We start from the raw sequence: 281,547 nt of genomic DNA on the forward strand, positions 1-281,547 counted from the left end.
TTTTGAGAGAAGGGATGTGTGGTGTGGACGCACCAGGAGGAAGCCTGGGCCAGGGCGGCGAAAGGCTTCCCAGGCGGCGAGCCTCCACGCCTCTGCTCTGCGCGCTTACCTACTCTGGCTGTCTTTCCTCTCCTGGACTTCTGTCTTGCTTCCCTTAACAAGGGTCCGCTGCTGGGACCCTTCTGCCCTCTGCAGCCCCTTGGGGCCTCGTGCCCTCTCAGCCGCACCTCCCAGCTGCCTGCCTCTTCCCAGAACGTGAACCTACTTGTTACTGTTCCAAATCACATCACAGGCCCAACGGTTGCACTGGGTCTCCTAGCCGTCATGCTGCCCGCAGCCTGGGCCCACCCCAAAGCAGAGCGCACCCCGCTGCACGCTCCTGGTTTCAGGCTGGCATTCTGAGCGAGGAGGAGAAGCCCTGGCCCAGTAGTGAACCCCTTTGAAATTCCTCCACATGTATTCCTTTAAAATATATCCTCTGGGCACTGTGGCACATACCTGTCATCCCTGTGTTTGGGAGGCTGAGACAGGATTGCAGACGTGAGGCCAGCCTCAGCAACTTAGTGAGACCCTATTTCAAAATAAAAATGAAAGGGTCTGGAAGTGTAGTTTGTAAATAACTATACTTCTTGGTCACAGGAGGCAAGGCTGAAGGTCGGGCCTGGCACTGCCAGTGCCACCTCCAGTCTCAGGCTCGAGGTTGCCCCGACCTAGGGAAGGGACCCCTCCATGAGGCCTCGCCCAGCATGTGGGCCGCTGTGCCAGGCACCGCTCCCAGGCCCGACGGGAGCCTGCCCATCTTGCAGCTCTGTCCAAAGTCCCTGGAAGCTAGCTAGGGTGTGTGCTGTTACCTGGCCACAGTTGATCTTCTGATTCCCAAAACAGAGCCAGCGCCAGTCTGAATGAAGGTCAGTCTGAAGCTCGTCATAACTCCGTAACCACGCCTGGGCCCTTTCCCAGAGCAGGGCAGTAGTGCGTCTCTCCATGCTCCTCTTGAGCCGCCATTGGCGTGAGGAGTCTTGCCGTCTCCTGTGCCTCCTTGGCAGGTAGCGGTCAGCTGTCCCTGGACCTGGAGCGGAGGTCGTGGCTGAGCCCCCGCCCCCAGAGGCCGGCCCAGCCTGGTTGCCTCTGTCCTGTAACACAGTTAACCGCAGCTGTTTGCAACTGGAAATGAATTACCAGTGTCAACAGCTAGCTGGTGTCAGACCAAGAGTTTGGACTCGGGCCTCTTGCCTGAGGGTCTAGTGTCCTACCCCCAAGTTGTTAGGCCCTGACTGCACTTGAGGGGACACATTCACTAGGAAGATGAGGCTTGTGTGTGGCCCCCTGGGCCGGCCCTGAGGGAGATGCTTGCCAGTGCCCAGACATTTCTGTGTGCAGTGTTGAAGGCACACACTGGGAGGGTCTCAGTGGAGCGGGGCTTGTCAAGAGCACCTGTGCAGAGGGGTGCACAGCGGCGGTGGAGGCGGGTCACAGGCGGCCTGGGACGCAGGCTCGCTCGCGGCGTTCAGAAGAACGCGCCACGCACTAGTACGGGAATAAACAAATATTTACTCGTCCTCAGCTGTGCTCTGGCACTCCGATAGGTGCTTTCCCATGCATTGCCTTCTTTCATTAGCCCAGGAAAGGGCTGCAGACATTGTTCCCCTGCGTGAGCAGCCCAGCCTGGACTGAGCAGCAGCCTGCCCTGGCCAGGAGGGGCTGCGCAGGCCCAGCACATGCCCCTCGCCCTCCCTGGGAGGAAGCTTGGCGGCTGCCCTCTCTGAACTCGTTGCTCTGGACTGAGCTTGATGGCCCCCGTGCTGATTTCGAGCAGAGAAAACCACACACAGATGTTTTCGTCCTTTGTCAGGAGCCCTTGGGCCAAGCCCACGAAGGGCAGTGCCCTAGAAGCGACTGGAAGCACCTCCTTCCTGCAGCTCTCGACACCGGCCCTGTGAGCTGGGCCTGGGACTTGGCAGAGGGCGGGGTGCAGAGCGGCTCCCTCAGTGCTCCCAGGTCACCCAGAGGTGCCCCGAATGCCCCTCACAAAGGAGCCAGACTCCAGGAGGGGAAGAGGAGCCCTGCCGACCTCCGAGGGCTAGTTGGAGGCAGCGCTGGCCAGGCTCCAGTCCTGACTGGGGTGGGTGCCCCGTACGAGGGGCAGGGTGGTGTGTGAAGAGCCTGCTCCGTGCGGGGCGGAAGGCCAGGCGTGGAGGCCTGCACTGTCCTCGGGCTGCCCACCCCAACATAGCAGGCTTTGGGTTTTTGTGGCGCTGGGGATTGAACCTAGAGGCATTCTCCCTCGGAGCTACACCCCCAGCCCTATTTTAATTTTTTTCTTTGGAAACAGGGTCTCGCTAGGTTGATGAGAGTCTCACTACCTGCTGAGGCTGTCCTTGAACCTACGGACCTTCTGCCTCAGCCTCCCACCACAGCACCCAGAGACATTGGGGCTTTGGCCACTAGATGGAGACGGAGTTAGAGGTGTACACGGGCACTGCATGGGTGCTCACCTCCCACCCCACCTGCCTCTCCAGGAGGACGGAGGAGGCCTGGGCAGCGCGCCAGAGAAGTGGCCGGCGCCCTCAGCTGGAGGGATGAGGCGTGAGAGCGGGAGAGAGGCCTGAGCAGCTCTGGGCCGTGCTGGCTCTGGGCGGGCGTGAGAGTCCCGCGGGGCTGCTTCCGGGCTGCAGCCCTTCTCTTCTAGAACCAATGGCGACACAGAGACAAGAAGGTGACGTGGCCTGCACGGTGCTGGCCGCTGAGTGATGGGTAGTGCAGTCGCCGCGCTGAGGCTCCTGCCCCGTGAGTGGGACTTTGTTGAAGGTGTGGCCAGCGGAGGCAGAAGCTGCCCTGTTGTGACCCTGTGCACTAAGGCACGAGGGAGCGTGGCCCTGGACAGAATGAGCGCCCGTGTTGCTGCTCCTGGGCCGCACACCGCCTGTCCATTCACATTCGTGTGCTGGGCTTGCAGACGGGCGGCCGAGGGACCCGGGTCTGCCTCTGCCCAGGCCTCCAGCCTAAGAAGCCTGATGGATTTCTGGGTTCCTGGTGGTTTCTTGGTGGTGCTGGGGATGGAGCCTAGGGCATTGTGCCTTCGAGCTACACCCCAGCCCTAGTTTTTAGTCTTCTTGAATTTTGAAGCAGGGTCTCACTGAATCGCACAGGGCACAAGTAGCCGAGGCTGTTTGCGAACGGCAGTTCTCCATCTCCCGAATGGTGGGGTTCCAGGCATGCACCACCATGCCCGGCGGGTTTTCTGTCCTTGAGGAGTGCATCCAGCCGCCTGGGAGGACACGCCTGGGTGGGGCGTCCGTTGTGCTACAGTTATGGGCCAAGCAGGCGGCTCCTGCGCTATGTCAGGGTCCCAGGGGAACGGGTCAGTGAGTTGCGCTTACATCAGCCTCTTCCCGAAGCCTTTGAGAGCAGCCTGTAGTCCTCACATGCAAAGCTTCAGGACCATTATGGAGGATTGGGGGGACACATTTTACACTAAGAACAGCAGCTAGCTGAGCATGGTGGCACATGACACATCCTGTCCTCTCAGAAGTCTGAGACGGAAGGATTGCTAGTTTGAGGCCAGCCCGGACAACTTCACAAAACCTTGTCTCAAAATAGCCTAACAGAGGGATGGGGTGTGGCTCGGCAGGAGCTATGGCGTAGCACGCAAGGGGCCTGGCCTCGGTTACTGGCCACAGCGAGGGCCCACCTTGCGCTCTTGGCACACGCTCAGATGGGCCTCGGGTGGTGAGGGCCGCTGGGGCTAAGACCGGGGACGGCTTGGCCCGCCGTGGACAGCGCACGCCTGCAGCCGGCCTGGCCGTCTTCCTTGTCACAACGGGTGGGTCAGGATGTGCGCAGCGCTGAGTTAGAGAGCCGTCTTGTGCCGTTCTGGGTTCTCGTGCCTCCAGATCCCCTATGCAGCTGTGCCCTCGGGACGAACCCAGGCTCGAGCCATCTACCTCTGCTGTCCTCATCCCTGCACTGGGACAAGTCCGTCCACTCCTCGAGTTGGATTTCACAGGTGACCACAGGTCACATTGGACATGTGCAGTCACCGTTTCAAACAATGATAAGAGAAGCCGTTACTGGGCCTTTAGTGTCCAAAGCTGGCTCCTTTGCATTTTGACTCTTAGACCATAATAAGACTCTGTGCCTTATAAAACTTTTTTTCTTTGTGACGTTATCTCCGTGTATAAGATAGATGCTACAGTGATACCCTTGCCTGAAATGCCAAGGCTAAGTGGGGTACGTCTCAAAGTCCCCTCTTCCTCTTCGGGTCTTTGGGCCATCCCTGGTCCTGGGAGAGCTGGCTTCTCATCCCCACACCAGCCCTACTTCCACTTAGCAGGAGCTGGCTTAACATGTGCATGGGGACAATGCTGGAGCTCCTGGCGGTGGCCCCTCAAGGAGTGTCACTGGACCCTCCTCCCTGCCGAATCCAGAAGGCCCAGGCTGTGCCGCACGTCATCCAGACGGGCCCATGCGCTGGCCTCGGTGCCACCTGCTGGACGGTCCTGCGGTGCGCTGCCCTCCTGACAACTGCCTTGTGCGGGCCGGGAGCATGGGATGTGCCGGGTTAGCCACCTCCCAACCGCCAGCCTCCTGCTTCAACCAGCCTCCAGTTGCGACCGAGGGATTCTTGGATCAAAAAGTCCATGAGAAAGGGAGAAAGGCTAAAGGGCAGAAGCAGACGTTCACTGTGTGATTGTCGCTCCCCTCCCCCAGCACAGCACTGAGACACCTCCCAGGCCAGGGCCACCCAGCGCAGCCTGCAGCTGGGGGCCTGCAGCCTCGCCCCTTCGCTGGGAGGTGCGAGCAGACTGGCGCCTTCTGCCGTGCGCTCCAGGTACAAGCTGGCCCCGTGGCCGAGGCCCGCCTGGCAGGCCCACCACACTGGATCTCTGCTTTCCCCATCCCCGGCAGCCGCTGGATCCCGCTCCCCGAGGAGGAGCTGTGGCCTGGGCAGCCCTCCATCACCCTGCTCCTGGCGCCCCTTCTAGTGCCACAGCCCAGAGCACTTAGGATCTTGGACCTATTTTCTGGGACATAAGACTTTTTTTTTTAACTTCTGGGCCTTAGTGCCAATTATTGGCTAGCCCCTCGCGTTTGCTCTTTGATAGTGCAGCGTCGAGGTGAGCTGCACAGGGTGTGGAGGCTCCCCTGGCCGGCAGGCCTTGGCACGCCCCGAACTCGCCTGGCCGAGTGCACGCAGGGGTCACCGGTGCTGAGGCCGCCTTCCTCTCCCCTGGACAGCCCTTTTGTGGGGTCTTGAGACCCCGGGGGTCCTTGGGCACTGGCAGCCTCCCCCTGCACGGCCGGGCTGGGCACTGCGCAGTCGGCTGTTTCCTGTACTGCCTAGCACCCTGGGTCTCTGCTGCCTGCTGCACAGACACCCAGGTCTGTGCACTTGCTGGGTTACCCTTTGGTGCTCGGTCGCACTGCTCTGCCCGGGGTCCCTTGTGAGTTGAGCCGCCCTCTGCCTCTTGGTGGGCTCCGAGGCGTGGCTCTGGTGTGCTCGCTGCCAGTACTGCGCTGCACGTGCCGTGTGACCTGGCCGGCAGCAGCCGCAGGGAGGCTGTGTGCTCCAGTGCCGTGAGGAACGCCCTGGTCCCGCGACCTTTCCCGGTTTTACTGGTGTCACTTTGGGACATTTCTAGAAGTATGATTTCTAGGACAAAAGATAGATGCATACTTAATTTTTCTAGAGATATGGCTGCAGTTTTGCAGAAATCCTAGAGTTTTTAGTTGAATTCTAGCACGGGCACTGTGCGGCAGACACTGTCTAGGCGCAGGCGCCATGCATGCTGCTTGCTGTCCGGGGCGTCATTTTATTCTTTTAAGTGACTTATTTTTATATTTTTATGAAACATGTTGGTATTTTTACCTCCGAGCTATACCCCCAACCCTATTTTTTGTTCTTTTTTTATTTTTTGCATTACTGGGGATGGAACCCAGGGGCATTCTACCTCCATGTTATACCTCCAGCCCTATTTTTTATTCTTTATTTGGAAACAGGGTCTCACTGAGCTGCAGAGGGCCTCACTAAGTAGTAGCTAAGGCTAGCCTTTAACCTTGAACCGTGATTCTCCTGTCTCAGCCTCCTGAATGCTGGGATTATAAGCGTGTGCCACCATGCCCAGATCAGGCTGTCATTTTAAAAGGATCTGTTGCCAGGCGTGGTGGCGCATGCTTCCCAAATCCCAGCATTTGGGAGGCTGAGATGGGAGGATCGTGGTTCACAGACAACCTCAGCTACTTAGGCCCTTTGCAACTCAGTGAAACCCTGTTTGAAAATAGAGTAAAATATAGGCTTGGCAGTATAGCCCCTGGGTTCCATCCCAAGTACCACACGCACACACACCTGTTGATTTCATTTAGTCAGTTGATCTAAGTGCCACTGTATAAAGCATAAATCCAAGCGATGGGAAGATCGTGGCCGTGGTCCTGACCCCCAAGGATTTAAGATAGGGTATTTGGGGACTGATTTTCTTCCTTTGTCTCCTCCTTGTTCTACTTGTCGTGGAGTTTGTACCCTGCCAGGTGCTGGGAAACAGACCTTATCTGCTCTCCCAGGATGAAGCCCTCTCCCAAAGGCTCCAGGGATAAGCTGAGCAGTGTTAGTTGCCGTGGCTGGAGCGTAGCAGTGGGCAACACCCAATTCTTCCCTCCTGGCAGTTACATCCCAGGCAGGAGATGGGTCAAAAGCCAGAGAGAAAGAAGATAATTACTAGCTGTGTGCTTTGAAGGAGTCGAGTAAGAGTAAGAGTGGCGCCTTCTCTGGGCAGGGGAGGGGCAGCCGCACCGCAGAGGAGTGCTCCCAGCGCTCGGGCATCTGTGCAAAGGTTTTGGGGCAGGGGATTGTGGGATGTGGGAGCTGCAGAGGAAATCTGGGCCACGCAGGGCTGTAAGTGCATCGGGAGGCCATCGAGCAGCTGAGTGGGGTGCCACTTGACGCCCCGCTTGCACACGTCCTCTCTTTCTGTAGACTAGAAGGCAGCGCTCCAAGGCACTCCCTCTGCGCGTGGCCTTGCCTCGTTCCTGCAGGCGGCCCTGCTCGCGCTCACCTGGGCTCTTTGGAGGCTTTCTGTCCCCTCCCGGTGTGTTCCCTTGCAGCCCTTCAGCTGGTTACAGTGAGCAGCTGTACTTGGACGGTGCGCGGTGTGCAGCGGGAGCGTGACGTCTACCCCTTCTCTCCTCAGACCTGCGGACCCAAGACGCCTCTGGAGGACGGGGAGCCGCTTCCTCGGGAGAGAGGTTTGTGTCTCCGCTGTCAGCGTAGAGGCCACAAGTCGTGGCCACGCCAGCAGTCCTCTGGGCAGAAAACGAGTGTCTCCTTCACTGTTTGTATTGCAGAAGGCTGGCGCGCTGCCCCTGCATGGAGTTCCCGGAGCAAGCTGCCTCGCCTGGCGCCTGGAGCCTGCGCTGGAAGGGCCTCCCGTCTGATGTGCAGGAGGCGGGCTGGCACTGACTCTCCGAGGGGAGGCCCCGCGGGCCCGGGGCAGCCCCGGGAACGTTGGCACCACAGGTCCAGAGAAGGCTCCGTGTTAGCCAGCATGGAAGTTCTGAGGGAGTAGCGGCCACTTCCTCAGCACTGGCCGCGCTGAGCGAGGAGCGCCATGCAGGAGGAAGCCTTCCGGAGGGGGCCAGGCAGGGAGGAGCCCGGCCAACCGCGAGCTTGCCCGGCAGCACCGCCTGAGGGAGGCTGCAGCGCGGCCGAGTAAAGCGCGTGGCCAGAGCAGTGTAAGGAAAGTGTCTCCCGAATCGCGATACCAAATAGGAACAATGATCTACAAGTGCCCCCTGTGCAGGGAGTTTTTCTCTGAGCGAGCAGATCTCTTCATGCATCAGAAGAGCCACTCGGCCGAGAAGCCCCACAAGTGTGACAAGTGTGACCAGGGCTTCTTCCACTTATCGGAGCTCCACGTCCACTGGCGGGACCACACGGGCGAGAAGGTGCACAAGTGCGACGCCTGCGGGAAGGACTTCAGCACGACCACCAAGCTGAACAGGCACAAGAAGATCCACACCGTGGAGAAGCCCTACAAGTGCTACGAGTGCGGCAAGGCCTTCAACTGGAGCTCCCACCTGCAGATCCACATGCGGGTGCACACCGGCGAGAAGCCCTACGTGTGCAGCGAGTGTGGGCGCGGCTTCAGCAACAGCTCCAACCTCTGCATGCACCAGAGGGTGCACACCGGGGAGAAGCCCTTCAAGTGTGAAGAGTGTGGGAAGGCCTTCAGGCACACCTCCAGCCTCTGCATGCACCAGAGGGTGCACACCGGGGAGAAGCCGTACAAGTGCTACGAGTGCGGGAAGGCCTTCAGCCAGAGCTCCAGCCTGTGCATCCACCAGAGGGTGCACACGGGGGAGAAGCCCTATCGGTGCTGTGGGTGCGGGAAGGCCTTCAGCCAGAGCTCCAGCCTCTGCATCCACCAGAGGGTGCACACGGGGGAGAAGCCGTTCAAGTGTGATGAGTGCGGGAAGGCCTTCAGCCAGAGCACCAGCCTCTGCATCCACCAGAGAGTCCACACCAAGGAGAGGAACCATCTCAAAATATCAGTTATATAGTGCGTTTGCCGAGCGTTATAATTCTTAAACCCATAAGTGCCACTAGGAAGGAAACCCGTTTATACTACATGACCCAAGGAGTGTCTCGGCGGCCCCAGCGGGGCGCGCCTCTGGGAGGCACGGGCCAGGTGGGGTCGTGTGTTGGTTGTCCCTCAGCGTGGCAGAGCGCGCCCACCTGCCTGAGGCCGGCGGCTGGCTGGGGTCCCAGGCGTGGGCATGCCCCTCTGGGGTTCTGCCCGTGAGCGAGGCCCGCACAGCAGCCTCGCTGGCCGTGCGTAGTAACCCTCAGGACCCCTCCTTCCTTGGCTCCAGCCTGCCTGCGGCCACGTATCTACCAAACAACCCTGCTCAGGAGCCGTGCCGCAGGCAGGGGCCACAGGCTCAGCCCCACGGGAGTCTCCGCGTGTCCTGATTCCACTCAGCCACTTGACCTGTGCCCTCCAAGCCCGTAGAGACCCACCCTTCCTAGGTGGCATTACATCTCATTGTAGACTAGGCGACTCGTACACCCACTCACCCGGCCTCAGACCATCGCTAGACACGTGCCCTGGAGCATTTCTTTAGTTCTGTGGATTCTGCTCATCACTGTGTCTCTGTGTTAGACTTATTTTCTAGTGGCTGCATCACAGATTTTGAACTTGAATTCTTTTTTTTTTTTTTTAATTGCTGAATGTAAATAGGGAGGAAGACGCAAAGCAGTGTGGGGGCTTGCTCCCTGCAGAGGCGCCCTGGGCTCGGGAGCAGTGCGGGGTCGCTCGGGACCCGAGGGGCGTGCTGGGTGGGAGTCCTGGTGTGGGCTACCGGCTCCTCCTCAGGTGTGAGTGTCGCTGTTAAGTCGTCCTCTTCGTCCTCACTCACAAGTGTGTGTTGAACATCTCCTGGGTGCGGGCGCGTGCCGGGCACGGGAGTGCCACTGGGTCTCAGGCGAGGTCCCTGCTCTGCGGACTCGCTTCTGGTGGAGACGATGGTAGCAAGTAAAGGAGTAATAGTGTAGTTTGAGGTAGTGATTAAGTGCTATGAAGAAAATAAGTAGGGTGGTGGTGTGGGGGGGGCAGTTAGCTGGGCGGGGAGGCCCGAGGCCGGCCCGGCCCACATAGGCCTGTTTTGTTTTTGCTAGATATTAAAACTCATGTGGAGGAACTCAAGGAATGTGAGAAGACCAAAAGTCCCCAATGACAAAAGCAAAAAGCAGCCGCCGTGTACCTTTGTTCTCTTCCCATTCCTCTGTTAGTGGTTCCCACATGCAGTCCGTTTTGCTCAGGAAGTCTGGGGGTCTGAGGTCTCCGGAGCTCTGAAGTGCGTGGTGAGGTGGGTGTCCGCCAGCCGTCCAAGAGGCTGGGGAAGTGAATTCAAGATAGTCAGGAACACTGAGGCTACGCTTGGTTTTCTTCCATGTTTCATTAGTTGCTTCTGTTGGGCTCTAAGGGGTTTTCATATAACTGGAGTCTCAGCTCTAAAGGAGGCGGAAAGGGGCGTGCCCCGGAGGGGGCTGTGGAGGCGCCGCCTGCGCCCCAGCCCCAGCCGCGCCGTCACCCCGCGTGCATGGAGCAGTAGAGAAGAGCCTAGACTTAGTTGATAGAGCCAGTTGAATATCACTGATAGGATTTTAGTTTTAGGAGAAATTGGTTTGATTTCTAGCTTTATTATATTAGGTATGTGAGCTTGGGCAAATCGCTTAATCTTGAGTCGTTTTCTTACAAGATGAGATTAGGCTGTATGATTTCCGAGTTTCCAGCTAGTCCTAGAGTTCTATATTTCTACATAGTTGAATTATTTTATCATGCTGTTGCTGGGGAATATGACTAACACTTTTGAAGCTACTAATTTTATGTCAAGCTTTAAAGTCCATAATTGTTATCTTCAGAAAATATTATTTGACCTACAGTATGTCCAAATCAATTTAATAAAATCACTTTATAACAGGGTTCCGTGTTTGACGTGTGGTTATGAGTTCAGTAGGCGGGTGGGGCGTGGGGTGTACACTATACTCTGGATTTTACACAGAGCTTAAGGACTTCAAAATGTGGCTCCATTGCAGCCCTTAGCCACCTGCCCGGCGCGGGTGGCAGTCCTCCCCTGGAGCCCTGCTCTGCCGGCCAGCCCCCACGAAGCCTTGGAACCGGGTGCCGCACAGCGATGGGCAGCCGCTGGCGTTGAGGGTCAGGTCTGTCCAGGGCCCAGCACAACATGGGCAGCAGCCTCCCCCGGCCCTTCTGGGGGAGCAGAGACCCTCCTCACACCTGCTGGGAAGCTTGCAGCTTGTGTTTTTATCAAGTTGAAAGTTCCTTCAAGTCAGAGCCCCATGTTCAGCTTCCCAGGACGCGCAGGCGCAGGAGTCGGGGCTTCCTGGTGCCTGTGAGCTTGGACTCGGTGCTGTTCTAAAACAGGCAAGGCCCTTCTGTGCATCTGCTGTTACTCTCAGGAACTTGAAAAGCAGGTGAATGGGAAGCAGGCTTGGAGGCGGCAGAGAAAGCCCAGCAAGGCGGGCGGGCCCGGGAGCTGAGGGCACTCTGACCCTGCGTGGCATCCCCTGGACCTCTCATCTCGCCCATAAAATGGCTCTGGAAATACTCAGCTCCCAGAATGGGCCAGAACCAAAGGCGTGGAGCTGCCAGCTGTCTGCTTAAGGGGACGAGTCTCATTGGGTGGGCTCGAGCTCTAAGCCCTGCTGTGGAGATGTGGGGAGGACTTGGGGACCGCAGAAGCGCTCCACCTAACAGCTGAGAGAACTTCCAGGGCGGCCGTGACAAGAGGCAAAGTAGACCATTGCAAAGGACATGGGCTTTGGGGACGCACACCTGTGATCCCAGGGTTTAGGAGGCATAGACAGGAGAATCGCAGGTTTAAGGCCAGCTTCAGCAACTTGTGAGACCCTGTTTGCAAATAAAAAATAAACTTGGGCTGAGGGAGATAGAATGCCACAGGCTCCGTCCCCAGCACATCTCACACACACACACACACACACACACACACACACACACACACAGCAGTAGGGAGGCTGCCGGCCCCACTGGTGACCCAAGGAAGTCATCCCATCTGCCAAGTCCACGCAGCGCACAGGGCAGTGTGTTCTCAGGTTCTGGGGCCGGGGACGCTGGCATCTTTGGGGGCCTCTGCCTGTCGTGGGGGGCCCGGGAGAGACCCAGGCGACTTCCATGCTGGTGGCACCTTAGAAAGGGAGAGGCAGGACCAGGTTGGGATGGCTTAGCGCCAAGTCGCCTTTGAAACACCCAAGAGGTTCAATCTGCAGCTCTGGGCCTCGAAGGAGCACCCAGGGAGCCCCGGGCCAGGGGTTCCCATCCTTCCAGGTCCCAGAGCCCCTCAGCCACTGCACACGGAGGCCTTGAAGCCAATCCCACAGCGCAGTGCGCCTGCGCCACCTGAAAGTGTGACAGGTTTCCAGTCACAGACCCACAGTGTCTTTTTTTTTTTTTTTTCTTTTTTGTAATGGGGATTGAACCCAGAGACTTTCTACCTCCAAGCTACAGCCCCAGCACCGCAGAGGCCGCCCTGGAGAGCTGGTACCTGGGGTCAGCTGCTGATGGCGCTTGTGGCTGGCATTGGGAGCGCGGCATCTTCATGCAGGTACACCTGCCGACTGCGCGCGCTTTACTGGAAACTTGCCTGGGGGTCTGGTGAGCTGCTTGGACCCACAACACTCAGTGTGCCGGTCTCTGCCTGCTCCTAAAGTCTACAACAATTTCTTTGGAAAAGGTTCCCGGGAGAGAGATTACTTCTAATTTCTCTTTTATTTTTTGTATGTCTTGTTATTCTTGGCACTGGGGATTGAACCCAGGGGCTTTCTGTCTCCAAGCCACACACCTGCCCTTTTCATTTTTTATTTTGAAGCAAAGTCTCACTACGTTGTCAGAGGCTGGCCTTGTATCTGCAGTCCTCCTGTCTTGGCCTTGTAAGTTACTGGGATTACAGGCATGTACCACCATGCCCAGCTTGAAAACCGTGTGTGTGTGTGTGTGTGTGTGTGTGTTTACTGGAGACTTAACCCACCAACCTTGCACCTGCAAGCTACACCCCCAGCCCTATATTATTATTTTTATTTTTGAAACAGAGTCTCACTAAGTTGCAAGTAGCTGAGGTTGGTCTCGAACCTGTGATTCTCCTGTCTCAGCCTTCCAAGTACTGGGATTACAAATATGTGCCACCACCACACCTGGCTTCAAGACAAGTAATTTTGAAGACAGAAACTAAAACCAAAACCTGGGGAGCCTATCTTGGATCACAAAAGTCCCTGGCAGCCACTGGCCACCTCTCCCCAGTTCACAGGAGCTGGGGGCTTGTTCCAGTTCCCAACGCTCGGGCTCCACACAGCGGCCAGTGGGCTTGGCCCTCCTGGAGTTGAGCGGCTGGGAGGCCTGAGGGTCGTCTCTCTCCAGCGTGTCTGTCTCCACACAGCGCAAATTAAGATGCTCTCCAGAGGTCTCGGCTGCAAGACGCAGAGGGAGAAAAGAGATTGTCACCAGGCTCTTTGCAGAGCACAGGCCATTTGTGTGGGGCGGCCACTGGGGCTTGAACCCCGGGGCGCTCCGCCTCTGAACCACACCCCCCAGCCCTTTTTTTTTTTTTTTTTTTTTAATTTTGAAACTGGGTCCTGCTAAGTTACTGAGGGTTTCCCTAAATTGCTGAGACTGGCCTTGAACATAGAGGCCCAGGGGCCGCTGTGGAGAGGAGGCTGGGTAAACAGCTTGGACATGGCAGAATCCGTGAGCGCCTCTTCTCACACCCTCAGAGAAGATGCGTAGTACTTTCACGAGCCCCTCAAGGCCTCCGGGCCTCTGATAATTACCTCTGAATATTGACACCAGTTTAATAGTACAATTTTGATATGCAGGCCGATTATCCAATGACTCGAATAATCCCTCTAAGTAGAGAATAATGAGATAGATGTGTTGCTTCGGAATTTATGTTTTATTTGCCATCATGATTCAGTTTTGAGTAATATAATTAAATGAGCTTCCATTCTGTGCGCAGAGTCAAGTCGGGGAGGAACCAGTCACTTAAAGGAAAAAGGCACCCGGCGTTTATTTTGGTTTTCTTTTGCGGGAAAGAGATCTGGGAGCTGCTGGCTTGCTCACAGAGGGCTCAGTTGTCATCACGTGCTACAGAGTTCTTCATGTACTTTGTGTGGAGAATTTTTTAGGACAAGAATAGCCGGGCGTGGTGGCGCACGCTTGTCATCCCAGCATTTGGGAGACTGAGACCTGGAGGATTATGGTTCGAGGACAGCCTCAGCTACTTAGGCCCTCCGCAACTCAGTGAGACCCGGTTTCAAAATAAAGAATAAAAAATAGGACAGGCAGTGTAGCTTGGAGGTTGAATGCCCCTGGGTTCCATCCCCGGTACAAAAACAAACAAAACAAAAAACCTAGTTCATTTTATTTATTTATTTATTTTGGTGGTACTGAGGGTACTCCCAGACCTTTTTTTTTTTCTTTTTTTTTTTGATTTGGAAACAGGGTCTCACTAACTTGCTGAGAGCCTCACTAAGTAGCTGAGGCTGGCTTCGAACCTGTGCGATCCTCCTGTCTCAGCCTCCCAAGCGCGGGGATTACAAGTGTGCGCCACCACGCCCAGCCTAACCTAGTTCATTTTAAAACAGCCCTGAAGACACACTGGATAGCACAGCAGAGTCAGACCCACAGTATTATACAAAGGGAGGAACACGGTCGCCGACAGCCCGGCTGTGGCAGCTGAAGAGGCTGCGAGCCAAGCCTTGTCCTCTTCACGCCCTGCAAGACGGCAGAGTCACTTCGTGTTGGGAAATGACTCGGGGGGCTGCGAGGAACAGACGTAACGTGCCCCGTCGTGGCCAGGTGAGTCCGGCTACCACAGGGGTGCCTTGCAAGTGTCTGCCCAGCTTCATGCAGTGTCTGAACTCCTTCACTCTTGCCCGTTCTGGGTGCTCAACCCAGGGGCGGTGTGCCCCTGAGCTACGCGGGGTTTGCTAAACTGCTGAAGCTGGCCTCAAACCCTGCGATCCTCCCATCCCGGCTTCCAGGTGCTGGGATCACCAGCCTGTGCCACCCTGCCCAGCCAGCTGTCTCTCGTCTCACCAGCCTGTGCCACCCTGCCCAGCCAGCTGTCTCTCGTCTTTTTTTTTGGGGGGGGGGGGTACTGGGGATGGAACCCAGGGGCATTCTACCTCCGAGCCTTATTCTACCACCCTCTGCCTTAGTTTTTATTCTTTACTTTGAAACGGTCTCACTGAGTTGCAAAGGGCCTCACTAATAGCTGAGGCTGTCGGTGAACCGCCATCCTCCAGTCGCAGCCTCCAGTGCTGGGATCACTGGTGTGCGCCGCCACGCCCAGCCAGCGGTGTCTTGTCTTAACCATGATGCAGTTGGGGTCCACATGCTGAGGCCGGGTTGTGCTGCTTACCCCCCCCCCCTTTTTTCTCTAAAATGGTCCTTATTGTGTGTCCACAGTTCCTGTCTCCAGGCAGGGCCAGAGAGCTAAGTTCTGACCGGTAACCACTGAGCCGCTGCGAGGACTGCAGGCTTATGATTGGAACGGTCAGAGTGGGCCCTGCCTGCAAACGGGGATTCCAGGGAGTAAATCTCAACCCCCTAGACGAGTCTACAGCTCCACCAGCCCGGGCGGGCGGGCGGTCTGCTTTGTGTGATGCTGCAGCATCAGCCTTCAGCCACAAGAGGGCACTCGTCCACTTTGAATGATTTAAAAATGTCTTTCCTGTCCGCCATTGAAGAGAAACAAGTTTTTTTTCAGAAAATAAAATCTTTTAGGATTTTCTCTCAGAATTTTTGGTTCTATGGAATTGGGTGGTGGTTGTGTTTTTGTTTTGCAGTACTGGGGATGGAACCCACGGGCATTCTACCTCTGAGCGACACCCCCAACCCTATTTTTTTTTTTATTCTTTATTTGAAACCGGGTCTCACTGACTTGCAGAGGGCCTCACTAAGTAGCTGAGGCTGTCCACCAACTGCGATCCTCCTGTCTCAGCCTCCCGAGTGCTGGGATCACAAGCGTGCCCACCGCGCCCGGCTTAGTGGTGGTGTTTGGTGGTGGTTTTAGACATGTACAGAATACCCACTGCCTCGAAGGCAGAGAGCTAGTCACTGGGGGCAGCAGCGAGCTGTTCCTGCCCTTGCAGTGCTCCTGGGCTGGCAGGGAGGAGGGAAAGGTGCCCAGGACGGGCTCAGCTGCGCTCCGCAACAGAAGGGCTCAGAGCAGTTCACATGGGCGCAGCTGGCATGGGACACTCCGTGCTGGGAAGGGGTGGCGTGGAGAGCGAGGTGAAGGGGCCAGAAGGTCCCGGAGCGCAGTGTGTCGGGGAGCTGGGCTGGCAGCCTGGGAACTCGCTGTGGTGTGGAACGCCACATGGCGTTCTCAGGAGGAAGTGGCTGGCGGCAGTGAACTGGGAGAAAAATGGTGGGTGCCTGCTGGGCGGTACCATCTGTCCACCCTAGAGGTGACCAGGCCTGTACTGGGATGACTGAGAGAATGGCTGACTTTTTTTTTTTTTTTTTTTTTTGGTGGAAATGGGGATTGAACGGCATTCTCCCTCCAAGCTACACCCTCAGTCCTATTTTTTATTGTTTATTTTGAAACAGAGTCTCACTAAGCTGCAGGGCGCCCAAGTAGCTCAGGCTGGCCGCAAACCTGCGATCCTCCTGTCTCAGCCTTTCGGGTATTGGGATTACAATCGTGTGTCACCACGCCCACCTGAGTCATCTTGAAATACCACAGAGACAGTGGACAAGACCGCCAGCCTCAGCAGGTCATGAGGAGGAGGTAGAAAGAGGTGGGCAGGTGGGGACAGAGGGCCATGGGGGACAAACGTCATTTCCTGAGAGGGAGCTCACGCTAACCACTTTCAAAACTCCTGAGACCAGACCTCTCAGATGTCCAGTGGTAACGAGATCAGAAGGCTCCAGAGTGACCAGAGCTTCACAAAACTCCGGTTTCTCCTGCGATTAAGCAATCCCAGGAGATTTCCTGGAGAGTCCAGGAAATAGCATCTGGGACCCCAACCAAGAGATGGAAACTTAACACTGCAAATACACCATGCAAATCCCAGGGCACTGCCTCAGACCCCCCGGGAAAGGACACTCAGGGTATGTGAGGCCCTGGACCAGCCACTCGAAGCGGTCCTCCCGTTCTGGGAACCTCTGCCTCTTGGGAGCCTCTCCGGCTGGTTGTGTTGGCTTTGAGAGGAAGTGGTGTGTGATTGACAGCACTTGGCCCGGGCAAGTCCCAGGCTCGACATGGAGCTTCTCCTCTGTGGACCACGTGCACCTTGGAGAAAGCAGTTCGCAATCGATGGCCATGGCGTCCAGAAGACCGCGCCCGCGGACTCCAGGGTCCCTGCTGTCTGCGGGGGTCCTCTGCCTCTGTCCCTTCCCCAGTCTCCCCACCTCCCTCCTGCTGCCTGAGAGCATCACTCTTCACACCCTGTAAACAAGAAGCCCAGCAAGGTCAAGGTCCATCTCAGACCCTCAGCGACCTAGGAGGGTGCTGTTTCAAAACAAAAAACTAAAAACAGCTGGGGGTGCAGTTCAGAGGTAGAATGCCCCTGTCTTCCATCCCCAGTACCAAAATAAAACCAAAAAAAAAAAAAAAAAAAAAAAAAAATCCCCACAGACTGGTTCTTTGACAACTGGAAGCCAGAAGCCCGCAGCCCCTGCTGCTCTTGGGTGCAGGCGCCACACATCCTGTTCCTGCCTCGGTCCTGGCCAGGCTCCTGGCGGCAGCGGCGGCAGTACAGCCCAGCCCGGCCTCTTCTCTGCGTTTCCGTGACCACGTGTACCACTGAGATGGACACCAGCCACGTTGGGCTCAGGGTCCACCCTGGTCCAGTTACAGCTTCACCTTGGTCACGTCTGCAAAGACCCTATTTCCAAATAAGGCCACGTTGACAGGTGCCGGGTGGACCTGAATCTGGGCCACAATACCACCAGGTTGAGCAGGCCTGGCCACAAGCCCATGCCTCGCTGCCAGGCCTGGGGACAGCTTTCTGCTTCTCCAGCTAGTGACCATGGTTCCCGTCTTAGTGCTAGGGTCTGCCCACATCAGCGGCCCCAGCACCCGTGGCTGAAACCATGAGCTAAAAAACCTTTTTCTTATTAAGCTGATTTATCACAGGCATTTGTCACAGCAACAGGAAGCTGACTAAGCATCAAAAGACGAGCTCTCCCAGCAACGGTTTGAATCAGGGCCCCTCCCCTGCCCGCTCCCCAAGCCTTTCAGTGCCCAGTACCTCCAGTGACGGCCCACAGAGTAACACGTGTGCCCTGCTATGCCCACGCAGGGCATCTCCTAGCCAGGCGTTCACTTTCCAAGCCAGGGATACAGGCGCCTGGCGACTTGAACACGTGTGCTCCTGCCCTGGCTGATGCCGGAAATTGTACCAGCGGCCCTTGGTAGACTCAGAGAGGGGCTCTCAGAGAGCCAGCCGCATCTGAGTTGAGAGCCAGCCCCCGGGGAGCCCACGTCTCAGCCCAGGCACGCTTTCGTCTTGACACAGCACGGGCTGAAGGTCACCAGCAGCTTTCATTTGCCCAGTGTTTTCTCGGCATCTAAAGCCTCCCGTTTTACACGAGAGGGAGGTCAGGCGGCGGTGGAACAGCTGAGGAGGTAGCTCAGGTAGCTAGGCTCACTCCCCAGAGCCACTGAAACAACCCAAGAACAAGTGCGCTGTGCTCGTTCCTGCAGGGTACTAGACTAATGCAAGAAGAGCCAGTAATTAGATCTTTTGGATTTCAAATAACTGAAGAAGTGTTGTCTATCTGGGGATTTTGTTGTTGTGTTTTTGCCTAGTCCATGTTTTTTCCATAAGCGATTGTGGGTGGGGGGGGGTATTTATTTACTCTGGTACTGAGGATTGAGCCCAGAAGCATTGTACCTCTGAGCCACACCCCAACCCTTTTTGATTTCTTGTTTTGAAACAGGGTCTCACTAAATTGCTGAAAGTCTCACTAGTTGCTGAAGCTGGCCTGGAACCCGCGACCTTCCTGTCTCAGCTTCCCAAGTCCTGGGATGGCTGACGTGCGCCACCGTGCCTGGCTGTGTGGCTGTCCTGCAAGGAATGGACTTTTTGTGTGTTTATATAGTACTGGGGATGGAACCCAGGGGCACTCTACCTCCGAGTGACACACTAGCCCTATTTTTTATTCTTTATTTTGAAACAGGGTCTCACTGAGTTGCAAAGGGCCTCACTAAGTAGCTGAGGCTGTCCACGAACCGCGATCCTCCTGTCTCAGCCTCCCGAATGCTGGGATTACAAGCGTGCGCCACCATGCCCAGCCTAAGGAATGAACTCTTAGTTGCCCTTTAATTCTTTTCTTCGGGGCATTCACGGACGCTGGGGCATTCTGACTGTGACTGTGCCAGGCTGGACCCCTAGCTTCCTCCCGAGCCCGGCCAGCTGGGGATCAGCTGGCCGGCGGGAGGAAGGGCTGCTCCCGCCATGGGAACCCAGTCTCACCCGGTTCTCTGGCCCAGATGGCCGGATTAAGTGGAGACAGGAGTGCTGCGCTTCCCGCCACAGCAGTCTCTAGGAAGCGTGTCTTGAGGACAGAAAACGCTTGGGGGGGGGGGTCTGTCTGTGGGATGGAGGGGTGGCCCTCACAGGGGCGTGCAGGGGAGTGGGCAGAGGGCCCAGCAGTTACACCCAGTGGGTGGGGACGATTCCCCAGCGAGGAGTTGAGTCTCTGAGCTGGTGCTTCTCCTAGGAGGTGTCTCCCCTCCTGGAGGCGGGGTGCCTGCCTGCCCTCCTCCTCCCCCTCCCTCCCTCCCTCTCTCCCTCTCTCTGTGCTGAGGCTGGACCCCAGGGCCTCCTGCGTGCTAGCCAAGCACTCCACCACTGAGCCATGCCGGGTTGGGGTGTTGTTGGCAGTCATGGAAGGCAGTGCGCCCCTGGAGTTCCCGCCATGGGGCATATTGGCTGGGAAGGAGGAGGGCCCCCAGGCCTCTGGCAGACCACTTCATCTCCTAGGGCTCCATTTTCTTTTAAGTGAAAAATAAAAAATTCCTACCTTGCCATCAGTAGGGAAGAAAGTAGACAGAAAAGGGCGTTGTGGGAAAGATGCCAGGGGCTCCCGGGTCACACCAACACCGAGTGGTCGGAGGCAGCCTGCAGGAGCATGCCTGCGCCCCCATCTCTGCTGAGAGCCTTATGAACCATCCTGCAGTCCCTGCCTCTAGAGCCGGAAATAACAGGGAGAGGGGCAAGCAGGTTGCCCTCCACAGAGGGGAAGGTTCTGGAAGCTGTCTACACTGATGGGTCCCTCCCAGCCCTGAGGGGAGCAGGTCCTTGGCTTAGAGGACAAAGTGGGGAGAGCTCCTTGGGAACACAGGAACAGCAGGCAGAAACGCAGAGGGGGCCAGAAGAAGTAGGCAGGGGCCTCCCCAGATATACCCACTGAAAGTAGACCAGGCCTGTCCACACGGCTTTCTCCCAGCACCCTGGGGACAGCTTTGGGGGTCTTCCCGAGAGGCTGAGACAGGAAGATCACAGGTCCAGGCCAACCAGCGTTAGCAGTTTAGTGAGTCTCAGCCACCCAGGGAAATAGGGTGAGGGTGTAACCCGGAGGTAGAATGCCCCTGGGCTCAATCCCCAGCGACACACACACACACACACACACACACACACACACACGCGGCCCTTCCCCCGGCTGGAGCAGGACGCGCTGCTGCACCGCGGAGCTCGCTAGGGGGCAGCAGAGCGCCACGCAGGGCCCAGGCCCTCCACCCTCCCTGCGGGGAGGGCAGGGCTGTCCAGGTCCCCAGGGTCCCTCTCTGTTTTTATCCAGCGTTGAGCAGTTTCCTGGCCTACACTGGCCTACTTCCTAATTCATTTTACTGTTGGCTGGCAGTGAGGAGTGTAAGGCTGTTGTGGGAGGCTGAGCCAGGAGGATCGCAGGTTCAAGGCCAGCCTCAGCAAGTAGTGAGACACTCAACTACCTAGTGAGGTCGTTTCAAAATGAAAACAGAATAGGGCTGGGAGTGTAACTCAGAGTTAAAATGCCCCGGGCTCCATGCCCAGCGACACACACACACACACACACACCATGGTGGCTCAGGCCTGTAATCCCAGTTCTCAGGAGGCTGAGCCAGGAGGATGGCAGCCTTGAGGAAGTCTCAGAAACTTTGTGAGATCCTTTTCAAAATAAAGAGTTAGTGCTCTAGCTCGGAGGTAAAGTGCAGCCCTGGGCTCAATCCTCATGTCACGCCCACAAAAATGCTGAGCAAGAATATACCTGCATCCACTGGTACAGAAGCACGTCTATTATACTGTGTGCTCAAGCATCGTCTGTGAGGAAAGTGGTTTTTTCTTTCTGATCTTATTCTATTTATTTTTATACTGGGGATGGAACCCAAGGGCTTCCTACCTCCAAAGCTGCACCCCTAGCCCAATTTTATTTATTTGGAAACAGGGTCTGGCTAAGTTGCTGAGCCTCGCTGAGTTGCCCAGGCTGGCTTTGAACCTGCAACCCTCCTGTCTCTGCCTCCCAACTACTGGGATTACAGGTGTGTGCCAACGCACCCAGCTGTTAATTAACTTTTACTTAATTACCTGGAAGTAATCAAGGCTTTGGGCCGCCAGTCATGAGACTCAGGCTTAATTTCCCCTTGTTTGAGGCAGCTAGAAGAGGAGCCCTGGAGTTGGTCTCCATCCTGAGGACTAGCCTGAGACATTGGCCTTCAAATCATTTAACAGGTAAGGGTTTTTGTTTGCATCTTTGCTTTTGTTTATTTGTTTGTTTGTTTGTTTGTTTGTTTTACAAATGGCGGAAGATAGAGCCGGGAGTGGTGGTGCCCACCTGTACTCCCAGTCCTTGGGAGGCTGAGACAGGAGGATCACAGGTTCAAGGACTGCTTCAGCAACTTAGCAAGACCGTCAGCAACCTAGCAAGACCCTATTTTAAAATAAAAACACAAGCTGGGAGTGGTGGCGCACGCTTGTAATCTCAGCATTTGGGAGGCTGAGACAGGAGGATCGCAGTTTGCGGACAGCCCCAACTGCTTACTGAGGCCCTCTGCAACTCAGTGAGACCCTGTTTCAAAATAAAGAATAAAAAATAGGGCTGGGGGTGTAGCTCAGAGGTAGAATGCCCCTGGGTTACACACACACACACACACACACACACGGTGGACGATGGAGAGCTGCCAGCCATTCCCCAGACCTGAGAGGGTGAGGGGCCTGGCGAGCCCCTGACCTCCATCTCCTGGCTTCTCTGAACAGCATCCACCCAGGGGCCCCCATGCTCTTCCCTGTCCACCTCTGATGCTTGCGGTTCCCTGTTGGGAATTCCACCCTTAGATTCTTTCCTTACTTTAATTAAACATTCCAGACTTGGGACGGCGTCCCGAGGCACCCTCTGAGGGTCCGCCTGGTGCCGGGTGGGTCTGACCTTATTGCTGGATGCCTTACACGTGGCCAGGAATGGAGGAAATACAAGATTGGAAGCGTGAAGGGGGTTGGATGTTGGAGAGGTGCTCCGTTGCTGGCCTAGGACGGAGGAGCTGGGGCAACGAACCGCTGGTGGTCTCTGGGAGCTCAGAGTGGCCCTGGCTGGCGGCCCCGAGGGAAGCGTGGACCTCGGTTCTTCAGCCCCAAGGAATAGAATTCTGACATGGCCAGCTGACCATGGACGAGCTCCAGGTGGCCACGGAGCCGCTCTCTCCGCACAGGAGACTCTGAGTGCAGGTTTCCTCACCGCAAGGCCTCTTAGGCCCTCTGCAACTCGGTGAGACCTGTTTCAAAATAAAGAATAAAAAAGGGCTCGGGGTGCCATTCGGAGGTAGAGGGCCCCTGGGCTCCAGTAATGTCAGAGTGTCAGAGCTGGTGAACATTGCTTTAAGCTGTTGTGTTTGTGGTCATTTGTTACATAGCGAAGATAGCTGATACAGCTGGGGCTGGCCAGCACCAGGCCTGAGCTCCATCACACTCCTTGCCCTTCCACACCTCCCGCCAGCTGGCTGTGCAGACACCGTCGTCCCTCTGAGCCCCCTCAAACAGTGGCCTCCCTCATCCTCTCCAGGTTCCAGCTCCCCCAGGCAGGGTCATCTCAGCTCTCCACTCTCTAAGCTGCGGCCATACTATGGTCTCTGCTGCAGCTGACGGCTGCTGTTGTAACGAGACAGCAGCTTTGGCATCGTGAGCACACAGGAACATAGTGGTGTGCTGATAAAACTTTATCGGCAGAGAATAGCTGAGCGTGGTGGCGCACGCTTATAATCCCAGCATTTGGGAGACTGAGACAAGATTACGGTTCGTGGACAGCCTCAGCTACTTAGTACTGAGTGCAACTCAGTGAGACCCATTTCAAAATAAAAAATAAAACAGGGCTGGGGGTGTCTCTCGGAGGCAGAATGCCCCTGGGTTCCATTCCCAGACCAGCAAAAAAAAAAAAAAAAAATGTATTGACAGAAGTGAAGGGCTGGTACCCATTTTGGTGCCGTGAACCGGCTTGCTTCCTCGATCCGGGCCGGCCCTTGGGCGTTTCCTCAGCGCCCTCCTGAGCAGTCTCTTTCCGGTGGGTGGGTAGCAGCAGGAGCCCAGGGAATGACCAGGCTTTTCTCTGCTCTTGCATGACCTTCGAGGCTTTTTGCTTCTATCCCATTCTGTGCAAGTCAGAGGCCTCTTGGAGGCTGAGGGTGGAGACCTGGCTCCTGCCAGGCTGGCTGGCATGGGAGTCCCCGTTCAGGTCTGAGAGCCTGAATCGTCCTTAATAAATTAAAAAAAAAAATCCAGCCTCTTCCAACCCGTGCATCTCAAGCCAGGGGTCACAGCTGGAAGTGTTTTTATGGAAAATTCAGACTTGTCAAAGGCATTTATCCGGTATCTGACTGTGATTGGTTAATTTATGCTTTATTTACCTTGTGGCTCTGATCTGAAGGTTAAGGCTGGTACGGTTGTCTAATTTTGTTGTTGTTGTTGTTGTTCTGCATTGTCAGGAAAATCTACATCTCCTTAGCCTGCAAATCTTTTCTAAAAGGAGAAATGACGCTTCAGAATACATTCTCCACCACTTGCTACGAGCAGCCCCCGTCACTGTGGCCTGGGTTCTTTTAAGACCAAATAAAATGAGTGTTTGCCGAGAACATCCAAATGCTTCACCTTAGGCTGAGGAATTGGAACTGATCTGGGGTCAGGGTTGCTGGGAGTCAGCCCAGGGGCCACTCAGAACTGATGAAAAACCAAAGAACAGGCCTGAATTGGGACAGCAATGCAGCTGGTCCTTGGCCCCGCCCCAGAAGGAGTGAGGCTCCGCCCGGTCCCATCCCATCCTGCCTTAAGCAGCCAGGTAGGTCTGGAAGCATCAGGCCCACCGTTTTCTTTTGTTCTGTAAACAAGACAGCCCAGGAGGCTGGGCGGAGGCCTCAGAAGGTATTTTTTCCAGTGGGTGTGGTTTTGGAATAAATAATAAAAAGAAATCTGCCCCTTCGAGCACTTTCCAGAGATAGTTTTTAATATAGGCTCGTTGGATGCAGCTGACAGCTGTGGGTGCCACTGACATTGTGGACTGGAGCAGCCAAGCCCAAGCCCAGGTCAGGAGCCGCTGCCCCAGGTCACCCAGGACCGGCTCCTGGGCCTGTCGTCTGGGAGGAGCGTAGGGGAGGACCCAATCTTAACACACCCCTTTTTTTTTTTTTTTTTTTTGCAGTACTAGGGATGGAACCCAGGGGCATTCTACCTCTGAGCTACACCCCCAGCCCTATTTTTATTCTTTATTTTGAAACAAGTTCTCACTGAGTTGCAAAGGGCCTCACTAACTAGCTGAGGCTGGCTGTGAACCGTGATCCTCCTGTCTCAGCCTCCCAGATGCTGGGATTACAAATGTGGGTGTGACCTTGGGCAAGTCCTCTGAGCCCTGGGTTTCTGTCTCCTCGGGTATCAAGCCAGGTGATCTCCCAGGTCTGCCTAGGGCCTCTGGGTCTTGGTGACGCGGTCACAGGGGAGCGTGGACGGGGCCACCTCCACAGAAAGGCGCCTTGTCGGGGCGAGGCAGGGATTGAAGATGCCATTTGTAATCCAAGGAGAAGGAAGGTCAACCTTGGAGGGCCCGGGAGCCCATGAGCAGGTGAGAAAGCAATCCAACAACCAGCATGCGCATCAAAACGGCTCCGAGGATGCAAACAAGCCGGTTGTCTGCCGAGCCATGAAGGAGGAAGGTGGGCGCACCTGTCTCAGGACTTGGGAGGCTGAGATGGAAGGATCGATCGCAGGTCCGAGGCTAGCCTCAGTAACACAAGGAGACTGTCTAGCGATGCCCTCAGTGAGACCCTGTTTCAAAAAAAAAAAAAAAAAAAAACTGGGTGTGGTGGCGCAGGCTCATAATCCCAACATTCAGGAGGCTGAGACAGGAGGATCATGGTTCGTGGCCAGCTTCGGCTACTTAGTGAGGCCCTTTACAACTCAGTGAGACCCTGTTTCAAACTTAAAAAAAAAAATAAAATAGGGCTGGAGGTGTCACTCAGAGGTGGAAGTCCCCCTCAGTTTAATCTCCAGTACCAATAAAAAGAAAAGAAAGAAATAGGAAAGGAAAGTACATCCAGGTCCTCCTGGCGCCTGATGTGGACACACTGCACAGCCCATGGGTCCCGTGCAGAGTCTGCTCACGAAGGCCTTGGACACACACGTAACCCATCCGTGTGTTCAGGCACGTCCCGCCACACGTACTCCAGCCCCAGAGGCGTGCCGACAGCAGCGATGGCCGCTTCGCGGAGCCCAGGGTGTCCCGGTGGCTCGCGGTTCCGAGCATCAGTCTTACAGCTTTAATCTAAACGACTGACCGTGTAACTTAGACGAAGGATGAATTCTTTTACAGTTTCAGGGTCAGTCCATGTGAGGCCGGGGACCGCGGGTCTCAGGTCATGGCGGCGGGAGGCGGGGAGAGGGAGAGCGCACAGGCTGAGCTCTTCACATCATGGAGGCCTAAGCAAGAGAGCACACAGGGACAGGAGGAGGCAGAGAGAATCCCCCGGGCACACCCCAGGGGCCAGGTGAATCCATCACGGTGAATTGATCCCCTGCTGGGATCAGGACCCTCATGACTCAGTTACGCCAGCTCCAAACTCCAACTTCTTTCCTTCCTTCCTTTCTTTTTTGATGGTACTGGGGTTCCTGGAACCCCTTCTACCTCTGGGCTACACTCCCAGACACACACACACACACACACACACACACACACACACATATATATATATATTTTTTTTTTAATTTGGAAACAGGGTCTCTTAAGCCAGCGCGACTGGCTTCGAACCTACACAATCCTCCTGTCTCCGCCTCCCAAGTGCAGGGATGACAAGCGTGCGCCACCACGCCTGGCATCAAACACCAGCTTCTGAGCCCTTCGGGGGTCATTTTGTATCTAACCATAACACTGTTACATGCTGCCCAAGACCTTGGGACATCCGGCGGACAGAACCCCGCTCACCCCTCAACACCTCTCACCCTGACGGTGCCAATGGAGGATCCTCTCCCCACGGTTGATTAACCCTGGGCTGTACCCCATATTTTTCTTTTTTCTTTTTTGTGGTACTGGGGGTTGAATTTAGGGACATTCTTCCTCTGAGCTACACCTCCAGCCAGATTTTTTTTTTTTAATTTTGAATCAAGGTCTCACTGAATTGTGAGGACCTTGGTACATTGTTGAGGCTGGCCTCCCCCCTGGGATCCTCCTGCCTCAGCCTCCCAAGTGCTGGGATAACAGGCTTGCACTACACCCTGCTACACGCTGTTTCTGTGACACAGATGCCACAGTGAACAGAGATGTTGGTCAGAGGAGGGGCAGCGCCGGGGTCTGTCCCGCCATCCAGCGAGGGCTCCCACCTCTGCGCTCCAGGTGTTTGGGGGACGGATCATCGGTTTTGACCTTAGGGTTGAGAAGTCTCCGGAGCCCCATCTCCAGTCAGCACGTTCTGGCTTGAAATCTTTGTTCTTGCTGGCAGAGATTATGATTTGTCTCATAACATCTCAGCTTCATACAAGGGCTTGGTGAAATTACCACCCTGGCTTCTTTTGCCTCTGCTTGAGGTAGGGGTGTGTGTGTGTGTGTGTGTGTGTGTGTGTGTGTTTTAGTTCTGTGCTACACCCTTAGCCCTTTATTTGTTTGTTTGTTTGTTTGATTATTTACTTTGTGGTACTGGGGATGGAATCCAGGGGCATTTTACCTCCAAACTACACCCCCAGCCCTATTTTTTATTCTTTATTTTGAAACAGGGTCTCATTAAGTAGCTGAGGCTGGCCACGAACTTGTGATCCTCCTGTCTCAGCCTCCCAAGTACTGGAATTACAAGTGTGCACCACTATGCCTGGCTTATTTTTTGTGTATTTGAAACAAGGTCTCACCAAGTTGCTGGGAGTCTTACTTTATTGCTAAGGTTGTCCTTAAACCTGAAATCCTCCTGTCTCAGCCTCCTAAGTCCTGAGATTGCAGGTGTATGCCTCCACAGCCTGCTTTCTTCTTTTCTTTCTTTCTTTCTTTCTTCTTTCCTTCTTTCTTTCCTTCTTTCTTTCTCCAGTACTGGGGATTGAACCCAAGGGCTCTGTACTACGGAACTACACCCCCAGCCCTTTATTTTCAGATAGGTTCTTGCTAAGGTGCCCAGGCTGGCCTTGAACCTGTGATCCTCCTGCCTCAGCCTCCCGAGTCACTGGGATTACAGGCACACACCACTGCACCTGTTACCCATTCTTTTCTCTTTGAGAAACATCTGTCTCTTCTGGAAGGAGCAGGGCTGTCATAGGGCTGTGTGGGCCTGGGTCTATCTGATGGGATACATACATGACGTTACAGTCTGGGGTGAGGGTTCCTCCCCCCTCTGTGAGGACTCCCTACACTTCTTGGCCAGGGAAGCTGCCACACTGCCAGCTGCCACCATCCCAGCACAGTTCATGCCCCCTCCTTGCCCAGGAAGAACAACGTGGCATTGAGATCTCCCTGCTCTAGCTCCTTTTTTTTTTTTTTTTTTTTTTTCAGTGCTGGAGATTGAACCCAGGGGCATTCTACCTCCGAGCTACAGCCTCAGCCCTATTTTTTTTTTTTATTATTTTGAAAAAGGGTCTCACTGAGTTGCAAAGGGCCTCACTAAGTAGCTGAGGCTGGCCGTGAACCTCGATCCTCCTGTCTCAGCCTCCTGAATGCTGGGATCACAAGTGTGCGCCATCACGCCTGGCTTGCCCTGTTTCTTTAGATCCTCAAATCCAAAGCCCAGCTGGGCGTGTGGCACACACCCAGCATCCCAGGTCTTGGGAGGCTGAGACAGGAGGATCACAGGTGCAAGGCCAGCCTCAGCAATTTGGCAAGGCTCTTAGCAACTGAGTGAGACCCTGTTTAAAAATTTAAAAAATAAATAGGGCTGACTCAGTCAGAGGTAGAATTCCCCCAGGTTCAGTCCCCAGGAAAACACACACACACACACACACACACACACACACACACACACACACACAAAACAACAACCCCGTTTCTCCCATGCCAGCAAATTGAGAACAGTCTTGTGGGCCGAGCCCCAGAAACTCTCTTTCTCTTTTCCCTCAAATGTCCCTTGTTTAAAGTCTGTCTCTGAGGTGTGGCTCCTTCTGCTTTTTCTGAGTTCAATCAGATAGGATTTCATTACCGGAAAGGCCACCCCTCCTCTCTCCCTCCTCTCCCTCCTCTCCTCCTCCCTCTCCCTCTCCTCTCTCCCTCCTCTCCCTCCTCTCCTCCTCCCTCTCCCTCTCCCTCTCCCTCTCCCTCTCCCTCTCCCTCTCCCTCTCCCCCCATCCTCTCCCTCCTCCTCTCCTGGCTCTCTCTGGCCTTGGCTCAGTCTCTTTGGGCCACAGAGGCCAGCAAGTCCAAAGAAACAATATAGGACTTGGAACCCGCAGCCCGGTGACTTCTCTTCCAAATAAACCACGCTGCCCCACAAGTGGAAAAACACCGGCTCTCCAACCCCCAGGCTGCCGGCCCGCCAAAAGGTGCCGCCGCGGCTGAGTTATGTAAAGGCTGCTTGCTTTTGCAAAGACCGGAGCTTTATTGGGTCCCACGAGGGGGACTGTTTTTCAGCTGCATGCCAAAATCAAGCAAAATAATAATGTCATAAGGGCACTGGGCCTGGCATTAGCATGCCCCGGCGGAGCCTTTGATGCGCCCGTCTCACTGGATTCTTGCCTCTCTGGGGAAACTGGGGCAAGTGGAGGCTGATGCCCGAGTCACAGGAAGCAGGGACCCCAGGCTCCCGAGGCTGGGCACACACGTCTCCCGTGCCAGCCGAGGCACCTGGACAGATGTCCTTGTCCCAGCTCCCTGTCCTGTTTAGCCTCTCTTCTATCCATTAGGTTTTATTCTTCACTTTGAAACAGGGTCTCACTAAGTTGCAGAGGACCTCGCTAAGTAGCTGAGGCTGAACCGTGACCCTCCTGTCTCAGCCTCCCGAATGCTGAGATTTCAAGCATGCGCCACCACACCCGGCTACCTGTTAAGTTTAACATGGGACATTGACCGCCAGGACTTGCCAACGGCCCCGGGAGTGTTTACTGTACTTCCGGCTTCAGGAATTGGGGGGGGGGGGTGTTGGCTCCGGCTTTGATGTGAGAGTAAACCCTTTTTATCATTAAAGGCTACTTTCAGCCCAACACGGTGGTACATGCTTGTAATCTCAGTACAGGGGAGGCTGAGACAGGAGGCCCACAGGCTGGAGGCCAGCTTCAGCAATGTCAATGCAGAGACTCTCAGCAACCTAGGGAGACCCTGTTTCTTCTTTCTTTCTTCCTTTCTTTCTTTCTCTTTCTTTCTTTCTTTTTTATCTGCGGGTCTGGGGATGAAACCCAGGGGCATTCGACCTCCAAGCTACACCCCCTGCCCTGTTTCTTATTCTTTATTTTGAAACCGGGTCTCACTGAGTTGCAGAGGGCCTCACTAAGTAGCTGAGGCCGGCCGCGAACCGCGGTCCTCCGGTCTCAGCCTCCTGAACGCTGGGATGACGAGCGTGCCCGCCACGCCCGGCTAAACCCCGTTTCTTTTTTGTTAGTTTGTGCTACTAGGGATTGAACCCAGGGGCATTATACCTCTGAGCTACACCCCCAGTCCTATTTTATTTTTTATTTTGAAGCTAAGTTGAGAAGGGCCTCATAAATTGCTGACGCTGGCCACAAACCTGCGATCCTCCTGTCTCAGCCTCCCGAATGCTGGGATTCCAAGTGTGCACCACCACGCCCGGCAACCTTGTTTCGAAGCAAAAATAAGAAAAGGGCTGGAGATGTAGCTCAGAGGCCGAGCAGCCCTGGGTTCAGTACAGACAGAACAGCTCGGCTGCTTGACGTGCTCGGGCTGCTGTCTGAGGCGGGCGCTTCCAGGCAGATGCTGCGTGGAGAGGAAGGTGGCAGTGGGTCAGGAAGCCTTCTACCATGTCAGCTTTGCCTTTTGTTTGAGGAAGAAAATCCAAATTCAGCTACTTTCCTAAATCACCGTCTCATTGTCCCGGCCCAGCTCCGTAAGTAATTCGCATTTCCCCAAGTGTATGCTGTCTTAGCCGTGCACAAATAAATCCTGAGTTGCTTTCAAGCTGCATTTATTAATGTACTTTTATCAGCAGCCTAACAGCTGGGCACGCTGGCATGCACCTGTAGTCCCGGGTACATGGGAGGCTGAGGTGGGCGGATGTCTTGAGCCCAGGATTTCAAGATCAGCCTGGGCAAAAGAACAAGACCCCAGTTCCAAAATAGTAAGTAAGCTGGGCGTGGTGGCGCGCGCTTGGAATCCCCGCGCTTCTGTTTTCAAATTTAAAAAAAGTATAAAATAGGCCTGGGAGTGTAGCCCGGAGGTAGAAGGGTTTCCAGGAACCCCAGTACCACCAAAAAAAAAAAAAAAAAAAGAAAAGAAAAGAAAAGAAAAGAAAGAAAGAATCAGGCTGGGGGTATAGCTTGAAGGTTGAATGCCCCTGGGTTCCATCCCCAGTACTGCAAAAATAATAAATAAATCATTCCTCATACAAAAAATAAATATATTCAGTGCCGGAGTCCGGAAAGGCAGAACAGGGAAGCTCAGGGTTATCAGGGTTCCTTCTTACGCCGCCATACTGGTCGTGAAGAGGCAGGGGAGGGGCTTGGCTTTCGGCCATGAATCCACTTTCCTCTTGACCCTTCTGTCTAGACAGTGGAAAAATTAACACCGTGAAACACAATAGCTCAAAAACTTTGGAGCCAAATGCTTAAAAAATTTAAAAAAAAAAACCCTTTAGAATGTGTGGCGAGGAATGTGAGCCCGAGCCTAGTGAGTTGCGCATGAAATCCTGGGACGGCTCCAGCCCGGACAGTCAGCAAGGCCCGTGTAGGAAGAGCATTTCAGTTTCTGGAGAAGGGGCTTCTCTGGCGTTACTCCTTTTGATCCCCGGGAACGTGTGGCTGTACTTCTGCAACCTGGCTGTACGCCTACAAAGGCTGTCCTCCCGACAAGGCCCACCCCAGCCCCATTTCATTTTTATAAAATTCTGAAACAGGGTCTTCCTAAGTTGCTGAGGCTGGCCTCGAACCTGCGATCCTCCCTCCATGTCAGCGGCCCATTCCAGGCATGCGCCCAGGCCCGGCTGGGATGCAGCTGTGTGTTTTCCCCCCTCTTTCTCTCTCTCTCTTTCTCTATCTCTATCTCTCGTGACTCCGGTTCTCAGTTGGGATTTGTCTGCTATTCTCCCACGTTCAAGATGAAGTCGTGGTGTTCGTTCTGCGGGGAGGCGCGGAGCCATGGCCATGCCTGCGCTGGCGTTCAGCGGGGACGTGGGGAGTGGACACGCCTGACCACGGGGGCCACTGGTCAGATGGGACACCGTGCTGTCTGTCCATGGTCCCCTCCCTCCCTTCCTTCTCTCCTTCCTCCCTTCTCCCTTTCTCTTTCTTTCCTTCTTTTTTTCTTTCTTCTCTTTCTTTTTGTGGCACTGGGGATGGAACCCAGGGACCTTTTACCTCTGGGCTATACTCCCAGACCTATTTTTTATTTTATTTGAAAACAGGGTCTCACTAAATTGCTGAGGCTGGCTTCGAACCCGTGCGATCCTCCTGTCTCAACCTCCTAAACGCTGGGATTACAAGTGTGCACCACCACGCCCAGCTTGTTTGCCTGTATGTTTGTTTGTTTGGTTTTTGTGGTACTGGCGAATGCACCCAGGGGCATTCTACCTCTGAGCTATGCCCCAGCTTTTTTTTATTTTTTATTTTGAGACAGGATCTTGTTAAGTTGTTGAGGCTGGAAGTGAGAGCCTCTGCTCTCAGCCTCCCCAGCACTGGGATTACAGGTGTGCACCACCATCCTTGGCTCAAACAAACAAAAATATCTGCCTCAAAGCCCTGAGCCAAAGGGCCCCCATGCACCCCAGCCGAGTGTTCCAGAAACCAAAGGCGGAGTCGCCTGGGTCTTAGGACACAGGAAAGGAGATGTTAGCCAGGCATGGTGGCCCACCTTGTCATCCCAATACTTGGGAGGCTGAGACGGGAGGATCACGGGTGGAGAACAGCCTCAGCAAGTAGCGGCCGAGACTTGCGGCCAGCCTCGGCTACTTAGTGAGGCCCTCTGCAACGCAGTGAGACCCTGTTTCAAAATAAAGAATAAAAAATAGGGCTGGGGTGTAGCTCGGAGCTAGAATGCCCCTGGGCTCCATCTTTAGTACTGCAAAAAAAACCCAAAACAACAAAAAAAGCAACAAAGGCAAGCACCTCGGCCTGGGCTCCCCACCCAGCTCCTGTCTGCCTCCCCGCTCTCTGGCCCCGCGCTCTCTTGCAGCACGGTTTCCAAACCAGGCTCAACTTTGTCCGACCCCACTCTGCCTCTGTGCGACATGGAGCTTTTCTAAACAGGGCTGAGCTTGCAGAAACACGGAGAGCCGGCGCCCTTATCTCTGAAATGAATCGAGCCAGGGATTCGGGCCGTCTGGGTTTTCACCTTATCGTAGTTGGCTGGAGATCCATCGGATACGGACCCGCGGGGCACTGCTCTGTTTTTCAGGGCCAGAGACCGGAGTGCTTGCAGAGCCAGACTGCGCATCCTTTGTGTTTAGGGCAGGTGCTTTCCAGCCCGCAGAGAAGCCCGACGTGGCCAGCTTGGCGCCATGGCCCTGCACGGGGCGGATGGAGGTCTGTGGCCGTGAGTCACTGGGGACGGGACGTCGGGGCAGAATGCCAGCGTTCAACCAGACACTCGCCCCTTCCCGGGTCTTGTTTATGGACGGAAACATGTGGCCCTGACCCCACCACCGCCTCTCTTTGGCTTATGCAGGGACCTGTCACCCAGTGCCGTGGGCCCAATGAGATATAAGAAGAGGTACAAGAAAGAGACGGCCTTCCTTATTAAAAACAGGGTAGCTGCCGGGCGTGGTGGCGCACGCTTGTAATACCCGCGCTTGGGAGGTGGAAACAGGAGGATCGCGCAGGTTTGAAGCCAGTCTCACTGGCTTAAGAGACCCTGTTTCCAAAAAATATATAAAAATAGGTCTGGGAGTGTAGCTCGGAGGTAGAAGGGTTCCATCCCCAGTACCACCAAAAAAAAAAAAAAAAAAACACACACACAAAAAAAAAACAGGGTGGCTGCCGGGTGTGGTGGCGCACGCTTGTCATCCCAGCATTCGGGAGGCTGAGACCTAGAGGATCGCGGTTCACGGACAGCCTCAGCTACTTAGTGAGGCCCTCTGCAACTCAGTGAGACCCTGTTTCAAAATAAATAATTAAAAATAGGGCTGGGGGTGGAGCTCAGAGGTCCGATGCCCCTGGCTTCCATCCCCAGACCACAAAAAACAAAATGAAGAAAAACAAAAACCAGGGTAGCAAGAAGCTGGACGGGATCACAGAGGGTGAAGGGCCTGTGTTTTCTCTCACGTGACGGAGCTGGGGAGTGAGCGGATGCCAGAGGGCCTTCAGACGACGGAGGAGGAGTCCCGGTGGAGCCAGGGAGGTGGCGAGGGGCAGGGGAGAGGGAGGAACGGTGAAGGGCGAGCTTCCATTGACATTGTATATGTATGTGAGAATGCCAGCATCAACCTCGGTGCCCTGTGTGGGAGCGCAGAGGACGCTGGGAAGGCACTGAGAGCCGTGGGCATGTTACTACCCCTGCGATCTGCAGTATGATGGAGACTGCAGTGCACCAATGAAAGTATATGTATGTACACTATATACACATATACATATACATGTGTGTATATATATGCATGTATATGTATATATGTATATGTGCATATATATGTATTTATGTGTGTGTATATAAATAAAAGCCTGGCATAGTGGCACATGTCTGCACTTGGGAGGCTGAGGCAGGAGAATCACAGGTCAGAAGCCAGCAGCCTCAGCTACTTAGTGAGGCCCTTTGCAACTCAGTGAGACCCTGTTTCAAAATAAAGAATTAAAAATAGGGCTGGGCGTGTAGTTCAGAGGCACAATGCCCCTGGGTTCCATCCCCAGTACCACAAACAAACTTTTTTATTTTTGGTGTTGAAACAGGGTCTCGAAAGGTTTCTGAGCGTCTCCCTACATTGCTGAGGCTGTCCTCAAACCTGCGATCCTCCCATCTCAGCCTCCCGAGTACTGGGATTACCAGCTTGCACCACCAGGCCTAGTGGCATGTGGCTTTCAGGCCACCCATTCAGGAGGAAGGACGGACACAGACAGGAGCACCTGGGAGCCTGCTCTCAGGGGCTTGTAGATTTTTCCCTGCACTTTCTCTGGCATCTGAGGTCTTCAGACTGTTTCAAATTATCTATGAATAAATTTCCCTGTGCATCGTCAGGCAGAAGTTGGAAGATATTTCCGCAGCCAGCAGAGGCCTCCCGGAAAATGGCTGCCAGACTCTGGGAAGTTGGCCCGGGGCTGGGCCTTCGCAGCCAAGGCTCCGGCTGCGCTCTCCAAAACCAGAGCCCTAATAGCAACCAGGTGGCCCGGGAAGGCACAGAGCAGCGGACACCACCGAACCCCAGGCCCCGCGGGCACCTCGCCGCAGAAAACCAGCTAGAAAACAGACCTGACGCCCTGCAAAGTGTCTCGCCCCGGAAAAGCCCGGGGTACTTTGCCCCCCAGAGGAAGAAGTGCACTCCTAAAAACAGATGTACTACAGGAAACGCAAGTCATTCTGGAACACTGTCTTAGGCTCATGTTAAAATTCAAGGAAATAGCCGGGCGTGGTGGGCACGCTTGGGAGGCGGAGACAGGAGGATCGCGTAGGTTCGAAGCCAGCCGCGCTGGCTTAAGAGACCCTGTTTCCAAATAAATTATAAAAATGGGTCTGGGAGTGTAGCCCAGAGGTAGAAGGGTTCCATCCCTGGTACTAAATAAATAAAAAATAATAATAATCAAGGAAATGTAATATATTTTTTCCTTTTTCTTTTTTTTTTTTTTTTACTCTAAATGTAATCTAGAAATGGGAAACTGGATTGTGGTAAGACGGTGCCGGGACAGATGGAGACAAAGGCGCAGGAGAGCTTGGTGGGTCTGGAAAGGCGACTAGGCGCTGGGTGAGGTGGCCCACACCTCTCATCCTGGTACTTGGGAGGCTGAGGCCAGGAGGATTGTGGGTTTGAGGACAGCCTCAGTAACCTAACGAGACTCTCAACAACCCAGCAAGACCCTGTTTCAAAATAAAAAATAAAATGGGGCTGGGGTGTAGCTTTGAGGTAGAATGTCCCTGGGTTCCATCCCCAGGACCAAATGAAGGAAAAGAAGAAAGAGGCTGGGCGTGGTGGCGCACACTTGTCATCCCAGTACTTTGGGAGGCTGAGATAGGAGGATCGAAGGTTTGCAGTCAGCCTCGGCTACTTAGTGAGACCCTATTTCAAAATAAAGAATAAAAATTAGGGCAGAGGTAGAATGCCTCTGATGTCCTTGGGTTCAACCCCCAGAACTAAAAGAAAGAAAGAAAGAAAGAAAGAAAGAAAGAAAGAAAGAAAGAAAGAGAAAAGAAAAGAAAGCTGAGAGCCCAAGGATTTTGTTTGGATTCTCGTGGGTGGGCAAGACACGTGCCATCGGTGTGAACCCCCTTCCTGACTTCAAGCAGAGGAGCTGGGATCCTAGCCAGGGGGCCAGGCTGACGCCCGTGTCAACAAAACACAACTTCCCAGAGACTCACGTTCTCAGGAAAAACAAAGTCAGGCTCTGCCCGGTTTCCCGTCCCCAGAGTCCAGCACCTTGAGGGGTGGCCTGGCCTCTGGTGATTCTGCGCCGTCAACCCTGGCGGCCATTCTGCGTCCAGCTGGGTTGGGGTCGAGGCCGGCTCCTACACACGTCTAGAGGCCGGCCGTGGGGGACGGGGGACTCGAAGGTGCACAGGGCGGGAGGCGCCGTCGGGGAAATGGCATTGATTTAGTTTCAGAGGATGGCGAGGTACAGAGATACAGAAAAATGGCCTTTATTCCCCCTTCGGTCCTTTCCCTGCTGAAGTACCAAAAGTTTAAAGAACCGGGTGTCTGTCTCCTGCAGGTTCCTGAGCTGACAGCTTCTGTCTCTATACCACACGCTGTTCTTCCATGAAGGCAACTGCTTTCCTTTGGGAAAATTACTTTGGAAACTTTTCTCTATTTTATTTTATTTTTTTGGTGGTACTGGGGTTCCTGGAAACCCTTCTGCCGGGCTACACTCCCGGACCTATTTTTTATATTTTTATTTGGAAACAGGGTCTCTTAAACCAACAAGCCTGGCTTCGAACCAGCGCGATCCTCCTGTCTCCGCCTCCCAAGCGCGGGGATGACAAGCGTGCGCCACCACGCCCGGCTTTTCTCCATTTTAATCAAATCCTGCTTATGTCGAATTTTTTCCTCCATTTTATTTTATTTTACTTTGTTTTGTTTTATTTCATTTTATTTGTGGCACTGGGGATGGAACCCAGGGGCATTCTACCTCCGAGCTACACCACCAGCCCTAATTATTTTATTCTTTATTTTGAAACAGGGTCCCACTGAGTTGCAGAGGGCCTCACTAAGTAGCTGAGGCTGGCCACAAACCATGATCCTCCGGTCTCAGCCTCCCGAATGCTGGGATGACAAGCGTGCGCCACCACGCACAGCTCTTTCTCTCCATTTTTTTTTTTTTTTTTTTTTGGTGTTACTGGGGTTCCTGGAAGCCCTTCTACCTCCAGGCTACACTCCCAGACCTATTTTTACATTTTTATTTGGAAACAGGGTCTCCTAAGCCAGCGCGCGCGGCTGGCTTCGAACCCGCGCGATCCTCCTGTCTCAGCCTCCTGAATGCTGGGGTGACACGCGTGCGCCACCACGCCCGGCTCTTTCTCTCCATTTTAATAGGATTCTGCTTGTACAAAAGCATCCCGGGGTCTGTGTGTGCCGTGGGGTAACAGCCTAGCACCTACTCGCAAACACTTTTCATTCCAGAGGCCTTACTTCCTCTCTGGGACGGCGCTGGCCCCGGCTCCCGCCCTCGCCAGCTCCCACTTGCCCAGACAGAGCGTGATACACATTCAGTAAATACGTTTGGATTCATCTCCCGGCTCCCAGCGCGCTCCTCTGCCTCCCGCGGGCTTTCAATAAATATTTGTCAAAGGAACAAATTTGATTGTGACGCCCCGGCACAGGAGAAAGGATTCGTCAGCCGAGCGCCTGCCTCCGACGTCACCCTGGAAACCGGTGTGAATCTGGGACCATCTGCCAGGCTCCCGGAAGGCCTGCGGAGGGGGTGGGGGCAAAAAAAAAACCCATTAATTTTCCCAAAATAGCACAAACAGGATTTCCTGGAGGGAGGGCCGGGAGCGGGAGACACTGCAGCCTGGCTGGGCTTTCTAGTGTCTGGCTGGACTCGCGAGCAGGCGGATACCGGCAAACTGGCGGACAGTCCATCCAGCCAAAGGCCGTGATGCGCGCATCCAGAAAGCCTTCTAATCTCGGGCCGCGGTGGCCTCCCTCGACTCCACTCCTCCTCCTGTCTCGCCCACGGCCTGGGTTCTTCTCTACCCAGAACTGCTTCAGGAATATTTATTTCCATTTTTATGTTTATTTCTATATTTATTTTATTTTATTTGCAGAACTGGGGATGGAACCCAGGGGCCTTCTACCCCCAAGCTACACCTCCAGCCCTATTTTTTAATTTTTATTTTGAAACCGGTCTCACTGAGTTGCTGAGGGCCTCGCTAAGTAGCTGAGGCTGGCTGCGAACCCGGATCCTTTTGTCTCAGCCTCCCCGGCCCTGGGATTACAAGTGTGCGCCACCACGCCCGGCTTGTACTGTGCCTTCTCTGACGCATCCTGCAGCGGTGTCACCGGGCTGCAGAGTCCGTCCTCCTCCTGGTCTCCCTTGCAATAGTCTCCTCAGTAAAACAAGAGTTCCTTGCACCCCATGAGTCCTGTACGGTCCATCTGCGTTCCGGGCACAATGCCCGGGCTGGAAAGCTCGGGACGGCCTCACTTGTGGGTGTGAGAGTTAGCTGGTCAGCTAACAGGGCCTGGCATCCTCAGGTACTGATTGATTGATTGATTGATTGATTGATTTTGTGGTACTAGGGATGGAATCCAGGGTCTTTCTACCTCCAGGCTACACTCCCAGGCCTATTTTATATTTTATTTGGAAACAGGGTCTCACTAAGTTGCTGAGAGCCTCACTCAGTAGCTGAGGCTGGCTTCGAACCTGCGCGATCCTCCTGTCTCCGCCTCCCCAGCGCGGGGATGACAAGCGTGCGCCACCACGCCCGGCTCCTCAGGTACTTAGACTGGTTCCTCTTGCAGGTCCTGGGCTGAGCCTTAAGGCCCGCCACTAAGATGTTGGAATGTCCCCTGGGCCTATTGGACAACGCAGGCCACCTGGTTCTTCAAAGGGACAGAGAATTCGCCTTGCCCCTTGAAGGAGAGGGGCTGCCGTATGACAAAGAGGGCGCCTGGTGGGCGCAGGGACTCATGCTTGTAGTGCACTTGGGAGGCTGAGACAGGAGGATCGCAGGTTCGAAGGCAGCCTCGGCAAAGGAGTGACTCAGCAACCTAGCAAGACTCTGTTTCAATAATAAAAAAATAAAATAGGGCTGGCGGTATAGCTTGGAGGTAGAATGCCCCTGAGTTCAATCCCCAGCACCCAAACAAAATAAAACCTCCAAATAGGTGTCTGTGGCGAGGGGAGACGCTGCGGCATCGAAACCCAATGCTTCTCTTGGCTCCTCTGTGCTTGGAAGATGGAGCCCACGCTCCTCCTGTGGTGCTCAGCCCTGGCCATCGAGCCCCAGCCTGCTGGGCCCAGAACCAGCAAGGGCCAGGGCCGCACTGGGGGGCTGACTGTCTCTTCCACTAGGAGCTGTGTAGCAGGAGAGAGCAGGGCTGGCTCCGTCCCTCCCTCCCAGGCCCTCTCCACCCATCTGCACAAACGCCCGCCGCTCCCTCCCGCAGCACCCGGCTCCGGCCCCGAGAGCAGACAGCAGACAAGGGGCCCTTCAGCCTTGCTCCCCACCAACCTGCGCCGGGCCTTCCGCGGGCAGCGCGGCTTTCTGCCCGTCGCCGGGGCTGGCTGCTGGGCCCTGAAGACACACAAAGGGCCCAGTGTCCGTCCCCAGCACTCGGCGCATTCCCGGCTCCCCCTCTGGACCGCTTCATCAACACCCCTCCGCTGTATTTTCTCAGGTGTCCTGTAAACCCATCAGGCTGCTCCTCAGAAGGAGCCCCAGCTCGCCCTAAAAAGCAGCCAGCCCCCTCCTCGCCCAGGGCCTCTCCCAGGGGCGCCGGGGCCCCCACACGGCCGCCTCCAAGCACACAGGCTGGCCTCTTTCTCTTGGGCCGAGGACCTGGGCCAAGAAGGGGCCGAGCTGAGCTTTCAAGAAGGTTTTAAGAGTGAGCTGGCAGATGTGGCAGGTTGTGCTGCCAGGCCAGGGAACACACAGGAGAGGCAGCGGGCGGGGGGAAGGCAGGACCTGGGACCCCCAGGGCCAGGAGGGGGCGCTGGCTGGGGTGCGTGGGGGGCAGGGAGGCAAGAGAGCAGGGAAAGAAAACAGGTTCCGAATCAGGCAGATCAGCCAGCCAGCCAGCCTCCATGCCCAGCTATCTATTTATTTTAACTTATTTATTATTGCGATACTGAGGGATTGAATCCAGGGACATTCTACCCCTTAGCCACACCCCCAGAACCCTATTTTATTTCTTATTTGGAAACAGGGTCTCTCTAAACTGTTGAGGCTAGCCTCAAACCAGGGATCCTCCTGTCCCAGCCTCCCAATACTGGGATTACAAGCCTGCACCGCCACACCCGGCAAGGCCGAGGGAACTTGACGGGCAGGTTGTGCAGGTGGAGGGTAGGAGCCAATGTGGACTGGCGGTGGTGCAGGGAGGGTGTGGGAGGGCCTGGGCCAGGCTGGGCTTGGCCTTGCTACTGTCTGCTGCCTGCCGTGTAACAAGCAGCCCCCTCGAGCTCACGCTGAGGACGTGCGCGGTCATTCCCCCTTGTGGTTCTGCTGCCTGGGCTCCCTGGTATCCACGCGGTTCTGTTCTGTGCTTCTCTGCTTGGGTGACATTTTCCCCAGCCCCTGCCCTCCTCCTGGTGCCTCCTGGTGCCCGCGCCAGCCCTGTCCTCCAGCTCCTCTTTTTCTCACTTCTGAGCCATTCTGTCGCCTCCTGGCATTCAGCGTGGACCATTTATCCGGTGGTTGTGCGCTGCCTGTCTCTCAGCGCTTCTAAGATGTTGGTTCTGTGAGACGGGGCTCTCGGTCCATTTTGTTGAGTGATGGATTCCAGGGCCTGGCACCTGCTCAGTGCTCAGAAAACCTGGGCTGACTGCTGTGTGCCTCCCTGGGCCTGGGCCCACCTGAGACCGATGCGAGGCACTGTCGGCAGGCACGCCACACAAAGCCGCGTCTACCACTGCACCATCTCCTGAGGCACGCCCGCGATCCTGCCTGCAGCTGGGGGCGGAGGGTGGCGCACGCATGAAATCCCAGGACTTGGGAGGCTGAGAGGGGAGGATCGCAGGTTCGAGGACAGCCTCAGCAAGTAGCGAGACTCTCATCGACCTAGAGAGACCCTGCTTCAAATAAAAGTATTAAAGGCCTGGGGGTGTAGCTCAGAGGTAGAATGCCCCTGGGTTCAATCCATAGTCACACATGCGTGCGCGCACACACACACACACACACACACACACACTCGCTTTTTAAAAAATTATCCCACTTGTTCAGTTAGTGGTTTACTGGACACAGTTTGTATCCCTTGTTGGGGGATCAGCGCCACGAAGCCGGGAGCCATCTCTGTCTTGTTCAGCATCATACCCCTAACACAGTGCCCGACACATAACAGACGCACCACCCCTTTCTGGAAGTTTCTCCCAAATGCCCGGCACTATCTGTTTTTTTTTTGTTGTTGGTGGTGGTGGTGGGTTTTTTTGTTTTTTCTTTTGCGGGTCTGGGGATGGAACCCAGAGGCATTCGACCTCCGAGCTGCACCCCTGCCCAATTTTTTATTCTTTATTTGAAACAGGGTCTCACTGCATCCAACACTATCAATACGCACGGAGGCTCCGTTCTCCGCCCACCTAACTCAGGGTTCTGTGAACAGGAGCCCTGGGTCAATATTTGCTCGGCGGATGTTATTTCCCTCTGCCTGCCTCCAGCTCCGGGTCTCAGACTCTCCCCTCCGGCATCATGACTCCTTAGATCAGAAATGTGAACCTCCTGGGCCACTCTGCCCTGCCGTCCACAACGCGGCTTTCATGGCTTCGGGACCCGGCCACGCCAGGCCTCGGGAGCCGGGCTGGGCCTTCCCGGGCTGCGGCCACAGCGAGGCCTTGTTCCTGTCCTCGGTGCGCACCCCGCCAGGGGAGCCGCCGCAGGACCTGGCTGCGGCCCCGGCCCCGGCTCCGCTGCCCTGCCGGGGCTGGGAGTCCGAATCTGCTTTCTGTCGGGTGCTGGCTCCGTGGGGAGGGGGTGTGGCCGTGCGGGTGGGGGCAGCACAGAGCCGCAGCTCCGCGGGGAATGAGGCCTGCTCCCCACAGAACCTGCCCCGTACGGGCACGTGGGTGAGCGGTGTCCACGCAAGCCGGCATCTTAGGAGCATCACACGCTGGCACTGTTAGTAGAGAGGGATGAGCCCCTCAGCATGGTTAGGCTGAGTGACCCCGGGAGGGTCCTGGGCACATTCCGCCCATTGCCTGTTCCTGTGAGTCCCAGGGGAGCCGGGCGCAGGAGCAGCCTGCAGAGGAGCAGTCAGCGTGCAACTCCATTGCCGCCGGGTCGGCGCTGGAAGGGGACCAGCAGCCCTTCTGCCCCAGGGAGGGGCCTCCTCGCCTCCCTTCCTTCTCCTCCCCTTCCCCCTCATTTCTACCCCTGCCTACAACTCTGCCGGGCTCCCCTGCCCCTCTCTTGCAGAACAAGACCTGGACTCCTGTGGCTTCTATTCTGGCTTTTCGTTGCATAAGTTAAGAGGGGAGATAACGGACAAGTGAGGCTGGTTCATCTCTGCTCCAGGACTGCGGGGAGCCAGCTAGGACTGGCAGTGATGGCTCAGGTTTGGGGATCACCCAAAGGCTCACTCACATGCACAGCCCTGAGTTGAGGGTGTGAGAACCTCCCCCAAGCCCTCTGTGGGAACACTTACACATGACCTCCCCACATGGCTACTTGCGCTTCCTTCCAACATGGCGCCCTCTCCACATGGCTACTTGCGCTTCCTTCCAACATAGCGGCCCCTCCACATGGCTACTTGTGCTTCCTTCCAACATGGCAGCCCCTCCACATGGCTACTTGCGCTTCCTTCCAACATGGCAGCCCCTCCACATGGCTACTTGCGCTTCCTTCCAACATGGCGCCCCTCCACATGGCTACTTGTGCTTCCTTCCAACATGGCAGCCCCTCCACATGGCTACTTGCGCTTCCTTCCAACATGGCGGCCCTTCACATGGTTACTGTGCTTCCTTCCAACATGGCGGCCCCTCTACATGGCTACTTGTGCCTCCTTCCAACACAGCTCCCTCCCCACATGGCTACTTGTGCCTCCTTCCAACACGGCGCCCTCTCCACATGGCTATTTGTGCTTCCTTCCAACATAGTGGCCCCTCCACATGGCTACTTGTGCTTTCTTCCAACATAGCGGCCCCTCCACATGGCTACTTGTGCTTCCTTCCAACATGGCGCCCTCCCCACATGGCTACTTGTGCTTCCTTCCAACATGGTAGCCCCTCCCATGGCTACTTGCGCTTCCTTCCAACATGGCGGCCCTTCACATGGTTACTGTGCTTCCTTCCAACATGGCGGCCCCTCCACATGGCTACTTGTACTTCCTTCCAACATGGCTGCCCCTCTACATGGCTACTTGTGCCTCCTTCCAACACGGCTCCCTCCCCACATGGCTACTCGTGCCTCCTTCCAACACGGCGCCCTCTCCACATGGCTACTTGTGCTTCCTTCCAACATAGCGGCCCCTCCACATAGCTACTTGTGCTTCCTTCCAACATGGCGCCCTCTCCACATGACTACTTGGGCTTCCTTTCAACATGGTGCCAGCTTCCAAGCACAAGCAGACAAGCAGCTAATGGAAGATGCATCCTCTCATGCCCTAGCTTCAGACCTTGCCACCGTGAAACTAACTAAATGGAACGAGTGAGGGCGAAGCCAAAGGGCACGACCTGGAAATGTAAGCACGGAGGAGACTTGGTCACTCGTAGCAGGCGAAGAGAGCTCTGGGGTCTGTTGCAAAGCAATGCTCTCTGGAATGCAGAATGTGTGGAGATTTTATTGGGTGAGCTGTCATTAGTCACGTAGGAAAGCAGCTGTAGGTGTAGCGCATTTCTGAGCACGCTCAGTTTAAGATGATAAATCACATATTCGCAAAGGATAGATGGAAGACATGAGCACTTCTGGGGGTGCTCTGCTCAGGATTCTTTTTTTTATTTTTTTGTGGCATTGGGTTTGGAACCCAGGGGCATTCTACCTCCAAGCTATACCCCTAGCCCTACTTTTTATTCTTTATTTTGAAACAGGGTCTCAGTGAGTTGCAGAGGGCCTCACTACGTAATAGCTGAGGCTGTCCGCGAACCCCGATCTTCGGGTCTCAGCGTTCCAAACGCTGGGATTCTAAGCGTGCGCCACCACGCCCGGCGTCTCAGCTCAGTATTCTAAAGAGCCCAGTTCACTCTGCGTTATCCACAAGAATGAGTCAGTGACTCGACGACCTTGGCTGGTTCCTCTTACATTTCTCCAAGGAGTTTTAGCTGAAACAACAACTTTGAAGGTGCATTGACAGCCTTTGAAGGGGTAGTAGGCTTCTCCCCTATGACGGGTAGGAATTTGCCCCAGAAGGCCGCTGCCTTGCCTGGCGACTGACAAAACTACTAGAAGAAAACAGGGGAAAACACTTCAGTGGTGTCTGGACAAGACCTCAAAGACAAAGGCAAGAGACAGCTCAGCAACCCCGCAGCAGGTAACCACGAAAAACAAAAGAAAAAAATAACAATCACCCTGTTCTGGAAAGTTCCAACAATGGGCCAAAGCCCATTCAGTGAAAGGAGTGGAAAAATCGATGACTTTTCCTAAGAGGCCTCCCAGGGCTGTCGACAGCTCCCGGGGGCTGTGACGGGTCATGGGAGGAATGTGGCCGCCTGATCTGCAAAAATTAGGGGTGGCAGATGGCGGTGGGCGGCTTGGTCTGCGGGGGGCCAGACAGCCATGCAGCGCTCGGGTCTGAGTCAGAGCTGGTGAAACTCGGGGTTCGGCGCCCTCCCTGGCTCATGAGGGGCCAGCTGTCCCGGTGAGGCCTCTGCCCGTGGCCTTGAGTGGGTGCCAGGCGCCCCTGGGGGCCGCTGAGTTTCCTGGCCCAGGGAGTATGCGGCCATCAGCGGCGCTGAGACCTCCTAGGTCCGGCCCCGTCATCCATTGCCCCTGCAGCCTAGAGGAGTCAGCGGACGTTCAATCCTCTCCCCACAGTCAACACAGCAGTAAACTTGGGACGTTTTCTCTCTTCCCCTCTTCTCACTCCTCACAGGCAGAAGAGAGGCAGAACTCCTATTCCCCAGGAAAACCCGGCTTCCTCCCCATCACCCGGCTTCCTCCCCATCACCCGGCTTCCTCCCCATCACCCGGCTTCCTCCCCATCAACCGGCTTCCTCCCCATCACCCGGCTTCCTCCCCATCACCCGGCTTCCTCCCCATCACCCGGCTTCCTCCCCATCACCGCTACAGCGGAGACGAAGGCGAGGCTGTGACTTGTCGCCCAAGAGCCGCTTTGGACGCCTCGAGAGCGCCGCTCCCAGCCTCAAGCCCACTGCAGTGCTTCTCACAGAGACAGTTTAAAACAAACTTGCTAATTATTCCTCTCTGCTGATCAGGGACCAACAAATAGACGCATCTGATTTTTACTTTCTCCCAAAAGCCACTGTAGGGGAGGAGAATCTTTATCCCTCCCTTCCTTCCTTCCTTCCTTCCTTCCTTCCTTCCTTCCTTCCTTCCTTCCTCCTTCCTTCCTTCCTTCCTTCTTTTTTCTTTTTTTCTTTTTTTTTTTCTTTTTTTGTAGTACTGAGAGTGGAGCCCAGAGGCTTTTCTACCTCCAGGCCACACTCCCAGACCTATTTTATACTTTATTTGGAAACAGGGTCTCACTAAGTTGCTGAGAGCCTCACTAAGTAGCTGAGGCTGGCTTTGAACCTGCGCGATCCTCCTGTCTCAGCCTCCCAGGTACTGGCATTATATAGGCATATGCCACGACGCCCAGCATGACCAAATTTATTGATACACGTTTTACACAACCTGAGAGCCTTCCCGTGGGAACGAACACTCAGAGGATTTGCAAAATCTACATGTTTTCATACTAAGTTTTACAAAAAGAGGTCGTTGTAGAGAAGTGCCTAAAAAAGGCTACAGAAAGATAAGAATTATTTTAGCAAGGTCTTTTAAATTCAGATTTCTATCACCTCCATCTCCCCTCCCCAGTGATAAGAGCTTCTTGTGTCCCAGCACAGGGAGGGTAGTTCTCAGGCAAGAATTTTATCTCCTGCTTTTTATTTTCTTGGTGGGGAGGAGGAGTGTACTGGGAATTAAATCCAGGGGCATTCCATCTCCAAGCTGCACCCCTAGCCCTTTTTATTTTTAGTTTGAAACAGGGTCTTGCTAAGTTGCTGAGGCTGGCTTCTAACCTGTGATCCTCCTGTCTCAGCCTCCCAAGCACTGGAATTCCAGACGGGCATCATCACGCCCGGCTCGCTTCTTGCTTTCAGGGGGAGAAAGAAGGGCAGCGAAGTTCTGCGTCTCCCACTGCTGTGTTCCTTGGACCTTTACTTCAACATAATCCTTATGCCAAGTGGCCCTTTTGAGGTCGCTTGCTAAAGGGTCTCCCCACTCTCCTCCTCCTCCTCCTCCTCCTCCTCCTCCTCCTCCTCCTCCTCCTCCTCCTCCTCCTTCTCCTCCTCCTCCTTCTTCTTCTGGAATAACTTTTAATTTTTTATTATTTGTTATTTTGGGGACATTTTAAAGATAAGACTCTGCTGCCGGGCGTGGTGGCGCACGCTTGTCATCCCAGCATTGGGGAGGCTGAGACTGGAGGATCGCGGTTCGCAGACAGCCTCAGCTACTTAGTGAGGCCCTCTTCAACTCAGTGAGAACCTGTTTCAAAATAAAGACTAAAAAATAGGCTTGGGGGTGTAGCTTGGAGGCACAATGCCCCTGAGTTCTATCCCCAAAAAAAAAAAATTAAGTAAGATAGACGCTGGCCGCCACAGAGTTTAACGGAGTTGCGGGTGCTAACTCAGAGCGACCTGGCGCGGCGGAGGCCTGGTATTTCAGAGGCCGGGTTGACACAGCCTGGACCCCGGGCGGCCCGAGCTGCGCTTGTGGCCCTGACTCATTCGAGGGCAGTCGGGCCCCGTGAGCACCATCGCGGGAGTCAGGATGCAGGAGGCCCGCCGCCATTGCAAGGCCCCACGTTGTCCTCGGAAGACACTGATGACCGCGTCCAGGACGCGGGGCGGCCGCAAGCTGTCAGCCCGGGCGGGGCTTTCTCACTGCAGTGGGCCTCTGCCCTGCTTCGCCGGGTCCCCGGCTTGGCTTTGCGCGGGCTGGGGGCTCCCGGCGCTGGCCGAGGACAGATCCAGACGCCACCCAGGGAGGCGGCGTCGGGCATAAAGCGCGCTTGTCTCAGCTGCAGACAGCCGCCGTGGGTCAGGGCACCCGAGGATAGTGAGCTATTCCAGGACAGAGATTTGTTTTCGTTCCTAGTCCCCAAGCTAATTGTCAGGAATGAAACCCCTGTTTGTTTTCCTTTGGGTATGTTTGAATTTACAAGCCCAGAGACAGGGAATTAGGTCAATCAGACTGCACGGACTTACACCCTCGGATGAAAGAGCCCTTTCTTCACCTCTCCCTGCCCCGGGTTTTTTTCCAAAAAGGAATTCGAGACAGCGTACAACAAAGAAGAGGTATTTCTAAATAATAAGAAAATAGAAAAATTCATGTAACAGAAATGGCAGGTCCAGGGGGAGAGGGCGTAAACTACGCCAGGAACAAGAATCAACAATCTCTGTGGTGGAGCATCTGACTCAGCCTTGAGCTTCCTGGTAGCCAGGTCAAAAAGGGAGTAGAAACCGGGCGTGGTGGCGCAGGCTCATCATCCCAGCTTTCGGGAGGCTGAGACAGGAGGATCGCGGTTCACAGCCAGCCTTAGCTAGTTAGTGAGGCCCTCTTCTGCAACTCAGTGAGACCCGGTTTCAAAATATAGGGCCTGGGCTGAGCATGGTGGCGCACGCTTGTAATCCCTGTGCTTGGGAGGTGGAGACAGGAGGATCGCGCAGGGTTGAAGCCAGCCGCACTGGCTTAAGAGACCCTGTTTCCAAATTTAAAAAGTATAAAATAGGTCTGGGAGTGTAGCCCGGAGGTAGAAGGGTTTCCAGGAGCCCCAGTACCACCACATTATATACATATATATATATATATATATATATATGGCTGGGGGTGTAGCTCAGAGGTAGAATGCCCCCGGATCCCATTCAGTACCAAAAAAAAAAAAGAGTGGAGTAGAGAAATCGTTTTTGGAGGTGGGAGGGACAGTGGAGAAATATTAAGGCTCGGGCAAACTCTCCACTATCTCAGTTATTTTCGTAGCGAAGGAAAGATCCCCACACCGGCTTGCCCTCGCATCAGGAGTACAGAAACCCGTGAGAGAGCGCGATGGTTTCCAAATGCCTTTTTCCGGAACGAGAAGAAATCCCGCAGTGGATTACGTGATTGGGTCCTGTTTGGAGCGGTCCTGCCTCGGGGCTTTTGCACAGGACACATCTCCCCGGGTTTCACATGACAAACTCCTAACTATGCCTTAAACCTGTACCCAGATGCCCCTTGCTTGGAGGGGCCTCTCCATCCACCCAGCTAACGCGGTCTCACCCTCAAGTCGCTGGTGACCGCTTTACTCTGTCTCCACGGCCTTCGTGGCACCTGTCACCGCGCCATCTATTTGTTTTCTGCTTCCCCTCCTCAGGAAAACAGCGCCCGGGAGTTCAAACACGCCTAAAAGCCACAGGTTGGATGAAGGACCAGCTAAACATCCGAGGGACAGTCGGCAGCCACCGAATGCCCGGATGCAAGCCCGGCAGGGCCGCCCCGACGGGCGTGGAGGTCGCTCAGACCCCACGTGGCTAAGATGGTGACCCTGGGGTGCCGGCCTCTCAGGGCGGGAACTTTGTTCTACTCGGGAGTGAACTCGGGGGCCTTTTACCTCTGGGCCACACCCCCAGCCCCATTTTACTTTTTTAGTTTGAAACAGGGTCTCGCTAAGTTGCTGAGTCTGGCCTCGAACCTGCGCGATGCTCCTGTCTCCGCCTCCCAAGCGCAGGGATTCCAAGCGTGCACCGCCATGCCCGGAGCCTTGTTTTTATTTTTTATTTTGAAACAGGGTCTAAGTAAGTTGTGGAGGGGCTCATGGTCTCAGCCTCCCAAATGCTGGGCTGACCAGCATGTGCCACCACGCCCGGTTAAAGTAACATTTTAAAACAGGCCTCCTGAGTGATGACTCTTCAGTAAGCTCCTTTCCTCTGCTTTTGCAGTTTAAGCCTGGGAAAAGGGACATCCAGAGAGGTTAAGTAACTTGACCAGGGTCACCCAGCACCCACGCAAAAGCTCCGGACTCCTGCCCCTGTCCGGACCCCCCCTCGGCCGAGCCTCTCCGAGCCGCGCCTCTAATGGACGTTGCTGGGGTCCAGACGATGCTTAGCGCTGGAGCCCTCTGCCATCTCCAGTATCCGGGTTTATGAGCCCACAGAACTTCCCGGGGCCTGTCTGGCTCCAAGCAGGTGGCTCTGGGCACCATGCCAGGGTCGCCAGGCCCTCCGCCCATGCCCCCGCCTGTTTGCACGGCGTGCGTGCGTGGGCTCAGCACCTGCGTTTGCTCTTTGAGTCTGGGATTTAGGTCGCCCCGGCAACAGAGGCTGATAACCCCTGAGCTAAGCACCGCGGCCCGGGCCCTGTTTGGCTTCTGCCCTGGTTTATTATCTCCAACAGGATGAAGCCTGGGGGCACCGAGGCCTCCTCTGGAGGCCCCGTTCCCGGCTTTCCGGGGCTCAGTGGGTCCCTGGGCCCCGGCTTTCCCACCGCAGTTGCGTGGTTACCCAGTCCCCACCGGATGGCAGGATCGCCCGCGGTCCAGACACCAGCGCCGGCAGGCTGGACACAGTATGGCCGCTCAGGCTGCTGGGGACCGCGCTCTGGGTCCCTCCGCTCGCCGTAACCCTGGGGCCACGAGGCCAGGCCCGAGGTGAGGCTCGTGGCCGGGGCCTGGGATGATGGCGTGCCGCCCTCCTGGTGAAGCATCAGGACAGGCAGGACCTTAGGTTTCCCAGAGACCAGCGCTGCTGGTGGCCAGAAGGGGACTCCAGGGGGGATTAAGGGGACTTAAATGAGATTAAGTCGCACAGTGCAACAGGGCTTTCCTTCCCTTCTGGATCAGCAGGAGGAACAGAGCGCGCCTGGGGCTCAGGGGCATCAATGCCTCCCCGCAGGGCTTCTGGGCTCCCCCTCCTCTGGTGTATGTACGTATGTATGTATGTACGTATGTGTGTATGTACGTATGTATGTATGTATGGTGATACTGGGGGTGGAATCCAGGGGCATTCTACCTCCGAGTTACACCCCCAGCTTTATTTATTATTTTTTAATTATTATTTTTTGCAGTACTAGGGATAGAACCCAGGGGCACCCTGCTTTGGAGCTACACCCCCAGCCCTATTTTTTATTCTTTATTTTGAGACAGGGCCTCACTAAGTTGTGGAGGGCCTCTAAACTAGCTGAGGCTGGCCTCGAACCTGCGATCCTCCTGTCTCAGCCTCCCGAATGCTGGGATGACAAGCGTGTGCCATGACTCCCGGCTTTTCTTTCAAGTCTTTAGTGTTGTCCAGTCCAGCTGTCCCCGAGACCTCCGTCTCCCCCAGAAGGGCCAGGGGGCACGGCCTCCGGCTCAGCCTCCACCCTCCTTGCCTGCGAGAGTAGCCAACCTGTCCCCATCTGGGCCAGAGGTGCCCAGGGGCAGCTCAACAGGCTCCTCAGATGACTTTCTCACGCGGCATGTGCTAAGCAGTAAACAGCTCTCAAAGACCCAAATAAAAAGGTCTTTATGGGGAGGAAAAATATAAACAAATGACAGAATCCTGCTTAGAGCAATAAACAAACCCGAGGCGAAGGGTGTGAGAGCAGGTCTGCTTGGGAGGGAAGAAGAAAGACCCCAGACCCGGCCTGCAGAGCCCAGCCCCCCAAAGCCGGTCCCAGCCCCCCAAAGCCGGCCCCAGCCCCCGCGTGGTCGTGGACGCCACCCAGCTCACACCCAGCTCTCAACTAATCTATCAAATGCAGCGCTTAAGCTAGCCTGGTGGCGCGCTTGTAATCCCAGGCTGAGACAGGAGGATCATGGTTCCTGGCCACCCTCAGCTACATAGTGAGGCCCTCCGCAACGCAGTGAGACCCTGTTTCAAAATAAAGAATAAGCCGGGCGTGGTGGCGCACGCTTGTCATCCCCGCGCTTGGGAGGCGGAGACAGGAGGATCGCGCAGGTTCGAAGTCAGCCGCGCTGGCTCTTAAGAGACCCTGTTTCCAAATAAGATATTAAAAAAATAGGTCTGGGAGTGTAGCCCGGAGGTAGAAGGGTCCCATCCCCAGTACCACCAGAAAGAAAGAAAGAAAGAAAGAAAGAAAGAAAGAAAGAAAGAAAGAAAGAAAGAAAGAAAGAAAGAAATAGGGCTGGGGGTGTAGCTTGGAGGTAGATTGCCCCTGGGTTCCATCCCCAGTACTGAAACGGGGGTTTCTTGAGAAGAAACTCGACGTTTCCTTACCGGGTTCTTGTCTACGGTGAGCAAAGAATGACACCTGCAGAAGGGGAGAAAATGGTTTATTGGAAGCAGCAGGGAATAGGGAAAAGCGGCCGAACACCCCAAAGGGGCTGTCGGAACTCGAGTCCAGCAGCTGCCTTCAGGTCACTACACGAGTGTGGCCCAAGCCGAATGCCTTCAGTTGCAAGCTGCTTTCTTCCAGAGTCCACGCGATCTGCCAGAAGAGAGGTGTATGTCACCCCTAGGGGCCCTGGTTGGCCTTGATGTCCAGCAGAGGCCTTCGGGTCACTACCCGAGTGTAGGCCGGGCCACATGCCGTCCGTTACATTCCACCTTCTCTCAAGGCTAACACCACGACCTGCAAGAGAGAGCGAGATAGAGACAGAGAGAGAGAGAGAGAGAGAGACAGAGACAGAGACAGAGACAGAGACAGAGGGAGGGAGAAGCTCCCCAACGGGGAGGGGTTCCCAGAGTGGGTAACCGTCCTGGTGGCTGGTCTAAGGTTTTACAGATGTCTGCGTGTCCTCTGTTGGTTGTGGTGAGTTTGGGATCCTGGGAATTCTGGGAAGCAGCTCTCAGAATTTGCATGTCCTTTGAAGGGTCTCCTTTCAGTAGAAGTGTCAGACTTGCTCCAGTGATGTCTCCTGGGTTTGTTGATTAGTAAACAGATGGTTTTGTGAAGCTTTGGTCTCTCTTATCTCTGAGCCTTGGAAGTTCAGATATTCTCCACCCCTCAGGAAATTAACTTTTTTTTCTACCGAAGCCTCTTCCCTATCTGCCTATTTCCTTTCTATCTCCTTAGTACCATCAAAAATAAATTAATTAATTAATTAAAATAAAGAATAAAAAATAGGGCTGGGGATGTAGCTCGGAGGTAGAGTGCCCCTGGGTTCCATCCCCAGTACTGCAAAATAAATAAATAAGTAAATAAATGAATAAATAAAAACACAACCAAGCCGGCTGCTGTCATGCAGGTCTGTAATCCCAGCAGTACCTGAAAGGCTGAGACGGGAGGATTGCAGGTTGGAGACCAGCCTCAGCAGTTTAGGGAAAGAGGCCCTCAGCAACCTAGTGAGACCCTGGTTTGAATAAAAGCTAAACGGAGCTGGTATGGCTCTGTCTCAGCCTCCCAAGTGCTGCTGGGATTGCCAGCTCAATGGGGGTATTTTTGGAGTGACAGGGGAACCTTTGATCCTCTGGCTCTGGCCAGCAGCCTGGGTTTTGGGGTGCGGGGAGCCACACTGCCAGCAGCGGGGCGTCTCTGATGAAGGTTACCTTGGCCCGCCGTGTCCGCCACACCGGGCCCTTGCGCGGGGCGTGTGGAGGCAGAGGCGGGTGAGCCCGGCCGCCCTGCTCCTCCTCGACCTCAGACCGCTGTGCAAACATTGGAGGGTTGGTCCAGATCCGAAGTCAGAGTTTTTCCAAGCTATGCCTTTTCTCTCTCTCTCTCAGTTTAACCCTTTGTGTGGGGCTCTGTGCAAACGTAACCCGGGGGCCGGGGGCGCGTGTGTGCGCTTGTGTGTATAGGCCTGTGGGTGTCAGCTGTAAATGTTATCATGAGATTGTGACACGGGGCCCTCGGGCTCCCAAACCATAACAGAGAGAGATGTCGCCACGAGTTCTTGTTCTGAGCTATCTTAGCAAAGCATAGCCCGAACTCTCTGCTGTTAGCTTAAGCGATTTTATTATTATAAAGATGGAGAGAGAATGCCAGGCGTGGTGGCGCACGCTTGTCATCCCGGCATCCGGGAGGCTGAGACCGGAGGATCGCGGTTCGCGGACAGCCTCGGCTCCTTAGTGAGGCCCTCCGCGACTCAGTGAGACCCGGTTTCAAAGTAAAGAATAAAAAAAAAATAGGGCAGGAGGTGTAGCTCGGAGGAAGAATGCCCCTGGGTTCCATTAAAAATAAATAAATAAAGATGGAGAGATAGAACTGAACTCAAAACACTACTCCAGAGAGGGTGACATGGTGGGGTGAAGGTTTTTGGATACAGGGCCCTTCATCTTGCTCTACCAATAATCTTCAGACCCGAGGAGACCCGCCCCTTCCGGGGCAGGTCTGTTGATGGGGGATTCCTTCCTGTAGGCCTGGCCTGTCTCCGGTACAGACCCCAAGCCTTTTGTTACACCCCAAAAGGTGTAAATTGATTATCTGGGGTCTCTTGGAGGCTTATGGCCTCCCCCCACATCCTTGGGGGAGTTTTGTTTGTCCCTAAAATGTAAAAGACCCATGCCGGGCAAGCTTGTAATCCCTGCATGTGGGAGGCTGAGACAGGAGGATCGCGCAGGTTCGAAGCCAGCCTCAGCTACTTAGTGAGGCTCTCAGCAACTTAGTGAGACCCTGTTTCCAAATAAAGTATAAAATAGGTCTGGGAGTGTAGCCCAGAGGTAGAAGACCCTGGGTTCCATCCCCAGTACCGCCAAAACAAACAAACAAACAAACAAACAAACAAATAAATAATGTAACAGACCCTGAGGCTCTCTGTGTTCTCCCTGGTGTCGGGAACTCTGCAGGGTCCCTTTCCTGTCTGAGTGCCTGCCCGCACTCAAACTCTGGTTTCCTAATACCAGAGCTATTTTCAAATACATTTTGAAGTCATCCCCAATACTGGTACAGTAAACCGGGCGTGGCGGTGGACGCCTGTCACCCCAGTACTTGGGAGGCTGAGACAGGAGGATCGCAGGTTTGTGGACAGCCTCTTGGCTACTTATTGAGGCCCTCGGCCACCTAGTGAGACCCTGTTTCAAAAGAAAGAATAAAAACTAGGGCTGGGGGTGTGGCTTGGAGGTAGAATGACCCTGGGTTCCATCCCCAGTACCACAAAAATTAAATAAATAAATAAATAAATAAAATAAGGCTGGAGGTGTAGCTCAAAGGTAGAATGCCCCTGGGTTCAATTCCCAGGACCCCCCTCCAATAATAACAGAAGAGAAGAGAATGCTGAGCCTAGAGGAATTAAGAGCTACGCGCGGATCTCAGCTTCTGCCCCTGGGGCCTCAACCAGGGCCGGCTGTGGAAAGGTCCACGCGGCCTCTGTGTAACCAAGTGTCTCTACCTGGTCACGCTACGCTCTGCCCACAGGTGCCTCGAATTTCCTTTAGCACTGTATGTTTGGTTTTGGCGGTGCCAGGGATGGAACCCAGGGGCATTCTCCACCAAGGCTGTACCCCCAGCCCTATTTTGTTTTTTTGTTTTTTTGTTTTTTTTAGATACTGGGGATGGAACCCAGGGGCATTCTACCTCCGAGCCATATTTTCAGCCCTATTTTTATTCTTTATCTTGAAACAGGGTCCCACTGAGTTGCAGAGGGCCTCACTAAGTAGCTGAGGCTGTCTAGGAACCGTGATCCTCCTGTCTCAGCCTCCCGAGTGCTGGGATGACAGGCGTGCGCCAGACATCATTTCTGTTCTTAAGCAGGAAATTGAGTATCTTGGGCTGAATCTTCAGCCGCTGTCTCCCTGGGAGGTGCCGGGTGGGCAGCTGACAGCTGTGGTGCTCCTCCCCCGCCCCGCTGTCTCCTGGCCCAGGAGCCTCACCCAGACGAGGAGCTTTCTCCTGGGGTGCAGGCCCGCTCCGCTGGGGTGCCCCGTGTCAAGGAGGCATGGCTGGTTAATAGCCACAGAGAGCCAATCCCACGCTGTCTGCTTCGTGGGTGATTTGGGTTCCCAGAGTCCCAGAGGGCAGTGGGTCCATCTCTGTACTCCTCACCAGGCTCCTACTTCAGAGCAGGGAGGAGCCGCTAGGAAATTTAATAAAAGCCAGCCGGAGGGGCGGCGCACGCTCATCATCCCAGCATATGGGAGGCTGAGGCGGGAACATCGGGAAGATTGCTGTTCACAGCCAGCCTCAGCTACTTAGTGAGGCCCTCTGCAACTCAGAGAGACCCTGTTCCAAAATAAAGAACACAAAATAGGGCTGGGGGTGTAGCTTGGAGGTAGAGTGCCCCGGGTTCCATCCCTAGTATCGAAAGAAAGAAAGAAAGAAAGCTGAATGAAGATGGGCACGGGGTTTGAAGAGCGGGGTGGCGCTGCAAGGCTCAGCAACACCATTGCGACCCTGTGGACCCCTCCCCAAAATAGTTCCCCAAGGGGCATTTCCTGGAGTCTCTGGTCAGGACCCCGGGAGGAGCCGTCTGTTTCTCTGTCCAGCCAGCCGGCCAGCATGCATGTTATTTGGGTCAGCAATCTTGCAGCTATCACCTAAAGACTGACCATGTCACTTAGAGGAAAGATTTATTTTCTTATGGTTTCGGGGTCAGTCCCTGTGTGGCCGGGGACCGCGGGTCTCGGGTCATGGCGGCGGGAGGCGGGGAGAGGGAGGGTGCTTGGGCTGAGTTCTTCACATCATGGAGGCCCGAAGCAAGAGAGGTCTCCAGAGCTCGACCAGGAACGACATTCCATTTATTTATTTATTTATTTATTTATTTATTTATTTATTTATTTATTTTTGTGGTACTGGGGATGGAACCCTTCTACCTCCAGGCTACACTCCCAGACCTATTTTATATATTTTTTTGGAAATAGGGTCTCTTAAGCCAACCTGTGCGATCCTCCTGTCTCCGCCTCCCAAGCCAGGGATTAAAAGCGTGAGCCGCCACGCCCGGCGAGATTCCTTTTAATAAAGAAGGCCTAGTCCCATACTCCTTTGCGGGATTTCTCTCTTTTGCGATTCCCCCACTGGACTCGATTTCAACATCACAATATGTCTATAAGATGGGGCCCTGACTCTCATGTACTCTCCCTCCAGGTCAGGTCCTCCTCCCAGATTATTTATCTCCAAATAAATCTGTTCCTGCCGTCCAGCTGTGCGCTCCTCCTCCCGATATTTACCAACAACACTCATGACTCAATTACACCAGTTTCAGCATGGCGTGGAGGCGCACCTTGTCATCCCAGTACTTGAGAGGCTGAGATGGAGGATTGCAGTCAGTGAGACCCTGTTTCAAAATAAAGAATAAAATATAGGGCTGGAGGTATAGCTTGAAGGTAGAACACCCCTAGGTTCCATCCCCAGTACTGCAAATAATAATAATAATAATAATAATAATAATAATAATATAATAAATAATTAATAATAATGGATAAAAATAGAGCTGGGGTGTAGCTAAGAGGTAGAATACCCTGGGTTCCAGCCCCAGTACTGCAAAATTAATTAATTAATTATGGCAAGGGAGCCAGGTGTGTGGCACACGCCTGTATTCGCAGGACCTGGAGGCCGAGACAGGAGGATCGCAGGTTTGAGGCCAGGCTCGGCGACTTAGCAAGTCTCTTAGGAACTTAGCAAAACCCCGTTTCACAGTAAAAAATAAAATAGGGCTGAGGGTGTAACTCTGAGGTGAAATGTCCTTGGGGTCAATCCCTAGAACCACACACACACACACAAAGAAAATAAATTTAAAAAGAAGAAGGAAAAGAAAAGGCAGCGCTGGCGCTGCTTCTTCTCCAGGGTTCCAGACAACGGGCCAATTTGCCTGTGGTTTGAACAGCTCCCGCCGCATTCCTGCCTCTAACCAAGAACTCCTGGGGCCCTTTGTAAAAATTTAAATTACAAATGCCAGAGAGAGAGAGAGAGAGAGAGAGAGAGAGAGAGAGAGAGAGAGGAGAGAGAGGGAGAGGGGGAGAGGATATCACAGTACACTCACAGTGCACTAATTAATAAGGAAAAGCCTCGGTGCCCTTGGCCCCGGCGCCCTAAGAGCCGCTGCTCAGACGCGGCAGGTGGCAGGCGAGCGGGCTGCTCCGCAGGGCTTTTAGATACTTAAGGAAAGAGCAAGACCGGAGGATCGTGGTTCGCGGACAGCCTCAGCTAGTTAGTGAGGCCCTTTGCAACCCAGTGAGAGTTTCAAAATAAAGAACAAAAAATAGGGCAGGGGTTGTAGCTCGGAGGTAGAAGGCTCCTGGGTTCCATCCCTAGAACTGCAAAAAAGAAAATAATAATAATAGTAGTAGTAGTAGTAGTAGTAGTAGTAATAATAATAATAATAATAATAATAATAATAAATAGGGCTGCAAGGGGATGTAGTTTTGACATAGAACACCTCTGGGCTTAATCTCCAGTACACAAAATAATAATAATAACAGCAACAACAACAGCAACAACAACAACAACAACAACAACAACAACTTAGCGATGACTAATACAGCACTGGGCCTCCACTAAAAAAAAAAGGGTAAAAGTAAATAAATAAATAAAGATTATATTCACAAAAGGATAAAGTGTGAACCAGTCTGGAAACGCGACCCTCCTCCCACCCCAGCCCATCTCCTGCTCTTCAATCTGACAGTGAACTTGTGTTTTTCTTGTCTTTAACTCGAAGACGCCACCCCCCTCTCCAGGGAATTTAATGTTCAGAAATCACTCCAGCCTGCGGAATGCAGAATATAAATATCCCCGAGGCAGCCCCGGGCCCCAGACTCCCCAGCACATCTTGCTCCTCCCCTGACACCTGCCCTCCTTTCTCTGCCCCACCATCTCCCTGGGGCCGGCCCTTTTCTGACCCAGGCAGGTCATGTTTATTCATGAACAGATCTTCCTCTGGAGATGCTAAAGAAATTCATCCTTCCTGCTCCAAACCAACCTTGAAGGGTGGATGGATGCCGAGGGGTTGAGCCATATGGCCGTGGAAACGGGCTGCGGCTCCCAGGAGCCAAAAAGAGGATACCTCACCTTTATCTCTGAATGAACAGAGAAATTGTGGGCTAGCTACAAGAGGGACTATTACTCAGCCGTGAAAAGTGATGAGGTCCCTACTTGCCACAGTGTAGAAGTATGCTGGAAACATTGTAAGTAAAAGAAGCCAGATAGGAGAGGACAAGTATTACATTGTTTCACTTAGATGAACTATCCAGAGAGACAGGAAGTAAAATAGAGGTCACCAGGGGCTGAGGAAGGGGGAGTGAGGGAGATTTAGCGTTTAATGGATACAAAGTTTCCATTAAAAGAAAAAGTTGGGGAAACGAATGGTGGTAACGGACACAAGCATTGGGAATGTGTTTTGTTTTTTTTAATGGTACTGGGGATGGAACCCAGGGGCATTCCACCTCCAAGTTATACCCCTAGCCCTATTTTTATTCTTTATTTTGAAACCGGGTCTCACTGAGTTGCAGAGGGCCTCCCTAAGTAGCTGAGGCTGGCCGCGAACCGCGATCCCCCTGTCTCAGCCTCTCGAATGCTGGGATGACAAGCAGGCCAGCCTCAGCTACTTGGTGAGGCCCTTTGCACCTCGGTGAGACCCTGTTTCAAAATAAAGAATAAAAAACAGGGCCAGGGGTGTAACTCAGAGGTAGAATGCCCCTGGGTGCCATTCCCAGTACCAAAAAAAAGTTTATTTTAATTAAAAAGCACCACGGAGGGTGGCACGGGCAGGGGCGGGGCCAGACTCTGGGTTGGTTACCTGGAGCCCAAGGGCCCTGTGGCCCGCACACCGCTGCCTTTCCCTGCATCGGGGCTGCAGGGGCTTCGCTGGAGCCGCACTGGGGTCCTGCTGGGCCCCCAAATCCCCGGAGCCTCCTTCTCCCGGGCGCCCCAGAGCTCGGAGTTCACGCTAATGTGGGTGGAGAGGAACTTTCTGGAAAGCGCGCTGGGCCTCCTCCTACCACCCAACCCCGGGGCCAGGTCAGAAGGGCACCAGCTGGCAGGGGGCGGCTTTGAACTTGAACAATTCTGAAATCCAGCCCATAAAATTTCCAGCTCGGGGAGGGACCCGCCATCAGGCCAGAGTGTGGCGTCTGTGGAGCCCGGTCCCCGGCAAGAGGTGGTAGTTACAGACCCCCGGCGGCCTGCGCATGCGTGTGTGTGCATGTGTGTGTGCGTGCGTGCGTGTGTGTGTGTGTGTGTGTGTGTGTGTGCATGTGCGCGTACCAGGGGACAGAGCGCTTGTGGACGGTACCAAAGGGAGGCCGCACATCTGGAAAGTGTCGGGTTGGAGGCGAGGAGCCGCAGCTGTGCAAACTCAGGGCTCTGCTGAAGACACGGCCCCTTTGTCCCGCTCCGTCCCAATCTCCCCCTCCTCAAAGCCCGCCTGGGCCCCTCCGCAAACAGCCCCAGGGCAGGGCGGCTCCGGGCAGCACCCCACCCATCCGCACCCAGCCCCCTGGCGCTCCTCGAGGCCGGTGTCTCAGAATTTCTCCATCCTGTGGACGGTTTGCTGTGTGTGTTTGGAAATTGATAGGAACACAACTGTGTTTTGTTTTGTTTGTTTTGTGGAACTGGGGATGGAACCCAGGGGCATTCCACCTCCAAGCTACACCCCCAGCCCTATTTTTTATTCATTATTTGAAAACCGGGTCTCACTGAGTTGCAGAGGGCCTCACTAAGTAGCTGAGGCTGGCCGAGAACCGCGATCCTCCTGTCTCAGCCTCCCAGGCGCTGGGATTCCAAGTGTGTGCCATCACGCCTGGACACAACAGGGATTTGAGCCAGGTGTGGTGGCGCACACTTGTCATCCTCGCACTTGGGAGGCTGAGACAGGAGGATCGCACAGGTTCGAAGCCAGCCTCAGCTACTTAGTGAGACCCTGTTTCCAAATAAAATATAAAAATAAGTCTAGGAGTACAGCCCGGAGGTAGAAAGCCCCTGGGTTCCACCCCCAGTACCACACACAAAAATAAATAAATAAATAAATAAATAAATAAATAAATAAAACAGGGGCTTGCTACATTGGTGAGGGCCTCGCTAAGTCGCAGAGGCGGGCCTGGAACCTGCCTGTCTCAGCCTCCCAGTCACGAGACGATAGCACCGCACACCATGCCTGGCTATAATTCCTCCCAGTGAGATTTGTCACCTTCTAACGCACCATACATAGCATTTACTTGGTGGAAAGGAAGAATAAAGAAAGGACGAGAAAGGAAGGAAGGAAGGAGGAAGGAAGGAAGGAAGGAAAGAAGGAGGAAGGAAAGGTCTCAGCCAACCTTCCGACAGCTGTAACCCAACACAACTGCTCACACAGTTTCGAGAAGGGAAGATGTATTTGCTCACAGTGTGGAGATTTTGGGTTTAGTCCATGTGAGGCCGGGTCTGCAGAGCTCAGGACATGGCGGTGGTAAGCAGAGAGAGAGAGAGAGAGAGAGAGAGAGAGAGAGAGAGAGAGAGGGCGCCAGGGCTCTGCTCTCACATCATGGAGGCCCCAAAACAAGGAGATTTACAGGCACAAGCACAGTCCCTGATGCCGCGGCCCAGAGGCCCCCTCTCCACCCCGCACCTGCCTAGGATGAGATCACAGCCCTTGTGACTTAATCACATCAACTCTTTTTTTTTTTTTTTTTTTTTTGCGGGTCTGGGGATAGAACCTAGGAGCATTCTACCTCCAAGCTACACCCCCAGCCTTTTTTCTTATTCTTTATTTTGAAACAGGGTCTCACTAAGTAGCTGAGGCTGGCCACAAACCTGTGATCCTCCGGTCTTAGCCTCCCAAGTACAGGGATTGCAAGGGTGTGCCAGCGCGCCTGGCTTCTTCTTAGATGCTCCTAACATCAGGAGACAGTTGGCTGCAGCCAGTGTTCACTGAGTAGGTGCTCTGTGCCTGCAGGCGCCACGGATCAGATGGGGAACGCAACCCCAAGCCCTCCCACCCCGGGACAGAAGACTCAGACACTGCGCCCCATACTTCTAGGGGGCGGAAAACTGTTGAACCGGGTGGGGGAGAAGAGAGTGTCTGTGGAAGGGACCGATGTCACAGGCGATGAGGGAAGGCTTCTGAGCAGACCCGGAATGGGAGAAAAATCCAGCATGGCGTCCCTGAAGCACATCCTCTTTGAACAGAAGCCTCGGGGTGAGGAAGGGCTGCCTGCCCAAGCCTGCCCAGGAGCAGCAATTGTGACCACCGTCCATCCACTGTCCAGTGCCCTGAGCAGTCCCCCCAGGCTCAGAACCCATCACACACCCACAAAACGTAAACCCCAAACGGGTATATTCCATACCTTGGAACCCCAGGAGCCGGGCGTGGTGGCACACGCTTGTAATCCCAGCATTTGGGAGGCTGAGACAGGAGGATCACATTTCCGAGGCCAGCCTCAGCTACTCAGTGAGGCCCTTTGCAACTCAGTGAGACTCTATTTCAAAATAAAGAATAAAAAATGGGGCTGGGGGTGTAGCTCAGAAGTACCACCTGGGTTCCGCTCCCAGTACCACCAAAAAGCAAAAACAAAACAAAACAAAACAAAAACACTCAGGAAACTGTTTAGCAGAAGCATTTGGTATTTCTCAGCTATCTTTTCTTTCTTTACCCATCTTTTTTTTTTTAATCTTCCCTTTGCCCTTTTTTATTTTATTTTTTCTTCTTTGGGTTTTGAGCAAAAACTTCCTACCCGCTGTGATACTTTCCACATGAATGTCACTGAACTAAGTAGGCTAGAAAAACAGTAGCCAGAACATGGGGGAGGGCCAGGAATCAGATACACAGCAGCCTGGGAACCTTCCAGAAGACCGCAGCCTCCCGCGCCGACCTCCGAGTCCGCTGGCCATCGCCCCGGCCGGTTCCGCTCCCAGCAGCCCCTCGGCGTGGGAAGCGGGGACTCCTGGGGTCTCCTTTGGCCTGGGCTGGAAGAAATCAGAAAGCAACACCCAGGCTGTCGTGAGACCTGGCCAGGAGCATCTGCGTCTGGCCGTCACTCAACCGTGGTGCGTCCGAAATTTACCCAGGGAAGCCGGGCGTGGTGCTGCGCGCCTAGTACTTGGGGGCCAGAGACCGGAGGCTCGCAGGCTCGAGGCCAGCCTCAACAACTTAGCGAGAGGCTCTTTCCAAATGAAAACTAAAATAGGGCTGGGAGTGTAGCTCGGAGGTAGAATGTCCCTGGGTTCGAGCACTGATAAGTAAATAGATAAATAATAAAATATAAATAAAATAATAAAAATTGGCCACGAGGCAAATGGCTCCCAAGGAAAAGCCCATTTTTCACACACCCGTTCGCTGACCTCTGGCCTCCTCAATCACAGCATTGAGCTTCCTCCGCGCAGCGGCCTGCGATGAGCCCCCGACGCTGGGCGCGGGCTCAGGGTCACCCTCAGTTCCTTTTCCTTCTCCCCACCTGATGCTCCTAGAAGCAGGTGGCCGCAACAGCCTCTGGGTACACGTGCCCCTTCTTAGGGATGCGTGGCGCGGGGGTCTCCTCTCCAGCGAGAGCCCCAGACCCCTCATCTGTGCAGTATCTGCTTTCTCTGCACAATTTTTCTAGGTCCTCAAGCTCACTCTCTTCCTCTCTCTATATATACATATATACATATATACTGAAGATTAATATATATATATTAACACATACATATTTATACTGCAGATTGAACTCGGGGCATTCTACCTCTGAACTACACCCCCAGCCCTATTTTATATTTTATTTGGAAACAGGGTCTCACTGAGTTGCCGAGAGCCTCACTAAGTAGCTGAGGCTGGCTTCGAACCTGCGCGATCCTCCTGTCTCAGCCTCCCAAGCGCGGAGATTACAAGGTGCGCCACCACGCCTGGCTTCCTCGGGCCTGTTCTTGTGGCCGGGCCCAGGCCCCCAGGTCTTGAGGGACCCCCCTTTCTTGCCCGGCTCACACCGCTGAGACCCCAGCCCGTGCTCTGGAGCCCGTCACACAGAGCCTCCCGCCTCGGGCTCAACTCAAACAAGTTTATGGAAATCGTGGCCTTTCTACTCCTTTTTGACATTTGCGGGTGCCAGGAGAGAGCCAAGCTCTACAGTAGGAGCTTTCAAAGGATGGCAGCCCCGGCCTGCAGCGGGGTCCCCGAGGTCAGAGGTCACGGTCACAGGGGGAGTGGGGGGTCGCTCACCCGGTGTTTGACATTTGCTGTGTGGGTGCCAGGAAACTTCCAGGCCCCAGTGACAGAGTCAAGAAGATGCTTCTGAGACAGGACGGCTCTGTCTGGACACAGAGGTTGGGGGTCAGGAGGGGAAGACAGGGGCGCCCCAGAAAAAAAATTTTTGAACCTAGGAGCATTCTACTCCCAGCCCTTTTTACTTTTATTTTTTGAATTTGGAAACAGGGTCTGGCTAAATTGCCGAGGATCTCGCTAAATAGCTGAGGCTGGTCTCGAACCTGAGATCCTCCTGTCTCAGCCTCCCAAGTGCTGGGATTACAAGCGTGCGCCACCACGCCAGGCTTATTTTTTCTTTTAATTTGAAACAGGGTCTCCCTAAGGTGCTGAGGGCCTCACTTTGCTGTTGAGGCTGGGTGACAACAGCCCACACTCCTGCTCCCTCCCCTCGGCAAGGCCATTTCCCACATCCCTGCCCAGGGTGGGGAGGGGGACGAAGAGGGTGGGGCTGAAAAAAAAAAAAACGGCTGGACCCCTGCTGCGGGTCCTCTGGCAGGAGGAAAAGAGGTGCTTGCTCTGGCCGGGGGAGGAGCCGAGATCTGCGGGACCCTTGTTCATGAGCGGGCCCCTGCTGGGAGGAGGACCCCAGAAGCCGGTCCCTGCCTCTGGGGGGGGGGGAGCGCACCCAACTGCCCCATCCAAAGCTTCCCACGGAATCCCAAGGGGCCCACTGGGTGTCCAGATAATCGAGACACAAATCAGGGTGCGGACAGTATAGACGGGGTCCCGCGGCAGCGTTGGTGGGGGGGGGGCATTCTGATGTTTGACAGGCATAAAGGCTGCCCCCCCCATCACAGATTCTCCGAAATGGAACGCGTCCAAACCCGCTCCCGCTGCTGAACCTGAGCCAGACTGAGCACGGCCGCCTTCCTCCCACTCCTTGGGGTGACCGCCCCCGCGGATGGGCGCCGCCCCGGCTCATTCCTCCCGGGGTGGGGACACACACCTGGTCCGCTCGGTGGCTGGCAGCCGGGCCTGGGCGGGCCGCGGGCCGGGGCGGGGTGTTGGGGCGGCGCCTTGAAGAGGAGGCTCGGGCCGGTGTGAGGCGCCGGGCTGGGCGGGCCGGGGGCGCAGGGCGCGGGGCGCAGGGCACGGGCCTGTGCTCTGCTCAGGAGCCCCGCGAGCAGCTGGGGGCCCACGCCCCGCGCCCCCCAGACATGGTGGGTCACCTGCACCTGCAAACCATGGAAGACAGCTCGAAGGAGCCCAACCGTGAGGGCCTGCTGGACAGCCCCGACTCCGGGCTGCCCCCCAGCCCCAGCCCCAGCCCGCCCTTCTATGCCCTGGCCCCTGGGATCCTCGATGCCCGGGCCGGGGGCGCTGGCGCCTCCTCGGAGCCTCCCGGAGCCAGCGAGACCGGAGCGGTAAGGGACACTTCACCCTCTTGCAGAAACCAGGACCCTGGCGGGCAGGCGGCGGGCTGGAGGGCGATCCCTCGATCCATCGCAAGGCCCCGCTGTTGCTAACGCCCAGCCAGCCCCCCGATTTCTCCCTCCCTCCAAGACCGAGGGGCCCAGCGACAGCTCGGCTCCCCAGCTGGAAACCAGGGGTTTCCAGCTTCACCCCCAGATCCGCAGACCTGGCGTTGTGGCGGGCCTCTCCGCAGGGATCCTTACCGGCAGGCAGCCATAAACGGGGGTGCTGGCTGGCACGGCTGGAGGACAGGGCCTGGGATCCCCAAAGAAGTTGTGTGCGGCCGGGTGAGCTCCGGAGAGGCCAGACGCCCCGTGGGCGTGTCCCCGGGTCCCTTGCTGCTCCTGCTGCTGCCAACAGGAACTTTTTTTTTTTTTTTTTTTTTTTTTTTGCTAACCAAACCCAGACACAAACCCGTCTCCGTCTCTGTCTCTGCGGGGTGCTAAGGGATGTTGACGTGGACCCCAGGCGGCGCCTGGGGAAGGTTGGAACCCCAGGTCAGGAAACCGACTTAGTCTAGCTTAGCGTTGGCTGGGGCGGAGCGGGCGCGAGGTGGCTCTCCGCCGCCCTCGGGCCGGCCGCACGCCTGGGTGTCCTGCAGGCCTGTGCGCAGGCCCGGTTCCCTTCACGGACCCCTGGGGATCGTGCCTGGTACCCACAGGGCGATACGTGACCGCAGTGCCATCCTGTGTCCTGAAAGCTCCGTTCCGGGGTCCTTGGCTGACTGTAGACCTTGCTGCCGGTTCCTGAATATCTTTTTTTTTTTTTTTTTCTTGGTGGTACTAGGATTGAACCCAGGGGCGTTCTACCTCCGAGCTATACCCCAGCCTTTTAAAAAATTATTATTTATTATTTTGTTGTTTGGACAAAATAGTCTCACTAGGTTGCTGAAAGCCTTGCTCTGTTTCCGAGGCTGGCCTCAGACCTGTAAGTGAATCTCCAGTCTCGGCCTCTGAGTGCTGGGATGACCGGCGCGTGCCGCCTAGTCTGGCTGTTGATGACTTTGAAATGAACGACTTTTAAGTTCCTTTTAAATAACACAGCAAAATGCCTGTGTGCCTATGGGGTTTGGGACGCTGCTTTTAATAAAGGGAGAGGAAGTGGTTGCCAGGGGCAACCTCCTCCGGGCTTCGGGCCCGCCCACCTGGCCCCAGCCCTGGCCGGCGCCTGCAGCTCCAAGTTAACTGTGCCCGGCGTGCAGAGGACTCCGGGAGGGGCTTCTCCAGCGCAGAGGCGGGGCTGCCAGGCATGCCCGGCTGGCGAGGAAGGGGCGGGGCTGCCTCTCCCATCCCAGAGCCCCAGGGTTTCAAATGTACCCGGAAGAGGCCTTGGCCGGGCGGCCCCTTTCCTCTGAGGCGGCTCAGCCCTGCGGGTCCTCCCATTCCCCACGGGAGCTGACGCCCAGTCCCCCATGCTGTCTGCCTGCTCAAAGTTGGGGGCGAGGGAGTTAGCCAGGGGGCTGGCCGCAGCCCTGCCCAAGCCCGGCCACTTGGGCCCCCCGCAGCTTCTATCAGTGAATGAGACAGGAAGATCGCAGGTTCCAGACCTCTAAAGCGAGGTCCCCCACTTTATTTATTATTATTTATATATTTATTTATTTACTGGTATTGGGGGTTAACTCCAGGGGGATTCAATCTCTGAGCTACACTCCCAACCCATTTCATTTATTTTTATCTATTTATTTGTTTTATGGTGCTGGGGATGGAACCCAGGGGCCTTCTACCTCTGAGCTACACCTCCAGACCTATCTTATTTGGAAGCAGGGGCTCACTAAGTTGCAGAGGGCCTCACTAAGTAGCTGAGGCTGTCCTCGAACCGTGATCCTCTAGTCTCAGCCTCTTGAATGCTGGGATTATAAGCGTGTACCACTGTGCCCAGGGACTGTTCTGTTTTTAAAAAAACCATTAGCCCAAATGGAAACCCAAATCAGAGATGAGGATGGGAGGGGGTAGGGCGGGCAAAGCGTGGCCCTAGCATCGACGTGGACCTGTCTCGGCCAGCATGGCGCCTGTGCTCGCCCCGAGTCCAGGACAGCGAGCTGCCTCGGGGCCTGGGGCTGCCTTCATCCCAGACCCCTAAGCTACCAAGGGCTGCGGCACCCAAAGGCAGACCTGGCCCTGCTGCCTTGGTCCCGGGGCCTAGCCTGTGTCCAGGCAGAGTGGCCACCCAGCGTCCTGTCCTGCCTCGCCATTTGGCCGTGTGGAGCTGTTGGCGTTTGGGGCTGTGAGAAGGAGGCCACGAGGCAGATGCCCGTCCCCGGATGCGGGTAGGAGCCGTCTGTGATCTGGCCCCGTCCATCCTGTCTTCCCGCCCTCAGGAAGGCGCCGGGGATGTGGTCCGGGGTGTCCTGGGGGCGCACGCTTAGGAGGAGAGCCCCCAGTAGCAGGCCAGGGACCCAGCCCTGCGCCGTCATGGCCCCTCAGATGCGGGGTCCTCTGACCTCCCCAGCCCCTCGCCCCGTCGGCAGCGTGCTCAAAGAGAAAGAGCTTTCGGGTCAGATCTATGAGGCGTGCAGGTAGAAGTCGGACAGAGGGGTGGACAGACAGACGGATGACTGAATAAATGGACAGATGGATAAATAGGACGGATACACGGATGGATGGATGGATGGATGGATGGATGGATGGATGGATGGATGGATAAATTAACAGATGGGTAGCGCGGTGGGCACACTTGTAATCCCAGCATTCGGGAGGCTGAGACAGGAGGATCGCGGTTCGAGGACAGCCTCAGCTACTTAGCGAGGCCCTTTACAGCTCAGTGAGACCTGGTTTCCAAATAAAGAATAAAAAATTGGGCTGGGGGTGTAGCTTGGAGATCAAATGCCCCTGGGTTCCATCCCCAGTACTGCAAAATAAATAAATAAATAAGTTAACAGATGGATAAATAGGACAGATGGACGGACAAATACACACAGGTGGACGGATGGGCAGAGGGAGGAGAGAGGCGCGGTCATCCCTCTGACCCTGAGCAGGCTCCCAGGTGTGTTCCTGACCAGCAAAGGCCTCTGGGAGTTCCGGTGGGGGAGGCCGCGCCGAAGGAGGAGGGAGGGAGGAGGGAGAAGCTTCGCCCCGGGAGCTGAGTCCCTGTGAATTTGTTTAACTTTGGTGTTCGGTGGTGAGGACTGAACCCAGGGGCATTCTCCCTCTGAGCTACACCCCCAGTTCTATTTTTTATGTGGAAACAGGCTCTACATTGTGCAGGGCCTCGCTAAATTGCTGAGGCCGGCTGCCGCTTGCGATCCTCCTGCCTCAGCCTCCCAAGCACTGGGATACAGGCATGAGCCACCGTGTCCGCTTTACTTATTTACTTATGATGGTCCTAAGAATTGAACCCAGGGGCATTTTGCCTCTGAGCTCCACCCCCAGCCCTATTTTATTTGGAAACAGGGTCTCGCTAAGTTGCTGAGAACCTCACTCAGCAGCTGAGGCTGGCTTCGAACCTGCGCGATCCTCCTGTCTCCGCCTCCCAAGCGCGGGGATGACAAGCGTGGCCACCGCGCCGGCTCTCTCTGTATTTATGTGTCCCTCCGTTGGGTGTCAGACCCTTGGGCTCTGCGCTGGGCCCTTGTAATAATCCAAGGAATGGTCTGGTACTTTGGGGTCTCCTGAAATCCCCCCAAATAGGCCTTGTGTTTCCACAGTCCTAAGGTGCTATCTGATGGGTCGCAGTCGGGGAAGCAAGAAGAAAGAGAGCCCCGTGCTGGCCGGGGTGCGTCCGCAGCAAGGCCTTGGAGGGGAGCCTGGGCTGCGGCGCCCTTCCCCACCACCATCCTTGTGCGTGGGGGTCAGGGTCAGCCGTAGCCCGGCGTGGGAGCTCTTGGCCTCAGAAGGCATTCTAGCTGGGCAGGTGGCGCACGCTTGTCATCCCAGTCCCTGGGAGGCTGAGAGGAGGATCGTAAGTTCCATGACAGCCTCAGCAACCTAGCGAGACCCAGTTTCAAAAAATAAAAGAAATGCCAGGCGTGGTGGTGCACACTTGTAATCCCCGCGCTTGGGAAGCGGAGACAGGAGGATCGTGCAGGTTCGAAGCCAGCCGCTCTGGCTTAAAAGACCGTTTCCAAGTAAAAAAAAATATAAAATAGGTCTGGGAGTGTAGCCCGGAGGTAGAAGGGTTTCCAGGGACCCCGGTACCACCAAATAAATAAATTAATAAAATAAAATAAGTTTGGGGTGTAGCTCAGAGGTAGATGGCCCCTTGGTTCCATCCCCAGAACCACACACACACACACACACACACACACACACACACACACACACACACACGCACTTCTACCAGTGTACACCTAAGACAATCAACTCCAATTCCAGGGTCAACAGCAAGGAGTCCTGGCCCCGAGGAAGGCCACCGCAGTCCTCCCAGAGCTAGGCTGTCCTGTCCCTTCCGCTGGCGGGGTCTTCCCTGTGTGTCACCGCCCTGGCAGGTGGGGCGTCTGTGTCGCGGCGAGGAACAGAGCTGTCTACCTACCCAGCGTGGGTCTCTCCCTGCTGTGGCCTGGGCAGCCGCCAGCCAGGGCTGAGCCGCAGGGCGCCCAAGCTTGCATCCTGGGGAGGGCCTGCCAGTCCCTGGCGGGGCCTGCGGGGCTCAGCCTGTCCTCCAGACTGGCGCCCTCGGGCTGCCCATGCGGCAGGGCGTCCGCCTGCTGGACCGGCTGCCCTGGGCTCAGGAAGCAGCTGGATCCCTCTGCCCGGCCGGCTCTGTGGGTTCACACACGGGGCAGGAAGACTCGGGGGCCTTGGAGGTCTGCCCCTTGGGTCTTAGCTGCTTGCTTTTCTCTATGTCTGAGCCCTGAGGCTGATCCCACCAGGAAACTGGACCTCTGGGACAGTCCCTCACCCTGTGCCGGGCCCACGGATGGCACAGGCCCCGTAATAGAGCAGGCCCAGGCGCAGCAGGGTGGACACGTTCTGGCAAGCTGTGGGACATAGGAGGACCCTGGCTTATGCTGCAGTGTGCCTGATCCCACTCTGTCCCCCACCCTGAGATCCCTGGTGTCCTGTGACCCAGTCCCTGAGGGGTGTCGAGTTCCAGCGTGGCTGGCAGCCCCACCGGGGCCAGCAGCAGGCCTTCCTGGCCTTCAGAGGCACTTTCTGTGCCTGCTTTCTGGCTGGCTGGCCCCGCAGGCCGCCGCTGCTGTGCTGTTGATAAAATAACCCCGGGCCAGGACAGCGCGGCCTCACAACTTCCGATGGCCTGGTGCCTGCCCTTAGGCACTGTCCCCTGAGCCCCAAGCCAGCGACCTTGTGGACTTCCTCGCGGCCTCGCCACCGCCGTCCCCGCACCTGGTTTTTGCAGGTCCCTGTGTCTATCTCCAAGGCGCCTCCAGCTCGGGCAGGCTGGAGATGTTTTTCCAAGTGGGCCCCTTTGGCACACAGAGCCCCCGAGCGGGCTCCTGGCCCAGCCTGTGAATCGAGCCTTGTCTGCCGGCCTGGCAGCCCGTCGGAGCGAGATCCGGCCAAACAGGGCTGCCGTCTCGCTGCCCGAGGCCCAGGCTGGGGCGGCCGGGGAGGGTTTGTCCGGTTCTGCATTCCGGGCTGCTCTGGGGGCCTGGATAGGGACCCTGCTTGTGGCGCCGAAGGCTTAGGAATGGGTGTGTCTTGGGGATGTGTTTTTTGGGGGACGTGTATGGGTCAAAAGCAGCAGCATCCCCCCCACGACACACTCCCTGCAGCCCGCCCACTTGTCTGGACTGAAAATTGCCCCAAAACTTTGCACCCAAAGCTCATACCACCCTCACCCAGCATTGCGCTCTCTCCTCTCCGGTGGCCTCTGTCCCCGGCTTTTGTACAAGAAGAGGCCTGCGAGGCGCTGTGTGTCTGGGACCCGCACACAGCCCCGGCCCGGGGGGCGCTCAGCACGCGCACGCGCGGTGTGCATTTGGGGAAATGCCTTTTGGAGAGACAATATTATTTCTGTCAACGCCAAGCTGTGGGGCTGGCAGCTGGTCAACACCGACTTCACGCAGAGCCGCGGGGGCTGCCGGGGGCTGTGGTCTGGTCCCCCATGCCCCCGGGGCCCCAGGACAATCAGGACACCAGCCAAGAAGGCAGGAACCCAGAGGAGCAGGGGCGGGCCTTGCTGCGGCCTCTTTATGAACAGTATAGTAAGCCTCGCCCGGGTGCCAGAGGCTGGGGCGTGGGGAGGCCCGCGAGTGACCGGGTCTCGGGTAAGGAATGAACAGACCTGCGCCTGGCTGAGCTCTTCCTGCCCGGGAGGGCGGAACCCAGAAGAGCCTGAGTCTTCATAAATGAGGGTTGTTGGCCTGGGACAGCCAGACTCTGACGGCCAGAGGAGCCAGGAGGCCAGGCCCGGAGCTCGCTCTCCTGTGGTGGTTTAATACAATAGAAATGGCCTGAAATCCCAGTGTTTGGGAGCCTGAGATAGGAGGATTGCAGGTTGGAGGCCAGCCTCAGCAACTTAGTGAGACCCTGTTTTGAAATGAAAATAAAAAATAAAAGGGCTGGGGGGGGGGTATGTCGCTCAGAGGTAGAATGTCCCTGGGTTCAATCCCCAGTAACACACACACTTACTTAAAACACGAATAAAACATGAATTGAGTTCGGACTGGAGCTGACCATGGGTCACTAAAACCTCTAAAATCAAAACCTCAGAGAAGAGGAAGGGCTCCAGTGCTACTGCAGGGCTCCCAGCTGCGGACCGCGGGGCTTTTCCTGGAATGTGTGAGAGGAGGAAGGAGACCCGGAAGCTGTCTGGGTGAAGAGCCCTTTGGGGGGAAGGATGGAGAGGTGGAGGGCAGAAGGACTGACTACGTGCTGGGCCTTAGGCATCAGGTCTGTGTTTTCGGAATCAATTTGGGGCAGGGCAGGCAGCTTCAGGCAGGGCTTGATCCAGGCGCTCAAACGACACGGGCAAGACTGCATCTTTCCTGGTGTTCGATCCCTTACGGTCTCTGGTGTGGCTTCATGTCCAGATGAGTTTTTCCCACGCGGGGGGAAAGCTGGCCACTCGCCCTCCGCACGTTAAGCAGCTTAGGGAGGTCTCTGGCTGAACACGAGGTCGGTTCCTCACTCCCACATGGGCCACAGGCCAGGGCTAAACCCGTCCTTGTCCTGGGGAGGATGCTGGGCTGTTTCGGGAAGAGGTGGATGCTGGGTAGGCGCGGCCAGGGTGCGCGGCGCCCTCCCGGGACGGTGGTCTTTGGGCTGGCTCCCTGTGCCCTTCTGAGGTCCTGGCCAGGCCTAGCGTCAGGTGTAACGCAGACCTGGGTGCAGCTGGGCCTCCACCTCTCTGGAGGGACCATGGCGTTCCCCTAGGAGGAGTACAACCCCAGCTCCTCAGTCACCCGGGCGCCCAGGTGGCCTGGGTCTGGAGGACTCTAGCCTGGGCCCAGGGCTTGCTGCGGCCCGGGGGGGGGGGGGGCTGAGGCTAGACCGTTCCCAGGTCCCTTTGTGAGATGTCTGGGAACTGGGGTACAGGCTGGAGGGTGGGGCCGGGGGTCGCGATGGAGCAGAGCAATGCTGGGATGGACCACACAGCCGGCTGGCAGACCCGGCCAGGGCTGGACGGGGCAGGTGACCCCAGCCCGCGGCTCCCTCCTCAGAGCCCGCCGGCCCCCGGGACGAGGCCCCGCATGCTGCCCGTGTTCTTCGGTGAGGGCATTGAAGTGGACCCGGAGCCCGCGCAGGAAATCCGGTGAGCGGGGGACAGGCGCTGCCTCGGGGGCCTAAGGGGGCTGGGGGGGCTTTCTGAGAAACTTACTTTGATAAACCATCACCCTGGTGGAAAAGTTACAAGAAAGAAAAGAACTTTTAAGGACAGTTCCGGCCACCTGTGAGCACCCAAGCCCACGGCCCGTGTGCCTGCTGCATGGAGATTTCTCCTGGTTTATTGATTTATTTATTATTATTTTTTAACGTAAACAGGAACTTTTTCGGGAACCACAGAGAGAAGGTGAGCGCGGACGCCCTGCCCTTTAGCCCCCCAATACTACGATGCGTTTATGCAAACCTGACACTCCTGAGACCACAGCTCCCAGGCCAAAGTCAGGACACTCCAGGCCGCAGCACCCCCATCGTGTTTTGGGCATTGGGGGTTGAACCCAGGAACGCTACACCTCCAGCCCTTTTTTTTTTTTTGCAGTACTGGGATGGAACCCAGGGGCATTCTACCTCCGAGCTACACCCCCAGCCCTATTTTTTATTCTTTACTTTAAAACAGGGTCTCACTGAGTTGCAAAGGGCCTCACTGAGTAGCTGAGGCTGTTCCTGAACCGCGATCCTCCTGTCTCAGCCTCCCAAGTACTGGGATTACAAGCGTGCGCCACCACGTCCATTTTATGTTTTATTTTGAAAGAGGGTCTCACTGAGTTGACAACACCCTATTCAGATTCCACCCCTCGGTCCCTTTATGCCTCGGTTTCCCCAATTATTACTATTATTATTACTTTTGGTACTGGGGATTGAATCCGGGGGCATTCTAACTCTGAGCTACACCCCCAGCCTTATTTTCTATTTGGAAATTGCCAAGAGCCTCCCTAAGTAGCTGAGGCTGGTCTTGAACCTCCGATCCTCCCGTCCCAGCCTCCCAAGCCCTGGGATTACAGGGATGCGCCATCTCCAACTGGAACAGCCCCTGGGCCTTTCCTGGGACCTTCCTGTCTTTGACCTTGATGTACCCTTGACCTTGCTGTCCCTCCCTCTTCCCAGCTGCAATTCGGAGGTCAGGTATGCCTCCGAGAAGCACTTCCGGGACAAGGTGTTCTACGCGCCGGTGCCCACGGTCACGGCCTACAGCGAGACCGTCATGGCGGCGCCCAACTGCACCTGGCGCAGCTACCGCAGCCAGCTGACCCTGGAGCCGCGGCCGCGCGCCCTCCACTTCGGCAGCACCACCATCATCTTCCCCAAGCACGCCCGGAGCTCCTTCTGCACCACCCTGAGCTGCAGCCAGGGCCGGCCGCGCCGCTGGTTCTCTGCCAGTGTGCGGCTGCAGCTCTGCGGAGCCCCCGGGCCCCCACGGCGCTCTGAGGCCAGGAGCCCGGCGGAGCCCCGCCCGCCCGGAGCACGGCCTGGCAGCCTGCCCGGCCCGGGCCGCACATCGCCATCGACACATCTCTGACTGGCTCTCAAGTAGGCGAGGCGGTGCCAGGGAGGGACAGGAGCGCGTCTCAGCACCCTCGGAAGGATGGAGGCGTCCCAGCCTCGCCCGCCCGCGACCTGGCTCTGAAGCCTCACCCTGCTCGGGCTCGGGGAGAGTTCAAAATGAGCCTTTCAAATGCGCGGCTCCCCCAGCCCAGTGCCCCGGGCAGCAGCCAGGGGCCGCGGCTTGGGTGGGACTGAGCAGCAGGACCGGGCTGGGCTGGTGTCCTTACTCGGGGCTGGGGACTCCTGGAAAGTGTCTGGAGCTGAGCCGTTCCAGGGCCCTGGGGCCTCCCAGGGAAGATCCCAGGCTGGCCTCTCCCCACGGAGCCCTCTGGAGTCGGTGCTCTGGAGGCTCCCCTGCTGGGCGTCCCTGGCCAAGGCCTGTCTATACCGTAGACACCCGGGACTTGACTCCAGGGACTTGTCTACACCTGTCTACACCCTGGACTTGACTCCGGAGTTCAGCTGTGGGCTCCAGGAGAAGCCATGGGGTCCGGCTGCCCGCCTCGGGCCTTCGGCATCCGTGCGACCGAAGACCTGAGATTCCTGAGTGCTGCGGATCTGCCGGGCTCCGGCTCTCTGGGGCCAGCCGGGTCCACACGGGGGACCGGGGGCGCCCACACTCTGGCGGTACCTGAACGTGTGGCCCCCAGAGACCCCTCTATGGCCACGGAGCTGCCCTCTGAGCCGCCCCTCCCCCCACAGCCTGAAGGTGCCCAGCGCTGGGGGGCAGCCCCCCACCCGGGCGGGCGGGAGGCCTCTGGGGCTGTAGCTCCCTCTGTGGGGCGAGGAGGGGCACAGTGACTGATATATTGTTCTCTGTACGCAGGACATCCAAAGATGCTTTTCTGGTTAATAAGTAACTTAAGGAATCGATTGATTATCTTAATAAAAGGTGCAAAGCCTGAAGGGGCTTCCAAGTCCCTCTGTGGGTGGGGCCATTCCTGGACCAATTTACCCCGGGCCCCACTTTGACCCACCCCTGTGTTCGTTTCTGAGGGACCCCGCCTCTCTCTGCTCTCGGGGAATAGGAAGAAACTCCCTGGAGCTGGCCAATAAACGCAGGGGTCCCTCCGGGCACTTGGACCTGTGGGCAGCTTGGGGCCGGCCGCTTCCTTTCTTCCCTCTTCCTCCTTAGTTTTTTTTTGGAAGGTGTTGCGGAGGAAGCCCAGGCCCTCTGCATGCTGAGCAACCCTTCGCCCCTGAGCTACACCCCTAGCCCGGGAGTCTGCACCCGGGACCGTGTGGGGTCACTTCTGAGGGTCGGGGGACCCCAGCCTGCTGCGTGTGTGGAGCTTCAGGTGAAGCCAGGGCACACCTGCTTCTCCTCCAAAGCAGCTCACGTATCCTATAAAACCCCACGCCGGGCGCGGTGGGCACGCGTGTCATCCCAGCATTCGGGAGGCTGAGACAGGAGGACCCAGTTCTTGGCCAGTCTCAGCTACTCAGTGAGGCCCTTTGCAACTCAGTGAGACCCTATTTCCAAATAAGGAATAAAAAATAGGGCTGGGGGTGTAGCTCGGAGGTAGAATGCCCCTGAGCTCCATCCCAGTACCACACACACACACACACACACACACACACACACACACACACACACACAAAACCCAGCAGACCCGGAGGCTGTCTAGATCCTGCCCCAGACCTTGGAGAGTTTCACCCCCAAACAGACTGGGAGCGAGTGTCCCCAGCCCCTCAGCCCTTCCTCCTGCTGCTCCACACTGCGTGCACACTTGGTGTGCCAGGCTCTCCAAGCCCCCTGGCATCCTGGCAACACTTCCGGCGCTCTTGGAAGCCCAAACTATTCCACTTTTGGAAAGCCAGCCACTTCTCTTCTTGACCAATGGCTGAGCCCTCCCCGAAGACTCCTCGTTCCCCCTGCTATGTCCAGCCGCCTGGGCTCCACTGCGTCCGCCTGGGCTCCACTGCGTCCATCTGGGCTCGGTCCCAGCCTTGGCCCGCGCGGGTTACCTCCTCTCAGCCTGCCACCTCCAGGAAGCCACCCTGACGTGTCATGGGGAGGCTTGTCTTGAGTACCCTGAGCCTGGGGACCCGACCATGTTAACCCGTGGACTGCGGCTTTCCGGGTGGGTGGGTCAGGGGTCCTCCTACAGAGCCCCATGTCCCCTTCCTGGGGCCAGAAGGAAGGGGCCAAGATGCGGCGAGGGTGTGGCTCCAACCATCAGTGTGGCCGCAGTCTGGGGTCCAAGCCCAGGGAGGAGGGACAGGGCCCTTTACTGACCCCACACTGCCACCTGCTGGCTGGCGTCAGCACTGCAGCCCGGGCGCTGGCCGAGCCCAGCTGGGAGGAATCCGAATCCCTGGAGCAAATAGGGCCCCCGGGGTCACACAGAGGGCACTGCCAGGCCTGGTGCCATGTGAACTCTGTGAGGCAGGGCGGAGCCCAGCAGGGACGCAAATACCTCTCTTGCACTCGCATCTTGGGCCCGCCCAGCTCTCCAGCCTGGGGTTCCTACTGTTGGCTCTTTTACAGCCCGATGTGGCGGCCCGGCGCACTAGCCTGGGAGCTGGCGGCCATCGGTCCCTGGGTGGGCCAAGGCCGGCACCCTGATGCCGCTGGGGCCTGGAGGCTGACCGCCTTTTAAAAGGAAGAGCTTTTGGGATACACTTGTCATCCCAGTACTTGGGGGGCCGAGACCGGAGGCCTGCAAGTTCAAAGCCAGCCTTAACAAGTTACTGAGGCCCTCTGCAACTTAGTGAGACTCTGTTTCAAAAGAAAATAATAATATAGGTCTGGGGTTTATCTTGGAGATAAAATGCCCCTGAGTTCCACCCCTGGTACCACCAAAGAGTAAACATAAAACGTCACATGTCCGCCTGGCCCCGGGAGGCTCTGATGTCTTGGACACACTCCCGCAGCCCCAGGCCCCCGAGGGTGCCACCTCTGGCCACCATCTACGTACCCACAAGCCAGGGGATTCTCGACCCATGGGGCTCCTGTATCATCACAGCAGGGCTGACCCCGTGGCTGTTGCAAGAAGAAGGTGCCCCGAGTTCTACTCCCGGGAGGCCACACTCTGGCCAGCGCTGTCCCTGGGCCCCTGGGTGTTTCTGAGGTGGCCCTGAGGCCACCCAGACCTGCCACCTGCCATAGAGGCGCAGGCTGGCCAGAGTTGCAGGGGCAGGTGGCTTTCAGTCTCAGCACACCACACCTGCCGCCAGGTGGGACAGGGCACAGGTGGGCAGATGCCTCCTGACACCCTTGCAGATTTGCCCCTCGCCCCCACCCTGGGGACTCTTCACTGGGAACGGGCTGAGTGTCAGGCCTCAGGTGGAGAGGAGAGGAGGGGCTGGAGCCAGGTAGCCGCCAAGCAGGGAGTTTTTTTTTTTTTTTTTTTTTTTGCGGGTCTGGGGATGGAACCCAGGGGCATTTGACTTCCGAGCTACACCCCCTGCCCTATTTTTTATTCTTTATTTTGAAACCGGGTCTCACTGAGTTGCAGAGGGCCTCACTAAGTAGCTGAGGCTGTCCACGAACCGCGACCCTCCGGTCTCAGCCTCCCGGATGCTGGGATGACAAGCGTGCGCCACCACACCTGGCTAAGCAGGGAGGTTTTTGAGCTCCGCTGTGCCGGAGGAGGCAGCGGCACAGTCCTGAGATAATTCAACCTCAAAACACAAAGGCTGGGCGCCGCTGATTCAACCTAGGCTGGAGGAGGCACTGGCTCTTCTGCTGGATGCTCAAAGCAAGCAGGGGTCGCAGGAGATCCATTCACTCCTTGACATGAATAGAGCAGGAAGACAGCATTGCGAAGAGTTCACAGTTAAGAACTGAAAGTCGCCGGGCTTGGCAGGCGGAGACAGGAGGATCGCGCAGGTTCGAAGCCAGCCTCAGCTACTGAGTGAGGCTCTCAGCAACTTAGTGAGACCCTGTTTCCAAATAAAGTAGAAAATAGGTCTGGGAGTGTAGCCCGGAGGTAGAAAAGCCCCTGGGTTCTCCCCTACCAATACCACAATAAATAAATAAATAAATAAATAAATAAATAAAATAAATGAATGACAGAAAGCCAGGCATGGTGAAACACGTCTGTAATCCCAGTACTTGGGAACCTGAGGCAGGAGGATCGCAGGTTGGACAGCAACTTAAGACCCTCACCAACTTAGTGAGTTGCTGTTATAAAAACGGGACACAGCCCAGCGTGGTGGCGCACACTTGTAATCCCCGCGCTTGGGAGGCGGAGACAGGAGGATCTCGCAGATTCGAAGCCAGCCGTGCTGGTTTAAGAGACCCTGTTTCCAAATAAAATATAAAGTAGGTCTGGGAGTGTAGTCCAGAGGCAGAAGGGTTTCCAGGAACCCAAGTACCACACACACACACAAAAAAAACACTAAACAAACAAACAAAAATACAACAACAACCCCCCAAAAAATCAACGGGGCACAGTTGTGCACGAGGTAACCCCAGTACTTTGGAGGCCGAGACAAGAGGATTGCAGATTTGTGGCCAGCCTGAGCAATTTAGCAAGGCCCCCAGCAACTCAGGTCCCGTTTCAAAATAAAAATAAAATAAAAAAAAAGGGCTAGAGTTGTAGCTCAGAAGTAGAATGCTCCTGGGTTCAATTCCAGTACCACAACAATATATAAACAAAGAGCTGGGTGAGCCGGGCGTGGTGGCGCACGCTTGTAATCCCCGTGCTTGGGAGGCGGAGACAGGAGGATCGTGCAGGTTCGAAGCCAGCCGTGTTGGCTTAAGAGACCCTGTTTCCAAATATAAATATAAAAAATAGGTCTGGGAGTGTAGCCCGGAGGTAGAAGGGCTTCCAGGAACCCCAGTACCACCAAAAAATAAACAAATAAATAAATAAAGAGCAAAGAGCTGGGTGTAGCTAGGGGGTAGAATGCTCCTGGGTTCCACCCCCAGCACACACACACACACACACACACAAGACCTGAGAGGTATCTGGGTCACCTTCCTCATGGGTGTGAAATCTTGATAACTTCACCATGGGTATGAACACCTCAGTTTCAGGGGATAGGTGTTAATATCTAAAAAGCCAGCAATGGGTGTGAATACCCCACACCTTCACTGGATAGGTACGAATACCAAACAGGCTCACCACAGGTGCGGGTCACACCCCACGCCTTCGCGGGATGGGTGTGAACACATCATCATAGCTGTGGACACTGGTCTCCACGATGGTGTAAATATAAAAACAGGCTCGCCATGGGTGTGAACACCCTGACTTCACACACAGCCGCGATACTTGACAGTGCGTCCCAGGTGTGACTAGCGGACAGCCCCTATGGCATGAATATCAAACAGGCCCGCCGCAGGTGTGAGCGGCTCAGACATTCTCTGCATGGGTGTAAACACCAGACAGGCCCACCGCGGGTGTGAACACCCACTGCCTCACGTGGTGTGAACACTCAACACCTGCTTCCCGAGTGTGATTACTGAATGCCCTACGGTGTGAATCCTCGGCAGTGACCAGTCGGGGGCACCGCCGCGGCCTTCCGGGCCACGCTCCCTCCGCCTGTCGACCTCCCAGTCGCCTGCTCTCCTTGCCATCCAGTTCAAAGCAGAGAAGAAACCTTCGTACCTCGAGTATAATTTGCTTTTTAATTAGAACGTGTGTAAATGACAGATGGCCACCGCTGGGCGCAGACGGCGGCCACAGAGTACGCATCAAGTCCATTCTGCCCCAGGCAGGGAGGGAGGGAGGACACGGGGCTCGTGAGCCGGCGGCCCGCCCCCTCGGCCCCGTGGACGGTGGGGCCGCCGCCTGACCTCCGTGGGCCTGCACACGCCTCTTGCACGGTAAGCAGAGATCGAAAGCGCAGCAGCAATAATACTGGGTTAAGTCCTTTCGTGTGTAAAACATCTGGATTAATTCACTGAAGGTATCAAAAATATACCCTGTAAACCAATACATCATTTACATCAGCCTCTCCCTCCCACCGCTGCGACACACCGTGTGATCAAAAGAAGCACAGTCTAGTTCCTCGGAGAAGCCTCTCGCCCCAGGCCGCACCCGGCCCTTCCGTCGGCCGCCTGGTCGACTCGGTTTCCAGCGCTCCCGCCGGGCAGTCTCTGCGGGGGGCTGGCCAGGGCCTGTGTCCGTCTGTCCAGAGCGTTAAGCGGGAGGGGAGGAAGAGGGAGGGTGCAGGGCTGCTAGCTCAGTCTAGACTTTGGTTCCAAATGCATCAGGCGAGGCGGTGGCGCGGAGGAACGTGGTCATCCTTTTGGGTCCCTGGCTGTGTGCGTGTGGCCGCCAGGCGCTCTCCGGGCCCCTCCCCGGCCCGCTGCCCTCCCCCCCTCCCCAGCACCAGGTAAACATCCCCTGAGTAAGGTCACTGCACAGGGCCAGCCAGGGCGGGAGTCGTAGTTAAGGCTTTTAGACAGGCAAGGGCGCCGGCTTGGGGTGGACAGACGGACGGGCGGGCGGGCGGCGGGTGGACGCGGAGGTCCTTCCTCCGTAGGGGCTGCTCCTGCCGGGCCGCACCCGGCGCTGTGGGGAGTCACTCGCTGTCAGAGAGCGTCTCGTACTGCGAGCACAGGAGGGGCTTGGGCTCCTCGTCCCAGGCGTGGTGTGGGCCGGCCAGGGGCCCGCTGCCCGTGGGGAGGCCGGGCGGGGAGGCCATGACGCCCGCCTGGAGCCGCATGATCAAGGGGTTGTAGGGGAACGGTGTGGAGCCTGCGGGGAAGACGGGGTCGGCTCAGAGACGCCACTGAGCTGGGAGGACCCTGGCCACTGCCCGCCGGCCCGCTGTGCCTGGACCCACGCTCTGGCCTCTGTTCAACAGCCATCTGGGGCCTCCTAACTGCTGGGAGACCCCTCAACGCCGGCTGCCTCAGCTGGTGCACACATAGTCCCAGAGACTGGGAGGCTGAGGAGGGAGGACTGCGGGTTTGAGACCAGCCCGGGCAACTTAGCAGAACCCTGTCTCAAAGTTAAATAAAAAGTGTTGGGGGTGGTGGAGCTCCATGGTAGAGTGTCCTGGGTTGGATCCCCAGAACTACAAATAAAAACTAAAAACAACTGCCTGCCTGTCTTTCTCTCTGCCATTGGCCCCAGCCAGGCCCCTGCGGCCTTCCGTCTGAACTCCTACAATGAAGCCTTCTTCTCCTACTTAAATAATCCACAAAAATAAATTCTAAATATCTATGAACACTGGAAGATTTTATTCTTGTGGCACTAGAAAATTTTTTTTTTTTTTTTTTTGCAGAACTGGGGGTCGAATCCAGGGGCATTCTACCTCTGAGCTACACCCCCAGCCCTATCTTTTTATTCTTTATTTTGAAACAGGGTCTCACTGAGTTGCAGAGGGCCTCACTAAGTAGCTGAGGCTGTCCGCGGGCCCCGATCCTCCTGTCTGAGCCCCCCAAGTACTGGGATTACAAGTGTGTGCTACCATGCCTGGCTTGGCACTAGGGATTAAGATCTGAGATATTCTACCTCTGAGCTATATCTCCAGCCCTATTGTGTGTGTATGTGGGGGGGTAACTAGGGATGGAACCCAGGGGCATTCTATCTTCGAACTACACCCCCAGCCCAATTTTTTATTCTTTATTTTGAAACAGGGCCTCACTAAGTTGCTGAGGCTGGCTGCGAAGGCGCGATCCTCCTGTCTCAGCCTCCCAAGGCCTGGGGTGACCGGTGTGTGCCAGCACAGGAACGCAGGCTCTCCTCTTCCTACAGCCCCGGCCCATGCCTGCTCAGTGCCCCAGCCCCCAGGGGTGCTCGCCTGCAGAGGAGGGCCGGTCCTCCCACACGCGGCTGGTGAGCGGCGTCCGGCGGCTGCAGTCCCCCTCCGAGTGCACCGAGGAGACGGAGGGCGGCCGGTCTCCAGCCGCCAGGCCTGGGGCCGGGGACTTGGCCTTCCGGCTGCTGGGTCTGCCGGAGACCTTGGCCTTTCCCGCTCCACCTGCAGGGGGACAGAGTGGGAAGGGGCTGCGTTGGACCACGGGATGGCAGCGTGGGTGCAGAGGGGCAGTGGGTGGGGGAGGCCCAGCAGGACCAGGGTGGCACTGGCGCTGGACGGGCTGCTGGCCTCTGCAGAGAAGCCAGGACCCCGGGGCCAGACCTGAGCCTGCTGGGAGTCCAGAACCCTGAGGCCTCTGTGCCAGGTTGGACAGCTGACCAAGCATTCTGCTCGGGAGCGGCAGGCAGTGGTGGCCGCCGGGTGGGCGAGCGCTGGCCCTCCGGCTCCGGGGATGGACATGGACACTGGACCTCCTTTGGGGATACGACGGCCCCACCTCCTGCCAGCCCCACCCCTTAGCACAGTGGGTCCCACTCCAGCCTGCCGCCCCCGGGATGCCCAGCGGGTCAGGGTGAGGGTCACGGCCTGAGCCAGGGAAGCAGCGGAGGCCCTAGGGTCTGGTGGGCAGGCAGGGGCGCAGCGCCGGGGTGTCAGCTCGGCCTCGGATTAGCCTCGAGACACGAGACACGGGCACGCGTCAACAGAACAAAACGCACGAGGGCCATCAAGCCGGGAAGCCGGGGCTGTGGGGCGGTGGGTTAATGACACCTGGACGGGCGGGCGGGGAGAGGCCTGCAGACCTGGCGAGGTGAGCGTGTGGTCGCTCCGTCCGTCAGCAGCGGTTACGGGCAGAGCGGCAGCGGGCAGGCCGGCACTGGCGGTCAGAGGGTTAAAAGCGTGGGCGCTGAGCGGCGGGGGCTCGTCCCACTGCTCATATTTACCCATAAGTGCCTTTCTAATAATGGCCTCCAGCCCCAGGTTGGTGCTAGCGTGCTCCTGCACCGCCTGGCTCCTACAGGTCATGAGGCCTGGGAGGGACAGATGGACGGACGGGCACACAGGAGCCGGAGGGAGAGAGAGGGAGAGAAGGGAGGGGGAAGGAGGGAGAAGGGGAGGGGGAGGGGAGAGTAGAAAGAGAAACACAGTGAACACATTTTGGCAAAGCAACCCATCTCTTTATTTCCCTCCCTTCTTTTTCCTGCAGGGTGGTGATGTTTTTTTGGGGGGGGCTCCTGACTCGGGTCCCGGAGCTCCTAGGCACCCCCGGGGTGGCAGGATATGGCCCCCCAGCTTCATTTCTACTTTGCCCCTATTTTTTTTCCTGAACCCCAAGTGGCCTTAAAAGTGGAGACAAGCTGGGCGTGGTGGCGCACGCTTGCCTACGTCCTGGTACTTGGGAGGCTGAGGCAGGAGGAGCTCAGGTTGGAGGACAGCCTCAGCAATGTAGCAAGGCTCTGAGTAACCTGGCGAGACCCTATTTCAAAAGCAAAATATAAAAATAAAGGGCTGGGGGCATCACTTGGAAGTTCAATACCCTCAAAAAAAAAAACAAGGACACGAAGCTGTCCTGTTTGGGGAGGGGGCTGCTGGGGCAAGGGTCCAGCCTGGGTCCTCTAGGTTGGTGGGGCCGGGGAGGGACCATGGTCCCCGCCTGACCAGAGTTGGGCCTACCTCACCTCCCGCCCTACGGCGCCAGAGGAGAAAGCAGTGCAGAGGCGCGGCCGGCCGGGGGGGTTGGAGCCATGCAGTTACGTGCGGGGAGGGGGCAGGGCGGAGCCAGGGCCGATGCCGCCCCGGTCCAGTAAGCGCACCGACCCCGCTCCAGTAAGCGCACCGACCCCGCTGTGCGATCCCATCATGCCGGAGCGCCGTTCTTAGGGGCTTCTGCAAACCCCAGTCAGGTGTTTCTTAGCATTTCCTGATTTTCCAACCCAGATGTGCTTTCCAAAGCTCCCGAGTGCCCCCATCCTGCCTGCCGGGGGCACTGCTCCCGTGAACCCTTGGTCTCACGCTCGAATGGACCGTTTTTTTTGCCATACCAAGGATGGAACCCAGAGGCATTTTCCCTCGGAGCTACACCACCAGCGCTATTTTTCATTCTTTATTTTGAAACAGGGTCTCACTGAGTTGTAAAGGGCCTGAGTGGCTGAGGCTGGCCGTGAGCCGCGAGCCTCCTGTGTCAGCCTCCCAGGTACTGGGATGACAAGTCCGCGCCCCACGCCCGGCCTAGACTGGGTGTTTCAAGCGTCTAAATCGGTGGGGTCCTCCCACCGCCAGGAGTGCCGCGGCCGCCGTAAGGCCCAGCGCCCGGTGGCTGCCTTCCCTTGGGTCCTGGCCTGCTGGCGGCCAGGGCCGGCCCAGCACCGGCCGAGTGGTATCTGGGTCGCATTCCATTAGACTTAGCAAAAAAGCCACGTTCATCAAGAAAAAGCAAAATTTCACCAGAGGTGAACGTGTAAAAAACAAAACAAACAGCGGTTTATAACCCTGCACGTTCAGAAACCATAGGGAGGCCCAGGGCTGGGCCTTCGGGTGTCACCAGGAGACCCGGAGTCTTCTCCCTAGGGTCACGAGCCTCAGCCCGGTCGAGCTGGGCCCGGCGCCACCTTCTCTGCTTAGCAAGCAAAGTCTGAGCTCCAGGATCAGGGGCCTGGAAAATTCTTTTTTCATGGGCTAAATTGCTTAAGAAGAAAAATAAATCAAATTTGCATATAAGTTTTAGCACATTTCCACTTTATGGGTCCATTAATTTAAAAAATTTCTTTTTGGTGGCACAGGGGTTTGGACCCAGGGGCATTCGACCTCCGAGTTACGCTCCCAGGCCTGTTTTATTTTTATTTTGAAACAGGGTCTCGCTAGGTTGATGAGCAGCTCATTACTTGCTGAGTCTGGCCTTGACCTGCGATCCTCCCGTCTTAGCCTCCCGAGTACTGGGATGACAGACGGGCGCCACCAGGCCTGTTAACTTTTACATACACATTCACCTGGGCGACCAGCAGCCGTGTCAGGATTTAAAACATTCCAGAAACACTCATTTCTAACCATCTTGTTGCTCTGACCAAATCATGCCTGCCTGTTCCAGCCTGTGACACCCTAGTTGGGGTAGAGGATGTGCCCCAGGTGCGACCCTCTTTGAAGGACCCGATATCCCCTGGTAATATCTAAAAAGCGGCCTTGGCTTGCCGAAGGGCTCAAGGCCCCTGAATGTCGGAGTGTCCACTAGGAAGGTCCCCGGACCTCCCTGCCCCCTCCGAAGGACCCAAGAGTGACGCTCACAGACACCGAGCACAGATCCCGCTAACACCTCGGCGCCTTGGCCAGCCCGTAAGGCGTCACCCCAGTGACTGGGAGGCACTTCTCCAGATCCTCCCCCCAGTTCCTCTCCCAGGGGCGGCAGACATACCAGACGGCGCCCCGACCTGACCTCGTGGGCCTGCCCCACCCCCAGCACCTCCTACGTCCAAAATATCGTAGAAGTCTTAACCTGTAGCTCAAACTGCACCCCAGTTTTACACTATCTCCTGACGTAATAAGCCGCCCCCCAGCTCCCCGGCTGGAACTTGGAAGCCTATTTCTTTCGTGGCCCTGGGGATGAAACCCAGAGGCGCTCTGCGTTTGAGCTCCATCTTCCGGCCCAATTTTATTTCTCATTTGGAAACGGGGTCTCCCCGGGTTGATGCGGGGCTCACTCTTTGCTGAGGCTGACTTCGAATCTGTGATTCTCCTGTCTCAGCCTCCCAAGGACGGGGATGACAGGCACCTGACTAGAATTCCTAAGTATAAAGAAGGTTCTGCAAAATGTGCCTGCAAAGGCCAGACGCTCCGCACCCCGCGGCCCCCGTGGGCCCAGACACTCCGGTCTCCAGCCTAGAGGCCCCTCAAGCCAGCGAGCTGTCTCCACGTAGCGCGTGGACATCCTAGACGTGGGCACCTGAACCCCAGACACTTTCTGCCTGCGGGGCGGCTGGGGCTCCTCCCGCGAGGCTGCCCTGTGGGCGGGGCGGCTGGCCCGGTTACCTGCTCCGGTGATGGCTGGCATATTGAAGATCTCCGTCCCAGGCTGCCCGGCATCTGGGGATGACAGGGTTGGTGGGGCCCGTGGCGCTTGGGTCCGGGAGCTCGCCCAGCCACCCCCGATCCCGGCCTGTGTGCTCTGTGTCAGGGGCTGAGGGTGCTGGCTCCTGGGCCGCACTCAATGGGCAAAATCTAGAGTCGCTAGCTTGGGCCGGTGACGACTTGGCGCACGTTCCGGATCTGGCCCCTGAGCTTTGGAAAGCGCCCTCTGGGGTTCTGAGGCCAGGCCAGCCCCCAGCCCCCCCGGGGCGGGCCACGAGGGCCATGGGCTCCCCTTACTGTATTCCGGCTCGTTCCGGTTATGGGTATTGAGCTTCTTATATATCTCTTGCTTCTTGGATTTGACCATAGCGGAGTTGCTCTCCGTCAGCTTGCTGAAGAAGGCCGGCGGCTGGGTGGTGTTGCCCGGAGACTTGGACCCCATCCTGCTGCGGGGACCAAAAAGCCAGGTCAGCCTGTCTGGCGCCGCGCGGACACGGCTCTGCTGACGCGGAGCTTGCTGCGGAGCTCCTGCGTGGCCTCAGGAATTAAGGACCAGCCCTCTCCCCTCCCGCGTCTGCACTCAAGGAGTCCCTGCTGCGGGAAGGGCGGCCCCCGAGAACCTGCCGCGGCTCTCTGGAAAGGGCCCCGAATCTCACAAGCCCCCGGGTTTGTGCGATTGGCTCAGCGGGGCCGAGTCGCCCTGCCCGCCACCACGCCGCTCGGTGGGATGCCGAGGCCGGGGCTGGCGAGGAGCGGGATCGCGGGCTGGGGTGGGGTACCTAGGCTCTGCCTGGTCCCCATCCCGATACAGCAGCGGGTACACGGTGCCCCGGGTGTGGCCCGGCTCTGCCAGGCCCTCTGGCGGGGACACGGGTTCGATGCCGTCCTCACTGCCCAGCACTGACGTCTTGCTTGGCTCTGGAGACCTGGTGGAGAGAGGGGCCGGCTGTCACAGAGCTCTCCCCACAGAGGGCACAGCCCCCAGGGGCTCCCCACACCAGGGCCCAGCGTGCTCCCCGTGAACGGCCGGCGGGAGAGGGTCTCAGCTGCCGGGGTCCTTTCTTTCATAACCTTGTATTTTATTTAAAAATTTTCTTAGAGCCGGGCATGACAGCACATGCTTGTAACCCCAGGACCTGCGAGGCTGAGACCGGAAGATCGCAATTCCCGGCCAGCCTCAGCTACTACTTAGGCCCTCTGCAACTCAGTGAGACCCTGTTTCAGAATAAAGAATAAAAACTAGGGCTGGGGCGTAGCTCGAAGGTAGAATGCCCCTGGGTTCCATCCCCAGTACCGCAAAAAAAGAAAAAAAAGATTTTTAGCCAGGCATGGGGGTGCATGCCTATAATCCTAGTATCCCAGTACTCGGGAGGCTGAGACAGGAGGATCTCAGGTTTGAGGCCAGCCTCAGCATCTTAGCAAGACCCTCAGCAACTCAGCGAGACCCTGTTTCAAAATATGAAAAATAAAATAGCTCTGGAAGTATAGCTCGGAGGTAGAATTCCCTTGAGTTCGATCCTTAATACAAAAAGAAAAAAAAAAAAAAGTAGCCAGATATGGTGGCGCACGTTTATAATCCCAGCGCTTGGGAGGCTGAGACAGGAGGATCGTGCAGGTTTGAAGCCAGCCCTCAGCAGCTTAGTGAGACCCTGTTTCCAAATATAATATAAAAAATTTGGTCTAGGGGGTATAGCCCGGAGGTGGAAGGCCCCTGGGTTCCATCCCCAGTACCATACACACAGAAAAATAAAGAAAGAAAGAAAATAAGTAATACCAGGGCTGGGATGTGGCTCAGACACACACACACACCCCTAAAGCCACCCTTATTTAACTCCCGAACAATCCAAGCACCCCTGGGCCCCTGGGCTGGACGGGCCCATGGGCCATCATACTCTGATCTCTGTCCCTAAGTCCTGCCTGGTCCCTGGTTGTTCCCCAAAGATAGACACCCTGCTCTCTCCCACCTCTGCCTCAATGGCACAGGACCCCTAGGCCACCCGAGAGCTCAAGGCTGACGGGGTGGGACCACAGGAGCGTGCACACACACATGTGCCCGCCCACACCTCCTGGGGTCCCGGGTGGGGCAGATCCCAGTCTCAGACCGGCGGCTGGACACACCTCCATCAGGAGCCCACACCGTCCTGGAGGCGCCAGCTCCGGGCCTGTTTCCCCCCTGGCCGCCAGCACCTGGCTGACCTTGCCCGCCACCGGCTCCGTCCTGGCCTGGGCTCACCTCCTGCCCCCCTCGCTGTGCGGGGAGCTGCGGGCCGGGGCGCCGTGGTCCGGGGGAGGGAGGTAGAGGTCGCTGGGTGGGCGGCGGAGGTCCAGGACGGGGCAGCTGGCGCCGGGGAAGGAATAGAGGGGTGCGGGCAGGGGCGCGCCGAGCTGCTGCGGGTGGTGGCGGGTGTAGTCCTGCGTGATAACCTCCTGCGGGCGGGGGTGGGCTGTCAGCAGGCTGCCTGGCCAAGGCTCCAAGGACCTTTTTGGGGGTTGGGATTCTGGGCCCCAGTACCCGAGTGGCCATGGGGTCAGGGGCTGGGTCAGAGGTCTCAAACTGACAGTCCTCACACGGACTGGATGTGACCGTCTAGCGTGCGTAAAAAGACTTTCAGAACGCGTGACCATTTAGAGGATGTGGGTCACGGCCCCGCACCCCCAGGGCCCCCTCAGTTGGATGAGGTGGCGGCTAACCGAGGGGCTCCCTTCCCCGGTCCCCGCCCCAGGCGTGAAGGGCGGAGGATGGGTAGTTACACTGATGTGCTGGGCCAGGGTGACCACCCGCTGGTGACCTTTGACCCCCGGGGCAGCCTGGCTCTCGGGCAGCGGCCGCAGGTGCGGGAGGTGGGCGGCCTCGCTACTGAGCTTCACGGTTCCTGTGGGGGCAAAGCGGAGAGCCGGTCAGCGCATGCGGGCGTGCCTCAGTTTCCCCACCTGTGCGCGCGCGGGGGGGGGGGGGCACGCACCTGGCTGCTTATGCTGAAACTCCGCCTCCAGGTGGCTCCTGTCCAGCTCCTCCAGGTGCCTGGGGAGCCCCTTGTCGTGGGCCAGGCTGGGCGAGCTCACGGGGCTCACGGGCTCCACCCCGTCGGGGCTGTAGCCGCCCGCGTGGTAACCTGCAACAGGGGGGCTGGCTCAGGGTGCGCGGGGCGCCGGCTCGGCGTCTGTGGGGCCCCTCCTGCGCTGGCCGGGTTCCCCCAGGGGTGCGGGGGGAGCTGAGCTGAGGCAGGGCTAGAGCCCCTAAGGACAGTTGGGGGAGGTCTGCAGAGAGGGGGGGTCACAAGGACAGGAGCGACACCGGCCGAGGGAAGAGGCAGCCGGGCGGTGAGGATGGGGGGCAAAGGGGAGTAAAATGGTGGGGGGGGGCAAGGCGGAGCACGGGGTGGAGGGCGACCCTGACTCTGACCCCAGCCCCCGGACCCCAGTTCCAGAGAAGTTGGGAGCCCGTTCACGGGGCTTCTCCTTCTTTGTGGGGTACACGGCTCCTCCTGCATGGCACGGGCACCCCCTCCCCATCCCATCTCCCTCCAAATCAAACGGGGTCCACACACAGAAGCAGGCAAAGACCCCCTCCCCCCGCCCCAGCCCGGCGCCCTCCCCCGCTCCCCAAACCCAGGCGTGGAGTGGGGAGATGGGAGGTGAGGCCGGAGTCCAAATCACAGATCCATTCATTAAAGAAAGAAAAAAGGAAAAAAAGCGAAAGTCCAAAAAAATAACAAAAAAATTATGGCAAGACGGTATGCAAATGATAAGGCCTTCCGGGCTGGAGGGGAGGCGGCGGCTGACTCGGGAGGCAGAGGCACGTGCACAGACCAGGGCGGGGGGAAAAGGAAAATACCAGAACCAATGGAAAAAAATGGGTGGGTGGGGGGAGAATTAAAAAAAAAAAAGCAGCGATCTGGAACTCTCTCTGGGCCACAGACGGGGCGGGCGGAGGGCCGGAAGTCTTACCATCGCGAGGGGAGTCGGTGGCCAGCGAACCTCCTTCTCGCGGCCCTTTAGCGTGAGTAATTTGACGCATGATTATCGCGTCTATGAAGGTGGCCGCTGACAGGGTGGTCTTACCCAGAGAGCGGAGCTCCAGTTCCTGGATGGAAAAGGTTTTACTTGGAATCTTTTCCCGGTGCGGCTCCGAGGCCGAGGCGGACGGCACCGGCGGGTCCGGGCTGGCGTGGGGTGCGAGGCTCTTCGCTGGGGTGCGGGCGATGGCCGCGTGGATGGAGCTGGGGGGCGCGAGGGGCCGGGGCTCGGAGCTCTTGCTGGGGGAGGAGGCGGGCTCCCGGGCGGGGGGCTTGGCGAGGAAGGCGTGGCCGGTGTCTGCACGGGGCCGCTCGGGCCGGGCCGGGGCCCGAGGGCCATCCTTGGGCAGCAGGACAGGCTCCATGATGGGAGGGTAGACCCCGTCCAGGGCGCTGCCCAGCGGGCAGTGGGTGGCGGGCGGGAACGTGGCAGCCGGGCGGACGGGCGAGGAGGTGGTGGTGGATCTGGAGGATGAGAGGAGGGGTCAGGCAGCTGCTCCCACACTCCTATACCCCCGATGAGTCCCTATACCTTGGACTCCATCCCTGCGGCTCCCAGAACTGGCCGCCCCCTGACCGCACAGCCTGGTGATGCCTACGCCTCCGTCCATGCATCTGTCCACCGCCCCGCGGTCTCCCCTGCCCGGCACTCATTAAGTCATGCCAAGGTTTTTTTCTTTTAATTGAAGACCTATGAGGTAGGTACGGAGCGCTCATTCTTCAGCTAGGAATAAGCCGTGAACCAGGTAAAGCCCTGAGTGCTATACTTTCATCAAGAAGACAGACTCTAAACACAGTAACAGATAAACCAGAACCCGACTGGAAGCCAGGCGTGGTGGCGCACGCCTGTAATCCCAGTACTTGGGAAGCTGAGACAGGAGGATCGCAGGTTTGAGGGCAGCCTCGGCAAGCAGTGAGACTCTCATCAACCCAGGGAGACCCTGTTTCCAAATATAAATAAAATAAGGCTGGGGGTGTAGCTCAGATATAATACCCTTGGGTTTAATCCCCAAAAATAGGGAGTGCCAGGGCCTCGGGTGACACGTGAGAGCAGACCCCGCAGGGCAGGCCCGGGAGACCCGGCTCCCTGCCCTCCACAGCGCCTAGCCTAGCGCCCACAGCCTTCCCAACAAGCCCCACATCCCGCCTGGAACAAACTTGTGTGCCCGGCCTGACATGTCAGCCGCCAATCTCCTCACCCCCCCACCCCATGTGCCCACCCGCCCTTGCCCCTAACCCATCCTCCCACCCCCGCCACCCACCCACCCAAGCCTCCTCCGTCCACCTGGCTCCCTATGTAGCCAGACCGCCCTGCCACCCACCCTCCACTGCCCCCGCCCACCCGGGCCTTGCCGTCTACCTGCCCTCACCATCCAGCACAAACTCATTCATAGAACACTTGGTAACTGTTCGTCCATCCACCGGTTCTCCTACCCGTCCACCTGTCCATCCATCAACTTGTTTATCCACTTAGCCATCTGTCCATCTACCTACCTGTCCCTCTCCCTGTCCATCTGTCCACCGATCTATCTACCCACCCACTACCTCCCGATCCACCTACCCACCCATCCAACCATCACACATCCTACCAATCCATCTACCCACCCATCTGTCCAACCATCCACCCATCTTCCTGTCCATCCATCCACACATCGTCCGCCCACTATCTACCCATCCGTCAGTCCATCCATCAACATATCCATTCACTACCCATCCATCCATCCATCCATCCATCTTCTTGTCCATTCGTCCACACACATCCATCCACCACCTTCCCATCCGTCTGTCCATCCATCCTACACCTATTCATCCATCTTCCCACTGGTCCATCCCGACCTCCCTCCCCCATCCCCCCTCCTCCCACCCCTCCCCCCAGCCCACTACATGCCCCTCCCCTCCCCCCAGCCCTCTTGGTGCCCACCCACCGCGCCCTCCTGGTGCCAACCTGGCCCACCTCAGGACCGTGGGCGTGCTGGGCTCCGCGGGGGCGCTGCCGCCTTTCATGCCCGTGTTGTGCAGCACGCTGGGCCTCTGCTGGAGGGCGTCCTGGGTCCGGGGAGACACGGGCGCGTGCTGGTGCGCGTGGGAGGCGGGCCGGCTGCCGCTGCTCTGCTCCGTACCTGGCGACAGGCCTCGGGTCAGAGGGCGCGGGCACCGCCGGGCCGGGGCTGGGGCCAGGGCTGCGGCCTACCGGGTCTCCAGATGGGCGCGTGCTCCACCGTGGTGGTGGACGCCAGGATGGACTTCTCCCGCTCCCGCTCCGACGAGGACGTGGCGGTGGGCTTCGTCAGGTGGGTGGGACCTCCTGGGAACCCCAAAGGCCAGCGGGGGCTCAGCTGGGGGCCAGGGACCAGAGCGACCCGCCACCCCCAGTGCCCGCGGGGGTGGGGTACCTGGGGAGAGCGGGGAGCTGCTGTGCCGGCTGGTGAAGGGTGGGGGCGCGGTGGGCAGGTAGGCCAGGCGGTCCATGGCGGCAGGGGTGCCCGGCGTCGGGGGCACCAGCACGGGCAGGTGGGGTACTTGGGACAGGTCAATGATGCCTGAGGAGAGCAGGGAGCTGCGGCCTCAGGGGAGAGGCCGCCGGAGCCCCGCAGCCCTGGGCTCCCTCCGCTCTTTCGCAGAGGACATCAGGTCCTGCACCCCCGGGCCCCCACGCTTGCTAGGACTGGGTCCAGGGGTGCTCTGGGCCTTCACGTACAGATGAGACTACGGAAGGTTTAAAGCCAAGGCCCAGACACACAAGCCACGGGCGTCCCCACCTCCCTTGGGATTCCCAAAGATGCCGTGAAAAACACGTGTACACGGGTGTATCATCGGAGAACACGTATACACGTGCGTACCGCGGCACCCCACGGGATGTGTGGCCAGGAGGCAGGAGCCCTGTGGACGATCACAGGAGGCCCACGTCGTGGAGACACCATCATCTCTGCACTTATATATATTTTTTGGTACTGGGGATGGAACCCAGGGGCATTCTACCTCCGAGCTGCTCCCCCAGCCCTATTTTCATTCTTTATTTTTAAACAGGGTCTCACTACATTGTGGAGGGCCTCCCAAGCACTGAGATTATGAGCATGCGCCACCACGCCTGGTTCCCGGCCCTATTTATTCTTTTAGTTTGAAAAGGGCCGGGCTAAGCTGCTGACTCCAACCTGCAATCCTCCTGCCTCAGCCTCCCAAGCACCGGGATTCCAGGTGTGCGCCGTCACACCCGCACCTCTGCGCCCTGGAGCTAGCCTGGGGAACCAGGAGGTAGGCCCAACCGATGGGGAGAGAGAGAGAGAGAGAGAGAGACAGACAGACAGACAGCCTGCCCACCTCGCGGGCCGGCAGCGTAGTTGAGGGCCAGCGAGGACTCCCGGGGCGAGAGGCCCCGCAGCATCTCTCGCTGGGCCATGGCGGTAGCGGCGTTGTGGTGCATCTGCTGGGAGGTGATGTAGTCATTGATGATAGTCTGGCGGTTCTCCAGGGCCGCCGTGTCGGGGTAGCCGCGGATGAGGTAGGGCGGGTACAGGTGCGGGTACGTGGGGTTGGGGGCCAGATGCCGGGGCAGGTAGTAGGCTGCGGCTGCGGGGGAAGAGCTGGGGTCAGGCAGCGGCCCGGCCGGGACCGCGCACCCAAGCCTCATATGCCCTACCCACGGCCCTGCCACACACACTCGGGGCTCCCCCAAACACTCCCCGCAAAACAGAACCACAGGCCTACAAGCGGGCAAGCACTTGCCCCCACACACAGAGAACCCCTGCTACGATGCACATACGATGCAGCTCTCCACTACAGGGCACCAAATGCCAACCAGCGGGCCGGGCGCGGCGCACGCTTGGCACCCCAGCACTTGGGAGGCTGAGACAGGAGGACCGAGGGTTCGTGGCCAGCCTCAGCTACTTAGCGAGGCCCTCTGCAAACTCAGTGAGACCCTGTTTCAAAACAAAGAATAAAAAATAGGGCTGAGGGTGGAGCTCGGAGGTAGAATGCCCCTGGGTTCCATCCCCAACACTGCAAACAAAACAAAACAAAACAAAACAAAACAAAAAACAACTACTAACACACTGTGGGGACGCAGCCTCGGACGGCCTTTCGGACTGTGTCTGTGGTCAGTCGGTCTTAACCCTGGGCCCTTGTTTAATGCATTTGCGATAATTTTCTCCCCCTTGGTCCTGGGGATTGAAACCAAGGGCACTTTACCTCTGAGTTCCACCCCCAGTCCTTTTTATTTTCTGTTTTGAAACAGGGTCTCTCTAGGCTGCTGAGGGGCTCGCTGTTAGCAACGGCCTCGTTGCCTTGCTGGCAGTCTGGCTAGGTTGCCGAGGCTGGCCGCGAACCTATGGGGGGTCCTGCCACAGAACCTACGGGGGGCGGGGGGTCCTGCTGCAGCCTCTCAGGCCCTGGGATGACAAGTCGTGCTCCAACATGCCTGGCTGCATTTGCAGTTTTGTTTTTCTTTTATTTTTATTTTGTGGTACTGAGGATTGAACCCAGGAGCATTCTATCTCCTAATTTACCCCAGCTCTATTTTATCTATCCTTTCCAACCAACCAACCTTCCTTCCTTCCTTCCTTCCTTCCTTCCTTCCTTCCTTCCTTCCTCCTTGCAGTACTGGGGATAAAACCCAGGGACATTCTACCTCCATGCTATACCCCTGCCCTATTTTATATTCCTTATTTTGAAACAGGGTCTCAGTGAGTTGTAAAGGGCCTCACTGAGTAGCTGAGGCTGGCCATGAACCATGACCCTCCTGTCTCCACCTCCCGAATGCTGGGATTTACAAGCGTGCGCCACCACGCCCGGCGATTTTATTCTTTGCTTAAAAACAAAGTCTTGCCAGCTTGCTGAGACTGGCCGTGAACCTGCAATCCTCCTGTCTCAGCCCCCAAGTACTGGGATCACAGTCGTGCGCCGCCGAGTCTGGCTGCGTTTGCAATTTTAAAGGCGATGATTAGCTGAACTTAGGTTGAGGTCAGCACACCCCGCCGAAGCGGGCTGGAAGCTCTCCAGTCCTGCTGGTGTTGAGAGCTCTCTGGGCCTCACCGACCCTCCAGGGGACCCTAGTTGTTGACTTCTGAGGGGTCCCCCCTGCTTACACTGATGGGTCCCACGCCCTGAGGCTGCGGTATGGGGGCCCCTGCAGTCACCTGCATCGAGAGGGATCCCGCGGGGTATGGAGGTGGGGTCGAAGGCCAGGGGGATGTGGCCGCGGTACAAGTCCACGCCGCTGACGCCCCGGAGTAGGTGCTCGTACGGGGAGATGGGGTGAGGGTGGTGCTCAGGCACGGCACTGTGCGGGGACTTGGCGATCTCACGCGGCGTCGAGGTCAGCTTCCGGTCCTGGGACGTCTTGCTGGATGACAGGCTGCCTGCGGGGACAGGTCACGGTGGCCTCAGCCCTCTGTGCGCCAGCCCTCCCAGGCCTGGCACAGGGCCGCCGGGGACCGTGTCATGGCGGGCGGCCGTCCCTGAGATGGGGGGACCGGGCCCTTCACGCACTCAGCTCCTTCTCCCGTTTCAAATTTCTTTTGTTTACTCATTTGGTTTTGATATTAATTCCCCTTAAAGAATAATCCATGGAGCCGGGCGTGGTGGCGCACGCTTGTCATCCCAGCATTTAGGAGGCCGAGACAGGAGGATCACGGTTTGAGGCCAGCCTCAGCTACTTAGTGAGGCTCTTTGCAACTCAGTGAGACCCTGTTTCTAAATAAAGAATAAAAAATAGGTCTGGGGTTGAATGGCCCTGGGTTCCATCCCCCTAGTGCTGTGGAAAAAAAGATCAGAGTAGGTAGCCCCAGGGACGCCCGGTCCCAGCCGGGGCCCAGTCCCCCCTTACCTTCCTGCAGCCGCGGCGTGGGCTCCCGCGTGGTCACAGGGGAGCCGCGCGGAAGGTGGCTGGTGAAGGGCGCCCCATGGTCCTCGTAGGTCAGGGGGCTCTGCCGCGGCTTGCCCACCTCGGGCACGATGACAGGCGCCCCGCGCGTGATGGAGCCCCCCGAGCTGGCGGCGGCCCCGGGCCGGCCCTTCAGGCTCTCCTCGTAGCAGGCCCGCTCCAGCGCCCGAGTGTCCGCGATCACGTCCAGTGGGTGCACGGCTGGGAAGGTGCGGCCCGGGCTGCCGATGATGGAACGCACGTCGTGTTTCTTGGAAGTGGAGGAGGCCGTGCTGGTATCGTACTTGAGCGGGGTGCCCTGGGGCGAGAGGGCACACACTCCATCTAGCACAAGCCCAGAGTTCTGAGCTGCAGTTTCTTTTTTTTTTTTTTTGTGGTACTGGGGTTCCTGGAAGCCCTTCTACTTCCGGGCTACACTCTCAGACCTATTTTATATTTTTGAAATAGGGTCTCTTATGCCAGCGCGGCTGGCTTCGAACCTGCGCGATCCTCCTGTCTCCGCCTCCCAAGCGCGGGGATGACAAGCGTGCCCACCACGCCCGGCCCCTCAGTTTCTCTTCTATCAAAAGGCAGTGGCGCACGCCTGTCATCTCAGTACATTGGAGAATGAGGCAGGAGGATCACAGGTTCGAGGCCAGCCTCACCAAGTAGTGAAACCCAGTTTCCAACCAAAAACTAAATAAATGAAAAGGGGTGGGCTGTAGCTCAGTGGTACAATAACCCTGGGTTCCATCCCCAGGACCCGTGACATCTCCTGGCCCGGGGACAGGGAGCCAGTGGGGACCACTGCGAACCCCATACCCTGGTCCGGCCCAGCCGGGTCTGTACCTGCGTGATGGAGCCTTCCTTGAGCGGCCGGGGCGCCAGGGGCAGCTCGGGCGTGCGCCGCAGCTCCTCCCGGGGAATCTCATGGATGGAACGGCCTGCCTCCTTCACCGTGGCCACAAGGCCCTCGTGGCCTGGCTTCAGCTTGAGGGGGCCCAGGGTCTCGAGGGGCCGGCTCTTGTAGGCCTCAGCCAGGTCCCGCGGGGGCGGGGGCGGGGGCGTGCCCTCGCGCTTCAGGAGCTTGGGCTCTCGCTGCAGGTAATCCTCTTGGGCCTCCACGTAGGAGCGCGGGATCCCTGTGGCGGGCGGTGCAGACCTCAGCAGGAGCAGGGCCCCCCACCCCAGGGGTTCTGGAGCCAGCTCCTTCCCCTCTCGTGGCCGGGCACCTGCCCTCGTCTCTTCTTCTAAGGTGAGAATATAAACAGAGCCACCTAAGTTCTGTGCCATCGGGAGGCTAACAGGCAGGGTGCCGCTCAGGGTCAGAGTGCTTGCCCGGCGCCACACGAAGAAAAAGAAGGAAAGAGAAAGAAAAGACAACAGACAGCCGGGCGCAGTGGCCCACACTTGGAATCCCCGTGCCTGGGAGGCTGAGACAGGAGGATCGCACAGGTTCAAAGCCAGCCTCAGCTACTTAGTGAGGCTCTCGGCAAGTTAGTGAGACCCTGTTTCCAAATAAAATAGAAAATAGGTCTGGGAGGATAGCCCGGAGGTAGAAATCCCCTGAGTTCCATCCCAAGTACCACACACACACACAAAAAAAACCCCAAACAACCTAAAATAGGGCCGGGGGTAAAATGCCCCAGGGTTCAATCCCCAAATCCCCAGTACCATCAAAAAAAAAAAAAAAAAAAAAAAAAAAGAGAGAGAGAGAGAAAAAGAGAGAAAAGTGAAATAGCACTGAACTGCCCGGTCACGAACCAGCCACAGGGCAGCCAACGCTGAGCCATCAACGGCACCTGCAAAGCTGCCGCTTTCTGTTTTTAGATTCCCTTGCTCTGTGCTTGTGTCCGTGCAGGCACAGGTTGCATGTGAGGGCCGGGGGTCCTCGTGTGCCCATCTGTGGAGCGCCTGCCCCCCACCAGCTCGAGGGCACATGGGGTGCGGGGCCGGTACCTTGGGTGATGGAGCCACGGATGTGGTGCTGCTCCTTGAGATGGTGGGGGCTGTGCCGCTCAGGCGGGATGGCGCGGCCCATGAGGCCTGTGAGACGGGGGTGGCGGTGTCACTATGGGGGTCCACAGGGGCCCAGGCAAGGACAGCAGCCCCCAGGGCACTGGTGGTGACACTGGACACAGCAAGCAAGTGCTCACCCCTGGGCCCTGCGCTGCCTCTAGCCAAGCCTCAGTTTCCCCACTGGGGTCAGGGCCTGCCACTCCTCCCACCCTCCTGGGGGTGCCGGGAGGAGGCTTCTCCCTCTGCTGCTACCACCCGGCCGCTGGGCCCCTGCACCTCGTGTCCCTGGGGGGCCGCGGGCCGACACCCACCCTCGATGCTCGCGGAAGAGATGGCTCTGCCCACCCGTCCCTCCATCATGTCGTAGGTGCGCTTGGGGGCGGCCGCCTCGTGCGGAGGACCCGAGCTGCTCCTGCCGTCCTCTTTGGAGCACTGGGCCACGGACATGCCACCTGGACCGGACGGGGTGCAGAGGAGGGGTCAGGTGGGCCCCATACGAGCTGGCTGTCTGCGCCCCTCACGGGACGGGACACAAGCCACATGCCGGAGTGAACAGAGACACGCTGGCGGAGTGCGAGTTCAAAGCTCACAGGTCTGGGTGTGCGAGAGGACACGCTCACACGTGGCCTGGCTGCTGCAGGGAACACAGGCAGACACCTAAGGGGGTTGCTGGGCGGTATTCGACTTTGCGTGTGAGCGTGTGGCCAGCCACACCTGGAAGCTGGCCTGTGTTGACGTCTGTGCACAGATGGGTGTGCACACTGTGATGAGCCTGCGTGGGGCTGGGTGGCAGGGAGGTTTCCACAGAGAGGCAGCCTCATGCCCCAGAGGCGCTGGCGCCCCTCCACCCAGGCCGAGGTCCCAGCAGAAAGCCCTGGCTGCCCCAGGCCGGGGGTGGCTCTAGCCGGGCTCTCCTCGCACATGCCAGGGTCCAGGAGCACCGGAGACAAGGCCCTAGAAGCTGCAGCCCAGCCCTCGGGGTCCAAGAGGCTCAGTGCTCAATCTCTGTGACCTCCAGGTGTGAAGGGCCCCAGACTTGTAAGCTGGGGAGACCATTTTCTGCCCTAACATTGTCCCTATTAGCTGCTGCTGATTCAGCCGTGGGAAATCCCTGATGAGGATGGAGAGGAGGCCAGGCATGGTGGCGCCCACTTGTGATCCTGTCTCTCGGGAGCCCAGGAAGGAGCCACACAGAAGGACCCCTGGTGTTCGTAAACCTGTTCTTGTTCTCTCCCCCTCCCTCTCTCCCCCTCCCTCTCTCCCTCTCCCTCCCTCTCCCTCCCTCTCTCTTTCTGTGATACTGGGGATGGAACCCAGGGGCATTCTACCTCTGAGCTACACCCCCAGCCTTATTTTGGTTTTTTATTCTATTTGGAAACAAGGTCTCACTGAGTCACAAAGGGCCTAAGTAGCTGAGGCTGTCCACAAACTGCGACCCTCCTGTCTTAGCCTTCCAAGTGCTGGGATTGCAAGCGTGCGCCACCACACCCGGCTGCACCTGTTCTTCACCCCCAAGGTGGGGACCGGGCTCTTTGTCTCGCCCTCAGCCACAGGGAGTGATAGGAGGGGCGCCCCTTCCCGCGCCTGGCTGCCTCCCTCCCTGCCATGGTTTTGGGGACCCTTATTTATTGACCAATGTCAGACATGGATGCCTGTGGACAGGCCTCGCCACACAGGCAGGCCTCTGACTTGGTGCCGACACGGGGCTCCCAACTCGTCCTCCTGTGGAGCTAACTGAGGACGAGGACCTGGCACGTTCTCGGCCTGCTAGGTCCGCAGCCCAGACACGGAGTTGGCGCCCCATGGACGCCAGGCCCAAGGCCTCCAGGACTCACCCTCGTAAGACAGCACGTGGCCCTTCTTGCCCTCATAGATGACGTGGCCCTTGGGCAGGCCGTCCTCACGGGCCCGCTCCAGGCGGCTGGGGCTGTCCTCGCCAATGATCCTGGTGATGGTACCCTTGTACAGGACCTCAGCCGGGGTGCCCTGTGGGGGTGGGGGGCTGAGCACAGGGCCTGTGCCAAGGACCCCGGGGCCCAGCCTGGACCCATACACACACACGCATCTCGTCTCTAACAGGGAGGAGCGCCCAGCAGAACAGGTCAACACCAGGACCCTTGGGAGGCCTTGCCGAGGGAGGGCCACACTCTCTCGACTCATTTAGTCCTTGAAATAACCTCAAGACAGGTACCTTGACCCTACTACTTAGTCTCCCAGCCTCAGCACCGGTGGCATCTTGGCCTCGACACATTAGGTGCTAATTCACACCTCCCTAGGCCAAGACAGCCAGAAACACCCAGTACTGTCACCTGGTGGCCCTGGGGTCAAGATCTCCCCCAGGGGAGAACTACTGATTTATTTTATTACTACTATTATTATTAGTTTTATTTGCAGTACTAGAAAATTGAATCCAAGGGCATTCTACCTCGGAGCTATACCCCTAGCACCTACCTTCCTTTCTTCCTTTCTTTCTTTCTTTCTTTCTTTCTTTCTTTCTTTCTTTCTTTTCTTTCTTTCTTTCTTTCTCTCTTTCATACTGGGGATGGGACCCAGGGGTATTCTACCTCCGAGCTACAACCCCAACCCTATTGTGTGTGTGTGTGTGTGTGTGTGTGTGTGTGTGTGTGTGTGTGTGTACTGGGAGTGGAACCCAGAGGCTTTCTACCCCCAGGATAAACTTCCAGACCTATTTTCTATTTTATTGGAAACAGGGTCTCACTAAGTTGCTGAGAGCCTCACTAAGTAGCGGAGACTGGCTTTGAACCTGCGCGATCCTCCTGTCTCAGCCTCCCAAGCGCGGGGATTACAAGGGTGTACCACCCCGCCTGGCCGATTTTTTTTTTTTTTTTTGAAACAGGGTCTGAGTTGCGAAGCGCCTAAGTAGCTGAGGCTGTCTGTGAACCGCAGTCCTCCAGTCTCATCCTCCCGAATGCTGGGATGACAAGCATGCGCCACCACGCACAGCCTGGGAAGGCCAGTCCCTTGAGTGGGCCCAGTGCCCTCAGCTGGGCTCTTGTTCTGACCCTTGCTATTTGCACTCAACGAAGCTGCCCTCGAATGCTCAGCATTTCAAAACCGATTTGCAAACAAGAAATACTTCCTCTAGGCCGGGATTCAAGGCCACTCAGGTCTACACCGCACTGCCGGAGACCACCCTGCCACCTCAAGTTACGTGAGGATGTGTGTAAGCATGTGTCTGGTGTGCACTGGCTCCTGTCCTCTGGCACGTGTGTTAGTTAGGGCCAGACAAAACCTGGGGCCTCTTTCCAGCACATTTTGGGAACCTCATGCCCTTCAGCCTTCGCTCAGGCGGCTCCCTGGGCCCAGAACACGGTTCCCTGAGCTTTCTGTGTGGCTTGCACCTCCGATTTCCTCTGACTGTGGCCGCCACATCCCATCCCCAGCTGGCCTGCCTCAGTGGCTTCCCTGGGGCGCCAGACATCCCCAGTCAAGGTATCTTACTGACTTCAGAGCATCCGATCTTCTGAAATCACCTGCTGGGTAGTGACCTGTCTACACAGGTCTATATAGCTCTGCCGTGACTGGTTCTCTGAGGGGCAATGAGAATGGGGGTATCCTGGCACCCCAACCCTGACTCCAGGGAGGCCACAAGCACGTGTACCCTAGGCTGTCGCCTGCCGCTGAGGCTGCCCCGCCCCATCCTTCCCACCCCGCCAGGCACCTACGTGGGTAATGGAGCCGCGGTAGGTGCCGGGGCTCTCCGAGGGTCCCCGCGAGCTGGGGGGTCCTCTGCTGATGCTGCCCCCCGTGACGGAGCCCAGAGCTGTCCCTATAAGACACAACACAAGGGAATGTCAGTATCTCAGCCCCCTGGCATGGCCCACCCGGTGTCCCGAAGGCTGAAGGGGAGTCCTGGACCCGCTAGGGAGGTGTGATGCTTCTCAGTGGGTCTGGAAGGGACCGTTCCTGCCTTAACTGCTGGGGGTGTGGGCAGAGGGGACCAGGCCCTCACCTCTCAGCACAGACGTCTCCTGGGCCGTGGGTGCTCCGAGGCTCTCGGGGGGCCCGGCCTGGCCGTGTGGGGACAACTGCTCTTGCTTCACCCCACTGAAGGGCGCTGCAGACCAGCAGGCGGGTGAGCCATGCCCAGGCTGCCCTTCCCTTATAGGGCCAGGACCGCTGGCTCCCCACTCCGCCCAGAGCCTCCCTGGCCCAGATGCCCACCCTTGCCTGCTCAGCACAGGCAGCAAAGCCGAGCTGGGCTGTCCCAGCGGGAGAGCAGGCTCCTTACCCAGCTTCTTGGGGTCCATGGCGAGAGGCAGCCCCATGGAGATGGGGCCCACCGGGGCCTTGGCGTGCTCAGAGTACGGGACATGGAGCTGCACAGACAGTCCCTGTGGGGAGAGATGGTGGGGGTCGGGTCTGAGTGGCAGGCACCTCTGACCTGCACCTCCCGGGCCTCCATCCTAGGACCCATGAGGTTTGAAGGACACATGCCACCCGGTGCAGGGACACCCCCCCCCCTTATTTTTTCAGTACTAGGGCTGGAACCCAAGGGGATTCTACCTCCGAGCTACACACCCAGCCCTATTTTTATTTTTTATTTTTTCTGCAGGTCTGGGGATGGAACCCAGGTCTCGAGCTATACACCCCCTGCCCTATTTTTTATTCTTTATTTTGAAACAGGGTCTCATTGAGTTGCAGTGGGCCTCACTAAGTAGTAGCTGAGGCTGGCCGCAAACTGCAATCCTCCGGTCTCAGCCTCCCGAATGCTGGGGTTACAAGTGTGCGCCATGCCCGGATTATGTCGTCCCTACTAGTACCTCCACTTTTACCACTGAACAGAGAAACTGAGGCTCAGAAAGGTGACGTCATTTGCTTTGAGGCCACACAGTCTGGTTCCAGAGCCCAGCCCTGGTGTGACCTCCAAGGACCAGGTCCCCGGTGTTGGGGGCAGCGCACCCCCAGAGTCTGCCCCCCATCATGGCGGGGAAGGGGCCCCCCTCGGGTGCATCTCCAGGTCCCCTCCTCACCTGGGACACAGCACCCATTTGCCTCTCGAGGACACCAGGGTGCTTGGTTGACGAGATGAGGGGCGGCGGGTTGGAGATGGTGGGAGGGCGGGGGAGGCCGGGCCGGGCGGCGTCGTGCAGGCCCAGGGGCAGCGGGTGACCTGCGGGCACAGGGCTGTATGCAGCGGGGTGCACACCCTGGACACATCCTGCCACCCCTACTCCGCTGGGCACCGTGCCTCGAGCCCTCTGTGGGGACCCTGCTACCCAGGAGCCTCTTTCTACCCACCCTGACCCCACGGCTCAGGCCTGGACCCCCCAGCCTGGCCACCCGACTCTTTGGGAGTAGATTACTCCCGTAATCTACTCCCAAAGAGATCCTCTATGTCTGCCTTTCTTTCTTTCTTTCTTTCTTTCTTTCTTTCTTTCTTTCTTTCTTTCTTTCTTTCTTTCTTTCTTTTACTATACAAGGGATGAAACTTGGGGCATTCTACCTCTGAGCTACACCCCCAGCCCTATTTTTTATTTTGAAACAGGCTCTCATTAAGTTGCAAGGGCCTCGCTAAGCAGCTGAGGCTGACTGTGAACCACGATCCTCCTGTCTCAGCGCCCCACCCCCAGTACTGGGGAGGTGTGCGCCACCACACCCAGTCCAAGCCTTACAAAAGGCTGTTAGTCCACACCCTCCCCGCCGTGAGCCTTCAGTGCCGCCCCTGCCTTGGCGTTTGAGCTCAGCTGACCTGCCCCTCGGCTGCCTGGGCACCGAGCTACCGCCGCGGTCACCTGCCTTAGCCTCTCGTGTGTTGCCCTTCTGAATATGCCTCTGGACCTTTGCACACGCCATTCCCCGGCCTGGCATGCCTTTCTCTGCTCCTCTCCCGGCTCCCTGGGCCCACTCATCCTTCAGGACCAGGCCGGCTGAGGCCGGTCTTGGCTGCCATCTGTATGGGCCACGGCGGGGCCACCTGGATCCCTGAGGTGCCCAGGCTGGCCCTCAAGCCCAGCTTCACGGCATTTGTGAGCTGTGGCGCCCCGTGCCTTGCTTCTCTCTCTTTGCCTGCCCATGCTCTGGCTCTAAGCCATTGAGAAAAATCAGATCTCCCGCTTTAAGCCAGCCCCCCACCAGCTCAGACACCACCCGATCGCACCGACTGCCTTCCCTTGGCTCAACAGGCCACCCTCTAGCGCAGCCCGGTAGGCCCGCGGGACCTCCCTGGGCAGGTAAACACTCGGTGCCCCGTGTCTGCAGAGTGGCGGCCGAGGCGCCCAGGCGTGGAGCCAGCGACTCACCAGGTGGTGCGTAGGAGAAGGCAGAGGGGTCCGGAGCGTGCGGGGAGGCCTTGATCACCTCGCGAGGGGGCACGGAGAAGGGCAGGCCTGACGTCCAGCAAGACAGCTCGGCGGGCAGCTTCTGGCCCTCGCTCGGGAAGGGCGGGAAGAAGGCGGGCTTCTCTGCTGGGGTACGAGGTGCGTGGTCAAGCAACGCCCGGCTAGCCCTGGGACCCCGCTGCCCCACCGATGTCTCCAAGCGGGCCCTTTGCAGGCCTGGCCTTGGGCAGGGCGGGGGTCCTGGCCGGCAGGAGCAGAGCCTGTGATGTCTGGCGCAGCCCTGACGCTGCACACTGGACGCTGCTCCGTCCCTGCGATTTTTCATGCAGGGCTGGGGGCTCTCAGCTGCCTCCGAGACCACAAGAGTGGAGCCCTGGCTTGGCTAATCCCACAGCACACGAGTTATGCCGGCAAGTGAACCCGTACACCAGAGGCAGCAAGTAGTGACCCAGCTGCCCGAGTACATTTCTCCAGAGGTCACCTCTGTCCAGGCATTCACTGTCCCCAGCAGGGACAACTGGTTGCAACGGGCTGGCAGAGCCGAGCACCTCCACCATCTAGGCTCCGCAGAGGACGGAGGAGCCGGCCGCGGCTGGCTGCCTGCACTGTGCGTGTGAGCCAGGCGGTGGCCCCGAGCCCAGGCGGCCACAATCACAGCGTCAGCCTCTTTGCTGGGCCTGGACTAAATGCCAGGCACCGTGCTGAGCCCGGCCTGACCTCAATGAGGCCAGACTCGTTTTACCAAGGGGGAAGCGGGCCCAGAGCCGCCGGCGGACATCTTTGTGGTTACCAGCCAGGATGTGGCTGTGTCGGAATTTGAACCCAAAAGGCACAAAAAGCAACGCAGTGATCCGCTCTCCCCGGGACTGCACTGCCGACGCCAAGGCCACGCTTTTTACATCACGGATCGAGGCCGCGCCCTCCAGGAAAGGACCGTGATAACCTCCACTTTATAGTCAGGAAACGGCCCCCCACGGCTCCCATTGGCCTCAGAGCTCTGCGCCTGCGGGCCTGGGCTGCAGCCTGAGGCTTTATTCCCCAAGGCCGTGCGTGGGAAGAGCCCCGTTCTCAAGCCTGGGACCCTCGATTCACAGCCAGGTCACGCACTCGGGTGGGTCTGTCTTAGTAACCGCCCGCCAGCCTTCCCCGCTTTGCGGAAATCTGTCCTGCCGCAAACCTATCCAAGCAAAGTGGGAGTGGCAGAGGCCCCAGACCCTGGGCCACGCCCGGCAGGCGGGCAGGGCACCCCTTGGGTATCTCTGCGTGACTGCGCCCACTCGAAAGCCCATTAGGATGAGGAAGGAGGGTGCTGAGGTCAATTAGGCATGGCTCGTGGGGGCAGAGAGGCACACAGCCCATCTGTCTCCTAAAAGCCAGGAAAAGATGCTTCCCCTGGACTTGTGCCTCGGAGAGGTGGCAGATGCAGGAATAACTTGTATCTGGGGATTCTCACTTCCAACCAGCCCCCAGCAGGGGCCCCACAGGGCCTGTCGCAGGCCAGAAAATGCGGCAAACTCCCCAGGGTTGGTTTGCTCATCCAGCGACCCGCCTGGTGTGCGCCGGGGCCCCTCTCCAGCTTAGCCTTAGAGAGCTGGGGGAGGCGGGGGCGAAGGAGGATTTGGTGCTGAAAGGGAAACTTGGGGCCGGGCCAGGCTGGGCGGGTCGCGAGGGCTGGGAGACACAACCTGTTCCTGCAGCTGGCCCAGGGGAGCCCAAGGGGCCGGGCTGGCCAGGCAGCTCCACCCGGGGGCCAGGGCTGGGGGCGGGGGCTGCTTCCTGAGAGACCGGAGAGAAAGAGAGAGAGTGAGTGCTGGGCGTCAAGTTCACACAGGCCCCCGAGGGAGTGGAGCTGAGGGCCAGACCACAGAGGAGGCCTGGGCCAGGTACCCGGTCCCTGCGGGGACAAGTCCAGGAAACAGCCGAGCCCAGCCAGGCCGATGGGCCGGGGGCCAGCTGCCCCACCTGACTCTGGCCGTGCGAGAGCCATCGCCCGCCAAGCTGTCCGGCCTGCCGGTGACACGGGCGACTGGCCCGACCCTGGGGTGGCTTCCACGAGGCATGGGGTGCCCTGGCTCCTCAAGTCTCTTCTATCCTCACCCCACCCCAGACGCACCACCAGGCCCGCCGGCTTATCTTCCAGATGCTCCCAATTCATCTTCCCCGGCGCCCCTCTGGGGGACGTCACTGCGGCCCCGTGCCTCTGCCCTCGGCACCCTGCGGCCCCTTGTCCTTGGTTATCACCGGAGAGAAGTTCTCAAGACAGGACTGGGAATCCCTGCCCCTCCTCCAACACACAACCACTTACAACTAAGACAAAACCTGTTCTCCACTGCGCCCCCCCCCACACACACACCAGCTTCTGCACCATCTGGTCCCTGCTTCCTTCCCCGGCCCCCTCTCCTACCCTCCTGCCAGCTACAAACACCACCCGGCAGCGTCACAAGCACCTAACTCACCCCTGGGCCTTTGCACATGCCACGCCTGCTGCCTGGAGCACCCCGCCCCGGACCTGCCTGGCTGCTTGGCCCGCTCCCTCTGGTTGAACCACTTTTACACCACCCTACTGTGCTAGCAGTCCCTTGTTTCTTAAAAAAAAAAAAAAAAAAAAAGGCCAGTCGCTCTCAGAGTAGGACATCCTCCCCCCACCCGGATCCCCCGTGCCTAGCACACTGCTCGCAACCTCAGCTACCCAGCGAACGCTTGGGCCCAGGCTTGCCCGGGTGCTCACCCACCCTCTGCCCTTGGGGAGAACCTGGGGTCCTGCAGCTAGCAGGGTGCCCGGTAGGTGGGTCCCTGTTTAGGGACAGCTCTGCTTTATTTATTGAGTGGGGCGCCTCTCCTTGGGGGCCCTGTCCGCCCAGCCTGGCTGGGGCCCCAAGAGCTGCTCTGGGGTCAGTTTCTAAATCTACACGTGCAGCAGCAACAGCGTGTCCGCCCAGGGAGACAGAGCCGGACGGCGGGGCCTGCCTCAGTCCTCGCCTGCCCCTGCTCCTCATGCTTAGAATTCAGGCAAGCTGCCCTAGTGCGGGCCCGCGCAGGCTCTGCACACTTACCCTCCTTCTCGGTGGCCACGGGAGGTGCGGGGCTCCTGCTCTTGACCCGAGGGCTGCTGCTGGGTTGCTGGGGGGCGTCGATGTCTGGCTGCAGGTGCTGCGGGGTCGGCGGGGCAGGGGCGGCCGGCTTGGGGGGTGCCGCGTCTTCCCGGGGAGGCTCGTGGACCTTGGAGACCTGCTGGGGAAGAGGGAGGAGCCCGTGTGTGGCGGGTCTGGAGCGAGTCGCCCAGCGAGGGGCGCAGGGACAGCGAGGTCACTCAAGGTCACAAGCAGGGCAGGGAAGAACCTGGGCCAACACATTCTGGTCAAGACGGGCCTGTGTTGGCTGCCCAGGGCTGGATCGGCAGCCGGAACCCACCACCACCCTCTCCGCCTGGCCCAGTCTCTGTAACCTAAAGCCCTCAGAGAAATGGGCACTGAGAAACAGGACCAAGCCGGCCTTGAGGAGCTGGGAGCGCCCGGGCCCGGCACCCACAAAGCCCTAACCAACCTCCTAACCCGGTTGGCAAGAGCTTCAGCTGCCCTTGGGAAGACGGGCTGTGTCTTGGAGAGAGGCCTGGCCAGGAGAATGCTTGGAGGCCGCGAGCTCGCGGGGGGCCTGAGACCAGAACTAGCGGGGAGCCTACCCTTCTCTGGCGCACGGTTATAGTCGGGGCCCGGCTGGCTCCTGGGAGCTGGGGTGCGCGCACGCGGGCTCTGCGGCTCACACCTCCCACTCCCTGGGGCCCCACTAGCACCCTGGGTTTCCTCTGGTCTGCCACCTCAGCTCGGCAGGGATTTCTTTTTCAGGCACCAGGAGGACGGGCAGAAGGCAGGACAGACACTCACAACAGGAGGTATGGCAGCCGCCCGCTGCTTCAGCTGCTTAAGGTCCAGCGGCTTCTGGGGCGAGGCGCTGGCCCTGGGGTCGCCGGTCGGGGTGAGCAGGCTGGGCCTTGGGGACTGCAGCCTAGGAGAAGACAAGCGTCAGACCCTCCGCGTCCCTGGTCTCAAGCCCCGGAGGGGCTGGCGAGGGGAAGCGGGACAATCCAGAGGGCCCCCTGAGGGGAAGCGCATCTCTGGTTGACGCAGGTCCCACGGGGGCCGAGACCACCTCCCACCCAGGCGACCAGGCCCAGAGGCCAGGCCGGGATCAAAGCCCCATCTGTGTGACAGCGCCCGGCAGGGCGGGCCCTCCGGAGCTGCCGGAAAGCCCAAGCCTCGGCTAGATTAAGGCAGAGGGCGATTAAGAGATTTACTGGAGATTATTCACCAGCGGCTCAGGTGCCAGGCAGGGCCTTGGGCAGGGAGCCGAATCCTCTCCGTTTACAGCGGGCGGACAGGCGCCGCGCCCTGGGCCGGAATCCCCCCCTCACACCACCTAGGTAGGACACTGCAGGCTCGCTGTGGAGGGCTGCGTACAGCGGCCATCAGTCACTCCTGGGCAACAGTCCCCAACCTGGGGCTGCGACTGGCACTGGGAGACGGGCACAGGGTGCGTGGTGGGGTACGGGCCAGGGTGTGGCTTCGGCTGCCCCGGCTCTGGGCATGGTACCTGCCACCATCTCTATGGCTCCGGGCCTTTAAGGGAAGGAAAGGCTTCCTCTGGCCAGAGGGTCACCCGCAAGTACGAGGCAAGCCCCGCCCTGTGCCCTGGGCAGGAGACCTGTGGGTTCAATGACCGGGCAGCTAGGAGGCTGGCGTGCCACACACGCGCGGCCAGCCACAGCCCGCCTTCTGACCAGCAGGCCACTCTTCACGCCACCACCGGGGCCCAGCCCGGAGCAGCACATGGAGCCCGGCCTGTGGCTGCCCCCCTCCACTCAGCCGTGGCAGGACCACGGGCATGGGACGGACCCGCTCTGCGGGTACCAGCCTCCTGCCTGCATCGGCCACATGCTCGGCCAAGCAGGAAGAGTGGAGACAGCCGGGCAATCACGGCCTGCAGGCGGGCAGGGGAAGATGCCCGGCCCCGCATGCCCTCAAGCCAAGGAACTCTGACCCCTCCAAAGGCAGACGCTATCACCAGGCGGCAGTTCTCTCTCCCTCCTGCCCGGCCACACTCGCAGGCTCACCGCCGCCTCCTCTTCTATTTATTTTTCTTTCTTTTTGCAATACTGAGGATGGAACCCAGGGGCATTCTATCCACGAGCTATACCCCCAGCCCTATTTTTTATTCTTTATTTTGAAACAGGGTCTCACTGAGTTGCAAAGGGCCTCGCTAAGTAGCTGAGGCTGTCTGCGAACCCGTATCCTCCTGTCTCAGCCTCCCCAATGCTGGGATTACAAGTGTGCGCCACCACGCCCGGCCCTTCTCCTCTATTTAAACCAGCCACCCCGGTCCCCACCAACACACAAACAAAGAACTCGGCAGCTACTTTGAAAGACAGTCTGGGAGCTAGGCACATGCCCATAATCCCAGGACTTGGGAGGCTGAGACAGAGGACTGCAGGTTCAAGACCAGCCTCAGCAATGTAAAAAGACTTTCAGCAACCCAGCAAGACCCTGTTTCAAAACAAAAAATAAAAAGAGCTGGGAGTAGGGGTAGAGGGCCCTTGGGTTCAATCTCCAGTATCACAAACATGCAAAAACAAAGTCTAGCAGCTCTGCACAAAGGCTAACCCCGTGGCCTCACCCCGAGATATGCTCAAGAAGACGAGGACACACATTTACGCGCAAACCCGCACACAAGCAAACTTGGTAACCACCGAGCAAACTGGAGACGTGGCTGAAAGGTACACGCTCACCCAGCACCCGAGAGGCCCTGGCTTCCATCCCCAGCAACCAGCCAACAACTCCCAAAGTGAAATGACCACAATGCCCGCCCGCGTTGAACGGAAAGAATGCGAGCTTATCCACACTGTGGAATATTATAAAGCCTTGAAAAGGAACAAGGCACCAGCGTGGGCCTTGGCGCGGGAGGACTCTGCAATCGTGATGAAGACAAGAGTAGATGTGCCACAGGCTTCGACGGTGTCCAGGGCAGGCCGACCCGCCGGCACCGAAAGCAGTGAAGGGTTTCCAGCGGCCAGGAAGGACAACGCGGAGATCCTTCTGGGGTGGTGTCTGGATAAACTTGGGAATAAACTGAAAATGACTGAACTATGCCAGGCACGGTGGCACAGGGTTGCAATCCTAGTATTCGGGAGGCTGAGATAGGAGGATCGCAGGTTTGTGGCCAGCCTCAGTGAGGCCCTCCACCACTAAGTGAGACCCTGTTTCAAAATAAAGAATAGGGCTGAGAGTGTACCCCCCACACAAGAACATCTTTGTCATCAAAAGAAAAATAAAGCCGGGCGTGGTGGCGCGCGCTTGTAATCCCCGCGCTTGGGAGGCTGAGAGGAGGATCGTGGGTTCGCAGCAAGCCTCAGCAGCTTAGCGAGGCTCTCAGCAAGTTGGTGAGACCCTGTTTCCAAATAAAATATAAAATAGGTCTGGAGGTAGCCGGGCGTGGTGGCGCACGCTCGTCATCCCCGCGCTTGGGAGGCGGAGACAGGAGGATCGCGCAGGTTCGAAGCCAGCCGCGCTGGCTTAGGAGACCCTGTTTCCAAATTAAAAAAATATATAAAAATAGGTGTGGGAGTGTAGCCCGGGGGTAGAAGGGCTACCAGGAACCCCAGTACCACCAAAAAAATGAAATAAAATAGGTGTGGCGGTATCGCTCGGAGGTAGAGGGCCCCTGGATCCCACCCCCAGTACTGCGAGAATAAGTAAATAAAGAAATTAAACGACTGAGCCGCGCGTTTCCAACGGGGAACTGCAGGCACCGTGAATCCTCCACGAAGAAGCTGCTATAGGGAGAAGTACTCTAGCCAGGGAACCGAGGGCTGGACGAAGCAGCTGTGTATTTTTTCCTACGAGCGGTAAAAATAGTAAAGCGCTGTGTGTTAGAAACGTGAGGAGAGTGAGGCACTGAGCGACCCACTTCCAAGCGGAAATCCGAACTTTTGTGTACGGGTACGCAGATGTCAGCGGAGAGACAGAACACGTTTTTAGAATACACACAAAACGCCAAGTGTCACTGTCCTGGCAGACGGACTGAGGCCAGAACGTCCACCTCGGTTTCCCCGGGTCTCCCCCCCGGGTGGCGAGGCCGGGGCAGGGCTGCTCTCGGGAACACGCAGGGGCTCAGGCCCCTCAGCGAGGCTGGAGGAGCTGGGGCGCCTCCCTCCCTCTCTCCGTAGGTCTCCAGAAGACAGAGGCTTTGATTTCATTTTCCTCTCTAGAGGCTGGGTGGGGTCAAGGTTTGAGGTGTGTACAGGATTCCAGCTGTGAATCCTGGGTGATTGAAGGCCCTGCTGCCCAAGGATGGGACCCTCTATCCCCACTCCAGCCCTTCTTACTTTTTTCTTTTGCAACAGGATTCCCTGGCCCTGCCTCAACTTCCCCATCTGCACCTGTTAACCTAGGACCGCGGGCGTGGGGCAGGGTGGTCTGTGTACAGCATTATATTATGGAGGCCCACGCCGGTCCTCCTCCGCCTCCCAGGAGCCAAGGATCAACACCAGCTCCTCACCGTGCCCCCGGGGCTGCTTGGTCCAGTTCCCGGCAAGCCTCTGCCTAGAACTGCTGGCACACGCCGTGCCTAGTGACCGCTTGAGGAAGCCGGGACAGCGGAGAAACTGCAGGTCTGCTCACTCAGTTCCTTGGTGATGGTCCAAGGAATTCTGAGCCCAGGGGTATTCTACAGCCGAGCGACAGCCCGGCCACCCCTTTCTTTTTCTTTCTTTTTTTTGGTAAACTTTTTAACAGGGTCTTTTGCTAAGTTGCAGAACACCTCACTACACTGCTGAGGCTGGCCTCGAACCTGCGATCCCCTGTCTCAGCCTGGCAAGCACTGGGAATGGCAGGTGCTGATTTCCGGCCGCTGTTAGGATTCTTTCAAAAGCGACAGGGAGCCGGCTTGGTGGCTTGTCATCCCAGTACTTGGGAGGCTGAGTCAGGAGGACGGCAGGTTCGCAGCCAGCCTCAGCTACTTAGTGAGGCCCTCCGCAACTGAGACCCTGTTTCAAAACAAAGGACAAAACACGGAGCTGGGGGCGTAGCTCGGACGTAGACTGCCCCCAGCCTCTGCCACCAAAGCCGCTATCTTTGGTCACCTGCGAAGAAAACTCCTGGACAGAAGCTCAGAGAAAAGTAGGGCTTCCTTCCCTGACAGGGGTCAGGCAACATTCTCTGACTTTTTTATTTTTATTTTCTTTTGCAGTACTGGGAATGGAACCCAGGGCCATTCTACCTCCATGGCACACCTCTAGCTCTATTTTTTATTCTTTATTTTGAAACCAGGTCTAAGTTGCAGAAGGCCTCACTAATAAGTAGCTGAGGCTGGCTGCGAACCGCTTTTTTTTGGTGCGGACTAAGTACAGCAGATTGAACCCAGAATCATTCTACCTCTGAGCTACATACACCCCCAGCCCGCTTTACTTCTTATTTGGAAATGAGCTCTTGTTAGGTGGCTCAGAGTCCCGTGGGGTTGCTAAAGTTGGCCTTGAACCCGCGATCCTCCGTTCTTAACCTCCCAAGTAGGGATCACAGACATGAGCCATCACGCCCGGCTCAGACAAGGCCCGTCTTGTCAGCCTGTCGTCCTGGGGATGCAGAGGTCACCGAGCTGGGGCTGCCAAGGAGGGCGGTGGGCGGGCAGCCAGTACCCGGGGTCGCCCGCCCGGGCGCCCTGCCTGGGAGGCCCGGCTACGGGGCGCGCTCTGACGCACCTCGCTGGGCCCTGCGCAGCCGTGGCTGGCAGAGGGCGGGGTGGCTGCCTGCCAACCAGGAAGAGGTCAGCAGGCTGGCCCCTGTCCAGCCCTGCTCGTCCAGAGGGCAGGGAAGGCCCCGGGGCCAGGCACCAGCCCGGGTCACACGGGTGCCATGAGCCAGGTATCTGGACTCCCAGCCCAGGGCTCCTGCTCCCTGGCGCTGGACACTGGGCACTGGGCAGGAGCGTGGACAGACGCAGACCCCACCGGGGCAGGGAAAGGCACGTCTAGCCAAGAGCCGTTAGGAGATTGTGCAGGGAGGCTGTGGGTGACAGCTTGCTCAAGGGCCCAGGGGTTGATGGAACACCAGGCAAAGGTTGACCAGCCAGGGCAGCCACGTGCACCCCAAGACAGACCCCAGAAGGTGGCTTAGCAGTGTGGTCACCCCAAAAGCTCAGCGCCTTTCGCCGGGGCAGAAACCCATTTCCACAAGCTGTCCTCGCAGCCAGCAGGAGAGAGCGGAGAGCCAGCGCCTTTACTCTGTCCCCGAGACACACGGACCCCGGCCGCCGCCTCCTGGCAGACCCGGCTGCTTCTTGAGCATGGGTTTTCTGCCCTGCGCCTGTCTGGCAAGAAGCCCCGGCACTCAGAGCCCTTAGGGAGCTGCCGGCCAGGCCTCACCGGTGGCTGCCTCCAGACATCAGGGCCCCAGGCGCCCATCTGTGATGGTCCCCAGACGCGCAGAGAGAAGACAGTGCAGGTCACCTTTAGAGAAAGGTATAGAGCCTGAGAGAGGGGTTGGGGGCATCTAAGCCCACGTCGAGGGGCCGGAAGACGCCTGTGCCAGGAACTCTGGAAAGGGATCAAGGTCAGACCTCCTTCCCAGCTCCGCCTGGAACTCAGAAAACAGACCGCACTGTTTCTACTCAAAATACAATGACCTGCTTGCCTCACTGGAGAACAATTCCTCTGGCCCGTGGTCCAGATGTGACCGGGCTGGGCTCGGCCCTCCAGTGCTCAGCCTGGCCAAGGCGGGCGGGCCGCTTTGATTCTGGACTGAAGGCCTTGTGTTTCCAGGCATTTGCACTGAAAATAGTTAAAACCCACCGGGCGTGGCAGTGCACACTCGTAATCCCAGCACTGGGGAGCCTGGGCAGGATCATGGGTTCATGGCCAGCCGCGGCTACTTAGCGAGGCCCTTTGCAACTCAGTGAGACCCTGTTTCAAAATAAAGAATAAAAAACAGGGCTGGGGTGTAGCTCAGAGGTAGAATGCCCCTGGCTTCTATCCCTAGTACTTAAAAAAAAAAGTTGGGGGGGGGGGTGGAAAGAAGATAGTTTAACTCCCGCGGGGGCATCCACATGGGGAAACAAGGGGGGAAGGGTGAGAAAAGGACGCGGCGCAGACCTAGCGCCCCAGTGCGCTGGCGTGGGAGCCCTCAGCTCACTGGCCGCCAAACTCTGCTGCTGCCCGGAGCTGAGGTGTGGGGCGCCTGGGCCCTTGGCTGGGGGGAGATGAACCCCCCCCACCCCCGGTCTGCGGCTGTCCACCCCCCTGAGCCTCTGACGTCATCCCAGGAGACCCGCCGACCCCTGCTGAGGTCCCACGCACAGCAGCCAGAGGCTTTAGTGGGTAAACACAACCCAGGCCTCTCGTGTCAACTCCCTACCCCAAAATGAGGGACTATGGCACACTGGGCCTGTGGGCCCGCACTGCTCAAGGCCCACGCCCACCCCTGGGCCGCTGCATCACACGTGGACGCAATGCGTCTCCCAGATGTTCAACTACCCCAGGGCCTTCTTAGGAAACAGGGTACCTGCTACCGTGACCAGGTTGAAATGGGGTCACGTTGGAACAGGGTGGACCAACGGGGGCCTTACAACCCAGGCAGAGCTAGGAGGGAGGTGCCGCAAGCCAAGGGCTGAGGGCGCCCACCAGGCGCTGGAGGCTCAGGAAGGACCCTCTACAGAGTCTCACGAAGGCCCTTCCGACCCTTGGATTCGGACTCCTGGCTACCAGCACCATGAGAGGACGTTCTGACTGTATCAAGCCACCCCACTGGCGATGTTCTGATGGGAGCCGCAGGAAGCCAAACCAATGCTTCCTGGCTTCCCTCTCCCCAGAACCCCCCATGGCTGCCATCTCCCTGTCTAGATCGCAGCTTTGAGTCAGCCCCGCCTGCCCTCTCCCAGCCCGCGGATCCTATTTCTGGCCTCCGTCCCAGGGCGGCCTCCCCGACGTGGCCCTGGGCTGCCCCGGGACAGGATAGCGGGCCCGTGCGCCGCAGTCAGGCCAAGTGTTTGCAGAGTGACTACAGGAGGGCCAGGAAGCCCACTCACCGGGGCTTGTCGCCTCCCTCAGCCTCGTCCACTTCATCTGCGCTGCAGGTGGCGCTGGAGTCGCTGTCCTGGGGGGCGCCGGAGCCCTTGGCGGGGGTGGCCTTGGCGCCTACACCCTCCTTCTTCTCGGACTTGGGCGGCCCCTCGGGGCCGGCCTCTGTGCCCTTGGCCGGGGCCTCCTCTTCCGCCTCCGTCTTGCACTCGCTCTTGATGGGTTTGACGGGCTCCTCGGGGGCCACCGTGGGCTCCACCGGCTTCTCGGGGTCCGCCATGGGCTCCTGAGCCGCGGGCGGCTTCTGCTCCTCGCCGTCGGCTGGGGGCGCCGTGGTGCCAGGGGCCTGGTCCTCGGCTTCCTCCTGCTCCTCCTTGGGGACCACGGCAGGGGGCGCAGGGGGCTCGGAGGGGGCTGCCGGGGGCGTGGATGGGCCGCTGGCTTCGGGGGCTGGGGCAGGCTCAGCGGGGGCCGGAGTGTCCTCGGGTGGGGGGGTGGGCGGCTCAGCGGGCGGCCCTTCTGGGCCGAGGGCCACCGGGGGTTTGGGTCCATTCTGCCCCTTGTCCTTGGCGGCCTCTGCGCGTGGGGAGGGGACACTCTCCGTGTCGGAACTGTTGTTGACGGCGGCTGCGTGGGGCAAAGACAGAGGGTTTGAGAGGCCAGGGGTGTGCCTGCGTGTGCCCTCATTTTGGGGGTCCCCAGGTTCTGTGCTCCACCCCAGCTCCGCCCCTCGCTGCTGGCACTTGTGGGACACAGAATCCCTCTCAGGCCTCAGTTTCCCCATCTGCAGAGAGGGCAGCGGCTCCCGCGTCCCAGAGAGGGTCAACCAGAGAGAAGGGCGCAGGGGAACGTGAGGGCGTCAGAAAAGACGGGGCGCAGAAAGAAGGGGCCGGCACCCACTCCTGCCCGGCCTCTGGGTCTCAACTCACCCCCACCCTTTTTATTTTTTTGGGTACTGGGGATTGAACCCAGGAGCATTCTACCTTCAAGCTACACCCCAGCCCTAGTTTTTATGCCTTATTTTGAAACTGGGTCTCACTGAGGTGCAGAGGGCCTAAGTAGCTGAGGCTGTCCTCGAACCGCGATCCTCCTGTCTTGGGCTCCCAGGTACTGGGATTTCAAGCCTGTGACACCCTGCCCGGCAGCCACCCATTTTCTATAAATCTGGAAAAGGCACTCGGAGGCGGCATGCATGGGGCCTCTGGCAGGAGCATGGGGACCCTGGCGTCCCTGCCTGGCCCCCAGCCGCCCCCTAGACGAGAAGCTGCGTGCGTACCTGGACCGCTGCTTTCTCCCCTGGCCACCTCGTTCGAAGAGGCATTTAGTGCTAGAAGAAGGAGAACAGTTAGAGGCCGGAGGCCGTGCAGGTGGGGCTACAGAAGCCGCTGCTGGCCCGCCAGCCCGCCAGCCCGCCATGCTGACCGCCTGGTCAGCAGGAACGGCCTGGACAAGGGAGACGCCAGTCCCGGCCTCTCTGGGTGATGGTGGGCCCAGGCTCCTGGGACCCCTGGGCGGGGCTTGGGGTAGAGAGCCCCAGGAGCTGCCAGCGGCCTCTCTGCCCCCGAGGAGGCCCAGCCTCCCTGGCTTCTTGTGCTCCCTCAGAGCAGGGCCATCCCTCTGCCAGTGATACTGGAAAGAGGAACATGGCGGTGTGGGCTGTGTTATCAGCTCCGCTCTGAGCTGTCCACACAGGACGTTTGAACCTCAGTGACTCTGAGAACAACACTCAACGGCCATTGAGGAAATCAAGACGGAGTCTCCTCAAGCCGCCCGACGCCTCCCATTCTGTGATAACAGGGATGGAACCCAGGGGTATCCTACTACGAGCTACGCCCAGCCCAACTTTTTATTCTTTATTATTATTATTGTTTTTTTTTTTACTTTTGGTGTTACTGGGGGTGGAACCCAGAGGCTTTCTACCTCCGGGCTGTACTCTCAGACCTATTTTATATTTTATTTGGAAACAGGGTCTCACGAAATTGCTGAGAGCATCACTGAGGCCGGCTTCGAACCTGTGCGATCCTCCTGTCTCAGCCTCCCAAGTGCAGGGTTACAAGCGTGCACCACCACGCCTGGCTTTATTCTTTATTTTGAAGCAGGGTCTCACTAAGTTGCAAAGGGCCTCACCTAGTAGCCGAGGTGGGCCTTGAACCTGGGATCTTCCTGTCTCAGTCTCCCAAGTACGAGGATTACAAGCGTGGGGCACCATGCCTGGCTTACTAGGCACATTAAAAAACCCACAAAACACCAGCTATGAGCAAAAGCACCCAGGGTGCTGTCCCTCCTGGCAGGGCTCCGCCAGGCTGCCAAGTCTGCAGCCAGGGCCCAGTGTGCCTGGGCGAGACGTGAGCGGTCTCCCTTCCCTTAGCCTCCATCTGTGAGAGGGGGCATCAGGAGGCCAGCCAGGGCTTTCCGCACTGCTGTCCTGGGGACCTCCATCCATAACCACAGTCCTTCAGCGTCAACGCCAGCCCGAAGCCTGGCTCCCCCAACTCACACGGTGGGAGGGGACTGGGTTCCCACCCCTGGTCTCCTCCTCGGCTGCCCACCCAAGGCCCGGATCAGGATTTCCGAAGGGCCTCACAGCCCGGGCCAGCCTTGGGTCAGGGGCCTGACCGTTTGGACTAGAGAGGCCCAGGGTAAGTGAGGGTCCGGAACCAGCCCCAAGACCCACGCGGGCCTGGGAGAACCACGGCAGAAGGCCCGCAGACGCTGCCCAAGCCGGGCACTGGCGGGCTGGGCCCACGCGCTGGCGGAGCGCAGGTCTATTTACGGGTCTGGCTCGCAGCTGCGCTCCCCACGCTGACGGGAGCCTGGGAGATTAAACCCAAAGACAGGCGGAGACCAACAGGAAGGAGCCCCGGACCGGACAGGTGGCGAGAGGAGCCCGTCCCATCTCCGAGAACACGAGGGCTCTGCTGGGGTCCTCGGGCCAGGGGACAGAGGGAGAGAGGCGGGCCGGTTGCTGGACACCGCGCTGGGACCCGGCTCGGCCCAGGGGGGAGAACTCAGCCGGCACTGGTGTAGGGGCCACGGCTCTCTGACCCACGTGGCCACCAAACAGGGGCAGGGCGAGGGCCTCGGTTTCTCAGACTCCAGGAGACACCAGAGTATTTACTAAATAAAATAATCCCACAACTTTTGAAGTGTGTATCCATCGACAGATAGGTTCTGTTTATGCCGGTCTACTCAGAAATTAGTTCTGGTCAGAAAATGACGTGTGCCAGCCAGGTGTGGTGGGGCACGCTTGTCATCCCAGCATTCGGGAGGCTGAGACTGGAGGACTGAGGTTCGTGGACAGCCTCAGCTACTTAGCAAGGCCCTCCGCAACTTAGTGAGACCCTGTTTCAAAATAAAGAATAAAAGAAGGGCTGGGAGTGTGGCTTGGAGGTCGAATGCCCCTGGGTTCCACACCCAATACTGCAAAAAAAAAAAAAAGAAAAGAAAAGAAAAGAAAAGATAAAGTACGCAGGGCCTTTGGAGAGACGCGTGACATCAGGCGGGTGGAGAGAGCTTACAGTGTCAGCCCTGACCACGGGGTCGAGTGTCGCCCTGCCCGCGGCTGGTGCCACCCTCCCTCCCGGCCAGGCGGCCCACTTCCAAGGAAGCCCGGGGCTTGGGGTCCCTCCCACCGCCTCACCTTCGGCCTCCTCCGCCATCTCCTCCTCGTTCCCGCTGGCCCCCGAAGCCTCCATCTCCTCATCCTCCGCCACGGGCGGGAAGGCAGTGCCCTCGCTGGCCGCGGCCGGCGCCTTCTTCTTCTTCCTCCGTGCGTTCCTCTCCTTCTCCTGGGGCGCAAGGCGGCGGGGTCAGGGCCAGGGCTGTCCGCCCGGGGACTCCCTGTGCCTGACGGCACGCCCGCGGCGGCCAGTGTGCCAGAGGCTATTTTTACCGGGGGCTTTATTCTTCCACCGTGTCCTACATCTGCGTGCCCCGGGCACAGCCAGGCCTCTCTGTCCTTCCTGGGCAGCCATGGCCCACCGCGGCCTGGAGGGCCTCACTGTGCTGGCTAGGGCGGCCACCGCGCTTCCCGGGATCCCTGCCGCCTCCGTCCTGCGTCTATGCACGGAGAGCTAATAAATGGATAAATCTCTTCCTAATCTGTCACCCCGCCTCCCCAGGTTCAGAAAGGCCACGGCTCAGAGAGGCAAGGACGCTTGCCCGGGACCACACAGCTCGGGAGGGGAGGCAAGGGGCCCTAGTCGAACCCAGGGGATTCTACTTCCAAACTCTACCCTCAGCCCAGTTTCATATTCTTTATTTTGAAACAGAGGCCCCCTAAGTTCTGGAAAGCTTCACTAAGGAGCTCAGGCTGGCCTCGAACCTGTGACCCTCCTGTCTCAGCCTGGGCTTACCAGTGTGCGCCGCCACGCCCAGCAAGGAGCCCCAGACGTGTCCCCCTTATCCCTTCCCCGCACAGCCTCAGATGGAGGAGATTACACAGGAAAAACAGGCGAGGCGGGCCGGCCCCAGCTCAGCGGCCGGGGCTCGCAGATGGGAGAAAGGGTAACCCTTGGCCACGGGGAGAGGGAGTCAAACCTCAGGACCGGCCGTGTGCCAGACGTTACATAACAGGGTCGAGCCGGGGCCAAGCCGGAGCCTCCTTCCTGACGTCCTGCCTCCTCGCTTAGGACCCTCCTTTGGGCGCCGGCCAAGGGTGGCAAGGCCCCGGACTGGCCGGCCAGCAGTCTGGCCACCGCGACCCTGGGACTCCCAGGTCCTGTCCTCTTCCTGGGGACAGGAGGGCATTGGGGTGGGGGTGCAAGCCCCAGGTCGCTGAGTTCAGGCGCATGTCCAAAGCCTTAAGGGTATACTCAAAGAACAGAGTGTTCACCTGTAAGGGCAGCCTCAGGCAGGATTGAAGGCGCAAGCTGAGCCCGGCTGCTGGGGCCGTCCCTGCTCTGCACCGGCCTGCTCCTTTGAGGAACCCATCCCTCACCTCCTGGTTGCCTGCTTTCCCTAGGGGTCCTGCCGGGACTCAGGTCCACCCACCTGCATGCCGCCCAGCCAGGGGGACGGAAAGCACCACCTTCCTGCTTGGCTGTGGCTTCATCTAACTAGACCAGCACCCTGACTGGCACCAGAGTCCAGAGCTGGGTGGGTGGCCCTTCAGCCCCGATATCCTCCCCGGCTCCCCACGGTCCACTAAAGAAACGCCCAAGCCGGGCATGGTGGTGCATGCTTGTACTTGGGAGGCTGAGACAGGAGGATCGCAGGTTCAAGGCTAGCCTCAGCAACTTAAGGGAGGTCTTCAGGAATCTAACGAGACCCTGTTTCAAAATAAAAAATAAAAAGCCGGGCGTGGTGGTGCACACTTGTAATCCCAGCATTCAGGAGGCTGAGACAGGAGGATCACAGGTTCGCGGCCAGCCTCGGCTACTTAGTGAGATCCTTTGCAACTCGGTGAGACCCTGTTTCAAAATAAAGAATAAAAATTCGGGCTGGGGTGTCTCTTGGAGGTAGAATGCCCCTGGGTTCCATCACCAGTACCCCCCCCAAAAAGGCTCTGACCTGGAATGCGTGTGCCACGCATACACATGTGCAACCACCCCTATCTGCCAGGAATCAGGCCCTGCATAAGGCTGCTAGAAATACAACCACTTTCACGCACGCTGGCCGTGCCCTGGGCTTGTTCAAGCATCATATATAAAACACGCCACTCTCAGGCCTCAAAGGCAGGCGCCACCTCACCCCATCCCACAGGTAGGGAACCGAGGCACAGAAGACAAGTCTCCTACTCAAGCCCGTAGGACCCAGAGCCTGGATTCGCACCCAGGAATCCGGGGCCCAGTCAGGGCCACTGGGTCAATCCACACCCAGACCTTCCATGGAGGGCGGCGGGCGGCTCAGAAGCTGTCGCGGGAAGGGGACAGCATGGCTGGCCTTGGGCCTCGCTGGGCCTCTCCTTAGACTACCTTATAGTTGAGGGGACTGAGGTGTTAAGTGGGTGGGGGCAGCAGGTGGGGAGCGCTGGATGGAGCCCGGGACCCAAGAAGGAGCCAGGGTGGGTGGGGAGCAGGAAGGTTTCGATGCTGGGGACTCAGGGTCCCCGACCTGGGCGCACAGACACCGGCCTCCCTTCCCAGCCTCGGCGGGGCTGGCACTGGTGTTCACTCCCAGGGCCTTGCCAAGGAAGGCAGCCCCGCTTAGGCAGCCATGATGGGGAGGTGGGACAGGACCCCCTTGGGCCCAGAAGGTGCTCGCAAACTACGCTCTGCGTGGGCCGGGAGGAGCGTTCTCGCTGCGAAGGCACCCCTGGCCCCTCACACGAGCTGTGTGACCTGCTCTGCGTCTCTGGGCCTCGGCAGGCTGCACCAGGGAGCCAGCATGCCGGACCTTGTGGAAACTCAAGCCGGCTAGGGGTTCCCCGAGTCAATGAGTTGTGGGTTCACAGCCTAGTTCAGCTGTCTGCAAGCCTGGCTGCGCCTCAGTTTCCCCAGATGACAAAATGGAAATGAGCGAGCAGGAGGAGTAGAGGCCTCCCGCACGGCACTCCACTCCCAGAAACAGCTGTGGAGGAAGCTGCAGGCAGGAAAGGCCCGGGCCCCCAGCTCCCCAGACCTGTGCTGCCCTCCCGCGGGGGGCCTAAAACTGTGAGGTCGGAAGGGGCGGGAGCCGCTCGCGGTTCGGCTCCCCTGGTCCTCATTCCAAGACTCTGACGGGGCCGGGCCAGATTCCGGGCTGAGTCAGCGGCGACCCGCGGGCTCCTTCCCTCCCGCAGAGGGGGTGATGGCCGCCAAGGGCCCAGGGGCCGAGATCGGGGTGCGGGCAGCGCTGACGTCCGCAGACCCCGGAGGGCCGTTTCCCACGCGGACAGCCGAGGCCCAAGGCCTCCCAGAGAGCTGGCTTCATCCCGGAGCTGTCCTGCCGAGACCAGCCTCACACCCTCTGCACCCCGACTCTGGGCCGCGGGGCCCGCCACCACCTTCTATTCTTTTGTACTGGGATTGAATCTACTTCAGGGCTGCCCCCAGCCCTTTTTAATCTTTATCTTTGTTTCAAACAGGGTCTTGCTAAGTTGCTGAGGGTTTTGCCCGACCCTCCCGCCTGGGCCTCCCGGGTGCCAGGGCGCAGGCCCGCCCGCAGACCCGCGCGGGACTCACCATCCTCAGCTTATGCTGCTGCAGAATCTCATCCAAGTTCTGACGTTTCTTGTAGTTGAAGTAGAAGTTCTTACACTGGGACACGGTCTTGGAGCCCACCATCCGGGCGATGGCGGACCAGTTCCGACCATGCTGCAGGAGACCTGCGGGGCAGACGTGCGGTGAGATGGGCGAGGCTGGGAAGTGGGGGAAGCCGGGGGGCCTGGCTTCGGGGTTCTGGGCTCCTGGAATAACGGAAGGGTCACCTTTTGAGATTCCGGGGGGCGGTCCAGTTCTCAAGACCCGCCGGGTCCCACCCCCAGGGCCGGGGAGGGGGCTGCTGACCCGGCCCTGACACGCTCGGCTTGCAGCTGCGAGGCCTCTGGAGACCGGCTGTTTTCCGGCCAAACTTCCAGTGAGCCAGCGGGATGGGAGGATGGGGGAAGGGGGGCCTGGGGACAGGACGCAGGTTAACAGGGGCGCTGCCAGGGCCCAGGACCCCTGTGGCCACCTAAAAGTGCACACTGAACACGGATCTACCCAGGCGGACTCTGCAGCCGGAGGGGGGTTCTCACAGATCTCCTAGTGCGGGAAGGACCCCCAGGATCCGGCAGACCCTGCCCCAAACCCTCCCAGGCCACAAAAGTGTCCTCCAACCCCAGAAACCCAGGCCAGCACCGCACCCCCCTGCCCTCGGCTAGCCGTAATTCTTGGGCTCAGCAGAAAGGCAGGCTGGGCTGCATCTGGAGGTCCCGTGGGGAGGCCAGGCAGGGCTCAGCCCACCTGCCAGGCGGGTTGTGGGGGGTGCCCAGCTGCATTCCAGGGCTGGGTGCCTGGGGCCTCCCCAGATGGGCTGGTAAAGACTTTGGTGAAAGATCTGCAGGTGGTGGGGCGGAGGCTCTTTTCATCCACCCACCCACCATCTATCCATCCACCATCTATCCATCTACCCATCCATCCACCATCTATCCATCCACCCATCTACGCACCCACCCATCCATCCACCATCTATCCATCTACCCACCCACCATCTATCCATCCACCCATCCATCCACCATCTATCCATCCACCCATCTACGCACCCACCCATCCATCCACCATCTATCCATCCACCCATCCATCCACCATCTATCCATCCACCCGCCCACCCATCCATCCACCATCTATCCATCCACCCATCCACCCACCCACCCATCCATCCACCATCTATCCATCTACCCATCCATCCACCCATCTACGCACCCACCCACCCATCCACCATCTACCCATCCACCCACCCACCCATCCACCCGCCCACCCATCCATCCACCATCTATCCATCCACCCACCCACCCATCCATCCATCCACCCACCCACCCACTCTCCTTAGGTCACTGATCAGGAACCAGGACGAACCCCAAACACCAGCGAGCCACCCCTCGCCTGGCCAACTGGCCGGTCCAGACTGTGCCTGTCTTCCTACCCCAGCATGGGGTAGGCCAGAGCTCAGGTGTCTCACCTCACTCAGCATAGGATATAAACAGGGTGGGGGTCCCCGCTTGGCTCTGGGCCGCGGGGTGGGGGAGGCGCCGGCCACCTGCTTGCCTGCTGCGGCCTCAGGGCCTCAGGAACCACGTGGCTGGCTGGGCACAGCTCCTGGGGTTCCTCAAGGACAGGGGGCCGGGGCAGGGGATCAAGTGTGACGCGGCGGCCCCCTGACCTTTCCCGCTGCCCGAGCCAGCAGCAGCTGCTCCAGAGCCAGGCTGACAGGGACGTGCGTTTATTTATATTTCCCCAGCCGGGGCCAAAAGAGCCTGGGCAAACACGTCAGGCCGGGAGGGATCGCAGGCCGGAACCCCGGGGCGGGGTGGGGAGGCTCCCTTCTGGGCCCTGGGGTGCAGGGGCGACCCCGGGAGGCTGAGGTTTCCAAACTCAATAAATAAGAGAAGGCGGCTGAGAGTCCAGCCCGGGCTCGAACTCACTCCACTCTTGGGAGCCCAGGAGGCTGCCGGGGTGGGGGTCAGCCAGCCCTTCCAGAAAACCCAGCTGACGGGGAGTGCTGCCCGCGGTGGCATTGCGCACGGCCCTGGCCACCCTGCCCCGGCCTCAGTTTCCCTTCGCTGTTGTGTGAAGGGCCGGCCGGGGCAGAAGGGCACAGGCGTCACAGGTCCCTGTGTCTCTGTCCCCAGGATGCATCTCAACTCTAGCCCCACCGCCTGCCCCGCCACCCCCCGCCACGCCGCCGGAGCCCTTCAGGGTCGGGAAGGGGGTGGCAGGGGAGAGGCGGGGCACCCACAGCATCCCGCCGTCCCTTTAAGGCCCCCGCACCCCTGCCCCGGACCCTCACTCACATCCTCTTATCTGCGTCTCCCCCTCGGCCAAGTTTTCGGGAAACATCGGGCTGGGAGGAGGCTCCGGGAGGAGCCTGGAGGAGCCGGCGGGGAGGCCCTGCGCGGCCGGCTCCGGCTGGCGTCTGCCCGGCTGGGCTCGGGCTCTGCGTCCTTCTCCGTCCACCGCCTCGAGGGCGGGCGGGAGGGCGGGCGGAGACAGGCTCGGGAAGGGCGGGGAGGCAGCTCGCCACCGCCGCGGAGGCCCCCGCCGGCCGCGGCCACCTCTGCCGCGTCCCCCGGCTGCAGCCGAGAGCGAGGTGCCCTTGCCCGGGGGGGCAGCTCCGGCGGCGTGCGCGGGGCGCCCGTGCCAGGCGGCTCCAGCGCAGGGTGCCCGTGACGGCAGGGGGGCTCGCCGGGACCCCCGGGCCAGAGGGCGCGCGCAGCCCCGGGCGGCGGGGCGGGAGTCCCCCGGGCAGGCGGCGCCCCGGCTCGGCTCTGGCTCCGGCTCCGGCTGCCTGACCCGGCCAGCGCGTCAGGGCTGAATGTGACCTCCAGACGCGGCGGGCGGGGCGGGCGGGGGCGCGTGGCGGAGGGCCAGGCTGGGGAGGGCGGGCCCACTTGGCACGGCCCTCCCCTCCTGCTCGCTCCATCAGCGCGCCGGCGGCGTCAGCAGCGGTAAGAACAGATGAGGGTTCCAGAAAAACAGAGCGTCTCCGCCCCCGGCAGACAGGGAGCAAACAGCTTCTTCCGTCCGTCGGTCCGCCCGCCCGCCCGCCCGCCAGCCCAGTGCCAGCTGCACCAGCGGTCGGCCCCCACCTGCCTCGGCCCGGGCGGGGGAGGGCGGGCAGGGCTGGCCTCCCAGAGGAAGCTGGGGATTTGAGGAGACGCTTTCTAGTGCAAATGAGACCTCCAACTGTTTGGGGGCTGGGGGGGTCCCCAAACTGGCTTCCCGTGGCCCCCCTCCCCCCCAGAGGCTGGGGGTGGGGAGGCCAGGCCTCAGCCACCTCCCCGTCCCTCTCAGAGACACCCTGGGTGACCACAGCAGCCGGTGCCCTGGGCACACCTGCTGGAATGTCTCCTGTGGCTCCTGGGAGGCCGACCTCCAAGAGCTGAACTTTGGAGCTGGATTCAGGTCAGGGCTGATTTCCAGGATGCAGCCTGGGGTGCTGACTCCCTTCCGCCTCCAACCCTGCCTCCCAATCCTGCCCCAGGGGCAAGACATCTTCTGCCCCCCCATCTCCAACCTCACCCCCGCAAGGACAGCAACAAATCAGATCCTGTTGGGGACCGAGATCGTCCCAGGCCCCACCATCCGGGAGGTCTCTGGGCGCTCTGAGGGCTGCCACACCCAACAGGCTGCTCCAGAACGAGCACCTCCCCGAGGATTGGAAGCACTTGGAAGAAAACGCGGGGGCCTTCGCGGCGGGAGGGAGCCGCCGCGGGCTCCCTGTGCGCCCAGCTATGAAGGCACCCCAGTACCTCTGCACCTGCCCCCTGCCTGGGCACCGGAGCTCCGGTCCAGAGTCACCTCTGCAGAAGCTTCCTCAGCCCCACCTTCCAAAGCCCTCCAGGCCCCTCCTTAGTGCCCCCCCAAATTGGTAAGCTGCCCCACTGCAGAGGACCCTGTTCCTCCACGTCGGGGTGCGGCGTATGCAGGTGGGGAGCCTGGCTAATGAAGCAAGCACCAGAAGCCCAGGGTCTGAGTGTGGAGTCCACCGGCAACCACGGGCGTGCCACCCCTCTGCAGGGCCCCAGAAGAGGCTGGGGGCGGGGCTGCGGGTTCAGACCTTCGCGGCCCTGAGGTGCTCGGCCCCGAGGTCGGCACCACTTCTAATTTCTAAGGAAGGAGTTTTGTTTTGAAGAGTCAGGAACTAGGAAGTGAAATTGACCAAGACAGGAAGTCGAGGCGGGAGGTCTGAGTCACGGGCCGGAGAGGAGGGGGTGGAGGAGGAGAGGGAGGAGGGGGAGCAGGAGGGGAAGGAGGGGCCAGAGCAAGTCTCTCCTACCCCATCAACCCTCCCCAGGGCTTTTCCTAGAGAAACTCATTTGCAAAAGAAAACCCTTCAGCCGGGAGCACTGGCGGGTGGGGGAGGCCAGGGCGGGCTCCCGGGGGCTCAGCCCGGCCTCTGCAGAGCAGCTGTGAGCGCACACGCTGGTGTCCCTGTGCTGGGTACCACCACCGCGTCCAGGCCACTGGGTCCCCGGCGAGTGGGCAGCGCCCTGGACGTTGCCCTGAGGCTCCCGGGCGCGAGACGGCCAAGGCGCCGGGTGCCCTGCGTCTGCTGCCCCTGAACCCTCCCGCGAGCCCCAGACGAGGCTCCTCCGTGGTTAATCTCCAGCCACGGGCGCTGGTCCCTTCTGACCTGGGATCAACTGCAGGCTGGCCTCTACCCTCAAACCTCCAGCCCTGCTCTCCTCCGGGGGCCTCCAGCACACTGCCACTGGCCCGGGCACACAGGCTGCTCCCGGGCAAGGCCAGCCCAGCCTGGCACTGAGGGACCCACGAGGCTCTGACCAAAAGCAGGTTCTGGGGCGGCTCGCTCCGCCAAGCTCTGGCTGGGCGCCCTCAGTCCCCACCCCCAGTCTTGGCCTCTCTGTCCCCCAGAATGCATCAGACCCCAGGGGAAGGCTGTGCACCACCTCTCTGCCTGGAGACCAGGGAACAGCCTGTGCCTGGTCTGGAGTGGGGTGCTGAGGGGGGTCCCTCCATCCCTTCCTGCCAGCTCTGCCATCAGAGAAGGGCGTGGGGGTCGGAGGAGCTGCCAGGGTGCCTGGGCCTCCCGCAGCTGGGTCAAGACTGGAGCCAAGCCTTTCCCAGGGGAACCAAGCCCTTCACCCGGGCCTGGCCCCCCTCCCACCCAGCATGGCGCTGAGCCCGGGGCCTCCTGGGGCTGCCCGGATCCTGGAGAGGCAGCTTCCTGCAGGGGCTCCCTCACCCCAGCCACAAAGAAAGACCCCATTTCCACTGAGTTCCTCCCCCATTCTCTCAGAATGACAGTCAAACTGCAGCCCTGCTGGCAAAGCCAAGCCTCTCACTGCGTCCCTGAGCGCTTGGGTTTCAACACCATCCCACTTAACCACATGCCCCCTACCACAGGGCCTTTACACATGCCGTTCGTCCCCTGCTGCAGGATCGCCTTTCCCTCCTTCATTACCCAGTAGCAGTAGCCAGGGCCTGGCTGGCTGGAACTCACCCAGTCCACACGCGGCCGCCCCATCCCGGTTGTGCAACCGGAGGGCCTGGGTTCTGTGACCTCGCACCAGCTCGGGCATCCTGGCACCCAGAGCGTGTTCCGTGGGATTTCTCAGTGCCATGCGCTGCCCGCCAGGTAACTCACCCGCAGCCACCCTGAGGTCCCCTACCTGCCCGGGGTCAGAGACCGTGAGAATAGGAAGATCCGGGTCTTGAGCCCAGGAAAGCAAGCTGTGGTCTGTGCGCCGAGTGCGTGCTGTGCCAAGGACTGTGTGAGTACTGGGCCGGCTCACCATTACGGGCCCCCGACAGGGGCTTTCCAGCCTGCTCTTGGAGGATGGAGCCGGCGAGGTGTCGCGCACCCGTAATCCCCGTACCCGGGAGGCTGAGGCAGGGGGATGGCAGATCAGATGCCAGCCTCAGCAATTTAGGGAGACACGGTTTCAAAATTTAAAAATAAAAATGCACGGAACCGGGCGTGGTGGCGCACGCCTGTGATCCCCGCGCTTGGGAGGCAGAGACGGGAGGATCGAGCAGGTTCGAAGCCAGCCGCGCTGGCATAAGAGACCCTGTTTCCAAATAAAAAGGGTCTGGGAGTGTAGCTTGGAGGTAGAAAGATTTCCAGGAACCCCAGTACCACCAAAAAATAATAATAAATAAATAAACAAACAAACAAATAAATAAAAATGGGGCTGGGCGTGGTGGCGCACACTTGTAATCCCCGCGCTTGGGAGGCTAAGACAGGAGGATCGCACAGGTTCGAAGCCAGCCTCAGCTACTTAGTGAGGCGCTCAGCAACCTAGTGAGACCCTGTTTCCAAATAAAGTATAAAATAGGTCTGGGAGTATAGCCTGGAGGTAGAAAGCCTCTGGGTTCCATTCCCAGTACCACCAAAAATACTACTACTACTACTACTACTACTACTACTAATAATAATAATAAAATAAATAGACAAAAATTGATTCAATTGGTGCCCTTTGCAAATGAAAAGGCTGGGTGGGCCTGGTGGTCCCTGCCTGTAATCCCAGTACTTGGGAGCCTGAGACCAGAGGATCGCGGTTCGCGGACAGCCTCAGCAGGTAGTGAGGCTCTGGCAAGTCAAGGGCAGGTCCAGCTGCACGGGGGTGGGGGTGGGGGGGGCGGCTCAGATAGGAGGAGACCTGGACATAGGCCCTGGGAGAGTCGTGTGAAGCCGTGCCAGAGACGGGAGCCAGCTGCCACAAGCCAAAACGTGTGAGGCCGCTGTCCTCCATGGAGGCCGGGGGAGGCAGACAGGACTCTCCGGCAACTCGGGCAGAAATGCACCCGGCTGACCCTTGATTTTTTTTTTTTTTTTTTTTGTGGTACTGGGGTTCCTGGAAGCCCTTCTACCTCCAGGCTCCACTCCCAGAGACCTATTTTGTATTCTTATTTGGAAACAGGGTCTCTTAAGCCAGCGCACGCGCCTGGCTTCGAACCTGCGCGATCCTGTCTCTGCCTCCCAAGCGCGGGGATGACAAGCGTGCGGGGGATGACAAGCGTGCGTGCGCCACCACGCCCGGCCTGCCCTATTTTTTTATTCTTTATTCCGAAACCGGGTCTCACTGAGTTGCAGAGGGCCTCACTAAGTAGCTGAGGCTGTCCGCGAACCGCGATCCTCCGGTCTCAGGAGTGCTGGGATGACGAGCGTGCGCCACCACGCCGGGCTAGCCGTTTTTATTTTAAAATAGTCTTGCCAGCTTGGTGTGAGTCTCCTCCCTTGCTGAGGCTGGTCTTGAACCTGCGACCCTCCTGTCTCAGATCTCCCAAAGTTCCAGGCGTGCTGGCCTGGATCTTCCTAAATGTCCCCCCTGCCTGGCACCAGCCCCCCCCCCCATCTGGTTCCTCCCTTGGGTGTCTAGGGCCGGGCAGGGGGCTCTGGAAGGTTCACTGCCTCGCCGGCCCCCTCCCCACAGGCTGTGGAGTCGCGGGGGGGCTGCCAGCACCTGCCGCCCGCCCACCCCATCCCCGCGCCCGGAACACGCAGCCATTAGCAGCCAGCCAGCTCAGTAATTGTCCAGATTGCTGTAATTCACGGCAGACGAGCTCTCGGCGCTCACGGAATTATCGCAAATGTCACTGAGCAGGGCCCGGTGCGCGCGGCCCCCGGCCCTGGCAGCGCCTCCCCCTCCATGGGCAGGACCCCAGCCCAGCTCCTGCCCGCCCACAGCGGCCGACCTTGGGTGTGGGGCGGGGCGCCCCGCGTGAGTCATCCTGCCCGAGCCTCCCAACCCCCATCTGCCTCTGGTAACCTGGCTACTGGATGGCGGAGGACACCCTGGGCCCAAGAGACCGGGGACACCCGCAAGGAGACCCCCAACAGCACAGCCTGCACTATCTCGAGGGACTCCCGTGTGGTTAAGAGTGTCCCCCTTTCTGGTACTGAGGGCTAAACTCAGGGTGCTGTGCCTCTAAGGTACAGTAGCCCCCCTTTTTTTTGGCAGTACAGGGGATGGAACCCAGGGGCACTCTACCTCCAAGTGACACCCCCAGCCCTATTTTTTATTCTTTATTTTGAAACAGGGTCTCACTGAGTTGCAAAGGGCCTCACTAAGTAGCTGAGGCCGTCCCCGAACCGTGATCCTCCTGTCTCCGCCTCCACTGAGGCTGACCTCTAAGGAGTCATCGACTCCCCCAGCTCTGCCTCCTAGGCACCAGGATGACAGGGCGCCACACCGCTTCACCTGCGGGTCGGCAGCAGCAGGGCTGTGCTCAGGGGCCGGCCTGGGACAGCCAGCTCGGCTCGGTCCTCCGCGGGTGAGCCCATAAACGAGACGCGGTCCATCCGCCCAGAGAGCAGCACTCAGCCATAAAGAGCGACCCACAAATATTACTGGATCCCAAGACCACGAATTCCATTCTCAGAAAGAGTTCCCAGCGCAGCCCGGAGTGCATCAGGGAATGCGTGGCCGCTGGGGGCTGCTGGGGCGGGCTGGGGGGGGGGCGAATGGGTATGGGGCTTCCACTCGGAGCCTTAGAAGGTTCTGGAGCTCCCCCGTGGTGCGGGCCCCTGACACTGTGGATGGACTTAAAGCCGCTGCCGGGCTCCGTGTTCAGCGGTAAGCGCGTCTCACCCAAATTAAAGGGGAGACGGACGGCTTGCGGATTTTCAGGAAAGCCCGTTTTGAAATTTAGCAAATTAAGGGGGTGCCAGAGACAAAGCCCCTTTGGAGGGCCGACTGCGCCCCCCAGCCTTTGCCAGCAAGAGCCGGCGCCCCGGCCCCTCAGCCCTTGTCTGATCTCCTAAAAATAGAACCCTGACCTTCGAGGGGGCTGGGGCGGGGGCTGGGGAGCTCCTGCCTGTCCCAAGGGCCTCAGCCCACGGCAAGAGTGGGCCAGACCCCTGTGGGGCTCCGCACAGACCCGGCCTCCGCTCCTGGCCTCCTTGCCTGTAACGTGGGGACAGGGACCCACCGGGGCTGGACACGACCTGCCTGCCGCTCAGAGCTGGGGGTCGAGGAAAATGAAAGCCCGCACGCAAAATGGGGCACCCCAGGCTTGGTGTCTAGTTACCACGAGCTCCCCTCTGGTCTTGGCAAACCCCCGCCAGGCTCCGGTGGGGCCAGAGGTACGCTGGCGTGTCTCCCAGAGGACACGAGGGAGGGACAGGGGTCCACACTGATGACCCGGCTGCCTGTTCCCTCTCCGGACCCTGCCGGCCAACCTGGATACTGCGCCCGCTTACAGATAGGTCAACCGAGGCCAAGGTGGGTCCCCAGGCCGAGAAGCAAGGGGCCCCCCAAGAAAGGTAGTGTCTACCGTCACCCCAGCACTGCCTAGGGACGGCCCACCCCATCTCCCTCTGCCCTCTGCAACACCAAAATTCAGCCACAGATCCTTCTCCGTGAGACACAGGGCTGCTGTCCCGCACCCCACCCAGACAGCCCTGTCCACTCCAGAACATGCCGCCCAGATCAGGATTTTTTTTTTTCTTTTTGCGGGTCTGGGGATGGAACCCAGGGGCATTCTACCTCCGAGCTACACCCCCTGCCCTATTTTTTAGTCTTTATATTGAAGCAGAGTCTCATTGAGCTGCAAAAGGCCTCACTAAGTAGCTGAGGCTGCCGCGAACCCCAATCCTCCGGTCTCTGCCTCCTGAATGCTGGGGTGACAAGCGTGCGCCACCACGCCCGGCTTAGATTTTTTTTTTTTTTTTTTTTTTGTGCTACTAGGGATAGAACCCAGAGGCTTTCTACCTACAGACTACACTCCCAGACCTATTTTATATTTTGTTTGGAAACAAGGTCTCACTAAGTAGCTGAGGCTGATGGAATCCCAAGCACTGGGATGACAAGCTTGCACCACCATGCCCCGATGTTCCAACCACAGACAGACCCTACGCCCCACCCCGGGCCACGGCAAGCCCCCAGGAACCCGGCGAGTGGCTCTCTGCCCACAAAACAAGAGGCGCACCCCGGCGGGGCGCCCAGAGCGGCTCCGTCCACCGCTCCCTCCGGATCTGTGCCCTGGGTCACCCCACAGCCGCAGAGACCCCCTCCCCGGAGGCAGCACCCCAGAGGCTCCAAGGTGCAGCAACAAATCTGGGAACACCACAGATGGGTCAGCTGGGGCCCAGGGCACATGCCCTGGCATGGGGCGCAGGGGCGCGGGCGCTCACCTTTCTTGGCCGTTTCCATCTCTTCCTCTGTCCAGCGAGAGCTCTCGTTCATCTCTACAGACGCTGCAGGGAAGACAGGCAGGTTGGCAGAGGCCACGCTCCCGCCCTCTGCACATGGGCTCATTCTCCAAAGGGGAAACTGAGGCAGGCAGGGTCACGGCGGTGATTTGCTGTGTGTGTGTGAGCACTCTGCTGGGGAGGGGCGGCTGCTCGGGAGACCACGGGGTACAGGAGGGATGGAGCCTGTGAGCTTTGGGTGAGCGGGTCCTTAGGGCCCAGGTCACCCTGTGGGGGCAGGGGGATGCAGGCAGCCCCCACCCCGACTGGGGCCACTGAAAAGGTTCCCAGAGGGAAGGGCGCGGTGCTGCAAGCCTGGGACCCTGGTACTTGGGAGGCTGAGGCAGGAGGATCACATCCCAAGTTTGAGAACAGCCTCGGCAACTTTCTGAGGCTCTGTTTCAAGATAAGAAATAAAGCCGGGCACAGTGGTGCACACCTATAAGTCCAGCACTTGGGAGGCCAAGGCAGGAGGATCGCAGGTTCGAGGACAGCCTCAGCAAGTAGTAAAACTCTCATCAACCTAGCAAGACCCTGTTTCATAATTTAAAATTTTTAAAAAATTGGGCTGGGAGTATAGTTTGGAACTAAAATGCCCTTTAGTTCTATCCCCAGCACCACACACACACACACACACACACACACACACACACACAACACAAAACTTAAGTTAAACAGAACTGAGGTAAGCCAGGTGTGGTGGTGCACACTCGTAGCACTAGCATTCGGGAGGCTGAGACAGGAGGATCGTGGTGTGGGGCCAGCCTCAGTTAGTACTTAGTGAGGCCCTTTGCAATTCAGTGAGACCCTGTTTCAAAAATAAAGAATAAGCCGGGCGTGGTGGCACACGCTTGTAATCCCCACGCTTGGGAGGCGGAGACAGGAGGATCGCGCAGGTTCGAAGCCAGCCGCTCGCGCTGGCTTAGGAGACCCTGTTTCCAAATAAAAATGTAAAAATAGGTCTGGGAGTGTAGCCCGGAGGTAGAAGGGCTTCCAGGAACCCCAGTACCACCAAACAAAAAATTAAGAATAAAAAATATAGGGCTGGGGGTGTAGCTCGGAGGTAGAATGCCCCTGGGTTCCACCCCTAGTACTGCAAAATAAATAAATAAATATCTAAGTAGTATAAAATAAAATAGAACTGAGAGTGTATCTGAGGGCGCTCCTCCTGGACAGGCCATTCTCCGGCAGGACCACGGCCTTGGGCTGGGGCATGGGCGCCCGCAGCTCCGCGGTGACCCTGCTTCTGAGCCTCCCCTCCCGTTGCCCTGGACCAGGCTCGGCCCTTCCTTCCTTCCTAGCTGCGTGGGACCCGGAAAGGGCTCAGGCCCCAGAGGGCCGCCAGGTCCAGGGACTCAGCGCCAGCCCGGAACAGCACTAGGGCGAGAGAGTATTCTATGAAGACTGCCTGGGGAGTGTGGGAAGGTTCTAGAAGGAGGGAAGTGCCAGGAAGCAGCTCTAGCCGCTCGCCCCAGGGCAGCCTCCCCGCCCGCAGCCCCCAGCATCTTCCCAAGGCGGGCCTAGGGTGTGTTTTCTAGCCAGCCACCCTCAGGGGGCTGGTGCCTGCTTCAGTGAGGAGCACTCTGCCCTGGGCGCCCAGCTACGCCACTCATGGGGCTGAGTTCAAACCTCAACCTCGCCTGTGGCCTAGGAAAGCCACGTTCATTCTCGGAGCCTGTCTCACACAACACCGACAGGTGGGCAGGTGGCGCAGGCTCATAATCCCAGCGTCCGAGACGGAGGGTTGCACCTCACAGACAGCCTCAGCTGCTTAGTGAGGCCCTCTGCAACTCAGCGAGACCCTGTTTCAAATTAAAGAATCAAAAATAGGGCTGTGACGCCGGGCGCGCACGCTTGTAATCCCCGTGCTTGGGAGGCGGAGACAGGAGGATTGCGCTGGCTTAAGAGACCCTGTTTCCAAAAAATAAATAAATAAATAAAATACACACACACACACACACACACACACACACACACACACACACACACTCACACATATAATAGGTCTAGGAGTGTAGCCCGGAGGTAAAAGGGTTTCCAAAAACCCCAGTACCACCAAAAAAAAAAAAAAAAATAGGGCTGGGGGTGCAGCTCGGAGGTAGAATGCCCCTGGGTTCCATCCCTAGTACTGCAAAAATAAACCCGTAAATAAATAAAACTAAGTAAAAAGTGCATGGCCGGGCATGGTGGCGCACGCTTGTAATCCCCGCGCTTGGGAGGCTGAGACAGGAGGATCGCACAGGTTCGAAGCCAGCCTCAGCTACTTAGTGAGGCTCTCAGCAACCTGTTGAGACCCTGTTTACAAATAAAATATAAAATAGGTCTGGGAGTATAGCCCGGAGGTAGAAAGCCCCTGGGTTCCACCCCCAGTACGACCACCAAAAAAAAAAGTGCATGGAACTTCACAGGGGTCTGAGAGACCCACCTGCTTGGTTCCACAGGGGCCCCAGGGCTGGCCCCTGGCAGCCAATAGGGAGGGAGGGACGCCAGCCACAGACAAGCACCTGCTGCCCCCTGTGGTCAACGTGAGAACTGCACCCGTGCATTTCTTCCCCACCCCCCACTTTTTTGTGTGGTCCTGGGGATTGAATCCAGGGGCCTTCTTTATTTTATTTTTTTGTAGTACCGGGGGTGGAACCCAGGGGCTTTCCACCTCCGAGCTATACTCCCAGACCTATTTTATATTTTATTTGGAAACAGGGTCTCACTCAGTAGCTGAGGCTGGCTTTGAACCTGTGCGATCCTCCTGTCTCAGCCTCCCAAGCGCGGGGATCACAAGCGTGCGCCACCACGCCCGGCGAATCCAGGGACCGTCTACCTCCAAGCTGCACCCTCTACCACCGTGGTTGTTGTTATCATTATTTTTAGGGTTTTGAAACAGAGTCTTGCTAAGTAGCTCAGAGTCTTGCTACACTGCGGAGGCTGTCCTCAAACCTACTATCCTCCTGGGTCAGCCTCCCAGGCACTGGGACCGCTACGGGTGTGCACCAGCATGCCAGCCTCTCTTTTTTGGCAGGGAGACAGGATGGACACCCCTCTGGGCAAGAGGAGACGCTGAGGCCCAGCGGGGAGAAGGCCCACCCGCCGGGGCACGTAGAGCCCACTGGGCCCCTGTCCCATGGTGGAGCGGGGCCCTGGCCCCCGCCCCGATTCTGTGTTCTCTGTGCAGCCACGGCCACCGAGGCACAGAGAGGTCAAGGGGCTCGCTCCAGCCGCACAGCGAGCCCGGGCACCTGACCCCGGGCGCAGGGCTCTGCGGGCTCACCCAGCTCGGCGCTCTGCTGCGGCACCACAGCCTCCTCGTGGTGGGCCTCGTTGGCCATGGAGCGGGTGATGCGGCCCTTGCGGCGGCCTTGGCTGTTGGCGGTTTTGCGGCCCTTGGAGGCCACAGCCTCTTTGTCATCGTTATCCTCCCCGGAGGTGTCGTCCGTCTTCTCCCTGAGGCCGAGAGAGGGGGGACGGGTGGCTTCGCTGGGCCCAGGGCAGCTTGGCTGCTCTGGGGTGCAGAGGGGGAGGGCTCGGAGGAGGGGAGGCCGGGCCACGCTCAGTACACAGGGACACGGGCCAGCAGGCCGCAGCACCGGAGAGAGGCACTAGGGATCTGGCGGCTGCTCTATTCACCAAGGAGAGGGTGGGAAGGGCACTGACTGCGGGGTTGTTAGATTCCCCGGGGGGTGTAGTCCAGGCTGTCCTCTGCTAGCAGGGGCTCGGGACCACTGTACACACCAGGCTCCGGGCTGTCTCGCGGCAGCGGGGCCATCTGACTGAGCAACAGGGCGCGGCCAGTCGCGATGGACGAGGCCCCTCATTCGCTGAGCGGACGCCTTTCCAGTGGGGCCTGTCACACCTCGGCTTTCAGCACTACCAAGGGCCCCGTGCGTGTAGCGAGGGACTGCGGCGAGAACCCTGTGGCGGCCTTTACGCCTGGCCCAGGCATGGGCACCCGAGGAGCCCGCTGCTGCCGGCTCAGACTCAGGGCTTCTGTCTCCCCATCCATCTTCCTGAAAGGCCCTGGGGGGACGTCTGCAAGGCCAAACCCGGTACTGCGGCCAGATATTCTAGAGCTGCGTCTCGGCGCCATCACAGGTTCCTGGTGCCGTGTGTGTGTGTGTGTGTGTGTGTGTGTGTGTGTGTGTGTGCGTGCGCGCGCGCGCGCGCGCACGGAATAAAGCCCTAACCACTAACCATGGCTGGCGCCGGGGTCTCAGCTGTGCCCCTGGCAGGGTGGGAGACAGCAGGCCCGGGGGCAAGGCTGTGCCTAGACCTCCAGGAACCAGGCCGACACTGACGGCTCCGGAGGGGAGCGCTGCCAGCTGCCACTGCACTCCTAGGTCCGCGCGGCGGGTGGGCGAGCAGGCGGTGACTCTGATCCCCCCACCCCAGGGACCTGGGGAGACTCCGGAGCGAGAGGCGGCGGGGTGGGAGATCCGGAGTCCTTGCCGAGATTTATTAGCTCTGGAGCAGAGCTCAAATGAGCTATCCGTCCCCAAGGCCTCCTAAGGGAAAAGGCCAGGCGGAGGGGTGGGGAGGAGAGAGCGGGCGCTCCTGGAAGGCGCCAGCAGAGCCTGGCAGCGGGGACGCCTCCTTTTCCTTGCAGGCCGGCAGAGGCCAGGCGTCCTGCCCACACCCGCGCGGTGAAGGGTCCCGGGAGCCGCCCTCGGGCACTCACTTGATGAGCTCCTCCTTGTCGTTATCCACGTCCGGCTTCTCCTCCTCCTTCTCGGCCTCTTTCTCCTTCTCCTCTTTCTCCTCCTGGCCGTTGCGGGGCATCTGCTGTTGCTGCTGCTGCTGCTGCTGCTGCTGTTGCTGCTGTCAGCCAGGGAAGAGCGGGAGAGACCCGTGAGGCAGGTGCGCCTCTGCACCTGGGCGCAGCGTGAGCCGCGGGGGAGGCGCTGAGCAGGCCCAGAAGAACCGTGAGCACCGCTGGCAAGGCCGGGGAGAGACCGCGGCCTGGAGTCCTGCAGCCCACGGGCCCAGGGAGGAGGAGGCCGAGCGAGGCGGATGGGGCGCTAGTTTTGGGGCCCCTGGCTTCAACTCCTGTCTCCTCTGCTTGGGGTCTGTGCGACCCTAGATGAGTCTTAACCCCTCTGAGCTCTGACAGGTCACTTCTGCCTGCTGATGGCTCAGGATGGGCTGCGAGGCTGGAGCTCTGAAGACTGGTAGCTGGCTCACACGGAAAGTGGGCACCCATTCCCAGAGCAGTGCCGGAGCCTCTCCAAGCCCCCAGCTCTGTGACACAGGCCTGCAGAGGGCAACCTGGGTTCCCCAGAGCAGCTGCAAGCCCGGGGCCTGCCGAGCGTGGCTGCTGTCCTGCCCGGGGCCTGCTGGCCCCCGTGGGGAGGAGCAAAGGCCCATTTTACAGGCTGCGTCAAAGAGGCTCCAGGCAGAGGCCGACTCCCCGCCCTGGCCTGGCTTTCATCTCCAGCGGCAGCCACGCTGGCCTGTTGACCCGCCTCGCCCAGACTGGGAGGAAGTCAGAGGGCTCCTTCCCAAACCGCCTCCCGACTTCCTTTCTGCCTGGCCTGATTTCTTTGATGACACAGGCCGAGTTTTCTCAGCCACCCCAACGTCCTCCCTGCAGGCGGCTGCTGGACTAGAACCATCCTCCCGCCCCGCTGAGCCAAGCAGAGAGGAAACCGCAGAAAGCCTTTGCTTGTGCACCAGGGCCACGGCCACGCCGGCCTCCAAGCCAAGCCAGCGAGGTCCCGCGCGGGTGTGGGCGGGAGCTCCTTCGTGCCAGGAGCTCACGGCTGTGCCCTGCCAGGCTCACGTTTGGGGTTGGCTGAGCACCCCAGCTAGGGACTTGGGTGGATGCTGGGACACAGCGCAGGCCTGGCCTGGGCAGGAATCAGGGGCTTTGGGGACAGCAGCTCTGTCCACCCCAGAATGTCTAAGACCTGCCCCCTCCCCAGGACCCCTGCATCTTGTAAGAGGAATCACCCAGAGTGACCCGGAACAGCCCAGTATAGCCCAGTGTCCCTGCACCCGCCCCTCATCCCACCCTCACACACTTAAAGCTTGAAATGCCAGGAGCAGAGGTACCCTGGCGCCTGGTGGGCAGAGCCTCCTGCAGGCGGGCAGCTGGGTGGAGCAGGCCCATCCCAGAGTCCCCCCTGCACTGCGGCTGAGGTGGGTGGGGAGGATGAGGGACAAGGAGATGGTGTGACCCCTGGGGTGGGGTCCTGCCCGGGGGCTGGCTCCACCTAAGGAGGTCCCTGGCTTCGGTATACTGGGGCCAGGGTGGGGGCAGGGCAGGGCTGAGGCTGTCAGCTGCTTAAAAACTAGGGGCTCAGCTGGGTGTGGTGGTCATCCCAGCATTCGGGAGGCTGAGACAGGAGGATCATGGTTCGCAGCCAGCCTCAGCTACTTAGTGAGGCCCTTTGCAACTCAGTGAGACCCTGTTTCAAAAAATAAAGAATAAAAGGCCAGATGTGGTGGCGCACACTTGTAATCCCCACGCTTAGGAGACTGAGACAGGCAGATCACACAGGTTCGAAGCCAGCCTCAGCTACTTAGTGAGACTGTTTGTAAATCAAGTATAAAAAGAGGTCTGGGAGTGTAGCCAGGAGGTAGGAAAGCCCCTGGATTCCACCCCAGTACCAGACACACACACACACACACACACACACACACACACACACGAATAAAAAATAGGGCTGGGGGCATAGCTCAGAGGTAGAACGCCTGAGTTCCATCCTTAGTACCGCAAAAAGAAAAAGGAAGGAAGGAAGGAAAGAAGGAAGGAAGAAAGAAAAAATAGGGCTGGGGGTTTAACTGGGAGGTAGAATGACCCTGGGTTCCATCCCCAGTACCACACAAAAAGGGGGGGTAGACCCTCGCAGCTCCCGAAGGCTCACATCACGCTGGGTGCTCTGCGATGGCCCAGAGAAAGACAGAGGGATCCAAGATAAGGCTCTAGCCCAGCTCGGGGGAACCAGAGAGCAGGAATCAGAAGGTCGGGATCCCCGAGGACTCCCAAGCTTACGCCAGGTGCCACCTCTGGTCAGGCCGACCTCGGGCTGTGTGCCCAGGGCTCAGTCGCCCCCAAACCACAGCACAGCTCTACAGAAAACCCGACAGGAGCCATGGTTAGCCAGGGCCAGCAGCCCCGCGCCCCAGGGAGCCCGCTCTCGGAAGCCGCATCTGTAAGAGCAGACATCTCCTCTTTCTCATCCCAATTTAGCCCTGCCTGGAGGACTGCAGGCCCCTCCTCTGCCCATTTAAGGATCAGGGGTTCAAGGCCAAGACTCAGCAGTAAAATGAGACCCTCTTTTTTTTGTTTGTTTTTTAAAGGCTGGGTTTATAGCTCAGAGGTAAAAGGCCCCTGGCTTCATTCTCCAGCACTATAAATAAACAAAATTTCGGTTCACAAGTGGGCTCTGAGTCCCCAGGGGGCCACGGAGCCCTGTACAGATGTGGTTCCCAGCTGTGCTGAGCTGCTGGGGGCTGTTAAAATGAGGAGGTTCACAGGATGGGGGGTGCTCGCGGACGCACTCTCCGCCCATGCGGGGCAGGAAGAGGCCCCCGCAGAGCGAGAGTCGCCAAAGGCCAGTGTTGGCGGAGGACACGAGAGGGCACCTGGGAGGGACCCGTGTGGGCAGAGCTGGCGGTGCAGAAATGCCCAAGCATCTGCCAAGTGGCACGCTGGGTCTCGGCTGGAGAGCCTGGCCGGGCCTGGCAGCCGCGCTGGGAGATGTGGGCACATTCCCAGAGCAGGGCGCCCCGGGGACTTCTGCATGAGGTGGGGGTGGGCGGGGTAACTGGCTGGTCAGCAGCAGGAGGAGGGAGGGGTACAGGAGTCCAGGACCCAGAGGAGTGGCTGGGGTGCCCTCCACCCAGTGGGGCCAGTGAGATTTGACTCTCAATCAGGCTGGAAAAATGTTGCTTAGGGCCGGGTGCAGGTGGCGCACACTTGTCATCCCAGGACTTGGGAGGCTGAGACAGGAGGATCGCAGTTCACGGGCAGCCTCAGCTACTTAGTGAGGCCCTCTGCAACTCAGTGAGACCCTGTTTCAGAATAAAGAATAAAAAATAGGGCAGGGGGTAGAACTCGGAGGTCAAATGCCCCTGGGTTCCATCCCCAGACCCGCAAAAAAAATTTTTTTAAATTAAAAAAAAATGTCCTGGGTTCCATTCCCAGCACCAGAAATAAATAATAATAATAATAATAATAATAATAATAATAATAAATAAAAAGTAAGGCTGGGGGTATAACACTTAGGTTCAATCCCCAGTACTACTACTACTACTACTACTACTACTAATAATAATAATAATAACAATAACAATAATAATAATAATAGTGATAATAAAATAGGGCTGGGGGGGGAGGTGTAACACTTGGGTTCAATCCCCAGTACCAAAAATAAAACATTGTTATGGGCTAGGAGTATAGCTTAGTGCTGGCCTCGCAGGAAGCCCTAGGTTCCATCCCCAGCACCGTAAAAACACATAAAATGATTAAGGAGGGCATTGAGGACGCGCCGGCGCCCAGCCACACCGCCGACGGCGGCACAGTCGCACTCGCGCACTCAACACACACCCTACTGACCGCGAACTGCGTGAGTGAGGCCCGGGAGGCCGCCCTCGCCCCCTCCAGTCTCAAGGGCGGTGAGGTTGGTGCAAAATGAATGAGGCATAAAAAGTCACAGAGGTCAAGGCAACGGCAGGGTCCTGCAGCTGTGCCCCCCCTACACACAGGCCTCTGTCCTGGAAGAAGTCAGTCCACTGCCTCTCCTGGGGACACTGGACAGCAGCAGCTCGGTCCACAAGAGTGTCTTTATTTTATTTGCTTGTTTGTTTATTTATTTAGTGGCATTAGGAATTGAATCCAGGAGCATTCTGCCTCTGACCTGCATCCTGGCCCTATCTATCTGTCTGTCTATCTATCTATCTATTTACTTATTTATGTTTGCAGTACAAGGAGTTAAACCCAGGGGCATTCTACCTCCGAGCCCCACCCCCAGCCCTATTTTTTATTCTTTATTTTGAAACAGGGTTTCAAAAAAGGGCCTCACGAGGTAGTAGGTGAGGCTGTCCGCAAACTGCGATCCTCCCGTCTCAGCCTCCCGAATGCTGGGATTACAAACTTCCGCCTCCACGCCCGGCCCCTATTTATGATGACATAAATTGATGACAGTCTCACTAGTTGCTGAGGCTGGCCTCAAACCTGCAATCCTCCTGTCTCGGTCTCCCAAGTCCTGAGACTAGAGGCATGCACCCCCACACCCAGCTCTGGGGAGTATCTTTGTAAGACAGAGGGGCCTGGCCTGCCACAGCGCAGGAGACAGCTCATATACTTAGGAATCCCAAAAGCCCGCTGGGAAACCGGCTCATTCCCAATACTGAACCGCGCACGCTCACAATCAAAGAGACAGCCAAGGACTTGAAGCGTCTGGCTCCCCGTGACTTCACCCTGTGGCCATCATCTGGTTCCTGACGTCACCGCATACACAGGGTGGGGACAGGATGGCGGTGTGCAGTGTGCCTGGAACTGGGCCCGGCAGGAGCATTTATTTACACCTCGGCCACTGGATCCACGGCGCAGCGACCCCAGACACGCCAGGGGTCCTCCCAGTCCCTCAGGTGTGTGACTGAGTCCAGGGGCAGGTTTGTTTATTTACCTATGGTGCTGGGGGTGGAACCCGAGCCACACCCCCCACTCTGCGGTGACCCCTGACCCCGGGATTGTGCAGGCCTAAGCTCCTGGAGTGGACTGAGCCAGCCCCTGTCCACTGTGTGGCCAGTCTCTATCTTCTTCCTTCCCCGTCTCTCTCTGACGCGCTCTGCCAGGGATGGGGCTCCTGAACCACATTCTGGCCCCTGCAAAGGCCGCCCTCCCTTATCTCCCCTCTTGCAGGAGCGCCCCTCTTGCTCATCCCTGGGGCTCAGTGTGCCCGGGTGTGTCAGGGACATGGCCGGCCCTCCCCGCTCGGCACAGGGTTGGGCAGAGAACCAGGGATGTTGGATCTCCTGGGCGCTGAATCTGGACCAGCCCAGCTTGATACCCAGCTGGGCCCCGGCGGGCACCTGGAGTCTTGCAGGCGCGCTGCCATGGGTAGGCAACACGGGAGAGGTGGTGAGGGACCCCAGAGCTCCAGGCGGGGAGGCAGAAGGGCCAGGGACCCAGAGCAGAGCAGCCCAGAAAGCAAGGGGGGAAAGAGGACCTCCGCCCCAGACTTCCTCCCTCAGCCCGGCGGCTGGGAACCACTGGACAGATGGATGGACGGACGGCGGGAACCCAGGCAGCCGTTTCCTGCCCAGTCTCTGCAGGAAGGACGCCCTCCAGTTGCCCTCCCCGCCTCCCTGGCCACGTGGCCCAGCCTCCTTTGCTCCCAACAAAACACTCGGCTGGTCTGCGCACTGGCCGCTGCGGGCCTGGGTGCTGGTCTTGCAGTGAGTGGGACAACGCGGCCCTCCCACCCTTGAATCACCAGCTAGACACCGACGCGGGCCCACGGCGGCTGGTGAGTCACCGGGGCCGATGACGGGGCTCCCGGGGCAGGGGAGCCTGGTGGCTGGTCGGCCTGAGCCCATCACCACCCAGCCCACTTCGGGGGCCCGCTTCCAGGTTGGGGCAGGGAGGCCGTGTGAAGTGTCCTGGGAGCGGGTGGTCGGGGCCAGCTTGCCAGACATCTGTGTCTGGGGCTGTGGCTCCCTCTGGCAGGCGAAGAGGCTGCTGGATGGCGGAACTGCCACCCCGAACCTCCCTGCCCCGCCCCAGGGCCGCAGGGGTCCCAGTGGAGGCGTGCGCTTTCACGGGCTGTAATGAAGGTGGCCACAGGCGGAGCCTGGAGATGTCCAGCAGCCCGTAATAACCACTTTGCAAACGTTCACAGTCTCGGCAAGTAGCTCTGATGCAAAGTGTGCGTGGTGGGGGGCCAGGGCTGGGAGGACCTACTACCGACACCCAGGCCGGCCCAGATGCTCCAGGGCCGGGGTCCGGGTCCCTTGGGAGGGGGCGCCCTGCTGCACGCGCTGCGTTCGAGTGCTTGGGCAGGTCCTCTACGTGAAGCACAGAGCTCCGTAAATACACACATGTGCAGGCTGCCTCCCGGGGTGGGCTGGCCCCATCGGGCATGATCAATCCCCAGGACCAAGGCTCCGGGGTACACCCCTTACAACCAGCGACCTGAGTTTTCACACCACCCCCCCCCCAGGACTCCCAGGAGGCCAAAGGGGTAAAAATGCCGGGAAAGTGCACAGCCTGATGTCCCTGCGCAACCCGCTGGCCACAGCCTCCTCCCCGCACGCCTCAATCCCATTGGGGTACAAACAGCAAGAGGGACCCCCATTTCTGGGCCTGGGCGACAAGCCAGCTTACTGAGAAATTAAATCTTTTACAAGGTAACAAAGGAGACTGTGCATCCTGGGAAGGGCAAGCCACTCCCCCCAGCGTCCTACCTAGTATCCACCTGCATAGCACTTCACAGGCAGCCTGGGGTACTGAGGGCTCGGTTGACCCATCACGTGACTGTCCCCCAAGCACAATGTGATGTGCCTATCAAGGTGGGTTATCAGGCCCTGACATGTTCAGTAGGCACTAAATGTGCGCCCTTGTGTGAACACACAGAGCCTGCGGTGACGGACAGACACCCCCGTGGGAGAGGTCGCCTTGGACAGGCGGGGCGGGGGCCCCAGAGTGCTCTGGTGGTGCTGGGGGGGCCCAGCCGCTCACAGCCATCCTCGGCATAGAGAGCGTGGCCCGGAGCCCGGGAAACCAGGCCAGGACCACAGCGCCACCACCTCTGTGGCCACTCACCGCGGCGACCCCAGCCTCCTGGGAGAGGCAGAGGGGATGGACGTGCATGGGGCAGGGTGCTGGGAGGCAGACAGAGAGGGAGATGGAGAAGGAGACGGACAGAGAGAGCGGAGGAGAGGAACAGACCGATGAACACACACCTAGGTTTTATTTTCTCCCCAGTACTGGGGTTTATTTTCTCCCCAGTACTGGAGATGGAACCCAGGGGCATTCTACCTCTGAGCGACACCCCCAGCCCTATTTTTTATTCTTTATTTGGAAACAGGGCCTCACTGAGTTGCAAAGGGCCTCATTAAGTAGCGGAGGCTGTCTGCAAACCATGATCCTCCTATCTCAGCCTCCCGAATGCTGGGATTACAAGGGCGCCACCATGCCCCACTTTGGGGAGAGGGGGTTGAGGGCCACAGCAATGCAAGTGCAGGCTTGGGCCCCCACGCATCTCAGATGGCCCCTCCCACCCTGTCCTCCGGCAGCCCCTTTGCCAGGGAGTCCTCGGGGTATAGACAGCCTGGTGCACCTGGCCTCCGAGTCCACACCCCGCCCAGCGCCTCCTGCTGTGGGGCCACGCTAGCAGAGCCCAGCCAAGGGAGGCAGGTGCAAGGGCCTGCGTGGGGGCCAGAGCACCCCAGGGCCACAATACTACTGGGAGAACTGCCAGGGCCTCGGGTTCCAGACGCCGGGCACCAACTTGGGCTCCTGAGTCTGTGATCGCAAAGCCCTGCCTGTCCCCACTCAGGCCGAGGGGTGAACGCAGCGCCTCTACCCCCAAAGCTGGTTTGCACTAAAATGTACTCTGCAAAATGGTGCATTGCTGTGGGTCCAGTGGGTGCCATGACCGTGACCCACTACTACTGCTAGGGTCGCTGTCACTACCACCACCACCATCTGTCACCGAGCCGGCAGCATCTGGGATTTACTCGAGGGTCCAGTTCAAAGCCAGGGGGCGGGGAGACCTGAGCTGTGGAGGGCTCCACCTCCATCTGCTGGAGACACGCCAGGGTGCTCTACCTAGCTGGCACCCCATCCCCAGGGCCTCCACGGCTCATCTGCTGGAAAGGACTCAGGGCTGCCCAACTTCCCCGGGCTGCCCACCTGGGAGGGGTGTGTCTGGGCTGCAGGCAGGGGCCCCACTGGGTGGCACAGCCTCCCAGGAACCCAAGCGAACGGTCCAGATACTGCTGTGCCTGGCCGCTGCGGCCAGCCCAGAGTGTACAGCAGCCGCTCAGCCAATACCCGACGGTGTTTTCTAGAACACCGAGGCCTTCCGCTCACCTGCATTTGCCACAATCTCCACCAGCACTCCCTCTTACCCACACCTCGGGAGCGTCTGTAATTTCCGCAAAGTATTTACTTGGCTTGTGCCTCTGGGTCCAGGAAATTCCCCAATTCTCTCTGCTTACTACGACACCCAGCCGGCCTCCCGAGACACACGGCTCTGGGCCACAAAGCCTTGGTTTTACAGACGCAGTCCCACCATGGCCGCGCTCACTACACAGAAACCCCAGCCACAGACAGATGCCGCTGCCCACCCTCCGCCGGGAGGCTCGAGGCTCGGGCAGATGCTGGGAGCTCAGCCAGGGGTGGCGGGTCCCCGGGTCAGGCTCACCTAATCAAATCACACTTCACTTAGGGGATAGGAGGGGGGCTGTTTTGTGGGGCCTCAGGCCTGTGTGTGAGGGCTGACCTCGAGGCTGGAGGGCGCCTGCCACCGGGACAGGAATGCGCACAGGGACACACTGCGCTTTCCCTTCTCCCCCAAACACTGACTACCCAGGCCCCATCAGAGGCACCGCTGGCCCAAAAGACTTATCCCATTATTTACTGAATGTTTTTTTTTCTCTTGTTTTTTTTTTGGGTGTGTGTGTGTGTGTGTGTGTGTGTGTGTGTGTGTGTTACGAGGGATTGAACCCAGGGGTATTCTACCTCTGAGCTTCACCCCAAACCCTGTTCTTTATTATTTATTTATTTTATTTATTTTTGGTGGTACTGGGGGTGGAAGGCAGGGGCTTTGTACCTCTGGGCTATACTCCCAGACCTATCTTATATTTTATTTGGAAACAGGGTCTCGCTAAGTTGCTGAGAGCCTCACTAAGTAGCTGAGGCTGGCTTCGAACCCGTGCGATCCTCCTGTCTCAACTTCCCAAGCGCAGGGATTACAAGCGTGCGCCACCACGCCCGGCTTACTTATTTTTAATTAATTGATTTTTTTTTTTTTGCGGTACCAGCAACTGAACCCAGAAGAATTTTGCCCCTGAGCTTCACACCCAGCCCTATTTATTATTATTTATGTATTTACTTTTTTGTGGTACTGGGAATTGAACCCAGGGACATTCTCCCTTGGGGCTACACCCCCAGGTCTATTTTTAACTCCCCAAGTTGCTGAGGGCCTCACAAGTTACTGAGGCTGGCTACAAGCCTGAGATCCTCCTGTCTCAGCCTCCCAAGTTCTGGGATTACAAGCGTGCGCCACCACGCCCGGCTTATTGGTTTCAAACCAATTCCTTTTCCTCTAACGCAAAGGTCTACAAACTTTTATTTAAAACAGAGTCTCCCTAAGTTGCTGAGGGCCTCGCTAAATTGCTGAGGCTGGCGTCAAACCTGTGATCCTCCTGTCTCGGCCTCCCAAGTACTGGGATTCCAGCAGTGTACGCCATTGAACCCCAACCTACCCACAGCAAACTTTTTCTAAAAAGGGCCAGATGGAAAATATTTTAGGCTGTGCAGGCGAAACAATTTCTGTCGCAAGAGCTGCCATGGTAACTTGTGCGTGCACGATCGGGGCTTTGTTCCAATAAAACTTTATTTACATATAAAAGTGATGTGGTGGTCTCAACCAGCAAGCCCTGTGCCAGGCCCCGCTCTAGCACACGGTCCTCCAGACCCACCCCAGGCCGGATGCCTGAACAGCAGCGAGACCACGTAGTGGAAATCTTTTCAAATATAAACACACAAAGCTAGTCAAGTCTAAAGCACGTGAAGTCTGTGGCCCTGGGAAGTTCCCACTTGGCAAAGCGGCCTTTGAACCACAGGGACCGTGATCAGCCCACCGGGAGGGGATCCAGGAACCTTCCAGGCTGAGAATGGAAGTGACTCTTCCTCCCCGTCTTCTCTGCTCCTAGGGACCCAGGGCGGCCCAGGGACGCCCAGCCGCGCCCCGCCCTCACCTGGCTCTTGCCCCGGCGCCGGTAGCTCCGCCTCACAAGGCTCTTGTAGTTCTCGTTCTTCTTGGTCAGGTAATAATAGAGGACACACTCGGCCACCGTCTGCAGGACAGAGAGAGGATGCTGACGAGCGTGGAGCCGCAAGGCCTGGGTTCAAATCCCGGCTCTTCCACAGCCCTGCGGGGCGGCCCAGGGCAGGCTGCCCAGAGCCGTGGTAAAGAGGGAATAAGTAGGCCGGGCATGGGGGCGCACGCTTGTAATCCCCGCGCTTGGGAGGCGGAGACAGGAGGATCACGCAGGTTCGAAGCCAGCCGCGCGCGCTAGCTTAGGAGACCCTGTTTCCAAATATAAAATGTAAAAATAGGTCTGGGAGTGTAGTCCGGAGGTAGAAGGGCTTCAAGGAACCCCAGTACCACCAAAAAAAAAAAAAAAAAAAAAAAAGAGGGAATAAGTTATTTTGCAGGAGACCCATGCGGGACGAGCCAGCTCAGGAGAAACTGCGGCCGAGCTAGCTGCTGGTGACCCTCCCTGCCACTGCGCAGACAGCGGGGACGTCATCACAGGCCGTCCCCAGCCGCGCGGAGCCGAGGCCTCGGGCACACAGCTGGGCAAGCTCAGGGCCTGTCGGTCCAGCTCTGGGCCCTTCTCTGCCCTCCCCAGACATACGGGGACCTGAGTGGCTCTCAGCTTCGGCTCCCCGGAGCCCCACATCCTCCTGTTACCCCCAAGGCTTGCTCCTTGCCTGTGCGCTGGTCTCTCCACGTGGACCCAAGTCTGAGTCCCGGGGGCTCCTTGTCTACACAGGACCACTAAGGGGCGCCCTCAGAAAGGAAGGCCGCGGCCATGTGCCCCCTGCGGGCACAGAGCCAGGATCCAAGTGGCACCTCATGAATGCCCGATGAGGCAAAAGGTCCCTGCCTCCCCCGCCGGCACAGCCAGGAGGGAGGAAGGTGCAGAGCTGAGCTGGACCCCAGCAGCGTGGACAAACGCCACGGGGGCCGGACCACACCATAAACGGGTCGCTACCAGGCAACCCCAACTGTATTCACAAATCTGACCCGGAGACCCCTGCCGCCCCCTTCCCTTGACAATGAGGGGTGCTGATGCAACCAGGCTGATGGTCCCACCGCCTCTGCTTTCTCGGTGGGCACCTCCTGCCCGGACCCCCTGGAAGCTCTCATCAAGTGTGCCCCTGGAGCCCTGGGTCCGGCCGCCCAGGTCCCGAGGCGCCCTGCTCCCCCACGCCCTGGCCGGGCGCCCACGAACCGGGAGGCAGGCTATTTATAGGGCCGGGTTCGCCACACTGGTTTTTCGGGCACAGAGAGCTGCTTCCCAGGCTGGCCCATCTCCCTCCTTGTATGGCGATCGGCCCATCCAGGGCGATGTCGGGAAGGACCGTCTGCCTTTAGCATAACCGCCTGGCTTCTGCGCCCAGCGCCCGGCTTCCCTCCCCTGCCAGAGGGCCGAGGCCTCTGGAGCAGCGTGCGCAGAGCCAGGGTGCGTGGACACCCCACACACACAAAAAACCAGCCTCTCCCAAAGTGGAACCCCACGGGTGGTCTGCTGTACCCCAAAGATGCTCCGGGTGCCCCACCATCCTCCTCGGTGTGCTAAGGGGGAGCTAGGTGGCTTCTGGGGCGCCCTATGAACCCTTATTGCGAACAGAAGCCATGGCTGAGAACAGCCACCCCACACTCTGGTTTGGGGGACACTGCAGGATTAAGGCCATCAACGATCTCTGAAGGCTTCTTCTGTGTGTGGGGAGGTACTAGGGGTGGAACTCAGGGCCATTCTACCTCCAAGCTACATTCCCAGCCCTATTTTTTATTCTTTCTTTTGAAACAGGGTCTCACTAAGTTGCTTAGGGCCTCACTAAGTAGCTGAGGCAGGCCGTGAACCTGCGATCCTCCTGTCTCAGCCTCACATAAAGATTTATTCAAAGCAAATGGAGCCGGGTGTGGTGGCGCATGTTTGTAATTCCCGCGCTTGGGAGGTGGAGACAGGAGGATCACGCTGGTTCGGAGCCAGCCGTGCTGGCTTAAGAGATCCTGTTTCCACATAGAAAAGTTAAAAAAAAAAATAGGTCTGGAAGTGTAGCCCGTGGGAGTGTATCCCGGAGGTAGAAGGACTTCCAAGAACCCCAGTACCACCAAAAAAAAAAAAGAAAGAAAGCGAACGGATATGTACAGGCCATGGGCCTGGCCTGGCATTGGAGCACGGGAAAGATTACAGTGTCCAGTGTCCCAGAAAGGACACCCCACTCTCCCCTTAGAGCTGCGCCCGCTGTCCACACAGCCTTAACTGGAGACACTGAACATGGCAATCCTTCTAGACCGGTCCCCAGTTTACCAAGAAACTTGACATCTCTTCTTGTGTTTTGTGGTACTGGGGGTTGGACCCAGGGCCATTCTACCTCTGAGCTACACCCCTAGCCTTTTATTTTATTTTTTATTTTAAATAAGGTCTCTTTACATTGCTGAGGCTGACCTTGAACCTGCAATCCTCCAGTCTCAACCTCCCAAGTACTGGGATTACAGGTGTGCGCCCCCCCACAGCTTGATGCCACTTGGTTTTTTATTTTTTATTTTTGTACTGGGCATTGAACCCAGAGGCATTCCACCTTCAAGCCACGCCCCCAGCCCCATTTTATTTATTTGGAAACAGGATCTCACTAGGTTTCTGAGACCTTCTATAAGTTGCCAAAGCTGGCTTTGAACCTGCGATCCTCCTGTCTCAGCCTACCAAGTACCAGGAAGGCAAGCGTGCACCACCCCGCAGGGCCTGATTCCCCTTCTGTGGGCTGCCGGCGCTCAGGCGGGCTGCTGCCTTTCTGTGCAGCTCTCCCGGGGCGCCCTGATTCTAATGCTCCTCCCCCTCCGGGCTGGGCGGGGCCTGCAAGACTTCTCCCAAGGAGGAGAGCATGGCCAGGGCTGGGCTGGGGCCGGGGCAAGGGCCAGGGCCGGGTGGCAGAGGCTCCCAGGCAGGGAGGGGCGTCCTCCATCCCGGCAGGTCCAGACACTGGCCGGGTAAGTGAATGCCGGCCGGGTACAGGCCACCGCAGCCGTGGGCGAATGGTAACACTCACCTTCCTCTCCAGAAACGAGGCGATCAGGCCAAAGTTCTTGGGGTGCTGCATGAATCTGTGGGGACAGAGGGGCAGGCGTGAGGCCGGGCCCGGGGGGACGTCCCTGCCCGGAGGCCCGTGACCACCAGGGCGCTTGCCATTCCGGCCGCCCGGCTCGGCGGGCACCGCCCGCTCCCGGCAATTAAGCCAGGGGGTGTGGGAAGGGCCGGGCGGGTGGGGTCCCGGGGCAGAGGACGGTCCTCCCAGTGAGTCACCCCGCTGCAGCGCCTTTGAAAATATGTTTGTTTGTCCTGCTGGAGGCAGCTTCCAGGAAAAACAAGGACATGACATGGAGCTCCTTGGTGGGTTCCCCGCTCAAACAGCCTCACCCGGCCCACGCCAGGACCAGGTCACGGGCCAGCCAGGCAGCAGGGCCTCAGAGGGGGGAGAGAGAGAGGAGAGGAGAAAGAGGGACAGAGAGAGGGAGAGAGGGGAGAGACACACGGAGACAGAGAGAAGAGAAAGAGAGAGAGAGAGAGAGGAGAGAGACAAGAGAGAGACACAGAGACAGAGAGAAGAGAGAGAGAGAGAGAAGGGAGACAGACAGAGAGAGGGAGAGAGAGAGAGAGAGAGAGGAGAGAGACAAGAGAGAAGAGAAAGACACAGAGACAGAGAGAAGAGAAAGAGAGAGAGAAAGAAAGAGATGAGGGAGAGACAATGAGGGAGAGACAGTGAGAGAGAGACTGAGAAAGAAAAGAGAAAGATAGACAGAGAAAAGACGCACACGCGCGCGCGCACGCACACGCTCACGCGCACACACCCAGGCGCAGAGTGGAGGCTCAGGGCACCCTCGTGGAGGCCAGGGGAGGCCGGCCCGCCAAGGAGGCTGCGGCAACAACTCCAGGCGCTGGCTGGGAGGGCTGGCACGCTGCCTCTGGCTTACTGCAAAGCCCAAGGAATTACTGGGAAAGCGTTCGGCCAGCTGAAATGTCAGGGCCAAGGGCCAGGGGGCCGGTGGGGGTGGGGATCTGGGCCATGGCCGAATGGGGACCCGGGGATGCTGCTGGGTGAGGCCCCAGCCCTCCCCCCAGGCCCCGCAACCTGCACCCGCCCCAGGCCCTCCGTGGGGAGAAGAGGCGGCAGCCAGCCAGGGAGGGGCCCTGGGCCGGCCCCTCTGCCTCCAGGTGGCCAGGCAGGAGGCCAGCAGCCTCACCCTGCTCCCAGCCAGACACTGGAGAATCCGGAAGGGCCTCCTCTCTTCCCAGAGGAAGCACAGGTGGCGGCGTGACCCCAGGCCCCGCCCCTCCGAGGCCAGTGCTGGCAGAGCCCCGGCCTCAGCAACTCCCCCCCTCCCATTCCTGGCTCCGGCTCCCCAGGCAGAGAGGAGCCCAGGAATCCAGGAACCACACTGGAGAAAAGCTCCCAGGCCACCCTGCCAAGGTCGACCCATCACAGGGGCCGTGAGAGGCGCTACATTCAGAGCTGTGGGTCCCAACCAGCTTCTTCTGGGTGTCTGGAACTGAGGATTGAACGCGGGCATTCTGCCTCTGAGCTCCACCCCCAGCCTTTTTTTTTTGGGGGGGGGGGGTCCGAGGATGGAACCCAGTAGCATTGTAGCTCCACCCCCAGCCCTATTTTTCAGTCTTTTTATTTTTGACACAGGGTCCCGCTGAGTTGCAAAGGGCCTCGCTAAGTAGCTGAGGTGAACCGTGATCCTCTGGTCTCCGCCCCTTGAATGCTGGGATTACAAGCATGCGCCGCCACACCTGGCCCTATTTTTTTTTTTAATGAAACAGGGTCTTGCTAGGTTGCTGAGTCTCAACTACTTGTTAAGACTGGCCTTGAACCTATGACCCTCTTGTCTCAGCCTCCCAAGGACTGGAATTCCAGGCATGCGCCCTTAGGAAGCCTTCCCACATGCAACTTCAGGCCCAAAGTGCTCCGCACAACTTGTCATTATTAATCCATAAATAAGAATGTGAAAAGGAGTAAGTCCCCTAAAGATTCCTCAACAATCCCGGAGGATGCACGTACGTCATCTGCAAATCCTTGCCATTTTATATAAGGCACGGGAGCGTCTTTGGATTTGGGTATCTGTGGGGAATCTGAAATCCATGGATACTGAGCGAGGACTTTTATTTTTTTAATTGAGGTACCGGGGATGGATGGAGCCCAGGGGCGTTCGACCTCCAGGCGACACCCCCAGCCCTATTTTTTATTCTTTATTTTGAAACCGGGTCTCGCTGGGCATGGTGGCGCACGCTTGTAGTCCCCGTGCTTGGGAGGTGGAGACCGGAGGACCGCACAGGTTCGAAGCTAGCCGTGCTGGTTTAAGAGACACCGTTTCCAAATAAAAAGTATAAAATAGGTCTGGGAGTGTAGCCCGGAGGTAGAAGGGTTTCCAGGGACTCCAGTATCACCAAAACAAAACAACAAAAAAAATAGGATAGGGTGTAGAATGCTTCTGGATTCCAGGTTTAGTACCCCCAAAAAAGAGGAAGAGTCGTGCGTGGTGGCACACACTTGTCATCCTAGTACTTGGGAGGCTGAGACAGGAGGATCTCAGGTTCAAGAACATCCTCAGCAAGTAGTGAGGCTCTCATCAACCTAGTGAGACCCTGTTTCCAAATAAGAAATGAAAAAGCCGGGCATGGTGGCGCACACTTTTAATCCCAGCATTTGGGAGGCTGAGACGGGTGGATCACGGGTCCGAGGACAGCCTCGGCCACTTAGTGAGGGCCTCTGCAACTCAGAGGGACCCTGTTTCCAAATAAAGAATAAAAAAATAGAGCTGAGGGTGCGGCTCGGAGGTAGAATGCCCCTGGGTTCCATCCCCAGTACTGCAAAAAATAAAAAATAAAAAAAGGAGAGATCCAGCCCCCCCCCCAAAAAAAAGTCACAGGAGGAGGAACGCAGAGACCGAGTCACACATCTTCCGGCCCAGGGAGGCGGACCAGGGGGGCTCTCCCGGCAGGGAGAGGAGGGGCAGGGCGAGGCCTACGCCCCTGTGGCCAGTCGCGGCGTCCCTGGGCCAGGGCGGGCAGACGGGGCTCACTTCTCGCGGAAGGTGTCCTTCTCCTGCTCGCTCCACACGTTCATGACCTGGCGGTCGCGGTACACCTTCATGGGGTCGTCCATGAGCCCGTTCATGTTGATGAACCGGATGCGCTGCTGGTCGGCGTCGTACAGCATGGGCGGGATCACGGCCAGCTGCCGCATCTGCTTCTCCAGGTTCTGGGAGGGGAAGAGGCACAGGCCGGGTCAGAGAGCGTGGAGGGCCGGCGCCGGCCTGGTGAGAGGCGGAGGGTGCGGAAGCTCCAGAGAGGTGGCCGGCCCGGTGGCCACGCTTGTCATCCCAGGACTTGGGAGGCTGAGACAGGAGGATCGCAGGTTCACAGCCAGCCTCAGAGACTGGGAGAGGCGCTGCGAGGCCCTGTTATGAAATAAGGATTAAAAAATAGGGCTAGAGGTATACCTTGGAGGTAGAATGCACCCTGGGTTCCATCCCCAGTATCACAAAAAAAAAAGAAAAAGAAAATAAAGAGGCTAAGAGCTGGGCGTGGTGGCGCACGCTTGTAATCCCAGCATTTGGGAGGCTGAGACAGGAGGATCGTGGTTCAATCAAAAACAAGCCTCAGCTACTTAGCGAGGCCCTCTGCAACTCAGTGAGACCCTGTTTCAAAATAAAGAATAAATAAATAGGGCAGGGGTTGTAGCTCGGAGGTAGTTCTACTCCCAGTACCACAAAATAATAATAATAATAATAATAATAATAGTAATAAATAATTCAAAAATATAAATAAAATAGGGCTGGAGGTATAGCTTGAAGGAAGTATGCCCCTGGGTTCAATCCCCAGTACCCCCCCACACACAAATATATGTATATAGCTGGGAGTATAGCCCTTGGGTTCGATCCCCAGTACCACTACCCAAAAAATAAAAAAAATAAAAAAATAAAAAAAATAAAAAGAATGGGGAGTTAAAAAATACTGTCAGGCGTGGTGGTATCCACGCCTGTCATCCTAGTACTTGGGAGGCTGAGACAAGAGACTCGTGGGTCTGAGGCCAGCCTCAACAACTTAGCATAACCGTATTTCAAAATAAAATATAAAATAAGGCTGGGGCATGTAGCTCAGAGGTAGAATGCTCCTGGGTTCAATCCCAGTGCCCCTGACACACACAGTTAACAGCTCGTGTTGGGGGGGGGTGGGTTTTAAAGGCAGCCGGACAGGTTTATGGAGGGTGAGGCTGTAATTTCCATGCAGAGGGCAGCAGTAGTGTTCTCCTGTTCTCCGGGAGGGAGCAGGGGCTCTTCCCCTTGGCAGGGTGAGCGCCGTCAGTGCTGCAGGCCAGACGCTTGGCCCGGCTGGGCCTCGGAGCTTCAGAGATGGCGCAGGCCACGTTCAGCCAGGCGGTGGGCCCGGGCTCCAGCTGCCTGGGGCGCCCAGAAGGGGCGGCCAGAGAGCCCTGGGAGGCTGTACATCATTTCCTGCCCGCCCAGCCCTGTACCAGCTCCTTCAAACACGCCCTGGGGCCCAGCAGGCACCGGGCAGGAAGCCAGGCGGCCCCTCTGATGTGTCACCCGGGCTGAGACGCGAGTCGGGCTGCCACTGGGTGGGCTCGTTTCCCTGTCTCCCTGGCCAGCCAGTGACTGGTGGTTCATTAGCCATCTTGGATTGAGGCAGGGCTCAGCACAGCCAACGCCAGCTACATTAAGCCGGCCAGCCTCACTGCTGCGCGCTCCCTGCTCCCGGCCAAGGAGCAAACCGGGGAGCCAGAGGGGTCCATGGAGTTCCAAGACCCCAGCCCCAAGCAAGGAGCAGTGGCCACCGTGGCCCCGCCCTTCCCGGGCCACCGGATGCAAGGTTGACAGAGGCCTGGTGTGGTCATGGCCGAGCACCCTCTGCCCTCCTAGGGCCGCCTTCCGGTCCGCCCTGGGAAACTTTGAACACTCACACCTCTGCTCTGAGAGCCGGGGGGCTTGGGTCTCCATGGACCCTCTAGCTCCCGGGGCTGGGAGCGTGGGAAGAGACTGGCCCAAACAGCACGCAGCCTCTGTGGCAGCTCAGGATGCCCGGGACGGGGACCCCTTCCTCCTGCCGCCAAAGGAAAGGACACCGTGTCCACGCCCCTGCAGGGGGTCCACAAAGCCACAGCGTCGGAGGGACACAGAGCCAAGCACACGCAGCCATGGGCTCCAGCAGCTGAGGCCGAGGCTGCGGGGACGGGTTTCTGCAGCCTGCGCGTGGACGCTGCAGGGTTTGGGGTTTTGCGGTATTGGGGACTGAACCCAGGGCCCTCTGCCGCCAAGCTACAATTCCAGCCCTTTCATGTGACCTCAAACTTGCAATCCTCCTGCCTCAGCCTCCCGAGTTGCTGGGATTGAAGGCATGTACCTCCGTGCCCTACTAGATATAGTTTGGGAAAAATATACCATGCAGGTGTTAATATGGAAGTTTTTTTTTTTTTTTTTCAGTACTAGGAATTAAACCCAGGCGCCTTCTACCTTTAAGCTACATCCCCAGCCCTATTTTTTTATTCTTCATCTTGAAACAGGTTCTTTACAAAATAAAGGGAGCTATAAAATAAAAGTTTAATTCTTTATCTGTGTGTGTGTGTGTGTGTGTGTGTGTGTGTGTGTGTGTGTGTTACTGGAGATGGAACCCAGGGTTATTCTACCTCTGAGTCATATCCCCAGCCCTATTTTATTTATTTATTTTTAAACAGTATCTCACTATGTTGCAGAGGGCCTAAGTAGCTGAGGCTGGCTGGGAACCTGGGGTCCTCCTGTCTCAGCCTCCCAGGTACTGGGATTACAAGCTTGTGCCCAGCCCAGTTTATTCTTCATCTTAAAACTATTTTGAAACAGTTGGAGAGGGCCTAGCTAAATCTCTGCCTCCCAAGTACTGGGATTAAAAGCAGCGCCACCCTTGTAATCCCCACTCTTGGGAGGCGGAGACAGAAGGATCGCACAGGTTCGAAGCCAGCCTCACAGGCTTAAGCGATCCTGTTTCTAAATAAAAATATAAAATAGGTCTGGGAGTGTAGCCCAGAGGTAGAAGGGTTTCCATCCCCAGTACCACACACACAATAAAAAGCAGCGCCACCACACAGTTTATTCTTTATCTTGAAACTGTCTTGAAACAGTTGCAGAGAGCCTCCTTAAGTAGCTGAGGCTGGCCCTGAATCGGCCATCCGTTGCCTCTTCTTACGCCCTGACACCGCGGGCCAGAGCTGGTGTCACCCAAGCTGGCCCTTAGGTGTCCAGTTTGGGGAGAAAGAGGTCAGGCACGAGTGTTGAGCCCCTGTGAGGAGGTCCCAGTTAGAGAGCGCGGTGGGCTGGGGACCCTGAGGCAACCTCATCTGCTTCAGCTCTGGGCCTGAACCCATATCTCACACCCTCCCACCCAGCTGGGCTCAGCCAATCGGAAGCACTAGAGGCCCAGGGGGCGGGGCCAGAGTTGGGGGGCGTGTCCTCTGGCTTCCTGCCTTGGGGGGGTCAGCCTAGCTACTTCTGGGAGGGTCAGGCTGTGGGTGGGTCCCCAGTACTGTGGCCTGGTTCTTGTAGGGTCTAATGCCGGGGTCTTCCCCGCTGTGACAGCACACAGGAAGTGGGGCTGGGGCGGGTCCAGGGCTGCGGACTCACCTCCTGCTCGGAGAGGCCATCGATGATCTCAGAGACCTCGTGCTCACTGCGGGCGGCGGACATGGACAGGCCACTGCCGCGCTGGCCCACCCTGCTGGGGACCCAAGGGACACAGTCAGGACCGGCCTGTGCCCGGTGCCAGGATGACGGGCGACATCTGGGTGCAGACCAGAGCCCGCATCGCCCCCCAAAGTAAGGCTGGAGAGGTGGGGAGGGGTCACAGGGCCAGGGTGGGGGAGGACCAGAGCCCTGCCCCACCCAGAAACACTACTCCCCAGACCCGGGGCCCCTGCATGCCCCCCGGGCCACCCTGAAAACCACAGGGACCGGGGTCTGGGCGCAAGTCCCAGCGCCATCTCTCCGATCCTGGGGCAAACGGCTGATCCCGGTGCCTCAGTTTCCCCCCCTGTGGTCAGGACAGGGAGCCTTCAGTGAGGCGTGAGCTGTGCCGAGCAAGCAGAAAGCTCTTGTATTTTGACTAAGGACCCATGGCCGCGCACCAGCCGAGGACCAGCCTAGGACCGACCCTCACGGCCACCGGACCCGGGCCTCCAAGCCAGGTCTCTCACCCTACACCCAGACCTCAAGCTTGGCTGCTTCGGGGGCTGTGCAGGCGCCGCACAGGTGCCGCCGCGGCAGGCGCAGGCTCCAGGCACACTGGGAGTACTCAACCCCAAAGGTACTTCTGCCCAAATCAGTACTAGGCCAGCAGCTCGAAGGCTTGATGGAGCCGCCAGCTTGAGACCCTGCAAGCGGCCTGGGCTGGACCTGCATGGGCCCCTGCAGCCCTGCCACCCCCGCAGGGACCCTGCAGCCCCAGCCCTCCCTGCAGGGGCCCATGCAGCCCCAGCATGGGCCCCTGCAGCCCCAGCCTCCCCTGGCAGGGCCCCTGCAGCCCCCGCCCCCCCCTGCATGGGCCCCTGCAGCCCCCACCCCCACCCCTGCAGCCCCAGACCCCCCAGGCAGGGCTCCTGCAGCCCCCCCCAGGGCCCCTGCAGCCCCAGACACCCACCCCCCGCAGGGCCCCTGCAGCCCCAGACACCCACCCCCCGCAGGGCCCCTGCAGCCCCCGCCCCGCAGGCCCGGCTCACCTCTGCATGCGCTCCTGCAGCTCCCGCTGCTTGCGTATCTCGGGGAACTGCTTCTCGTAGTACTCCCGCACCTTGCTCTCCTTGGCCCGCCGCCGGGGGTTGTTCTCGATCCGCTCCACCTTCTTCTCCCAGGCTTCCATGAGCTGGTCATAGCGCTGGCAGAACTTTTGCTCCTAGGGGCAGGGCGGGCGCTGAGGGGCGGCCGGCACCCACAGCCACCCTGCCCCGGCACGCACGCACGCACGCACGCTCGCAGGCACACTCACGGCTGGCCGGAGGACAGACGGACGCACAGCCCTACGGAAAGCCACGCTTCCCCAGCGGGATGTGGCCACCGCCTTCCCGCCCAGGCTCGGCACCCTCTCGGGAAGCCTCATTCAATCTGAAAACCACCTGTCACACACCACTACAACACTTAAGTCCTAAAAATACAAGGGAAATTCAAATTCACTCCTCCCCAGGCCACATAGCCAGGGCTCAGAAACCACACATGAGCCGGGCGCGGTGCGCACGCTTGTAACCCCGGCATTCGGGAAGCCGAGACAGGAGGACCTTCGTTCGCAGACAGCCTCACTTAGTGAGGCCCTCTGCAACTGAGTGAGACCCTGTTTCAAAATAAAGAATAAAAAAATCAGGCTGGGGGTGTAGCTTGGAGGTAGAATGCCCCTGGGTTCTATCCCCAGCACCACAAAAAAAAAAAAAAAAAAAAAAGGTAGAGAGAGAGAAACGGAGCGTGAGTCGGACTCTGTGGTGCATACCTGTCATCCCTGTACTCGGGAGGCTGAGACAGGAGGATCACCGGTTCGAGGTCAGCCTCAGCAAGTAGTGAGATTCTCATCACCCTAGTGAGACCCTGTTTCAAAATTAAAAACTGAGCCGGGCGCGGTGGCGCACGCTTGTAATCCCCGCGCTTGGGAGGCTGAGACAGGAGGATCGCACGGGTTCGAAGCCAGCCTCAGCTACTGAGTGAGGCTCTCAGCAACTTAGTGAGACCCTGTTTCCAAATAAAGAATAAAATAGGTCTGGGAGTGTAGCCCGGAGGTAGAAAAGCCCCTGGGTTCCACCCCCAGTAACACTAAATTAATTAATTAAAAAAAGAAAGTGGGCTGGAGGTATAGCTCAAAGGTAGGACGCCCCTGGGCTTAACCCCTGGCATGGCAGAAAGTCTATGACAGTGTGGCCTCAGGCATCGGTGGGGGAGGGAGAGGCACTGGGGGGGAGGGCGCTGCTTTCTGGGCTGTCCCTTGCTCCTGGCCATAGCCGCAGCCGCGCTCCCAGCCCCCACAGCAAAGGTCCTGCCTCCCTTCAGCATGAGGAAGTCCCTCCCCAGGCCTGACCGCAGGGCGGGCTGCTGTGTGTCCTCTGAGAAAACACCTCCAAGCAGCCCCGCGTGCAGCTCCCTGGCCTCTGCACCCCAAGGCGGGAGCCTGGCCACACGGGAAACCCCAGCTTCCCAATGCCAGCGGCGGCAAGTGGCCAGGACATTGTCTCAGGGACACACCCCAGGGCCAGGAGATCAGAATGCCCCTCTCTGTCCTTGGCCCGGCCAGTGCGCCCGTCTCCTACTGACCCCACCGCACAGAGGTCCTGAGGGGATCAGGATGGCAGTCAGGACTGCAGAGCCGGGGGCAGCCACCCCCGAACCCTTTGGAGACCCAGAGCCAGGCCCACTGACAGGGCGGCCAGCTGGGGACGGGGACCAGTCGGCCACGAAAACCCTGCCAGGAGGTCCCAACGCGTCACGCAGGGACAGAGGGCTCTCCAGGAAACCAGCAGAGGATCCTGCACGGCTGTGAGGCAGCCAGGGGCACCCAGAAGATGTCCAGGGGACACCAGCCATGCTCCCCGACCCTGGGCACCAGCCCCCCCCCCCAAAAAAAATCCGCCTGGGACATGGAAGCCCAACCGCACATCAGCTGCTCCAGGCTCCCAAGGGCGAAGCCTCTGGCTGGCCGGAAGGCAGACCCCCACACGCAGCCGGGAGCTGAGCTGCCCCGTGTGCACGGGTTCCTGAGGCACAGCCTCGGAGTCCAGCCTCGGAGTCCGTGAAGTCAGCAGCCTCCAGGGCTGCACGCGGCCTCCCAGGGAGCCAGGCAGGATGCAGAGGCCGGGAAAGCCTCCGCTTTCAGGGGCAGGGGGATGGCCAGGCACCCGGGCCGATGGCACAGGGGCAGGCTGGCTCCGGCCGCAGCCGCCAGGTCTCTGAATCCTGGGGCTTGAACGGGCAAGTGAGCGCGCGCCGCTTCTGAGCTCGGCTTAGCAGCCGAAGCCCCCGAATCCCTGCAAAGCCCCCGAATCCCTGCAAAGCCCCCATCCCGAGGGCCTCTCTCTCTCTCTAGCCCAGTTTCCTGTCGCTGCTCAGCGCTCATGATGAACAAGCTTGCTTTTCTTTCTCTCTTTTTTTTTTTGGTGGTACTAGGGATGGAAGCCAGGGGCTTTCTACCTCCAGGCTACACTCCCAGACCTACTTCTTTTTCATTAAATAACGTTATAATTATTTATTTATAGGTCTGGGGGTGGAACACAGGGACATTCAACCTACAGGCTACACCCCCTGCCCTATTTTTTATTCTTTATTTTGAAACCGGATCTCACTGAGTTGCAGAGGGCCTCCTAAGTAGCTGAGGCTGGCCAGGAACCGCGATCCTCCTGTCTCAGCCTCCCGAATGCTGGGATTACAAGCACTACGCCTCGCCCAGACCTACTTTTATGCTTTATTTGGAAACAGGGTCTCACTAAGTTGCTGAGAGCCTCACTAAGCAGCTGAGGCTGGCTTCGAACCTGCGCCATCCTCCTGTCTCAGCACTGCACGCTTTCTGAGAACTCAAACCTGCCTCCGCTTCAGTCCCTGGGCCCCTGCCAAGGCCTGGCGGACCCAACAGAGATGGGGGGCACCTGGATGGGCCAGGCCGGGGACTGGGCCAGCTGTTAGCAACCTCTGTGTGGTACAGGGCGTCTGTCCCCTGGCGAAGGGGTGGGACTTCCCTGGGGGTCGGGCCCTCAGTGACTCCCTTCTCGCAGCCCAGCAGACACACACACACACACACACACACACACACACACACACGTCCCGTTGCACATGGCGAGAACAAGGGCCAGACCCAGGGCACGGGCTGGGTGGGCCACAGAGCTAACCTGTTGTGTTTGCAGAATTCATAAAGACTGCATACTTTTTTGGGGGGCAGGGTAACTGGGGATTGAACACACTCAGCCCTTATTTTATGTTTTGTTTTGAAAAAACAGTGTCTCACAAGATTGCTGAGAGACATTACTAAGTTGCTGAGGCTGGCCTCAAACCTGCAATCCTCCTGCCTCATCCTCCAAGTACTGAGATTTCAGGGGAGCCCCAGCACCCCGGGGAGACTGACTTCTTTATCAAGAACAAATCCAGGGCTTTGTGGATTTTGTGGAGTAAAAATCTACGTGCCGTGAGCTCCAGGGCCAGGGTCCGGGGAAACCTCGCCCGGGACTTGGGTGCTAACGGGGCCGCCCGCACCTTCAAACAGCTCGTCCCATTCAGTCACCCAAGTGGCTGCTCGCCCGGCCTCCGCCCGGCCGGCACGTACACCGCGCTTTTCTTCATGCCCTTTTCTGACGCCTTCCTCTTCTGAGTTCCTCATCTGGAATCCCATCCTCGGCCCCAAACCCCAGGGCAGGAGCTGCCTCCCGGGGAGCCAGGCCGCAGGGGCTCCGATCTAGCCTCCGCCTACTCCCAGCTGTGTGGCTGGGGCAAACCGGCTAACTTCTCTGTGTCCCTGCGTCTTAACCACAGGGAGCCTTGCACACAGCAGGCGCCCAATGATTGCCCCGGCAGGCCTCTGATCCGCTAACGCCCTCAGGCTGTCCACCCGTGCTGCCATTTCAGCCCAAGCAGCACTCAGCTGTCACCTGCTGTATACCACCGAGCTGCGTGCGCAGGGCACGCCCTAGGCAGCAGGGGTGACATCCCAGGCTCCTTGTTAACAGCCAGGAAGGTTGGGGTGCCGCTCAGGGGAGCCCCTTCCACCTCCTGACACCCAGTTCTCACCCACAGAGACCTGAGTCAGACCTGCCTGGGCCTCCCTCCTACCCGAGAGCCCAGCCGCCATCCCTGGGGCTTGGGAGCCTCGATCACATCCGCCCTGGCCCAAACCCATCGTGGAGCCCAGGTGCCGGGCATGGGCCACTGGTTCAGACGGACTCAGGGCCTCGACTGGTCCACACAGACATTTCCTAAGACAGTCTGAGGAAGGCCGGAGCTCCCCAGCTGGAAAAGATCCCCACCTACAGAAATCCAGGCGCCGCCAGGCCGCCAGAATGTCGACATTCTAACACACTCAGCTGGAAAACCCGGCAGAATGCAGATGCAGCCTGATGGGGCCCTGCTGAAGTCCACACCACCAGCTACACAGACCCTGCCCTGTTTAAGCCCATCGCGGCCGACCCTTTCGGCAGCTGAGAGAACGCGAACGGCTGGACCGCCTCCATCTCTCAGGCCTGGTGGCCTCCGGGGTGACGCGCATGGCCACCCTGACCCAGCCTCTCTCCGGAGCACGCAGCAGCAGCAGCGTGGGTGCGCGCCATCTGTGAACGCGGCGCGGCCGCCGCCCAGGGGAGCGGAGTTCTTCTCGACGGACGCCCTCGTTTTCCTGAGCGTGGACGCCTCCTTTCTGAGCCTCATTTCTCAGGAGCGCCCCAGTTTCCCACCCATCTCTCCCTAAGCCTGCAAAGCCACGTCCATCTTTGACGAGGGCGTCACAACCCACCCTCGTGGCCACGCCGGGCCCTCTCCCTTCAGGGCTGGGAAGGGGGGCGCGGAGCCCCGGCCCCTCCAGACCTCAGTGGCCGAGGCTGGCCTCAAACCTGAGATCCTCCTGTCTCGGCCTCCCCGTCTCAGCCCGGCGACACCTGCGAGGCTGACGGGCCGGGCTCGGGACCTCGAGGCCGAGTGGCCGGCGCGGAGGGGCCGCTTACCCATTGCTTCCGGGCGTGGTTCCTGCGCTTGAAGTACAAGATGAGTTTCTTCCGCATCGCCTGGTTTCTGCACGGCGGGAGAGAGGGACAGGTCAGCGGCATGGTGCCCAGGTCGCCCCGGCGCCCGGGGCTGAGCAGGACCGCGAGTTTGACGTGCTTGGTCCTGGCGGGGAGCAAGGCCCGGGGAGTGAGCGGGGGCCGCCGGGGCCGCGGCAGAGGGGCTCAGACATCCTCTCCTCCCCGACGCACGCACGCGGGACCTGCCACGGCCAGCTGGCCACAGAGACGTCCGTGGTCTTAGGCCCGGGAGGTGGGCGCTGCCCGAGGAAGGTGGCGCAGACAGAGGAGGTCTACGGAGAGAGGCAGAGAGCTGAGGAGAAATGGAGGCCCAGGCCCAGATCCCAGAAGGGAGGCCGAGGATGGGAGACGTGGAGAGGGAGCGAGGGGTACAGCGCAGAGGTGGGGGCCCCTGGCTTCAATCCCTAGTACCACAAAAGACAGAACGAGACAAGGGGGCCCCGGCGGCCACAGGCCGCAGCACGGAGGCCTCGCTCTCTGTCACGGTCCTCGAGTGGAAGGAGCCAGGGTTTCCTGGAGGAGAGGCCGACTGGGAGAGGCCGAGACAGGACACGATGAACCCAGAGAGATTATGGGGTTCACCAGAGACGGAGGTGCTGGCGTACAGCCGTGATCCCGGTATGACAGGAGGATCGCAGGATCCAGGTCAGCCTCAGCAACTGGAGTTGTGAGGCCCTCAGCAAACGAGTGAGACCCTGTTTCAAAAAATAAACTAGCCGGGCGTGGTGGCGCACGCTTGTAATTCCCGCGCTTGGGAGGTGGAGACAGGAGGATCGCGCAGGTTCGAAGCCAGCCGCGCTGGCTTAAGGGACCCTGTTTCCAAATAAAAATATAAAATAGGTCTGGGAGTGTAGCCCAGAGGTAGATGGGCTTCCAGGAACCCCAGTACCACACACAAAATAAATAAATAATAAATAAATGAATAAATAAACTAAGCCTGGGTGTGGTGGCGCACGCTTGTCATCCCAGTACTTGGGAGGCTGAGACAGGAGGATCACGGGTTTGCAGCCAGCCTCAGCTACTTAGTGAGGCTCTCAGCTACTTAGTGAGGCCCTCTGAAACTTACTGAGACCCTGTTTCCAAATAAAGAATTAAAAATAGGGCTGGGGGTGTGGCTCAGAGGTAGAATGGCCCTGGGTTCCATCCCCAGTACCACAAAAATAAATAAATAAATAAATAAATAAATAAATAAATAATAAAGATTAGAAAATAGGGCTGGGGGTGTAGCTCGGAGGTAAAATGCCCCTGGGTTCAATCCCCAGTACCACACACACACATAAAAATAAATAGACGAATACACATAAATTCAAAATACATAAATAAAGTAAAAGCACATATATACATAAAAAAGGTTTAGAGATATAGCTCAGAGGTAGAATGCCTCTGGGTTCAATCTCCCAGGACCAAAGTAATAATAATAATAAATAATAAATTGCCAGAAAGGGGGAAAAAAAGCGAAAGAGTCAGGACCCAACACCGGAGCTGGGACGTTCTGAACAACAAAATAAACATCACTAGACCTCGACCGCGACCTAAAGGACAAAATAAACCCCACGAGCCCACACAGATATAAATAAACGACGCCATAAATAAATAAGCGGGGAGCGACTCGAGGCTTCCTCCAGGGTTCCAGCGGCCAGCACTGGGGCGCGGGAGGGAAGGAGGCGGCGCTCAACGGCAGCGGCATGGTGGCCAGGCAGGTGCACACCCAGTCTCGGCTCCTGGAGAGGGCTAAGGAGACGCGGGAAGCCCGTGGCTGGAGGCCTCCCCAGGGCTGCACGCCGCACACAGGCTCCTGGCTGCTCTTCCCTTCCGAGAAGCGCTCCACTGTCCTCCAACCCCCAGGCAAGCTGGCTGGGCGTGGGGGTCTCCTGATTGGACCCATTCTACTCCAAGCTATGCCCCCAACCTTTTTTTTTTTTTTTTTTTTTTTTTGCAGTACTGGGGATGAAACCCAGGGACATTCAATCTGAAGCTAAAACCCCTGCCCTATTTTTTTTATTTTTATTTTTTATTTTTTGGTGGTACTGGGGTTCCTGGAAACCCTTCTACCTCCTGGCTACACTCCCAGACCTATTTTCCTATTTTTATATGGAAACAGGGTCTCCTAAGCCAGCGCGGCTGGCTTCGAACCTGCACGAACCTCCTGTCTCCGCCTCCCAAGCACAGGGATTACAAGCGTGCGCCACCACGCCCGGCAGTCCCCACCCCTTTCTATTTTATTGTCTTAAAACAAGGTCTCACTGGGCTGATGGGTGTCATTACACTGCTGGGCACAGTACGAGGGGGCATGCTGGCGGAGCCCCTCTCTCGGGTCTTCTTCCAACCCCCAGCCCTGGTTTCATCTCAAGAAAACACCTGCTTCTCACTCCTTGCTGAGACTGTCCTCAAACCTGTGATCCTCCTGTCTCAGCCTCCCAAGTACTGGGATCACAGGCGTGTGTCACCACGCCCGGCTTAAATTTTACTTCGAGACAGGGCCCTGCTAAGTTAGCCTGCTCTCCAGGGCTGACCCAAGGCCTGGCGCCTGGAGACCTCTACCTACACACAGATGCCACATCTGGACCAGACCCTGTTACACCTGCAAATGGACGTGGCCCACCACCAAAGCTGCCCGGGAGCCTGACGGGCTTTCCAAAAGGCTAAGCCCATTGTCAGCATCAAATTCCAGGTGCTGTGGTGCTAAAGGCTAAACATGAAGCTTCTGCGCAAATCTCGGGCCACTTGCTGACTCTTCGTGGCCGCGGGCTGGGGACCCGAGGCCTGGCTGCTCTCTGGGGTCCAGCGCGCTCTTTGCCACAGTCCCCACCGCTCCCAGCCTCTTGGCTCAGGAGTCCTCCGGCCCTGGTGGGGGCCTTGTGGCTTGTAACCCCCTCCTGGCTCGGGCGTCCCCTGGTCCAACACTTTCTGGAACACGTTTGTTTGGGCCCCGGCGGTGCTGTGGCAACGCGTACAGAAACAACGGGCTGCAGAGCTGAATCCTGCGCGGCCCGTCTGTCCCACAAAAATAGGTACGAGTCTCAGCTCTGCGCAGCGTGAAGTGTTCAGGGGGGAGGACGACAAGGGGCGCAGAGGAAGCGTAAACCGCCAGCAAGCGTGGGCTTGCTCGACGCCAGGGCGCACTGTGGGCGCCACAGGACAGTGTGCGGACCCCGAGAGGGACCCGGCAGCCCTCAGACTCCGAAGAGCCAGGCCGCCAGGCGGGTCCTGGAGGAAGGCGGGTTTGCGCAGAGGATGGGCAGGCGGGGCGAGGCGGGGAGACCGCTGGGTCCCCTGGAAGCTGTGGCGCAATGGTGAGATTGGGGCAGCCCTGGGCTCCCTGGGAGGAGTTGGGTGGGTCCCGGTGACTCGGGTCACCAGTGGGTCCCAGTGCTGCGTGCCTGGCGCAGGAGGCTGTCCTACCAACAAGAAAGGTCAGGACACGGGGAAGGGAAGGGAAGGGACGGGACCGCAGGCCCGGGGAACCAGGGGACCAGGGGATGTCCCAGGCTGATGGCCACCATGCCCGTCCTGGGCCCTCAGGAGCTCAGTTGCCTCCCCGAAACTGGGCACTCGGCTGGGAACTGCCCCACCGGTCCTGTGAAGACAAAGCCAGCTGGGCGTGGTGGCCCATGTTTGTCATCCCAGCATTTGGGAGGCTGAGACAGGAGGATCACGGTTTGCGGCCAGCCTTAGCTACTTAGTGAGGTACCCTGCAACTCAGTAAGACCCAGTTTCAAAATAAAGAATAAAAATCAGGGCTGGGGGGTGTAGCTCAGAGGTACAATGCCCCTGGGTCCCATTCTAAGTACTTGGGGGGAAAAAAAAAAAGATTAGGCTGTACGCTGCCCTCCCTCGGGATGGCCCCGGCGTCTCCAGCTCCGAGAGGCCCCTGGATCCCGCAGCGGGCGCCCGGGAGCCGTGGCAGGTGGCGGAGGAAGGACAGGTGACTTCCTCACACCCAGACAGCGCTGAGCAGCAGAAGTCAAGCGTGAAATTAACTTTAACTCTGTGCCCCAGCACGCAGACACGGGGAATTAAAGTAACTGGCACACCCCATCCCCCGGGGAGGGATGACCTCCTACCTCCAGCGCAAGGTGAGGACAGAGGGGGAGGCCGGAGGGGAAGGGGGGGCGCGCAGCTGGGAGCCTCCTCCCTTCCTGCCATGCCGCCGCTGTCACATCTGTCTCCAGCACTCAAGAGTCGGGCCTGAGCGACCGCTGTCTCCCCAGAGCCCAGGACAGTGCCTGGCACACAGAAGTAACTCGAACACTTGTCACATGGATGGATCGGAAGGGACGCTCTCTAGCTCTGCAGATACAGAGTGAGAAGAGCCGAGCCGGGCATGGTGGGGCACGCTCGCAACCTCAGGACTCGGGAGGCTGAGACAGAAGGATCGCAGGTTTGGGGCCAGCCTCGGCAAGAAGCGAGAATCTCGGCAATCTAGCGAGACCCTGTTTCAAAATAAAATTTAAGCCGGGTGTGGTGGCGCACGCTTGTAATCCCTGCGCTTGGGAGGCAGAGACAGGAGGATCGCGCAGGTTCGAAGCCAGCCGCGCGCTGGCTTAGGAGACCCTGTTTCTATGTAAAAATAGGTCTGGGAGTGTAGCCCGGAGGTAGAAGGGATTCCAGGAACCCCAGTACCACCAAAATAAATAAATAAATAAATAAATAAATAAATAAATAAATAATAAAAATTAAAAGCTGGGTGTGGTGGCGCACGCTTGTAATCCCAGCATTTGGGAGGCTGAGATAGGAGGATCGTGGTTTCCAGACAGCCTCGGCTATTTTTACCCTGTATCAAAATAAAGAATAAAAAATAGCGCAAGGGGTGTATCTCAGAGGCAGAATGCCCCTGGGTTCCATCCCCAGACCTAGGAAAATAAAATAAAGAATAAAAAATAGGGCTGGGGGTGTGGCTCGGAGGTAGAATGCCCCTCGTTCTATCCCCAGACCTGGGGGAAAAAAGAAAAAGAATAAAAAACAGAGTGCGGGGCTTGGACTGGGTTGCACCTGTCTAGCAGATGGGGAGCCTGAGCCCGGGAGTCGGTTACACGCTGCAGGACACAGCGGCAGGGCAGAGCTTGGCGCCTGGAGGGGCCTCTCCCCGCCCCACCATGCACCCCACGGTCCCTGAAGGCCAGCATGCTGGGGCCACGCGTCGGGTGTGAGATCCAGCCTGCGGCTTCTGAGCTCTGCAGAATTTCAGGTCACACCAAGCCAAGGTGACCGACCACTGCGCTGGCGGGTTGCATACCTCCAGGGACGGGCCCGCGACCTACCTGCATGGCTACACTCCGCTGTCCCCAGCGACGCCCCCTCCTCTCTTGAGTCTTAAGAACTCAAGGCCCCTCTAGGCGGCACTGAAGCCTCCTCCCAGCGTGGAGGAGCCAGGAGAGTCCTGAGCTCTCTGCAGAGCTGGGAAGGCCGCTGCCCAGCAGGGACCCCGCCTGCCCATCCCCCAAGAGCGCAGCCCCATCTGTGTGGGAGCCCCCGGGGGCGGGGCGGCTGCACGTGCCAGGGACAGGGGCGGGCGGCGCTGGGGGCAGCAGCTCGGGGACACAGGCTTCTTTGAGGCGACACTCAGCTAGACGGCGGGTCGGCAGCGCATCTCCGCGGCTGTGCTACGAGCGCGAGCTGTCCTCTGAACGAGCTCTGTCCTCTGTCCTCTTGTACGTGAATAATGTCCCAGAAGGCACCGAGCCTACCCCTCCCAGCCCGGGCCCACTGTCCTGGGCTCCTGGGGCTCCAGGGACACGGTCAGGCCCCCAGGTGGCCCTGAGCAGGCCCTGCACTGTGTTCCCTGCTCAGAAAGCCCTGCCGCGACAGACAGACAGACGCCCGGACCCTCGGACCCTCGGCGACTCCCCGCAGCTCGGGACTCCAAGGTGGCCGGCTTCCTTATCAATCAATCTCTCTCTCTGGGAGTGGGGGTGGAACCCAGGGGCATTCTACCTCTGAGCTACACCCACAGACACGGTTCATTGCTATTACTGTTACTACTACTATTATTATTATAATTATCATCATTACTTTGGTGCTGGGGATTGAACCCAGGAGCATTCTACCTCCAAACTATACCCCGAGTCTGTTTTATTTTTATTTTATCTGATTTACTTATTTATTTATTTTGGTGGTGCTGGTACTGGGGTTCCTGGAAACCCTTCTACCTCCGGGCTACACTCCCAGACCCATTTTTTTTTTTAATCTGGAAGCAAGGTCTCTTAAGCCAGTGCCCGCAGCTGGCTTCGAACCTGCGCGAGCCTCCTGTCTCTGCCTCCCAAGTGCAGGGATTACAAGCGTGCGCACCACATGCGGCTATCTGATTTGTTTGTTTGTTGCAGTACTCGGGATTGAACCCAGGAGCATTCTACCTCTAAGCTACACTCCCAGCCCTATTTATTTATTATTTATTTTTTATTTGCAGTACTAGGAATTGAACCCTGGGGTATTCTACCTCCAACTTACACCCCCAGCCCTATTTATTTGTTTATTGGATTGAACCCAGGGGCAGTTTACTGCCAAACTGCACCCCCAGCCCTATTTTTCATTCTTTATTTTGAAACGGGATCGCACTGAGTTGCGGAGGGCCTCACTAAGTAGCTGAGGCTGTCTGAGAACCGCCATCCTCCTGTCTCGGCCTCCCATGTACTGGGATAACAAGCGGGCCCACAACACCTGGCTTCAGAATTCTCAATGTAAATAACAACACTGGTTTAACAAGGACCACACAGGAATTAAAAACGGCAATGCCGATTTCAGTGGAAAATAGGAAAAAAAAAAAAACTAATGTTTCAAGGATACATTGGTTAATCGTTCATTTCAGGGGTCTTTTGTGAGCAGGAACCTGGCCCCGGTGTGAGAAATCTCTCTCATCTCTGTGTTACCAGCAGAGACGCTCATTTGTGACTCGGGACAGGAGTCCACCCAGCCGGAGTCGCGAGTCAACGCGCTCATCAGCCGATTCTACTTAAACAGAGATAATCTGTACCGACGCGGTATTCCTCTTTGGCTTGGACTCTGGTTTGTTTTTGGTTTTGTTTGGGTTTTTTTTTTTGGGGGGGTGCAGATCTGGGGACGGAACCCAAGGGCATTCTACCTCTGAGCTACACCCCCTGCCCTATTTTTTGTTCTTTATTTTGAAACAGGGTCTCACTGAGTTGCGGAGGGCCTCACAAGTAACTGAGGCTGTCCATGAACCATGATCCTCCTGTTTCAGCCTCCCAAATGCTGGGATTACAAGTGTGCGCCACCACGCCCAGCTTTTGTTTTTGTGCTAGGGATTGAACTCGGGGGTATTCTAACTCTGTGCTATACCCCGGCCCTGATTAATTAATGTATTTGCATTTTATGTGGTACTGAGGATGGAACCCAGGGACATTCTACCTCTGAGCTCCACCTCTAACCCTTTTTTAAATTTTGAAACAAGGTCTCACTAGGTTGATGAGAGTCTCACTACTGGCTGAGGGTGGCCTCGAACCTGCACTCCTCCTGTCTCAGCCTGGTGAGTGTTGCGATGGCCGGCTGTATTTATTACCTGTCATCATTGACAGTCCTCGGCCACGCTGGCCAGTGAGCAAAGCCATCCTTACAGTTAAGTGATAAAAGCTAGGCAAATGTTCCTGCGGTTTTATGATTACCGCTATCAAAATTGATGCCAACAGGAAAAAAGAGGCTGGGGAGGGATATGGCTCAATGGTAGAACCTGCCTGGCACGCACGAGGCCCCAGGTTCCATCCCTGGGATTACAAAAGTAAATAAAAATAACAAAAACAACAATAGTAATAAAATACAATGAACTCGGTTAATCAATGCATAAAGGCCAAAGGTAGTCAAATGAGCCCCTCCTTTACGTCAGCTGATATTTTCTTGTTTATTTATCGTCTCTGTGTTGCTAGATAAGAAAGGGGGAGGAAGCCACAGGCTGTTGTTTTGTCCGTGCGGAGACCCCCAAAGCCAGGGCAGGGCTTGGCGCAGAGTAGAATGAATGAATCAGTGAATCAATGATCCCCGTGCAGCCTGATGGTGGGGGGCCGCCCCTTGTCCCTGAGCCAGCTGTGACCAGGCCGCCCAGGCAGGAAGGCTTGGGCTGGCCCTTGCAGCACCGACTCGGGCCGTGAGGCAGGACCTTGTGAGCGGGCACCCCGTGCCACCTGGGGGGCCCACCCGACTGCAGCCCCCGCCGGCCTGGTGGCGACACAGGGGCTAAGAGCTGGGGAGGTTCGCGTGCCTCCAGAGACGGCTCAGCCCCGCGCACGCACACCACACTTCAATCCCCAGGCTGCAGACCAGGCCGACGGCGCCCTCGCCCTCAACAGCTGTGGTCCAGAGGAGCCTGGCTCCAGAGCCCCCAACCCGCCACACGCACCGACACGTGCTCCTCCTGCGGCCCCATTTACCTTTTAGGTCCCTGGATGAGAGACAGACAGACAGACATCCCCTGCGCAGCCCCAGAGGCTCTGCTCCCGTTAAAGCATCCTTAGCAAAGCCCAGCCCCACGGCCAACGCCTGGCACCCCCCAATGAAGCCACTGTTCAAAAGCCTGGTGCCCGCCATCCCCAACCATGGGCACGGCGCTGGTGCTCTTCCTGCCCAGGGAAGAGGACCCCAGCCACCTCCAAAGCCCCGGGACTGGCACCGTTGGCTGTGCCAAGGAGGGCTGGTCGGTCACAAGGGAAGGGAGGTGGCTGAACCCCCCCACCTCTGTCTCCCGGGCCTGTGAGCTGGCGGCCACCCTGCCCTCTGCACCCCAAACTCAGTTTCCCAAAGCTCCCAGCCCCCCACCAGGCCCTACCTGGCCCAGAACTGTTGCCTGAACCCCACCCCGGCCCTCTCCCAGGCCCCGGTGCTGGCTGTGAGCCCAGGCCGCCGGACACTCACATTTTGATGTTCTCATGATACTGCCGGGTGTCCGAGGGCTGGTTGTACAGTGGCTGTAGAGGAAGAGAGAAAAGGTGAGTGCCGCCAGGCCCACCGTGGAGCCCGGCGCCTGCGGCCAGAGCCCGAGGCCCTGCTGGCACCAGGAGCCATCCCGGAGTGAGCGGTGGGCCACTGGCAGGCATGATTGGGGACAAGGAGACCCGGCACGGGGCCTGGCCGGGAACAGGCTGTAACAGGCTTCTTGGGGCCTAGCGTGGGAACTGTGCCCCACCCCACCCCCTCGAAGCCCTTGCAGCTGCTCTGTGGGGCATTTGCGGTGCAGGCGGGAGGGGGCCCGGCCTAGGGCGCCCCAGGAAAGCCACGAGGGTCCCTGAGGAGCCCTGGTCAGCCACAGCCACAGACCATGGGGAAACTGCTTGGGTTCTTGGTCACCATGGAAACCGGGAGTATCTCCCCGCCTCCATCCCCCTGGCCTGGAGGGACGCCCAGAGAAGCCGGGGCCGGGCATGTGCTCCAAGGAGCCTGGGCAGGCGGCCGGGGATGGATGGGCTGGGCCCGTCGGCTCCAGCAGACGCCCCAGAAGGGCCTGGAACTGTGCTCCAGGAGATTAACGCGGGGGTTTGGGGGCACACAGCAGCCCTCCTGATAGCTGCGACTTCCCAGCATGCTTGTGCACCATAGGAGAGGGAGGGACAGCGGGGCGCTTTACACCACGGGGATGGGGAGCAGAAAAACGCTCAAGCAGCCCTGGGACAGAGACTCGGGGTGTGCTGCCGGGCAGCAGGCGGGGCCGGCGGGGCTTGGACCATGATCAGGGCCAAGGGCAAATCCTAGGTTCAAATCCCGGTTCTGCTACTTTCTAGTTGGGCTACTTAATCCACATGGGCCTCAGTTTTCCTCGTCTGCAAAATGGGGTTCTGCTCACAGGGTCGTGATGGAGGTCAAGTAAGGCCAAGCTCTGAGCCCAGCGTGAGGATGTCCAGCATCACTGCATTGTCACCGGGTACGGCCACGGTGAGCAGGGAGGGCTTTCTGTACCTCCCTGTGTCCCCCGCCCCGCTGAGGCCAAGGGGACAGGAGCAAACGGGGTGGGGCAGGAGCGAGAAGAGATGGCAGTCTGCTCTAGTGCCTCCTGACCACTCACAGCATGAGCCTCGTGTGCCCAATGGACACAAGGCACGAGCCAAGCAGCCTGGCCCGCCAGCCCACACTGCCCCCAGAGGTGACAGGAGCCCAGGTCAGCAGAAATGTTCAGCTGGGTTCTGGTGGGGGGGAGGCACTGATCACGGGGCCGCTTTGTTACACAGCAGTAGCTCGCTGATGCAATCTTCACCCCCCTTTACAGGTGGAGAAACTGAGTCCTGAAGAGGCAAAACATTTGCCCACAGGTGAACTACAACCTCGATTCTGGCCCTGGAGGGTCTGCGTGCCCTCTACCTGCATTCTCTATGTTGGCTTCTATCACCCCTTGTGAATCTCCATCTGTCTGTCTCTCTCACACACACACACAGCAGGAACCCCCCAGGCGGCCACGGATGACCAAGGCAACCAGGTGGGGCTGGGATCTGAACAGGGGAGGCGGACAAAGGGCACCTAGCGTCCCGGGGCCTGGAGCCTGGGGCAGGGGACGGGCACCTGAGGCTCTGCCCGGAACCTCTCCCTACAGAACGTGCTGAACTTTCCCCTGGACACTTAACCCATGCCAAGGATCCCCGTAGGGACACAGGCCTGTGTCACGGGCTCTGCGGAGGAGCCACACAGCCCTGAGCCCTGGGTGTCATGGACAGCCTCGCGTGTCCTCGGCCACGTGAGCCAGCCTGCACTCGGGGAGCCCGGGGCCACCTTCCTGGGACACTGAGGTCGCCCCGAGGCTGCACAGATCACGTCTGCCCACGTGCGTCAGGCCACCTCCCCGGTGTTCTGCTCAGCCCCAGACCAGGCAACTGAACAGGAAGGGAAACTGGAACCGGGCAGCAGCCTGTGGTCAGACTCACTGCAGAACTTCCCTGCGGAGGGGGTGAGACAACCCTGCGGAGAGCTGCGAAGAAGGCGAGCCCACAAGGGCCGGGGCCCGGCAGAAGTGGGACTCATACTAATTAACAAAGAACAGAGCCAGGCATGGTGGCGCACGCTTGTCATCCCAGCATTTGGGAGGCTGAGACAGGAGGATCGCGGTTCTCGGGCAGACTCCGCTACCGATTAATGAGTACCTTTGCAATTCAGGGAGACCTTATTTCAAAATAAATAATAAAAGGCTGGGCGTGGTGGTGCACACTTGTAATCCCCGTGCTTGGGAGGCGGAGACAGGAGGATCGCGTCGGTTCCGCTGGCTTAAGAGACCCTGTTTCCAAATAAAAATATAAACATAGGTCTGGGAGTGTAGCCCAGAGGTAGAAGGGTTTCCAGGAGCCCCAGTACCACCAAAAAAAAAAGGAATAAAAATAGGGCTGGGAGTATACCTTGGAGGTAGAATGCTCCTGGGTTATATCCCTAATACTGCAGGGGGAAAAAAAGAAAAAAAGAAAGAAAGAAAGAAAGAAAGAAAGAAAGAAAGAAAGAAAGAAAGGAAGGAAGGAAGGAAGGAAGGAGAACAGAGTTGGGCATGGTGGTGCACACTTGTAATCCCAGTACTTGGGAGGCTGAGACAGGAGGTCAGTGGTTTGCGGACAGCCTCAGCTACTTAGTGAGGCCCTTTGCAACTCAGTGAGACCTTGTTTCAAAATAAAGACAAAACAATAGGGCTGGGGTGTAGCTCAGAGGTTGAATGCCCCTGGGTTCCATCCCCAGTACTGAAAGAAAAAAAAAGAAAAAAAAAATAAAGAGGAGGGCGGTGGGGACACGGGAGGTGGGGCCTGCAAGCCTGGCCTCCTGCCAGCTTTGGGGTGCCTGGGAGGAGCCAGCCATCCCAGGGGGCTGAGCTGGTAAAGGTGAAGTGTCGTCTGCCCAGACCGCAACTCTCCGGTGACGCCAAGTGCTTAAAATAGCACCAGGCAGGAAGGAAGCAGATGCTTTAAGAGCAGAGAGGTCGCAGTGGCCACCGCCTGTCCCACCACCGCCCACTGCCATCGGCCCCCACAGGCAGGGAGGAGAGCCAGGCCCTGGCGATGACCCGGCGGCGCCACCCTCCCAGGACACGGCAGAAGGCGGCGCAGGGAGGGGCCGTGAGGACGGGGCGGCAGCCGTGGATGGGAGGGATCCCGGGAACAGGGCTCCCAGCGACCACAGCCCCAGCACCACCGGGCCCGGCATGGCACCTGGCACCCCCGGGGCACTGCTGGCCACTGGGGCACGATGACCCCACGGCCCACACACCTCCGCACCTGTTTCTTGCTGTGTGGCCTCGGGCGAGGCACTGTCCTCTCGGATTCTCATTTAGAAAATGGGGACGGTAACAGTTCCCTAAGACCTCACACGCACAGAAAGTGCCCTGCCGAGGTGAGACCCTCCCGTCCCCACTGCAGCCCACCAAGCACGCGCTCCGATGTCCCCAGTTCCAGCTTCGGGCACCGTACCCGCGGCATAGCAGCCTCCCCAGCAGGCCCGTAGAAGCTTGGATTCAAGAAAGAGAAGAGGGAAATCCCAGTACTTGGGAGGCTGAAACAGGAGGATCGCGGTTCGCCCATAGCCTCGGCTACTTACTTAGTGAGGCCTTTTGCAACTCAGTGAGATGCTGTTTCAAAATAAAGAATAAAATAAAAAAAAACAGGGCTGGGGGTGTGGCTCAGAGGTAGAGTGCCCCTGGGTTCCAACCCGAGACCCCCCCCCAAAAAAATAGAAATGACTGGTGTACCCAACCCTGATGTCCTCCGGCAAAACCAGGAAACTGAGGCAGGGTGCAGCGGGTGGTGGTATAAAGTAACACGGCTGCTTTGGAAGACAGCCAACATGTCCTGAAGGGCAGGACGGGTGGACAGGAGACCAGGCCCAGCCGCTGCACCTCGGCCATAAACTGGGGAAATGAGCCACGCCCAGGAGGGGGCTGCAGGCGCCTGTCCGCCGTAGCCTCGACCACACCGCCCAGAAATGAGAACAGGCTATGGCTGAGATGCAGGGGACATGATCCTGCCATGGAAAGCGCCGCCGCCTGCTGCCCCGCGGACCTGAGGGGACATGGGTCAGGCACGCCTACAGACCACACTGCCCCGCTCCCGGCCTTCAGCGAGCACAACCCACCCCGAGGGGCTGGCTTTGTTTTTTTTTTTCCCTTTTTTTGCGTTCCTGGTATGGAGCCCAGGGGCAGTCTACCTCCCAGCTCCACCCCCAGCCCTACTTTTTGTTTTTGATTTTGAAACAGGGTCTCGCTAAGTTACAGAGGGCCTCACTAAAGTAGCTGAGGCTGGCCACGAACCATGATCCTCCTGTCTCAGCCTCCCAAGAACTGGATTCAAGGCATGCGCCACCACGCTCAACTACAAGTGATATGGGGGATTTACCTCAGGGGCATTCTACCTCCATACTACACCTCCAGCCCTATTTATTTATTTTTTATTTTTATTTTTTGGTGGTACTGGGAGTGGAACCCAGGGGCTTTTTACCTCTGGGCTATACTCCCAGACCTATTTTTATATTTTTTATTTGGAAACAGGGTCTCACCAAGTTGCAGAGATCCTCACTAAGTAACTGAGGCTGGCTTCTAACCTGTGCGATCCTTCCGTCTCAGCCTCCCAAGGGCGGGGATTACAAGCGTGAGTCACCACGCCTGGCTCCTATATTTTTTTATTTACAAACAAGGTCTCACTAAGTTGCAGAGGGCCTCACAAAGTTGCTGATGCTGGCCACCAACCTACGATCCTCCTGTCTCAGGCTCCAAAGTGCCAGGATTCCAGGCATGTGCTGACTAGGGCTTGCTTTTGACATCATGACGTGGCGCTGGAGGGCCACACTGGTCTGTGAATCCCTGCACCCTGCTGACCCGCGCACCTGAGGGCGGACCTCAGCAAAACCTCAAACACAAATAGTTGCTGCTAAAAAAACACAACTGTAGTCTGAGGGAAGCAGACCCCATGGGGGCGCTGTCCTGCCTCGAAGCACAAGAGCCAACCGGGTCTTCCTTCTTCATCGGGAGTCCTCTCCCTAGCGGAGTGTGGCGGCACATGCCTGTCACCCCAGAACTTTGGTGGCTGAGACAGTAGGATTGCAGGTTTGCGGACAGCCTCAGCAAGTAGTGAGATTCTCATTAACCTAGCAAAATCCGGTTTCTAAATAAGAAAGAAAATCGGGCTATGGGGTGTAGCTTGGAGGTAGAATGCCTCTGAGTTCAATCCTCAGTACCACAAAAATAAATAAACAATAAAATCTCCAAGGGCCTGAGACTCTGTGCACCCCATGAAGACCCAGGCACACACCCCAACCCCCAGCTGGAGGACTCTCCCACCTGCCCTGCACTCCTGCGGGCTGGTGACACCCGGCCCCTTCTGCTGCCACCACGCATGAGCCAGAGCTCCGTGGGCCCCGATGGGCCGTAGGGGGCTCACGTGGTTTCCCCAGAGCTGAGGCTTCTGCAGGCTTCTGCTTACGCCTGCCCCCAAGCTGGGCTCCCCGAGGCCTGGATCTGCTTTCTACCAGCTCCGACGTGACATCGTCCAATTAGCAAAAAAGAGACTGAAACAGGAGTAATAACCATCAAACCAAATGAGGTCTGGCGCTTGCAGCCGCAGGCCAGACACCGTCGCGAGCAGTGTAGAAAGCAGCAAGTCAGTCCTCATGGAGGGACCCTGGGAGATAGCTGTAACCATGGCCATTTTACCAATGTGGAAACCACAGCACAGAGAGGTCAAGAGACCTGCTCAGGGCCACACAGCCAGGGACCCAGCAGCCGAATTCTGCCAGACCACGTGGCCCAGGGGATGGGCTCTCGTGCTAAGCCGAAGCGGAGGGGCTGGGGTCCAGATGTGCATCCAGCTGGCCAGCTGCAGGACCGAGCAGGGGTGCAGAGAGCAGCCCCAGGCGGCTAGCTGCCCGCTGGCCAGCCACACGCGCGCACTAGCTGCTCTCCTCTTATCAGGAGGACGCTTCCTGCCTCTGCGAGCCGCCCGGGCAGCGGGACTTCCTCCTCTGCCCCGGCTGCCCACCCGCGTCCCCTGCCCCCCGCCAGCTCACCAGCTCCACCTGGGGCCCCAGGCCTTCGAGGATCCGATGTGCGGCTTCAGCCTTCTTCTGCAGGGAGACAGAGGAGAGGAATTAAACAGAACACAGTTATAAATAGCGGCCTCCCGGAGCGGCGGGCAGCCACCCAACCTGGCACGCCGGCCACAGCCCAGGGCGGGAGCCCTGGGTCCACTCCAGCCCCCCCCCAGACTGGAACGAAGCCCACGGAGCCTCGGGACCCCCACGGCGGCCCTGGCAAGGCACCGGCTTGGATTTTAAGCAGCCGGCTGAGCCTGCCTCGGGCGCCGGGCTCTGGAGGCCCCCGTGCCCCGCTCCCTCCCGGGTCGGAATGCGGGCTCAGCTCCCCGCTGGCGGCCGGTGGTGCCAGGCCTGAGCCACCGGCCTGCACCCCGGAAGCTGGTAGGGCTTCTCCAGTGACCTCAGAGCCAGCACAGCCGGCGAGGGGGGCGGAGGAGCGGCGCAGAGACACCCTTTCTAGGATTCTTATGTTACACAATCATGTGACTCGCCGCCTCCCGCCTCCCTCCCAGTCACAACCCGGGACTTATTAGGAAATCGACAGCGAGTGGGTAGAGCGCTGTTGGCGCCAGTCACTGGACGGGCCTGCGGGCCCACCCTGGCCGTGAAGGCCGCACGGTGCCGGGGACCCCCAGGGCCCGCACAGAGGGCTCGGGGAGGGGGCCAGCTCAGTGCCCGCTGGCCTGTTAGGTCACTACAGTTACATGGAAATTGTCCCCCAGTGATTTCAAGTGCAGACATGCTGACCAGGGCCCAGGGCCCCAGGCCACCCTCCAGAGCCCCTAATGGGGCCACAGCTAGGGCCCGACACAGAGGAGAGCGGAGGGCGGCTTGGCTCCCGCCTGGCCACGGGTCTGTAGGTGGGCTTCAGCCGGCAGCTAGAACAACCTCTGCTAGAGCCCAGGTCCAGCCCACCCCGGCAGCGCCTTGCTTTCGGCCCGATCACAGCGCCGAAGCCCCAGGACCAGCAGCCCTGGAGCGTGGCTGGGGCCAGGAAATCGGGCCCGCTGTCATGGTGGCAGCGACTACGTCGTCATGACTATCAGGTGCAGATCACCTACTGCAGCCCACGGCCGCCACAGCGGGCCTCAGCTTCCCGGGTTTGTCCTTTCAGACACGAGCCCCATGTGGAGAATGCCTTCTCTCTATGCTCCGACCGCCCCACCTGTCAGTCCCAATAGCCAGAGTGGAGACCCGCCGCAGGGGAGGCCACAGGGAGAGGCCATGGGCGGAGGACACAATCACAGGCCACGGGCACAGCCCGGCCCAGAACACTTGGGCCCAAGTCATGACTGGGACCTACAGCATACGCAAGGGACACCGGGATCCCCAGGGCACTCTGGGGTCTGCTCCCGGTGGCCAGGGCTGGACTCGTCTCTGCCCAGCTTGAGTCTAATCGCGCTAAAACTTCCTCTTCATCACCTTGTAGCCGCGCTGCGCTAAGATGCTGGAAACCTCAGTCCACACTGACCCTGGCACTTGGCGGGGGGGGGGGGGTCCCGACCACCTCCTGCAGGGCACCTCTGCTGCCCACCCCACCACCTTGGGACTTGCTAACGCTAGCCTGCAAGCTCCCTCCAAGCCCGCCAGGCCCCCGCCTCCCTGCCCCAAGGATCAGAGGCGCCCACGCCTCCGCCAGGCCCACCCACGGTTCCTTCCCGGCTTCCTGCCTGCCCGCTAGGAGGGTTCTGCCACCTCCCAGATCCTGCCGGCGCGGCGCACCTGCCCGCCCCGCCCGGCCCACGCTCCCTCCCGGCAGGCAGCAGGAAAAGCTGCGCTCAGTGGGCGCCGCCGCGCAGATGTGGGCTGACTGGCTAATGAGCCTGAGTCTGGTGCGGGGAAAGAGCAGGCAGGCGGGAGGCTGCGTTTTCCAGCTGGCTTGGCGTTTAGAGACAGACCCTGGTCCTCCACCTCCTGCAGGAACCAGGCAGGAAGGAAGGGGGATTAAAACTTAATCCTATTGATCCCCCTAGGGGCGCCAAGTCCTGGGGCTGCTTCTACCAAAAGCAGTGGTCGGCCTCCAGCGGCCAGGCCTCCAGCTTCCAAGGCTCAGCCGTGGGAAGAGGGACCTGGGAGCCCCCAAGCCCCCAGAGCCAGAGGGCCTCCCCCCTCCTGCTCAGCGTTTGCCGTGTACCCCCTGCGCGCTGGGCAGTTTCAGGAGCTGGGGATAGGAAGGGAACGAGAAAGCAGGGGCTGACCCCAAAGCTCTAGTCACAATAAACACAGCCAACAGGTCCTGCTGGAGAAAGGGCCAAGGAGAAATGGAGGCCAGGGAGGGAGAGATGGGTGCTGAGGATGTGGGGGATTATAAGTAGAGGGTCGGAAGGGACCTCACTGACAAGGGGACAGCTGGGCACGGAGTTAAAGGAACTGACAGAGTGACAGACTGGAGAAAGTGCTCCAGGGAGAGGGCCAAGGCCTTGGGGTAGTGCCCAGGCCACAGGCTCGCCTCCACAGCGCCTGGACAGAACCATACCTGCTCTCCAGCCCCGGGTTCGGGTCAGGGCAGGTGGGCAGAGATGTCCATGCTGAGCAGTCTGATAGGCCCCTGGCCCTCTCTGAGGACCCTAGAATAACTGTGCCTCTCTCATACGGGTTTGAAGGGGAACAGATGAGACCACACAGAATGTAAAGAAGAACAAGAAAGTCAGGACTAAGCCTCGGAGCCAGGCGCTGTCCTGCGGGCGGAGGGCAGCAAACTCGGTTCATCCCCGAGCTCGCCGAGCTGTGAGGTGGGAGAGATGGGATCTGAACCCGGGATGCCTGGCTGAAGCCAGCGTGGTCCCTTGCCTCTCCTGTCCACGTGATGGTTACTAGTGTTACTTGGGGCGAAGGGCCAGGGGTACGGGTGGGTGACCTGGGCACACAGCTGTGAGGCCTTCTGCGGGTTCAGTCTCACGCTGCCATATATTGCTGCTTCTAGAGGCGGAGGCATAGCCGAACCATAGCAACGGCAGTGGAGGTGGGGCTGGGGGCGCTTCTGCTGTCCCTGGGCCCGGGGGGGCCGCTCTGGGACATAGGAACTTGTGGCAGGGGCTCCCCCGGCCCTACCTTAACTCTGAACACTGACCCAGCCAGGGAGGATCTCAGAGGAGAGACTCCTGAGGGGGGTGGTGCGGGCCTGGGGATGAAGGAGCAGAGAAGCCCGGGCGGGGAAGCACGGCCCCCGGTCTGTCGCACTTTGCTGTTTGGCTTCAGACAAGGAACAGTCCCCCTCTGGGCCTCAGTTCCCTCAACTATGAAAACAAGGGGAGCCGGGCGGGGGAGGGGAGTGCGACGCCCTTAAATCCCCCGCACATCTGAGAGACGTCACCTATATGACATCAAAGCCTGGAGTGTAGCGGCCCCCCGAGGATGACGAGGCGCTCACTACACACCGTAGGCAGCAGAAGCCCTGGGCTCCAGCCCCCAGGACCCTGCTCACCTAGCAACTACCGGGCCAGGGCCCCAGGGGCACCCACAGCCTGCTACAGACCCCATGCCCTCAAGGGTCAGTGGAGGCTGACGCCAGATTCAAATCCCACATCCTCTGCCCCTCACTGTGTGACATTCAACAAACCTCTTAACCGACCCGGGCCTCAGTTTCCCAAGTGTAAATAAAAACGACTCCTGTGCCCACTCTCCTGGGACTGCCCTGGGATGGACCGTGGGGCGGGGCAAGGCGGGTTGGTGTCTGCTGCTACTATCGACAATAATATCGCTGTCATCCTCTGGGCCACAAGATGGGTTCTACTTGAGGACCAGCGTGGCCGCCTGCCCCCATGGCCCCCAGCCCCGGGCTCTCCTAAAGCCTGAGTTTCCCCACCCAGCCCCCAGGCCGGCCACCCCGCCCGGCCCCACGCCCACCTGTCCCCAGGAGTTAGGGCAGCCGAGGTCCCAGATCACAGACAGGAACACGGGGGCTGCGGCGGCGGGGACGGCAGGGAACACGTACCCGGTTCTCGTCGTAGATGATCTGCACCAGGCTGCGGTGCTTGGACTCGATGGGCGGCGGCGACACGGGCTTCTCGGGCTCGGGCGGCTTGGCGGCCTCCTCCTCTAGCTGTTGCTGCGGAGGGGACAGCGCGAGGGTGAGCGCTGAGGAGAGAGGCGGCCCCGCCAGGCCGCGGCCACACACAGGAAGACAGGCTGCGGCCACTTCCTCTGAGTCACCCGGGACTCCACGCCTGCAGGGGCCCCAGGCCTCCCTCCCTGCGGCCGCAGAGCCCGCGCTGCAGTCAGCTGCTGGCTCGACCCTGCATGGCCGGCGCGGGGAGCCTGAGGGCAGCTCAACGCTTTCGGGCCTCGGTTTCCCCAGCTGCAAAATGGGGCTAATCCCCGTGCTCCCTGGGAGGGCGCAGGGAGGACGGGATGCGGTGACACGGTGTAGCTGAAGCCAGCCACCAGGCACCACAACACTGCACATGCTGCGACAGCCAGGCGGACTCCTGCCACACCGCACTGCCCGGCCTGGGCACCACTTCCACCCCTGCGTGCGCCATGCAGCCCTGGGAACTCACTATGCTTCCCAGAGCCTCCACTTCCCTCGTCTGGAAAGAAGGGGAAAGAAAGCGTCTATTCTAGTGAGGACCAAATGAGCCGAGGCGTAGAGCGCTGGGCACTACGTAGAGTATGTCTTTATCATCGCCACCATCGCCACCATCATTACCATCATCACTATCACTGTCATCACCGTCACCATTATCACCACCACCACCACCATCTCCATCACCATCGTCCCCATTACCATCGTCACCGTCATCTCCATGACCATCGTCACCAGCATCCTGTCACCTTCACCGTTACCACCATTCCCATCCCCGTCTCCATCATCACCACCATCATCACCAACATTGTCACTGTGACCATCCCCTTATCACCATGAGCATCGTCACCATAACCACCATCTCCATCATCACCACCACCGTCACCATCCCCATCCCCAGCATCCCCATCACTATCACCATCTTCCCCACAAGCATCGCCATCACCACCATTCCCATCTCCATCATCACCATCATCAGTCACCGCGACCATCCCCATCCCCATCATCATCGTTATCATCACCAACATCGTCACAGCCACCATCACCATCATCCCATTCCCGTCCCCGTTATCATCACCATCATCTCCATCACCACCATCAATGTCACCACCACCATCATCATCACCACCACCATCACCATCAGCACCACCATCATCATCTCCATCATCATCTCCATCACCATCACCACCATCAACGTCACCACCACCATCATCATCACCACCACCATCATCATCACCACCACCATCTCCATCACCACCACCACCATCAACGTCACCACCACCATCATCATACCATCACCACCATCATCACCATCACCACCATCACCATCATCTCCATCACCACCATCACCATCACCACCAGCATCATTATCATCACCATCAGCATCACCACCATCACTTCCATCATAACCACAAACATCACCATCACCACAATCACCATCAGCGGCAGCATCAACACCATCACCATCATCATCATCACTGTCATCTCCATCATCACCACCACCATCACCACCATCATCATCACCACCACCATCACCACCATCATCATCACCATCAGCATCACCACCATCATCTCCATCATCACCACAAACGTCACCATCACCAACACCATCATCATCATCACCACCATCAGCATCACCACCATCAGCATCACCACCACCATCAGCATCACACCATCATCTCCATCATCACCACAAACATCACCATCACCACCATCAGCAGCAGCATCAACACCATCACCATCATCATCATCACCGTCATCTCCATCATCATCACCACCATCACCATGAGCATCAGCATCATTATCATCACCATCATCACCATTCCAGTTCCCATCCCCATCACACCACCACCACCACCACCACCATCAGCATCGGCACCACCACCACCATGATCAGGCGGCGTGGGCCAAGCCTTGCCCCATCACAAAGCAGGATGTTCAGCCAGGCATGGCGGTGCACGCCTATAACACCAAAACTTGGGAGGCTGAAATGGGAGGATCACAGGTTCAAGGCTAGCCTCAGCAACTTAGTGAGACTGTTTCTAAGTAAGTAAATAATAAAAACGGTTGGGGTATAGCTCGGAGTGCCCCCAGGTTCAATCCTCAGCATGGCGCACGTGCGTGCGCGCACACACACACACACCCCAAGCAGGATTTGGGGGCTCAGACAACAACCCCACAGCCCAGGTGGGAGGGCTCAGCAGGTGAGCGCGGTGCTTCCACAAATCCACTATCCCCAGAAAGTATTTCTGGCTTTGCGGCCATGTGGTCTCCGCTGGGACTGCTCGGCTCTGCAGCCAAAGCACAAGCAGTCACAGATGACACGTAAACAAGTTGAGTGCGGCCGTGTGCCAATAAAACTTTACTTATAAACACCACGGGGAGCCAGATGGGCAGGCTGCCTGACCCCGGGGACGGCAGCTGCTGGGGACGCGGGCTCCCGTGAAGGGCCAGGGCGTCCTCTCTGCCCGGGGGACGTCTGAGCGGAGCCCCAAATGGTCCCGGGAAGGGAGCCACGGGAGGGCTGCGAGAGGCAGGCTGCCCGCTGACTTTGAATTAAATGAAATTTCAAATAAAATTATAAAATGAATACCACTGATGTGAGTAACAACTTTTACTCCTTCCCTGTGTGCCTCTGTGTGGTTTCAGCAGTATCAACCAGGGTTTCCTCCTCCTTTCTTTCTTCTATCTTTCTTTCTCTCACTCCCTCTCTCGTTTTCTTTTTTCTTGTTTTACTGGGGATGGAACCTGGGGGGCATTTTACCTCTAGAACATACCCCCAGTCCTATTTTATTAATTTTTTGTCTGTTTTTTGGTGGTACTGGGGTTCCTGGAAACCCTTCTGCCTCCGTACTAGGGCTACACTCCCAGACCTATTTTATACTTTTTATTTATTTGGAAACAGAGTCTCTTAAAAGCCAGCGCGGCTGGCTTCAAACCTGAGTGATCCTCCGGTCTCCGCCTCCCAAGCACAGGGATTACAAGTGTCCGCCACCACGCCCGGCTTATTTTTTATTTTGAAACAGGGTCTCACTATGTTGCTGAGGGCCAAAGTTGCGATCTTCCTGGCTCAGCGTCCCAAGTACTGGGGTCACAATATCTTGTCCGGCTTCCCCAGGCCTTCTGCTCTGCTTGGGTCTTACTACGTGAAACAGGGTCTCACTGTGTTGTTAAAAGCCTCTCTGCAAGTGCTGAGAGTCCTTCAACGTACGACCCTCCTGTCTCGGAATCCCAAGCACTGGGATTAAAGGCTGCACCACCACGCCTGGCTTGAGGATTTCTACTGAATCGGGAGTCCCAGCCCTTCCTCGTAAGACTACACAGCGGGTGTCACGTCTAAGCCCATTTTACTTTATCTTACCTTACTTTTGTACTGGAAATTGAACCCAAGGGACATTCAACCTCCGAGCTATACCCCAGCCCTATTTTATTTATTTACTTTTTTGCAGTACCGTGGATGGAACCCAAGGGCATTCTATCTCTGACCTATACCCCCAGCCCTACTTTTTATTCTGATTTTGAAACAGGGTCTCACTGAGTTGCAGAGGGCCCCACTAAGTAGCTGAGGCTGACCTCGAACCTGTGATCCCCCTGTCCCAAGTACTGGAATGACAGGCGTGCACCACCATACCTGACTTCTAAGCCTATTTTATCTATTTATTGTTTTTTGTGGTACTGGGGTTCCTGGAAGCCCTTCTACCTCCGGGCTACACTTCCAGACCTATTTTTACATTTTTATTTGGAAACAGGGTCTCCTAAGCCAGTGCGCGCGGCTGGCTTCGAACCTGCGCGATCCTCCTGTTTCTGCCTCCCAAGCGCAGGGATGACAAGCGTGCGCCACCATGCCCGGCTCTAAGCCTATTTTATAGACAAAGACACTACGGCCCCAAGAGCGAAAGGCTCAATGCCACCCGGCAGAGTCCCGCCTGCTCGGAACCTGGAGCCAGGGACCATCTTGTGCAGGAGAACGCAGACGGCAACGCTCCCCAGCCCCCATCACCGGGGGCCGCAGCCGGGTGGCAGGAACCTGCGGGCCGGACAGAAGCCCGGTCCCTTCTTCCTGAGCAGCATGAGGCCAGGTCTGTACTGAGTCCATTCCATTTAAGCTCGGCTGGAAGCCAGCTCTTCGTTGTTTCTGGGCAGGCTCCAGGTGCTGAGGGGCAGACCCAGCTAGAGGCTGCAGACCGGCCAGCCCGGCCCCAGCCGGCCACTGCTGCAGGTTATCAGAGGCTCATTTGGAACCGTGATCTTCCTGTCTAATAAGCCCAAAGGCATAATGGCGCCACCCCACGCTCTCAGCTAATAAACCTAAAGGCACAGCTGGAGCCAGCTCCCGGGAACCCCGGGGTTGCCTGGCACCTGTCTGCGGCTCGGCCGGCCGCCATACCTGCTTCTTCTTCAGCTTGGAGATCTGCTGCTCCACCATGGTGATCTCGCGGTCCACACGGTCCATGTTCTGGATGAGCTCTTCCTTGGACAGCCGCGGAGGGACCAGCTCCAGCTCGGGGTCCGCATGGGGCGGCGTGGGCGGGGACACCGGCTCCAGCTTGCTGGTCAGGCTGCGGTCCTGCGGCGGAGGGAAGAGGGGTACCCAGTCAGCCAGGGCTCCAGATGCACCCCTTGTTTCCAGAACACAAGACACCTTTTGCAGTGATGGGTGGCCAATCTGACCCTCCAACTTTGCCCTATCCTGACCTCTGGCCAGGTACACCCTTCCCTGCTGGGCAAGGTCCTAATCCCATAATCCTTAGAGGTGAGGGTCACAGGCCCCTCCCACCCGGACATGTCCACCTGCCTCAGGTGCAACCCTTCCTGCGCCTCACAAGGGTTCCCGAGGCCACGGGCCTTTCCGGGTCTCCCACCAGACCCAACTCCCCAGGCTGCCCTGGCCTTGGCAGACAGCCACCCACAATGCAAAGCCCACAGAACCCACACCCAGCACAACCCCGCTGCATAGGAAAACCTCGCAGGAAGCCCGGGGCCCGGGATGCAGGTCAGAAAGCCCTGTGCCCACTCGGCGCTCCCTGGCTCAGTTTCCTGGTCTCCACAATGGGGAGAGTCACAGTTCCCCTTCCAAGTGTTGCCTGAGTTGGTGTATACAAAGCGCTCAACTCAGGGCCCGGCAGGCCCTGTGTACTCTGTGAACACTGGTGGGTGCCAGCGCACCCCAAACCCAGGCTCCCAACCTGGCGGCGCCGATAAAGCTGCTCCGTCCTGTGCTGAGCTCGGGGCCAAGCCGGCAGCTGCCGGCCAATGAGGCTTGGGGCCCGAGCCAGCCCCCGGTGCCTGGCCCAGCTGCAGCCCGGGACACAGGGCGCATTCTCCCCAGGACAACTGAAGCCCGCGGCCTCCACAGGCCCCACAGTGGCCTTCTGTCCACCCTCATCCTTGGGCCCCTGCTTCCCACAGAGCTCCACGAGGCCCACAGGGAACCAGGGCCTTGGGATTGTGCCAGGTTTGCCTCCCGGCCTTGCGGCCAGCCACCCAAGGTATGGGGACACGGATCCTGCAGCCATAGACACCGACGTGGGAGCCCCGTTACACTACCCACGACGGGGACTCCGTCTCTCCACTTCTCCCCTCTCCTACCCAGCCCCAGATAAACAGGGCAGGAACCTCGATCTGGGCTTTGGGGCCAGGCCACCCAGAAACGTGAGAGCAAGCCATTCATCCACCCCAGGCCCAGGTCTTAAAATTAAGGCTACCACCAGGCGTGGTGGCGCACGCGTGTAATCCCAGCATTCGGGAGGCTGAGACAGGAGAATCGCGGTCTGGGGACAGCCTCAGCTACTCAGGCCCTTTGCAAGTCAGTGAGACCCTGCCTGTTTCAGATAGGGCTAGAGGTGTAGTTTGGAGGTAGAATATCCCTGGGTTCAATCCCCAGAACTGAAGAAGAAAAAAAAAAAAAAAAAAAAAAGGACTGTGGTTTGTGGCCAGCCTCAGCTGCTTAGTAAGGTACTTTGCAACTCAGCGAAACCCTGATTCAAAATAAAGAATAAAAATTAGGGCTGGATGAATAGCTCAGAGGTAGAATGTCCCTGGGTTCAATCCCCTGAACTGAAAAAAAATCAAAAACAAAAACAAGGACCATGGTTTGCGGCTAGCCTCAGCTACTTAGTAAGGTGCTTTGCAACTCAACGAGACTGTTTCAAAATAAAGAATATTAAATAGGGCTGGAGGTGTAGCTCGGAGGTAAAATGTCCCTGAGTTCAATCCCCAGAATTGCAAAAAAAAAAAAAAAAAAAAAAAAAAAAAAAAAAACCTAAGGCTACCTATGGGAGGTCCCCGTCCCCACAGGCACGGCGACTCAACATTCTGAAGGTAGCCGGGGCAGCCGCCCTTCTTCAAGGTGCTCCCAAGGACAGCCCTGGCTTGGTTCCTGGCGCCCATGCGCAGCGGGGCTGGGGTGTAGAGCTGCCGCAAGTCCCAGCCTGGCAAGTGTGAGTGCCTGGGTCCCACGCCGCAGAAATACCAGAAAACAGCACAGAGGGCCACCAAGGGACAAGGCCGAGGTGGGAGCCAGACGTGAAGCTCCATCAACCACCCAGAAACCAGAGCCGACCAGAGGCTGCGGGGGGTGGGAGGGCGAGGGGCGGCCCCCAGGCAGGCACGGGGCTCCCTTTAGGGCAACGAGGACATTTTGGAACTAGAGGAGGCAGCTACAACCCCACCGAGGTCCTTATGCAGCTGAACCTGACGTGGGTGAGAGGGTGTTGTGAGGCCCCTCAGTGTGGGGCCACCTGAGTGCTCAGGGCGCCCCCGCCACCCAGGCCCCCACTGGCCCAGGGAGCCCGGCGGCGGGCCTGACCCCTGTGGGCAATGCAGACCCCAAAGTCCATAGGCTGCAGTCGCCGCCCTGCCCCACGGAGTGCCCGTGGCTATCAAAGTTCAAATCAAGGAGCTGGCTGGACCATCGGAGCCCCAGAGACTGCAGGGACCCGGAGGCTCAGGAAGGGGCTGCCCAGGCCCCCAGCCACAGCGACAGGCCCAGGACAGGCTCAGACCACACAAAGTGGAGGGAGAAGGACCATTTGCGGTGGAGACGTGCAGGGAGCGAGGGACAGAGAGCCCTTTTGCTGGCCGGGAGCTGGGGGGCCACTGTCTGGAGACACAAGCCGCCGTCTAGCTGACCCCAGGGCCAAGCAGGAGATATGCATAGCCAGGGAGGGACGGTAGGTGACGGGGTCTTGGTGACGTCATGTCACCTGGATCCAGCTCAGCCTGAAGCCACGAGAAGCCCCGGACCTCAGTTACAAGAGCAGGATTCCTGCTGAAGCCAGGTTGGCAGGCCCCCAGACCCCCAGTGGCCTGGGGGACTTCAGACATGGGGCTACCTGTGGCACTATTAAATAGACGCTCCATAGGAACCTGCACACCTGAGGGCGGCGGGGAGAGTGGGGGGCGTGCAAAGCCTCCCTGGGACTCCTGCCTCCTGCGCCCAACGGATGCCACCCGCCGATGCCCGAGCCACTGGGCGCTCTGCGCAGAACTCTCCTGCTTCTGCCCAAAGGCGGCTCAGACTTTCCAAGTGCTCCTGACGGCCGGGAGCATTAGAGGGGCCGCCTAGCCAGGCCCCACCAGTGTGCAGGGCTCCCCTGCCAAGGTCCAGGAGGAGGGGCCAGGCGCAAAGCGAGGAAGCAAGCAGCAAGCGAGAGATGAGGACAGAGAGACGGCGGGACAGAGAGATGGCGGGATAGAGAGACGGCGGGACAGAAGGATGGCGGGATAGAGAGACGGCGGGACAGAGAGATGGCGGGATAGAGAGACGGCGGGATAGAGAGACGGGGGACAGACACAGCAAGACGAGTGTGGTGGCACGTTCTTGTAATTCCAGCGTTTGAGAAGCTGAGACAGTAGGATCAGCCCCAGCTACTTACTGAGGCCCTTTGCAACTCAGTGAGACCCTGTTTCCAAATAAAAAATTTAAAAAAGGGCTGGGCGTGGTGGCGCACGCTTGTAATCCCCGCGCTTGGGAGGCGGAGACAGAGGATCACGCAAGTTTGAAGCCAGCTACGCGCTGGCTTCAGAGACCCTGTTTCCAAATAAAAAAAGTATATAAAACAGGTCTGGGAGTGTAGCCCAGAGGTAAAAGGGCTTCCAGGAACCCCAGTACCACAAAAAAAAAAAAAAAAAATTAAAAAAGGGCTGGGGAGCCGGGCGTGGTGGCACACGCTTGTAATCCCCGCGCTTGGGAGGCGGAGACAGGAGGATCGCGCAGGTTCGAAGCCAGCCGTGCTGGCATAAGAGACCCTGTTTCAAAAAAATATATAAAATAGGTCTGGGAGTGTAGCCCGGAGGAAGAAGGGCTTCCAGAACCCCAGTACCACCAAAAAAAAAAAAAAAAAAGGGCTGGGGGTAGCTCAGAGATAGAATGCCCCTGGGGTCCATCCTCAGGTACTGAAAAAAAAAAAAAAAAAGAGCCAAGAGAGAAAGGAGGAGATGGAGACAGAGTCACAGCCTGTGAGCCAGAAACTAGAGACAGCAAGACAAAGACGCAGAACAAAAATACAGAGACATAGGTACAAAGAGACAGACAGACAGACAGACATTTGCCCAGCGAGGCGGAGACAGACAGATGCAGAGGCTGAAGGAGGCCCCGAGACGCGGCGGGAAGGCCTGCAGCTGAATGCAGGCGTGGGGCAGAGCCCAGGCCTGGCTCGGCCGCGGCACAGCGCCCAGCTGGTGGCCTCCGAGGCGGGGGAAGCTGGCACGGCTGCCGGCCCAGGAGGGCGGCCCACTCGGCCTGGGCCCCCACGGACACGGTCCAACTTCTGCTGAGGATGAAGCTCCCTCCTGCCTTTTACAAAACAGGAAGATGTAGACTGGGGGCCATGGGGTCCCGGGCAAGAGGAGGCCAGCAGAGCCCGGCAGGACAATCTAGCCGGGGGCAGGGCTGCAGAGAGGCCATCCAGCCCTACACGGGACCCCAGCAGGCTGAGAAGATACTAATTAGCTCACCGGCACTATGCCACTGCGTGAACACCTCCTGGGCCTGAAATCCTGCCTCTTGGCCCTTCAGACGGCGTCAGGCAGAAGAGGATCCAGCCAGTCTGGGTGGACCTCCTCCTCCTCCTCCACCCTCTCCCCCAGCGGGTGCCAGTGGGCGATCGCTGACTTCACCACGGCCAGGCCGCCGGCCGATGAGCTCATGCCTGACCCCAGGTCGCAGAGGAGCCTGCCGGCTCCACCACACAGCTGGCCAGGACGAAGATGTCACCTGGCCGCCAGCTAGGACAGGCGTGGACAACTTCTGTTGAGAGAGCTGGGCGGCCGGGGGCAGAAGCCTGCGGAGCCCCACAATGGCGCGCAGCCTCCTAAAGCGGGGGCACGTGTGCTCCGCCCAGGCAGTCCTGAGTGCTGCGGGGCCAGCAGAGAGGCTCAAACCACAGTGCTTGGACTGTACACACGCGCCCTCCCCGGCCCCACTCGTTTTATTGACTTGAATTTTTTTTTTTTTTTCCAGTACTGGGATGGAACCCGGGGGAATTCTCCCACCCAGCTTCATCCCCAGCCCAATTATATTGAAACAGGGTCTCACTGACTTGCAAAGGGCCTCACTAAGTAGCCGAGGCTGGCTGCCAACCTGTACCCCTCCTATCTCAGCCTCCCAAGTACTGGGATGACAAGCGTGCGCCACCATGCCCGGCATATCCACTTTTATTTTATTTTTTGTTTGTTTTTAATAAATTTTTATTGGTGCATTGTAGTCATACATCTCAATGGGAATCAGCCCTACCCAATCTCTAACCCCTTCCCTCCCCCTCCCTCCTACCCGTGCTTGGCTTCCTGATTGACTTTGATGTGTTTAATTACATCATGTGCTTTAAAAAGAGTTTCCTTCTTCCCCCTTCCATCCCCTCAGGTAGGTCACCGTAATTGCTCCTCTATAGGGTCCCTTCTTCATCTAGAGTTCCTCCTGTTACCCATTTTTCCCTAGTTTTTTTTTTTTTTTTTTGGGGGGGGGCTCTGGGGATGGAACCCAGGGGCATTTGACATCCGAGCTACACCCCCGCCCTATTTTTTATTCTTTATTTTGAAACCGGGTCTCACTGAGTTGCAGAGGGCCTCACTAAGCAGCTGAGGCTGTCTGCGAACCGCGATTCTCCGGTCTCAGCCTCCCGAATGCTGGGATGACAAGCGTGCGCCACCACGCCCGGCTCACTCTAGTTTTCACACATTAGGAAAAGCATCTGATTTCTTATTTTTTGTGACATTTCAATGTAAATGCCATAATTTTGTTCTCCATTATGGCTGGGCAAAATTCAACTGTGCACACATCCCGTGGTTTTGTAATCCGCTCATCCACTGAAGGACATCTTGGCTGGTTCCTATTTGGCAATGGTGAACTGTGCAGCTATGAACGTGGTTACTCATGCCTTAGTTTGGTATTTTTGTTTTCATTCTTTTTGGTAGATCCCCAGAGGTGGTATTGCTGGATCATATGCTAAGTTCACTTTCCTTCTTCTGAGGATCTTCCAGACTGTTCTCCAAAGTAGTTGCACCAACTTGCAATCCCACCAACAATGTATTAGAGCTTCTATTTCTCCACATCCGATCAATTACAGTTTCTTTCTTCCTTGGAAGTCCTTTTAATTTCCACACTGATTTCCACTTACTGAAATCCCAAAAGCCAGAAGGTAAATAACTTGGACAAAATGATCCACTCACAACCAATTTTTTTAATACGATAACTTAGATCTGGAAATCTGCTGAGGGGTGAGGTGAGGCAGCGGCAGCTTCTAGTGCTTCCTGGCCACACAGTTGCAGGGACCCGCTGGCCCTTTGCTGTGGAGCAGGCCCCGGCCTCGCTGGCTCCAGACCCGGCCTCGCCACCAGGCAGGCTCCAGTCCCCGTCACCGTGGACAGGATGTCTACAGAGGTTGCCATTTTTCCTTCCATATTTCTTTTTAAGTAGGAGAAAACAGCATGTGTCATTTGCAGAAGCTGAGAGCTCAATGCCCTAACAGCAATGGATTTTATCTTCCCACCGAAAGCAGAGGCTCACAGGCTGTGGGTTCCGCTGCTCCACGCACACCCTGGCCCCCAGCACAGCACAGAGGAGCGCGGCAGCCATGCGCGCTGAGGTCTCCTGGGATGCCCGGCACAGTGAGGCGGCCTGCCCATACAGGCGGGGCTCCCTCTGACGAGCCCTGGACATTTTTCTTACATAGTATGTTGACCAGAATTCCTAAGTATGTGTGGCAGGAGCAGTCCACTTTCGGGGAGATTTCTTAAAAAATTCAAGGTGGATTGGATTGGATCTGTCTGCCTCTCCTGAATACTGGCCGCCGCCGCTACCTCCGTCTTGGTCTGTCTCCGCGAAACTTTTTTTTACATAGTACATTGTCCAGAGTTCCTGAGCATGTGGGGCAGTAGCAGTCTACTTTTGAGGAGATTTCTTCAGAAATTCAAGGTGGATTTGGTTGGATCTGTCTGCCTCTCCTGAATACTGGCCCCCGCCGCCGCCTTCTTGGTCTCTCCTAGAGTATGTCGTTGTTAAGCATTCCTGTGCATGGGTGGCAGGAGCAGCCTGCTTTCTGATCTCTTCTGGGATGTCCCTCCAAAAATCACTTTTCTTACAGCGGCGGACACCCCGCTGCCGTGTTGCCTCTAATTCCACCATTTTCCACTCTCTCTCCTATATATGAGATAGGAAGGCATGACTGCAAATGTCTCTGTGTGCTGTCCCAATCAGCTACTGAACCAAAATCTGCTGTCCAGGGTTTCTCAGAGGGATGCATGTCCTATTCAGCCGCTGCCAACCATCACCGCTGCGGCCATAGCCGCTGCCATCTTCCTCCCTGTTTAATATTTTTATATTACATATATTTACGTTATATATTTTTATATACGTGTCTTTTACAGAAGTTGGGGTCCCGAGTACTTAGCAACAATGGGTTTTATCTTCCCGCCAAGAGCAGAGGCCCACAGCTTCACCATGGACAGCGGGTTCTACTGCTCCAGGCACACCCTGGCCTCCTTCGCGGCTCAGAGGAGCGCAGAGGCCAGGAGCACCTCTGTCTCCCAGGACGCACAGCTGGCCGACCTGGCTCTGCGGGACTCCCTCTGAGGCACCACGAACCTTTTTCTTACATAGTATGTTGTCCAAAGTTCCTGAGCAGACGGATTCTGCTTTCAGAGAGACGTCCTCAAAAGTTCAGAGAGGATTAGATCGAATCTTTCTGCCTCTACCAAATACTGGCCACCGCTACCGCCATCACCATCTTGGTTTTCCTCCCCAGCATTTTTCTTACATAGTATGTTGTCCAGAACTCCTGAGCATGTGGGGCAGGAACAGTCTACTTTTGGGGAGACTTCCCCCAGTGTTCAAGACTGTTCAAGGTTGGATTGGATCTGTCTGTCTCTCTCTCCAAAATATTGGCCGCCAGCACCACTGCCATCTTGGTCCGTCTCTTCTCTCTTATATTTTAGGTAGGAAGTCATGGCTAGAAATGTCTCTATATGTTGTCCCAATCAGCTATTAAACCAAAATCTGTTGTTTGGGGTTTCTCAGAGAATACATGTCCTATTCGGCCACTGCCAGCTGCCGCCGCTGCAGCCACCACCATCTTCCCCCACTTCTATTTATTTATTTATTTATTTATTTATTTATTTATTTATTTATTTTTTGTGGTACTGGAGGTGGAACCCAGAAGCTTTCTACCTCCGGGCTATACTCCCAGACCTTTTTTATATTTTATTTGGAAACAGGGTCTCGCTAAGTTGCTGAAAGCCTCATTAAGTAGCTGAGGCTGGCTTCAAACCCGTGCAATCCTCCTGTCTCAGCCTCCCAAGCGCGGGGATTACAAGTGTGCGCCATCACGCCCAGCTCCCCCACTTCTATTTTAAAGAGGAATAAAATCCCGGGGCTCTCCCGGGCACCGGCGACATGGCAGCCCTGGCAGCTAGCAACCACAGGACTCAGGGTGATGGTGGGGGAAGGCAGCAAACAGGTAGATGGCAAAGGCGGGCCCCAGCTGGGGAGCAGCTGGACCCTGGGGGCCCCGGAAGGATGGCAGGAGATCCCACGGGGACGGTGGCTGGGAGGGGGCAGGGGTGGACACTGGCAGATCACGGAGGGACAGAAGCTGCAGGAGCCCAGGGCTGGAGGAAGTCATGGGGAGACGCTGGGAGTGCTGATGTAGGGGAAGGACACAGGCTGTGACCCCAACAGCCAAGGATGTCCTCTCCGCACACACGGCTACGGGGTAGCACGCCCGGCCCAGCTCCGGCGCAGTATCCCGCGCTCCATGCCAAGGACTGCTACAAATCCCCAGCAGGGACCCCCGAATATCATGTCCTGGGAGGCCACAGTGGAGGCCCGGCCTCCGCCCCGCGCCGTCCCCTGCCTCGGAGCCTTACCTTGGCGAGGTCCTCGGAGCCGCTGGGCTGGCCGCTGGCCAGCAGGGGTGCCGGCCGCAGCAGGGGGTCGGGTAGTAGCTCCAGGCGCGGGCGCTTGCTCTCGATGAACTCCATGTCTGACTTCCCCAGCTCCGACAGGTAGGAGTGGGACTCGGGCCGCAGGTGCAGCTCCTGGGATCTGTGGGAAGCGAGGGTGGGCGGTGTCACTGGGGAGAAAGGGGCCGGGGCCGCTGACCCCCTCACCCCACACCGCCCGTGACCCGGGGACACGGGTGCTCACAGGAGACCCCCAGGTCACAGCACACTCCGGGGACCTTTGGGACAGCGTAACCATGGCAACAGCCCTGCTCTTCAGCTTTGGGGACCAGACTGGGTGTATTTAACAACAGGCCTAGTGGCTCATGCTTTGGGGGCACAGCCAGCCCCCCAAAGTGCTGCGGGGCTGATTCACATAATAGCCTTATCCCCGTCCAGGCCAGGCAGCACTAGCCGAGCACAGCACTCCTGCTGCTAAACAAGGCCCAGCCAGCTGCCTTCCCAACAGCCCCGCAGGGGAGGGAGCTGTCCAGCCTGACCACCCCTGAGCGGCTCTCTTTAACTGTCCTCTCTGATTTTCCCAGAGAGGGCACGGTGCCACCTGAGCGCACCCAGCAGCAGACCTAGGGGTCCGCGCCTCCACCCGCCAGCTCGTGCCCAGCAGACAGAACCTGAAGAGCTCCCCGTCCTCAGGGTGGAGCCCGCGCTCATTCTCCTCGCCCACAGGGCCTGCTCACCGCGCCCACTGCGCGGGGCCGCAGAGCCTCCGCACAGGCCAGGACGCTTTCCGGCCGCTCACACTTCAGCTCCTTCCAAGCTACGCCTCATCTTCCAATCGCCACATAGACGGCGCCAGCCCTGTGCGCAGCCTCCTGACCCCGCGGTCTTCCTTGACGGCGATTCACAGGGGTCTGCCGCCACCTGCCCCGTTCGCTTGCCCGTCTCAGTGGCTCGCACACAGTAGGCGCTCTATCAATACGTGTGTGGAATGAATATTGCCCGTAGCCACAAGGGCTGGGCTGGGTCCCTGGCTGTCACTGGAGGGCCAGCCCCTCTGTGCTCAGTGCCCCGAGAGCCCACGAGACCCCTTCTCAAAAAGCCAAATGCCAGCAGGGCGTGGTGGTACACACCTGTCAACCCAGGACTTGGGAGGCTGAGACAGGAAGATCGCAGATTCGAGGACAGCCTCAGCAAGGAGTGAGACGCTCCGAGACCATGTTTTAAAATAGAAATAAAGGCGGGGCGTGGTGGCGCACGCTTGTAATCCCCGCGCTTGGGAGGCGGAGACAGGAGGATCGCGCTGGTTCGGAGCCAGCCTCGCTGGCTTAAGAGACCGTGTTTCCAAATAAAAATATAAAATAGGTCTGGGAGTGTAGCCCGGAGGTAGAAGGATTTCCAGGAACCCCAGTACCACCAAATAAATAAACAAACAAACAAACAAAAAAAGAAATAAATGCCAGGCACAGTGGCACGCGCTTGTAATCCCAGCATTCAGGAGGCTGACACCGAAGGATCGCAGTTCACTGCCAGCCTCAGCTACTTAGTGAGGCCCTCTGCAACCCAGTGAGACCTTGTTTCAAAATAAAGAATTAAAAATAGGGCTGGAGGTATAGCTCGGAGGTAGAATGCCCCTGGGTTCCATCCCCAGTACTGAAAAAAAAATAATAATAAAATAAAATAAAAATAAGAAGAAGGCTTAGGGGGTATAGCTTGAAGGTAAAATGCCTCTCAGTTTAATCCCCAGTTCAAACAAACAAACAAAAAAAGCCAGGTCCTAAGACATCCTTTGCTATCTCAGAGATGAGGTGTTTGGCAGAAAGTACATGGGGCTTATTTAAGCATGAAAAAGCAGAGATCAGCCCAAGGAGTGTCCCCCAAATTCTCATCCACGAGGACCCCTGAATATGGCACAGAATGTGGGTCCAGGGTCTTTGTAGGAGGCACAAAGCCGAGGGTAGACCAGGGTGGGCACTAGGACCGATGCCCAGCGTCCTGTTAGAAGAGAGCGAGCCGGGCGCGGGGGCGCACGCTCGTAATCCCAGCACTTGGGAGACCGAGACAGGAAGATCCCAGGTTTGAGGCCAGCCTCAGCAACTTAAGAGAGGCAGTCAGCAATTAGCGAGACCCTGTTTCCAAATAAGAAATTAAAAAATTGGTGTAGCTCAGAGGTAGAATGCCCCTGGGTTCAATTCCCAGTTAAAAAGAAAAACACGGGCACGCACACACACACACACACGGACCCCGTAAGACAAGGCGCTCACGGAACAGTGCCGCCATACGCCACAGAAGCCTGGAGCCCCCAAGAGCCCGAGATGCAGAAAACCCCTTTCCAGAACCTTCCAAGAGGCGCCACCCTGCAGACTTCTAGATCCAGACTCCTGGCCCCTCGGAACTGAGTGGGGCGCTCTGTTCACTAGCCAGCCCGGGGAGCCCGCCTCCCGCAGGGCCTGGGCAGGGTGGGGGGTACCCCAGGGCTTCTCGGCGCCATGCGGGGCGCGGGCCTGGTCTCAGCGCTGATCCCACTGGGCGAGCACAGGGCACCCATGACCCGGCGCCTCCCGCCTCGAAGGGGTGCGCATGAGTCCCCACGCCTGGGCCGTCTCCAGCCCGCAGAAAGTGGGGGACGGGACGTGGCCAAATACTGGGGTTGGCGCCCCTGCCAGCGCCCCTGCCGATTCTTCCCCAGCTGGCCCCCGGCCTGTGCGGAGGAGCCCAGCTCGGACGCGTCCACCCGAAGCCCGGGGCCAGGCGCCCCTCCCGGGCTGCGGGACCCCACCTCGTTCACGCCAGACCCCTAGCTCCCGGGCCGCGGCTCCTCCTCACCGTTCATTCCCCGGCTGGAACTCGGACAGCAGGGACGGCCTCCTCCGCTGGGGCTGGGTCACCGAGCCGGGCGACAAGTGCGACACGTAGTCCCGGGCGGGGTGCTGGTATTCCAGGAGCCCCACGTCCTGCGGGCGAGAGCAGGGTGAGCGCGCCCCCCGGGACACCCACCCCTCCAGGCCCCGCGGGGCTGAGGACGCGGCCAGGGCCGCCAGCCCGTGAAGACAGGACCGTCTGCAAGGCCGGGGCTGACCACGGCGCCCCACGATCTACGGCGCTGTTTGTGAGAAGATAAACGTATCAGCAGAGATAGTAGGAAAAAGGACACCTCCCCTTCCCGAGCAGCCGCCCGGGAGGCCCAGCAGATGCGGGGCGGTGTGGCCGGCCGGGCCCAGCTGGCAGCACACTCTGCAGGGACCGGGGTGCAGGTGAGCTGCGCTAAGGAGCCCGCTCCGTGCCCTAAAGAACAGCTCTCGCGTGTGTGAGGGCTCGGGAGGATAATCCTAGGCCCACATTTCAGAGTGCGTGTGTGTGTGAGAGTGTGTTGCTAAGGATTGAACCCAGGGCCATTCTACTTCCAAGTTATAACCCAACCCTATTATTGTTATTATTTGGTTTTTTTTTTTTTTTTTTTTTTTTTTGCAGAACTGGGGATGGAACCCAGGGCCACTTTACCTCTGAGCTAAACCACCAGCCCTTTTTTTTAATTCTTTACTTTGATACAAGGTCTCCCTAAGTAACTGTGGCTGGCCTGTGGTCCTCCTGTCTCAGCCTCCCAAGTACTGGGATCGCAAGTGGGCCACCATACACAATCCTTACTTTATTTATTTATTTATTTACTTTTTTATTTATTTGTAGTACTGGGGATTGAACGCAGGAGCGTTCTACTTCTGAGCTGCACCGCGAGCCCTATGTTTTATTCTTTATTTTGAAACAAGGTCTCACTAAGTTGCGGAGGCCCTCGTGGAGGCCGCGCCCCGCCGTGGCTCGGAGCCTCGCACTGCCACTTACCGTGTGGGGCCGGGCGATCTGCACCGGGTAGGAGATGCCGTGGGGCGGGTAGCGGGCCTCGGTGGCCCTCCACGTCTGAGCCACCGGCTGCGTGGACCCTGACATGGTGGCAGGGGCCCAGGCGGGGCTTGGGGCCCCGACAACCTCTCTCTTTCCGGCCACTGAGGATTAAAAGCCCGACTCTGTCATCGGCTCACAGACACCTGCAGAGAAAACCCAAAGCCAAGGTCAGCCGCAAGGCACAGCTCTGCGGGCCCAGAGGAGCCGCGCCTGGACAGTGCCTGCCCCGCCCCCGGCACAGGCGGCGGGCTCTCAGGCCCTGCAGCCGGCGCCCCATGGCCCGGGACTTTCCGCGTCTCCGGAACAGGGTTCTCCAAAAGCCCCCGCCCCTGGCAGCTGCCGGCCAGTCCTTGGCACACCCCAGTGAGGAGCCACACTCGGCACCCCGGGGGCCGGGGCCTCCCTGAGCCCTCCCAGGGAGACAACGCTGTAGGCTGGGACGCGGGCCACAGACACACACAGGGTCAGGGGGCAGTGGCGCAGGGGCCACGCAGGAAGGGGCCACGCAAGAGGATGAGGCCTGCGTCCAGGACGGGAGCGGAGCCAAGGAACGGGCAGGGAGGATGCAGGCACGGCCCAGGGGCCAGAGACGCAGATCAGAAGAAAGAAGCCAGGCGCAATGACATACTCCAGGACTTGGGAGGTTGAGACTGGAGGATCACAGGCTGAAGGACAGCCTCAGCAAGTCGTGAGACCCTCAGGAACCCAGGGAGACCCTGTTTCAAAATAAAAATACTGTGATCCCCGCACTTGGGAGGTAGAGACAGGAAGATCGCACAGGTTCGAAGCCAGCCTCAGGTATTTAGTGAGGCTCTCAGCAACTTAGTGAGACCCTGTTTCCAAATAAAGTATAAAAATAGGTCTGGGAGTACAGCCCAGAGGTAGAAAAGACCCTGGGTTCCACCTTCAGTATCACAAAAGATTCAAAAAATAAAAAAGTAAAAATAAATAAAAATAGAAGCCAGGCGTGTTAGCACACACTTGTAATCCCAGGACTTGGGAGGCTGAGACAGGAGGATGGCAGGATCACGGCCAACCTCAGCTACTTAGTGAGGCCCTATGCAACGTAGTAAGATCCTGTTCCAAAATAAAGAATGGGAAAAAAAAAAAGAAAGAAAAACTAGGGGTGGGGGTATAGCTCAGAGGTTGAATGCCCCTGGCTTCCATCCCCAGTCCATCCGTCCGTCCATCCATCCATCCATCTATCCATCCACACACAATGAATGAATTGTGTGTTTTGCCAAGAAACCTGCGCTCCACCGGCTCCTCCACCCACCTCTCCAGCCTCTGCTCTGGGGGTCACAGACAGCAGCCCCCACTTCCCCATCCTCATATTGTCTCCCAAGAAAAGATGCATGCGCTGGGCCCGGGCCCTGGGCTGGGTCTCCCCGCTCCCAGGCTGGGGACGCAGGGGCCATGGGGCGTCCAGGTCCCTCTTGACCCAAAGGGGCTGAGCAGACGGGGTCCAGCGGGAGCGGAAATGGGCACCAGCACCGGGCCACGCTGCTCCGGGATGGGGAGAAGGGGTCACATTTGTTTGGACTTGCGTTGACCTGGGAGCCGGGGCAGGGTCCAGGCCCCAGGCGGCAAAGCCGGGCAGACAGTGACCACGGGAGAGAAAGACGGTGCGGGAGAACTCCCAGAGACGGGGATGGGGGAGCTCCCCATCGGACCTGCCGGGGCAAGAGGCCCCCATGGACCAGGCACCGAGGGGCTGGGCAGGGGTTGGGCTCTGTCAGGATGGACTTTGTTCTGGGGGCCAGGGGGAGCCACAGAGGGTGGTGCGGGGAGGGGAGGGCATCCAAGTACCTCCCGGCCAGAGCTGTAGAGGGATACCGTGGATGTCCAAAGGAGACGGGCCTTAGGAAGCGAGAAGAGGAAGCAGGCGGCCGGCTGGAGGCTGGGAGTTACCCGGGACCTCCGCAGGGAGGGAGGCCGACCTTCAGAGGCCTGGCAGCTCTGAGTCTGCGACGCGACCATACGGGTCCACAGCCTGCCACGAGGCCAGGCCTGGTAAGCAGCTGGTAAACAGCTGGCGCTCAATAAGGCAAATCCAGCAAGTTCAGCCTCACAGGAGAAGGGACAGCGGGGCCCGGGGCATGAGACCTGAACCAGAGCCCACCGACATGCACCGTGGCTGCACTGCCCCCAGGTGCCCTCGCCCCCTTGAGCACCCTCTGCGCCCGCCCACCTCGCTCCCCCCACGGCGCTCGGTGCCGGCACACAGTAAGCGCTTTACAAATTGATCTAAGCCAGGTGGGGGCACACACCTGTCATCCCAGTACTTGGGAGGCTGAGACAGGAGGATCACAAGTTCCCAGCCAGCCTCAGCTACCTAGTGAGGCCCTCAGCAACTCAGTGAGACCCTGTTTTAAAATAAAGCATAAAAAATAGGGCTGGGGGTGGAGCTCAGAGGCAGAATACCCCTGGGTTCCATCCCCAGTTCTGCAAAAAAATAAGTAAATAATTAATATAAATAAAGCCAGCGTGGTAGCACACACTTGTAATCCTGGTACTTGGGAGGCTGAGACAGAGACAGGAGGATTACAGGTTTGCGGCCAGCCTTAGCTAATTACCGAGACCCTATTTCAAAATTAAACATAAAAATAGGGCTGGGGGCCGAGCATGGTGGTGCACGCCTGTAATCCCAGCATTTGGGAGGCTGAGACAGGACGATCACGGTTCGAGGACAGACTCAGCTGCTTAGTGAGGCCCTCTGCAACTCAGTGAGACCCTGTTTCAAATAAAGAATAAAAAATGGGGCTGGGCGTGTCGCTCAGAGGTAGAATGCCCCTGGGTTCCATCCTCAGTACTGCAAAAAAAATTATAATTAAAATCAAAGTCACTGTCCAGGGGCAACCAAGAGAGGAAGGTGCTGGGCTCTGGAGCCGGCCTGGGGGGCGGCCTCGGCCGAGCACGGGGTCTCCTGGTGTCTATTGAGAGGGTTCCTGAAGCTGGCGAGGGGGGTTCACATACCCGGGCCGACTGGGGCTGGCGAGTGTGGGGGCAGTGGCCCCATTTTTTATTCTTTATTTTGAAAAAGGGTCTCACAGAGTTGCAAGGGCCTCACTAAATAGCTGAGGCTGGCTGTAATCCTCCTGTCTCAGCCTCCCAAATGCTGGGATGACAAGCGTGTACCACCAAGCCTTTTTTTTTTTTTTTTTTTTTGCAGTATTGGGGATGGAATCCAGGGAACATTCTACCTCTGAGCTATACCTCCAGCCCTTTCTTTTTATTTTATTTTTTTATTTTTTAATTTCTGGTGGTACTGGGGTCCCTGGAAACCCTTCTACCTCCGGGCTACACTCCCAGACCTAGTTTATACTTTTTTATTTGGAAACAGGGTCTCTTAAGCCAGCACGGATGGCTTCAAACCTGTGCTATCCTCCTGTCTCCACCTCCCAAGCGCAGGGATTACAAGCTTGCGCCACCACGCCCGGTTTAGTCTTTTTATTTTTTGAAACAGTGTTTCACTGAGTTAAGAAGGGCCAAGGCTGTCTGCTGAGGCTGTCTGCGAACTGACTCTCCGGTCTCACTCAGCCTCCTAAATGCTGGGCTTACAAGGCTGCACCACCACGCCCGGCTTTAATTTTTTTATTTTGAAACAGAGCTCACTAGGTTGCTGAAGGCCTCACTAAGTGCTGAGGCTGGACACAAATCTCCAATCCTCCTGTCTCAGCATCCCAGGTACTGAGACTATAGGTGTGCCCGGATCCTAGAGGGACACAAGGCACCATGGCCCTCACCAACCCCCAAAGCCACACGACTGCCCCCAAGGTATACAGGGCCCCCCGAGGAAAACAGTCACTAATCCCAAAGTCCAGAATCACAGTCGGGAGCCCCCGCCGCGCCCCCTGCGGCCCGCCCGGCCCGCCTCCCTCCTGAGCTGGGTCGGGAGGTCACCCGGGCTGTCCTCCGGCAAAGGCCACCTCGGGGTTATCCCCCAAGGAACTAAAAACAGGAGAAAAGTCAAAATCAAAACCAAAACAGCCAAGAACATCCACAGCAGCACCGGCCCCTGAGGAGAAAGAAGCCAGATGCTGGGAACTGATGGATGGATGAACAGACCCAGGCCTAGCCAACACGGCGGACTATTACTCGGCCATAAAAAGGAGCGCGTGAAAAAACCACAGAAACAGGCCGCAGGATTCCATTTTCGTGGGATGTCAGGAAGAGGCACATTCAGAGACAGAATGGGGGCTGAAGGTCGCCACGCGGTGGAGGGCGGGAGGGAGGGACCACTTTCCGGGTGGAGTTTCCTTTGGGGATGGTGAAAATCTTTTGAAACTAGGTAATGGAAAAAAGAGGCACAAAATCGTGAGTGTGCCGAGCAGAATCAAGCGCTCACTTGGATGCGGTGCGGGGCGTTCTACCACAACCAAGTCCTCTGGGGCGCGAGGGGGACCGTGGGCACCCGCCAGCCAGGCTGGATGGAGGTGGCGCGCTGCCCCTAACGGCCACATCCCCTGCCAGTCGGCTGGCCTGGTTTATACGCCTGCCCGGCTGACGGGACAACAGGGGCAGGTTCAGCTCCACTTGGGGACAGCCTCAGCGTCCTCCAGGGCCAGGGACCTTCCCCTCGCCCCATCCCGTCCACCGCGGCCCACCGCGCCTTCTCCTGAGGACCCGTCCCCACGCACCGCACGTCGGGGTCCCCAGCAGGCTCGGCACCACTGGGATTGTGTGCGCGGCAGGACGGCGGCCATCCCCGGGTCACGCGTGTCCTCCGGGAGCCACCCCGACCCCAGAGACTCCCCAGCCAAGCCGCCCCCGCCCTCCAGCTGGCCTCCCACAGGGCCCGAGCGAGGCTGCTGGTCTCAAATTCCACCCGCACCCCTCTTGCTCCTGTGTGACTCCGGGCTGGCCGCCGTCATCTCTCGGCTCCACTTGGAAACGGTTGCTGGAAAAAGACATCCCTGGAGATGTCTGTGCGGGTTCTAGAGACCTCAAGGTGAGCGCTGGCCTCCACCGCCCGGGACGCGCTGGGTGGGGACAGGGGACCGAGCGGTCCATGAATAATGGTACAGAACAGCCCCAGTTCCCAGAAGATCAAACTGAGCCCAAAAGAAGGGAGTCTGTGGCTCCCAGGTCCTCTTCCTGAGCCTCCTCAACACCCCCTTCGGGACCCCGCAGGGTTTAAAGGCCACGCCAGGCGCAGAGGCCCATGCCTGGCCTCCCGGGTGTGGTGGCGTACACTTGTAATCCCATCCTTTGGGAGGCTGAGACCAGAAGATCGCAGGTTCACGGCCAGCCACAGCTACATAGTGAGGCCCTCTGCAACTCAGTGAGACCCTGTTTTAAAATAAAGACTAAAGAGTCGAGCTGGGGCGTAGCTCGGAGGTAGAAAGCCCCTGGGTTCCATCCCCGGTACCGCAGAAAATAAAATAAGCAGCTTGCAAATCGCGCGGCGGCCTGGTCCACCTCCCACCCCCTGGGAAGGGCCCCAGCCCCCAGGGCCCGTCCAGCGTCCGTCTAAAGCTCCCAGCTCCCCGGCCCCTACACCCGCACCCATAGGTCCGGCCCCACGGCACGGATGGGCGGGGGCCCACGCTCCCTGCACCCCTGCCCCTCGGGCCACGCAAGCTGCACGGAGCAGGCGCTGGGCCGCCAGGCGTGGGGTCTGTTTCCAATTTCCCAGGCGCATGTGCTGGGCCGCGGCCAGCGCCCGCTCCCCCAGCCGGGGTCTGCTCCAATCACTTCCTCCTCGGCTTTTCTTTTCTTTTCTTTTTTCCATTTAATTTTACGAGGAAGATCAGGAGAGAAGCCACAGCCTGGCTGCGCCCCGCTGCTGAGAGCAGGGGCTGGGGGCGCTGGCTCTGCCTCCGCAGGGGGGGGCTGCGTTTTCCATTAGACCCAGCTCCTCCATCTGGCGTCCACACAGCACTTTTCTTAGCAGAGGGAGACCCCCCAGGAAGAGTCAGGCTGGGGAGGGGCCTGGCGCAGTGCCCCTGGGGCTGTGAGGGGGCGGCATGCCCAGCACTCACTCAGAGGCCCGGGACACACGGGACCCAGACTGAGGCCAAGCGCGGTGGCGCACGCCTGTCATCCCAGGACTTGGGAGGCTGAGGCGGGAGGATGGCGGTTCGCAGACAGCCTCAGCTACTTAGTGAGGCCCCCTGCAACTCAGTGAGACCCTGTTTCAAAATAAAGAATAAAAAATAGGGCTGGGGGTATAGCTCAGAGGTAGAATGTCCTGGGTTCCGTCCCCAGTACCCAAAAAAATAAAAGTAAAATATATATATATAGCCGGGTGTGGTGGTGCACGCTTGTAATCCCCACGCTTGGGAGGCTGAGAAAGGAGGATCACACAGGTTCGAAGCCAGCCTCAGCTACTTAGTGAGGCTCTCAGCAACTTAGTGAGACCCTGTTTCCAAATAAAATATAAAATAGGTCTGGGAGTATAGCCCGGAGGTAGAAAGCCTCTGGGTTCCACCCCCAGTACCAAAAAAAAAAAAAAAGAGTAAGTCATGTTGTGGGTACATCCCATGGTGTTTTGAGGGGATGGGGTTCTGGGGATTAAACCATGGGGTGCTCCACCTCCAAGCTCTACCCCAGCCATGTTTCATAATTTACTTTGAAGCATGGTCCTGCTAAATTGCTAAGGGTCTCACAAAGTGCCCAGGCTGGCCTGGAACCCGCGATCCTCCTGCCTCAGCCTCCCAAGTCCTGAGATTACAAGTGTGTGCCACTATGCCCAGTATCACCATGATTTATACACATACATACACACACCACCACCACCACCACCACCACGCCTCCCCCAGGAAGCCTCCCAACTGCTAGTCCAGAGCTCCAGGCAGCTACGAGCGACCTGGTGACGTCTCCTAATGCCCGGCTGCTGGGCACCAGCCCCAGCAGACCCTCACGGCCGGCGGTCGGGCCCGGGCCTCACCTCAGCTGAGAACCCGACGCCGGCCCAGGGCATAGCTGGGCCTGTTGGACATTGGTTCGGGCTCTGAACCCCCAGAGATGCCCAGCAACGCTGCATCCAACCCTGGTGGCCTTGGGGACACTCGAGAGGGGCCGGGACCCAGGGAGAGGCTGGCCTGCGGCTCCCTGATACTCACCGGGGCCCCAACCCCAGGCTGGGCCCGGCACCGCCTCCAGCCCCATCCCCAGCCTGAAGGAGCCGTTCCCAGCCCCCCAGCTTCCCAACATCTGGAGCTCATGTCCCCAGCTGCGCAGTCCGCGGACACAGAAACCCCGCCGCCCCTCCTCCGCGCTCCCCGTGACGCTTTCTGTGGAATGTATGGGGTCGCCCCTAGTATTTCAGGGCAGATCTCTGGGGGCCGCTGGCCACATGTGAACGAGGACGGATGTTTCTGTTGCTAAGAATAACTGCGCCCACCAGCTGCAAGGCAGAGCGCCCACGCCCACCGCTCCAAGGCCACCCCCTTTGGCCCTGCCTGCGCCCACCTCCCTAGGACCCTTCCCCTGCAAGCCTGGCTAGGGGACCTGTGGCTACCCCGACACCAGACCAAGGAAGAACATCTTTTTTTTTTTTTTTTTTTTTTTGCAGTACTGGGAATGGAACCCAGGGGCATGCGACCTCCAAGCTACACCCCCAGCCCTATTTTTTATTCTTTATTTTGAAACAGGGTCTCATTGAGTTGCAAAGGGCCTCACTAAGTAGCCGAAGCTGGCCGCAAACCGCGATCCTCCTGTCTCAGCCTCCCGAATGCTGGGATGACAAGCGTGCGCCACCACACCAGGCTAAGAACACACTTTCAATCCTCTCCAGCCAGGGCTCCTGTGTAGACTCGCTGGATGGGTAAGTGGCTAATGAGGGTCCAGGCAACCTGGAAACCAGGCGGCTCCTCAGTGGTCGTGGTTGAGCAAGGGTCCACCCAAGACCGTCGAGGTGCAAGAAGTCGGACGGGCACAGAGAGAACCAGGAGCTGGGCGTGGTGGTGCACTCACCCTTGGCATCCCAGCATTCGGGAGGCTGAGACAGGAGGATCTCAGCTGGAAGACAGCTACTTAGTGAGGCCCTTTTCAACTCAGGGAGAGCCTGTTTCCAAATAAAGAATAAAAAATAGTGCTGAGGGTGTAGATCAAAAGTACAATGCCCTGCCGGGTGTGGTGGCGCACGCTTGTAATCCCCAAGCTTGGGAGGCTGAGGCAAGAGGATTGCACGGGTTCGAAGCCAGCCTCAGCTACTTAGTGAGCCTCTCAGCAACTTACCAAGACCCTGTTTCCAAATAAATTATAAAAATGGTCTGGGAGTATAGCCCAGAGGTAGAAAGCCTCTGGGTTCCACCCCTAGTACCACAAAAAAAAAAAAAAAATGTACAATGCCCTTGGGTTCCATCCCCAGTATCTCAAAAAAATAGGGAGCTAGTGCCTCCTGGAACACAGCCTAAGCAGGCAAGGGCCAGTGGGGGGATCTGAGGCCCACCCCAGGTGGCAAGCGCTGGCCAGGGCTGAGTTGGAGCTCAGGAATGTCACCCGGGACCCACACAGTCCAAATCTTTCAGACGAAGCCAGAAAGCCCAGTTTTGAGACATTGTCCAACTTTTCAGGAAAACACTACAAACCCAATCTGATAAGTGAGTCTGACACCCAGATACAGCTCAGGGGCTGCAGGAATTTGTGTAGCCTGTGGCTTAGGACCTGTGGCCACTGGGAGCCACAGGGAGGGCCCCACACAAGCCAGAGAGGATGGTGGCGGGGTGACGGGCAGGAATGTTGGGGTTCAGCAAAAGAGACCAGGCAGGGCCGGGCGTGGTGGCACACGCTTGTAATCCCCACACTTGGAAGGCTGAGACAGGAGGATCACACAGGTTCAAAGCCAGCCTCAGCTACTGAGTGAGGCTCTCAGCAACTTAGTGAGACCCTGTTTCCAAAGAAAATATAAAATAGGTCTGGGAGTATAGCCCGGAGGTAGAAAAGCCCCTGGCTTCCACCCCCCAGTGCCACACACACAAAAAAGGAGACCAGGCAGAAGCCAGGCGTGGTGGCGCACGCTTGTAATCCCAGTACTTGTACGGCTGAGACGAGGATCGCAGGTTCAAGGCAGCCTCCACAACTTAGTGAGACTAATCCCTAGTACCAGAGAGAGAGAAAGACAGACAGACAGACGGACACCAGGTGGTCCTGGTGTCTCAGAGAGCGAGAGGCTGGATCTACCACGCGGCAGCCACCCTGCCCCCACCGGGTGGGCCAGGCACTGACCGCGAGCGTGCCCGGAGCTTGTCTGCCCGCCCGCCCGCACCTGCTCTGTGGCTCTAGACTCCCCTGGCGGCCCCTCCCGCACCCTCAGCGTGGGGTCTGCAGGTGGCTGAGTCCACCCTCAGGTCCCGCCCAGCAGCGGCAGTGCGGGCGGAGTGGCCGCGCCCAGGTGTGGGGAGGGAGGAACACCCAGGGCAGAGCCAGCAGATCTCAGTCCTGAGACTTTTGCTGGATTATCAGGGGCTCTGCTTCCCCAGGCGCCTGGATCCAGCTGTGCCTGCGTCTTCTGTGCTAAAGGCGGGGAGAATAGGGAGCTTAACCATGGCCAGCAGGAGATGGAAGATGGCAAACCCCTAAACCCCGAATTCTAAGCCGCACACACCTCCAGGATCGGCTCCCTCAGGGAGAGGAGGGAGGAAGGGCCCTCCCACCTCTCAACCTGGGAGCAGAGCGGAGTCCAGACGGCAGCTCTGCAGATCAAGGCTGCCGGCCCAGCCCAGATCTGGGTCAGCCTCCGCGCAGACACGCCCCGCCCGGGCTGCCCCCGCTGGCGCTGGAGCCTGAGGCCTGGGTTTCTGAGGGAACGCGTAGTTCTCATTCATTCGGAAGGCACATCTGCTGCCCGGCTGCAGAGTCAGCCCTGATAAACGCCGGCCAGGTGGAGCCAGCCCAGCAGCTTCCAGGCCAGAAAAAAGACACTTTGTCTACACCAGCAAGGCCAGGCAGCCACACTGCCGCCCCTCCCTGCCTGGCTCAGGGCCCCGACTGGAAATGGGTGGCTACTCCTGGGACGGGGAGGCCTGAGCCCCACCCACAGGTGCTGAGACCCCCCCCCATCCTCTTCCCACTGGCACAGGGACCCTAAGCACCTTGCCCAGGGGTGTGCCCCTGTGTGCAAACACAGGCAACCAGGCAAGCCCCTCTGGCACCCACGCTGACTGCTATGTCCTGGGACCCCGGGCTGCCACAGCTTGGCCCGCAATCTGGCTGGAGGAGATGTCCCCCATTCCCCACCAACCCCATTCACATTTTTTTTTTTTTTTTTGTATTGGGGATTGAACCCAAGGGCATTCAACCTCCAAGTTACACTCCCAGCGCCATTTTTTTTTTTTTTCCGAAACAGGGTCTCACCAAGTTGCCGAGGCTGGCTTTGAACCTGTGATCCTCCTGTCTCGGCCTCCCGAGACACCCACAGGCCAATGCACCCTGAGCCTCAGGGGCTGGCTGCATGGACCCAGGTTCCCTGAGGGCTGCCAAGTGTCCCCAGAGTCTCCCTGTGCGGTCCTCCCACCCAGGTGCCAGACCCCTCTGGGCCCAGTTTCCCCACTTGTAAAGGCACCCGGCAAATGAAGGGGGCCCAGGTTCTGGGCAAGTGGTCAGGCCTAAGAAGCAAAGTTGCTAAAGTCAGGGCACAGGGCGGCCAGAGAGGAGTCCAGGGCCACCCAGGCTGGCTTTCCAGGGCCAGGAGGGCCGCGCACAGGGCTTCCACCAGCAATTTCTTCTCTGGCGGTGCCAGAAGCGGGGGTGTGAGGTCACTGTCGACACTGGGGGCTTCTCCCCATTTTTGGGGCTCTGGGTGACCCAGCCAGTGCATCCAGGCCTGTCTCATATAACACCCGCAAAGCCGGGCGTGGTGGCGCACGCTTGTCATCCCTGCACTGGGGAGGCTGAGACAGGAGGATCACCGTTCGCCGACAGCCTCAGCTACTTAGGGAGGCCCTTTGCAATTCAGTGAGACCCTGTTTCAAAATAAAAAATAAAAAAAGTAGGACTGGGGGTGTAGCTCAGAGGCAGAATGCCCCTGGGTTCCATCCCCAGTACTGCAAAAAAGGAAAAAAAAAAATTCACATCCGCAAAGACCCTCTGTCTGATACCATCCCCATTCCAGGCCTGGGGCATTAGGACGTGGATTTGTTGGGGTTAGGGCCACCACTATCCGGGCCAGCCACCCCTGCCCTCGCAGCTGCCCAGGGACCAAGCCCCAGCAGTATCCCCAAGACAACAGAGCAGAGGGCCAAGCCGCAGCAGGCCCGGCCATCCCAGCGGTCCCGACGTGGTGGGCCTGGGCACAGGGACCTCCTCCAGCCCCCAGGAGGCGGGGAATGCCCTGCCCGCGCCTCTCAGAGCCGCCAGGAAGTTGAGCGGCCCAGGGCCTCTGCCTGCACTGGTGTGTGTGGACGGCGTGCCCTGCCTCTGGAGCCTCGGGGCAGTTAAATGCAACCCTGGGCACGGAGCTGGCCACGGGTGACCGCCAGCTCGCCTGGCCCCCTAAACTGGCCTGCAGCTCCGACCTGCAGAAAGGGCCCATTATGACCTCACAGGCCCCACAGGCTGGGGCTGAGCAGGGAGCCTGGGAAGGGGCGGGGCCAGGGACAAAGGGCTCCTTGTTATGCAAATGTTAGCTGGGGGAGGGGCGGCGGCGGGGACTTCCAGCTTCCCAAGGCCCAGAAACCCATCCCAGACGCCCGGAAGAGCGCGGGCGTCTCCCAGCCTCAGAGCTGGCCCAAGTGGGGGGCACTCTCCCAGCCTGGGAGGCGGGCTGCTTCAAGGGCAGCACCAGGTCCCCCAGGAATCAAAACTGCCCCCGAGTCTGGAGTAATAAAGTGACCTCTGTCAAGGCCGGGCGTAGTGGTGCACACTTGTAATCCCAAGACAGGAGGACTGTGATTAGTTGCCAGCCTCAGCTATTTAGTGAGGCCCTCCGCACAACTTAGTGAGAGCCTGTTTCAAAATAAAAAATAGGAACTGGGCATCGTGGCACACGTTTGTAATTCCAACATTTGGGGAGCCGAGTCAGGAGGATCGCGGTTCGCAGACAGCCTCAGCTACTTAGTGAGGTCCTCCGCGCAACTCAGTGAGACCCTGTTTCCAAATAAATAAAAAATAGGGCTGGGGATGTAGCTCGGAGGTAGAATGGCCCTGGGTTCCATCCCCAGTACCAAAAATAAAAAACTACCTGCCAGGAGCTACGTGTCTGGGTTAGCCGCTTACCTCTGTGCCCTGAACAGGTGCTTCTCTGCTCAGGTCCCAGGGTTCTCGGAAGGACGTGGTCGCCATAGATGCAGAGACTTCCCGCCACGGTCAGCACCCTCCGCTGCCCCTGCTTTTCTTGCTCCTGCCCCCACCACCCTGACTTCACCATGGAAGAACCCACCAGCAGGGGTGCAGGAACCCTGAATGTCAGGCACAGCGGCTTTGGTGCCCGGAGCGGCCGATCGCCCTTTGGGAAGGACGCTGGGTCCCTGCCCTGCGCTACAGACACAACAGCGAGGTCCAAAAATACCGGCGGTGCTGGGATCCGGGATCTGCACCCCAAATTCTTATGCTGACGCATAACTGCCGTGTTGAGGATGACAGATGAGCCTTGGGAGGTGGTGAGCTCCTGAGGACGGGGTCTCAGGCCCCGATGAGTGTCCTTAAGAAAGAGCCCCCAGGACAGCCGCCTCCCGCGGAGGCCAGATCCTTGTGAGCCAGGAGCCGCCCCCGCCCGGCACCCTGTCCCCGGTGCAGGGGCCCTGGGCTCACCACCTCCAGCCCTGGAGCAACACACTTTTGTGTTGTAAAGCTACACAGCCTGCGGGATTCTGTTACAGCAACTTTTTTTTTTTTTTTTTTTTTTGCGGTACTGGGGATGGAAGCCAGGAGCATTCTACCTCCGAGCTACATGCTCAGCCCTATTTTTTAATACTTATTTTTGAAACAGGGTCTCGCTGAGTTGCAGAGGGCCTCACGCTAAGTAGCTGAGGCTGCCCGCGAACTGCGACCCCCCTCCTGTCTCGGCCTCCCTGATGCTGGGATTACACGCGTGCGCCACCGCGCCCGGCCTTGTTGCAGCAATCCTAATGGAATCAAACAAGGGGTCAGGAGCTGATGGATAATGGGCACGTGCAATCGCCCCCGGAGACGGTGGTGGTGGCTTAGGATCAGCTGAGCAAGGAAGCAGGGAGATGTGGAGGGCCCTTCCGAGAGGCTGTCTCGGCAGAGACATTTAAAAATGGGGGTGTTTAGGAAGAGGGTCCACCAAGCGCAAAGGCCCTGGAGCACACCACCAACAGTGGTCCCCAAGAAACAGCCAAGAAACAGCCAAGGGGTTCCAAGCCTCAAATCCCTCCCAGCCCTCCAGGGCCCTGCCCAAAGAGGTCCAGCCCTGAGACCCATGCCAACATGAAGGCAGACACCCCTCCGCCGGCACCCACGGTCCCCAGCCTGGGGAGAAGGGGATGGCGGCTCAGGGAGGTTAGGCACCTCCCCAGGGCCCAGTCTCTAAGCCGGGGCTCACTCAGCCTGGGTACTGTCCAGTCCCAGCCCTCGCAAACCCTGGACCCTAGGCGATCAGCCCAGACCCCTCTCCCAAAAAGCGGAGACCACGTGGTATCTGCCCACATCCCAGGGCTGTTACTGGCTTGGAAGGAGCACCAGGCTGGACACAGCAGGTTCTCAAGGGCTTGGGTGGGTGGAGATTCAAACTCAAGATTACACGCTCATCATCCCAGCATTTGGGAGGCTAAGACAGGAGGATCGCTGTTCATAGCCAGCCTAGCTACTTGGGCCCTCTGCATCTCAGTGAGACCCTGTTTCAAAGTAAAGAATAAAAAAATGGGGCCAGAGGTGGTTCAGAGGTAGAATATCCCTGGGTTCCATCTCCAGTAACAAAAAAAGAAAGAGAAGAGAAAGAGAAAGAAAAAAGAGAAAAAAAGAAAGAAAGAAAATAAAAAAGAAAGAAAGAAAGAAAGAAAGAAAGAAAGAAAGAAAGAAGACTGCTTCGAGGTCCTGAGACCCTGGGCCCAGCCTCCCCTTAAGAGTAACACCCCCCCCTAGAGTTCAAGGTCAATGTCAGAACCCCAAGGTGGTTTATACCAACCACCAAGTTCAGCAGTGGTGGGTGGGGTGGGCGTGCCTACATGTGAGTGAGCGTGTGCACAGGAGAGTGGGTTGCACACTTATTGGTGAGCAGATGCTCGTGGCAGACCCCAGTGACACAAAGCTGGGTCCCTGGTGCCTCTGCTCTACGGCCTGAGCCACGAGCCCCTGGGGCTGGGCCGGGCAGCCACACGCAGCCACCGGCCTTGGGGCCAGCGAGGGGAGACACACGGGTCCCACTGCAGGGGCCTGTCCCGCACGTCCCAGGGGAGGCCCAAGGACAACTGGTGAGCAGCTGGCACCGGGCACCCGAGCACCCTTGGAACACCCCACCGCCCCAGCCAGCCGGAGAGAGGAAGGCTGGAGCCAGCCAGCAACCCAGCATCCGGTGCCCATAACAAACACGGAGGGCTGGGGGTAGAGAGGGAGGGAGAGAGAGAGAGAGAGAGAGGGGTCACACACGCGCCCTCCTGCCCTGGCAGCCCGGCCTCCAGGCCACACCAAGCACCATCGGGCGGGCACAAAGGGGACCCAGGCTCAAGGAGATGGGCAGAAGCAGTGTGCAGCAGGGGAGCCCTGGGGCCCTGGCCCAGCCAGAGCCCGGATAAGCAAGAGAGATCTCTGCAAGAAAACTGAGCACCGGGCATGGTGGCGCACGCTTGTCATCCCAGCATTCAGGAGGCCGAGACAGGAGGATCGTAGTTCGATTACAGCCTCAGCTACTTAGTGAGGGCCTCTGCAACTCAGTGAGATCCTGTTTCAGAATAAAGAATAAAAAATAGGGCTGGGGTGTAGCTCAGAGGAAGAATGCCCTGGGTTCCATCCCTAGGACAGGAAGGAAGGAAGGAAACGGAGACCGAGGTCACGGTGGCACAGAAACCCCAAGGCCGTGCGGGATGCACACATGAGGAGCCCGAGGCCCAGGAGACCCCGGACCTGCCCTGGCCACACCGCCCCGAGGGCTCGGGCTGCCCGCTGCACCTCCGTAAACACCATCGCCCTGGACGCTCCGTCCAGGCAGGGTGCCGACACCACCCTTAACGCGACCCCAGCACCAGGAACACGGGCTGCGGGCCTACTGTGAGCGGAGGCCCGCAGCTCCCGTGAGCCACAGTGTGTGAAGCGGTGACTGGGAGAGCGCCTATTTGCCAGACCACAGAAGGGGCTTCCCGAGACACACGGCCAGAAAGTGACCAGCCGGGACGCAAAGGCCAGCGGCTGAGCTGTGCACCCCAGAGACCCAGCTCCTTCTCCCGTCAGCCCCATGGCTGTGCTGGCCTCAATCACTGCCCCGTTTGACAGACAGGGAAACTGAGGCATGCAGAGGTGAGACGAGGTGACGTATCCGAAGCCGCACAGCACAGAATGGGACAGAAGCAGGACCCCCGGGGCTCCTGAGGCCTAGACCCCCACCCTTCTCCGGACCCATCCAGCCAGGCCCGGACCTTCCCGCTGCCTCCAGGAACGCTCCCTCCCTTGCCTCGCGGGTTTACAACCAAAAGGCCCTTGCGAGCCCGGGAGGCCCTTCCAACTTTCCGGCGTCTGGCCCGGCGCACACTGCCAAGGCCCTGGGCAAGCCCGGGCCGGTGGCGCTGATTTTAAACCAGACGCGGCACCAGGCCAAGCGCCACCCCGGTGAGAGGCTGGGCGCCGAGCCCGGCCTCCGCGCCGCCGCACCTGGCCCACGGGCGCCGGCCGCACCGCGTCCCGGGCCCGACCCCGGGATCCCGCAACTCCGCACGTACCCCCAGGACACACGCCCGGCTCCCCGCCACCCCGGCAGGGCCCGCGACCCACCAGCGTCCAGATCCGCGGCCAGCACCGCGCTCCTTCCAGACTTCGGCAACTTTGCTGAGGGGCCCGGCCCCCCGTCCCGCACGCGGGGCGACACGCGTCCGTCCGCTCCACCGGGGCCGGTCCGTCTGGCAGCCGCTGACCACACGGAGCCCGATGCCCCTCACCTGGCCGGTGGCCCCCGACTGCACCCCGGGTGCACCCCGGCCTGTGACCGCCCGAGCCAGGGCCACAGCCCCACTTCTCCCGCCCGCCCCAGCCGGGTAACTTTTCTTACTTACCAAGCACATGACCGGCCCTTCCTCGCCCCGTCTGCAAACACAGCCCGCAGGACCTCTGCCCCGCACGGGAAACGTGCGGAGAAGGAGCGGCGGGCCCGCGGAGCCGGGGACAACCGCGGCCGCGCTGGCCCATCCTCCCCGGGAGCCGAGGGCGGCCCCACACGCGGCCGCTCCCCTTCCCGCGAGACTTGGGCTCCCGCCCCAGCTGAAGAGGCCCGGCTGGGGCGGCCCCCCAAGCTTCAGGGCCACGGCCCCCCAAAAGCAGCAGCCGGAGGTGGGCTGGGGGCGACCTGCGGGCCAGCGATCCCACTGCAGGCCGCGGCCGGGCCCTGGATCCTGCCACCCCGGTCTATAAACACAGAGAATTACATAAGTCCGCTCCTCTCCTGGGGAAGCCAAAAGTATGCGCTTTTTCTCCCAGCCTTGGCAGTAAGTAATAATTCCTCATCACCATGGTTACCCTGGCGGCCTTCCAACTAGAAACACTGCGGGGCCTTTTTATAGCTGGGCTCGAGAACCTCTCACTCCAGGCTCCCTGGCAGCAAAAGCCAGCGCACATCCCTCCCGAAGCCCCTTCCCTCCCGCGGCCGCCGCCCCGGCCCGCCCTGCCCGCCCTCCAGCCCCGGCCGGTGGCCAGGGCCAAGGAACCCCCGGCCTTCCTTTGTCTCAGGAAGAGAAACCAGGGGCCTGGGGTTCTGACTACAGGCCCAGGGAAAAAAGCCAGAGTTGAAAACACACACATACGCACATGTCTGTGCACACACAGGCACGAGCGTGTACACGCAGGCAGGCGGGAGGCCTTGGTGGCCCGCCAGGAGTCGCAGCTTGGCTGTAACACGCCCTGACTCACAAGCAAGTCTGAGCACCGCTGGGTGTCAACGCGCCATCTGCTCGCAGGGCGCCGCCGGGAAGCCTCCGGGTTCACGCTCCTGCTGGAGGGGCGCTGCGGATGACGGGGTCCCCGGGGGACAGCGCCACGGGCGGAGGCAGGGCCGGGACCCGGGAGGCTGGCGCGTGGGAACCAGACAGTGAAGAGGGAGAGGGCGGGGTGTGGGGACCCTGGGCAGGTCCCTTCATCAGACCCACATCAGCCTCCTCCTAAGAGGCAACGCACACAGGAAGGCAGTGTGTGTGTGTGTGTGTGTGTGTGTGTGTGTCTAGAGACTGAACCCAGGGGCACTCTACCCACAAACTACATCCCAGCCCTTTTTATTATTGTTTTTAACAGTGTCTCACTCGGAAATTGCTGAGGCTGGCCTCGAACTGGAGCTCCTCCTGTCTCGGCCTCCCAAGTAGGCCAATTACAGGGGCATGCCTCCAGGCCCTGCTTGGCTAGCATGCTTTTGAGCTCGGGGATGGCCCCGAGGGGGCGGGTGTTCTGCCCACCGGTCACAAAGCTACGCTGCCGGGCAGCCCTGCTCGGGCCCATCGAGCCCTTGGCTTGGCCGGTGAGGAACCGCTCTGCATGTGACAAGGGTCTGTGACCACACGAGGTCAGCTGGTGCGTCTGTGTCACTGGGTCCTAACCCCTCCCAAGGGCTTCCGCCGGCCTGCCCCGAAGCCAAAGCCGAGGCCTTTTCTACTCTGAAGACTTGGGCAGGGAAACTGAGGCCCAGAAAGATGGTGGGCAGCTGCGAGTCACGTTTCCTAAACCCAAACATCCAGGCAACCCTCTTCCAGCACCCTGGCTCTCACCAGGACCACCAGAAGACTGTGAAAGCCAGAAACGGGCCAACATGGCCCACCCAGACACTGACAGGAAGCGGCGCGGGCCAGCGGGGCGTGCGGGGCCTCTGGCCTGCCGTGGCCTTTGGGACACAGTCCCGCACACACCTTCCCCAGAGGTGGCGAGTGACCCAGAGGAGCGCCCGAACCCCCGCCTGGCCGGGCTCAGGAAGCGGGCAGGTCCAAGGCCGGGCGGTGTCTCCACATCCCTCTCCACCGCATCTTCCCTGCAAGGTGCCAAACAGGGATGGTTCTTGAGAGACTTAACAGGGGTCCATTATCCAGAACCAGAAAGAGCTGGGCGCACGCTCGTCACCCCAGCACTCGGGAGGCTGATCAGGAGGATCGCGAGGCCGGCCTCGGCTACTTAGTGAGGCCCTGCGCAACTCGGTGAGACCCTGTTCCCAAATAAAGAATAAAAAATTGGGCTGGGGGTGGAGCTTGGAGGTCGAATGCCCCTGGGTTCCATCCCCAGTTTCACAGACACACAAAAAAGCATGGCTGTCACTGGATTAAGCCCACCCCCACCTCACCCTGCAATCCAGAAGATTCCACCCCCAGACCCTCGAATCCCCGCCAAGACCGAAAGTCACGTTCCCAGCTTCAGAACAAGGCGACCGACACCAACACCCAGACCCAGTTAGGCACCAAAGGCCCCAAACGCCCTTGGGATGCAGGGAGCCGGGCTGGAGGTCACAGGGCAGGTCCGGGTCACACCAGCAGGGGCTAGAGAAAGGCCAAGGCGGCCATTGACCCTCGGACCAGCCCCCAGGAGCCCGGGCCCCGCCTGAGGGGCACCGTGGCCATTGCAGCGGCTCCTGCAGGAACCGGCCTCCTGGATGGGAGGCCAGTGCCGGCCGGCCTCGACCTCTGCCCCCAAACAGAGATGCTTCCCAGAGAGCAGAGCCTCCTGCGCCCCCGCCACCCCAAAGTGTGCACGGCTGCTTGCCCGCCTGTTGGTGCTTTGATTTGTTTTGCAGTGCTGGGGACGGAACCCAGGGGGGGCATTCTACCTCCGAGCTGCACCCCCAGCCTTATTTTTTATTCTTTATTTTGAAACTGGGTCTCACTGAGTTGCAGAGGCCCTCACTAAGTAGCTGAGGCTGTCCGCTTAGTGAGGCCCTGTTTCAAAATAAAGAATCAAAAATTGGGCTTGGGGTGTTGCTCGGAGGTAGAATGTCCCTGGGTTCCATACCCAGTAATGAAAGGGGGGGGCTATGCCCAAAGTGTCTCTCCATGAGGAAACAGACCAAAAAATCAAAAGAAATGGATCACTGGCACCTCTCCTTCCTCCTGGGCGGCCAGTCCGGGGCACGAACCTGCCTGAGAACAAACTCCGGGCAGACGGGCGCAGAGCCGGGTGCAGTCACATCCCCGGGGCGCTCCTGGCGCTCCTGGTCTCAGCCACGCCTGAACTCGTCCCGCCGGGACTTGGCCATTCTGCACACCCATCAGTTCTCCCAGTGGCCTAACCCAGTCTCCGCGTGTCCCACGGCAGCGGGTGCCGCCTGCCTGACCACCGCTCCCAACTCAGTCTCACCTCGAATGACACTTGGCCCGGGACGCCCGGCCCCCAGTTCAGATCTGTGGCGCCTAAGCCTTGCCCTCACGGCCTGGGCCACCCTGGGCGGCTCGGGCAGCGGGGTGGCCCTGCCAAGCGTGCGGCCTGGGAAATGGGGGTCTGCAGGTGGCCCCCGAACAACCCCAGGAGTGAACAGAGGTGCCAAGGAGCCAACTTGCTGGGTTCAGTGCCGGGTGTGTGACGCTGGGCTAGTGGCTCAGCCTCTCTGTGCCCTCCGCGTCTCCACCTATAAAACAGGGCTGGTGATAACAGCCCCCGGCTGTGGGCACCCCAGGACAACAGCTCCTCTATGCAGACTCCCCGGATTGCTCCAAGCCCAAGGACCCACTGACTCACTCATCCACAACCTCCCTCCCTCTCCCTCTCCCTCTCTCTCCCTCTTCCTCCCTCTCTGTCTCACATGTGGCTCTTTTCATACTCCTCCTCTCCATCCCGGGGAACAGTAAGCACCCTAAACCCATGAGCAGACATGCCCCTGACCACAGGAGCCCCAGCCCGCCATCATCCCAGCCCCACCCCCTCAGCCTCACCAGCCCCGGGCCTTGCTTTCTGTATCTGTAAAATGGGTCTGTCTGACGAGCCCAATCCCAGGAACACAAACCCGGCTGGTGTAGGAAGGGAGGCAGAGCAGGGGCCGTGGCTTCAATTTCAGCAACCGGGCCCGCTTCATGGCGAGTGAAACGCGATTCTATCTTAGGGGTCCGTACGGTTTCTGGGTGGATTTACAGCAAAGGGCTAGGGAGGACGAGGTCCCTCTGCTTTTTAAGCACCGAGGGCTCAGGCCATTTGGATTACCCCATGGCCCGGGGAGGGGTCAAGGACAGACAGCACCCGGGCGGGTGCAGCATGCAATGCCCAGCCCCGCACGGCGGCCAGGAGCAGGTGGCCAGGGGTTCGAATCTCACCCTGTGTGTGACCGCAAGCAAGACAGCACACTTCTCTGCACTTGGTTTCATAAAGAGGGGATGGCTGAGACCAGAGGATCGAAGTTCCTGGGCCTCCGTGTGTAGCTTGGGGATACAATGCCCCTGGGTTCCACCCCCAGTACCACACACACACACAAAGATAGTAGGGCGTGGTGGCGCGCACTTGTCATCCCCCGCTTGGGAGGCTGAGACAGGAGGATCGCCAGGTTCCAAGCCAGCCTCAGCTACTTAGTGAGGCTCTCAGCAACTTAGTGAGACCCTGTTTCCAAATAAAATAGAAAATGGGTCTGGGAGTATAGCCCGGGGGTAGAAAGCCCGAGTTCCACCCCCAGTACCACCAAAAAAAAGGGGGGGATGGTGGTGCTCCACAGGTCCGGCTGGACTGGGAAGATTAAGTAAAGTCTCTTATACACAGCGCAACATAGTTGCTGTTACATACCCTGCTGTTACCACTGTCTTCCTGCAACTGTGTGTGTGTGTGTGTTATGGGAACCCAGGGGCATTCTATCTCTGAGCTCCACCCTCAGCCCTATTTTTTATTCTTTATTTTGAAACACAGTCTCACTGAGTTGCAGAGGGCCTCACTAAGTAGCTGAGACTGTCCAGGAACGGTCATCCTCCTGTCTCAGCCTCCCAAATGCTGGGGTTAGAAGCCTGCACCGCCACGCCCCGGCTTCATGTAACCATTTTTGACATAGAGTAACCTTCTAACTAAACGCCACACAGGGCGGGGAAGCAGGGAAGCGGGTGGGCCCCCTTGGCCCCCACCTGGGCGCGCCAAGGCTGGCCCTGCCCCCAGCCCCAGTGGGGGACGGGGATCAGCGACAGACGAAGACACACATGTCCGTCCAGAGATTAAAAACAAGTACGCCGATCGGGCGGGCAGGCATCCATCCATAATTAGGAGTTTGATATAATTAGGCGCCCCGCTAACTTCATTACTTATTTATTTACGGGATTGCTTATTTGATTTACAGGCATCTTATCTAACACCCCTCGGGCCAGCACAAGGGAAGGAAAAGGAGCCCCCCACCCCCGCTCCTGCCCCCAACCCCATCCCTGTGCGCCCGTTATCATGGTTTTGCCCCCAAAGAGCTCCCCAGGCGGTCTCCCAGACGCCCAGATGGCGCAAGCAGGCCGAGCAGAGCCCGACATTCCCCCACTGGACTCGGGGACAAAGGGCAGTGGCGGCCAGGAAGGCGCGGAGCTCCGCTGCCCCCGTCCCTCGGCACAGGAGACTCAGGGACAGCAGGATACGCCTGCTTCACCCACCGGCTCTTGGCACGACTCTCCGGACACAGACGGCTGGACTTCCCGGGCAGCAGAGGAGAGAGCTCCAGCCATGGTCACAAGATTCACCTGTCTTAGAACCGAAAGCCACCCAGCCTCCAAGACTCAGTTTCCCCATCTGGGAAGGGAGGGCGTGAAGCCAGCCAGCTTATGGGAATTCCAGTAGCTGGTCCCAGACCCCACACCACGGTCTCGGCCAACGTAATAAGACAAGAAAAAGTAATTAAGCAGCAGAGAGACCAGAAAGGAGGCGGAGCCAGGATTATCGGCAGATGCAGGGTTATCTCCCAGAGAGCCCCCGAGCAGACACCAAAACTAAAATGGAGCCCAGGCTGGGCGTGGTGGCGCACACTTGTCATCCCCGCGCTTGGGAGGCTGAGCCAGGAGGATCGTGCGGGTTCGGAGCCAGCCTCAGCTACTTAGTGAGGCTCTCAGCAACTAGTGAGATGCTGTTTCCAAATAAAATATAAAAATATGTCTGGGAGCATGAGGTAGAAGGCCTCTGGGTTCCACCCCCAGTACCACCATAAAAAATAAAATAAGGAACCCAGCCTTCCCTGAGCACAGCAGGACTCGGACCTGCCCGGGAACCTGCGCGCACATAAAACAATTGCTGGAAGTAGAAGGTTAGAAGGGCTGGGCCACACAAGAGCCGTGCTGGCGAGAAGGCGGAGCAGCGGGACCCCCAGGTGCTGCTGGAATAAACGGGGACCCGCTTTAGGAAACAGCTAGGCAGCCGGGCATCGTGGCGCACACCCAGAGTCCTAGTACTTGGGAGATTGAGACGGGACGATCGCAGGTTCCAGACCAGCCTCTGCAACTTAGCGAGACCCTGTTTCAAAATAAAATAGGGCTGGGGGTATAGCTCAGGGGTGGAATAACCCCAGGTTCAATCCCCAGTGCCACAACAATAAGTACGTAATTACTTGGGGAAAAAACTTGGGGTCGGGTTACTGGGGACTGAATTCAGAGACATCCTACCTATAAGCTATATTATTTGGAAACAGGGTCTCACTAAACTGCTGAGGCTGGCTTCGAACCTGCGATCCTCTAGTACTCAACCTCCCAAGTACTGGGATTAAAAGCGTGTGCCACCACACCCCGTTTAATTCTTTTTTTTATTTTTTATTTTTTTGTGTATGGAACCGGGGATGGAACCCAGGGGCATTCTACCTCCAAGCTATACCCCCAGCCCTATTTTTTTATTCTTTATTTTAAAACAGGTCTCACTAAGTTGCAGAGGGCCTCACAAATATCTGAGGCTGGCTGTGAACCTGCGATCCTCCTGTCTTGGCCTCTCAAATGCTGGGATTACAAGTGTGGGCCACCAGGCCCTGCTTAATTGAAATTTTTTTAAAAAATGAGCTAGGGGTATAGCCCAGAGGTAGAATGCTCCTAGGCCCAAAAAAAAAAAAAGCAAAATCAAAACAGAAGACAGCTGTGAGTTGGAATTGCGCACACACTACCACACGCCCGGCCACCCAGGCCTAGCCTTTGCCAGAGACAAGGAAACGCGTTCCCAACAAAGACACACACTCGCGAGTCCTTTCTTAAAACACAGGCACGCTGTGTGGTCATTTCATTTTGAAATTCTAGAAGGTTGCAGAACTTCCAGAACAGACAGGTTGGTGGGTACTTCTGGCAGGGGGTGGTTGGGAAGGGAACTGTTGGGGTGAGGGAAATACCCGGCCTTGTTTGAAGGGGTCGTTTGAATGTAGAATGTTCCCTGGGTAACCTCGCGAATTGATGTAAAAATGTTCCGGGATGCAACGCGTGGATGTGGGGGCCCTAGCCCCATCAGCTGATAAAGCCTTGGATGGGCTTACGGGGAGGCAAGGTGAGCAGGCCGGGCGTGGCTGGGGGGCACGAGGCGCTGGGCGTGTGCCCTGGGGACTGATCTGTGTGCCACGCGCCCCCTTGCGTTTTCCCTGCGTTCTGCCACCTTCTCTGGGCTCTGCGGCCGTGACCTGGCCGGCCACGATCTGAGATCTCCAGATCTGCTCGTCGGGTTTTGTGGGCCACGGCAGCAGAGACGCTGGTGCAAAGCCGTGTACAAACATTTATATTCGCCAGAACTCACCGACCTGCACCCAGAAAATGTGCGCATCCTCGCCGGGCACGGTGACACACGCCTGTCATCCCGGGACCAGGGAGGCCGAGAAAGAAGGATCAAAGGTTCGAGGCCAGCCTCGGCAACTTAGGAAGATTCTCAGCAAGTTAGTGAGACACGGCTTCAAAATGAAGATAAACATCAGAGGTAGAATACCCCTGGGCCCAACCCCCCCAGTAACACACACACACACACACACATACAGACACACACACACGCACACACACACACATACACACACGCACGCACACACAGACACACGCACACACACATACACACACGCACGCACACACACAGACACACGCGCACACACACACGCACACACACAGACACACACACACACAGACACACACACATACACACATGCACATACACACACACGCACACACACACATACACACACAGACACACACACACGCACACACACACACAGACACACACATACACAGACACACACACATACACACGCACACACACACATACACACACACGCACACACACACACAGACACGCACACACACACACACGCACACACACACATACACACACAGAGACACACACACACACACATACACACACGCGCGCACACACACATACACACACACGCACACACACACACACACGCACAGACACACGCACACACATACACACACACGCACACACACACGCACAGACACACGCACACACACACACATACACACACACACACACACGCACAGAGTTTAAAAAAATGTCTGCATCTTACTACAGATTATAGGCTAATTACATCTCAACAGGTTGTTTTGAGCACTGGTAACCACAGTCCAGGACAGGCTCCCACCTCCAGGCCAGGCCACAGGTCCCTTCCCAAAGGCCTGACATGAGCCCTGGACGGGCCGGGCCCGGCCGACTCCCAAATCCATCCCATCCCAGCGGGGCCGCTGAGAGCAAATCCTCTGGCTCTCTGCTCTGGGTTTCCCAATCCACAGACTCAAGACCACGAAGGCCCTGAAGCAAACCTAGGGGCAGGTCCCGGCATACAGCAGGAGCCTCATGATTGCTCCTGCAAAGTGACCGGTGAGCAAGGCGCTGGGTGGACAAGACAGGAGCCTTCTAACCTGGGTGAACCCTCGACGGACAGGACTCAGGCTCAGTACCGCCCCTCTCCCCAGATGCCCCGGACTGAGGCGGGGCATTCAGCTGATCTTATCCAGGGCAGGACGAGGTTCCCAAGCTCTGGCCAGGAAGGGAGAAAGCAGATTCCCGGCTCAGTCCAGGCCCTCGGGGCTCCCTGGCGTGTGTGGGGGGAGAGGCCCAGAGGTATCGGCTCAGGGTGGCGGCTCTGGGGGGGGGGGGTCGCTGCTGCGCCCCGCAGCCTGTCCGGCTCCACACTCTGACTGATGGACAAGCCCGCGACGCCGGCTGCGCAGGAGGGGGCGTCCCCCGGGGCTGATTAGCGCGGTGGCCGCAGGCAGCCGGCTCAGCTGTCAGCCGCGGCCACCACCACCACAGGCACCATTAAAAGCTGTCATGGGGGTGGCCCTGTGGGGAGACGGCGGGAGAGGAGGGGCTGGGGGAGGACTGAGCGTTCAGAGCTGGAGGAGACAGAGGAGGCCGCCTACCCATGTGCTCCCCCACCCAAGGAGGCCTGGAAGGGCCAGACCCCTGCCTGGGTGGACACAGAGCCCGGGACTGGGGGCCCACTGGCCTCGGTCATCTGTCCACCTGTGGTGGCCCCATCTCTTCCCAGGATACAGAAACCCCCGGCCCACCCCACCGCCCCCATGCCTCACCTGGACATATGTATACAACACCCAGGTTCTAACCTGTGGCCTGTCCCAGCCAGGACTACCCAGGAACCGCCCGTTTTCCTGTGGCCTGGGTCCACACAGCTCCTGGCCAACAGGGTCAAAAGAGCCCCCTCCCTAGCCGGGCGTGGTGGCACACGCTTGTCATCCCAGCATTCCGGAGGCTGAGACAGGAGGATCAGGGTTCACGGACACCCTCAGCTGCTTAGGCCCTTTGCAACTCAGTGAGACCCTGTTTCCAAATAAAGAATAAAAAATAGGGCAGGGGGTGTAGCTCAGAGGTTGAATGCCCCTGGTTTCCATCCCCAGACCCGCAAAACAAAAAAAAAGCCCTGTCCCAGCCTGAGCCAACCCCACTCTGCCCCCCAAGATCCCGCTAGCTCAGAGGACAGTGGCGGGGCATCCAGGGACGAGCCCTCCCCGGCCCTGGCTGTCCCAACTCTGGGGATTAAATAAGATGAGCGTATGTGTTCTGTGTTTCCTGCGACCGTGGCCATTACTATGGGGACGCCTGGCCCTTCCCCTCGGCCGACCGCCCAGGTGAGGAGGGTCCCCGGGAAGGCCCCAGAGGAGTCGCCAGGGTTCAGGGCTCCTGGGGAAGGCGCAGGAGGGGCTTCCTCCTCCTCCCTGGGCGGTGATGGATGCCCCGGCGGAGGCAGCTAAGTGCTCGCAGACAAAAAGACCTTTTATCGTCCTCGGGTGGGCCACTGGCTTGACAAGCAGATAAGTCAGCTGGGAGGAAGGCTCCCCATTAGCCGGGCCGATTAATAAGCAGGAGAGAGGGAGGCGCTAGGGAGACAGCAGCCGCCTCCACACGGCCCTGCAGGGCCAGCGCGGGGCCTTCAGGAAAACAGCTGACCGCAGCGCATGGCCTGCCAGGGCAGGACCAGGACAGGAAAAAGGCCACCAGCCCCCAGAAAGCAAGCAGGAATCACCCGGAGCCACGCACGCCGGCGGGTGCCGCCCAAGCCACTTCAGGGCCTTTGCACAAGCTGTGCCCGCTGGGGCCTGCCCCGGGCACCCAAGGCTCCCTCCCTCTGCTCCCCCAAGTCCCTGTTTACACCATCTCAACCCAAGCCGGGCGTGATGGCGCTCGCTTGTCATCCAGCATTCGGGAGGCTGAGACAGGAGGATCAGGGTTCGTGGACAGCCTCGGCTACTTAGTGAGGCCCTCTGCAACTCAGCGAGACCCGGTTTCAAAATAAGGGCTGGGGGTGGAGCTCAGAGGTAGAATGTCCCTGGGTTCCATCCCCAATACCGGGGAAAAAAAAGGAAAAGGAAAAGGAAAAGCCACCCACAAGGCCGTGTCCCAGGAGGCTCCGGGCCTGCAGAATAAACCTGGGTCTCGTGAGTGACCCGCACAGCTCTTGACTGTGGAGACAGCGGTGCCCACTGGCCTGGGCCCCCACCCGGTCAGGTGAGGCTGAGGACTCCTCTGCGGCGGCCTGTGAGGGGCGCTGCTACCCTTTAGAGAGAGGGGAACGTTGAGGTCCAGAGGCCCCACGCCCCGGGAGGGCCCGAGCCCAGCTTCCAAGCCCAGACCACGCGAACTGACGCAGTGAGCACCCGGCAAGGGGTCCAGTACGCACGCGCGGCCACCGTGGACCCGGCCACCGTGGACCCGGCCACCGTGGACCCGCCCGTGGACCTTCCCTAGCAACGAGCCAGCGTCCACGCCGAAGGCCTCCCTCCAAGGAGCCCTGAGTCGCGGCACAAAGCGGGAAGCAGTGAGAGCTGGTCCCCAGAACACGCAAAAGACGGTCACAAATAAGTGCCCGTCGGCCCAACAGGAGACGCTTCAGACGCTTAACAAGAAAGGACGATGCCGCGGGCCCGTGAGGACAGGAAAGGATGCTTTGCGGCGCCAGTCAACGGGAAGGTGCAAACTAAAACCACGAGACATCTCAACACACCGGCCGGGACGCCTGAAGTCAGGCAGACAATACCAAGTGCGGGCCAGAGCCGGGACGGTGGGACCACGTCCCAGGCTGGTGGGTGCAACTGGAGCAACCACCTGGGGGGCGGTTTGCAGTTTCCGGCAGACTGAAGCCTGGCTCAGCTCTGAGCACTTAACCCAGAGTCCACAGCAAGACCCAAACATGAACACTCATGGTAGCTTTTTTTTTTTTTTGCATTACTGGGTATGGAACCCAGGGGCATTCGACCTCCGAGCTACACCCCCAGCCCTATTTTTCATTCTTTATTTTGAAACGGCCTCACTGGGTTGCAAGGGGCCTCACTAAGTAGTTGAAGCAGGCTGCGCACCGCGATCCTCCTGTCTCAGCCTCCCAAATGCTAAAATCACAAGCGTGCGCCACCACGCCCGGCTCTGGTACATCGTACATTAAAAAGAACAGGTAGCCAGGCGTGGTGGCGCACGCCGCAGGACCCCAGCACGTGGGAGGCTGGGACAGGAGGCTCACAGGTTCCAGGCCAGCCTCAATGACCTAGTGAGACCCGATTTCAAAAAATAAAAATAAAAAAGGTCTGAGGAGCCAGGCGTGGTGGCGCACACCGTGTAATTGGGTGCAGGCCGGACAGGGACCGCTGGTGTCTCCAGGCCTTGCTGGGGTGGCCCAGCAGCCACCAAGAGCTCTGTAGAGGCCAGACCCCAGGGCTTTGGCCAGAGTCAGGGCCTTGCCTGCCTGGCCAGCTACACAGATCAGGGATGCCTAACTGGGTGGTCCTCGACGCCTCAAAGCCAGCCCCGCGCCCCCTGGACTCCGGTGCCCAGGACGAGTGACCAGGCTGAGGCTTGGCAGGGGTCCTGCACCTGCTCAGACATCTCGATCTCCACGCCTGACCTTTGGCTGAGAGGTGACAGGTGGCCGGACGGTGCCTAGGACGCGCCGCATGGAAGCCCTCAACTAGGCCCGGACACCAGCCCCAAGGCGCAGCGCAACCCGGGAAGCGGCCCTGCCAGCCTGAGTTCCAGACTTGAGGTGTAGCGTATCCTGCATCCCGGGTCCCTGAGCCGGGGCCCCGAGGCCTGACGGGATGGGGGCTCCATCCTCCTCCCGGGGCTGCCCTGGGCCTATGGGGCACATCTGGACACACCAGATGTGAACAGAGGCTTCCCCCGTCCCCGGAGCCTGTCTCGGCTGTGTCTGTCACCGTGGGAGCCAGTCGCCCAGACAGCCGGAGCGGGAGAGAGGGAGGAAGAGAGACAGGGAAGGAGGGAGGGGGAGGCGGCCTCTGCAGCCCTGCCACTTAGCAGCCACAGGGATATTTTATTTTCCTTCTCCAGTGACAGCCGTGGCAGCCACCACCGCTCACCGCCTCTCCTTGGGGCCGCCAAGGTCCCGGCAGAGCCGGCAGTGGCGGCCATTGCCGGGGGAGGATGAGCACAGCCCACCCCCGCTCACCTGCCTGAGCCATCAAGCGCGCCTCCTGGAACTGGGTGCGGTGCCAACCTCCACCCAAGGACAGAAGCCCGCCTGGCCCGCTTCCCAGGAGAAGCCCAAGGCCTGGGGTGCAGCCGCCCGCGGAGACCAGGGGGCCGGCGAGGTCAGGCGGGCACAGTCCCCGGCCGCCCCATCCTCCCTCCCGCACCCAGGCCTGTCTGGAACCTGACTCGCAGAGCCCGCTGCAAGTCGCGAGGCAGGGAGGCCAGAAGAAGCCGGCCATTGATGGCTGGGGGAGCGGGGGCCCCCCAGGGCTGCAGGCCGGCGCCCAGGCTGAGGCTGGGCTGTCCCGGGAGCACCCCAGAGCGGAGGGGACAGGTCTGCGAAGGGACCTTGTACAGCCCAAGGCGCGGGCTGGGCCAGACTGCCAGGACGTAAGGGCCACGATCGATCCAGAAGCAATTAACGGCCGAGGTCAAGAGACGGTGGGGAGATTTGCCACCAGGGACCCGGGGGACATTCCGGGCCCAGCTCCGGCTAGGGACATGATGGCTTCAGGAAGCTGGGGAAGGAGGGAGGAAGGCCTGGTGTTATGAACATGTGGAAGGAAGGGAAGAAGGGAGGAAGGAAGGAAGGAAGGAAGGAAGAGGAAGGAAGGAGGAAGGAGAACGGGGGTGTCTCCACCCCGTGGCGGCGCTTTGCTGGAAGGTCAACCCCGCCATGGGTCATCCTCCCAGTCCATTTTCCATAACCTGGTCATTTAAGTGACTGACCCAACCACATGTTAGCTTTCTTTTTTCTTTCTTTATGGTTCTAGGGTTTGAACCAGGGGCATTCTACCTGTCCGCTACACCTCCAGCCTGATTTTATATTTCATGTTGAAACACAGTCTCACTGAGTTGCAGAGGGCCTTGCCAAGTTGTCGAAGCTGGCCTCAAACCTGCAATCCTCCTCTCTCGGGCTCCCGAGTACTGGGATTACGTGCGCTGTGCCTCCTTTTCCTGTCCCCTTCCTTCCTAACTGGAGCACCCCAACCCCACTGCCCCCAAACCTGCATGTCCCCACTCAGGGCACACAGGCAGCTTCAAACTTACTCTGTCCTCTGATATACCAGTGTGTGTGTGTATATATATATATATATATATATATATATATATATATACACACACACACACATACTGAGGAGTGAACCCAGGAGCATTTTCCCCCTGTGAGCTACACCCCCAACCCTACACGCCCAACCCTATTTTATTTTTATTTCAAAACATGGTCTTCTAAATTGATGAGAGTCTCACTGCTTGCTGAGGCTGGCCTCAAACCTACCATCCTCCTGTCTCAGCCTCCCAAGTACTGAGATTGGTGTGTGTGTGTGTGTGTGTGTGTGTGTGTGTGTGTGTGTGGAACTGGGGGTGGAACCCAGGGGCATTCTACCTCGGAATTACATTCCCAGCCCTATTTTTAATTATTTTATTCTGAAACACAGTCTCGCTAAATTGCAGAGATCCTCACTAAGTTATAAATTGCCGAAGCTGGGGGGGGGGGGCTGCAATCCTCCAGTCTCAGCCTTCCAAATACTGGGATTACAGGTGTATGCCACCAAATCCGGCCTGATTACACTGTATCTTTTTGTTTGTTTTTGCTTTGTGCAGTAATGGAGCCCAGGGCATTCTACCCCTGAACTACACCCCCAGCCGCCTTTTATTCTTTATTTTGAAACAAAGTTTCACTGTGTCTTCTTGGGACTGACTGAGTAGCCGAGGCTGTTGGCAAGCCCTCCATCTTCCTGCCTCAGCCTCCCATACTGGGAACACAAGCGTGTGGCACCACGCCCAGCTTGGTCACACTGTTCTTAATGAAGAGCTGAGTGTACACTATACACACTCGGGAGGAACTCCCGGGGGTGGGCCGTCCGCGATTTCGGGGGCGGCCGGACACCGCTCAGCGCTGGGCGAGAAGCCACCCCTGAGCCTCGGGGTGCCCGTCACAGGGGGACCGCGTGGCTCCGCTGGAAGGGAGGGATGCATTAATACAAAAAGCCAGAAAACCCAGCCGGGCGTGGTGGCGTACGCTTGTCATCCCAGCATTCAGGAGGCTGAGACAGGAGGATGGCGGTTCGCGGCCAGCCTCAGCTACTTAGCGAGGCCCTCTGCAACTCAGTGAGACCCTGTTTCAAAATAAAGAATAAAAAATAGGGCTGAGGGTGCAGCTCGAGGTAGAATGCCCCTGGGTTCCATCCCTACTAAATAAATAAATAAATAAAACACAAAACCACATGCCCAGAAGGGGCAGAAGCCTCTGGCTGGCAGGACACCCTGCTCAGACTTCCTTCTTATCTCTGAGGAGATAAGCAGCTGGCTTCTCCAGTCCTTCCTCATTCAGGATCAAATGAGCCCACCTAATCCCCCTAGGGATCCCCAGTGAGCAGTCACCTAATCCCCACAGCAACCCAGGGGAGGTGCTGCCCGAGCCCCCACCCAGCTCTCATGGGGACACTGAGGAGGCCCAGAAAGGACAGCAGCTGTTCCTCCTTGGAGTGCCTGTAAACCTCCTCGGCCTGCTCCTCCTGGAGGGGAAACCGAGGCAGGAACGAGCCGTGAGCGGCCCCCACACCCCGCTGCCGAGGCGACCGCACCAGGGGAGGGGAGAGGTGCCCGGCCAAGGCTCCTGAACAAACAACTGGCACTGTGTGGTTCTGGAGGCTGAGGCAGGAGGGTTGAAGACTGGAGGCCAGTTCTCAGCAAGTTAGGCTGTTCCAGAATAAAAATAAAAGGGTGCCATTTAGAGGTGGATCGCAGGCCCAGAGAGGCAGCCTTTCCTGTCCTGTGAAACAGCAGAGAGAGAAAGGCAGCCCCGCCAACTCCGCGCGCCACCGGATCCAGGGCTGGGCTGGATCTACCGCAGGGGAAAACCCAGGGGCGCTCTACCTCTGAGCTCCACGCCCAGCCCTATTTTTTTTTTTAAACAAAGTTGCAGAGGGCTTCGCTAAGTTGGTGAGGCCATCCTTGAACCTGTGATCCTCCTGTCCCAGCCTCCCAAGTACTAGGACTTCAGGTATGCACCACCATGCCCAACTCTTATATTTGATTTTTGTGTGTGTGTGTGTGGTACTGGGGGTGGAACCCAGAGGCTTTCTACCTCCGGGCTATACTCCCAGAACTTTTTTTTTTTTAATATATTTTATTTGGAAACAGGGTCTCACTAAGTTGCCGAGAGCCTCACTAAGTAGCTGTGGCTGGCTTCGAACCTGTGCGATCCTCCTGTCTCAGCCTCCCAAGCGCGGGGATTACAAGCGTGCGCCACCACGCCCGGCCTTATATTTGATTTTAACACAGGGTCTCGCTAAGTTGCCGAGGTTAGCCTCAAACCTGCAACTGTCCTGCCTCAGCCTCCCGAGTATTGAAATTGCAGGCCCATAGTGATTTTGTTTTTTTACATGTGGGTTTTTTTGGTTTTTTGTTTGCGGTACTGGGGATGGAACCCAGGGGCATTCTACCTCCAAGTTATATCCCAGCCCTATTTTTTATTTTGAAGCCGGGTCTCACTGAGTTGCAGAGGGCCTCACTAAGTAGCTGAGGCTGGCCGCGAGCCCCGATCCTCCGGTCTCAGCCTCCCGAATGCTGGGATGACAAGCGTGCGCCACCACACCCAGCACATGTAGCGTTTTTTTTTCTTTTGTATCTTAATTTTCCAACTTATAGGGACACATTTTTCTGCTTCTCAAAACCAAATAGGTTTTTTTTTTAATCACGCAGCTGCCCGAGCACCTGTCCATCTGGCTGGGTGACTCCCACCACCCGAGCTTGGCAGGCCCCGCACCAGGCCGCCAGGCTGCGCTCCCACAGGCCTGTGAATGGGGCTCCGGGCACCGCGGGGCGCGTGATTACAGCCCCCTGCAGACTGGAGGCCACAGGGGTCTAGACGCAGGTGCGCAGGCGCCGTGGGGCGAGGAGGGAGGCCGGGGGCCCCGGGTCCACTCATGTCCCTCACAGGCCATTACCTGCGAGGAAGGGGCGTGGGGCTGGAGAGGCACCGGAGGCCATGAGGGCACTGGGAGGCTGGGCCAGCCCAGGAGACCCTCATTCTGCAAAAGAACCTTCTAGACCCACCACTACTATAACCATGGGCTCCTGGGGGTGGAACCCAGGGGCGCTCTACCTCTGAGCTACACCCCCAGCCCTATTTTTATTCTTTATTTTGAAACAGGGTCTCACTGAGTTGCAGAGGGTCTCATTAAGTAGCTGAGGCTGTCCTCGAACCGCGATCCTCCGGTCTCAGCCTCCCGAATGCTGGGATGACAAGCGTGCGCCACTACGCCCGGCTCACATTTATTTTTATACAAGAGAATCCACAGACCTGTCCGGCCAAGTGCAGAGCGTCCCCTCCCATCCCTGTCCCCAAGATGGCCACAGAGCAGTGTCTCCTGACACCCCAACAAAGGCAGCCTTGAGGACTTGTGTGTGTGCGCGCATCCCTTTGCAAAACACACACACACACACACACTTTCACACCATACGTTCATATCTTACGCTCCCCAACATGCGCACGTCCTAACTCACTGAGGGTCTTGGAGTTGACCCTGGAGCACCGGAGCAGGGTCTGCACCTGTGGCCCTCGGACCAAGCCCAGCTCGCCCCGCGGGGGCCATTTGGGTACACATGCTGACAGCACGTCTTTCCTTTTTTTATTTTTTATTTTTTTGAGAGACAAGCCTTTGGAGCCCGGCGTGGTGGCACGTACGCTTGTAATCCCAGTCCTTGGGAGGCTGAGACAGGAGGATCTCAGGTTTGCAGACAGCCTCAGCTACTTGGTGAGGCCCTCTGTAACTCAGGGAGAACCTGTTTCCAAATAAAGAATAAAAAATAGGGCTCAAGGAGTAGCTCAGAGGTAGACTGCCCCTGGGTTGCAATCTCCACTTTTGTCCGTTGCTGAATTGCCGAGGCTGGCCTCACACCTGCACTCCTGTCTCAGCCTCCCAAGGACTGGGATCACAGGCATGGGCCGCCACGCCTGGCTTGCGTTTTCTTAAGGGTTGAAACAACCAAAAAAAAAAAAAATCAAAAGAGGAAAAGTTCACGATGTGCAATTTTATGAAATGCAATTTCAGCATCTACAAATAAAGTTTTATTGGCACGCAGCCGTGCCCCTTCACTGCCCTTGTGCCGCGGCATCGGCAGCAGGAGCAGCTTGGAGGCTGTGACGATCCCGTCGTGGAGAGCGGCTGCCGACCCTGGATCCGGCGCTACCTGCATGCGCTGTTTTTCCTGGTGGCCACTTTAATGTCACAGAATACAAAGGCCAGGGGAACGGTCAGGCATTTGTTTTGCCTCTGAGCCTCTGGCAGCTCCTCAGAAGGCTCCTTGAGAAGACGCCGCTGCTACTCGGTTCCCGCTCTGCTCGGGTTGCTAGGAAACTCAGGGCCAAGCTGGCTGCCGGCCTGGCGCTGCAGGTCTGTGTTTTGACGGATACCTGCATCCCCACCACTTCAGAATCGCCCTGACTGCCCGCTTTGATTTTTATCTTATCGCGGGAATTCCTGAGAGCTGGCTCAGCTCTGGAGGGGTTGGGGAGGACTCTGGCCAGATGTTTCCGAGCACGTCCTGAGAAGCCGGCCCTGTGGGTGTCTGCCGGAGGGAGGTCGGACCCCAGCCTGGGCTGGGCAGGGTCCCTGGGCGCCCGCCTGGGGTCTGCCTTGAAAAACGCAGGTCCCTGTGGGATCAAGGCGTCCCGGGGAGCCCGGCGGGGTTCACCCCCTGCACGCAGGGGCCTCAGAATTTTTCAGAGGCCCAACTGGCTTGGGGGGATCTGCTTCCTCCGGTTGACCTCGGGGTCTGAGTTGGGACAGGAAATGGGGGAGGGGAGGAAGTTGGCCTGGAGGTGCAGCCAGTTGTGGAGGCAGGAGACCCCAGCTGTGCACGGGCTCTGGGCCAGCCTTTCCTGGGGCCCTGGCTGGGGTCTCGCCAACTGTTTCCTGGGTGGCTGTTTTTTTCTTTTTTGTTATGATACTAGAGACTGAACCACAGGGCAGTCTACCTCCAAGCCCCACCCCCAAACCTTTTATTTTTTCTTTCTTCAGGTACTGGGGATGGACCCCAGAGGCGGTCTACCTCAGAGCGACACTCCCAGCCCTATTTTTTATTCTTTATTTGAAACAGGGTCTCACTGAGTTGCAAAGGGCCTCGCTAAGTAGCTGAGGCTGGCCGCATAGCATGATTCTCCAGTCTCAGCCTCCTGAATGCTGGGATGTCAAGCGCGCGACACGGCGTCCAGCTTGTTTTGTTTTGTTTCCAGAGACAAAGACAGAGGTTTTATTTAGGAAAAGTGGGGTTACCATTCAAAGGGAGATCGTGGGTCGGCTGAAGAGTATGAAAGGCCTTTTATTTATTTATTTTATTGCTTTGAAATAATATGGTCTCCTTAGGTTGCTGAGAGCCTCACTAAGTTGCTGAGGCTGGCCTTAACCCTACAACCCTCCAGTCTCAGCCTCCCAAGTCCTGGGAGTGTTAGCCTGCACCACCACACGGGCTTTCTCCTTTTATGAAGCTGGAAATGGAGGGGCCCAGGACCCACGCGTGCTGGGCAAACGCTCTACCACGGAGCGACATTCCCGGCCCCAAGGACCCTTTCTAGAACTACCACTGATCCTCTACCACCGAGAGGAGGGCATTCGGGTAGGAGCCCTCCTTCCTCCCCGCAGACCCACTGCGCTGTCCAAGCGGCGGCGCCATGCCTACGCCCAACAGGCACTGGTGAGCAACAGACAGACAGACAGACAGACGCTGGTGACCGAGCCCAGCAGGGGCCGAGAGGAGGCTGCGTACACCTGAATCACCGAGCAGCCGGTCAGAGAGCCCACCGTCTCCGGAGGGCAACAAGCCCTGGCCCACGGCTCAGGAAGGGCTCAGGAAGGGCCCGGTCTCCTTCCCGACATCCTTGGGGAAACCTTCCTCCTGGATGCTCGCAGGCGCCACAGCCACAACCGCAGCCCCAGGGCGCGCGGCTCCTCCATCCCCGGCAACAGCAGCCGCAGCTACAGCCCCATCTTAGAGATATGAACTGAGGCGCAGGGACTCTCAGGAGCTTGCCCAGATGCACACAGCTTTGTGTGCACGTGCGGGTGTGTGTGTGTGTGTGTGTGTGTGTGTACTGAGGACTTCTACTTCCTGGTCCCATCCCCAGCCCTCTCTGTTTCTTTTGAAACAGGGTCTCGCCAAGCTGCTAAGAATTTCTCCAGGTGGCTACAGTGAGCCGCCAACCTGCGATCCTCCTGACTCAGCTTCCCTCGGCCTCCCAAGTACACGCTGGCTCCAGAGTCAACCAGCCGCGTATCAATGGTCTCAGTGCCTCCTCCCCTGGGCCCCACGGGTGGTAAGCAAGGTGCCCGGTCCCTGCCGGAGACCCCAGAGAACTTGCAAGGCCGAATCAGCTGTTCTCCTGGGGGCTGCAGAAAGAATGCGCTCTCTGCTGCATGGTGTGTGTGTGTGTGTGTGTGTGTGTGTGTGTGTGTGTTTCTATCTCTGAGCTACACCCCCAGCCCTATTTTATTTTTTCCTCTAGAAACAGGGGGTCTCACTAAGTTGCTGAGAGGCTCGCTAAAGGGCTGAGGCTGGCCTCGGAACCTGTGATCCTCCTATCTCTACCTCCCAAGGCCTAAGATTACAGGTGTGCACCCCACGCCGGGCTTGGGGGGTTCTTTATGATATGTGACCCTGGGGAGGGGTGTCAAGACTATAGGTCAAGGCTAGCCTTGGACCCTGGGGTCAAAGCAGCTTGGAAATGCCTGGCCTCAGAATCCCCCCAAGGGAGATCCTGCTGGTGACAGCTGTACAAGGGCCCCCCACCCCCGTGTGACCTTGAGCTGGCCTGGCCTTCTGCCGGGTGGCTTCGCCTGTAGAATGGGGACACAGCTGTCCCCACTCTGATCCGTGTGCAGCCAGGCTCCCGGGGGAGGCATCCCGCGCCGGGCACCGAGGGCTCACCGGATGTCGCTTTCTGAAGCCCCATTCTCCAGCATGCTAAATAATTCAAAGCCGTGTTTTCATTTCAAATAAACCCAGCCCTGTCGCCAAGGCAAACACCAAGCGTGCGTGAATATTGAAGAGAGGATGAGACTTCAAAGAAATGCCAGGCCTGCCTCTGGCACTGCCCCCTCCCCGGCCCGAACCCTCAGGAAAGCAAGCAAGTCCTCTAGTCTCCAGGCCCTACCCAAGCCAGGAGCTGCTGGGGCTCCATCTCCGGGTTGCAGTCAATCCTGGCTCGGCGGGCGGCCTTGCGCTGAGGCTCACTCCCTCGCTGTGTGACCTTGGGCAGGTCTCTTAGCCTCTCTGGGCGTCCTGGGCGGGTGGAAAGGGGGCTTGTGCAGAGTGGGGAGCGATTCTGCCTGGCGGTGGCGGGCGCTTCTGTCTGCGGTGTCTAAGGCAGGACAGCGGAGTTCACCCAGCGGGCTCCCGCCTGCCCTGGGGCTTCCCCTCCCCAGGCTCAGCCGACCTTCCTCCAAGTGACACTCTCCTGGGGACGGAGGCCAGTTCGCGCCGCGCCCGGCCTGCCCTGCGCCTCCCTTTCCCTGAGCGCCTGGGGAGGAGCCCGCAGTGGAGCGGCTTCACCTGGGGTGCGGGCTGCTCTTGGCATTTGGGATCTCACCGGGAAAGTCGGGAGAGGAAGCACAGTCATGGCAACGAATGCACGGCAGCCCCCACCGCCCCCTCCCCACCCATGGGTGGGGGGAGCCCCTGGAGACCAGAAGCCTCCTAGGGCCCCTTCCAAATGCCTGCGGGAGGGCGGCAGGGGGCCCAGCCCAGAGCCATCAAGCCGCCCCTGGGGCTTCTCACGCAGAGAAATCCACGGTGGTGGTGCTCTGGGAAACCTCCAGGAGGTGGTAAGCGTCTTAATGGGGGGGGGGGGATTACACCGAATAAATCCTGCTCACGTGGCAGCCAAGCCCTCCCGGGGAGGAGGAGGGCCGCAGCCCCCACGCCGGGTCCCCATCCCTCACCGGGGCCTGACAGCCACATTACCATTTACATGGATTTATCAATAGTATCGATCGGGGGCCGGCGTAAATAGCTCCGTGGGAAGAGGCCAAGGCTGGGACCTGGGCTCCCGCCCCCACGTCTGGGCTCGGCCTCCCGGGCCCCCGGGCACCGCAGAGGCGGTAAATTTCCAAGTGGGGAGACGGCCGCGGATGTGGAAGGTACACAGGCCCGGGGCGGCCAGCCGTCCCGCAGCCCCCGCCCGGGCTGGCGGCCTCGGCCAGTGAGTGCGCGGTGGCCTGAGGCCCGGGGCCCAAGGAGGGCTGGCCCTCCACCGCCCACCCTCCCAGGGCCCCCCGGCCGGGCTGACCCCCGCCCCGTCGTCTCCCCCAAGCTCCCAGGCCTGGGAATTAAAGGTCAAGCGTGAAACCCAGTAATAACAATAATAAAAAGAGGAGTCGCGGTAACACCCGCAAGCACCCTCTGGGCACTGACGCTCAGCCCTGAGACCCCAGGAGCCCTGACGCCGCCGCCCCTCTGCGGGAGACCCCGGGAGACCCCGGGCCGCGGCTCCGGGCGGCCGCGTGGGAAAGTTGGGAGCCCAGCGGGCTGCGGGCGGGCGGGGACGCGGCCCCCACGGCCCCCACGGGCGAGCGGCCCCCACGGCGCCAGCGCAGGCTGCCGGGGGGGGGGGGCGGTGATCGGAATAAACCCGGCGCTCACCGGCGGGGCGGGGGGGCCGAGACCCGCGGGGCGGCGCCGCCAACTTCGAGCGGGGGAGGGGGCGGGGAGGGGAGGTGGGGAGGGCGGGGTGGGGGCCCCCCGCGCACGCGGCCGCGGCCACTCACCTCGGCGCCGATCGCTCCGGGCCGCCTAGGCCGCCGCGCCCCGGGCCCCCCGCCCCGGCTGGGCGCGCATGGCGGCGGGTCGGCCCGCGCGGCTCCCGGGCTCGCGATCGCTCCGGCGGCGGCGGCGGCGGCGGGGAGGAGGCGGCGCTGCGCCCGCCCGGCCCCTCCGGAGGCTTAAAGGGCCCGCGCGCGCCCCCTCTGCGCGCCCCCTCCGCGCGCGCACACGCCGGCCCAGGCCCCGAGCGGCCCCGGCGCTGGGGGGCAGCTCCCGGGGAGGGGGGAGGAGGAAGGAGGAAGGAGGGGAGGGAGGAGGGGGAGGAGACAGGGGAGGAGGGAGGGGAGAAGGATGGAGGGAGGGGAGGAGGGAGGGAGGGGAGGGGGCGGAGAGAAGGGAGGGGGAGGGAGGGAAAGGGAGGAGGGAGGGGAGGAGGGAGGGGGAGGGGAGCAGGGCTGAGCGCCTCCCCGCCCCCGCCGCCCCTGCTTCTACTTCCCTAGGAATCGCGTTCAGCTATTAAATTCTAACCGGGCTGGGCGGGCGCGGGGAGGGCCGGCCGCGGCCACACACGGCGCCCTGGGCTGGGCGCAGCTGCGGGCGGCCGGGGTGCCGGGGTGCCGGGGTGCCGGGGGCGGCTGGGCGGGCAGGCGCCGCGGCCGGTGCCCCCCAGGCCCCGAGCGCCCCAGGCCGCGGTGCCGGGCTCGGGCCTGCAGCTCCCGCCGTCCTCTGCTTCCCCTAAGATGTTGGAGAGTTTGAATTTTTTTTTTTTTTCGGTTCAACTTTCCTTTTTTGGAGTGACGTCTCAGCAGATTCAGTTCTGCCATCTGGTAACATCTGAGAACCCCCAGGGAGCGGGGACACTGCGGTGGGCGGCGGCCATGCGGTTTCCCGGGCCCCGGGCCTCTGCCCCACCCCCACCCCGGCTGTGGGGGGGCGTCGGAAGCTGAAAAAATATGAAGGAGGGAAGCAGGGGGACCGGGTGCAGTGTGGAACAGGAGGGCTCGGAGGTCAGCGCCCTGGCCGGCCTCCCAGCCCCATGGCTGCCCCGCGTGGTGCTGCACGCTTGGAATCCCAGCGCTGGGGAGGCAGAGACGGGAGGATCCAGGTTCAAGGACAGCCTCAGCTACTCAGTGAGACCCTTTTACAAAATAATAAAATAGACGGGGAGGGGGGTAGCTCAGATAGAATGCCCCTGGGTTCAACCCCCACTGCTGCAAAAATTAGAAAGGGAAGAAAAAGTCCAGCAAATGCAGTGGCCCACGCCTGCAGCCCCAAGACTTGGGAGGCTGAGACCGGAGGATCGCGGGTTCATGGCCAGCCTCTGCAGTGGACCAAAACTCGGTTTTGAAATAAAAAGGGCTGGGGATGGGGCCTAGAGGTCCAACTCCCAGTACCCAACCCAAAAGAAAAGAGCCTGGAGGCCTCAACCTCCTGAGGGCTGGGGAGGGGCGTGCCTCGGGGTCACCGAGAGCCCCGGGGATTTGCATCTCAATGACTGTCGCCGGGGGATGCATACCTGGGGCTTCCAGGTCCTTTCTCTCAGCCTCCCGCTCTCGAGGCCTCTGAGGACAGAGAGGCGGGACGAGACACCTGGCCCGCCGGGAGCCCACCCAGAAATTGCAGATACTTGCAAGCCTGGACTGGGAGGCCTTGCCTGGCAGCATCTGCCTGCAGCCATTCATGGGATCCCTGCCCCCAAGGAGCAGAACCTGCACACATTGGACACCAACTGTATACTCTCAGGACCTCGTAACCTCCTCAGAGTGCGGTCCTGATGTTGACTCCACGTTACATATAGTGAAACAGAACCAGGGAGGTTAAGACCCTAACCCTCTCCCTCTCTCTCTCTCCCTCCCTCCCTCTCTCCTTTCCTGCAGCTCTGCCCTCCACGTGCTGTTCCGCAGGCCCCAGGAGAATGTCAGGAATGAGCCTGGGCAGCGGGGACGAGCTGGGGACTCCCCAGCAGGGCAGAGACTCCCGGCCGAGCTGAGGGACCGCTCCACCCCTCCTCCTCCGCCACTGAAGCGCCGGCCGGAGCAGCAAACCAGAGCAGCAAACCGCAAGCCTGAGGCAGGTCTTGGAGCTGAACTTGCATCTCCCCTGACGCCTCTGCCGTCTGCCTGACAGAGCCAGTAATCACTTTAAGAATATAAACACAGCCACCCGTGATGGTGCACACTTGTGATCCCAGCATTCGGGAGGCTGAGACGGGAGGATCGCAGTTCGCGGCCAGCCTCAGCTACTTAGTGAGGCCCTCGCAACTCAGTGAGACCCTGTTTCAAAATAAAGAATAAGCCGGGCATGGTAGCGCACGCTTGTCATCCCCGCGCTTGGGAGGCAGAGACAGGAGGATCGCACGGGTTCGAAGCCAGCCTCAGCTACTTAGTGAGGCTCTCAGCAACTTAGTGAGACCCTGTCTCCAAATAAAATATAAAATAGGTCTGGAAAGCCCCATTACCACCAAAAACAAAAAGCACACATTTGTCTCCTTAAACGCCAGTCCCCAAGTGTGAGCCGGGCGCACAGGGCTGACATCCCTGTGTTCGCGCGTCTCTTCAGAGCCTGGGCGGCAGCGGCTCAGGGCCCTGCTCACCCGCCTGCTTCCCGGTCACATTTCTCTGGCTCTAACCTCCTGCCTGCTTCTTTTAAGGAGCCTCGGGTGACCCAGCGGCCCAGGATAATCCGGGATCATCCCCGTCCCCAGATCCTTAACTTAATCACACCACAGCTTTCTGCGCGCAGAGCGGAGCCTTGTATGCTGGGAGGGGCGGCCAGCGCCCAGCCGCCCTCCAGCCCTGTGCGTCACGGTCAGCGGCTTCCTGGCATTCTGGCCTCTGCTGTGCTTATCCAAACCTGTCTTAGGGCACTCCAGCTAATTAATTAATTAATCAATTAATTGCAGTGCGTAGGATTGAACCCAGGGGCATTCTATGTCCGAGCCACACTCCCAACCCTATTTTTTCTTTTTGAAACAGAGTCTCACTAAGTTGCAGAGGGCCTCACCCAGTGGCCAAGGCTGGCCTTGAACCTGCGGTCCTCCTGTCTCAGCATCCCAAGTACGGGGGAGGGGGGGGACAGGCATGCGTCACCACACCTGAGGGTGTAACAAACACTGATTGAGGACCTACTGTGTGCAAGCAGTTTTCCAAGGCCCTGGAGACCTGGTGGCAGCCAAGACCGCAGAACGTTCCTGAGTGATCCCCACCACACCATTAGGAGGCGGGAAACAGAACCCCAGTCCAAATCGGCGTGAGCGGCCAGGCGCGGTGGCGCCCGCGTGTCATCCCAGTACTGGGGAGGCTGAGACAGGAGGATCGCATGCCAAGGGCCAGGGGACCAAGCCCAGTACTGGGACAGGGGCTCATCCTCCTCCCGCTCCCTGCCAATCTTCTTTCTGTCCTTTCCTGACTTTGCAGGAGGGAGAAGACAGAAGGCGGAGCCAGGAAAACCCCTCCAGGGTGAGACTTCGCAGTCAGGCGCCTGCCAAGGAGGCTGCGGGGTAGAGGCCACCGAGGCGCTTCCTGTTCCCAAGACAGGTGGACGAAGGCCGGGAGAGAGCTCACCTGGAAAGGCGCCATCCCCGCGAGCGCGGCCTTCTGTCCCAGGGCCTCCCCTCCGCCTGCACCAGGGCCACCCACCCGCGGCCATCTGCCCACCTGGTCCTTCACGGAGGTGCCCGGTTGGCACGGGAGCCACCGATGCTCCACGTGGCCCAGCCTCTGTCTTCTGGGCCCCTCTGGGGTCCTGCCTCCCCGTGCTGGCCTCCCCCTGTGCACACGCTCTGTGCACACACCCACAGCTGAGCTCTCTCCCCAGCCTGCAGCCCAGCCCCGTGGGAGCTCCAGATGCCAGGGTCCAGCAGCCACAGGACCGCCCCCTCCGCTGACCGGTGGGGTGGGTGATGGGTCCACCAAAGCGTGCCTGAACTCCCCCCACCCAACACCGCCCCTGCCCCTCGCGCCCTTCCCGTCTCAGGGAGGGCAGCACCAGCCTTCTGACAGTCAAACCCTGCAGTGGGGGTCTGGGGTCCCTGCCCCTGGGTTCCATCCCCAGTATCACACACACAAAAAAAAGCTAGGCGTGGTGGCACATGCTTTTAATTTAATTGGGCAACTGAGACAAGAGGATCACAGTTCATGGCCAGCTTCGGCTACTTAGGACTTCAGCAACTTGGTGAGACCCCGTTTCAGAAAGGAAGGAAGGAAGGAAGGGAGGGAGGGAAGGAAGGGGATTGCAGGTCACAGGTCACTCCAAAGGCAACAGGGGTCAGTGGTAAGAGGGGGCCAGAGCTGACCAAGCCATGGGTCCATTGCCAGGATGAGGGAGAAGACGGGGGGGGGGGGCACTCGCCAGTTCCAAGCCCCCCTATAGAGGCCAGCCTCAGCAGGTAGTGGGATGCTCACCAATCCAGGGGGACCCTGTTTCAAAATAAGAATAAAATAGGGCTCAGGATATAGCTCAGAGGTATAGTGCCCCTGGGCTCCATCCCTGGTATCTCCCAAAAAAACCATCCTCTTTAGGAAAGTGTCCTGTTCATGAGCTGAAGGAAACCACCTCCACGTGGTTTGTCTGTGCTGCACCCGGCCATGCAGACTCGCGCTCATTGGCTGGCAGGTGGCCAGTGGGGCAGCCCAGGTACCCAGGGCGCTCAGCCTAGGGCTGCCCGCTCCCTGCCTAGGTGCTGAGAGGTGATTTAACAGCTGTTGGAAGCGTCCTTCCCGCTGCTCAGAAACCCAGCCTTCCAATGAAACCTACGCCAGGAAAGCCGGTCCACCGTAGAGGAAGAGGACGCAGATTCCCACGGATCTCACGCCCAAGCGCCTGGATCCAGACATCCCTGAAACCACACACTCCCACACATCTCTGTTTCAGGCTGTTTGAATCGGATTTTATCCCCAGTGCCACAAAAAAAATTAAGACATGGAAATAATTATCTAGTTTTTATTCTGGGGATGGAACCCAGGGGTATTCTACCTCCGAGCTACACCCCAGCCCTATATTTTATTCTTTATTTTGAAACAGGGTCTTGCTGAGTTGCAGAGGGCCTCACTAAATAGCTGAGGCTGTCTGTGAACCACAATCCTCCTGTCTCAGCCTCCTGAATGCTGGGATGACAAGTGTGCGTCACCACGCCCTTTGTAATGGGATAATTTCATGTGATGAGGCAGAAACCTCCAGGCGGGATCAAGGACCTGCTACGTATCTCCCACCGCCAACATAAGGGCACCACTATTCCCAGGGCCTTTTGGAGGGGGAGGGCCCTGAGCGGCCATCTGGTCTACCAGGGTGGTCTCCCCCAGGAAAACAGGAAATTGGCACAGGTCACAGGCGGTGCCTTGGTGAACCCGCTAGCTTCTTGTGATTATCATATTTTCTTCTAAACAGCCCCAAGCCATCTGGGTACTGCTCTGTTCCAGAATTCGGCTAAGAACACCTGCTGTTAGACACGCTCCATCTGGGCTTTCCAGAACCCGCTCTAGTCTCCTTTTTGAAAAATTGGGGCCCTGGCCCATCATCAGGCTCAACTTGCTTTCCAGCAATTCCTCCCCCTCCTCCTCCTCCTCCTCTTCCTCCCCCTCCTCCTCCTCTGTCCCTGAGGATTAAATCCAGGGGCATCCTACCTCTGAGCTACACCCCAATCCTTATTAATGCATTCATTTATTTATTTATTTTGCGGTACTGAGAATGGAACCCAGAAACATGCCACCTCCAAGCTACACCCAGCCCTATATTTTATTCTTTATTTTGAAACAGGGTCTCACTGAGTTGCAGAGGGCCTCACTAAATAGCTGAGGATGTCCGTGAACCCTGATCCTCCCGTCTCAGCCTCTGGAATGCTGGGACGACAAGCCTGGGCCACCACGCCCAACTCTGATACATTTTTTTTTTAAGCACTAGACAGTATTAATCAAACTCCAGGTTCCTTCCTGGAGAGCATCACCTCCCTCCCAGGGGAGCACGGCCACCTTGAAGTCTGGAATACACTTCCTTCCAGGGATGGATTCCTGGCTCAGTTTGAAAGTAACCATTTCCTGGTCAAGAGCACAGTTCCTGTCTTTTAACTCTTCACCTAAATAGAAGGAATTATTTTGTAACTAGTGTACCCCGCTGGTTACTATGTTTCTGCAGCAGGCACCTGGCTCAGCAAGGATCAGACTCTGGTTTAGACAGCTGGGTCTTACTCAGCTGGCCCAAGGAGCCATACCTCCTTATTCAGTAGCTTATCAATGAAGCCAGGCGTGGAGACACAGGTTTGTAATGGGGTACTTGGGAGGCTGAGGCAGGAGGATCACAGGTTCAAGGCCAGCCTCAGCCACTTAGTGAGGCTCTCAGCAATTTAGTGAGACCCTGTTTCAAAATAAAGAAGGAGAGACAGGAGCATGGTGGCTCACAGACAGCCTCAGCTACTTAGTGAAGCCCTCTGCAACTCAATGAGACTCTTTTTTTTGGGGGGGGGGCGGGTCTGGGGATAGAACCCAGAGGCATTTGACCTACCCCCTGCCCTATTTTTTATTCTTTATTTTAAAACAGGGTCTCCCTAAATTGCTGAGGGCCTCACTAAGTAGCTGAGGCTGTCCGCGAACCGCGATCCTCCAGTCTCAGCCTCCGGAATGCTGGGATGACAAGTGTGCACCACCACGCCCAGCTGAGACTCTTTTTCAAAATAAAGAATAAAAAATAGGGTCGAGGATGTAGCTCAAAGGTAGAATGTCCCTGGGTTCCGTCCCCAATATTAAAAAAAAAAAAAAGGAAAAAGGAAAATAAATAAAAATAAAGCCGGTGTGGTGGTGCACGCTTGTCATCCAGCATTCGGGAGGCTGAGACAGGAGGATCGTGGTTTCGACCAGCCTCAGCTACTTAGTGAGCCCCTTTGCAACTCAGTGAGACCCTGTTTCAAAGTAAAAAATAAAAAACAAGGGCTGGGGTGTCACTCAGAGGTAGAATGCCCCTGGGTTTTATCCTTAGCACCACTAAAAAAAAGTAAATAAATAAATAGGGCTGGGTGCAGCTCAGAGGTAGAATGCCCCTGGGTTTCATCCCCAGTAAAGAGAAAGAAAGGAAGGAAGGCAGGCAGGCTGGCAGGCAGTGAAACTCTGAAGGAGAGGACCATTAAAAAAAAAAAGAAGAAGAAAGTGTATCTTTTAGAACAGTTTCCAATTTGCAAAAAACTGTGACAGAGTTGCCAAGTGGCCCAGAGGCAACTCCCACCCCTTGACTTTGTGGCTAGTTAGTAGCAGTCACACCCACAGTCTCAGGCTCCACTCCTTTCTCAGTCCCAGGATCCCTTCCGGCCTTTTAGTCTCGGATCTCCTCAGCCTCCTGGTGGTTGATTTTTTTTTGCAGTCCTGGACACCAAACCCTGGGCCCCTGTACCTCTGAGCCCCACCCCAGCCATTTATTTTATTTTGAGATAGGGTCTCACTAAGTTGCTGAGGCTGGCCTGGAATCCGCAGTCCTCCTGCCTCAGCCTCCCAAATGCTGGGATTACAAGCACCACGCCCGGCTTTCCCTTGTTTTTGTAGACTTAACTGTTTCTAGGAGCACTGGGTAGGGAGTCCTGGGGACACCCCTCAGCTGGGCTGGGCTGGGCTTTTGTTTTCTCATGATTAAACTGGGGTAGGCACTTTGAAGGAAGCTTTTCAAGCCAAGAGACCCAGCAGGCGGCTCAATGGCAGAAGCTGTAGTTACTAATGTAACCACAGAGCAAGCCATTCACTGGAACAAATGTATCTTAGGAACCAGGATGGTAGGAGCTATCCTAGTGAGTGGGGTGCGGGCCCCACCACACAGCTCTGTGCCAGCCCCGCTCTATTTCTATAGATTTGAAATTCTTTTTTCTCTTCCTTTTCTTCTTTTTTTTTTTTTTTTTTTTGGTGATACTGGGGTTCCTGGAAGCCCTTCTACCTCCGAGCTACACCCCCAGCCCTATTTATTTATTTATTTGTTTGTTTGTTTGTTTGTTTGGTGGTACTGGGGTTCCTGGAAGCCCTTCTACCTCCGGGCTACACTCCCAGACCTATTTTATATTTTTTATTTGGAAACAGGGTCTCTTAAACCAGCTCAGCTGGCATCGAACCTGCGCGATCCTCCTGTCTCCGCCTCTCAAGCGCAGGGATTACAAGCGTGCACCACCACACCCGGCTTGAGACCCTGTTTCAAAAAAGAAAAATAAGCCGAGCGTGGTGGGCACGCTTGTAATCTCCACACTTGGGAGGTGGAGACAGGAGGATCACACTGGTTCGGAGCCAGCCTCGCTGGTTTAAGAGACCCTGTTTCCAAATAAAAAAACCTAAAATAGGTCTGGGAGTGTAGCCCGGACGTAGAAGGGCTTCCAGGAACCCCAGTACAATAAATAAATAAATAAATAAATAAATAAATAAATAAATAAATAAATAAATAAATAAATAAAAATAAGCCAGGCATGGTGGCGCACGCTTGTAATCTCAGCATTCGGGAGGCTGAGACCGGAGGATCGCGGTTCACGGACAGCCTCAGCTACTTAGTGAGGCCCTCCGCAACTCAGTGAGACCCGGTTTCAAAATAAAGAATAAAAAATAGGGCAGGAGGTGTAGCTCGGAGGTCGAATGCCCCTGCGTTCCATCCCCAGACCTGCAAAAAAAAAAAAAAAAAAAAGGAAAAGGGCAGGTAGAATTGCCCCTGGGTTCAATCCCAGTACCATAGAGATACACACGTATACAGGCGCATACACACACACACACACACACACACACACACACACACACACCACCTCTCAGCAGCTGCCTCCCCCCCCCACCCGGCGCTGGAGGGCAGACTGGGCCTCCAGGCTCCACTGAGCCTCTCCCGAGGCCGGCCCGCTATGCGGCCCTGTGCAGAGGCTGAGCATGAAGTTGGAGCCTCTTCCTGCCCCGGGTCAGACCACAGCTCTTCACGGGAAGCCGGGAAGCTCCCGTGACAGATGTGGAAGCCGAGGCCGGGAGCAGCCACCTGCCCGGGCTTGGGACTCACACGGCCCCGCCCGCCCTCCTCCAGGCCCCGCAGGGTCTCCACGCTGTGCGTTAGTGGGCTTCAAGCATCTGTAGCCCCAAGCCCGATGCTCAGGGGCCCTGCTCAGATCGCTTACCTGGAGGCTGGACTCCGGGAGGCCCCTTCCGAGCCCCTGTGGACTCTCAGAGGCCATTTCTGTGGACCCTGAGCCCACCTCCCGCGTCCACCTGTGGATCTGCTTGCCTGATTAGGGCAGGCCCACTGTGGGAAGCCTCCGTCCAGATGAACACAGCGGCAACCAGTTAGAGACGGCCCTCCCTCCGTGTGCCGTGGTCTATTGGTTAAAAGCAAATTATAGGGCCCGCCCACATGGGAAAAGAGGGTGTACACAAACACGCGCGGCTCTTGGGCTTACGTGTAGGTGGAACGCCCTTGGGTTCAACCCTCGGAGGTCGGGTCCTCTCCCCAGCTCGCCGCACCCTCTGCATCCGTCCTCCTGCCCCTTGAGCGTGCTGAGCCCTTCCTGCCCCAGGGCCTTGGCAGGAGAAGTTTCTGGGCTCAGCGAATACTGCAGGGCTTGGTCACCAGCTTCCAAGAATGCCCTGCCGGCCAGGCTTCTCCCAGGCCGGGTTATCTCTCCCCTGGATTTCTGGAGAACATAGCATGGCTCATAAACTAAACTGTGTCCATTTCTTTCCTCCCTTCCTTCCCTGGTACTAGAGATTGAACCCAGGGGCAGTCTACCTCCGAGCTACACCTCCAGCCCTATTTTATTTATTTATTTCTATTTATCTATTTATTTTGTGTGTGGTACTAGGGATGGAACCGAGGGGCATTCTACCTCCAAGTGATACCACCAGCCCTATTTTATATCCTTTATTTTGAAACAGGGCCTCGCTAAGTACCTGAGGCGGGCTGCGAACCTGTGATCCTCCCATCTCAGCCTCCCAAGTACTGGGATGACAAGCGTGCATATTTATTTATTTATTTATTTAGGCACTGGGGGTGGAACCCAGAGGCTTTCTATCTCCGGGCTATATTCCCAGCCCTATTTTATATTTGATTTGGAAACAGGGGTCTCACTAAATTGCAGAGAGCCTCACTAAGTAAGCTGAGGCTGGCTTCAAACCTGCGCGATCCTCCTGTCTCAGCCTCCCAGGTGCTGGGATGAGAAGCGTGTGCGCGGGGTCTCGCTAAATTGCTGAAGCTGGCCCCCAACCTGCGATCCTCCTGCCTCGGCCTCCCCAGGACTGGGATGGCAGGCAGCGGCGTGTGTCGCCCGGCTCCGGCTCCGGCATCCATTTCTCGTGGACCAGGAAGACGTGGGCGGAGCTGCCTCGGGCTCCTGCTCCCACCCCAGGGCCTCGCCTTTAGTCACCTTTAGTTGCAGCTCAGTGAGGTTGGCTGAATGAATAAATGAAGCCCTTAAATTGGTATTCAAAGAGTGGTCTCTGTGAGGGGCATTCGTCAGATGAAGCCTCCCCGCGGAGGCAGCGGCTGGCCGCATTAATCTGCCCTGGGCTGCGCTGCCTGGTCCCTGCGAGACTGTCCCTCTGAAAGAAGAGGGCGGCTCTCACCATGGCAACAGGAGTCACCCAGCTGCCCCCGCGCCGGCGGCTGAACACGGTGCCAGCCTCGCCCCAGAACCCCGGCCCTGGCCTCGTCCCCAGACAACGGCAGAGGTCAGTGGTTCTTTTGGGGGCTCCCCGCGTGCACAAAAGAGGAGACGGAAGCCGGGTGCAGTGGTGACTTGGGAGGCTGAGATGGAGGGATTGCAGGTTGGAGGCCGGCCTCAGCTACTCAGTGAGACCCCTCAATAACCTAGCGAGAACCTGTTTCAAAACAAAAAAAAAAATAGCCAGACGTGGTGGCGCACGCTTGTAATCCCTGCGCTTGGGAGGCGGAGACAGGAGGATCGCGCTTAAGCCTTGCTGGCTTAAGAGACCCTGTTTCCAAATAAAAATATAAAAATAGGTCTGGGAGTGTAGCCCGGACGTAGCAGGGCTTCCAGGAACCCCAGTACCACCAAATAATAATAATAATAATAATAATAATAATAATAATAATAAATAAAATAAAAATCGGGCTGGGTTGAAGCTTGGAGGTAGAATGCCCCCGAGTTCAATCCCAGGAAGGAAGGAGTCCTGGCAAGAGGCTGGTCCAAGACCAGGAGCTGCGAGGTGGAGTTGGCGCTGGCTCAGAGGACAGGCTGAGGTTCAGGCTGCCCTGTCCCCAGGCGCGTGGCCAGGCCTCTAGGCCTCAGGGCTCAGAGCCAAACAGCGATAGCCACCTCTTTTTTTGGAACCCAGGGCATTCGAACTCCGAGCTACACCCCCAGCCCTATTTTTTTTCTTTATTTTGAAACAGGGTCTCACTGAGTTGCAGAGGGCCTTGCTAAGTAGCTGAGGCTGGCCATGAACCGCAGTCCTCCGGTCTCAGCCTCCCCAATGCTGGGATGATGAGCGTGCCCACCATGCCTGGCATTTATTTATTTTTTTATTTGGAAGCAGGGTCTTGAGTACAGGCATGTGCGGGCCAGGAACAAGACGCTACTAAAAAAAAAAAAAAAAAAAAAAAAAAATGGGTAAGCCGGGCGTGATGGTGCACACTTGTAATCCCAGCATTCTAGAGGCTGAGACAGGAGGATCACGGTTTGCGGCCAGCCTCAGCTACTTAATGAGGCCCTCCTCAACTCAGTGAGACCCTGTTTCAAATTAAAGAATGAAAAATAGGGCAGGGGGTGTAGCTCGGAGGCAGAATACCCCTGGGTTCCACCCCCTGTCCCCCCAAAAAAAGATCCATCCTGGTCCTCAGTCCTATACAACCTTAAGATGGCAATTTTGGGTCACGTCAAGCCCCCACGGCTGTGGTCACCTGTTACGGGACAACAGGATGCACCACAGCCCTCTGCCCGCCTGTCCTTTGCAGAAGCGCCCCGCCCGGCCCGCCCGGCCACCCTGGGCCTCTGCCCACCGCCTGCCTGCTGGGGGAGCCTGTGCCCCACCCTGGGGCTGAGAGACCCAGAGGCTGGACGGATGCTCTGGGCGCGACCACAGCCCTCCTGACCCCACCACACCCTGCGGCCCCGGCCCAGCTGCTTCCTCTTCTCCTGCAGGCCCCGCTTCCCTCAGGCCTTGGCAGAGGGCCCTTGACCTCCTGTGGCCTGGGGCCCAGGCAGAGCCTGGAGATAAAGGCAGCCATTCCCGGCATCTGGTTCCCCAGAGCCCTCAGCCTGTGCCTGGCTGGTCACTCCACCGGTCTCTCCTGCCCCGACCAGCCGGCAGGCCTCTCATGGGAGCCCACCAAGGATGGGTCCCAAGGCCGCCCTCCTGGCCGGCCTCCTAGCCCTGACCCGGTCACCCAGTACTGGCCAAAGGGCCGCTGCCTGCCTCCTGCCTGGATTTTGCGCGTGTGTGTGATACTGGGGATGGAACCCAGGGCTTTCTACCTCCGGGCGACACCCCCAGCCCTATTTATTTCTTTATTTTAATTTTTTTTCTTTTTTTTTTATTGGTGCACAAAAATATGGATGCTTCACGAGTTTGCGTGTCATCCTTGAGGAGGCGCCATGCTAATCTTCTCTGTATTGTTCCAATTTTAGTATGTGTGCTGCCGAAGCGGGCACTGTTTTAATTTTTTATTGGTGCGTTATATTCACACATCATATTGGGGTAAAAAAAAAACTTGTGTGTACATACATGTACACATCACTGATTTAACCCCTCCCCAATTCCCACCCCATTCCCTCCCCGTCCCTCCTTCCCTTGCTTGCTTAGTGGTTGACTTCGATATGTTTAAGTACATTGTGTGTATTTATTTATTTATTTATTTATTTATTTATTTATTTATTGCGGTACTGGGGATAAAATCCAGGGACATCATACCTACGAGCTGCACCCCCAGCCCTATTTTTTATTCTTTGATTTGAAACAGGGTCTCACTGAGTTGCAGAGGGCCTCGCTAAGTAGCTGAGGCTGTCCACGAATCGCCATCCTCCTGTCTCAGCGCCCCGGATGCTGGGATGACAAGCGTGCCCACCACGCCCGGCTAGGTTTTATTTTATTTATTTATTTTTTGTGTGTGTGTGGTACCTGAGGTTGAACCCAGAGGCTTTCTACCTCCGGGATATACTCCCAGACCTATTTTATATTTTATTTGGAAACAGGGTCTCAATACCTTAGTGAGGCTGAGCGCCTCACTAAGTAGCTGAGGCTGGCTTTGATCCTCCTGTCTCAGCCTCCCAAGCACGGGGATGACTAGCGTGCCCACCACGCCCGGCTAGGTTTTATTTTGAAAGAGAATCTTGCTAAGTTGCTGAGGGCCTCGCTGAGTGAGGCCGCCCTCTACCCCGTGATCCTCCTGTCTCAGCCTCCCAAGGACCGGGATGATTAGGGAGTGACATCAGCTCGGCTTCCTCATTCTTTCTTTTTTTTTTTTTTTTTTTTTTTTTTTTCCAGATCCACCATCCTAGGCCACGCTCACAGCTGAGCGTGCTTGCTCGTCATTTACTTTTTTATTTTTATTTATTTTTTTTTAATTGGTACACTGTATTCATACATCATAGTGGGATACAAACTTTTGTAGACATACATGCACACATTGCCCAGTCAGCCCCCACCCGATCCCCACCCCGTTCCCTCCCCATCCCTCCTTCCCATGCTTGGCTTAGTGGTTGACATCTAGTATTATAGCAATTTATCAAAAATTAAAAATGATAATCTCACATAACAGTTTCATTTGTTTGATACCAAGCTTTTGATGACTTAAAGATAACATTTCAATATTTCTTTTTGCTTTCTTTCTTACCAGAGAATCTATTTTTTCTATTTTTTAGGTGAAACTATCATATATTTATATATTTATTTTTCAGAAAAAAATCTATCCTAATATGGAATATGGACTCTAGGTACCCACAACGATCTTGAAAAAGAACAAAGCTAGAAGATGTATATTTTCTGATTTCAAACCATATAAAGCTACAATAATTGAAACAGTGTAGTACTGTTCTAAAGGCAGATATATAAACCATTGGAGTTAAATAAAATCCTATAGCTAAATTCTTCCCTATATTGTCAAGTTATTTTTGACAAGTTTTCCACGAACATTTGGTGGTGGGAATAGTAATCTTTTAACTAAATATTGTTGAAAAATAATAATTACATGGAAAAGAATAAAATTGGACCCTTACCTAATCCCATATACAAATATTAACTCAAAATAGATAAAAGACCTAAATATAAATCTTAAGACTATAAACTTTTAGGAGAAAATCTGGGTCATAAAACCTCACAACATTGAAATTGGCAGTGATTTCTTGGTTATGATTTCAATGGCACAGGCAACAGAAGAGTATACAAACTCCCTAAAAAATAAAAAACATATTGTATATCCAAAGACAATGTAAACAGAGTTAACAGTTACTAATAGAATGGGATAAAATATTTCCAAATGCTATATCTGAAGGTATATTAATATTCCAACTAGAAATCCTAAAAATTAACAACAATAAAGGCAAACAATACCCTTTACAGATAGGTAAAAGACTAACATAAGTAATGAATCTCCACAGATAACCAATCTTAGTTGTCAGTTGGATGGAAAATCTTGTTTCTCTAGTTCTGATGTGTGTTACCTATTTCTTCTTTATAGTTAAACTCTTTGAGTATTTTCTCTAGTGCTGGTTTTGAAGACATAAATTCCTTCAGTTTCTGTTTGTCATGGAAGCTTCTTATTTCTCCATCTAATTTGATAGAAAGTTTTGCTGGGTAGGAAATTTTTGGCTGGAAGTTGTTTTCTTTCAAAATTGGGAATATGTTACTCCAAGCCCTTCTGGCTCTCATAACTTGGTTTGGGAAGTCTGGAGTGATTCTAATTGGTTTGCCTCTGAATGTCACTTGGCCCTTTGCTTTTGTTGCCTTTAAGATTCTCTGCTTGGCTTCCACATTGGTCATTTTGACAATTATGTGGCGTGGGGATCCTCTTCTCCGATCCTGTCTAAAGGGAGTTCTATACGTTTCCTGGACCTGCGTATCGACCTCTTGCTCTATGTCTGGAAATTTTTCTGCTATTACTTCCTTGAAGAGATTGTTGATCCCTTTGGTTTCACTTTCTTTTCCCTCCTCTATTCCAATTATTCTTAGGTTAGCTCTCTTAAAATGGGCCCATATTTCTTCAATATCAGATTCCTGCTGTCGGATATTTTTTCCTAGATTAGAAACTATGCATTCATTTTTTGAATGATCATCTTCTAAGAGTGAGATTCTGTTCTCCATGTGGTCTAATCGGTTGTTTGTGCTTTGAATTGAGGCCTTTACTTCATTAATTGCATCCTTTATCTCTTTTTGGCTCTCTCTGAGTTCTTTTCGAAGCACCTCTATTATTTCTACAGTTATTTTCCTGATTTGATCTTCTAGAAATCTCTGATTTTCTGTTTTATCGGGTTCTGATGTGGTGGGGTTGTGAGCATTCATTGCTCCAGTATTATTCCTCTTTCCCATGATTTCGGAAGTTTGTGCCTTCTCTGGGTTCTTCCCTTGGGTCACTATGGCTTCACTTAAGGTGCTTTGGATCTCGAGTCTGTATTATCTCAGACCCCACTACTCCTTTACTGGGTTGTATCACAGAGTCTCCGACCCAGAGAGTTGATAGAGGCTGCTTTAGACTGTGGGGGGTGCCAGGTTGCACGTTCTCCTATGGTGTGATATCTCTGCCACCGCCACTCCCCCACTGGGTCAAGTCCCAGTGAGTACAGTAATGGGATTTCTCCGCTATGGCCCACAATTTGACTCACTGTTCTTGAGTACGCAGATGTAGCTGTACTGAATTTGGTGAATTCGGTGCTGTTGCCGCCGGTGGCAATATGGCGCCGCTGCTACGCCCTCGGCTATGGGGCTGGCGTTTTTTTTTTCTTTCTTGGTTTTGAGTTCCACTCTGAATCCCTGCAGCGTGTGCTGAGCTCAGTCACTGGGAGCTTTAGATGCTCTGTGCTCTGAGAAATCCCGCCTGGCTGTTCCGCAGCGGCTCACCTCGGCTTGCTGTGGCCGTCCCGTGAATTCGCCGGTGCCGCCAGCAGTATGGCGCTGCTGCCGCGTCCTCGGGTGTGAAGCCGCGTCCTCGGGCGTGAGGATCTCCTCTGTGGCTCTGTTCTCAGTCCACTTTCTCTCTGGAGCCTGGTGATTTTTTTTTGTTTCTCTGGTGATGTTGTTTTCTGGCTTTGAAAGGCGCTGATTTTGTGGTAATGGAGATTTGTTGTTAGCGGGGATCTTAAGCCCCGCTTTTCTCGGTCGCCATCTTCCCCCTCATTCTTTCTTATTTCTGAGTGGTGCCCATGCTGTGGCTACTCAGCAATTTATTTATCTGCTCTCCGGCTGCAGGACATCTGGACTGTTCTCAGTTTTTAGCTGTTAAAAACAAAATAAGCCGGGCATGGTGGCGCATGCTTGTAATCCCCGCGCTTGGGAGGCGGAGACAGGAGAATTGCGCAGTTTCGAAGCCAGCCTCGCTGGCTTAAGAGACCCTGTTTCCAAATAAAATAAAAATATTTTAAAAAGGTGTCTGGGAGTATAGCCCAGAGGTAGAGGGGTTCCATTCCCAGTACCACCCAAAAAAGAAAGAAAGAAAGAAAAACAGCATCCGGGCGCGGTGGCGCACACCTGTAGTCCCAGTACTTGGGAGGCTGAGACAGGAGGATCGTGGTTCACGGCCAGCCTCAGCAGCTTAGTGAGGCCCTTTGCAACTCATTGAGGCCCTGTTTCAAAATAAGGAATAAAAATCGAGATGGGGGTGTAGTTTGGAGGTAGAATGCCCTTAGGTTCAACCACTAGTACTGCAAAAATATTTAAAAATAAAGAATAAAAATAGGGTTGGGGGTATAGCTCAGAGGTAAAATGCCCCTGGGCTCCATCCCCAGAATAATAAAATAATAATAATAATAATAATAATAATAATGATGATGATGATGATGATGTAGCGCTGAGAATGTGGCTCAGAGGTAGAATGCCCCTGAGTTCCATCCTTAGTACCACAAAGGAAAATAAGAAGAAGAAATACTGTACTAGCTCCGAGCAGCGCGCCGGGCTCCCCGCAGCATGGGGCCTCTGGTTTGCAGCCCTGTCGATCACTGGATTAATAAGCACCGATGGCGGCCAGTCCTCACGGCCCCTCACGGCCCCTCCCGACGCTGTGGGCGGCCCAGGCCGGCAGCCTCAGGCCTTGGCAGAGATCTGGGGAGACCTCCCTCCCTGTTGCCTGGGATCTTCAAACTCCCAGCTGCTCGCCCGCTAATTACCATGCCCCTGAGCAAAAATGTTCATCTAAAAAACATAAAATTATAACGACTTCCTTGACATAATTGGAGCAGACAGATGAGCGGGTGGGGGGCAGCGCAGGGCCCCGGGGGTGGGCCGCCAGGGGCTCCCAGCCGGGCCTGGGGCGGGCTGGCGCCTGGGCAGGAGGTGGGCGGGGGTCCGGTGGTGGGGGTCCCTTGGCTGGGGTCCCCGTCTGGCCACGGGGCTGAGCACTTCACTACCTGCGTTTCGCATCTCGCTGTGGCTGAGCACTTATCTGAAACCCAGGCCTGGGGCATCCCGCTAAGCGGAGCCTTTGCCGTGTGTCCCGGGACGGTGACTTTCCCTCCCTGTTTGCTGTTAGCACATCAGTCCTATGGCTCTCCATGCCGCTGGCTCCTTACTATTATTTATTTCGGGCCTGGGGGTGGAACCCAAGGGTATTCGACCTCTGAGCTACACCCCGCACCTTTATTATTCTTTATTTTTGAAACAGGGTCTCACTGAGTTGCAGAGGGCCTCGCTAAGTAGCTGAGGCTGTCAGAACCGCGATCCTCCCATCTCAGCCCCCCAGACACACGTGCACACACCCACGTGCACACACCCAGACCCACGTGCACAAACCCAGACACACGTGCACACACCCAGACACATGTGCACACACCCACGTGCACACACCCAGACACACGTGCACACACAACCCACGTGCACACACCCAGACCCACGTGCACACACCCACGTGCACACACCCAGACCCACGTGCACACACCCACGTGCACACACCCAGACACATGTGCACACACCCAGACCCATGTGCACACACCCACGTGCACACACCCAGGTGCACACACCCAGACCCACGTGCACACACCCAGACCGAGGTGCATGCACCTAGACCCACGTGCACACACCTAGATTCAGGTGCACACACCCAGATGCATGTGCACACACCCAGACCCACATGCACACACCAAAGCCGTGTACACTCATTCCCCAGCCAGGCGCTGAACCAGGACCATGGGAAAGTATGTTGTCCAGCCCCCACCCGGCCACCCTCCCTGCTGGAAACCATCTGTGAATCTCTGCGGCAAGCGTCCCCTGCCCGCTTGTCCTAAGTGGACAGCCTCCGGGGGCCAGGAGCTTGAAAGTCAGGCCAGGCCAACAGAGACTGGTCAACCAGGCTGCTCCCAGGGCAGACATCACCAATCGATCACCGCTGTCCTTCTCACTGAGCCTGAACATGGCTGCCAAGCCCACCAAAGGGTGGCCACACCCATTGCTAGGAACTGGCCAGAGGTGAAAGCTCCTTGCTGTGCCCAGTCAGGCACACAAAACCTTCCGTTTCTAAGTGGGGAGAGCTGGGCGTGGTGGCGCAAGCTTGAAATCTCAGGATTCGGGAGGCTGAGACAGGAGGATCACAGTTCGCAGACAGCCTCAGCTACTTTGTGAGGCCCTCCATGACTTGGTGAGACCCTGTTTCAAAGTAAAGTATAAGATATAGGGCTGGGAGGTAGAACTCAGAGGTAGAATGCCCCTGGGTTCAGTCCCCAGCACTGCAAAAATTAAAATAAGTAAGTAAGTAAATAAATAAATGGGGAAAACGGGGCCCAGTAAGGAAGGGGTTAGAATCCAACCCCCCCAAGAGTTTCAGTCCTGGAGGGCAAGGGCACAGGTGTCATTTCTTTGCCTGAGGTGACAGAGGGCAATGGGGACTGAACCCAGGAGCATTCGATCCCCAGCTACGGCACAGCATTTTTCACTGTCGGTTTTGCTGGGTTGCTGAGATCTCACTACTTGCTGAGGCTGTCCTTGAACCTCTGCTCTTCCTGTCTCAGCCTCCCAAGTCCTGGGAGGACAGGCATCCGCCACTGTGCCTGGCTAGGGACAGTTCTCACTTCTGCCCTCCCTCGAGCGCTTGGCTAAGAGGTAGCACACAGTAGGTGCTCTTTCAGTGAATAACAAGAAGATCGTGAAGAAACAAAGAAAGAAGCGAGTTTTAGCTACAATGAGTAAAAAGTAGGTTGGGTGTCAGGAAGACGTCCATGACATGGAAGGTTGCTAGATGTTTAGAAAGTTCCCTAAGAAAATTTTTAGAGTGTCTTTCCTTGCACAACTTTAAAAATAGGCTGGGGGGGGGAGGAAAGAAGCAAGATCCGTCCTGATTAAGTACCCATCTGCCTGGAGCCGCCCCCAGATCTCTGGGTGTTTTATTTACTCCCTGTTCACACGACGACGTTTGTCAAGCGCCAACTAGGTGCTTAATATAGACCAGTTGTTGGATTGAAAAGCAGAAATAACCGTCAGAGTCCGCGCCCCTCGACCAGCTAGAGACAGCTGGCTGCAAGCCACAGAAGTCCTGTCCAAAGCGCGAGACAAGGCCGGGTGTAGGGCGCATCCTGGAATCCCCGCACTTGGGAGGCTGAGACAGGAGGATCCTAGGTTCAAGGCCAGCCTCGGCAACTTAACTAGACCCAAATGTTTCCAAATAAGAAATAAAATGGGAGCCGGGCATGGTGGCACACGCTTGTCATCCCAGCATTTGGGAGGCTGAGACAGGAGGATCGCGGTTCTTGGACAGCCTCAGCTACTTAGTGAGGCCCTTTGCAGTTCAGTGAGACCCTGCTTCAAAATAAAGACTAAAAAATCAGGCTGGGGGTGTAGCTCGGAAGTAGAATGCCCCTGGGTTCCATCCCCAGACCTGCAAATAAAAAAAGAAGGGAAGGAAGGAGAGAAAGAAAGGGAAAAAAGGAAAGAAAGAAGGAAAGAAAAGAAAGAAAGAAAGAAAGAAAGAAAGAAAGAAAGAAAGATAAATAAATAAATAAAAATAGAAAGGGCTGGGGGTGTAGCTCGGAGGTAGAGCGCCCCTGGTCAGTCCCCAGCCTCCCCCCCACACAGGATGGGGTCGTAGGTTCCTAACACTGGCAGCGGACATCTTTGTGACGCTGAGGGCCAGGCCACGCCCTCTGGTGAGACCTGGACCCTGGGGCCAGGGCTTGTGGAGCTGAAACGCCTGGGGAGGATCCTGCAGCCCCGTGGAAAGCTTTAGAGGCTACGTCCCCTGCAGCCCATCAGAGACTCCTCCGCGGCCCCCAGCCAGCACACTCTCAGGCAGTAGGTTTTATTTTATTTTATTTTATTTTATTTTGCAGATCTGGCGGTGGAAGCCAGGAGCATCCGACCTCTGAGCTACACCCCTGCCCTATTTTTTATTCTTTATTTTGAAACCGGGCTTCACTGAGTTGCAGAGGGCCTCACTAAGTAGCTGAGGCTGGCCGGGAACCGCGATCCTCCGGTCTCAGCCTCCCGAATGCTGGGATTCCACATGGCCAGATGGTCTCTCTGCCCTCTGCAGGTCTTGTGTTGGGGTCTGTGGTTTAAGGGCTGCTGTCCAGCAGGAGGCTGGGGTGTGCCTGCTACGTGAGGTCACCAAACTCTTCTGTCAGCCTGTCTGGACAAGGTGTGAACGTGTCTCCTTCCTCTGGCCCCGCTCTGGCTGGAGGCCTGGGCCGCGGTGAAATCACCTCCTAGACTCTCCCTGAGCCGATGAGGTCATCGCGCTAGGCCAGCGGCAGCCGCTCCTGTCCACGAGCTCCCTGGGGCTTCGGGGAGGGACGGGGAGCCGCGCGCTGACCCCAGGCTTCGCATTTGGCCCCGACCCCCCTGCTCCTCTCCATCCCAAACAGGGGTAGAGGTCGGGGTTCCTGAAGCCAGGCGCGATAACGCACATTTGTAATCCCAGGACTTGGGAGGTTGGAACCGGAGGATCGCAGGTTTGAAGCCAGGCTTAGCAATTTAGCAAGACCCTGTTTCAAACTAAAAAAAATAAAAGCCGGATGTGGTGGCGCACACTTGTCATCCCAGGCTTTGGGAGGCTGGGACAGGAGGATTGTGGGTTCAAAGTCAGCCTCAGCTACTTAGTGAGGCCCTCCACAACTTAGTGAGACCCTGTTTCAAAATAAAGAATAGCTGGGCGTGGTGGTGCACGCTTGTATTCCCCGCGCTTGGGAGGCGGAGACAGGAGGACCGCGCAGGTTCGAAGCCAGCCCTGGCTTAAGAGACCCTATTTCTAAATAAAAATATAAAAAGTAGGTCTGGGAGCATAGCCTGGAGGTAGAAGGGTTTCCAGGAACCCCAGTACCACACACACACACACACACAAAAATCAAGCTGGGTATAGCTAAAGGGTGGAATGCTCTGCTCCTGGGTTCCATCCCCAGCACCACACACACACACACACACACAAAAAAAAAAAAAAAAAAAAAAAAAAAATTTAATAAAAAACAACAGGCAGCCCTTAGATAAAGAGTCGGGTTTGGCAAAGCGGCCCCTTCCCACCCTAAGAGGAGGCGAGGGCCACGCAGGGGCCAGGACAGGGTCTCGCAGGCGGCTGGGGCCTTGCGGAGTCCCCCTCAGATGCACCCACCGCCTCCTCGCCAGCCCTCCCCGCCGGCTGCCGGCCAGGCCTCGGCGTATGTGAATCGCGGCGCTGAGCAGAGCGAACCAGGCTGCCCCTCGCCTGCCCCGCCGCCAGATGGTCCCGGCTGCCTCCCCAGCTGAGGTCCAGTTTTGGAGGCTGCGGCCTGCCGGAGCCTCCTCCGAGGATTCCTCTTGGCCCGCAGACAGGAAGGCTGAGTTTGCTGGAGCCTTCTGGGTTTATAACCCCCACCCCAGGCAGAGCTGGCGTTTATAGCTAATTGTTTTCAGACAGATGGCCTGGCGAGTCCCCAGGCTGGGGGGCGGGACTCTCTGACCTTGAACGCTGGCTGGGGCTGGGGCAGCTCGGCTGGGTCCGGCCAAGCTGTGGGGCTTTGCACAGAGAACCGGCGAGGGAACACTAGAGACTTGATGCGAACGGGCGCACCTCAGACAGACAGACAGATAGATGGAGCCCCGGGACTGACAGCTGGGAGGAGAGGCCCCTTCCCCTGGGAAGCCCGCTGGGACTGCAGCCTGCGTGGCCCGCAGAAGGTCCCCCCAGCTCACTCTTTCAAGATCGGAGTCTTCTGGGGAAGAGGTGGAGAGCTGTGGGGAGAGGTGGGGCACCTGTTCATGGCCAGATATGAGCAGCCTTGACTCTTAAATATGGTTGCAGCTGAGCCAGGCGTGGTGGCACATGCTTGTCATCCCAGCATTCAGGGGGCTGAGACAGGAGGATCGTGGTTCGTGGCCAGTCTCAGCTACTTAGGCCCTCTGCAACTCAGTGAGACCCTGTTTCAAAATAAAGAATAAAAAATAGGGCTGGGGGTGTAGCTCGGAGGTCGAATGCCCCTGGGTTCCATCTCCAGACCCGCAAAAAAAAAAAAAGTCTCTGCCACCTGTCTGGCTACGGCAGCGCCCAGGACAGGATGAGGCTGGTCCTGCTCCGGCGAGCGCGGGTAGGGATGCGCCGTGTCATTAAGCCAGCCACGTCTGCAGAGGAACCAGCAGCTTAATCAACGGTGACATCTGCGCGGCCCTGTAATTAACGAGGCCCCTCTCCACCGTGGCAGGACACAGGCCTGCCTCTGTGTTTGCAGGGGAAAAAAGAGCCAGCGGGGAGGGTTCTACAAACCTGCAGAAGGGTTTTTTCTGCCTCCTTCTAGAAACAGGACGGAGCCTGACTGGTCCTGCCCTCCCTGCAGAACATTCCTTGAGCCGCATGGTTGATGGACCAGCGTGGGCCGGCATCACCGGGTCAACCTCTCCTCGCCCCCCTGCACCAGGCCTCTTGGCACAGAAGCTTGAGCTAGAGGAGGCAGCCCAGCGCCTGGGTCTGGAGCTCCCCCAGGGCCCCGCAAACAGCCATGAGTCAGCCCCCGTTAAATACCCATCAAAACCCACTCATCTGCCAGGCATGGTGGTGCACGCTTAGAATTCCAGCATTCGAGAGGCTGAGAAAGGAGGATCGTGGTTCGAGGCCAGCCTCGCTGAGGCCTTCCACAACTTAGTGAGACCTTGTTTCAAAATAAAGAATAGCCGGGCATGGTGGCACACGCTTGTAATCCCCGCGCTTGGGAGGCTGAGACAGGAGGATCGCACGGGTTTGAAGCCAGCCTCAGCTACTTAGTGAGGCTCTCAGCAACTTAGTGAGACCCTGTTTCCAAATATAATATAAAACAGGTCTGGGAGTGTAGCCTGGAAGTAGAAAGCCCCTGGGTTCCACCCCCAGTACCACCAAAACAAAAACAAAAACAAAATAAAGAGTAAAAAATAGGGCTGGGGGTGTAGCTCAGAGGTAGGATGCCCCTGGGTTCCATCCTCAGTACTGCAAAATATAAAAAACAAAAACACCCACCTATCTGTAAATCTACCGTGCCCTCCCCTTGCAGGCAGCTCATGGCCACCACACAAAGACACAGACCCCAAGCCGGCGCAGGGGCCCATGCCTGTCATCCAGGACTCAGGAGGCTGAGTCAGGAGGGTGGCCAATTCAAGGCCAGCCTCCACAGCTTAGGGAGAGCCTTAACAACTGGGCAAGACTTTGTTGGTGTGCGTGTATGCGTGCATGTGCGTGTGCGTGTGTACCAGGAACTGAACACAGGATTGAACACAGGGGCATCCTACCTCTGAGCTCCATTCCCAGCCCTAGTTTTTATTGTTTTATTATTATTATTATTATTATTATTATTATTATTATTTTGCAGCACTGGGGATGGAACCCAGGGGCATTCGACCTCCAAGCTACACCCCAGCCCTATTTTTTATTCTTTATTTTGAAACAGGGTCTTACTGAGTTGCAGAGGGCCTCACTGAGTAGCTGAGGCTGTCCTCGAACCGCGATCTTCCTATCTCAGCCTCCCGAATGCTGGGATGATGAGCGTGCGCCACCACACCCGGCTTTTATTCTTTACTTTGAAACAGAGTCTCACCAAATTGCAGAGAACCTCACTAAGTAGCCGGGGCTGCCCTCCAACCTGCAATCCTCCTGTCTCAGCCTCCTCAGCACTGGGATCACAGGTGTGGATTGATGGTATTGAGGGGACTTGGTTGGCAGAAGAGGTCCGGCTGGGAAGCGGCGTCTCAAGACCCAAGGCATGGAAGGGAAATTTTTTTTTTTTTTTTTTTTTTTTTTGGTGGTACTGGGGTTCCTGGAAGCCCTTCTACCTCCGGGCTACACTCCCAGACCTATTTTTACATTTTTATTTGGAAACAGGGTCTCCTAAGCCAGCGCGCACGGCTGGCTTCGATCCTCCTGTCTCCGCCTCCCAAGCGCGGGGATGACAATCGTGCCCACCGCACCCGGCTGTGGAAGGGAAACTGATCGTGGGCTTTCGCGGTGTCTGAGAGGCTGGCCGCAGGGGAGGCCTAGCCCGGGGCTGGGCACAGCGGCTCCCTGGGATCCGATTCTGGGATCCTTAGCGCGGGCTGAGCCGGGCTCCGTCCTCACGGCCGCCTGAAGCCCACAGGGCCCAGTGTGCGCGCCGGCCAGTGATCTGGCTGCACACAGGAGCCCTTTGGAGACAGGATGAATCGAGCTCAGTGTCCCTGTCCAGGGCGGCGAGACCAGGACGGGAGAAGCTCCAGCAGCCTCTTGTCCCGGGCCCGGAGGGCCGGCCTGACCTCGGCGCCCGGGGCCAGGCCCCAGAACTGACCTCCTTCCCAATCCGACAACCGCCCGCGAGGGTTCTGAGCAATTTTTTATGGCCAAAGTGAGACACGGGAGGCCACCCGGAAGAACACTGGATGTTGTGATTTTGTGTGGTGCTGGGGATGGAACCCAGGGGCATCTACCGCTAAGGTCCACCTGCAGCCCGTTTTTATTATTTATTTATTTATTTATTTATTTTATTTTGCAATACTGGGGATGGAATGGAGGAACTTTCTACCTCCAAACCCTACCTCCAGTCCTATTTTTTATTCTTTATTTTGAAACAGGGTCTTACTAAGTAGCTGAGGCTGGCCGCGAACCGCGATCCTCCGGTCTCGGCCTCCCGAATGCTGGGATGACAAGCGTGCGCCACCACGCCCGGCTCAGGAGCAGCTTTTGGTGGGCCGGAGCCACCGCCTAGGGTCCGCAGAGGCGCAGGGGCGGGCGGCGTGTGGTGGCAGCCTGGCGGGGGTCAGGGGAGAGACCCCCGGAAGGGGCAGCGGCAGAGGACATCAGTGTCCTGCGCAGGAAGCCTCTCCCTCACCGGCGTCGGCTTGCAGCCGATGGGAGCCGGAGGCTCTGTCCGCCTGCATCTGTCTGGCCCCTCAGCTCTGTCCAGATCTACGGCAGCAAGCCCTGGAGCGGCCCTGGAGCCCCCTGGGGCCCGTCCCCCCGCCCTTGGCCGCGTCCCCAGCCGACCCCCCTGCCGGCGCCTGAAGCCACAGCCTGGATTCCCAGCAGGCTCCGTCACCCCGTACAAGTGACATTTATTTATTCCCTCACACGGAGCACGGCGAGAATTAATTATTTAGCACCGAGAAAGCACTTTGAAGAAAAGCACCGGAGAGCCGGCAGTACAGAGAAGACGCGGGCTCCTGGGCGCCTGCGGCTCCGGATGGCTGGGCCTTCAGCCCGCAGGCCCGACCCGGGAGGCGCCCTGAGCCCGATCTCCTCTGAGCCAACGGGCAGGGAGGAGGGCAGGGAGGAGGGAGAGAGGATATGGACCCGCAGGGAAGGGGGAACCATTCACACACGGCTACTTTTCACCCTGAGGTAGGAGGGAAGAGAAATTAGTTTCAAGGACGGTCACGGTTTAAAAATCATTTTCTCACAAGCTGGGCGTGGTGGCGCACGCACCTGTCATCCCAGGACTTGGGAGGCTGGGACAGGAGGATCGCAGGTTGGAGGTCAGCCTCAGCCAGCAGTGAGACCCTCAACAACATAGCAAGACCCCGTTTCCAAATTAAAAATAAATAGGGCTGGGAGCGTAGCTCAGAAGTAGAATGCCCCTGGGTTCAGCCTTTATCATCACGAAAAGGAAGAGAGGGAAAAAGACTGGGGGGGGTCACTCGGCCTCCTCGTGCCTCAGTTTCCCTGTCTGTAACATGGAGCGAAATGGCAGAGCAGCATTTTTGACATGAGAGCCTGCTGGGCCCCTCAGTAAGTTCTCAGACCGGAGTCCTGGGGCCAGCACTGGGCAGGGCCCCTGGCAGGCCTGCGACTCTGTACGCGGGTCCCGTCGGCCCATTTTATTAATTTTTTTTGCGGGTCTGGGGATGGAACCGGGGGCATTCTACCTCTGGGCGACACCCCAGCCCTACTTTTTTATTCTTTATTTGGAAACAGGGTCTCGCTACTCACAGAGGGCTCGCTAAGCAGTGGAGGCTGTCCGCGAACAGCCATCCTCCTGTCTCAGCCTCCCGAATGCTGGGATGCCGAGCCTGCGCCGCCACGCCCGGCTGGATCCTTTTAATTTTGAAACGAGGTCTCTCTCTGGGTTGCTGAGGGGCTCCCCAAGTTGCCAAGGTCGGTCTTGAACCTGTGATCCCCCTGTCTCAGTCTTCCAAGTACTAGGATTACAGGCGGGCGCCACCCCACCCGGCCCATTTCACTCATTTTTAGATCATAAAGCCGAGCCCCAGAGAGATGAAATAATGGGGCGGAGACCACCCAGCTAGGCGGCGATGGAGCTGGAGTCCAGCCTGGTACCCTGTCCAGCCTCCAGACGGGCTTCGGGAAGGGGCGTGGCCTCGGGTGGGCGGGGCCTGCATGCTAATCAGGCCCCGAGTCGGAGACCAGAAGTGCCTGCTGTGTGCTTTGAAAGAGAAAATGCCCCTGCTGTCAATGGGGAGGCTGCCGTGAACACGGAGGCCGGCCACCACCACGGCTGTCCTCACCGTGGTGACAGCGGAGGCCGCAGGGCACCCGGACAGCTGGCACCGCGCGGCTGCTGCCATGGCGACGGCGATGGCCGCCCTCAGCGGGGGCTGCATCCTGGATCCCCCGGGCCCGCCAGCCTCTCCCACCTGGTCCTCTCCTGGGGGTCAGCAGGGGGCCCAGAGCTCCCTGCCCCCCGCAGCCCCGCAGGGCGAGCCAGCTGGGGGCGGCTCCCCTCTCTCCTAACACCAGGCAGGGCCCGGCGGGGCACGCTGGTTATGTCAGTGCTTGGGAGGCTGAGACAGGAGGATCGCGGTTCGCGGACAGCCTCAGCTACTTAGTGAGGCCCTCTGCAACTCAGTGAGACCCTGTTTTATATTTATTTTATTTTATTTTATTTTTTTGCGGGTCTGGGGATGGAACCCAGGGGCATTTGACCTCCGAACTACACCCCCTGCCCTATTTTTTATTTGGAAACCGGGTCTCACCGAGTCGCAGAGGGCCTCACTAAGTAGCCGAGGCTGTCCGCGCACCGCGGTCCTCCAGGTCTCAGCCTCCCGAGTGCTGGGATGACAAGCGTGCCCACCACGCCCGGCGAGACCCTGTTTTAAAGTAAAAAAAATAAAAAACTAGGGCTGGGGGGTATAGCTCAGTGGCAGAATGTTCCTCAATTCCATCCCCAGGACAGCAAAATAAAATAAAAAATCTAATACCGGCCGACGAGCCGTGTGCTCTAAGTACCGAGCCTTTTACAAACATGTTTCTTCTCACAATAACCCCCTTGAGAGCAGAAAGACCGAGGCTCACAGGCAAAGAAGCCTGGCCGGTGTCACGAGCTGGTCAAGATCAGAGCCGAGGCTCCGGCCCAGGGCTCCCGGCCTTCAAGTTTTGCCGAGGGCCGTGTAAGGATTAAGGGCGGCCCAGGAGGAGAGGAGCTGAGTCCTCTAGTCATCAGCCTCTCTGGGCTTCCGATTCCTTACCGGCACGCCAGGACTGGCTTCTAGAGTCCCTGGGGGGCCAACAGGTTCCTGCGCAGTGGGCCAGGCCCTCACCTCCCCCGCAGGCTGTGCGTTTGGGACCCACCCTGCGGTCCTCCCGTCTCAGCCTCCCAAGTGCTGGGATTACAAGCATGCGCCATCATGCCCGGCTGACATCTGTCTGTTGTTTTTTGTTTGTATGTTGTTTGTTTTTATGGCCCTGGGAATTGAACCCAGGGGCTTTTTACCTCTGAGCTCCATCCCCAGCTCTATTTTTATTTTTATTTTGAAACAGGGTCTCACTAGGTTGATGAGAGTCTCACCACTTGCTGAGGCTTGTCCTCGAACCTGCGATTCTCCTGCCTCAGACTCCCAAGCACTGGGATTCTAGGCGCACGCCATCACGCCCGGCTGGAGGAAGTTCATTCCGAGTCCAGACTTCTTTCCAGGCCTGGCACGGTTTGCTCCAGCTCCTGACAGACCGCCAAGGGTCCCCAGCACTGGTCTTTTTTTTTCTCCAGAGCAGCTGTCTGTGCCTTCTGCCGGCCTCTAACCAAAACTGACCCCGCAGACTCCCCTTCTCTGGTTCAGACTTCTGGGAATGGCACCTCCTCCGAGCACCCACTCACATCGTAACCCAGCAGAAGGTTTCAGCCCCCTTTGTAGAAGCCCCAGCTGGCCGCCTCTCAGTCTCCTTTGCTTACTGACCCGCCAGCCCTCGGGGTCTGGCAAGATGCCGGCACGTCTCAGGCGGGAATATATTGCTCAGAATGTCCCTGGGTTCAATCCCCAGTACCGCAAAAAACAAAACCCAAACCCCTTGAGGCTCCGGCTGCCCCTCCCTCCGAGGTGCTCCTGAGCCCTGGCAGCCTCAGGCGGGCACCAAGACCTGCAGGCCACGCCCTGCAGTGGAACTTTCCAGAGGGAGCTGTTTCTTGGGCGTCACCAGAGCGTTTAACCGGAGTTCCTCGCACTGGCAGAGAGGAGCCTGTTTGGCTAAGAAATGTCTAACCGGCTGTCCTAAAGCTACCAGGTAGCTGAAGAGGGCCCGCAAGGTGAGAGCGGGTCGCCCCACCCACCCGGACACCTGAAAGTCCGGCGCCGGGCAGCTGCTTCTGCCCCATGCCGGCCGGAGCCCGCAGACACCTGCGCTCACCCCCATTCCACAGGGCCCCTGGGGTCCCGGAGGTCAGGGAGGTCCGTCTGCCTGTTTATGTGTGGCCCTGGGGATGGAACCCAGGGGCGTTTCTACCTCCAAGCTACACCCCCAGCCCGATCTTTTATTCTTTTATTTTGAAACAGGGTCTCACTAAGTTGCAGAGGGCCTCACTTGCGTAGCTGAGGCTGGCCTCCAACCTGCAATCCTCCTGTCTCAACCTCCTGAGTACTGGGATGACAGGTGTGCGCCCCTCTCTGCCTGCCTGGTGTCATATTTCAGTTCTGCTTTTTGTAGTGTTTTCTGTGTGATGCCAGGACATCCTGTCTTTCACCCAAAAGTCCCTATCTGGGACGTCATTTCATGCCAGACGTAAGGGGTCACGTCATTCTTTTTTAATGCCTGTATTGTATTCCAATAACCTGGACCCACAGCAGGAAGCTATTACTGTGTGGGTCAAAACGGTCCATTTCCCATCCTCATCAATTCTCAGAAAATAACTCAGGTGAGAACGCGCTCCAGTTTACACATACGGAAAACCAGTATGACCTGGGTCAACGTGCCCTGTTGCCCCAAGGCCTGTCTGAAATCATGTGGTGTGTGTGTGTGTGTGTGTGTGTGTGTGTGTAGGAAGTGTACCCAGGCCCCAACACCACCTGGTCCAGAGTGTCCTGGCCCCAAAGAGGCCCCAAGGACAAAACAGCCCCCATGGCTTATCAGCTGCAAATCTTAGGAATGCAAAATCTCAAGCCTTCAAAGCACGGTGACTCACTCCCCGAGCCACCCACCGACCGGGTACTTCACACAGCAGCCCTCTGCGCCCCACAGTTTGTGCCGGTCTCGAGTCTGTCTCTCGGGAACACAGCTAGAGAAATCCCGTCTCTCTCCTCTTCAGGGAGCAGAGGAGGCTTTTCTGGGTTGGCACAAAGGAAGCGAGTCGGGTGTGAATTGTTACAAAGTCAGAAGGAAACTGCCAACAACCCAGCTCTCTGGACTCGAGTGACTCACTCAGGCAGTGAAAGCGGGATTTGTGAGTGCCAACAGCTCAGGAGCAGCCTCGGGGCCTGGGCCACGGGCCACGGCCAGGTACCAACTCACACTCCCTCCGTCCCTCAGCTAAGCCCCCTTAGCCTCTGCTTTGGGGAGCTCATGGGGGATTCTGTGGACTGGCAGAAAGTAGGCTGGCCTCCCTCCCCAGGACAGTACTCAGGTGACTTCTATAGCTGGCGCGTGGTGGTGTACCGTACCTCTGTAATCCGGGTACTTGGGAGGCTGAGACGGGATGATCACAGGTTCAAGGACAGCCTGGGCAATCTAGGGAGGCCCTCAGCAACTGAGACTCTGTTTTAAAATAAAATAAATACCTGGGCATGGGGGCACATGCTTGTCATCCCAGCATTTTGAAAGCTGAGACCGGAGGATTGCGGTTTGCAGACAGCCTCAGCTACTTAGTAAGGCCCTTTGCAACTCAGTGAGACCCTGTTCGAAAAAATAAAGAATAATACAGGCGTGGTGGCGCACGCTTGTAATCCCAGTATTTGGGAGGCTGAGACAGAGAATCGCACAGGTGCAAAGCCAGCCTCAGCTACTTAGTGAGGCTCTCAGCAACTTAGTGAGACCCTGTTTCTAAATAAAACATAAAACAGGTCTGGGAGTATAGCCCGGAGGCAGAAAGACTGTGGGTTCCATCTCCAGTACCACAAATAAATAGAAAAAAATAAAGAATAAAAAATAGGGCTGGGGGTGTAGCTCTGAGGTAGAATGCCCCTCGGTTCCATTCCCTGTAGCAAAAACAACAAAACTAGGGCTGGCAGTGTAGCTCAGAAGTAGAATGCCCTTGGGTTTAATCCTCAGTACCCACACAAAATAAATAAATAAATAAATAAATAAGGTAAAAATAAAATAGGGTTGGGGGTGTAGCTCAGTAGAATGCCCATAAGTTCAATCTCTAGTCACATGAAAGAAAGAAAGAAAGAAAGAAAGAAGAAAGAAAGAAGAAAGAAAGAAGAAAGAGCACCCCCACCCCATCCATGACTGACCCCCAATCCCACACACCCTAGCCGCTTTGGAGCCCTAGAAAACGTGTGCCCGGACACTGAGGCTCGAACACAGCCACTGGGAGACTCCCGCCCTGGGCAGGGCAGGGCTGGGTGTTTATCACCCTCAGGGGCAGTTCACTTAGAGCAGGGAGAAGGCACTTAGAGGGATCTCATCAGCACTGGATTCCAGAAGGCCTTTCCTATTCTTTCAAGGAAGCTCCACAGGGCCCGGGGCATCCCCAGAGGAGGGGCAGTGGCCTGGATCATAGCGGGGACGAGGCTGGCTGCTTCTACCTCGGCCTCGGTTTCCCTGGAGGCCTGGTAAGGCCGGGGCTCCTGGCAGGCCACGGCTGTCCTGCGGAGCTGGCCAGGTGGCCGGCACCCTGCAGGGTCGCCTCTGATACCCATGCTAATCCAGAACGCGTCGTGTCTGCTCCGGGACCGACTGATGTCCAGGGTTCAGGCATGATGGAGATGGGGTGGGGGGATGGCAGCAGCTTAGGCAGGCAAGGTCTTGGGTACTTTGCCTGGATTAACCTCCACACAGCGGGACAGGAAGTGCTAAATCTCGGCCCCGAGAGGTTAAATGACAGCTAGAAAGTGGGCGATTTGGGATTGGAACCCAGACGCCCCGCTCCCAGCCATGAAATAATTACAGGCCTTGTGCAAGTCATCGAATCCCTCCCCGGAGCCATCAGGGGAGCCTCTAACAGAGATGGAGACGGGGTCCAGGCGAGTAAGCCGGATCTTAAAAGGGTGCAAAGGCCGGGGATAAGCAAGCAGCTGGACTGTGCAAACTGTGGAGCCAGAACTGCGAGAAAATCCTCGCATACAGCTGGTGCTCTAGAAATGGTATTTGCAGGCATCTCGGCCGCTAACGCACAGAACCAATGCCTGGAGGCCTGGTACCTCCTGCGGGCCCCGCCTCCACCATCCTCCCTCCCTCCGCAGAGCCCTGCCCAGTAGATTGGTCCAAGATGGCCACGCCCCTGCCGGGAGGTTGGCCCAGTTGTGGTCACGTGACACTGTCTGGTAGGGCTGCCATGAATTTTATTTTATTTATTATTATTATTATTATTAATTTTTTTGGTGGTACTGGGGTTCCTGGAAGCCCTTCTACCTCCGGGCTACACTCCCAGACCTATTTTTACATTTTTATTTGGAAACAGGGTCTCCTAAGCCAGCGCACGCGGCTGGCTTCGAACCTGCGCGATCCTCCTGTCTCCGCCTCCCAAGCGCGGGGATTACAAGCGTGCGCGCCATGCCCGGCTCTCCACTGTCTTTTCTTTTCTTTTTTTGTGGGTCTGGGGATGGAACCCAGGGGCATTTGACCTCCGAGCTCCACCCCCTGCCCAATTTTTTATTCTTTATTTTGAAACCGGGTCTCACTGAGTTGCAGAGGGCCTCACTAAGTAGCTGAGGCTGTCCACGAACCGTGATCCTCCAGGTCTCAGCCTCCCGAATGCTGGGATGACAAGCGTGCGCCACCACGCCCGGCTTCCACTGTCTTTTCTATTTGGGTAAATTCTTACTTTATTTTGCTTTCTTTTTCTTCCCTCCTTCCTCCCTTCCTTCTCTCTCATTGAAGACGGGGCAGAGGAAAGAGAATGAGAAAAATGAGGACCGTCGCGTAGCCAGACGGAAACCCACCTCTCGGGATTATCTGGAGCAGCCCCAAGCATGCCGGATCCCCCCCACCCCGCCCCCCGGGGCCACTTTCCTGGGGTCGCTGTCAAGCTGGTCAAGCCACTTCCCCCGCAGAAAACAACTCAGGGAAAAGGCATTACATTCTTCCGGGTGATTCCAGAAAAAGTCCCAGGGAAGGCTCTCATTGGTCCAGCCAGGGTCACATGATGAGGGCTGACCAATCACTGCGGCGAAACCAACCACCCCAAGTGAAGAACAAGAGAGGGCTGGTCCAAAGGGCCAGAGGTGGGGGAGCCTCGCCCCGCAGGAGTGCGCCTGCGCAGGGAGGGCCAGAGCGGTCCCTGCAGGGACGTAGGTTCCTGTAGGAGCCGCAAGGAGAAGGCGCGCGGTGGGGTAGAGTGCACCCGTGGGACCTGGCGCTTGCGAGCCAGAGTTCACCTTTCCCATGAGGGAGACACATGACCCCTGCGGCCTGGACCTGCAAGGGAATCCTGCCCAGCGCCCTGGGCTGCCAGCCGGCCTGCCAGCCAGGGAGAGGGATGCGGAACAGTGAACCATAGCCTTGGCCACGCCTGCAGTCCCAGTAGCTGGGAGGCTGAGACAGGAGGATCGCAGGTTCGCAGCCAGCCTCAGCTACTTAGCAAGACTGTTTTAAAATGAAAAGGGTTAGGGGTGTAGTGTGAAGGTAGAATGCCCCTGTGTTCTGCTCCCAGTAACACACGCACGCACGCACGCACGCGCGCACAAATTCCCAGAGCCCCACCCGGTGATATCCATTTTTTGTGCACATGACACTGGAGGTGGAACCCAGGGGCATTGTCCCTGAGTTGAACCCCTAGCACTATTTTATCTTATTTAGAAACAGGGTCTCACTGAGCCGGTTTTGGTGGCGCACACTTGTAATCCCAGTACTTGGGAGACTGAGGCAGGAGGATTACAGATTCGCAGCCGGCCTCAGCTACTTAGCGAGGCCCTCCACAACTTAGCCCTCCACAACTTAGCGGGACCCTGTTTCAAAATAAAGAATAAAATGGGCGTGGTGGCGCACGTTTGTAATTCCACCCCTTGGGAGGCTGAGACAGGAGGATCGCACAGGCTCAAAGCCAGCCTCAGCTACTTAGCGAGGCCCTCTGCAACTCAGTGAGACCCTGTTTCCAAATAAAGAATAAAAAATAGGGCTGGGAGTGTAGCTTGGAGGTAGAACGCCCCTGGGTTCCATCCTCAGTATTGGAAAAAAAAAAAACCAACCTGTTCCACCACAAATCTCAGTTATTATGTGTTTAAAGAGAGGCTCTGGGCCAGGCTGGAGGGACTTGCTAGGATTAGGGACACGTGTTGTGTTTTAGCCTCTGGGTGCCCGCGCGCCCTTGGAAGTGCCCCGCACGCATTAGCGTGGGGAGCTGTTGTTTATAATTTTCTTGCAGGATACACACAAAATTGGAGCCTCGCCCAAGGGCCAGCCCCGGCTGTCTCCGGGCCTGGCGGCCAGTCCTAAACCTGACCGAGCCGCTCATGCAGACTCTGATAATTGCTGCGGCTTCCTCCCGTGAATTCAAATAGCTTTCTGGAATTACCGCTTTTGACAGGATCAATAAAATTGACCTATTGCTGTCTCAGGCCTTTGAGCAAACATACAGGGAGCTGGGCTCCGGGGCTGACAGTCCGGGGCGGCGGGGTCTCCTCGGAGGCCTGGGGGGCCAGGGCCGCGGGGAGGGGCGGCAGGAAGGGCTGTAGGAGGCCGGACCCCAGGCCCTCGAGCTTCCTGTTTTACATTTGTTCCCAAAATTGATTAAGCAAAATACTTACCTGTTCAGTGGCCCTTCCTCGCCTTATTTGGGGAGGAACGTAAACTGAGACTTGAACCTGGGGGCATTCTAGCTCTGAGCTACACTCCCAGTCCTATTTTATTTTTATTTTATTATATTATTATGTGTGTGTGGGGGGGGGTACTGGGGGTGGAAGGTAGGGGCTTTCTACCCCCAAGCTATACTCCCAGTCCTATTTTTTTTTTTTTTTTTTTTTTGGCGGTACTGGGGTTCCTGGAAGCCCTTCTACCTCCGGGCTACACTCCCAGACCTATTTTATATTTTTGAAACAGGGTCTCTTACGCCAGCGCGGCTGGCTTCGAACCTGCGCGATCCTCCTGTCTCCGCCTCCCAAGCGCGGGGATGACAAGCGTGTGCCGCCACGCCCGGCCTCCCAGTCCTATTTTATGATTTATTTGGAAACAGGCTCTCACTAAGTAGCTGAGGCTGGCTTGGAACCTGCGCCATCCTCCTGTCTCAGCGCTGGGATTCCAAGCGTGCCCACACGCCCGGCTGCCCCAATCCTTTTTAAGACAGCTGGTTACTGTATAATGTTGAGAATAGAAGGGAGAGGCTTAGCACTCAACCCCTACCTTCCAGGAAAAGTATCTGTATTGAAAAACAAACACACAAACAAAAAGAGCTTTCAAACCCACATTTGCTGGGACAGGGCTCCTCTGCTTCCTGTGTCTCTGTTGCGTGAAGACCCCCGTTGGGCTTGGGGGATCTGGGGAGTTTCTCACGCGGCTGTTATTGGCCCCTTGGGTCCTGAACTCAGGCTCTGGGAATTTCCATTTCCATCAGGAACAGGCGTTCTCCCCAGAGAGCCCAAGCCCCAATCCCGGCCGGAGGGGAGAGCGCGCTGGCCCTTGATAATCCTCAAAGACTCGGTCCTGTGAGGGACTCTTCAGTCCCTGTCCACCCGCCAGAATCTGTATCCGAGGAGTGGGAGCCCAGTGGAGGTTGGAGAAGGCAGCAAGGTGGGGCGGCTCGAGGGCTGTCAAAGGGGAGACCAAGAGAGGTTGGCTCCCCCAGGCTCCCAGGCAGGGACCGGCTCCCCCTCAGCACCTTTCCAGCCCACACGGTACACTGAGGCCCTGAGCACGGGCACTGGGCAACCAGCCGCCAGGTCAGATGACACTGCCTCTGAAGTCTGGTGCCCGCGTCCCTGCAGGGCTGGGCTCCCACCAGGTGAGCTGGGCCCAGAGCCTCAGAAGAGAACCAGTGTGAGTTGGGCTTGGTGGCGCACGCTTGACGGCCCAGGACTTGGGAGGCAGAGACAGGAGGATCGTGATTCGAGGCCAGCCTCAGCAGCTTAGTGAGGCCCTCAGAAACTCAGTGAGACCCTGTTTCAAAATAAAGAATAGAGCTGGGCGTGGTGGCGCACGCTTGTAATCCCAGCATTCGGAAGGCTGAGACCTGGAGGATCACGGTTCGCAGACAGCCTCAGCTACTTAGTGAGGCCCTCTGCAACTCAGTGAGACCCGGTTTCAGAATAAAGAATAAAAAATAGGGCAGGGGGTGTAGCTCGGAGGTCGAATGCCCCTGGGTTCCATCCCCAGACCCGCAAAAAAAAAAAAAAAAAAAAAAAAAGAATAGGAAATAAGGCTGGGGGTGGAGCTCAGAGATGGAGCGCCCCTGGTTTTGATTCCCAGTGCCACAAATAAAATAAAAGTAAAAAAGAAGAAGAAAAAGAAGGCAAAGGCAGCCAGTTTGAGGTTTTGAAGTGGAGCCCAGCACTGGCTCAGAACATTTTCTTATTACCTCATGCACAGGCTATGGGGAAGCCACACCCCAGGCTCAAAGGCACCCTTCCAGCCTCCAGCCAGCGGGGTCAGGAGGAAGGAATTGGGGGGGGGGAGTATCTTCCCTAAACATCAATTCCTCCGAGCCTTGTTTAAGTTTTTTGCTTGTGGAAAAATTGCATCTGATCAACCCTTTGGAACCTCTGCCGTCTGGGTCCCGGTCTCCTTGTCCAGGAGGGGCCTCCCTGCGTGGCCCCAGGGGCGGGGGCTGCACTGAGAGTCCTCCAGGAGGTGCTCACGCCCCACCCAACAATTTATTCCCTCGCATCTGGGAATCCCCTGGAGCCTGGCGTGGGGCACACGCCTGTCATCCCAGGACTTGGGAGGCTGAGAGTGGAGGATGGCGGCTTCGAGGACAGCCTCAGTAAGTAGGAGACGCTCACCAACCTAGTGAGAGCCTGTTTCCAAATAAAAATAAAAAGCCGGGCGTGGGGGCGCACGCTCGTCATCCCAGCATTTGGGAGATTGAAACCGGAGGATGGCGGTTCGCGGACAGCCTCAGCTACTTAGTGAGGCCCTCTGCAGCTCAGCGAGACCCTGCTTCAAAATAAAGAATAAAAATAGGGCAGGGGGTGTGGCTCAGAGGTTGAATGCCCCTGGGTTCCATCCCCAGACCCGCAAAAATAAAAAAAATAAAAATAAAATAGGGCTGGGGGTGCAGCTCGGACGTAGACTGTCCCTGGGTTCAGTCCCCAGTGCCAAAGAGGAAGGAAGGAAGTCAGTCATCCCCGGGTCAAGGGGCTCTGTGCAGGAGAGTATGGAGAAGAAAGGGCTGGATCTTTGGCGGAACCAAAAGCCGCCCGGCTGCGCCCGCACCGCGGCCCGGGCTGCCCAGGCCTCCATGCTCTGTGTGCAAAAGCTTTTCCTAAAGACAGAACAACGCTACCCACTAACAATGGCCGGGAGAAAGTCGGTGCTATACTGACGCACAGTCAGTCAACAAACCAACAAACACTGGCTCAGAACCCACGACGCACCGGCTTCTACTCCAGGCACTTTCAAGATGACAAGAGAGGAGCCGGGCAAGGTCCTCGCTCAGGGGGCGGGAGCCCATCTCAGGCTCGGGATGGGTTTCGGGGTCCCTTTTTACGGGGCCTGTTGGTGCCTGGGACCCACCGGCAATGAAGGAGGGGGCCATGCTCCTCCTTTCAGTAAACAGAAACAGCACCGGGAGGGAAGAGCGGGTGGTGGGGCCGTGGGGTCCTGGACGTGGGAGGTGAGGGCCACACAGCCCCGCGCACAGTAGGGGGCTGAGTGCGCGCAGTGGGCGTGCTGGGTCACACACTCAAGCCATAGACTCTCTGCTGGGAACGTGCACATTGGGGCTGTGCATGCAGCCGGCGCTCCATAAGTGCACACCTGGCGGAGGGGTGCTGGGGAGAGCGGCAGCGAGGCCCTTCCCCGCTCGCAGACCTTGCATGGCCTCGGCCGGGAAGGAGCGGCTCTAATATGTCCGGCTCTAATCACGTCTGGATGATTCCCCTGGACACCTCCGGAACACCATCGGCGCTGGGGGATCGCAGCGCCACAAATTAAACCGCCAGGCGCGGGTTCAGCCGCTCAAGAGGAAAATGTGGCTTGATTTAGGAACGGATGCTACAGTTTATTAACCAATCTAAATTAATTCGATTTTTGAGCCACTGTTAAATATACATTAGGATGTATCAGCCACGAGTGTAGCCGCCGGGGAGGGGGGGAGGGAGGAGCGGGAGAAAGCGAATGGCGCTGCTCCCACGGCTAATTCTGGGGTGCCAAGAGGGGGTTCAGTGCCGGAGGAGAAGGGAGGGAGAGATAAGACAAACTGAACCCATTCCAGCCCAAAGCTTGTTTGTCGGTCAGTATCTGGAAGCTCAGGCCCTGCGTGGGGGCGCACGCCTGTCGTATCTGATACTTGGGAGGCTGAGACAGGAGGATTGCAGGTTGGCGGACAGCCTCCGCAGCTTAGTGAGGCCCTCGGCAACCTAGTGAAACCCTGTTTCCAATAAGAAAATCAGGCCAGAGGTGTACCTCAAAGGTGGAATACCCCTGGGTTCAATCTCCAGTCCAAAAATAAAATAAAATAAATTTAAATAAAATAATAAGGAGCCGGGCGTGGTGGCGCACGCTTGTCATTCCAGCCGGAGGATCCTAGATCAAGGCCAGCCTCAGCTACTTAGTGAGGCCCTCTGCAACTCAGTGAGACCCTGTTTCAAAATAAAGAATAAAAAATAGAGCTGGGGGTGTAGCTCGGAGGTAGAATGCCCCTGGGTTCCACCCTAGTGCCCCCCAAAAAAGAAAGAAAGATACACACATATGTATCAATCATACATACACACACACACACACACACACACACACGCGCCCTGGTTTCGGATAAAAACGAAGTAAGACAGAAAGAAATCAAAGATAAGAAGAAAGGAGTCCAAAAGGCGGAGGAAGGGGCTGAAACTTTAAATCAAAAGCCCCTGGCGCAGAGCACTCACCCGCCCTCCGCACCCCGCCCTGTCTCCTGCCTGGCGGCCCTCAAATTCTTTTTTTTTTTTTTTTTTGCAGTACTGGGGATGGAACCCAGGGGCATTCGACCTCCAAGCTACACCCCCAGTCCTACTTTTTATTCTTTATTTTGAAACAGGGTCTCACTGAGTTGCAGAGGGCCTCACTAAGTAGCTGAGGCTGGCCGCGAACCTGTGATCCTCCTGTCTCAGCCTCCCAAGTGCTGGGATTACAGGCGTGCGCCACCGTGCCCGGCTTCCCTCAAATTCTTGAAAAATCCACAAAACTTAAAGTCCCGCACTCCTCCCCCCGGGGAAGTCGCCCTGGCTCAGAGCCCACGAGCACGGTGGGTATTTTTATATTAGATAACACAAAGGGGGGATGTATTTTAAGAAACCTTTACTATGGGCTCGTTCCCAAACGTTTCCTATTACTCAGCCCGAGATCCTAAAAACCAGACGACGGTGGAGCCGGGCGAGGTGGCGCCCGCTTGGCATCTCAGGACTTGGGAGGCTGAGACAGGAGGAGCGAAGGTTCACAGCCAGCCTCCGCAGCTTAGTGAGACCCCATTTCAAAATAAAGAATAAAAAGTCGGGCTAGGGGCATAGCTCGGAGGTAGAATAGCCCTGCGTTCAATCTCCAATAACACACACACACGCGCACACACATATACGCGTGCGCACACGCACGCACACAGTTAAAATGGTAACATTTCTGGTAGTCTATACTGTGGCAAGCCACATTTTTTTAATGTTTAAGCAAATTAATTTTTTTAGTTTTATTTTTTATTATTTGTGGTGCTGGGGGTTGAACCCAGAGGGCATTCATTTTTATTTATTTATTTATTTACTTTTGCAGGTCTGGGGGTGGAACCCAGGGGCATTCTACCGCCGATTACAACCACAGTCCTATTTTTTATTCTTTATTTTGAAACAGGGTCTCACTGAGTTGCAAAGGGCCTCACTAAGTAGCTGAGGCTGTCCGCGAACTATAATCCTCCTGTCTCAGCCTCCTGAATGCTGGGATTATAAGTGTGCGCCACCACGCCCAGCTGCTCTTAAAGAAATTTTAGCCTGGGAGGGAGCCCTGATCCGCCTCGATGAGGGCCCAGGGTTTGCCCCCCGCCCAGCAGCCTGTGCTGTGATGGCCGGCGCCGGGACCAGCGCACACAGCGCTGAGGACGGAGACCAAGGCTGGTCCTCCTCTGGTGGACGCGGCCTTGGAGCGGCCCAGGCCTTGGGTACAGGTGATGGGATCCTGGGCGTGGCCACCGGGGAAACAGCAAGGTGACAGCGGATGGCGAGGAGGACGACCCTTGGTGAACAGCAGCTCCTGTGGCCACTGGGGACAGGGACGCAGGGCTGGAGCAGACGCCCAGCTCAGGGACTGAGTCACCCCAAACCCTGCCCGCATCAGCCAGCAGCCGGGGCTGCCCTGGGGACCGGGCCAAATGTCTCCATCTGTCCTGCTGCTGGGCGAAAACAGACCCCGATTTAAAATGTTCTAGCAACCCCGGGCGAGGTGGCCCGCGCTTGTCATCCCAGCATTCGGGAGGCTGAGACCAGAGGATCACGGTTCGCAGACAGCCTCAGCTACCTAGTGAGGCCCTCTGCAGCTTAGTGAGACCCTGTTTCAAAATAAAGAATAAAAAATAGAGCAGGGGGTGTAGCTTGGAGGTCAAATGCCCCTGGGTTCCATCCCCAGACCCGCCAAAAAAAAAAAAAAAAGGCCCTAGAGCACAGCAGACAGAAGCCTGGGAAAGGCGGACCCTCACGGGCAGCCAGCGGCCGGCCCGGCCTGAGCCAGCGCTTCCAAATTAATCCCCGGACAGCAGCTGCTGCCTGCGCCAACAGATTTATCTGAGTCATTTCTGCTCACTAGCCGAGGGAAGTCAGAGCCGCCTGCTGGCCCAGCATGGGCTGAAGGGGGAGGGGAGCGGAGGGGATAGGAGGCCAGGGAGGGGGTCCAGGACAAGTTATGCCAACGGGCCGCGCTAATCCATCCCCAGAACCCAGATGTCACGCGGTCACCAAGGGCCCTGTAGTTCTTTGTGTGTGTGGTGTATGTGGTACTGGGGGGGAACCCAGGGGCATTCTACCTCTGAGTTGTACCCCAGCCCTATTTTTTATTCTTTATCTTGAAACAGTGTCTCGGTGACTTGCAGAGGGCCTCACTAAAAACCAAGGGCGGGGGCAGGAGCCCTCTTCCTTCCCCACCTGCCGGGCACAGACCCCCAGCCCGCTCTGGCCCAATCCAAGCAGATTGGCTCTGGGGCCCGCAGCGAGGGCTGAGCCTTCACCAGAGCCCGGGGCTCTGCACACAGCTCCCAGCGCTCACGGGGCTTGGCAAAGCTGTTCCTCCCACCCGGACTCTGGGCCCTGCTGCCTTACCGGTGCGCACAGTGACCCCAAATTCCTCTTTTTTTTCTTTCTTTGCTTTGTGGTCCTGGGGACGGAACCCAGGGCTTTTCTACCTCCAGGCTATACTCCCAGACCTATTTTATACTTTATTTGGAAACAGGGTCTCACTAAATTGCCGAGAGCCTCACTAAGTAGCTGAGGCTGGCTTCAAACCTGTACAATCCTCCTGTCTCCGCCTCCCAAGCGTGGGGATTACAAGCGTGCACCACCACGCCCGGCTGGAATCTCTTTTCATTTCTGTAGTCACCCCTACTCATGAAAGGAATGTACAATATGTAGGCCCTCCCCGCCTGGGATTGCCCAGGGCCGTCCAGGCTCTGCCCGCCTGTCAAAATTTGCACAATCTACTCAACTTTCAGCAAAAGCTTGGCTGGGGGGAACCGGGCGTGGTGGTGAACGCCTGGCATTCCAGTGCTTGGGAGGCTTAGACAGGTGGCTTGAAGATTTGAGCCCAGCCTCAGCAAGTAGTGAGACTCGCAGCAATCTAGTGAGACCCTGTTTCAAAATAAAGAATAAAGTAAAGCCGGGCGTGGTGGCGCTCGCTTGTCATCCAGCATTCGGGAGGCTGAGACAGGAGGATCGCGGTTCATGGACAGCCTCAGCTGCTTAGTGAGGCCCTTTGCAACTCAGTGAGACCTTGTTTCAAAATAAAGAATAAAAAATAGGGCTGGGGGTGTAGCTCAGAGGTAGAATGCCCCTGGGTTCCATCTCTAGTACCTCAAAAAATAAAAATTAAAAAATAAGTAGAGAATAAAAATTAGGGCTGGGGCTATAGTTCGGAGGCAGAATACCCCTGGTTCCATTCCCAGTACTGCAAGAAAAAAAAAAAAAAAAAAAAGAGCATACTCTTAACCCAGAAATCAGCAAACTACAGCCACAGCCCAATTCACCATCTTGCAGTTTATTTTGGTGAGACCTGTAAACTAAGAAGTTTTAAAACTTTGGAGAGTTGTAAAACCTCAAAAACAGAATATAAAAGAGATGTGGTGACCTTCAAAACTTAAACTGTTCATTATATTATCTGGCCCTCTAGAGAATCAATCTCTCTCTCTCTCTCTCTCTGTACTGGGATGGAACCCAGGGATATTCTACCTCCAAGCTACACTCCAGCCCCAGTTTTTATTTTATTCTTTATTTTGAAACGGGGTCTCACTGATTTGCAAAGGGCCTAAGTAGCAGAGGCTGTCCTCGAACGGCCTCCCACCGCTAGGACGGCAAGCCGCCCACCAGGCCGGCGGCGCAGTGTTGACCCAGGCCCGCGCCCAGCTGCCGGCCTCCAGCCCCGCGCGGGGGCTGCACAGGGGGCTTTGGGAGGCCGCGGAGGCCTCCAGCAGCCGGTAGGTGACCGCTGAAGGGATGGGTGGCTCCTCGCCGGGGCGGGCTCCGGGGATCGGCCACCAAGCGCCGACGGGTCTCAGCGGGAACCCACACACTTCAAGATCATCAAGGGGACAGAAAAGGAGAGCTTGGGGGAGCGAAGGATGGACGACGGATGGATGGACGGACGGACGACAGAACGACAGAAATCTAGAGCTCGGGGCTCGGAGGAGACTCCTAGTCCTTGAGGAAGATCAGAGAGAGAAAAGAGAAGAGAAAGGAGAGAGAAAGGTGCATGGCTTTTGCCAGCAGGGATGGGTAGAACTGGACCAGGAGGGCACGCTGGGCGGAGCCTGCGCCAGCGGAGATGGGCGGGGCTGGCTGGGATGGGCGGGGCCTTTGCCAGTTGTGATGGGCGGGACTGGCGGGGATGAGCGTGACCCTTGCCAGCTGGAAGGGGGGCCGGCAGTGGGCGGGGCCTTGCCAGTCGGAGTGGGCGGGGCGGGCGGGGCCTTTGCTGGCTGCAATGGGCGGGGCCGGCAGAGGTGGGCGGGGCCTTGCCAGTTGGAGTGGGCGGGGCTGGAGGGCCTGGGCGGGGCCTTGCCAGTCGGAGTGGGCGGGGCGGGCGGGGCCTTTGCTGGCTGCAATGGGCGGGGCCGGCAGAGGTGGGCGGGGCCTTGCCAGTTGGAGTGGGCGGGGCTGGAGGGCCTGGGCGGGGCCTTGCCAGTCGGAGTGGGCGGGGCGGGCGGGGCCTTTGCTGGCGGTAATGGGCAGGGCTGACCTCGGGGAGGAAGCCAGGCGGAGCGTCTGCCCCTGACCTTGCCTCCAGTTCCACAAGAAAGCCTCCTTTGTAACTGGGTAATTGGGCTCCCGAGCCTGCCCTCCCCCGGCGGGGGCGGAAGCGGAGGGAAGCGTCTGTTTTCTATTTGGCAGGTGGCCCCGGCCTCGCTCCCTCCCGCCCTCTGGCCTCGGGCCTGGTGCCGCAGTGCGGGGACATTCCTTGGCCTGGGCCGGGCACGCCTTAGCGCTGCCCGCTGCACCTGGCTGACCCCAGAGAAGCCATATTCCAAAACCTCACAACAGCCTTGCGGGCGCTGCCTGGCCCCCTCCGCCCTGGAGCCTTGCCTGCAGCCCTCCTTGGGGCTTTGGCGCAAAGGAGGGTTCCCAGGCTGGCCCCTGCGGTGCGCAGCTGTGGGGCCTCACCCAACCTCCCTGGGCTTAGGCTCCCGTCTGTAAGGCCTAGAGGGATGTGGGGAGGCAGGAGGAGATGCCCGCGGGTGTCCAGCAGGAGGGCAGGACGCGGGGCTAGTTACTCGGCCTTTCTCTTAGGGAGCTGAGCTTCCCGGTCTAGACCGGGTGGCTGGGCGAGGGTCTCTGTCCCAGGCAGTTTGGAGTGGGGAGGCCAGCGGTCCTGTGCTCTGCCCCGCTCCTGAGTTTGGGCGCCCTGAGCAGGTGCCACTGCAGGGGGGAGACCCAGGAAGAGGTCGAGGGGCCTCGGCCCCTGTGCAGGGTTAGAAGACAAATGGGCTTAGTAACGCGTCCCCCGAGCCCCTGAATTCTGTGAGAGGAGGGGATGCTGCCGGCTGGAGGGCTTCCTGGAGAAGGCGAGCCAGGGCTGAATCTGCATCTGCTGTGCACCTCCGACCTCTTGAGTACTTAATCGGCACCTGTCAGGGCCTCTTTGTCACAGCCGCCGAGCACATACCCCCACGAAACACATCAAGTTTTCACAAAGGGCAGATTACAGATACTTTTTTTTTCCCTAAAAGTTTCTAATCTCTGTCTGGAAGAAAAAAATATCTAATCCAAGCTGGG

General features: G+C 57.9%; 2 protein-coding genes across 4 annotated transcripts; one reads left to right on the forward strand and one right to left on the reverse strand.

Annotated features, from left to right (window-relative positions):
• Positions 1-63,716: 63,716 nt before the first annotated feature.
• On the forward strand, positions 63,717-73,050 carry RFLNA (refilin A; the record flags this gene model as incomplete). Its single annotated transcript, XM_080717601.1, has 3 exons — positions 63,717-63,923; positions 71,534-71,625; positions 72,639-73,050. 3 exons carry the CDS (start codon positions 63,717-63,719, stop codon positions 73,048-73,050), a joined length of 711 nt encoding a protein of 236 aa, XP_080573727.1.
• A 6,503-nt stretch (positions 73,051-79,553) lies between these two features.
• NCOR2 (nuclear receptor corepressor 2) lies at positions 79,554-198,484 on the reverse strand (the record flags this gene model as incomplete). Of its 3 annotated transcripts, XM_080717514.1 has the most annotated exons (47): positions 79,554-79,729; positions 80,781-80,960; positions 81,599-81,826; positions 84,816-84,869; positions 85,152-85,300; positions 85,634-85,780; positions 87,088-87,281; positions 87,606-87,727; positions 87,818-87,967; positions 88,917-89,335; positions 90,825-90,990; positions 91,062-91,175; positions 91,264-91,410; positions 92,189-92,437; positions 94,003-94,224; positions 94,692-95,046; positions 95,577-95,869; positions 96,687-96,773; positions 97,058-97,198; positions 98,582-98,732; positions 100,433-100,536; positions 100,720-100,824; positions 100,999-101,101; positions 101,741-101,880; positions 103,010-103,140; positions 106,098-106,279; positions 106,930-107,050; positions 114,116-114,734; positions 115,384-115,434; positions 117,748-117,895; positions 121,211-121,353; positions 131,328-131,390; positions 134,650-134,822; positions 136,054-136,193; positions 146,310-146,408; positions 149,392-149,446; positions 152,426-152,604; positions 156,017-156,110; positions 157,108-157,280; positions 162,061-162,127; positions 170,998-171,050; positions 177,097-177,153; positions 181,058-181,171; positions 185,535-185,714; positions 194,510-194,687; positions 197,369-197,496; positions 198,380-198,484. In XM_080717514.1, the coding sequence occupies 47 exons, from the start codon at positions 198,482-198,484 to the stop codon at positions 79,554-79,556; spliced, it is 7,449 nt and encodes a 2,482-aa protein (XP_080573640.1). The 3 variants fall into 3 exon arrangements, with proteins under 3 accessions (XP_080573640.1, XP_080573642.1, XP_080573641.1); XM_080717516.1 differs by lacking the exon at positions 115,384-115,434 and having other exon boundaries at positions 81,740-81,826; positions 103,010-103,174; positions 106,102-106,279; positions 156,017-156,107; XM_080717515.1 differs by lacking the exon at positions 115,384-115,434 and having other exon boundaries at positions 103,010-103,174; positions 106,102-106,279; positions 156,017-156,107.
• Between the last annotated feature and the right edge of the window lie 83,063 nt (positions 198,485-281,547).

This window comes from Muscardinus avellanarius (assembly GCF_963383645.1).
Source record: "Muscardinus avellanarius genome assembly, chromosome: 21".
Lineage (NCBI taxonomy): Eukaryota > Metazoa > Chordata > Mammalia > Rodentia > Gliridae > Muscardinus > Muscardinus avellanarius.